Source organism: Spea bombifrons, chromosome 4, assembly GCF_027358695.1.
Source record: "Spea bombifrons isolate aSpeBom1 chromosome 4, aSpeBom1.2.pri, whole genome shotgun sequence".
NCBI classification, from domain to species: Eukaryota; Metazoa; Chordata; class Amphibia; order Anura; family Pelobatidae; genus Spea; species Spea bombifrons.
Genome location: NC_071090.1, coordinates 82,475,874 through 82,764,231, shown reverse-complemented (window position 1 = coordinate 82,764,231; position 288,358 = coordinate 82,475,874). Strand labels below are relative to the sequence as shown.

At 38.1% G+C, this 288,358-nt stretch overlaps 5 protein-coding genes and 2 long non-coding RNA genes across 13 annotated transcripts; 3 read left to right on the top strand and 4 right to left on the bottom strand.

Annotated features, from left to right (window-relative positions):
* Positions 1-9,765: 9,765 nt before the first annotated feature.
* DUT (deoxyuridine triphosphatase) lies at positions 9,766-15,204 on the bottom strand. Its single transcript, XM_053462268.1, has 7 exons — positions 15,081-15,204; positions 14,486-14,591; positions 14,038-14,129; positions 13,311-13,355; positions 11,800-11,874; positions 11,240-11,310; positions 9,766-9,923 (listed from the first exon to the last, which is right to left on the bottom strand). Exons 1-7 carry the CDS (start codon positions 15,187-15,189, stop codon positions 9,867-9,869), a joined length of 555 nt encoding a protein of 184 aa, XP_053318243.1. The 5' UTR covers positions 15,190-15,204; the 3' UTR covers positions 9,766-9,866.
* LOC128490410 (uncharacterized) lies at positions 15,173-28,048 on the top strand. The gene is made up of 3 exons (XR_008353946.1): positions 15,173-15,296; positions 25,606-25,723; positions 27,492-28,048. It is a non-coding gene; the product is annotated as an uncharacterized LOC128490410 (long non-coding RNA).
* SLC12A1 (solute carrier family 12 member 1) lies at positions 25,744-71,094 on the bottom strand. Of its 2 annotated transcripts, none has more exons than XM_053462267.1 (27): positions 71,056-71,094; positions 68,681-69,255; positions 62,957-63,076; positions 62,553-62,628; positions 57,991-58,086; positions 52,214-52,353; positions 50,948-51,058; positions 49,521-49,632; positions 48,914-49,041; positions 48,360-48,444; positions 47,280-47,431; positions 46,492-46,599; positions 45,571-45,694; positions 44,629-44,730; positions 43,880-44,035; positions 43,630-43,729; positions 43,429-43,540; positions 41,637-41,777; positions 40,081-40,187; positions 39,091-39,173; positions 34,972-35,115; positions 30,474-30,599; positions 29,376-29,487; positions 28,816-28,902; positions 27,421-27,556; positions 26,753-26,820; positions 25,744-26,356 (listed from the first exon to the last, which is right to left on the bottom strand). In XM_053462267.1, the coding sequence occupies exons 2-27, from the start codon at positions 69,086-69,088 to the stop codon at positions 26,221-26,223; spliced, it is 3,270 nt and encodes a 1,089-aa protein (XP_053318242.1). In that variant the 5' UTR covers positions 69,089-69,255; positions 71,056-71,094; the 3' UTR covers positions 25,744-26,220. The 2 variants fall into 2 exon arrangements, with proteins under 2 accessions (XP_053318242.1, XP_053318241.1); XM_053462266.1 differs by lacking the exon at positions 57,991-58,086 and adding an exon at positions 56,204-56,299.
* A 16,191-nt stretch (positions 71,095-87,285) lies between these two features.
* On the top strand, positions 87,286-95,310 carry MYEF2 (myelin expression factor 2). 2 transcript variants are annotated; one of them, XM_053462552.1, is made up of 17 exons: positions 87,286-87,539; positions 88,407-88,615; positions 89,602-89,654; positions 90,390-90,397; positions 90,482-90,575; positions 90,887-91,078; positions 92,041-92,194; positions 92,370-92,419; positions 92,500-92,563; positions 92,731-92,820; positions 92,942-92,989; positions 93,074-93,142; positions 93,583-93,681; positions 94,129-94,197; positions 94,273-94,469; positions 94,552-94,603; positions 94,939-95,310. In XM_053462552.1, exons 1-17 carry the CDS (start codon positions 87,418-87,420, stop codon positions 95,100-95,102), a joined length of 1,734 nt encoding a protein of 577 aa, XP_053318527.1. In that variant the 5' UTR covers positions 87,286-87,417; the 3' UTR covers positions 95,103-95,310. The 2 variants fall into 2 exon arrangements, with proteins under 2 accessions (XP_053318527.1, XP_053318526.1); XM_053462551.1 differs by lacking the exons at positions 87,286-87,539; positions 88,407-88,615; positions 89,602-89,654 and adding an exon at positions 93,387-93,500 and having other exon boundaries at positions 90,294-90,397.
* A 3,061-nt stretch (positions 95,311-98,371) lies between these two features.
* SLC24A5 (solute carrier family 24 member 5) lies at positions 98,372-117,593 on the bottom strand. The gene is made up of 9 exons (XM_053462694.1): positions 117,395-117,593; positions 112,209-112,388; positions 108,826-108,909; positions 108,442-108,545; positions 107,699-107,799; positions 106,667-106,950; positions 105,859-106,065; positions 100,397-100,498; positions 98,372-98,713 (listed from the first exon to the last, which is right to left on the bottom strand). Exons 1-9 carry the CDS (start codon positions 117,558-117,560, stop codon positions 98,391-98,393), a joined length of 1,551 nt encoding a protein of 516 aa, XP_053318669.1. The 5' UTR covers positions 117,561-117,593; the 3' UTR covers positions 98,372-98,390.
* An 8,100-nt stretch (positions 117,594-125,693) lies between these two features.
* Positions 125,694-218,649, top strand: LOC128491939 (uncharacterized). The gene is made up of 3 exons (XR_008354050.1): positions 125,694-125,754; positions 190,910-191,017; positions 218,604-218,649. It is a non-coding gene; the product is annotated as an uncharacterized LOC128491939 (long non-coding RNA).
* A 34,374-nt stretch (positions 218,650-253,023) lies between these two features.
* On the bottom strand, positions 253,024-287,779 carry SEMA6D (semaphorin 6D). Of its 5 annotated transcripts, none has more exons than XM_053462118.1 (19): positions 287,679-287,779; positions 268,211-268,363; positions 267,634-267,745; positions 266,925-266,985; positions 266,707-266,769; positions 266,500-266,601; positions 265,420-265,510; positions 264,818-264,937; positions 263,613-263,701; positions 262,595-262,812; positions 262,340-262,471; positions 262,066-262,221; positions 261,799-261,972; positions 261,248-261,388; positions 261,080-261,157; positions 260,507-260,565; positions 260,148-260,204; positions 259,384-259,548; positions 253,024-255,906 (listed from the first exon to the last, which is right to left on the bottom strand). In XM_053462118.1, exons 2-19 carry the CDS (start codon positions 268,317-268,319, stop codon positions 254,576-254,578), a joined length of 3,258 nt encoding a protein of 1,085 aa, XP_053318093.1. In that variant the 5' UTR covers positions 268,320-268,363; positions 287,679-287,779; the 3' UTR covers positions 253,024-254,575. The 5 variants fall into 5 exon arrangements, with proteins under 5 accessions (XP_053318093.1, XP_053318092.1, XP_053318096.1 ...); XM_053462117.1 differs by lacking the exon at positions 287,679-287,779 and adding an exon at positions 286,737-287,058; XM_053462121.1 differs by lacking the exons at positions 259,384-259,548; positions 287,679-287,779 and adding an exon at positions 286,737-287,058.
* Positions 287,780-288,358: the final 579 nt, after the last annotated feature.

Here is a 288,358-nt window from a genome sequence, read left to right as displayed (position 1 = left end):
CCACAACCATATGCAGCTGGTGGCATGGCTTTCCATATCCTGCAATCTTTACATAGGCTACCTATGAAGCGGGTAATCTATTTCATGGCAGACTTGCCGACTTTGCAAGGTCTAAATTATTAGCACTCAATCTACTTGAAGGAACTTCTGACACTATTCAATTGCAAGAAGACCGAGGTCTCCAGTAACTCCAGAATGCATGATCCATTTGCAAGTAGTAATATGCTTTGGAGCACATGCAAAATAGACTCCAAGATAAATTGAATATAATGTTGGAGACTAGACTGTTCCTTTCAGTATTCAGTCAGAGCACATTTCACCAGCCAATATCCATCGTTTCACCTGCTAAGTGTTATACCTTTTTATTATCAACTTTATTTCTAGAAACATCTGTCATATTAAAGTACCGTATATTGAAAAGATATTATTAGGAAGTATTCAAGATCATAGATCATGCTGGTCATTACTATACCAAGTCTGGCAAATGCATTGGAAAGACAATCTGTTAAGGGAAATGTATGCTGGACACCTAGGTCATCACTCATAAATACATTATTTAGCTATTTTACGTCACTTCAGAACCCGGTGCTGTTGGCACTCAATCTACATAATTTTGCATAAAAACTCAATTATTCACTGCCATTCATGTACACATGTAGAGTGATGCAGAAGGTCCAAGATAGGTTTTTTTTCAACAATGTCACCTTTGTGCAAAAATTTTAATTGTGACAAGTAAAAATTATAAGTACGTTTTTAATTCTTTAAAAGATGTCTGGTTATAGCTCTCTACTTAGCTCTCTATATTTTTCTAGTTTATTTAAAAAATTAATCTGATGTATTCCACAGTCCTATATACATATATATGCACACACCCAATCACATTATAAAAAATAAAAGCAAAAACTAAAAATGTTTTACACCTGGTTACTGAAACAGACAAATGGTTGCCATGCATCATTTCCTAGTAAAAAAAAATGTCAGTTTTGAAAGTTGTCAGATGAAGTCATTTCTAAGACTTGTTAAGTGTCTTTGGAAACAGTGAAGTTGTTTATGAAATGTTTCGTTTGTGAGCTAAAGACAACTGCCTGAAGCTAACAATATTTATGAGCGGGGGAATTCCAGCGGCAAATGAATATTAACATGAACTCACTATTTTCATCTGGCCTATTAGCGTATGGGAAAAGTTACAAAAAGATGTAAGAAATAAAAAAATATAGCAAGTAAAATCAATTATGCCATGGGGTTCGCAGAAGAGCTTTGAGAATTGATTATTGGCAAAGATTGTGTAGGCCACCTCCACAAATGTGTTTTCGCAGTCACAGAAGGGCTGGCCTTGCAGTTGTGGGCTCTTAGGGAAAATATATTAATAATGCCACCCCTGCCCTTCTGTGCCTTCTCCGACCGCCATCATGTTTCATCGCATCTTCTTGGATTGATGCCCACAGGGGGCCAGCATGGGCTATAGTGGGCTCTGACTGTTGTGCAGAGGAGGGGTAGGTTTTTTTGGCGGGAAATTAGGGGGTGGAGTTGGGGGTAGATTATTTAAGTGGCTGTTTTCCCGTGCTTAGGAACCATTCTTGTGGTTATCTTACCTGGTTGCATGTGCCACCCTCCCTCCCTTTATTGTATTCTGGTTTTGGGTTTGTGTTGTTTTTGTCACAGTCTGTGGGGTGGCAGCTTAATGGCAGGGTTAATGTGGTGGTAAGTGAATTGTTGGTAACATCTGGTGGGAGGTTCTTGGCTGTCAGTGCTGGGAACCTCAGGTCAGGGTTGGGGCATCCGGGTATGTCCCTTCCTTAAGTGGTATTTGGTTATGGTACCTGGATTACTTGGCAAGCTTGGTGTGTTTATTGCATATATTTACATGTTTGTGTTTTGAGCCATTGTCCTTGTTAACGCACCTATGTTTATTGTTTCAGGTGTTGGTGTGACAATGACTCTAATAAATACAATTGGCTGTGGCCTTTTCTTATCCATATTCAATGGTGTGTGGTGTCATTATTGGCGTTAAGTCTAGCCCGGAAAAGCAAGGCTACAACAGCCAGGGTTGCTTGTGAACCATTGTTGGTGTTGCACCACAAGTCCATCCACAACACGGCTGCTTGAATGAGTTACGAGTCTACGAGTCAGTAATACATGGAAAAAAAAGACTACTTTTCCCCCTACTTTAAAGACTCGTGCAGCGTATATTCGGGGTTTAGTGCAGGAATGCGCAATTCGTATCCCCGACGCCAGGGACATGCAGTTCCGGGCGCTGGCCAGGCAGCAGGGTTAGGATACAGATCCCCCGTAGCGCTGCAGGGGACCTGCATTCTACTCTCCGATACGGGGGGAGTGCCGGCACGGGAGATTGTCTTAGCGCATCACGCAGGCGTTCACCGGCTGTGGTGATGGGTGTAAACAACCCACGGGGGATGTCCCGGCAAGGGAGATTGTTAAAGCACATCGTGCAGACGTACCGGCAGCGGATGTTGTTTATGCTCGCATCGCCGCAGCCGGTGAACGTCTGCACAATGCGCTTAGACAATCTCCCTTGCACCGGAAGTTGTATATGTGTATTGTGTAGATGTCCCCCGCCGGCCCAGCAAGACACCCGGGAGTCTTCATTGGTAAGTCTAGGGGGGGCACATCTTGGGGGCAGAGTGGCAGCATATCTAGGGGGAGGGCAGAGTGGCATCATGTCTATTACACTATAATCGAGCCAATACAGTATATATCATGTTAGACAAAATACAAAAAGATGCTTTGTAATGCTATTTTAAGTTGATTTAAATGCCATAAGTGGAGTGAAATACAATGCTTTTCAAAACCACTCATCTGAAGCAAATCTAATGGTTTAAGTCTCTGGTTAACTAGCTGGTTATATCTGCTTTTGCGGCAGAGGTTGGGAAATGACGTTTTGTCCTCATTATAAATTCTGGTTTTAATGACATGTCATTAAAAACTCATTTACAAAATCCAATAGTAGTCCGACAGTACAAGTACGTAAGTGTTGTGGTTATATTGGTCTCCCAACATATTGTTTTATTCAACAAACACATTTTCACATAATTCCCCAAAGTACTGAATGTGAAGGCGTGCTGAGCACACAATTATCGGGAGGGTGCAGGAAATGAAATAGAATTAGCGTCTGAACCAAATGCAGTTGTCAGGCCAAAAATACATTTCATCATAAATGATCACAAGCAGATTTACAATTATTATTTTAGTGCAAGGTACCATATGGCGTTGAAATGCAAAATTTGTGTATACAGTGTCATTTGCATATTCTCTGGTACCCTTTGAGTACCATGGGTCCAAAAAAATATTACTTCTTCATATATGCCTAGCCAAATAATAAAAATATTTTTAAACTATACCATTTTCATAAAAGCTTGTTATCTTGTTTTTTTTAAAAAACCATATTTATATAAATTAAATTGTGTGGGTTTTTTTAAAAAAAATTATATTTATTGAGGAGATTGTGTGTTTCTTTTTTTAAATATATATATATATATATATACATAAAAAATGTATAACGTTTAGGGGTTTTTGTGCAACCTAATATTACATAGTTTCACAAGTGGATGGGGGCCATAATGTAAAGATGCAGAATGATTAGCACTGGCTTGATCTCCTATTTCAAATGAAACCATTCCATTTCTTATGTGATTAAAATCATGAGTTCAGTTTTAAGAAGTGTTAACCTCAATAACTTTATTGAGTAGCACTCTTGTAAGTTAATAAGTGGCAATGCTAATGTGCGATAATAACACACAGAACATTTGATTCTGGCTCTAAAATGAATAGTTGGTGGCAGAAGTTTACTTTCCTATTACTGGCTTCTTTGGTTATATTGCTGTAAATGCTGTCGATTAACCACAATATTTCTTACATCATCTTCTTCTGTATGATTTCGCAAAGTTATTCAGGTGCTAGGTATGCCGCTGCAAAGGAAGAACTTAACCAGTGAATATTTCGGATATATTGGGCAGTGGAGCAGGAATTCACTTTTCTTGCACTTGAGGTCACAAATTTATGCAAGTCAAAAGTGATGGGCCTGCCAAAAACATCACGCTGCACTCCACCAAATAAAAGGACACTGTTATTCTTACAAGGGAAGGTTTGACAGTACAGGAAATAGGCAGGGTCACAGAAGTTTACTTAATGCTGGAACTTACTTAACCATGTTAAGGCCAAGACACAATGGCACCTTGACAAGATGTACACAGCCTACCTGCATTAACTGTAATGACTTCAATGGGTTTGTGTCTTCACAATTACTGATGGGTTTCCCTGATACTTAGCAAATCTATTAAACCATTATGCATCATACGTATATACTGCGTGCAGGAAAAAAGACACGTTTGGAGAGATTAATCAGAATGTCGAATTAAGTGAAATATAACGGTGTTAAGACCTTGGAGAGCGAACAAAAATGTACAGCTGGATATGATGAATAAGAGAAGGCCAAATTATGATTGTTGGTTTAAGCTTCGGCAAACAAAGGGAGACATTGTCCTAGTTTACAGCAGTGGAAGGGGTATAATTCTCATGCTACGTGGTCACAGTTGACCCCAACATCACCATCTGCAAACTTGGAAAGGCAAACCTTGACCCTACTTGTCTCGCAGAACCCCATGCAAACCTAAATGCTTGTTTATTGTTCCTGCAACATGAATAATGGCATCCATGTCCCTCAAGTGAACGCGTGAGATAAACTTTATAGCACCCACTCTGCTAGAGTCATTTAGGCATTGTCTAGACCAGTGGTTCTCAACCTTCCTAACCCTTTAATACAGTTCCTCATGTTGTGGTGACCCCCAACCATAATTATGTAATTATATATTGTGAAATATGTGTTTTCGATGGTCTTAGGCGACCCCTGTGAAAGGGTTGCTCGACCCCCAAATGGTTCGCGACCCACAGGTTGAGAACCGCTAGTCTAGACGTAGGTGTCTCTTGTGTTAGGAAACATATCAAAAGCTGGTAGTGGCACTTAAGCAAGCAAATATGTGGCTCCATGATTGTAGTGGCCATAGAAGCACTGTTCGGCAATGGTTAATACTCAGTACTTCCGGACAAAGGAAAACTAAATGACACCCAGTTGGGTACAAGTGTAATTTTGGTGTATCCAGGGTACAAAAGCTCAATATACCAGTCCCTGGGTATATGAACATTTTCCAGCTATCCCAACTCACTGAAAGCATTATACAGCACCATGGTACTTAAGGGGTTACTGCTTCTACTACCTCTACTACTACTACTACTACTACTACTACTACTACTACTACTACTACTACTACAACTTATTTAAGACATCAGGGAGTTGCTAAATAAAGTATATTGAAAGTATTTGCTGAGTTTGTAAATCGGATGCCTTCTTAGCATAGAATAATTTATAATATTATTATTTTTTATAATATTATTATGTTTTATATAGCGCCATCATATTCTGTATAATAAGTAGTCTCTTAACCTTGACCGGCTGCCCCACTAGACACCAGGGAGTCTGAACACGGGTCACAAGTAAAGGGATGCACTGGTAAGTTGGGGGGGGGTTAAGAGTGGCATGGGGGCGGGGTTCAATGGTTTTCTGGAGGCAGAGTGGCATATAGGGGGTTAAAAGGCATGTCAGGGAGGCAGAGTGGCATATAGGTGGTATAAGGCATACCTGGGGGAGTGGCAAATAGGGGGTTAACATGCATATCAGAGAGGCAGAGTGGCATATATGGGTGTATAAGGCATATATGGGGGGCAGAGTGGCAAATAGGGGATTAAAAGGCATATCTGGGGGTCAGATTTGCATAACTGGGGCAGAGTGGCAAATAAAAGGAAATAAAAAATATATATATTTTTCTCAATACTAGATTTTATTAAAATTATAAAAATAGTTTACAAGTGAATAAATATTTACTAGTAAAACGTATTTTCCTATAGGGTAGTCTTATATTCAGACTTTTTCTTTTTTTCCTAAATTAATATTCAAATTTTGGGGGGTTGTCTTATAATCAGGGTCCTCTTTTAATTGAGCAAATACGGTAATTTTAGAATGTTTGTTCCTTTACAATCCTAACAGCGGTGGCTGTTTTTTATAATTGATTTTGTGTAGGTTAAACAAGAATGATGGACATCTACTCCACCTAGTGGATTTTGAATAGTACTACTGCACAAGATATATATATATATATATAATTATTATTATTATCTTTTGTTTATATAGCGCCAACAGTTTACGCAGCGCTTAATACAATACATATATTCAAGGGGTATGACAAGACGAGAATTGACAGACTAAGACAAACCGATAGGTGGAGAGTGTCCTGCTTACAATCTTGAGGATTTCTGTATTATGTATTTAATGTTTTAAGACTTTTTGGTTATATAAGTATTCCGGACATATAGATCATACACATTTTCTGTTGGAGCATCAATTCAGAGATGACATGAGATCTCTCTTATTTCTGCCTTCTTTGGTAATATTCTATCTATTAAGGTCATAAATATCGGACAAGAATCTTATACCGTGTTTCCCCGATAGTAAGACACCCCCGATAGTAAGACGTATCGGGGGTTTCAGAGGGGTCGGCTAATATAAGCCGTACCCCGAAAGTAAGACATATGTCTTACTTTCGGGGAAACACGGGGGATTTGCCGGGTCCGCCACTCTAAGGGGCCGGGAAGTCCCCACCAAGGCCGGCCTTACGTGTCTGCGGCCGCACAGGATTTAAATTAAAACATCGGGGTTTTTTTTTAACTTTATTTAACATCCTCCATGTTAAATAAAGTTTTTTTAACTTTATTTAACATGGAGGATGTTAAATAAAGTTGAAAAAAAAACCCCGATGTTTTTATTTAAACCCTGTGCGGCCGCAGACCCCTAAGGCCGGCCCCTTAGAGCAGGGCCGACCTTTGGGGTGTGCGACCGCACAGGGCGCCACACTCCAGGGGGTGCCAACCTGCGGCACCCGGCACCCCTCCAGAGACGGACAGTAATGTCCGCCGCTGGAGGAGCAGGCTCGCAAGGGAGCGGTATCGGAGGTCTTTAACAGACCTCCGGCTCCCTTGAGTGATTTTAAGCCGGGTTCAACCCGGCTTAAAATCACTCAAGGGAGCCGGAGGTCTGTTAATGACCTCCGATACCGCTCCCTTGTGATCTGCGCGGCAACAGCTGTTGTGCGCCGGGGTTTCTTGTCAGATCCCGGCGCACAACACTGAAGCCGCGCCCACCGATGTCCGTGCCCTCTGAACCAGGAAGAAGACAGAACTGAAGAAGAGGAGCGAAGAGGAGGAAAAGAAGCTGAAAGAAGAAAGGAAAGGTAGGAAAGAATTAAGTGAGAGTGGATTGGTGTATATGTGTGTGGATTGGTGTATATGTGTGTGGATTGGTGTATATGTGTGTGGATTGGTGTATATGTGTGTGGATTGGTATATGTGTGTGGATTAGTGTATACGTGTGTGGATTTGTGTATACGTGTGTGGATTTGTGTATACGTGTGTGGATTTGTGTATATGTGTGTGGATTGGTATACGTGTGGATTGGTAGGTGTGTTGATTGGTAAGTGTGTGAGAGTGATGGGTGTTATGCTGTACCATTTCCAATGTCTTTTTCATGATCTAATTATGCTCTAAAAGTACATCATAACTCCCATCACTCTCAATTTTTTCCCAATATAAGACATACCCCGAAAGTAAGACATAGTGGGGCTTTTAGGGATAAAAAGAAAGTAAGACACTGTCTTACTTTCGGGGAAACACGGTACCAATTCTGAATATTAAAGACAGGTATAAGTTTTGGAGAACCTTCACATTTGATGAGAGCCAGAGGTCATTAACAAAGTTTATTTTGTGTTTCAGACCCCAACTGATCTTGGTGATTTACTCACTTACTCAAGGCAGTTGTCAGAAAAATGCTGTCTCCTTTACTTACTTAACATTATGAAGATCTAACCCCAGTGAGCTTCTTCTACAGGAAGAGCTTGCTAGATTTCTTCAATGCCAGCCCCGGCCACCCACCAACAATGCAAAGCAACCTGTCATAAGTTTGTCATCTGCTGTCCTCCGGCTAGGTGTAAGTTTGGGTGTTCTGCAATTTCAGAACAGGAAGTAGGCGAATATAAACCTGTGGGGAGAATTAACTGACACGCAGGGGCAAAGTTCCCATACACTTGGCAACACCAGTTCCTGGGTTTGTCCTGGTCAGGTGCAGGAAGCCCTCACAGCGGGTTAGTTCGGAGAAGCCTGGATTGGGCAGACCAGACTAGGTTTCTCAGTCACTCCATCATACCATAAGAGGGCACCGGGAAGCTGATAAAGGAGCTCCAGCATGAATCCAAACTCACACCTACCCCCATATATCCTTGGTCTCAGGGAGTTAACATGACATTGGTCCAATAGGTTTATTTACCGAAGGGCACATTGTGGTTTTAACTCTTGCACTTTGGTATTCATCGTGAAGACATGCAGGTTCCCTTAGCAAGATGGCTGAGTAGGCCCTGAAGAATGCTTAATCAAATAAGACTTAAAAAAAATCATCCTTCATAATTTATAGTACCTTTAGTTTTTAGATCTCATGTGTTGCCTACTTTTTATGCAGGTTTAAAGTTATGTACTCCCTGGCTTTACATTATAAAGGCCTAACATCAGTTAGATTATCCCATAACAAGGGCTGAGCTGACGGGAAGTAGGTTCTTCCCAATGTTAGGATTTCCATTCACTTACATCAAGGGCGCTTATCCCGTCCGGTATTATATGTGCATGCAGATCTAGGTAGCACCAGCAGGATTTTTGAAAGGCATACTACAATAAAAGCCTTGTTTTACCTACAAAACTTTTTTGGTTTAACCCCTTAAGGGCTGTCTTTTACCTTTCGTAACACTTTTTTTTTTTGGAACCTAACACTTTTTTTTTTTTTTTACATTTTGCCAGAACTTGACGGTACCCTCTGATGCATAATTTTAAAACGTTACAACTTTTTTCATGTATATTTGTTATTTTTTTTTTTAAATATTTTACTGATCACATGAATTTGAAGCTGGGCTCCAGTGAATACAGTACCTGTATTCAACCTGCAAGTGGATCCAGCGCCCTCTCGATGGTCTGGAGACCCTCTGGCAAACTTTCCAATTTTTCTCCTGAGCGTTCACAGCACATCCTGGGGCGAGTGTTCGGTGTGTCTCTGAATGCCTCACGATAGAGGTATTTCAGCAACACCATTGAAGTTTAGGAGGCGATTGGTGATCGCCTCCTAAAAACGGGCGTCAGCCGCCATAAAGTGTATGGCCCATGATGCAGATATACCATAAATCACTTTCTAAGCTTGTTTAATGAAATGACGTGTCAGGCACGCCACAGGTCATTAAATGACCGTTTTTTGTGACGTGCCGGATCGGCAGTGGACATTAAAGGGTTAACAAATGTAAATTTTTTTGGTGTAGTGTAGTGAGCAGACCTATGGATTGTTACTATATGCAACAGTAAACAATATGCTACTCCAGAGGTGTGCAGCAGAACTAGGTGGAGGTAGTCCTAATACCAGAACTATGCAGTGTAATAGCAGGTAATTGTAAGCCTACAGGTTTTACACATACCGAATATGCGGAGTTTGAGGGAAACCCGTGATCTAAGGGATATCTATAACATTACACATTTTTTTTAAATGTTTCTATTTTAAAAACGGACCTCTATGTTATGCTACAAGTCTACACTCACAACAACGAACAATGTTCTGGTCATTCCTACACAACCTCGTTAATCTAAGATACACGAGTGATATATTTACCATCATTTCCTTATTCACATTAACAAACAGTTTTATTACAAAAAAACCTTTATTATAAGCATTTTTAATACAAAAAGACATAAAACACAGAATCGTAGTTTGTAGCTCAGTTTTGACCTGTAGAGCCGAAGCCACCAGCACCACGCTCTGTATCATCTAAAATCTATAAATGGGGGAAGAAAAAAAAAATATATATATTTAAATCTGCCAGCATCTATTACACCAATCCCCAGTGCATCACAACACAAAACCCACATACTTTAATTGCAGGCACGGTAGCTGATTTTTGTGTATAGTTAAGTTCATCTTCTATCTACATTTTTTAAAACCCCCTTTGTCAATACAGTACTGACTTTAGAATAGGTGGCAGACCACAGCACACAAAAAGTATGTTTACCAGAAGAAAAAAAAAATCCTATATAAAACAATATAATTCCACTACAAACATGTAACCTCTTAGGCCTCACCATTTACACCACAAGGAACCTAGCCCAAACAACCTTAGGAAGTAATAGCGTTTGGGGTCTATGTCGTCAGCAGGAGCCAAAAGTGCTGGCTCTGTGCTAATGGATTATAAGGGTGCAAGTGCTGACTGAACGTCATTAACAGAGATCAACTGCAATGGCAATAAAAGCGAGATGGATGTTTCTGAACTGTTCTCCTCTTACAGAAAACGAATCCTAAGTAACCATTAAGAGTGTCCCCATTTCTCTAATTTTTAATATAGCAAGAATGCCATAAAGGAGTTACATAGAATAAAAGGAAATTGGTCTCGGTCACGGAAGTCTCTGTGCCCTGGAGGAGTCTGAGGGTCAGCCTCCTCCCTACAGACTATGGGCCCTGGCCTAAGAAGGGGTTCTGTTTTTGGGGAGGTGGGTACAAGGGGCCCATTATGACTACTACTTCCGCCTGGTACAGAGTGCCATGTTTTCCCAATTACCAGAGACTCTAAAGACTGGAACTCTGACTCTGGCAGCTGCATTGTGGGAGGGGGTTTTTATATGGAGCGTTACTCTCAATCGGGTCAGGCCAGGGACTTCTATGGCCAGTATTTGCACCAAGATCTGATATCCAGTTGGTTTCGTCCTGAAGTCAGTGAACCTCCTGTGTTTACCCTCTTCCCCAAAGACTACAATAGCAACTCCCTATTGGGCTGAGGTAGGTCGAATGCAAAGGGGGACCTATTTGAGAACGGTGAGCGTTTTGCTGTTACTATTGTATGTGAATTACCCCCTTGTACTGTTTAAATACTTGTGTGTTTCCCTGTAAACAGAGTCCATGGTTTTACACTCAAGCATCTAGTCTCAGGCTGATGTTTGAGGGGAGGCGGTAGCGTGGCTGATAAAAAGCATGAGATTCAGTGGTCTGAATAGGAGTGGAAGCAGATTAACAGATATACCGAGATCCATTACGTTTCTGCAACTAGAATGACAATTCTGCCCAACATAAAAACTACTGACAGAATTCATATTAACTTACTTTGACCTCATCAAGCTCAGGATACACTATTTGTTCACATATTAACTGTGCAACTCTGTCCCCTTTCTTGACTGCAAAAGAAGCATAAAAATGTCATTGAGATAGTGGCAGTTGTATGATAAAAGAGCAGGTCCCCTTCTGCTGGGTTGTGTAGCCTATTGGCCTCAAAAGCTTTGTCTACTTTTGATTTGGTTTACCAAATTTTAAGGGCTTTCAATGTACTACATGTTATCTTAACACCATAAAAAAAAAAAAAAACATGACATTCCATGCTGTCTCAAAGAAAGCAGCTATCTGGCAATTCTCTGCGCAGTAGATTGCCTTGCACCTGAGGCAAAAGCAACACAAAAAAAAAAATAAAAATAAATAAACCCTACACCCACACTTTTTTTAGAGCATAAAACTCTAAACATTTTCATTTTAATGTATTATTCATAGTAAATGTTTGATTATGCATCTAAAACAAAACATTCTACATAAAAAAGGTGCATAAACTATTTTTCAAGGACAACACAACTATTCAGTGGGCCAGAATAAGCAATTAACTGCAAACTACTTACCTTCAAAGGTGTCCTTTCCAAAGTTAAATAAAACCACTCCTACGTTTCCTCTGTAATCCTCATCAATAACACCAGCTATAAAGATTAAACATGGTGAAAGTTAACAGAGGTTGAGAAACATGTTACCTTATTTTATTATTAAGCAGATTCATTTCCCCACATTCACTATGGAGTAATAAAAGTCATTGCACGGAAAATTTTTAGGTTTGTGTTTTCAGATCGGTAAACATTTCCTGACACGGTATACTTACCAGCAGTAAACTCAAGCACTGGCTCAGCAAGCAATCTGAAGGGTGACCCCTACGAGTTTTCCTGCTAAGTCAGACCATAGAGGAAGGTCTGAAGGCACCCCGGTTTAAAAAGTACTTAATTATGCATTCTTTAATATCTTGCCTGGGACACTGTCCCTTTCTGAATAGCCACAAGATTTAGTCCTTAATGGGTTTCTCAGTCACGCCATCAAAAAATGTCTCAACATTTGCCCTTTAGGTCTGGGAGATCTCCTTAATCAGGATGCAATCTTTTCCATCTACCAAGTATCATGGAAGGTGGATGTACGGTTTTGATTCTCCCCCATTTCCTTTATTACTGTTAGTTTACCATTTCTTATGTTCCTACTTCTACATGAATATTTGGGGAACTTGCCCTGATGCCAAAGATGCACACAGCTTTATAGGAATTGTACGTTACATATTCTCTCTTTCCCAACAACGTATGCGGTAAAAAAAAAACAAACAAAAAAAAACTACCAAGCATTCAATTGGTGGACCAGCGAAGGCGTTTGTCGCATCCTGACACAGCACAGTACTGCACATGCGGCTTTCCTAGCTGAAGGCAATGGATTGTTCGGATACAGCTCTGTGCAGTCCCTTTATGGTGTGTCAGGATTAAATACGGACATCTCTGCCGACTGTCAGGATTTGGCAGAGCGGTCTGGAGGATGGGAGATTGCCCATTCCTGAGCACCTAGTTCTTTTGTGTGAACGCCAAGTTGTGTTCTTGACTATGTGCACGTCTGTGTTGTGGGAATAACAGGGTGCCATGAGTTATATCTTTTGCATGGGCACCATGAAGTCTGTACAACATATTCTTGTCTCGGGGACAATCTTTGATTGCCGAGTTGTGCGTCTCTGTAAACCTATGTTTGGACACAGTGTTGTGGAAGTGTCTGAGTGATATCAATCTTTTGAATGCTTGTCAGATGTATACATCATAACCAAACACAGATGATTTTATGGTGCATTAACATAGCAGCCCCCAATAAAAGTCTATAGATTTAAACTGGCGTTCAGACCAGAGTTTTAAGTCATTGGTTTAAAACTAAGGATATTAAACACATGAGGTTGCTTCTACATAAGCTCCAAATGCCACATTACAGAAAATTAGATACAATGGGGTGCAATTAAAGATACACAGTAAAGGCCTTCACGTAGATCAGCCACACTGTTACTATATATTACCAAGAATTCCTGGTTTACTTTGTGAAATTGTAACAGTAAAAGTCTACTTACCTCCAACATCAATAAAGTACTTTGCAGCCAAGCCCGACCGGGGAGCTGAAAAGCATGGAAAGCATTATTTTACATGGCTTTTATTTGAACTCTTTGTTGATTAATATGAGAGACAAGCATATACAACTGAATTGTTTTTTTACTAAAGGCATCACTTTCATTTAGAGCATTAACATATGGTTTAAAAAAAGTCCAGCCCTGAAAGGGTTAATCCCTTTGCATGAACTAAAAGGGCGGTAAAACAGAAGGCGATGCTCTGCTATCATATGCATTAAAGTGTATATGATTGCTGAAGTATATCTAACTTTTAGCTTTTATAAAAAGGTATGCAAGCGATAAAAACTTTAATTACTGATGCACCTTGAGTGGCTGAGAGTGATGTGCATTTAAAGTAGTTGGCAAATGCATGAAAATGTGCCAGAATGGTTAATGGTGGCCAGTGCAAGTTATAATCAGTGCGGCCGAGAGCCAGTGGGCATACGCCAGTGCGGCCGAATGGTAAGCGCTGTTACAGTGTGACATTACATTAGTGTGTTGAAACATTGTTTGTATTGAGTTTGCATCAGTGTGGCTGAGACCCTAATAGGGTCTCAGTGCAGTTATGAACGGCCAGTACGTCTCAATGAAAATAACCGTATGCGTTGTGATATCTGAAACATTTTTACATAAAAAAGGTAATAACCCTAACAGAAAATTGAGTAAATGAACACATGCACATTTAACTTACCCACTCTTCCATAACAGCCTGAGGGAACACAAATCTGTATATCTGTTTTCACCACCACCTTGTCCATTGATGGAATTATATAGTCATATGCACTAAGAATTAAAAAAAAAAAAAAAAAAAAAAGTTTCTACTGAGAATACATTACAAACCTCTGAAGAAAAACATCACCCGTGTCAATATGGTATAGTCAGTCAACGGGCCAGTTTACAGGAGATTCCCCCCCTTTTCAGGCAATAGACCCAAATGTCAAAAGAATGTGTGAAGCACTACACCCGTACCAGACAGGTAAAGGTTAACTACATGTGAGGAGTAACTGCCCTTTACACTTTATAACTCTCACAACAGCAAGAGGCTTCAAGCCGACGCACTTCCTTCATGTAAAACTCCGCTACAGGAGGGAAAAAGGCATGACAGAGCGACATGTATACATACAAACACTGTGTGTTACCTGTATAGATCATACCCCGCCGCCCGGACTGATCCTCTGGTGGGGGTAAAAGCATTCTCTGACAGCTTCGCGAACCTGAGCAGAGGCAACCGGTTTTCGGGGACATCTTGTTTGGACCGTTTGGAGGGAGAGGTAGACACAGCAGACACCGGCATTATTAAAAACAGAAACACAAAAAAAAAGTCAGAATTCGCGCGCCAAGTAAAGCGCGCGTAGCCAATAGCATCCCGAGCTGACCCCCTGCGCGCCAAACCCCCTTCCTCATTACACACGCCCCGTAAAATAACACCCGCTTGAGGTACCGCACAGAAACTATGGCATCGGAGGCGGTGGACGCCGCCGGTGCATTGAACGGGAAGTAGTTAAACGCTGAGTGGGTTCAGCGTTTTGAGTTCGGATACGGAGTGCGGCCGCCGCGCACCACTCGCTGCAGAAATACATTGTTAGGATGTACATGCGTTGCATAGACCTGACCGAAATGTCTATTCCTACAAGGCAGTGCGGCCTACGCTTAATTATTAAAGATACTCTTTGCTATATCCCTTTGTTTCTCCACAGTGCGTGTCCTTCTAGCCTAGTGCCCTAAAACATTTACCTCGCTTGGCGTGACACAGTGTCCGTGCGAGAAGAACTGGCTTCTTTAGGATGAAGGGTAAATTACACAATACTCTAGTCCTGAGAGAAATGCAGCAGCGAGCGGCCATTATCCTTGGCGAGCTGCGTCGTCAGCCTGCGATAAACGGCCTCCCTCCTTACATATTTATACTAGTCACAGCGCTGAAAAAACACTGGTAGCTTTACCGTGTATCAAGTAGGTATTAATATATATTGCTTAATGTCAATAAACGATTAGTAGCTATTTTGTTAAAGTTCACATGCCAAAGTATTTTAACCCCTTATTAATAAAAGGTTATTTCGCAACCTTTCCCAAAATCAAAAACACGTTTTCAAGATTTTGCTGTCTTTATTCAACTGTGAACAATGTGTACTCGTGTTATATATAAGTATATGGTTTTGAAATAATTAAGCCATCACTTAGTATAAAAAAATAGTAAAAACCTATTTTTTTCACAGGTTTGCCTATAAAACTACACAAAGCCTGTGCAAATGGAAAAAGTTTAGGTTTTTGTCCTGAGTTTCGAAATAACTTGGTAGCCACAGGGTTAAATATAAATGACACGCATCGCTGTTTCCAAACGATTTTTTTTTAGAAATGTGATATACTGAGGGTTGGGCCCAAATAGCATCTAGAAAAAGTAAAACTGCTGAACCAAAGATTTTTTATTTTTTTTTAAGTTGACCCAGTATTTTACTTGGGAGATTTTAACACTTTATTTAACAGCTTCAGTGCTGATCTCTGTCAAACATTGCAGTAATATATATATATATATATATACATATATATATATACATATATATACATATATATATATATATATACATATATATACATAACGTACATATGGATATATACGTTATATCCATACACAGTATTTCAGTACATTTCTTTCTAAGTGTGCACAAAATTAGCTTTTATTTTAGTACTTCAATACCCCTCATGCATGGGTAATTTTTTTTTTCTGGCGTTTTGGGGACAAAATTGGAATGTGTATTTCAGTTTTCAAACTTGGAATTTTTGATAGGTTACTCTGCAAGGTCCACATCTTGTTTTAAAACCCCATAAACTGCATATGTTCAGCAACTAGACAGCTCTAGTTGTCTAGAGCTGTGTGAAAGAACAAAAAAAGGTATTCAGTAACACTCTTGAATACCACAACACCCCACATGCATGGTTTAGTCATGTTTTTCAGGTGTTGTGGGGTCAAAATTGGACAAAGAAAAAAACGGCGTATTTCAGGTTTCAAAGTTGGAATTCTGACAGATCACTCCACTGAGGTCATATCTCAGTTGAGACACAGTTCAAGTTAATCCCATAAAACTACATATTCTGTAAAGGTAGACCCCATGAAGATTTCAACATCCCACTTACCTTACCCCACTTACCTTTCTAGGTGGTCCACGGCAACCACAAATCCAACAGAAACACAGGAGTTTTAGATTTTTGTTCTACCTTTTTGGGATGGGTGCTGCATGCTGGGCTCCCTGGAACATGAAAGAGAACACAAAAAAGTAATGTCCCACTTCTGAGCATGTAGATACCATGTGTGGTATGTCAGCTTTACATAGTCACAAGAGACCCCCAAATGAATGAGTGTGTGTGATTACAGTTGAGCCAGGATGGTGCACCTCAAGCTTTTTGGTGGTGAAACTAACCCTAACCACCAAAATAACTCCCACAAAGTATATTCTCTGGAAGCACATCCCCTGAGGATTTCAAAGGCACCCCCCCATACCTTTCTAGGTGGCCCACTGCAGATGCATATGCAATGGGAACACAGATTTTTTTTTTTCTCTCCTTTTGAGTGTCAGGCCCAAATTGGGATTGGTGCTGCACACTTGGTTACCTGTGACAGTAAAGAAAACACAAAAAACTAATCTCCCTCTTCTGAGCACTACGGTCACAAGAGACCCCCTACAGACACAGATTTGGGACACCTGCATTTTGGGAAGGGGTTTTATGTGTGGGGTGTTACTCTCCATCGGGTGAGGTCTTACAGGACAGAGACGTCCATGGCCAGTATTTGCACCAAGATTTGATATCCAGCCAGTTTCAGCCAGAAATCAAGGAACCCCCGTGTTTACCTTCTTCCCTACAGACTACAATAGCGACCCCCTACTGGGCTGAGGTGGCCCGAGTGGAAAGGAGGGACTGATGGCGAACTATGTGTGTTTTGCTGTTACAATTGTATGTGAATTACCCCCTTGTACTGTTTAAATAACGGTGTGTTTTCAATAAAAAGGTCCCGTTTTGACCTCAACATTGCTGTAATAAATCCTTTTCAGGACAGTACATGTGCTGAATACACTAAGCTTTGACTAGTCCCAGCGTCAACACAGCTCCGGTGAAAGCTGCATCCCTATTTACGATGCTGGTTCTGTCTGGCACTGAAGGGGTTAACCGCTGGTATTTCCGAGGAAGGAAGAGCAGCTTTGCGGGAGTACCCAGTCGGGGTACAGGGCGTCCCATCACAATATCTATATTAATATGGATCAAGGGAGGCATACCTCCTGCTCATTTTAAATATATTTGGATTGCCCACATTATGCACATTAAAACGAAATATAACGGAATTATGTACCGTATTTGCTCGATTATAAGACGACCCCCCAAATCTGAATATTAATTTAAGAAAAAAAGAAAAAGCCTGAATATAAGACGACCCTATAGGAAAAAAGTTTTACCAGTAAATGTTAATTCATGTAAACTATTTTTTTAATAAAAGCTATGATTGAGAAAAATATTTTGGTTTTATTTCCTTCTATTTTCACACCTGCCCCCCAGTTATGCACATCTGCCCAAGAAATGCCTTATACCCCCTATATGCCACTGTGCCCCATAAAATGCCTTTTAACCCTCTAAATGCCACTGTGCCCCATGATATGCATTTTAACCCTATATGCCACTGTGCTCCATGATATGCCTTTTGACCCCCTATGTGCCACTCTACCTCCAGAAATGCCTTATACCCCTACATGCCACTCTGGCATTAGGGGGGTTAAAAGGCATATTATGGGGCAGAATGGCGTATAGAGAGTTAAAAAGGCATTTCTGGAGGCAAAGTGGCATTAAGGGGGTTAAAAGGCATTTCCTAGAGCACTCTGCCTCCAGAAATGCCTTATGCCCCCATTTAACACTCCCCCGCCCCCCCAACTTACCGGTGCTTCTGACTCCCCTGTCATGTAGCCGGGGCAGCGTGTAGAACTTACGCAGCAGCGGGAAGGAGGTGTAGCTAGCAGCAGGGGTTGTCTGCGTCCATCGCGCAGACCTTCTCCGGCTGTCAGAGATCAGAGTTCCCCGCGCCGGTGCCGTACCGGTGCCGGGAACTCTGATCTCTGACAGCCAGGGAAGGTCTGCGCGATGGACACAGACAACCCCCGCTGCTAGCCACACCTCCTTCCGGCTGCAGCGTAAGTTGTCTACGCGAATCGCATAGACATCTACACGCTGCCCCGGCTACACACCAGGGACTCAGAAGCACCGGTAAGTGGGGGGGGACAGGAGGATCCAGGTCCCCTGCAGTTGCGTGGGATCTGGATCTTAGTCGTCTCATAGTCAGACCTATTTGAGGTCTGATTATAAGACGACCCCGATTATAAGACGAGCATTTGCTTGGAAAAAAAACTTGTCTTATAATCGAGCAAATACGGTAATTATGGATCCCCTGCTTTTATATAGGCTCTCTTCGTTACTAGCCTGCTTTTTTTTTCTTTTAAAGATGCAGCACAGCCATTGGACAAATGAAGATTTGCTCACTCAATGTCCCTCATCTTAGTATAGTTAAAATGGTGGCCACGGTGACCGAATGAACGAAGATTTTCATATTGCTCACATTCGTTTTTCGTTTCTTTCGTCCAATGTTGCATTTGTTGGTTCGTTATTTGTTAGTTTGTTGTTTCGTTAAAATTCGGCACAAAAACAATTGCACAAGTCTAGCCGGGACTGATCCAAACATTAATGAATAATATAGGGTATAATTTTTTTGAATTCACTGGGGAGCTCAAGTATAACTTGTTTTGGGTTATCATGTACTATCAAAGCTTTCTTGGGGCAGATCTTGAGTGTTTCTGTAAGGAGAATTTATGTCATTTATTTCTCCCTCTTATTTTTAAGCAGTTTGTAATTTGTAACCACTTGTTGTTACATCCCTTATTATACAAATATACGCTGTGAATATTTTTTTATTTCACAATAAATCATTCATTTATTAAGTTCGTGCCTTTGTCTGGTATCAGAACCACATTTACCCTGAAGAGACTTTCCTAATAATCCTGCATAGATGCTTGGCAAAATTGTATGTTTGGGTACCCTTCTTAAGTTACTCAGTAACAGTATATTAATCAGTGTTTTAACCATTTTTGGTGCGGTGGCAGCATTATTTAGAGTGGAAGAAGTGGGTGGTGTGTAAGCTGGACTTTTAATCATTATTTTCTGGTCTAACATAGACAGATTTTTCAACCCTCTTACCTCCAAAGTAAGTCACATGCCCACTTGGAGTAGTGTGCGTGCGTGACACCGCATATCTTGTTTACAATGGTACAGACAGAAAAAAAATGCTGGTGTCAGGAATGTATGGAAAGATGGATTGGCTTTGCCTCTAAAAGGATTGGTTCTAAGAGCAGCCAGATCTGATAAAGAAGGGGCAACCAGTCGGATTCAGTGGCAAAACAACGTGCTTTAACCCCTTAAGGACCGGGCTCATTTTTCGTTTTGTACCCTGTGGGACCGCAGCTGTTTTGACACTTTTGTGGTGCTTGTGTTCAGCTGTAATTTTCTCCTCACCCATTTAGTGTACCCACATAAGTTATATATTGTTTTTTTCAGGACAAGATGGGCTTTCTTCGGATACCATTATTTTGATCGTATCATCTTATTTACTATAAAAAAAATAAAAAAAACATGGTGAAAAATTGAAAAAAAACACATTTTATGACTTTTATTTGAAAAATCTTTTACTCACCTAAAAAAGCAAGTAAAAAAACTAGCTAAATAGATTCTACTACTTGTCCTGAGTTTAGAGATACCCAATGTTTTTATGTTTTTTTGCTGTTTTTTGTACGTTATAGGGCAATAAGTACAAGCAGCGTTTTATGATTTCCAAATCTTTTTTAACAAATCTGGTCAGTCTGCCTACATCTCCTCTTTGGAAGATCTTTGAAGCCGGTTAACTCAATTTAACCCCCTCAAACCATATATTTTTGAAAAGTAGACACCCCAGGGTATTCCAAATGCTGTTATTTTAACCCTTTCCATGCACCAATTATAGAACTACACTTTGTCAAACTTTGTAATAGTAATTTTTTTTATTTTTTTTTCACACAAATTGTACTTTAGTTATAGATATACAGGTCCTGATATATGTCACTGTAAAACAACCCCCCAATATGTGTTGAGGAACATCTCCTGAGTACAGCGATACCCCACATGCATGGGTTTGTCAGAATGTTTGGCTGGTAAAAGGCTACTTTTGGGGCATGCGTAATCCAGGTGGTCATTTGGTCATTCTGCCTCCATCTCCTCTTTGGAATATCTTTGAAGCGGGTTAACTCAATTTAACCCATTCAAACCATATATTTTTGAAAACTAGACACCCCAGGGTATTCCAAATGCTGTTATTTTAACCCTTTCCATGCACCAATTATAGAACTACACTTTGTCAAACTTTGTAATAGTATTTTTTTTTTTTTTTTTTCACACAAATTGTACTTTAGTTATAGATATACAGGTTCTGGTATATGTCACTGTGAAACAACCCCCCAATATGTGTTCAGGAACATCTCCTGAGTGCAGTGATACCCGACATGCATGGGTTTGTCGGGTTGTTTGAGATTTAAAATGCCACATTTGGGAAGTGCGCTTTTTTTCTCCATTTTGGTCAGTCTGTACCTATGCCCTATCTTTGAGCTTGGCCACTCCAATTTACCCCATCAGCCATTTTTTTTATATATTAGACACCCCTTGGGTATTTGAAGTGCTTTTATTTTAACTCTTTGTTGAGATTTTTGAGAAATTTTAGCACTTGCTCAAAATAATAAACTTTATTTTTTTATTTTATTTTATTTTTTTAATACTTTTTTTATAATTTTTTTACACATTTTGCAATGTACTGGATGGTTCATCTAGTGACATCACTGCATAATTATTTTTAAATGTTAGCACATTTTTTTTTAATTTTTTTCCATTTTTTTTTTTTTTATTTTTATTTTTTATATTTTACTAATCACATAGTGATTAGAAAGCTGGGTTCCATTGACTTGCATGGTTGAATGCAGTACCTGTATTCAACCTGCAAGTGGAGCCAGAGTTCTCTAGAGGGTCTGGAGACCGTCTAGCTAACTCTTTTATCTTTATTGTTTATTTTCCCGGGCCGCCGCCATCTCGATTGATGGCGAAGATCACCGGCAGCGGTCACAGCCCATCCAAAGGTAAGTGTTTGGTGTCGCTGGATGCCTCCTGATCGAGGCATTCCAGCGACACCATTTAAGTTTAGGAGGCGATCGTCGATCGCCTCCTAAACGCTTTTAAAACGGGCGTCCGCCGCCATACAATGTATGGCGGCTGTTGACGCCCCGGGGAGGGGCCAGACATGGCCCCCGATGCCGATCTCGGCGTTACTGAATGCCTCGACATCGAGGCATTACAGTAACGCCGTTTAAGCGAAGAAAGTGATCGTTGATCACTTTCTAAGCTTATTTAATTTTATGACGGTTCAGGACCGTCAAAGGTCATTTAGCGACCTTCATGTCATGACGGTCCTGAACCGGCAAAGGTCGCGAAGGGGTTAAAGGGGGAGCTAATGAATACCGACCACCTCTTAGGACTGTTTATAGTCGCAGACATCAGGAACAAGAAGAACTATTCATAGCCCAGTGGAGTCTGGATACCCTGAGAGCTGATTTAACCCCTTTGTGACAATGGCTGTTTTAACATTTCTGTGGTGCTCGTGCTCAGCTGTAATTTTCAGGACAAGAAAGATACCTTTTTTTAGATACCATTATTTTAATTTCATCATATTATTTACTACAAGAACATATAAAATATGGTAAAAAGTTGAGAAAACAAGGACTTTTTCTGAGCTAATAAAAAACCAGCTAAATGGATTCTACAATTTGTGCTTTAAAAAAATACCCAATGTTTTCACGTTGGCTTATTTTTTTTTATTTTTTTTTTGCATGCTATAGAGCAATAAGTACAAGTAGATTTTTTGTATTTCAAAACCATTTTTAAAAAAAAAAAAAAAAAACCTATTTGGTACATCTTTGAAGCTAACCACTTCAATGTATCCCCATTAAACCATATGAATTTGAAAACTAAACACCCTAGGATATTTCAAATGCTAGTATTTCCATGCACTAATTCGACTACCATTATAGGCCACATTTGGGACATGTACAATTCAGTTTTTCCACTGGGAATTTTGACATGTTGAAAAGTCTGCCCCATGTCTTAATTTGGACATCACTGAAGCCAGCTAATTCAATTTACCCCCATCATACCATATGCTTGAAAACTAGACACCCCAGGGTATACTGGTATTTTAACAATATTCAGGCACTAATTCGACTACCAGTCATAGTCAAAGTTGTAGTCATTTTATTTATTTGTTTGCATTTCTTTCACACACATTTTACTTAAGGTATGAATTTACCACTCTGGTATATGTCACTGTCACACAACAATCCCATATGTTTTCAGCATCATCTCCTGAGTACAGTGATATTATTCATGCATGGGTTTGTCGGGTGTTGTGTGCATTTATAAAATTCGAATTTTGACAATTCTGCCCCGTGTCCTATTAGGCAGCCAAGCTTTGCAAAGTGTGCATTTTGGGGGGAATTTCAACATCTGGTCAGTCTGACCTATTTTTGGGACATCTTTGAACCTGACCAATTCGATTTACCCAATTAAATCATACATTCTTTAAAATTAGACACCCCAGTTAATTTAAAATGCCAGTATTTTAACTCTTTCCATGCAAGGACTTTTGTTAAGATATAGCACTAATTTTAGGACTTTCTAATAAAAATAAACTTTTAATACATATTGTATTTTTTTTTACTTTTTAAATTTTTTTTCTTGGAACTGGATGGTTCCCCTGATGTCGATATCAGTAGGAAAATAATTTTTACATGTTACCAGGTTTTTATTTATTTTTTAAACTATTTTTTATTTACTGATCACATTGTGATTAGTAAGCTGGGCTCCATTGACTTGCATGGAGCCTCTTGAGAACTTTTTGTTAATACCGTGTTTCCCCGATAGTAAGACACCCCCGATTGTAAGACGTATCGGGGGTTTCAGAGGGGTCGGCTAATATAAGCCGTACCCCGAAAGTAAGACATATGTCTTACTTTCGGGGAAACACGGGGGATTTGCCGGGTCCGCCACTCTAAGGGGCCGGGAAGTCCCCACCAAGGCCGGCCTTACGTGTCTGCGGCCGCACAGGATTTAAATTAAAACATCGGGGTTTTTTTTTAACTTTATTTAACATCCTCCATGTTAAATAAAGTTTTTTTAACTTTATTTAACATGGAGGATGTTAAATAAAGTTGAAAAAAACCCCCGATGTTTTTATTTAAACCCTGTGCGGCCGCAGACCCCTAAGGCCGGCCCCTTAGAGCAGGGCCGACCTTTGGGGTGTGCGACCGCACAGGGCGCCACACTCCAGGGGGTGCCAACCTGCGGCACCCGGCACCCCTCCAGAGACGGACAGTAATGTCCGCTGCTGGAGGAGCAGGCTCGCAAGGGAGCGGTATCGGAGGTCTTTAACAGACCTCCGGCTCCCTTGAGTGATTTTAAGCCGGGTTCAACCCGGCTTAAAATCACTCAAGGGAGCCGGAGGTCTGTTAATGACCTCCGATACCGCTCCCTTGTGATCTGCGCGGCAACAGCTGTTGTGCGCCGGGGTTTCTTGTCAGATCCCGGCGCACAACACTGAAGCCGCGCCCACCGCTGTCCGTGCCCTCTGACCCGGAAGGAGACAAGAACTGAAGAAGAGGAGCGAAGAGGAGGAAAAGAAGCTGAAAGAAGAAAGGAAAGGTAGGAAAGCATTAAGTGAGAGTGGATTGGTGTATATGTGTGTGTGGATTGGTGTATGTGTGTGTGGATTGGTGTATATGTGTGTGGATTGGTGTATATGTGTGTGGATTGGTATATGTGTGTGGATTAGTGTATATGTGTGTGGATTTGTGTATACGTGTGGATTGGTGTATATGTGTGTGGATTGGTATACGTGTGGATTGGTGTATGTGTGTGGATTGGTATGTGTGTGGATTGGTATGTGTGTTGATTGGTAAGTGTGTGAGAGTGATGGGTGTTATGCTGTACCATTTCCAATGTCTTTTTCATGATCTAATTATGCTCTAAAAGTACATCATAACTCCCATCACTCTCAATTTTTTTCCAATATAAGACATACCCCGAAAGTAAGACATAGTGGGGCTTTTAGGGATAAAAAGAAAGTAAGACACTGTCTTACTTTCGGGGAAACACGGTAGGTGGCACCATCTTGCAAGAGGCAAACTCTCCCACAGTGGCGCTGGTGACTGCAAGAGGTTGATAATCTCCAAATAAGAATAGCCTTTGAGATGGGGTGCGATTTTCTCTTGGACTTTTTCCCTTGGAGATTGGACTGTTACTGACTATTCCATATATTACCACTGACAATGTAAACCAATTTAACTGGTTAATAATGTTGAAACATGGAAAAACATGTAAAAATGCAAACCAAAAGGTACCATATAAGTACTGAGCACCAGGCCCATATCTAATTCCAATTCTAAACAACTGTATTATATTCAAGGATTATGATTATTTATGTCCTGGCAAACATTTTTAACTATGTAGAACACCAACTAGAAAAATGCCAAGTTACTATGAATGGACCAAAACACAAACACAATAATGGTAAATGATAAATGGATGGAAAGTACTCCTCCGTCAAACAGGAGCATTTCATATCCAGCTGCCAGGGACTGATTTCATCAGTATCATTACAGCAGCTCATGGTACTTTTGCACTGGTACCTATATCTAGTCCTGCGTCATAATTAAAGTCCCCAGCGATGCCATAATCACTAGTATACCCTGTTTAACATAGATACTGCAATACAAGAGGGGGAGGAAGAAATCTCCATAGACCCTGATCTCAGGTTCTTATTAGACCATAAACCCAACAACACTATTCAAATAAATAACTTAATGGTATAAATTAACCATACAAATACTCCCATAACGATATGATGTCCAATGTGCACCAGAGGGTAGAAAAAACCCATCAGCACCACTGCCTACGGGACAAAACAGGTTGTGTAGCCATAGGTAATGTGCAAGAATGTGAAACGCTACATACTTTGAGCTCACTATGTCATTTGTATTTGTAGTACAAAATGAAAGCTAATCTAATTCCATTATTCTATATTCTGGTAAGTAATGAACTGCAGTGTTTTGTATACGAGATATATCTTCAATTACATATTTTATTGTGCTTATTGATTTCCCAGATGGAATTGAAAGCAGGACAGTGTGCTATACCCAAACCTAGCAGATCAGAGCAAAGTATAGTAATAATAAAAGAAGCTGAGAACAAAAAGCTTGTCATAAATGAAGCATGCAGACTAAGTAAGTAATAAACAGCTCAATAAATGTTTAATATATTTATTTCTTTTTAAAAGCATTCAAAATATTCTCACTCCTAATCAAAAAGATTGGTTTTCGAAAGAACATTTTATCTTTAAAAAAAAAATACATTCAGAGTGCAATAGACATGAAGATGGTCACTAAAAAAAGAAACATTTATGTGCAGATCATTGTAATATTTTAAATTCACAATTATATATATCCTAGAAACAGTATTTTTTTTCTATTATGTCTGCATATTATTACAATTAGCTCATCAGCAATTGGATTGTTTAAATAAATATTTTCTTTATTGATAATGATTTTCATATTTGAATTTAACCATAAATTTGCATTTTTTGTACCACAAACAGATGTACGTTTGGTATTATAATATATTGAATTTGTATATATTGTCAAAGACTTCAATTAATACATTGAAAGTTATGCACGCTAAGCGGTTAACTCAAAAACATTTTTTTTTCGACAGGTGTAGAACTTTAAGAATAGAAAGTTAGGACATTTTTGTGATTTCCTCTAACCAGCAACACAGGAGGAAGATTTTTAGACAGGATTTCTACCCATGCCATATAAAGATGATCTGATACTGTTCCTTTTCTTGCAATGGGGAGGCTTCTGTATAATACAAAGAAAAAAAAATCAGTAGAATAATTATTAGTGATGTGTCAACCGCATACAGTGATTAAAAAGAAAACAAACATGGAGTACTATATCAAAGATATCCTTCACCTTTCTTGTTTAGCATTCCACCACTCTTATCAAAAGCCACCCCCAATTGGAGCAATATGTTCACCCCATATTTCAGCTACTTCTTCAACATAGAAATGCAGAACCCCAGACGTTTCACAAATTTGCTTAAAGAATAATTACCTTGCAACTCTAAAAAACTTTAAAAATGGAGCAGTTTCTACCATTATTCATAACAGAGTATCCAATTCTTTCATAAAAGTATTTTTAAAACAATCATAAGAAAATTCACCTCCCAACCTGTAAGGTATAGGTCATACTTACAGAACAATGAGGTTAGCTGATCGAGAATTTTCCTGTAACAGCTCATTAAGTCTGACTTGGCGGTAACTCTGTGAATAAACATCAGATATTTTATTAATTATACCAAGCTTTGATTACATAAGCTTTTGGGACCTGAAAGGCTTCCTTTCCTCTTCAGATGGCAGACATTTTCTCTTGGGGGAATACAGCTGTATGCATTTGTATTAATAAAAAACTGAAACATGTACATTGCCATATATAATTTGGTAATAAAATATCACTCCTGATCCTTGCAGGCTACCTATAATCAGCATTATTAGTATTCTACATTTAACCTTTAGGATATAAAAATGCTACAGGCAAATACATTTCTTTGCTGCAAAATATATGTCCTCCAACTTTGCAAAATATTGTGGAAATATTTTTGTATGGATTGGTATGTTTCCTGGAACTAACCTACAATGTTTTAAGAGCGTAAATCTCCTTCTCTCTGCTTTCCAATAGATGAACAAGCGTTATCATGTATACAAAATTGTATCCTTCCACAGACATCATTGAGCAACTGTTGATGAATAGTATCCATGAATATTATTCTAGATACCGCCACCCTTCAGGGCTGCCAATCCCACATACACCATAAAGACTTGCATTGTATTTGATAATTTTTGTTGTTGCTGATATGTTTATACCTTCTCTTTGAACATTTCCAACTCTGAGTCTGTAATTTTCCATGGGTTTTCTCGTCTTATTTTTTCGGCAGTGGGTACATCTTTGGAGCTCTCGTGTAGACGATATGGTTCAATCATCTCTTCAAAGAATTTCCAACTACAACAACATGAAAGGTTTGCTAACTTATTTCGTGAAGTCTATTCTTTGTGGACTCATTACATAAAATGTTCTCCAATAAACAACAAATTCAAATGAAATATATTTTCTTTACTGGATATAGAAAACATATATGTGTACAGAATGAAAGCTGATGGTAATTCTCTAACCATTGATGCCACTTTTAAGTTATGCTTCAGAAATACCCTATGACACAGGCGTCCAACACACGGCCCACTGGACATCAAGGTGTAGCCCGCATGAGATCTGCAGCGGTACCACCACCTCCAATTGCCCTCGATGAGATAGACTGAAGCATGTTCCGGGAGTAGGGATAAAAAAAAACTAAATCTTGTGGAAAGCCTTCCCAGAAAAATGGAAGCTGTTACAGTTGCAAAGGTGGGACCAACTACATATTGATGTCTTTTTATTTAGAATGCGATGTCATAAAAGTCTGTTGGTGTAATGGCCAGGTCTCCAAATACTTTTGTCCATATAGTGTATGTGTGGGTATGTTAGCTTGTGAGCATGTGTCTTTGGGTATGATAGTGTGTGTGTCTGGATATGTTAGCATGTGTGTGTGGGGATAAGTCAGTGTGTGAACATGTGTCTTTGGGTATGTTTGTGGGTATGGTAGTGTAGGTATGTTAGTGTGTAAAAATTTGTCTTACTGGGTATGTGTGTGTCGGGTATGATAGCGAGTGTATGCGTGTGGGTTTTTTAGTGTGTGAATACATGTCTTTGGGTATGTTAGTGTGTGAACATGCGTCTTGGGGTAGGTTAATGTGTGTGTCTGGGTATGTTAATGTGTGAACATGAGTCTTTGGGTATGTTGGCGTGTGTGTCTGGGTATGTTAGTATGTGTGTGTCTAGGTATGTTTGTTAGTGTGTGGGGCTATTTTAGTGTGCGAAAAGTGTGGCTTTGGGTATGCTAGTGTGTGTTTCTGGTCATGTGTTAGTATGTGTGTGCGTTTCTGATGAAGTGGCCCACTTCAGAAAAAATGTGGACACTCGTGCCCTATGAGGCTAGTAGATTAAGAAGAATGAACCACAAAATTTCTATGCAGGGACAGCTCAGCTTCATAGTTATATAGCAATATTGTGCTTGATTCAATGACCATCTAAAATGCAGTTTTTAATGAAATGAAGAACTTATGTGAAAATCATATATGTAAATAATTTAACTTCCAGGGCACACATTAGAAAAATGGTTTACCAAATTGAGCCCATTGTGTATATTATGGGAGCGTGCTTTATACCTTTCTTTGCTTGGCTTTGTGTTAATATCTGCAACAATATAAACATCTGCAAATTTAATTCGGAATTTGCTCAAGAGCGAAGCCATCCTAAAAAAGGAAAAAAAAAAGCTTATTGAGACCATGAAATGACAAAATAACAATTTAACAATATAATGATTAGGTGATGGTTTAAATTTAAATTGGTATTACCCTATGGATAGTTGTACTTTGGTTGATTAAAAGGAAACATACGTTTTCAGATTTCTCATAAAATATGAACTAAAGAATTGTTTTGTGTGTATCTGGGATCATGATTCTAATATTATACTATATATTATACAAGTATTATATGGAAAATGAGGTTTAATACACTTTAGAAATGTTTGTTCTTGATATTTTTTTCGAATCATCTATACTTAATACAGGTTATTTGTTGACAGCCCATCACGTATGTGATGTAGAATAAAAAAATAATTTTGCATTGTAGACATAACAGGGAATATATTGAATGGCTGCTAGTTATATTCTCAGTAAAGTTTTACTAAAATAATCATGACAAAATCACAAAAAAGCATAATTACATCAATTTGTCATCTTCAATGCGGTTCACTTTTCCACCAATAAAGATGCGCAATTTACAATCCTTCCATTTTTTTCTGAGGGTCAGAATGTGTGGAATAAGAAGTGTCAAACCTGTGTAATAAAAATGGATTTGTTTATGTTAAAGGTTCACTTTACACTCACTGAATTTCTTGAAATTAAAATGCAACAAAGCATCTTAGCAGGGTAATGTAGCTTTAACCTTTTTCTGTGTGTGGTGTGGCTGCCCTCTATGTCTCGCATTATTTGATTCCTCATGCAGGTATATGAATGGAATTGGACATAGTGAACTAACAGGTTCCCCACCACACATGTCAAAGCCCTCAGCCTCATAAATAACTAAATAATCAAATTACACACAAACACATAATAAAGTTGAGCAGATGAGCTTTTGTGGTCTACAGCCAGAATGGTGATAAGATGAATGCAAGTAGTAGCCCAAAAATTCAAAAACATAAAAAAGAAATGTATAGTGAATCCATGGATTCCCTTTATATCATGCAATGTAATGAACGGTTTGCGTTAAACTAGAGATCTATGAACATACCTGGGAACTCTCCCTCACTCAGAAGTTCACTGACATGCCCCACTCCCTGCCAATTTCACTTTTAAATGGGGGTAATGGGGGTATGGGCCCACTGACCTCAGCAGGAAAGCCCACTGACGGCAGCAGGAATGCCCCTGACATCAGTGAGCGGTCCCGGCCACGTCTTGCAATGGTAGGCTTCGGGTAGCCGAAGCACACAAGTTTCCAGGTATGTCTATGGGTAGTTTACCTACATACATATGTATATTTTTATATATATATATATATATATATATATATATATATATATATATATATATATATATATCCCAATGTAAAGTCTAAGCTGTTTACAAGGTTGTCACCTAGTTTGCAGAAAAAGCAAGGATCTACGAGTCTTCCAACAGAGTTCTAGGCCATTTAGTCATTTACAACATTAACATTAGTCTACACTGTATTTCTCATCCTTTTTATGCTATGTTAATGGACACATTTTGCTTTCCTTTAAAAACCAAAGAAAAGGTATATGTATAAGCATTCCTGTTCATTTTACCTCCATCGTCAAAGAGCCACCAGACATCAATTGTACCCTTCCCTTGTTTCTTTTTAAATAGTTCACTGGTTTCTGCCAGTCTCTGATTATACTCGCCCACATGCATCGGGGGAGATGAGCTGACATCTGAAACATATTAAAAAAAAAAATGATATTGCACTTCACTGTCAAAACATGAAACTAAATTAGCTTAAACATTATAGACACAGCATGCGAGCCATTATAAAAATACATTTTCTCTAAGCTGGAAATTAAATTGGATTGTGAGACACTACACGTTGAATGTCACCATACAAAGCATGGTGAATTATTATTTGTGAATGTTTATGAATTCTTGTTTAAGCATGGTTAAATGAGACATTTGCAATGCTTTCATCGAAAAACAACGTGTAATTGTCAGTCTGCATACTTAAAAGGAGACAGACAGACAGACACAGCACTGCTGTAACCTTATTCTTTAAAGTTGTTCATCTGTCTTTGTCACTATTGGTATTGTGTTATTGAAAGAATAGACATGTTTTAAAAGAGTTTGTATTTGAAAAATTTAATATAAGACACACTTAGTTTGGAATAAGGCTTTTTACGGAATCAATAATAGTAAAAAAAACTTCACTGGAAAGTAATAGCCTGGTGTGATGTTCCTTCTTGTGATTTCAGTGTTTAATCTTTGGCTATCATATAATCTATAATCCTTTCATATTCCACAGTACTGTACAGCACAATATATTTGTGTATGTGTCTTTATTCCATGTTTTATTTTTCTTTCTAAAGCAGCGAAAAAAAATCAAGCTTTGTGCATCAAACTGCTTTAATAGGAAAAAAAAAGTCCTTAGTACCAGTGCCTCATCTGCTACTAGAGAGTTGCTGGAGATACAGTGGCTCAGAGAGCAATTAAAGTGATAGATGGTCTGTCGTGTGGATGGTAAGAGTTGAGAATTGCTGCTCTTGATAAGTTCAATGTTGCACAAAGCAACCTAATGGGAGAGGTGATGATGCTATTGAGAATTTTAAAGGATCTCTGTGCACAGTGTTTCTGACATCTTTTTATGAAACCAAAAGTAGCATTTGGATATTTCACAAGTTTATTGCTTGACTTTTCTTTTCTAGAAATCCTAGCATAGACATTCATGGACATTTCTGCCATTTCAAGATAGGAGCATTTGTCAAAACAAAATGATTAAATCAATGTTTATACTGCGATGATAATCACAGGGCTCTCCTTCAAGGCATGACATTATTATAATAACGAATATATTGAATAGAAAATTAACCTTTATAACCGTAGATCCTGGAAGCATTAAAACAGCATGCACGAGTTTCCGCTGTATTATTCCACTTAATTGTATCTTGTGCTGCCTTCACAGATTCCCAATCACCGCTATTCTGGTTGAAATACTGAACATGTGACGTCTACAGGCTAGCAGCCTCTTGACTGGTTAACCCAAAGCTTTTTGAACAAACAGAAATGTTCTTTCTGGGTTATTGTTCTATGAAAATTGGTCCAAAAGGGATTAAGGTCTATGGTTTTCAAAACTACTTTGAGATCTCTATAGCTCTATAACATAACAATTATGCATTTATTGAGATAAAAGCATCTTTTTTTTTTTAAAACACACATGCTGTGTAAGTGAAATCTACATTGATTTCATTAGCTGTTATTCAATATGTATGTCAATTATTTATGTTATGGCTAGTTTTCATGTATTAAATGACAAGCTATCTAATGATTTCTATTTCTTTTATAAACTGCTCTTTGAAAATGAGCTTGCTAGAGAGTGTGCAGTTGTTACTCCATTAGGACCATGGACAAGGGCCAAACAGACACTTGTAGTGTAGAAGAAACCTGTCACTTTCAAGGTATGTATTATCAATAACCAAAATATGGGACAAAAGAAAGATATCTGTGTAATCTTCTGATGCGGATAGAATAATTCACCCTCTATATTAAAATAAGTCATCCTCTATTGTATAACTTCAAGCAGGCTTTAAGCTTTTCACTGGAATTAAGCTACCACAATTTACCTTTTCTGTCAGAGATACATAAAAAAGTATATCTATACATATAATGGCCTCGTCATCATAGGAAATGTTGGTCATGGTGGCCAAGCCTTAAGGTGAAGGTCTAATTAGTTTTAAGGGGGTGCAAGTGTCTTTTCTCAGAAAACCCAGCCTAGGGTGTGCAATGGTGTGCTGTCGAGGGAGAGGTGGGGATGCAGATTGTAAAAATGGAGGAAGAGAGATGGTGGAGATGATGCAGAGAGAAGATGTGGTGGTGGGGATGTAGTAAGTGATCTGTAGGTGATGTGTCAATGGATGAGTAATGTGGAGATATAACAGAAGGGCAGGAATTCATCCAATACCATGTATAGAGATGGTGATCCAGAGGGATGGGGATCTAGTAAAGTATCTGGCAGGTTCATGGGGATAATGTGTGACTAGGAAAGAGAAGCATTGTTGTGTACGATGTGGGGGTTAGATCAATGGTAAATGGATATGTGGACATCTGAAATAAAATGGTGAGGAATGGAAAGCACCGGACAGAAGAAGATTCGAAAAAGTGAGCAGAACTTTGATGATAGGCAGATATGCTGCCGGTATATTTTCATCATTTGCTTGAAATGTTCTCATCTTTTATAGAATAAATAAGAATTGACAAGCTGACTCTAGACCTGTTATCAGTCAGCGTGTAACAACATATCTACCTCAGTGACTCTGTCAATACATGCAACAGCACAATCATAAATCCAATGCATATATTTGTGTATCTCCAACCAAATGAAATAATCTTTTAGCCAGGAATAAAATTAGATAAAATCGCAATGTCTGATCAGTTTTCAGTGAACATGACATGGTTTTGAAATTGAAAGGTAGATAATATTCTTTAAGGCTTTTGATTCTCTTTTCATTATGTTTTTTAAAATTCAGATTCCAGATAGTTTATATTCATAACTATTTATATTCTCAATGAGGTGAATACTGTGGCTGATATTATAAGCAGCTATATCTCAGGTAGCATGAAGAACAGCTAGACATGATACACTGAGGGTGCAATTATATCTTATGGATCTCAAAAACTTTGGTTATTCCAATCATCTAAACTTGTAATACTTGTATAACTTGTAATAAATGGATATGAAAAATGTTCTACTGACTTGCATCAGTTGCATCAGTTTGATATATGAAATTTAGTGTAATGGAGCTCTGCCATGGAAAGAAGGAGCTTCATCTCAGAGTATAGGGACTGTGGTGAATAGACCCACAGTTTTGGATTCTGTTATAAATTGTCAGAAGTTGAGACTCTTGGCCATTTCACGGTACTTGGCTATTGCCAATAAAACCCTGTATTCTGCAAGTTATCAACAGTCATCAATAAACAGCTAAATAACATCACCTGTACCTTAAATTTCTGTAGTGTCTACCATGAATGCCTACAATATTTGATTTCTACAGATTCTAGCTTGTTACGCAATTAATACAATGATACCTATGCACAGTAACCATCCCCATTATTTACTTTTATGTTTGTTATATTCTTGAGATCATTGTGGTCCCTCATAGATCGTTTATTCTAGCAATGGTCTAGCACTGATTTCATCATGCTATGCATATCTCCCCAAAGGCAAATGCGCATTAACTGTTTCACAACGATATTGGAACTGCTCATGCGAAAAAATGGATGGAATCAGGCCATCACGTTATGTTTGTTGAATCGCCGCATGACTCTACCTGGCCAAGTGCCTCTGCACCTATGCTATAAGCCAAAGCACCATTGTCTGTCAGGACCAAAAAATAGCTTAAACAGAAAATCTGACTTAGATAATTCCAACAATAACTTTTAACGTTTATTATCTAACAAGATATATATATATATATATATATATATATATATATATATATATATATATATATATATATATATATATATATGTATACTACAATACATTATAGCACAAAAAAACAAAGAATATGAATAGCAGCAACAAAAAGCAAATCAAAACTTGCTTTATATAATTTCTGCGATAAGTACATTTATTTGTAGACACATTAGGAAAAACAAAGCTGCTTACAATGCAATAAGTGTAAAAACTTCCTTGCAGCCAAATGCAAATTTTCCTATAGGAAAAACAGCCCATTATTTAGTAGTGAAGTATTCTGACAACTGAACCTAACATAAATAGTCATAAGTGCAAATGCTTGTAATGTATATAAATGATGTTGCTATTTCTTCAGGCCCTAATTTTAATTTAGATGAGGTCATATATTTTTCCTTCTGGGTACCTAGTTTGCAAAACGCAGAGAACTGAAATGACTTTGTGCAAACTTTTCTTTACTTTAACTTCTGAAATATTTATTAAGTGAAAACCTAGGGTTGGAGATATTTCTCTCAATAGTAGTTTCACCTTGTGAAAGGCAGAGAAAATGCATGACAGTCTGAAAGCGCAGAGAGGTACAGGGGTCTTGATGGAATGACCAATCAGAAAAGACGAAATAGAATTACCCTTTTTAGATGACTGCGTTGTAATATTCATCTTGGACGTTTTATTGAAGAACTTGCGGAATCCACGCTTTCCGTCTTGAAATTCATTCTCTCTAATAGTAGCTTCGAGTGCTAGTCTCTCTTGTTCCAGTCTTTGGAGCTCATCTGAGAATAACACATGATTGCATTGATGATGGCATTAGTAAGAACACTGAATTTCTATCAAAATAATAATAGAAATGCTTCATTTTATTGAGTAAAAAATGTATAATTGATTTTCAACAGTCAGTTACTGTAAATTAATATACTATTTTTAAAAGTAGGTATCTTAACTGGTAGTGTGATTAAAAAAAAAAAAACATTACCACCAGGGCATTTCATGTTTGGCTTTAAGTGTTGGCACCTAATTTGTAGTGCGTTCTGGCCCAAGCTGACTGCTCTGGAGTACCAAAAGCTCCTGCCAAAAACAGGGGCAGAAGGGTAAACAGGTTTCCCCACGTGCCTCTGCTTAATAGGCCAGTTGGGGGAGATCAGAGATTTTCTTTGTAGCCATCTCAGTTACACTATGCAGGTCTGTGCCTAGCTGGCCTTTCCTTTCAACACACAAGTTTTTCTCTTTTCTTCTGGATCAGGCCTAGGGTTGCCCACAACCAAAACACACCACTACCCCTAAGTGAGTATTCTGGTTTGGTATTAAAAGCCTGTTTATTATGTATTGTATTAAGCGCTGCGTAGATTGTTGGCACTATCTAAATAAAAGATAATAATAGTAATATTTATTCACATGTTGGGTTTACCTGGATTTTAATATGACTATTTAAACAAAAAATAATATCCAAGTATATTCAGGCTGTGTTACTTCTTTTGGTGAATTCCTACATGTTTACTAATCTATACTCAAAATCTGCAGTTGGTTTTACAAAGTTTCTTTACGGCTTCAACTCTTCTAATGTTTAGTAAGAAATACATTAAAAGCTGTATAAAATACCTTTTAATGTCTTATATGAATACTCTCCACTCCTTAATTATTTTATCAAAGAATACATATTTCTAATCTAACAGATTAAATGTATCATTAATCTGATAAAATATTGTAAAAAAAAATCATAAAAACAATCATTTCCTGTGTTACATTTTTGCAAAGTGAAGCAACATTATTCTTTTTTCCTTAGAAGTGTTTTAAGTAAAGTAGGAATTGGCACATGGATGTGCGGCTAGTAGCGCAGGAGATGAAAAAAAACAATTTATGTTATTTTTGAGATACTGTCTTCAAAGATGAACTGAGCACACTGTGTGACATCTTCAAAGACATTTACATAGAGGCATCTCTGTCTGTCCTTATCTTTTTTTGTGCCCTACCAAAGAGTATCAGTGTAATTTTTTTTTCCGTTTATCTCTGAGGTCTTTAAAGATCATAACCACTGGAGAGTTAGACATCAATCTTTGTTAAATAGAATGTATTTTCTTATGAATTAATGTGATAAAAGCATTAGACTGTGTTAAGGTTTCTCACTGGGAAAGTTACCTTTCATTGTACGCGAATGAGGCACAGAGCTAATCTTCCCTGTCTGGTAAATGGCCTATAAAAATGGTTTCTACACAGTGGATAGTCAACTGATACCAGCCTCAATTACCTGTCCTGACACTTCAGATTGCTAATACTTCTTTTTTAATTAGGCTCCACTATGATAACATGATGATTGCATTTAATAGGATATGATGCTAATCATGCATGTGATTCAGTCGTAAAGGTTATGCCTTCCCACGTTCCTTTAGATTGGGCCACAGAATATCTTTCTTTACTTTGGGCTTTAATGACATTTTTATAGAAGAGCTAATATAGTATGTTTTGCCATTTTAATGTTGAAAGTTTGAAAAATTGTGCATAAGATAAAGCTCGCACAGTTTAAATTTCTCAATATATTTCTGAGAAATGTATTTCAGTTCCTTAACCATCTTCCACATTATTCACAATGATGTCTTATATTTATATTATCTTATATAGAGAGGTCCAGGTTCTCTTTTTTATTTGCTACCTTGATTCTGTGTTCACTTTTGTTGAGTCTGGTTACTTCTTATTGTGAGTGAAAAGTCAATGAAAGTAAAGGGTTTTAAACATGAGTATTTAACTGGAGAGTTACTATCCTAATGTTCCCCATTTGATTAACTTCTGCAGCGTTTTATGGTTGTTCAATGCCCTTATGTCCTGGCCCTGGTGAAGTTAATAAGACTTCCAAGTGTGAAGTTGTTGGATCAGTTCATCATGTGCTTCAGGATTAAGACATGCACTAAATGGAATATACCACAGATCTGTTCACAAAATATACAAGCAACGCTGCCACACAAATAATTGTTTTTTCTTATCATAGTATATATGCATGTAATATATATATATATATATGTATATATATATATATATATGTGTGTATATACACGTGTTTGTGTGTGTGATTAATATGACACATTGCAAACAAGAATGTCGTCTTAACAATGCTAATTTATCTCATATTCACACATTTGCTTTGGTTTTGTTGAAATATTTGTCTGTACAGTAGGTGGCAGCAGATGCATTCTATGTGAATCAAAAGTCATAGAAGGACATTTGTATCGACTTCAGAGCTGAGAGAGGATGGTATCAGAACCTCAAGAAACAATAGCAGGACAAGTGCTCTTTCGTGAAGATGGCGCCAGTGTGTATTGTTGGTTCTTTAACATATATATGTACATTGTGCTGACTAAATGACAAAGTAAACTCCTTGTATGTCATGAAATCGAAAGGGAATAGAGTATAAATCCAAGTTAAAATCCTAAAATCCCTCCAGGCCATAGGCAGGTTGTTAACCCCTCAATGACAAAGCCACATGTATGGGCTCAAAATGCATTATTTCTAATGGGTTTAGGGACCGCCCATTGTCCTTAAGGGGTTAAATAAGTATCTCTTTAATAATGCTATCTACTCATCTTTTCCCTTTAGCCTTTGAGTTTCTCCCTCAAAATTGATTGTCAGCCCTCTCATAAAAGATAGTTAATTCAATGGTATTGGATAACCCAGGAACATATATTCTATGCTATACAAAAAAATCAAAGGTTTTTTGCAAAAAGTAGGAACGCACAACATATCAGTGCTTCCTTCTACTGTATTTTATGTGAGACACGGTTTCCCACCCTACCTTCATATTTATTAATACTGGTAGTCAACATGATGGTGCACCCACTGCACTGACCTGAAACTATCTAACATTCGCCCACAGCCTCCACTAAAATGCCATTAGTAGATGACTTACGTGTTGTGAGTTTTCTCATAACAAGTGTTGGACTGTCGGAAACATACATTACATAAATAGCATTAACTACAATCTTCTGTGTTTCTGCACACTTTCTTATTGGATGATTTTTAACACAACATTCTTTAGCTAACAGTACAACGAGTGTCGGATAGTGTCTGACAATATATAAATCACGACTGGTACCATCACGGAACTATGTGTTTTACCGTGTGCTACAAACCATTACTACACTGGTTCAGTCCACCAGTTTTAGTATATTTATTACTATTATCGTAATTGATGTCATTTTCATCGAACATTACATTTCCCTTTTACGCTCTATCCGCTATCTGCTATCATGAAATGAAAAATGGCAATATAAGGTAAAAAGGAAAATGTGTATTTCATAGGTTTCCAATAAAAAAAAATACATCAGGAAACTTATGAAATGAAAATGAATTATAAACATTAAAGTGTTGCATTTCAAATATAAGCATTAGTCCATTTAAAACATTTTTTTAAAGACAGGTGGAAAAATGTGGAATTATAAAAAGCATTTGAAACATCCGCCATATGTTCTTCTTGAAAGAAAAACACCACAGTGCTAAAAGGTAAAGCTATGATGAAGAATTCTTGCCTAATTATAAATCGTATTACATTAAATTCTATCGTAGCAGCATTTCCAGTTATTAAACTGAGATGAACGTATTTTTTATAAATCAAGACAAGAAAATCTTAAAATGTAGGAGCTTCAAATGCGGGTTCAAGTTCATGTAATGTAATAGTTTGAAACCACTTATAATCATTAGGTAAAGCCATTAAAGTAAAAAATCAATATTAACTAACTATGGAAGAATAACAGATTATAACATACCCTGGGCCTGAAGAATTGGAGAGATGTCAAAGCCTTGGCTAAGTCTTACAATAACCACTCCATATTCAAAATCAAAAGCGTCACTGTCAAGAAAAGCATATGTTATAGAAGAGGTATACTTTCTGGTTGAAATTATAATTCCATTGGGATTCCATTATGTTTTTAACATTTAAGAACATTTAAGTATCTAATGCAAGAGAAAACAGATACCCACTGCTTATTACTAAGAAAACTGTATGAGTATTATTCACTGTATCTTGGATTCACAACCATAGCTTTGCATTTACTGTTTATAGAAAGAGAAAAGTTAGTGACAGGTAAGACAATTTTCTTGTTGATTCAGATAACACCTGGGTCTATTCCAAAAAGTGCTGTTCATCACCATCTTATTCAGTTCAGAATCTGTTCGAACTGGCAAATCAATGTTATTGAATAAAAATTAGCCCTGATCAGAAAACCGACTGCTCTACTCTTACTGCTCTACTCTTACTGTTTTGCACTAGAACGCTCTATATGCGTAAGCTTTAATGATATAGGAAAATCTACAATAATTTTCCCAGTTTTAAGATGTAAAGTATTGAGAACACAATACATCTATGAGACATAGATGTTTCAATGACTAATAGCAAACCTAGCGTCGATTCAGAGGCGGCACAAGTACGCATTATGCCTTGTAAATGTAATTATGGTGCATGTATTTGGTATGTAATTTTTATGTTGCTCATTTATATCTTGGCATGGATTTGCTCCACTAGGAACAGGTGCTGTAATCACCACAAGAGCAAGTGGAACAGTTGGCTCAGTATAAATATTGATTTCTTTTGAATATATATCTACTATAGCTATTGCGTGTAGTGATCTATCCTGTGCATCGTTAGTCTCGGTGAGAAATGAAATATGTGAAAGCACTGCCAACATTTGTTTTAAAAAAAAAATAGTTATTGCTGTGAACATTGTACATTTGGTTAAAACTTATAATACGCAACTTACTGCAATATTCCAATGTAATCTGCCAGATCCACAGTGCTGGCCTGTCTCCAGTCTTTCTTAAATCCCATCACCAGAGTATTTGGCTTCATCCTCCCTAAACCAGAAGCCTAGATATATAGAAACAAGACTGGTTAACCTGGTTTTTTTCTACATATGTGTACAAAATGGCATAATATAAAAATAAAAGACTTCTTCCCTCATCCACTTCTACTTTTGTAGCCCCGTTGTACAAGGCTGTGGAATACGATAGCGCTACATAAAACAATAAATAATATTTATAATAGTCTTCGTCTGTTTTCAAATTGCCTCTCTTGCATATAAACCCCCACCAATACCACCCAACTGATATAATGGCGTTAGTGCGGAGGGCAAAAGTCCAGTAGCGCAAGGCAAAGCTTCCCCCCCTAGACAGCGCTTATTACCCTGAAATAAAAGAGCGCCTTTTATGCCAATGACTAGGGGAAGATTATTTTCTCTTCTTTTTTAACATGGTTTCAGATGAGCAGATATGATTTCCTCCAATTAAGCTGATTTGCATTTCTGTTGCCAAGCTGTCATTTCAATAGATCAGTAACTTACACTCTACAGAGCACATGCTGCTTTTGGAAGTTTATTGTAACAGAAATGACAAGCTTGTTTCTGCTTTACTTAATAAAAGTGCAGCTGTGGTGTGTGTTACAATAATTTGTTCCGTTGCTTTTATTCAGTGCTCCGAAAAGGCATAATTATTATGTGGATGTTACTGCTTGTAAACTCTTTTCCTTGATGTTGTGACTTTTCCAAAAAAAAAAAAAAGAAAGAAAAAAGAAAAAAAATCTGTTTATTTTAGACTTGATTTTAGAGGCCGGAAAGGAAATGTATGCGTTAGAAATGTGTCGAGTTCTTCTTTTGCTACCCTGTTTTACCTCTATGAATACAGAACATGTGTTAGAAGATCAGTGAAGGATTTTGTGTAATTTCAGATATCCTCCTTCAGATTAAAATTCTCCCGATCTCTTTTTACTGCCTCTATGAATCTGTATATTAATGTACAGCCAGCTATCTGACTTACATCACACTTAGTTCTGAAACTGGTTAATGATGTCTCAAGATGTTTTTCACGGTAGAACATTAAGTGAAACATGCATCGGTCATCTTTTTTTTTTTTAAAAATGGAGCTGAATCTTTCCTTTTTACCTACTAATTCTTGCAGATATGTGATTTAAGGACTAAGCGATTCTTTACGCTCCATCTTTTTTTTTAGGGTTTTTTCATTGCTATAATAAATGTTGGCAACACCCTGGGTTCAGAAGGTGCAGTATTGTTAAATTAATAATGTGTGTTTAAGTCCAATTTTTTGGGCTTTTTTGTTTGTTCGCACATCATACTGTTAAAAAACATTATGTTGAATGATGATGTTTAGTGTTGTTGTATTTTGTATTATGTCTGAAAATGCAACATTCATTTAATCAACGCATCCTTCCCTTACCATTTGATCTAACCAATATTATAGTATACAAGGAGGTAGGTTCATGGTGCACAAAAAAAAGAAGATTTATTTAGGATTTTTTTCGTACCTGAAGGAGCGGTCTTACTCCCTCTCTAATAGTATCTGCTGCTACTGCTGCATAAAATGCTTTTCTTTTGTTAGTTGTTAACCACAGTTGTTTTTTGACCATGCCACTGTTCATCTCTTTTACAGCCTTTGCACGCGGCCCCTGCATAAAACAATGAAGGTTCAGGGAAATAATAGGTAAGAAGAGGAAAATGAACCGCTACAGTTGAGGTTTTATACATTTTTGATCGGTTGAGTGTGGTACTGGGCAGTATCGAAGCATCCATAAGTTATAGTCATCTTAAAATATAACTTGGTGGTGTCAGTGTATTACCAGTCGGTATGGGTCTTTATGGTGTGTTTTAGGGTTAAGTGAGTGACCAAAGGGCTGGTATCGTTAACCCTTGCACAACCACACCCTATGTGTCAGGCTATCCCATAACTAGCCCCGACAAGCACTTTCTTTTTTTTACTAACAATGAAGTCGGAAGCATCAAAGAACTATGAAGAAGTATTGGTGGTACAACTTCAGTGTCAAAAAATGATACGAGATGAAACATTTTTTACTTTACCCTGTGGCACTGCAAATGTTAATAAAAATAGGTGTGTGTGAGTGTGTCGATACATAAATGAGTTAATTGTTAGCAGTGCTTTTACCCACGCACAGCTGGAAGCTAGAAGAAAAAACATTGCAGAGAAGTAGATATTGAGTCTTAAGAGCTGCAAAGGTCTTATCTGTACAGCAAAAAAAATCTATTTTCAGATAGGATTAAACCGTGAGACGTGTCTTACATTTGATTGAATGCTTTAAATTGTAATCCGTAAAGCAACTTAATCTATTTCATTTTTGTTTAGACATTTATGTGCTGTATTCTATAACACAAGTATTTTATTCTCCCTCCCTGTTTACCCCAATGGGAAATTCATAAGAGAAGGTGAACTCTATAAATGCATGTATTGGTCCTCACAACAAATCCCTTATTGTTATTTATCACATGTAGAGCCCAGCAATATCTAGCACCCCAATTTATGTAGAATACATCTCTCTTATATTCAGGTTTTACCATCCAGTGACATGAAAAACATAAATCCATAGAAGGATTGTCAATGGGTAAAGCTTTTAGACTACTACCTAAATCAGTTCCCTTTTTTGTTAGTTCTACATGTAATCACACACACACATTAGAGTATATAAGGCAGCTGGTGGAAAGCATCTACTCAAAAGTGGATTTTTTCATCTGTTGTTTTGATCAACTTCCAAGCTCATCCCTTTTGTGCTAAACAGGACATGCGTCCTAAATGTATATTGGACCTATTAGGCTAGGTTTCCACTTGGGTATTTTTCCTGCGTTATTTTCTTGATGAAAAATGCCATAAAAAACGCCAAGGCAAAACCCACATGGCGTTTTCATGGCGTTTTTCTCTCCCATAGACTTCTATTGGAGAAAAACGCCAAGATTTCCTTGCAAAAAACGCCAGAGTGTCAACATGCTGCGATTTTGAAAAACTGCCACAGAGCCCAAAAAAGCAGTAAAACGCCAAAGAGGACTGAAAAAACGCCAAACAGAAAAATGCCAAGTGGATATGGCATTGTGCGATTTCCTATTGAAGAACAGCTAACATCTGGCCGCAGCGTTTTTTCACTAATAAAACGCCGTGGGGCTGAATTGGCGTTATTATGGGCGTTTTTGCAAAAAAATACCCAAGTGGAAACCTAGCCTTACTGGTCCATTGGAATGGGGTTGGCCTTCATGCTACAGGTACCATGCCCCCTGCTGCCTAGATTCAGAAAGTGAGATATATGCATTCCTTACCACAAAAATTTCACAACATATGCAGAGTCCTATATCCTTTGTAAATGAATGCGTAATATCCAGGAGAGCTGGTCTAGTCATTGGTCCTGCGGTTAGAACCAAGCATTGAGGTCTTCAAAGAAAATACAAAATAAGCAATATGATTAGGAAAAATACCGGCAGATAGCTCAGAATACTATTTGTATATGTCTTCTTAAATACCTGAAGTTCTTCACATGTTCTTCAATGGTGTTTAGTTCCATAGCTTTGTTCAATGCATTGGTGTAGAAAAGAGCTTGAGTCGATGAGCCCCAGTTAACATCTGTTGAGAAACATTACAGCTTTTTACATTTTGGAATTTGTATCCAGTGATTAAGGTGGTAACTACAAATTTACTAATTAACTATTGACATTGTTCTCACCTAACAAATGTATTTAGCAGCAGCTGCTATAAAATGATTGAGTATCATACCTGGTTTCTTGTAGGTCACATAAATGTACAAGAAAAGTTCAATAGCATAGGTGATAACAGCAGCCCACCAGTTGATTACAAACATTACACCGCAGCACAGCATGGCCCCAAAGAGAGACACCCACATATTGTAGTACTTGAATGCAGGTCTCCAACCTGTAGACAAGGATTAAGACAATCTTTTATTTTTTTCTTGTAAGGCAACACGTTAAAGAAAACACATTGATTAGTGTAACAGAACAGTCCTGTGAAAATTGACAACATTCTTGCTTTAATCAGTACAGGTATGAAAGAGCAGGTCCATCTCTGCTTTAAGAAGATGCCCTAAAATATTACTATTGGGTTCTTTAAAGACTTATAATAAGAAACTGTTGGGTAATGAACACTAGCAAAAAGTTATATCTCAGAAGAGGGCTGCAATATTTAGTATCCAGCCTTGTGTTTCTTTATTTCGCACGCAAGCACTCGTTTATATTGAAGACACATTCTGTGGCACACTAAAGCTATAGTTTTGTTGTTTTATAAATAGAAACAATAATCAATATGTCTGTAATTAATCAGTGAATAACCAATGAGCAGCCCAACTACCAACAGAAAAGATAAAGGTAGCATGATTGGCACGTAAGCCCTTTTTGGCCAACCACATATCCGATGCATAGAGATCACTCTAAAGACTAACACCTGGGGGACGTCTTACAGAAAATGAATGTTCATGTTTAGGGTAAAGGACATATTACATACATACTGACCTGGAGATTTTGCATATGAAGCATGAAAACAAGAGAAGTTGATCAAAGCATAGGATGCCAGGAAGAAGTTAGAGATGATGGGTGCAATAGTATTCAGCTCCGCTATAAAAAGAAATAAAATACCACATTAGCAGACACAGCTCCATTGATTTCAACAAGCAGCTGGCAATCATTTTCTACTTTTTTTCTCTCTCTCCACTTTACTTTAAAGAAAGGAAATTACACTGATTTACATTGGATGAACCATATAAAAGGAAACATGGAAAAAAAAAATTCTCTATATCCCATTAAATAAAAACAGGGATAAAACAAATATTTGTGCTGCATACTCAAAAACCAGTTTGGGTATAGCTGAAATTATATGAAGTATTAAGATTTTTGCATACTTGTATCAAGACATTGGTTGAGATTGAATGTCCAACAGTAAATGCCATTAATGTTGTGCAGTTATTGGATCCTGGAGAGCTCTTTATTTAGTATATTGCTGCTTTTTGAAAGGGTACTTTTTAAGGGTACCATTGGATGCAAAAGTGTTTCAGATCTAACTCTCAGCACCATATCATATTATTTTTAGCTTCATGGACTCATTTTAGCTTGTTTCCAGCCTAATTTTGAATTACGACCAGCTTACTATTCATTTTAATGTATATTTTTAATGCCTATCTTACTACCAGTTACAGTTATATCATTACTTTTTATTTTGCAGATGCAATACAAAAAATTTGGACACTGACTTTGTCACTGTGTGATTACAGCATAGTCTATGGAGTCTATTCTGTGATATACCATAATTCTTTTTTAAAATGATAATTTATTTATATAGCGCCATCATATGCTGTAGCGCTGTACAATGGGTATTCTCTGACAACTGTACATCTGGGAACATATGCATTACATTTTGTGGCATATGTCACATAATAATTAGCTTCAGAATATACTGACCAATCAAAATAAAGGCGAGTGCGATGACAAATGTAAGGACGTATCCTCTGATTGGCTCATTGTTTTTCCCATGTCCTTTGGCAAAAAAGTAAAGTGCTCTGTAGATGTTATCCTTGCAGAGAGCCTGCGGGGAAATCGATACATACACTTAACTTATTTCTTTGTAATAAAAATGTCCCAATACGCTATGTGACCTTTCCTTACTAAGATGATTCATTGTCGTGAACCAATTACAAAAAAAAGCTGTGATCATAACTTGTGTTAAATTTTATGTCTAGTGCTATATAATATTTAACCAGATAATCATTGAGCCTTGTGAGGATGCGGTATAAAACTATTACCACGTTTATTGACTTAAAAGTCTAATGACTTAAATTACCTATGGATAAATGGTTTTGATTGTAGTGCACATCGTTAACCTTTTGAGTTCCAGAATACCTGTATGTATTTAAAGGCCAAATTCAATGTGTTGCCTGCTTTTTATATGGCAGAGGCCATTGAATTATGAGTTGGTCAAGGATTCTTTTGTGATAAGTTCACCTATTGTCAACACAACCTACAGTTCACTATGAGAACTCTTTGGAAAGTTTTTGCCACTCTATCTGCAATAGGGAATGACTTTTGTTACTGATCATCACACTTTGTACTGCATAAGAAGTGACAGTACACTCTCTACAACTGCTTTGCCGTAGGGCAGGGGTTCTCAAACTGCGGCCCTCCAGCTGCTGCAGGACTACATCTCCCATAATGCTCCTTCAGCTAAGGGGCTGGCTGAGGAGTATGGGAGATGTAGTCCTGCAGCAGCTGGAGGGCCGCAGTTTGAGAACCCCTGCCGTAGGGGATAAAAATGAATCTGCAACGTCCTCAAAACCAATTATCTACTGCCACTAAGCATTAGAAATACTGCTACATTTTCCATACCTGAAATACTTTTGGGGCACTGACAAGAGATGCCAGGGCAGAAGACAGTGTGGCTGAGAAGATACCAGCAATGATGAGAGGACCAAATCCAGACACCATGCTCATCACCTGGATTAACACAAGAATATGGCAGATCGGTTTAATGAGGCAGTAAAAACAATCGCGTTACTATCATATTAGCAAACTAATTGGTGAGAACATTTTTTTAAGTCACACATTGTATTTCTCCACTTTTCTTACAATTGAGAAGCAGGAAAACCTGGCATTGCACTTAAAAGGAAACAAGATCATTGTCACAGATGTGCATAGATAGATTTGCATAGGTGTAGCTTAATACGCAGAGGAACAACTTTTTGCTGAAACACAGTAAGTTGGGCGTGAACACAGACATAATGTCTTTTTTACTTAATTGTCTTTTACGCTGTTTTGATACACAGTTTTTTCCTGCTAAAGAGTTGAACAAAAGGAGAGCCAAGGAGCTGTGGGTAAGTGGGGAGGGCTGTGCACAAGCATTAGAGATTTGGCAGGACTGGGCTCGGAGAGGTGAGTAGCATCTCCTCATCCCAAAGAGTCCACACTGAGCTCTGGCAGCAAGCTGTCATACATCGAGAACACCCAGGAATATGCATTGTATAGAAGCCGACTAAAAGGGATCTTTTACAAGACTTTAATGCAGATGTAAGCTGATGGTGAAGATCCAAAAACACAACATACACTTTCAGAAATGCTTGTCACGTTATCAAAACAATATTTTTTTTCTGCATGATATTTCAATGAGAAATACCCACCTGAAAGTTGTTCATTAATCCATAGGCACATTTTTCAGTTTCACATACGGAAAAATCATAGCCAAGACTGCAAGCTGCAGACCCATTGCAACTCAATGCAGATGTGATTGTGTCGTTTATATTTCCAGTTGCATCACGCACCACGGATGAGGCTATAGAGAAATAAATGTATTTTGAAACCGAGGCGGTGCACGCAAGGAGTTTGAGACAGAACAAGAAATTATAAGCTGGACTTATTGATAGCGCAATCTTTCAAATACATGCAGGGGAGAATTGGTGCTTCCTGCTAAAGGGCCTGCTAAACGTAAGTTGCCCCATCAGCCCCTTACCCGTGGTAACTAATATATAACTAATATATACTGACACACATACATACATAATCATGCTGAAACACACACAGACTTAGAAATACACGCTCCCGCTAACACACTCTGACATATAGCATATAACATTTAAAAAAATAAAGTTTGCAAAAAAACAAACTACAATTTGCTTTTCTCCTAATGCAGAGATTAATACTAAATGTTCATAGCCAGATTTGCGTCTAGATTTAAGAGTGTGTGCTCTAAGACTCTCATTAAAGCATTAAATCTTTGGCTTTTCCAAAAGTTGCAATTTAAGTTCTGTACACTAAACAAACCAACTGCTTACAAATTAAAATAAATAATGTATATACTGTAAGAAACCAACTTGTATGTATACAGTAGGTCAAGATATCTGAAATTAGTTTTCTTGGGACCTACATATTTAATACTCTATATTAATTTATCACTGCACTATATTGTAATGTTGCTGATTGTTAATTGGACCAGGAAGCCTTTGTAAGGGTGGAGAAAATACGGAAGGGACTTCAGTACAGGTAATGTAATAGATAATGCTGGCCCTGACATTCAGCTTCCATGAGTTTAATAATTGTACTAAATATCTCCACAACAATGACTCTGATAACCAAAGAAGAAGCACAATCTATAATCTTAAAACCTTTAAGAGAGTGTAAGTATATAATTAAGTCATTTCTGTTTCAAGAATACTGGTCTTCTTGTTGTCAGGGTACATTGGTCAACATTTTCCGATATTTACCTGCACAAATAGCAACACCAAGGTAGGTAATTGTCGTGATCAATATAGCCAACATGGTTCCCTTTGGAATAGCACTTTGAGGATCCTTTAAAGATACAAAAATAATCTTGTTCTTTAGATACATTATTTGTAACATTAGATAACATTTAAAATTGAATAATTCATAAAATATGCGCATTTAAATAAATATCTCAGAAATGAGTCAACGGTTAATTATTCACAGTAGCAGGGGTTGACAAGAGGGTGGCAGTTTAATCTTGGCAACTTCACCGTGCGTTATGAAGGGCCAACTTTCTCCATGAAGACCTTGGTTAGCCCTGAATGATGCATTGTTAGCGTGCAGAGACTTCTCAGAAGTAATCCTACTGATTGAACTGTGAATTAAGCACGAGGAAACTCCAATCGAAGGCCCACCATAATGAATTATGACCTCTCTTACCAAATCCAGCTTTAGTAAATAAACACACTTCAAAAACAACACAGAAATACCGAACCACTGTTACGCAGTGATTATCAAAAGCAGACATATGTAAGTGCTATCAAGAGTAATGTACCTCTAAATCTCCAGAAATATTAGCTCCTGCAAGGATTCCAGTAGCCGCAGGAAAGAAAATAGCGAACACGGAGAAGAAACCTTCTCCATTCCGGAAATCCGGGCCAAAGTTTTCAGCAAATATTGTAGCTGCATTGAAATGAGAACAACTGTATAAGAATCAGAATCTCCATCACATCAGGTCAGGTGAAAGAAACGCTGGTAAATATTGTGGCCTGGCTGAGCACTTAAGCCTCCTGGCTACCGCGATGCAACAAGACATAATGTTTCAGGCAGATTATTCATAATAGTATTGGCTCCCAAGATTTTAGGAATCCCTAACCAGGTGTAATGTAAACCTTAGATGTAATGTAAGGATTTTTGACTTTACTGAGAAAGTGGGATATAAAAAGTGGTAACGGCCATGCATGAAATAGAAATAAAGCTATCCTAAATCTAAGACAAGGACTGATTACGACCTGAGTCTTACATCAGGAAAATATAGCATATATTATATATTGGCACCATATGAAAAATCACCTATCTATAATGACTAAGCAGAAACATTTAGCATATATGGTTGATCTCACCGCTGCAGAATCATTTCTTCTGCTGTAAATATCACTTACCCTGATAATTAAAAAAGCCTCTTGCCCTTTTCTCCTCCGTGGTTGGAATAACAGTGCCAATGAAGAAATTCACAATGGCGATGAGTAAAATGATCAAAAGCAGGACCTGAGCCTTTTGGCACAAAGCAAGCAAATTGTTGTTGTGCAAATTCTTTAAGTCATTCCATATGTTATAAAATGCTAACAATATGAACAGCATTGGTAAATAAATTTCAGGTTGGAAAAATAAATAAGTGGCTGCAGTAAATACACACACATATATTTGTACTGTGTAATAGTTATTAATATTTGTTGAACTTATGTTAAGGATATATGGGAAATAAGTCAGTTGTATACAGTAAATGAATTGGCCTGTAGTGATACGTTTTATTAAGAGTAATAGTTTTTAAAGAAATAATGTTCCTGGAAGCACATTGCTCATACGAATAATTTTGTGTCCTAGACTAATGCGTATCTTGTGTTTATTCATGTTCCTCTGTTATTAGACTCATAATTTATTTTGTAACCTTCTGGTGTTAATGCCAACTGTCTCCACGAGCTAAATGCCTGAAAAATATCACTTTTTTGTTTTTTAGTTAACCAAAAAGGTTATGGGTGAGGTTACGTGTGCACACAACATTAATTATTTGACAAAAATATATTTGAGTTCACTGCTGGATTCTCTTGTACACCTCCGCTGGGTCAACTAGTGGAGATTTTGGATGTGTAGATAATATGGGTTTATACATCAGCTGCTTAATGCATGCAGCCTCTATTTTGTGGGCAATCGTAACAATTAGTTATCATGTCGGATTGCATTGTAGAAAAAAAACATTCCTCCTTTTAAACTGTGTGACTCAAGGGTTGAACATTTCCAGAAATATAAGAGGTATTTACAGCGCATGTATATTTTCATTTAACAAATATAAGAAAGATAGCTTATCTTTCTTTTTTCCATCGACATCTAGTTACAACATCAACATGACTATGACAGTAGAACATCGTCAAGTCGATATCTTTTGTAAGAACACAAGACTCCATGGGGAAATTTCTTATATAACTGTAGTGTGTCACTTTATAGTACATTGGGGTTAGTAATTGTAATGATATTATGAAGAGGTTGTTTATTTAGGAGATAGCTGAGCAGAGGACAAATGAGTCAAGTTAACACAGATCATCATTTAGATAAACCTAAAAGTAGGTTTATGGCTGCACCATGTCAAGCTACTAAATATTCAAGTTAAGTGGATTCGGTAGTAAAATTTGAGTTGTTTATTAACACTTCAACTAGTTACTTCACCCACAAAGCAACGTGTAATTATATAAGTGGTTCGAAGACATTGGATGTCATCTGAGACATCCTGCTAACTGGGGTCTAAGATCTGAACTCTGTATTCTTATAGTATGCGTATTAATGTATTAATTCAATATAAATTTCAGAACCTTACCTTAGCTTCCCACTCCATTCCAGCTACAGAAATACAAAGCAGCAAGATTACCGTAATAGTTCCAATTATCCTAATATCGTTCATTTCATCTACCATTATTGCGTTATTGTCCTACAAGGATTAAGAAAAAATGCGGATATTTAATTTGGTAAACATTATGCATTATCGAGTGACCATAAAACAACTTTTCGGCCATTTACAAAAAATCATGTGAAAATGGGAAAAGCTAACAAGGCACCAGTAAACTAAATTGTGTGGGTTTTATAAATATTTGTATATTCTTAAATATTGCTACAATACTAAAGAAAACTACAAACAGGTAGGTCAAGTATACACAGTAATAAGCCATATAAGCCCAACATGGAATTTAGCTATAAGGCACGCAGATTTTAATACATGGCATTGGAGTATGTAGAACTGATGCGTCACTGAAGGAACTGTCCTTACATTAAAGTATATCTATGTGCTCATTCATGCTACCTCGCTCCTTACTGTAATTGTAATCTGTGCATTTTTATATGGTTATGTGATGATGATGATTATTGTCATATTGCCAGGCAGTATTGACTAATATTCTGTCTCAAATAATGAGCCATCATTTATAACTTGACAAAATGCCTCAATATTTGACTACTCATCTTAAAACTGGGCATTTGGCGGTATATGGGGGTCGGGGTGTTAGTAATCTTTGCAGTTTGGGACTCATATATATATATACTGTATTGAGAGACAGGACCAAGGTTTGAATGGAAAAGAACACAGTTTAGTTAAGGGAAAACGGCTGTGCTCAAATTCTTTAATTATAATACATTGTGCACGGTGTAATACTATTAAGTATTGCACATATTGTATAGTATAGACGGTGATTGCTGCTGGAACATGTCAGCAATCCATAGTTACACAAAATGAGATGTGTCAGCTACAGGATCGTAGTGAATACATTAAAGTCAAACATTAAAGTCAGCCAAGCATGGTGGAAATCTGAACTATTAAATAATAAAGTCACTCAGAGCAAGTATTTGTATAACATAGACCAGGGAACAGCTTGCTAGACTTTGAGGCCAGCAAAGAAGTCAAGAAGGACATAACTCCGTGGAGACATTAAGAAAATGATCAAAACAGTAGACGAGTAATAAAACAATAAACTTCTATCACATATTATGACTTATATGATGGAAGATATCCTCTTCAATGAACATTAACTACATATGTAATTCTGGTTAAGCATATTTTATATAATGTTACTGAAGTTCTCAGATTCTTTACCTTGAGAATCTCCACAACAGTTTCCGCAAAACCAACGACATACATGGCAACTGCTACTGCATTGGCAAAAGCGAAGATGAGTCCGATGGAACCACCAAACTCTGGCCCCAGGCTTCTCGATATGAGATAATATGCTCCACCTGAGAACAGCCATTATAATTTTTAGTTTGCATGTGAAGGTAAAAGAGGTGAAAAGTTGTAAAAATTGTATGCCCCTAGGGATCCGTTCATCAAAGTCATTAATGGCCGATATGTACTTTTTCAGTTCTACTCCTCAGAATATTATCTTGACTTGTATTTAAGTGCCAAATGTATATCCTTTTTTTTAACCGGCACACTTTTCTCATGTGCTCTTGTTTCTATGATTATAGCACCCAAGTCCGGCCTCTATATGTGGCATTGTATGGAGTTTTTAGACATCAGGAGTTATTCTAGTTCTAAATTCTAACCCTTTTGTGAATAACCCCTATAAACTATGCCTACTCTGCCTGCATATATACAGTGTATATTTTTGAAGATATCAATGAATGCTATGCGTTGAGATCCCAAAAAAGTATTTACTCATATTTCACCAAGTTTATGCTAGGAATTCATGAGATTCTTTTTCCGGTGCTTGCACAAATTGTCTGAGAAAGCATAAGTGTATCGATTTGTCATTTACTATTATCCATACCACATTTTCCAATTAAAATGATTAAATAATCTCACAATAGATTTCAATGTGTTCTTATAGCTACTCGGATGAACAGACCCCACAAAGCATGCATTTTGCTCTGAATATTTTGTTTCTCGGTGGGCATTTAGCTGATTAAGCAGATTGTAAATTTAAAAGGGGAAGGTTCAGTATATTGGTTTGTTTGGGCATCATATATACATTTAATACATTAAGTGAATAATACAATATGATCGGTATAGTTCTAAACTGACAGAATCAGCTTCTGTACTGACCTTAATCATCCAAGCCTTCCTTAATATATATGATGGGAGTCAACAGAGAATTATGATGCAGTGACAAGAGTATTAATGTGTCTAATTTAATAAAATGTGACTTCTACACCCTGGATTGGGAATAGTATAGTTTAATTTCTTCTCTCTAAATAGGTGTCTGTAGAGCTAACAATCTTACCTTCCATATATATAGAGTCCAAAAGTTAAAGTGGCTTTTGAAATAATTTGGAAATACTTGAGACTGCTCATTTTGGAGGTTGTCCAAAATGTTGGTATCGAATGACTTACCTTCTCTTAGATGTTACAATGAAATCCAGACGTTTTAAAGGAACACTATCATGAAAACGACATGTAAAATGTGTTGATGAATTAGGTACGGGCTTGAGAAAAATAATAATAATAATAATAATGTAGTGATTTGTTATCATCACTTTATGTTTTCAGCTAATCTGTTAAATAATAATGTGACAAACATCATCTTCCTCTTAGCTACACTACACTCCAATCTGGGTTTATGATTTTGCTTCTACAGAATTTTTACATAGATGTCAGTTATACAAATTAGGATTTTTATGTGTTATGTTCTTTCCAGGCCCAGCAATGTAAATGGATAATATATGAAGGTTTTATGAAACTATGCCGAGAGAACATTTCAGACGTTACCAATTAATGTAATAGCCATATTCAGGTTTAATCCATTTTGCCTTTATTTAGACTGATCTTAAAATTATACACGATATTATATTGTTTTCATGATAGTGGACCGTTTAAGTTATTAGTAACCGAAAAACTATTTTGCATGCACTAGTTAATAAAATGAGTTATTCAATTAATATTACAGGATCAGTAACAGTGGGATTGACTCAGGGCAGGATTAAGACACAATTTAATACGAAGCAAAACCCAATAGAAACCCAATAGAGTGCCAAGTGTTTCGAAACATTTTTTGAGCTTGAGACATCCTTAATTCTATACAGGGACTGTGCTGAATTTAGTACTTAAAAATGGAGACTTGATTTTGGATGTCACTGTCGGAGAGTGTTTGGGCTCCAGAGATCATCAATCACTGTGGTTTGATATAAGGAGAGAGGTTGCGTTGCCTCATACTAAAACTAAGGTTTCCATTTTAGAAAGGTGGATTTTTCATTTGGTGGATTTTTCAATGGACATCTTCAGATGGAAACCCGGTGAAATGGAACTATTTAAGTGATGTTCTGCTAAAGGCATCAGAGCATTGCATTAAGTTTGTTAGTAAGACTAAAAGGAAAAGGAAACCACTGGGGTACTCCGCAGATGTGGCAAATATATTCAAGGATAAGATGGTAGCTTTTAGAAACTATAAACAGACTCAAAATGAGGAAGATGGGAACAACTACAAAGCTAAGCTTAGGGACGCAAAATGCATCATTTGATGCACTGCAAGAAACACGGAGGAGAAAATTGGCAGGTTAGCAAAAATAAGCCTTTTTTAAATATTTAAGTGAGAGAAGAAAACCTAATCCAGGAATAATTAAACTAAAGACAAATTAAGAAGAGTTACATAAATGTGGATAAAGATCTAGCCGACTGCTTCAATAAGCAGTTCTGTTCTGTTTTTACTGAGAAAGATGAAGGTGAGGGACCCTTGTTAGCAAAAAGAAATAGCGTGACATGTAAAACGGTGTGTTCACAGAGGAAGAAGTTCTACTAAAAATAAAAACAGAAAAATCCATGGGACCCGATGGGAAACACACAAAGTTATTAAAAGAGCTTTGAAGTGTCCTGGCAAAACCAACTAGCAGACTATTTAACCATTCACTATTGGCAGGAATAGTTCCACAAAACTGTATAGTATCTCTTCCCCAAAAAGGTAGCAGGGAAGACTTAGCCTACCATAGACTAGTGAGTCTTATGTCTGCAGTTGGCAAACTAATGGAAACCCTGCTAAAGGATAGGATTGTTGAATATCTGGAACTAAATCGTTTGCGTGATCAGAAACAGCACTGGTTTACTACAAGGAGACCCTGAGAGGTAACTTAATTTATTTTGTTGACTGGGTATCTAAGATAATAGACCAGGGACAAGCTGTTGATATAGATGTCAGTAGGGCATTCAACACTGCCCCCCATAGAAAACCTATAAACAGATTGTAGTCTTTAGGTTTGGATGGTTGTGACAGGAGGCAGACAGTTGTAGTTAATGGTGTATATTCAGAGGAACGACTTGTTATTAGTGGGGTACCTCAGGAATCAGTATTGGGACATGTACTTTTTAATATTTTTATTAGTGATACTACAGAAGTTCTTAATCGTAAGGTATGTGTTTTTGCAGATGATGCAAAGGTCTGCAACAGGGTAGACCTTCCAGGTAGAATAAGTCAAGTGGCAAATAACTTAAGTAAACTAGAAGAATGGTTGCGAGTTTGGCAGCTGCAGTTTAGTGTTGATAAATGTAAAATAATGCACTTGGGACAGTCAATCCCATGTCAGTATATAGCATTGGGGGCACTGTTCTGTCAGTGATAACAGAAGAGAGGAATTTAGTAGTAATTATTTTGGATGACCTAATGGTAAGCAGACAATATAATAAAGTGTCAGAAAAGGCAAGCAGGATATAAATTATCAGGAAAGACTAAGGGATCTTAATTTCTATAGCTTGGAGGAAAAGAAGAGAGAGAGGAGGGATGCAATAGAAACATTTAAATACTTAAAGGGATTTAACAAAGTACAGGAGGCAATATATGTACATGTGAACATATCTAATTAAATAGTTTAGCTCCTTTAGCCCCAGTGTTGGTACTCAAGGCACAGCACATGTCTCCTTATATCACCAAAGGTAGTTCAATCTGGAACAGTCCCCTAGTTTAGGTCAGCCGTTTCATTTTAACAATGCCTAATAGGTCATTAATCCAGCCCTGGCTGATCCATATGACAGATAATAAAGATATGTTAGTGCTATATTATTAAGCGTAATGTAATAGTATAGTGAAATAATTTACGATATATATACATACATATATATATATATATGTGTGCGTGTTGTATTTTTTGTAAGGTGACTTACCGCCTCGAACAACTCCATTAGTACATATAGCAGACATAGAGAGACCTGTAAGAGTGGTTACCACTACACTCAGGGAAATGACAACGATCCCAAGACCTGGAAATAGCAAAAAAGACTTGCCTTTTACCTACATGACAATACAAGCAATTACAGATGACATCTTCTGTGGGAAATTCTGCCAGTTGATGCTTGGATGTCCTGAAACGTTCTCAATAGTTTGATCAGCACATGCAAATTGTCCCATAAAGATATCATTTTTGATCAACTATGACCCAGATATAACAATACTTACCATGGTGGTGATGACCTTCTAACCACTGAGTTATTTCATTTACTAGTAATATTTCCAGTACAATTCTTGTAAAATGCTCTGTAATTTGGAAACGTATTAATTCTAAAATTGAATTTAAAGATAAGGTATTATTTCTTTGTTTAATCTACACCAGATATTTATGAAATGTTTTAATAAACAGACTTGTTTTAACGGCAACATGTAATATTTTTATCGATTATTTCATTTTAAGGTAACAATTCCATTTTAATGTTTTACTGATGTGGAATCTTGATGGTATTCCTGGCTCAACGGAGTTTGCATTTTGCTTTATGACAGTCTGAGGTCATAAAAATATTGCACTTCTGGCAATAGGCTGATATCACTGTCTCCTGTTGTTTCCACCAAAGTAAACTGACTCTAGGAAACGATGTGCTGAGCTAGGAGGGTGAAGGACTTGTCTCTCTGAAAGACATGAAACTTTGTTCTAAGACTAAAACAGCTATAAATACATGACCTTATGTAAATTTATAACTTTACGGAAAAACACTACATTGTAAACGAATGCACTTCAAAACATATGCAACACTATGGTTGTAGTACTCTACAGTATTGTAACCTTATTATTAGTGTTTAGGGGACCTTTTTGTTCATTTTGAAGAGCCCCAGAACCTTTAATGCCTGAAATATGGTCTGAATTAATTAGCAAAATGTACAACGGTCGGTATGGTTATATGCTAATTTTTAAAATACACTTTCAATACATTCTTATACATAGAATAGTATTCCCTAGAAGGAACATCCTTCCATGATTTCTGAGGCAAGTAGATGCTGACCAGTTAACCCATAAACAGGCTATTTTTAAGTTATAGTTAATTAAAACAATGGGATGTTACCAGTATCACCATAATCTTAATACCTTACCTTTAAATAACTTCTGATTTTTTATTTTTTTTTACCTATTCATGTAACTGGAAAACTGATACTTACGTTCTAGATCCTTCTAACAGTTCTTAACAAAACGTTAGCAAACCTGTGTTGTCATGGAGGGAGACCGACTTCATTGCATGCATAGTCCAGATAACGTTCCAATGAGCCAACAACCTAGAATGTACTTTGCTGGTAAATCGGAGATTTACATCTGGAACTACCCATATAGCTTTGACTTTACTGAATAGTTTTATTAATCATACATGAAGAGTATGAAAACATTTCAGCAGATAGAAAGCTTGATTTCACAGGTGTTTCACTGCTGATTGTTATTTGAATCTGATTCTCTCTGAACCTTTTTCTTGCTCTATCGGCATAGATATACATTTTATTTAATACTTTCTATATATCCAGTAAATTAAGTCTATATGGAATCCAGATGATAATACCTATGTAAGTAAATTTACCTTTTCAGACATCAGGACAAGTGTTCTTCTTATGTCACAGACTTTCCATCACTAACAGAAAATCCATACCTAGCACCAGAAAGTCTTGCTTTTCTTAGCAAATAACCTTAACTCTTTACCTCCACGGACATAGCCGTTGGTTGCTATTGCAGAAGTTGACAACCCAGTAATTGAAGTAACCATGGTGGCAAGAACAATTATGACAACTGCCAAACCTGTCAGCAATAAGAAAAGAAATACCATATTTTACATATGCATGACTTTTTTTCTGATTGAGCTTTCAGTGGAACATGTGCACTATGATCTTTTGTCCTGAAAAAAAAGGTTCTCTGGCATTAAATGACTTCACACTAAAGCATCAAACGATGCCTGCTTATTAGTGTTTTGAGTCGTTCTGTCTGCAGATCCTGAAAAAAGTACGCTGTAAGAAATGTCTTAAAATGGGCTGAAAAGGAAATGGAGATCGGTAAAGGACTTTCTTGTATGTTCCAGTCGACGCTAAAAAAAAAAAGAGGAAAAAAGAAAAAAGTGCCTCTAGCCAGCCAAGGATGTGATTACCTAAAAATAAAGAGATTCTGAACTGGCACCGACCTTTAGAATGTTTCATGGCTCATTTTTTATTACCTCCTCTGACATATCCATTTGTGGCAATTGCAGAGGTGGACAGGCCAGTTATAGCAGTTACTGTCACAGCTAACCCGATGATAATGACACCAAGACCTCAGTGGAAAGAGAAGAATATACTCTGTTAACTATTAAATCTTTTTGTTCCATTGCTTCGATCTTATGCTATCCTTCCTACAGTAATAAAGACCACCAATGGATCTCCAGATTTGTAACTACAGCTTCCATCATGCGGAATGATACTGCATGTAGAACATCAAGTTCACCCGGAAACCCCGGGGTTGCATTGAGAACAGATTTAAACTGCACTAACGTCAATTAAATGTATAGAAAAAATTGAGGATGATCATATTGTAATATGAATTCATACAACGTATGGTGTGAATAGTTTGTACAAACAAAATCTGAAATTTTGGTTGCCTGGGAACAAACCAATACATTTTCCACCTAATGTATCGGTTTGACTTAGTCTGGCAGTTCTCGTCTTGTCATACCCCTTGAATATATGTATTGTATTAAGCGCTGCGTAAATTGTTGGCGCTACATAAATAAAAGATAATAATAATAGAACCCAAGTGGGAAAATCTTAGGGTGCATGGCTAATTTTGCTTCATTTCTCAACCTCATGTGGTTATACCCAAGCCTTCATACAGGTATATAATAGTTAAAAATCCCTCCTTGCACTGATCAACACTATTATAATGTCTCCCAAGAAAATTCAGTATAAGAACAAATAATATCAAGAAATGAAACTATAACACAAAGCCAAAATAAGAAAATGTCTCCAGTGCAATTCTCCCTAAATGTAAGACTTTGCAGAAATCATGATACTCATATAATAATGACTAAAAAAAGTATGTGCCAGGCTAATAATAAACACATCAACAGAAATTTAATGCAAAACTATAAATTCTTTTAACTTAAATCCAACACTTATACATATAATAACATTATGTTCATCACAGCATTAAAGATAAATAACTTCAAATTGGAAAGTCCTTCCGGCTGTTCTCACATCTAAGAGTGGAGTTATACCACTTAATGACACAAATAAGTTACCATTCTGCCCTTAGAAAACTAATTGTCCATGAAAGCCCTAAGCAAAGAATTGGCAGGTTTCACGGCAGGACATAAGATGTGGTTGTGTCCCTGTGGCTATAAGGTTTAATTTGATATGCATCATAAAGTCACCAAGCAGTTATTTGTCAGACGTGGCATATGCTAAAGTGCCGGCCAGTGAAAATTAGAACTTTGAGAATCTCTAATATTTGTCTTAGTAAGGAACAATCTTCCTATATATCCCAAACGACCCAGTTCTATTCAGAATTCTGGCATAAGCTATTCTCATTAAGTGAATGATGAGCACACTGTTTAAAATCGCCTATGGGAAGAAATGTCCTCAGCCCATTGTTAACAAGGGCTAAGCACTAAGATGCAAATAAAAGCTGATCCTCTTATCGAGACTAATTGTAGGACAAGGCACAGTATTAGGTCAATCTAGTATGATTTTAAAGGGGAAAGTCACCCAAGATATTACATGACAGCCTCTGGGTTTATTATCTAAAAATCTAATGGTAAATCAGAGATTTACATCTGGAACTACCCATATAGCTTTGACTTTACTGAATAGTTTTATTAATCATACATGAAGAGTATGAAAAAGTTTCAGATGGTTTATATATTTTTTAACCTAGACCAAGGTAAGATGATGTGGGCTTAAGCACAATGCCAAGCTCTTCAATAAGGGCAAAGAATGATCTAAACTTGAGCTGGCTGGAAATGCCTCCTTAGTTTGCCTTTAAAGCAGGAGAGTCTACTTCAGTTCATATATAGCAGGCATGTCCAAACTTTTTTCGAAGAGTGCCAGATTTGTTGAAGTGAACATGTGCGAGGGCCGACCGTTTTGCCTGACATTCTTTGAACCATTAAAATTAAATGCAAATTACCGTATTTGCTCGATTATAAGACGACCCTGATTATAAGACGACCCCCCAAAATCTGAATATTAATTTAGGAAAAAAAGAAAAGGTCTGATTATAAGACGACCCTATAGGAAAAAAGTTTTACTAGTAAATAATAATTCATGTCTATTTTTTTTTGTTTTTAATTTCCTTTTATTTACCAACCTGCCCCCAGTTATGCTCATCTGCTGCCAGTTATGCACATCTGCCCCCAGGCATGCCTTATACCCTCCGATATGCCACTCTGCCCCATGTTATGCCTTATAACCCCCTATATGCCACTCTGGCATATAGGGGGTTAAAAGGCATATCATGGGACAGAGTGGCATATAGGGGGACACTTACATACCCAGACACTAATATACCCACCCAGACACTTCCCTAACCACTGAGACACTTCCCACCCAGACACTTCCCACCCAGACACTTACCTACCCACCGAGACACTTACCTACCTACCCAGACACTAATATACTCAGGCACTTCACTCACCGCGATGCCTCAGCAGGCGCTTGCTGCAGCTCCCACGGGATTTCAGCATGACGCTGTGTGACCCCGCTAGGCCCCGCCTCCTCCCGAAAATTGAAGAGGTCTACCGGATCTGTTTTTGGACGGCACAGTGCTTCCGGGTCCCGGTCCTGCAGCAGTCTCCACAACCGGCTCTGCTTCCCCGCAGTGGGCGGGCTATCCCGGGAGCAGGAAGGTACGCATGTATGCAACCTCGGCTGCTGCCGGCACTTTCGCCGGCGCTCGGTGATAGACGCCGGCAGCAGCTGAGGTTACCGCACAGGAGGATCCAGGTCCCCTGCAGCGATGCGGGGGATCTGGATCTTAGTCTAATAGTCAGACCTCATTTGAGGTCTGATTAGAAGACGACCCCGATTACAAGACGAGGGGTATTTTTCAGAGCATTTGCTCTGAAAAAAACCTCGTCTTATAATCGAGCAAATACGGTAACTATTTTGTGCAAAGTTTATTGAAAACGGCATACTTTTCATTTTGTGACTTGGATGACAAATCTAAACAGGTGTTAAATCACTCTGCCTTTAATATAAAAAAAAAACAGATCTATATTTGGGCAACTTATCTGTAGGGCCTTATCAGACCAGAACGCGGGCCGCAATTGGCCCTCGGGCCGGAATTTGGATATGCCTGATATATAGGGATGGCAAGCTGGGTGTAGGGTTGACTCTCTGACTCTGGCTCAGCTTCTGTACTACTCCTGGCTCACTTACCTCTGATTTACTCTAAGTCAACCTCTGTTTCAATCTTGCAGTGTGTAAATAAACATCAGATTTATTTTGTAGCGAAACAGGTGCTTCGTTACTCTATCCGCACATATATGTATAGTGGAGCCCCTTTCTTTCAGAACCTAGGCCCTGACTATATCATTCCAAAGCAATGGCTTGGTGTTCACCTAAATATACAAACCAGCTCTTTGTCAAGAGCGGTTTAAGGATTTAGGTGAGATGACAGTTGCTCTTGGTGCGTGTAGGGAAGGGGGCATATTCTTGCAATCGGGTGTGTACAATATTTTTGAGACATTGATTTTATAGAAACCACATCCATTAAGTGATTCACATGGGTTCCTTGTAACTGCACTACACAGTACACCTGCCCAAGCTTTTTTTTAAGAAAGTTAAAAAAAGTCAATAACTGCAAATGTTTGCACTTAAATCCTATGTTTGGCTGGCAAAGGCTGCTGCTAGAGCCCCAACGGGTGTGAAAATTACTAAAGTGATGTATGAAGTTAATAAAAACTGTCAGACTATATCCATGGGAGACGTGCCTACATCGAGTAAATATATTAAACAGACGTACGCCTGAAACTGTTGTAAGCGCTTGTTCACACACTGAGTATAATCCCCGTGTTGGCGTCATATAATAGCAAACAGGTGGTATTTGCGCCATTTGTTGTCTGAGAGCAGAAGTGGTACAATGTGTTACAGATATACCGAGTCATTAAAATTCCTTCTCCGAACCTGCGTTATTTTAACATTTTTCTAGTACTCAACTGGATTTAGCTTTTTGAATGTCATTAGATTCTGATGCCATCTGGCAATCAAATGGTTAAGCAAACAGAATTATAAGCTTACCGATTCCAGCTTGTCCAACAATCCATGAGAGTCGAATGAAGAGCATCACACCCCATATATTCAGCATGCATCTGACCTATGAAGAATTATTCACAAAGACAAAGAATATACGTTTTTGTGCAAATGGCAAACACTATTCCAAACCAGTGTGAAAATGGTGTGTTTATTTTAAAAAAAAAAGACTTTATTTCCCTAATCCTTTCCAGATGCCTTGACAATTTGTGCAAAGGTTTTACTAATAGATAATAATTTAATATATGGTCAATAAAACAGTTTACTAAAATAGGTGGATGGTTGTTGGCAATAGATCTTACATTCATATGCTAGTGTAGTGGATTCTACTAAGACAATGGTAAAATTATAACGATTACGGAAAATGTATTTCTGTAAATCAAGTAACTCACCAGTACACCTTTTACCCATCCGAACTTCACAAATCCACCCTTTTCTTCCTCCTTATTTGGTTCCTCTTCACCCAAAACCCCATCTCCATTGGAAACTGAGCCAGGAGTCACTGCTACATTCTATAGTCACAAAAGGAAACACGATTATACATTATACATTATAGTTAGAATATCTATGAAGATCTACCATGGGTAGAAAGTAGGTGTCAATGACTCTGAAGGCAGAGATATTTGTTTCTTTGCTTCGTCTCCTAGCTCCAACATAAGCATGACTGTGGGCAGAAAACCCTGACATCATACCACTGAACCCAGTCTTAGGTGGTTTTTTTCTTGCATCAACAAGAGAGTGGACCCAGATATACCTTTACTATAAACAGTAATGATTATCACTGTTACCCAACCAACCAAGCAGGATAAGCAATGAAGAAGACCATACATCACAACGTATCAGATAGCTAAACGCTTTAGCTTTTGGGTGTGTGGTTAGCCTGGCAAGAAGATGGAGCTTAAATAAAATGTTCGAGAAACGACCTGATCTATTGATAACTATTCATGTAATTGAGTAAAGCATTTTGACTTTTAGAGCTGTAGAACACTATGATACATACCTGGCAAAGATTTTACGCTCCTAGAAAACACTGCGAAGAGAAGTGTTTTGCAAGCCTCCGAAATGCTTTGTTTTACCAGAAATATTGTCCATTCCACAGAGTATATAAACATAACATACAAAAATATTTAACGCTGATGCATAGGAAGTGCATTTAATTGAATTAAAATGTATACACAAAAGAAAGTCAAAGGTAAGTAATAGTATCTTTTGGCTGGTAAAAGTTTTTATTTATTTTTTATTTCATTTATATAGGGCTTTTTCAGCAATTCATTCTAAAATATGTCACCTGAGAAGGGTAGATATTGATGAATCGTTTTACAGGAGAAGTAGTAATGGTTAATGGAAATGCCTCGCTGCCGGTGGAGCTGGCAGTGGCACATTGCGCAATACTTGTAGGCAGTGAAAAGGTTACATTGGGAAGTTTCTGAAACAGCTATAAATATCAATGTGCTGAATTCATCTTCGCAAATGAATATGCATATTCTACTTTGCAGCTAGAGCACACGGCCAAATTCTTACCGACACAAAAAGAAACCTTCAATTATTGCCACCTGAAACCGGTTGTTTCCAGCATTCCCGGAATTAATGTGTACTTTCACACACCATTACCATAAATAATGGCTCCTAATGTTCTATTAATTTACTACGAATTCCTTTGTTTCTAACAGAGATTACTCATTTACCAATAGATTTGCACTAAGGAAACTAAGTCGTGCGGCATCCCAGGGACAATCGGTGAAGTGACCAAATCGCGGGTTGAGTGCATGTCGCTGGAGAAGCCAGTGCAGCGCCACAGCATGCCTTATTGTTCAGCAATCTGAAATATAGTTTTCTTTTCCTATCACTACATGAAGTGATTCAAATAACAGCACTCTGTCGATACAAAGTTAATTAGCGAGTAACCCATTCCTAGCCATCCTGCCAACATGTCAAAGTCTTGGCACTCTTATTGTGATTAAAGAAAAACCAATGTACCGGTTCACTTCAGTTCGGGCTCTTATGGTACTTTAGACCACCAATGGCTAACTTTGGAGAAACACTGCATGTCCTCTTTAACCTCATGCAAGACCGAAGTAACTTCAAAATGTACACTTTCGGTAAGTGTAAAAGAGCAAAAGGAAGGGAATGTGTGGAGCTTCAGGTTTGGACATAAACAGCTCAGTCAAAATAGCTAAAATTGTTTGTCACTAAAACTGATGAAATCATCTACGTATGGAATTCCTGGTCTGTTTACAACTCCATAGACCCCGAATATGAAATCCCTTCCAAACTGCATTACCACCTTAGGTGCTTCAAAACCTAGAGGGCCAGACTTATGTTCAAGCAACAAAACTTTATTGGTATTCAACAAAGCTTGGTATCAGTTAACTATACGTTTTAAGGCACGCCAAGTCTTTCATTGTTGTTTATTTACTTTGTGCCACCAGCATTGTGAAAGTATATAAGAAATATTTCAGGGGCTAGGACTATAATAATATAGTTACAATGGTAAAGGACGCAGACAGGACACGTATTGGCAATGTAACATTTAACAGAGATGCCACTCAGGATTATGACAAACAGCCAGTTGTCGCAAACCAATCATTAACAAATCTATATATTTAGAGTGTGCTTGAGAGTTAAATCAATAAACTGATCTCATATCAAATTTTAGACTCAACTGTACCATGCATATATTATACATGTTTCTTTCTTAAAATACTGAGTCAGTCAGACTATAAAATGGGGACAGAGAACAACTTCTGCTTTTGTTGTTTAAAGAAAACACAAGATTCTACAAATAGAGGGCAATAATACAATCGTACTTAGCAAACTGGAAGAATATCAACATTGAAAAGCACATTTTTGAACAATGATGTTGTTTTGGTACTTTAACGTTGTACACAATGGGACTGGGCTCAGACAAATGGCCTGCTCAGCCTTTTACGAACGAGCCAAAATCGAAACAGTCGCCATTAGGGAGAGCAACTTCCCACCCAGCGTAGCTTCCTGGGTCTTTTATCATTACTGCTAGCTCTAGTGTCTAGAGGCTCCCAAACCATCAAATAGCTCTATAAGGAACCATTCCTGTGGAAAACCCAAGGTTTATGTTTCACAAAGGGCAGTGTAGATCTAGTTCACTACTGAAAGAATAACAATGTAACATGGAATATTTTAATGAGCTATTTATGATGAAAGGTTAGAAAAATTTCAGGTCAGTTCATTCATATAATAGTAATGTATAGATTGTGTTGCAATGTACGTGTTAAGATGTTATTTTACTTTTTCAAAGCAGACATAAAAAAAAAGTATAGCAAAGGATGAAAAACCCATTACATTATGTACTATTCCGACAATAAATCTAGTATAGTGTTGTTATTTTAACCCAATTCTTTAAGCTGGAGGGCTTCAGTATAATAATTCCCAATATCAGAGGATAAAATATGGCATTGATTTTAGGTCCTTTGTGATATACGCTGTCCCATCAGAAGGAGGGTCAACTCTGGTTCTGCGAAAATAAATCTTGCTCTGCTTGTTGCTTATTTTAAGCTATACGTGGATTAATTTTCTGCCATAAATGTTTCTGGAGAATTTAATGCACAAAAAGTGTCAAATTTATGGGGCGGTATGACACAGTATGTTATTTGCTTGGTCTTGGCGCAAAAGCTACTTGCAGAAGAAAATGGCCATAAATCAGAAAATTCTAAACATGTCTCTAATTGTCACCTGAATCATACGTTTCCAAATACTATAGCTTTCCATATTAAATGGAGAAAAAAAAGCTAACCTTTTATCCTTGAGATGGGATTTTTTTACAATTTTACACAGGACCCAGAAAGCTGCTACCAAGAGAAATAAAGAGATGTATTTGCCGCACTAAAAAAAGTATTCATTTCATTGAATGTCTTCAGTTATTAGAAATAAAATAGACTGATGCAAACTGACATATCATTGTCCCCACGTTTCTGAATATAAAATAAGCTTCGGACAAGACTCAATTTACTCATCTAAACTAGTCAACATTTAGGTGGTGTCAGTCTGACTTCATCAGAATGTCATCTTTCCGAGGAAGGACTGACATAACGCCCGTTTATTGCTGCATGTATGATTATGTAAATCAGCCTTTTTTATATTGACAGGTAGTGCCAAGTTGATTTTATTTATGGAAATTCATACAGAATTGGGCTCAATGTTCTCCTCCACAGAAGATTATACTATTTGGCCTAACATATGCCTAGAAAATTTCCCCTAATATCTATCATCTGCTTCACATTGATGAAATTACTTTTTTTTTCCCAAAACAACAGTAAAGTTGCAAAGTAAAGTTTTTAAAGATCGAAGATTTTGCAGCCCTTTTAATACAGGGTGTTGCGCATAGGCTGAAATGCAACTTAACAGCGGAAAGCAGGGGCTTAATTTAATGATTTAATTTCTAAACCTTATTTTGTTTTAATGGTGGTGGAAAATACATAGTTTTTTTAAAAAAAAAAAACATGCCTGATATCAAATATGCCGTCACAGATTCTGGAGTGTGATGGCATACAAAAAAAAAACCTGCATTGAAAGTCTTCTAAAACTATTCAGCATTTCCATCGGGAGTATATAGTAATAGACAAAAAAAACTTTGGAGAGGTAAAATGCATTGTATCAGTGGCAATTTAACCCTTTATAACGTCAACATGTTTTTTATACCATGGCGACACCTGCCCTACCTAAACATAACATAAGCAATTTTGCATACTTGCTGTTTGTATATCGCTACACATATACTCTAAATCCAACAATAACAAGATAATAACTGGATGACGATCTCTGCACATAATAGTTACAATTCAATCTACGTCAATCTTCGCAAATGTTTTAATACATTATTTAACATTTGTTGTAATTTGTCTCATTAAGGATGCAGTGATTTGATCTTATCAGAAACACGTTTGTTTAGATGTAGAATCAGCGCATATTGATCTGTGATATGTCCGCTAAACATTTATGTTCAGCTAAGCAGTTTTTGTTTTTTGTACACTTGTGGTCTTGGAGTTAAATTACTGTGATCTGCATAGTTTTTAGAAGAGAAATCCAGAAAATAACCGTAATCTTGCTGATTTAAATTATTCCATTCTAGGTTTTGATTTTGACTGAAAAGTTACACTGCAAATGTACACAGGTGAATGTTCCATTATTTGATACATGTCTTGGTTAGAAAGAATTATTTTTTTACCATTGTACCATTTAGTTGACAAACGATAAGTGCTTAGCAAATAGATTTCTTTTTCTAAATAGAAATCAGCTGCACCTTTGTGTGAGAGGAACACTAACCAATATCATGTTACTAAATATACATTTTTTTGATGGGCTAGGGGCACCTGGAACAGGGCCTGCTAGGGAGATCAGAGAGCATGTGGCCTACAACAGCATAAAATCCATGCTCTTTTGCACACCTACTCAAGCTTTACTGAGAGGGTGGTAAATAAGTGGAACAGTTTCCAAACATAAGTCTTATAGGCTAATATAGGGATTGAATTCTACCATGTATGGTACCCTGAGTGTAAGGTGAGACCAAGGACTGATTAAGGTTTGAGTCTTTACATTAGGAAAATGTGCAGACTAGGTTGGCCAAATGGTTCTTATCTACCGTCAAAATTCTATATGTCTGTTCTGGTGCTCAGCGTTGAGAAACAAGCAGAGGTTCAAGGGAATCTAGATATGAATGTCTGAGTCAACGCAGATAAATACCCCCTTCTGCCTCATCTAGAACACCAGGGGGTGAGACCCTTCTGACAGGTAAGCACATGGGAGCAGGAACTAAAGAAGTTTATTGGATCAAGAGAAAAGGGCAAGGTAAAGAGAGAGCGGACAGCAGCATCCGGAGCATTTACAGAGTCAAAATGCATTCACCCTAGACAAATGCTCTTATGTGGGCTGGTTTCTCTTAAATGTGTGGGCCTATTTTTATAGATTATTTAAGCATTTCATATGGCCAGAGCAGGACATTTTCAATTTGAGGGTCTTTAGGGGTTTCAGTGGCAGGGCTTGCTACTGTAACATTTAAGGATAACTTTAATAGCAGTTGTCACAGGTGATGTAGCTCAGCGTGTAATGACCTAATGATTTGTCATTTATATTTGTTACCTTACCTTCGAGAGTTGGTCATGGATATCTGCCAGACTTGGTCTGGTTTTCTTGACCCCGGAGACACTGCCCGTGTTTCTGTAATAGTCAATCTGGGGAACAGCTTCCATTGTGTTGTGTCCAAATGTTTTCAGGTAATATGTGTGACTGTGCGTGTCATAAGGATGAAAACTTCCTTCGGTTTTAATTGTGTCTCCATTGTGCAAAATATTGTTATACATCTCCCTATTCCCAGCAGCATAACTCATTCTAAGTCTGTTGTCTTCTCCGGCGAAGGATGTTTCCTCATATTGTGGAGGGTCTTTATCTCCCTCACACGCAGGGTTGTCATAGCCTTCATTAACTACATTGACTTGAAAACGTGTTGGGCTAATGGGAGTTGTATCGGAAAATGAATCTGGGGAGTTATTCATTTTATACGACACAGTGTACCTGAACTATCCTGCCAACTGAAAATGTGTTTTTATCATGTGTTCTGAAAACCTGATAAAAGGCTTACAGGGACATATTATTTTCCCTTAACGCTAACACAGCAAAATAGTTTGATGGTGTGTTGTACTCTTGGAGCCTTCTGACGTAACTGTGAAACAAAATAAAAATAAAAAAGAGAAAGAAAAATATTGTGATAAACCAAACCAATAATTTAATTTCAAAGTAATAGCAAAGGCCTACCTGTTCTATTTAATAAACTACAGCAGCTGACCATACGAAATTAATGTTTACCAATTATCAATGTAGGTGCCAACAATTTTATTCAGACTATGGTTTTGTAGGAGTGAAGGGCAAGGAACAACTTATGATACTTGTTGGAAAGACTCACTTGTGTGAGAAATAAGTGTATGTCTTGATTATTTAGAATGTTTTTTTATTACATTTTAATCCCTTTCCTCACAGTTTTACACTTGTGTACAGCTTTTGTTCTGAGAATTACAGAAAAGCACATTGAGTTATTTTCAGAAGTATACAAAAATATAACAAAAAATATATAAATGTAGTTATTTTGAGATAATAACACGTTCAGAGTTTTGTCAAATATTCACTAATCACTCAGCTTTCTGAACAGGCTTTCTAAGTTTTGTAATAATTTTCATGGCCTGATAATGTTCAGGACAATGGTTAAACCATGCTTTAAAGGGACAATAGGGCATCATAACACACTTTGACTTTGCGGTATCTAACTCACATTTCTAGAAACATACAAACCCTAGATATTTCTGATATTGTTTGTTTTTTTCTATCATTTGGGAAAACTTTTTTCTTTTTTCTATATGTATAGCATGGGATGTGTAGACCACCATAATGTTACATTTTAATCCAGTTTGCATTGCAATAGTGTTAGCATATCCCAGGTATGCAAAATTATTTCTCCCTACATTTGTGAAAGAAAGGTTAAATTATTATATTTCGAAAACTTCCTAGTTATTTATTTCACTTTATGTTCTCACAGCCTTCACTCTCCCTTTGAAGTACATCAGGGCCATCCAGTAGTTACAAAAGTTCTACACGGTTTTGGGTAGAGAGCCCCAAACCCCATGGCTGAGATAGTAATTTATCAAATAGCAAACTATGCAAGGTCCCTGTCATCTTGGAACCAGTAATCCTATTGGGGTTTATTCACTATGAAACCAGGAGAGTTTTAGTCAGTTTTATACATTTTTTATGCATCAAGCTCATCTAATATATGTGTTTCTGGGCACATTTAATTAACATAACACATCAGCTGAGTTTTGAATAAAATTACTTGAGATAAAATCAAATTTCAATGTTTTCAATGTTTCATTTTGCCATGTGAGTCACTAATATTGTTAACTAATATAAGGAAACGCTTTAGTATTTGTTTGACTTTCTTCATTTCTTAATAAATGTTTAAACGGAGTAAATTGAAGGTAAATTGTCACATTAACCAGTGATACACAATGGTGATATTAGAGATATGCTAACAGAAGGAACAAATATAATCTCTTTGACAGTTTTGTTATGTGACGGGTATCTGTTTTCTACATAATTCATTATTTTTGACTGGTTTTATTCACATTCATTTTTTTTATGTAAAAACTATAAACAATGGCTTGATTAACGTTCAAATTGCATAGTTCTCTGTAATAAGGGGCAGAAAGGGTGATACAATTTAGGAGCCTCAGAAACTGTAATATTGGACTGATAATATTACAAAAAAAGAAGAAAAAACACCAATATAATACCCAGTAAAATATGTACCATCTATACTAAGCATGACAATAGATCATAAATAACTTTACATAATTAAAACTACACATTTTTAAAGCATTTTAGAAAATAATCATGAATCAATTTGTTACAAAAAAAGGAGAAAAAAAGACCGACCAGCAAATAGTTTATCATTTATATTTGTGCCACTGACCTCTCAGTCCTGGAAAAACACAAGGATGCAATTTCTTAGCAACTGATTTCCATAACTTTGGAAAGAAAACATTAGCTTATATACCATTCACCTTCAAAATCTTCCAGCCCATCATTGCTTAACGAATATTTTTATTGGCTCAGAATGATTTAAAAACACATGGCATCCCTACCAACCATAAGCCTGGAAGTCTAATTTGAGCACTTAACTAATTAATGACTTACTCACACATTCTAACTGTTAAACATCAACTAATATTTATACATATGTAAACCAATTCCAGTGTACTTGAAGGAAATCCAGAAAGGACACTTTTAAATGTGGAAAACATATTTACCAAGAACCAAGTCTTCATGCAAAATTAACTGGATTTACAACGTAATGTGAAGTAAAAGATAAAATGTATGACATTAATCATAAAAGGTAGTACTAAAGTCCTAAAAGTATGACTTGTAGGGTGTACTGTGTTTATACATACATGTCTAAGTACATAGACAGTGTCGCATTTAGGCCAAGGTCCACTGGGTCTTAAGTGGCCCATCAGAAAAGCAAGTAACAGAGAAGGTGTTTGGTCACAAGGGAGCAGTGATCTTAGCTCCTAAAGTACATGTGTTTATGATATACAACCTTGTGTGGTTCCAAAATGATGGGTTATGATGCCATATCACTGGGTTTTTGTGCAGCTCCTAGAGATGCATAGATCACACTTCGGTTCACGATACTACAGAGTACGCTCAGTGGTGGGAGGTATGTCAGAGGTTAGCTACATTTGGTGTGTTTGCAATGGGTTGACCAGTGGTGCTGTCCAATGTCTTCATCAGTAGGGTGATTATAAGGGTGGTTCATTATATTATGACCCCCCCCCAATACCATAATGATTGCTCAACAGTCTATGGTATATGAATGTTGGGCGTAGAGAACAATGATTTGTATTTTAGCTGTGTCCTGATTGGATGACACACCAAGAAGCAATTCCGAACTCAGTTCTCGTTTCAAAAGCACAAATTCTGTTTTATTTTAAATGCTTCTCTATTACTATGGCTTAAATTATAACGCCACTTCAAAGGAATGAAAATGGGTCAGTTTTCACAACTCTCACATAAGTATTTGACCATCTCTCAGCTTGCAAATATTATAATATTTCTGCATATTGCTGATCCTTTCATTAACTACATGCTATTGTTGTGCTCCAATACCGTACCCAAAATAGAAATTATGAGGACGTTATAGGTGCCTGACTTTGTGGGCCCTTTTTTGTCTTAAAATGTCTGTTTTGCCCCGATACATTGTTCTTGAAATACCATGCTTATGTTCACACGCACACAATGCACCCATATTTACTTGTTTTGTGATCTAAATTTAATATGGGTAACCAGTTGTAAAGGGATTGTGAGTGACTATTGTAAGGATTCTATCACTAGTATGTTTACTCACACGTAGGTTTCTGAAAGTTCACATTACCCTGAGCGCTCTGGCCACAGCATTTCATCAATTTACAAGCCAACCTGAGAAATGGTTACGTTCCCATGAGTCCTGTGCCCCAGGCACTACCTGTGCTAGTGAACTCAGTAGGTTTTTTTTAAAGTTTTTTTTCACTAGCCAGAGCCAGTTTCAACGTTAAACACCTTTGGGCACATGGGTGTCAGGGTACTGTTTGACCGAGTTAAGCACCTTGATTTCAGAGGTATCTGAATTTAAATACGTATATGCTAAGCAGCTCCAGCAATCCCCGAGTACTTGGTCGCCTTCAAGTGACATTTAGGTTGTCTTTGAATTTGAGAAATATATAATATAAATATAATTCAACTTCGGGGGATTTCTCTGCAAAAGAGTTGGTTTCAACAATCGGCAAGAGTTAAAGGAACCGTCTTATACCCAAATTGCATTTTTATTGAAGTCTATTTAGCAACGTCTCTAAAGCATCTCACTGAATGCAAATTAAAGCATGCATGGTTTGGTTATTTCTTTTTCTACGTATTTCTTTTACAAAACTGTAAAACTTGGGATTTGGAAAGATGACAGATCTGCTTTAAACTAAAATCAAAATTACATTTTTTGTTTAATGTGCGCTCATATTGAAAATTGCATGGTTAAATTGGGAACATGCTATTGTCATTTCAATGCTAGATGGACAATTTCAGCGCTGCGTGATCATTGTACAATATGTTGGCGCTCCGCTTATGAATTACTGTCATTAAAAAAATAGAAAAAAAAAACCTGATTTGTAGGAGATTTTCAACACGCTTTAGTTGTGGACACATCGTCTGTAATCCAGGGTACTAGAGAGAATGCTGTGAAGCTGCGGGGTTACAAAACACATAACCCATATTTATTAAGTCTCCTGAGCCTCTATGATTACAATCCATAGGGGGCTGTCACTTTCCCAGTTGTTATTTGGTGGTGATGTAGAGTTTCAGAGCTTTCCTGATCCAGGTGTAAATCCTGAAGATATTTTGGTTCAGTCCCCTGATGGGCATCAGCACCTGTACTAGAGATTAGTACAAGTGCTCCCCTCTACACCACAGGGAATGAATTAAAGTAAGTACAAATGTACAAAAAAATGGCATTTCTATGGAGGAGTTCTGTTCCCTAATTATAAAGATTTTCAAAGTTTATACTATTCTATACACTCTTGCGTTGCATTGTGATCGACCGTGTATTTTTAAACCAATTTTTCATTTTCAAATTGAATGACCAGATTTTATGCAATATAAAAGTGGGAAAGACATTGATGATATTGATTCTCCTGAAAAATGACATTCACGATATTTGCAGCAAAAAAAAAAAAAAAAGCAGCAAATGGACAAAAGTGACGAAAAGTGCCCGGAAGTTGTCACGTGAAGGTAATAGCATGCTAAGTGTAATAGTAGCTGGATGGCATGTGGATGCAGCGTAAGCATACCGGGGTTAAAAATAACTAAGAACATCTGTAATGTACAGAAAGAAAATTCTATCCTTTTAATTCATATCGCTTTGAATATGTACTCGTTAGGGAAGGACAAAGATGAAGGTTTGTCCAATTTTTTTAATGGAAAAAGTAAAGGCAGCAAAGTACTTCGTCTACACAGAGAGACCTAGGGGCTCCCAATTTAATGCACTGCTATAAAGCTGCTAGGTTAGCACAGACGTTCCTAATCTAGGATCTATAATTTTGCTCAGAACCTCATAATAAGGCCAGGTAGAACCTACATAGCTAGGCGGTAGAAAGGGCAATGTGACTCCAAACTTTTGCACAGTATAGATATATGTGTGTGCCTGTGTGTGTTACTCATGTTGCAGTTGTAATGCCAAAATGGACAACACACTTGCCTATTGTAGTGGCCTGTTTCCAACTTAATGTGCTAAAAAATCATGGGTGAAACAAGGTATTGTTTATTGTTGTATAGATCAAGGTATTGTTTATTGTTATTGTTGTATAGATCAAGGTATTGTTTATTGTTATTGTTGTATAGATCAAGGTATTGTTTATTGTTATGGTTGTATAGATCATATGTCCAGTTATTGCACATCTTTATTATATTTTTTTTTTTTCATTTAAACTGTTCATAATATTGCATTACAATGAAGACAAGTCATTTACAAGAGATCAAAGGTGAGTTTCCAGACCCATTTAACATGTGTGCTACAGGTCCTGAAATACATATTTGTTTTGGAGCTAAAAGAGGAAAATATATAATATCTAATTATTTTATAGGCAGTATATGTTTCACTAACTAATAATGTCTTGCATATAGTATGAGTTCAAATAAGAATTTCCGTAGTGGTTATTAATAATAGATTGTCAATTCTTTCTCTGGGATTTTCATTAAAAAAAAAAAAAAAACTTAGGAGTTTTGTATTTTTCCTTGGTAATTATTTCCTGGACTAACACCAGGAGCGAAATAGCAACTTAAAATGAGAAATCTGAATAATACATAGGATATGAAAAAGTGCTTCTAAAATGGCTGGAAAAATATAAGAAAGAAAGTCCCTGCAGCGTTTGTATTAACAGCGGGAATGTAGAAGTGCCAGATCATTTTACATGAATGATTTACATCATTTTTGGGAACCATTAAAAATATTGCCAATTTTAAACTTCATTTCAATTTTATATTAACCCTTTGGTGAATGCAACGAGAATTTTATACATAATTCAATTTTTCGTAATGTCCTTTAAAATGGATAGATATTTGGTCTATAAGCATTTCCGGGAACTTCCCATGGTAGGCTACTCAAAGCTCCCCTTCTTCTGGAAAGGTAACTAGCTGTGGATAAGGATGAGGTTAGCCCCATTCAGGTTGTGGAGTGGAGGAAACTTGGATGGGGAATAAAAGGGAATGGGCATGTCCAAATACTTGCCCAGACGAGGAAGAAACTGACCCGGAGGCCTGGGAAAGAAGGGCTTCATCTGAAGACTCTGGGTCAAACCAAGAGATTTTCCAGATATGTTTATATGCAGCCGCAAATTGAGGAGCCAGGGCTTTGTGGATCATTGCCGGAGGGGCCTACCAGGGGAGAGAGGCAATGAGACCCCCAAGGGTAACGTTTATTAACCTCCTGTTTTTTGATAGGATGGTGGGGTTTTTCATTATTTAACCCATCATTCCCATTCGCAGTAGAAGTGGAAGGGTATAAAAGAGACAGATACCCTTTTTAACTACCCCATATCCCACTGCAGATGGGATGAGGAAGAGGGGGAACAATCATCGCTACCCCCACCTTTTTTGGTGGCCTCGGAATGTCTCAATATCTGGCATTTCAGCAACATCGGCTGAGCGAAGGAAGAAATTGTCCTAAGCTCTTTACAGAAGCTCCTATGCTCCTTTATCACCATGACTTCCCTGGCATGTTAACTGTCGTTAAGGGGTTAATACAGACTTCAGACAAGAACTGCAAAGATTAGATAGAGCTTTCCATGGGCTAAGGTTAGAGAAGAAGGGGAAGAATTGTATAATACCCACACTTATGAAAATGTATGTGTTTGTTCCTGTCTTATATTACTGTTTCAGTGAAATGCACTGGATTGATTGAGATTTTTTTTGTCATATTGCAATGTATTATGTAAAATCAATAAAAATATATTTGTTAAAAAAACATCAAGCAGTATATTATTCTGAAACAACCGAATCTATGCGCCGTTGAATATTACTCATACTAAAGTCGCTACAGTGTAGAACCCGTCTATGCAGTTGACAATTGCCATTTAAAAAAAAATCCCAGGAAGTATCTTTCCCACTCAATATGCCAGGGATATTTTTTAAGCAAGAATGCCAAACATATAGAAATATGTTTATTCTTTTGATTTGCAATAAAATAACCTTTTTCCATTGATGTCTGGTTTGATTTAATGCAGCTTCCATTTCCCCGGGAATTGAACAGCTAAAGCTCTAATTTGTAACAGGAATAATTCCCATATACAAGTGGAGAAGAGCTCAGAGAAGAGTGGCAAAAATATAGTGCTAGTTATATTAGTCAATTCAGAAATAATTCAAAGAAATCTTTTTCAAGTATTTACAATCTTCTCCCATGACCACCATATATGAGTAAAGGTACCCTGTTGTCTCTTACATCCCCAGAATATATCAGAGACAAGTGGATCACATTTCGAAATAAGTACCGCATATTAATACCCTTATATTGTGTTTCTTGTAAATACAACAGTGGGTTATGTTTGCCATCTAAGTTTCTCTATCCATGATCACATTTAACTCTATTTGGCAATGATTGCAGCAAAACATTTAAGGCGAGTATCTACCTCTCGGGGACCTGTCCAGAGAAATGCAGTGTACAGTACACATGGGAAGGGCGAAGTCAGTCAATTGCATGTCTCATTAGCGCAGCAATTCTATAAAATAACGGGACCGGCAAATTCAGTCCCGTCTGAGATCTCGTTTGGTGAAGCCGCACTATGCCTGTCCTTGCTTAATGTCTTAGTTTTGAAGCATTTTTCTAGGAGGTAAATTATATTCTTCAGACAGTTATTCGAACATATGAAATCGTTTTGAGTGTCTTCCTGTCGACCTATTTGGACAATTTCATATGTTTTATGTTGCATTCAATGCTTTCTAAAGGAGCATTTTTAAGTATTTTATCCTTAAATAAGATGTTCTTTTTAAATAGAGACCATGCTGTAATAATTATATTAAAAACTATTGATTTTCCTCCCTTCTTAAAAATTGTTATTCTACTTTGATGCAGCTACAAAAGAAACTCCAAGTTTATTAATCCCACAATTTTTTGCTCTATATGATACATGAATCTACCTGATGTTTGTGTATATGCATTAACATATTAGCTTTAAATCCATCAATTCCTCTGTCTTATTTGGTATTATCTGTCCTAAATAATTTATCCCTTCGACTATCCAATCGAAGGCCACATTTTTCTGTAGCCTATTTTGTACTTCAGTTGTTGCGATTTACTCCAGTTTACTTTGTAGTTCAACATTTGACCATACATTTCAGTTTCTTTAAAGATTGCGATTTTGGGGGTCACAGAAGATTGTCATCAGCGTAAAGGCTTTTTTTACATTTCATATTAACAACTCTAATCTCTTTATGCTTATTTAATGGATTAACAGATTCTTGCTGTCAAAGGTTCGTAAAACAATATATCTAGCAAGGGTGCATCCCTGCCGTGTTCTGTTCCTTATATCAAACCATTCAGAATTGATTCCTTGGCCAATTATTTTAGCAGAAGGATTCATGTATCGTGCTATGATAGAGTCCATCAGATTTTATTATTTCTTCCAAATCCAGTTGACTGAAGGTTTTCTCTGCATTGAGATAATATTGGAATATGTCATTCTGGTAAACTCGGTTATATCAATGATCTTTCATGAATTTCTATTAGCTTTGTGTCTTTTTATGAATCCTACTTGATATTTATGTATCAAGTATGGAATTACCTAAATCAGTAGCTAAATAAATGGTGGTGTCAACATTAATTAGGATATCGGTCTATACTTTGTCACCCTAGTAATGTTTTCAAACTCTTTAGGGATATGTAGAATTGAAGCTTGATGAATTTTTTCAGGAAACTTTCTACACAAAGTTAATAACATACTTTGGTAGTGGAGACTTATAACCCTTGCCATCTTTTTATAGAAAAGATTTGAAAACCTATAAGGTCCAGTTGTTTTATTATATTTTTAAATGGTCTATTACATTTTTAACTTTGGTGTCTATAAATGCTGCTTCTATAATCTCTATCTGATCTTCTGATGACTCACAAAGTTTAGAGTCTTTTGAATATTTCCAATGTAATTCTCTATTTTCCTACTGATGAGGGGATGTTATGCAAAAAATGTAGACGTTTCTAAATGTGGCTTCAATCTCATCTAGACTTACACATACTTTATGTAAAAGTAACCTGTGTATTCCCCATGTAAAGGTTTTAGTGTGGATCCAGATATCATACAGTTTAAAGTTACCCTGCATTTCCTGAAAAGACCTGGTCAACGTCCTTTGGGTTACATCTATCTTCTTGCTATCTGGAATGGTTTTGTCAATTGAAATATCAGATACGTCATTACAATCCCCCAGGCATAGAAAAGTTATTTGTATATGATCATAAATCTTCCAAAAAGTCCTATTGACAAAATGTATTTGTTTTTTTTGTTGGGTCCATAAATGTTTAATCAAGGACAAATATCTTCTTTATTATCAGTTAGTTCATAAACAAATTCATATTCAATGTGGTTAGACACCAAAATAGCAACAATCCTCTTTTTTGACTAAAGACAGGAGTCTTTTGGAAAATACTCTCAATGGGTCCTCTCTCCTCTCCAGAGATTTTTCTGTTCACAATATACATTAACTTTTTACTTATATAACATGTCTAATAACACTAAACATCAATTCCTGAATATTGACTGTAATGGTCTTTAAGGTCCTGGAAAACAATCCCACCTTTAAATTATCTTTTTAAGTATCATATATTATCTTTATATTATCTTTATAAACCACTGTCGTGTGTTCACATTAGTTTATATCTAAAGGGCAAAACAAAACTACAATTTTGGGGACTAGAATATTCTTGTAATTTTACTTCCATTCATTTTTTTTTTTAATTTTACAACACCAAAATTCTTGAAATTCCTCCCTGGCCCCTAATGATTCCCAAATAACCCAAAGGTTCATTGGGAAAACATCCAGGAGGAATAAGTGTAACCTCTTGCCCCTGCCTGCAGAGTCTCATAATGGTTAATGTGTATTGTAAACCCAACGACATGAACTAAGAGTTCTTTATTAAAGAGGAAATCACACACATTTCTTGTATTACTATAAAACGTTTCTTTTTAAAAAAAATCACACGGCTGCATGTAAGTCATTGGTAAGGCAGGTGCAGCAAGTGCACAGCAAAAGACACCCAGTGACCGAGGCTGCATTAATCCAGGTGCCCAGCAGAGCCACATAGCCTGCATTCTGTAGCTCTCTCTTCATTGTCTGCCCACTGGGGCACAGTCATGCTGGAATAGAAAAGGGCCTTCCCCAAACTGTTCCCAGAAAGTTGGAAGCACAGCACTGTCCCCAAATGTCTTGGTATGCATTAAGATTTCCCTTTGTTGCAAGTAAGGGGCTTGACCCCTGGAAAACAGCCCCATACCATTATCCCTCCTCCACCAAACTTTACAGTTGGCGCAATGCAGTCAGGCAGGTAACGTTCTCCTGAAATCTGCCAAAAACAGACTCGCCCATCAGACTGCCAAACAGAGAAGTTTGATTTGTCACTCCACAGAACACGTTTCCAGTGCTCCAGAGTCTAGGGGCGATGTGCTTTATATCACTCCATCACAACGCTTGCCATTGTACTTGGTGATGTGAGGCTTGCATGCAGCTGTTCGGCCATGGAAACCAATTCCACGAAGCTGCCACCAAACAGTTGGCAACACTGAGTAACCCCAGTCTGTGACTTTACGAGTTGCTGCTGTTCCTGATCACTTTCACTTTCCAATACTATCACTAGCAGTTGGCTGTGAAATACCCATCAGGTATGCAATTTCACAAACTGGCTTATTGTAAAGGTGGCATCCTATCACAGTACCACACTTCAATTCACTGAGATCTTCAGAACGACCCATTTTTGTCACAAATGTTTGTAAATGCAGACTGCATGACTAGGTGTGTGATTTTATACACCTATGGAAATGGATCTGATTGAAATGCCTGAATTCAATAATTAAGAGGTGCGTCCCAATACTTTTGACCATATCGTGTGTATATATACTTCTGTGTTCCCTGCATTTAATTATTTCCACCTACAAGAATAAACATCTGTGCTTCCATTATTTGTCACCTCTAACAATCCGTAATTAAAAAGGAAGTATTGAAAATGAACACGGAGTATGTGTTCTGCTCACAGTCAAAACACCACCACCTACTGAGTGTAAGTGTGGCTTGTTAGCACCTATAAGTATTTCGCTGGATGCGACACATAACTCATTAAATTAAAACCCTAGGGAGTGCGAGGGTCCTTTTTATAGTCTACTTCAAAGCAAGCCCATTAAATCCAGCATAATTACAGTGCTTGTGCTTGATATTTTTCCTGAGAAAATCAAAACAAGGCAGAGGTGCAAAATGCTGTATTACATATTAAATTATTGTTTTGTCAAAATAGTGGCTAATTGCTTCGTTTTGTCTTATGCCTAAAATGTATACGTATATTACGAATAATTATAGTGGAGATGTCTACAGTATTGGTAGGAAACGCTTAAATGCCATAATTATTTTACAAGTATGCATTAAAGGATTTTGTAAAATGACCTTTATTAACAAATCAGCGTATTTTAATACTATATTCGATATTTTGCTAGCAGTAATTGTTGGTGGAATAAGTTGGCTTTTGTTATCTGCTCGAACTGTGTGGAGAATATTTGCTCTGCAAGGGCCTCATGCAGACCTCAAAATGTAAATGTATGAGAGTACATCTCTAAGATGGAAGGTGGCCTGCAACTTAAGGACCCCCTGAAGGCTACGTGGTTTTCTGTGAAAAGTCCAGAATGGTGAGTTAGGAAGAACTTAGGCTAGTCAACTAGAACTGGTTAGGGCCGGGTCCACTAGAATTTTTGATTTTTACAATTTCTTTTTTTTTTTTTTTTGTGATTTTTTTTGTGTATAAATTATCACAAAGTGTTCAAAATCAGACAGGTTGTTTGAATATTTGCACCCTGAGTGTGAACAAACCTGTCAAATAATGTGCATTGCATTCTATGTTGAATCAATAAAGATCATATCTGTCTATAAGATTAAATTATTCATTTTAATATCCAGATGAAGTTTTTTTCCTGTCTAATATCTGATGCTGTAATATTTCATTAGGTGGACGGTAATTCACTGGATACAATGTATTTTGACAGTCGCAGAATTTAATGTTAATGTCCTATGACCGAAGATTCCTATCCGAGCTGTAAATATTGTGGGCTGTGTTGACTAAATTATTATAGTCAATAATGATTTAATATCTTCGATCATATTTTGTCATTTTTTGGTTGGTGTTTTCAACATTTTGGACAGTATTATAACGTTTTTGCTAAAGATTTGTTTCCCTATACATCCTCTTTATAGAGTGTGCTATTGTTTTTCAAGTTAAGTATTTTCACATTTTCATTTACCTAATTTTACATTCATCGCCCTTTTTAGTTAATTCCAACACACTACTCAAAACATAAGGAATTCAGATTTTATATGTTGAGCAACCAGCATTATTGAGACATCACTCCATAAAGGTGGTACTTGAGTTTTCAATGTGCTAAACAAGCTGTGACCTCAAGGGGGGACAGTGCAACTTGGTGATGATGAAGTGTTCGTTAGAAGCGTCACCAAGAGGAGATAAAACACATCAACATGAATGAGCGCCATCTAGTGTTACCCCACAAGCAAGTGATTTAAAAGCAAATCATGAAATCATTAATTGCATTAAAGAAACTATGAAGCAACAAATGTAACATTAACATGTTGGGAAATATAATTAAATACAAGGTTTATCTGTCATGTCAAATAAAAGTAATATTTCTTTTCAAACCAAGAAGACAATCTAATGGCAGATTGTCAGTTAGGCACACTAGGCACACGCCTCTGGGGTCCCTAAGCTCTGGAGGGCCCTGGTGTTCTAATGGATAATCTGCCGGCGTCCCACCCCAAGCTGTATAGCGGTGGCTCCGCTGTGCAGGTCACTAATAGGTGAGTATTAACTGGGGTCAGGTTACGTTACCAAGTAGTATGAGTGTGGGTAGATTGTGGGGGTGTCACACACCTAGAAGCCCCTGAAGGGCTTTAATCGACTCACTCCATATGAATTGATAACATCAATTCATTGCATGATATTCCTCAAACCTGATAAAATTCTACAGGACCCAGGTCATAAAATATAGTTGGATTGAATGAGATCTGAAATAGATGAGACCGGTGTATAAAAAAAAAATTACACCTTTTTTTGAGAAGACAACATTAGCAATTTGCTAAAAGATTTAAAATAAAATGTAAGTATTAATATATAACATTACTGATTGTTACCCGCAAGGTTTAATCATGGTTTAATCAACTCTTCACAAAATACCTACTCCCTGGATCCCATTTTATTTTATAATAGAACAATCATTCCTGTTTTGCTTCACTTGCAGCCTTTGCTATGGATAAACCAATATAGACGTGAATATATTTCATACAAGAAAAGGAATAACCCACATTTGCTAACAAATTTCCCAAAAGGATAGGAACACTTTGTAGAATATGCATATAAATTCATAATCATAACTCTATACAGGGTAAGTGTCTGTTCTGGATGGGGGGATGTAGGTGGGGGGGGGGGATCCTTCCATTCCCCAGGCTTTACACCCATGTGTAAATTCTTATAATTTCTTTTTTTTTGCTAACAGTGCCACTGGAAAAGTTATCACTGTAATTGCATTTCTTGCAGTATGGCATGGTTTTCGTTTTTTTTCTGCTTGAAAATTACCTGTAAAAGTATTTGCCAATTACTTAGGCTTAAATGGGATTTTCCTTAATTTGAGACGTTTAGCAAGCCTTTAAATTGTGTAGACATATAACAAGAATGCCTCTCATATGTATTCAGTGATTCTTATAATTGAAAACTATTTGTCATGCCAGCATTTACTTCGTTACAACAATGAAACGTAAGCTGGTACAGCAGACATCTTTCAGCAAAATCCAAATTAGTTTTGCTACAAATATGTTCACTGTGCAAATTTTGTTTTCATCACCATAACTTGCACCGGTAAGAAATTAATTCAGCTCTAGGGCTTTTTAGAGAAAAAAAATCATGCGGAGGAACTAATTCATTATTGATTTGCCAATAAGGTATTTTTCACTATAATTCGTTTTAAGGAAGAACGATATCAATTTGTAACTTGCAATTGGAGGATTCAACAAAGAAATATTACATAGTTCAATCTGGCTGGTTTTTTTGTCATTATATTCTGTATATCTTTTTAAGGTTATTATAGTTCAATTCCAAAATGAAAACAAATTGAATTCAACAAGCACGTACATATGATGGGATAAATACAAATCAATATATTTCGGGGTTCTTTCAGTTTCAAATCAAATTCGAGTTTGCAGACACGAAAAATGTGTGCACCAATGAAAGAAATTATAAAAATACTTTTAACAGTCAACAAGATGGATATACAGTAAAGGATGCCAAGAAAAGTAGACTGACTTCGAGTAGACTGACATCAAGGGTCATGGCGTTGTTTAAGCGGGTAATGGGCAGGGAGTGGGGTGCCACAGGTGGTGACCTGAAGAAGCAGCGCTACTCCTGGAGCCTCTTAGGTATGCCACACACTGCGTGAGTATAAAAAACCCATCTAGCCAGTGGCTGCGCGTAAATCATGTAGTGGCTGCTGATCATAAAATGCCAGGGCTACCTAGTCATCGCCAGTCTGCCCTGCTTAAAGTCAACAAAGTACATGTGTCTCATTAAGGGACATGCTGTATACAGGGACAACATTCCAAGACCCAGTACTCCAATACAAGAGCTTCAAAGAGAGCACTGCAAAGACCATGTAATTGGAAAGGGCTGCTGTGCAGCAATAACCATTTTTGCTGTTTTCCACCAGAGGATGACTTGCACTGCTCAAGGTGGTCCTGTCTGCGTCGCCATGCCCAACAAAACCTTAAGTGATCCTTCAAGACTAGAATTTGTAGGGAGAAGATGATCAAATTTAAAATTCTGTATATAAGAAAAAGCACAAAGGTACTCTGGGATGGCAGCAATTGACATGTGGAACTTTAAACATTTATGGCAATGGAAAGCTCTCATAATACCAAAAGTTTGGGAACGACAAATGTCCTTTGTAACATTCTGATAACCCAGACATGTTCTAGCTGCTTAGTGCAGATGGTGAATAAATTGCCATATCTTAGATCAGTTCATGCAGAGACTGTAAATGAGAAGGCCAACCTTATGACTATATCTAAGAGGCTTATATTTCACACTTGGAAAACATGGTTTTTGCATGAATCTGTAGATTACACTAAATATGAGCATAGGCAAGACAAATGTATCTACCCCAAGGTGGAAAATTGCCTTGAAAACGCAAAATGGAAGGGTTATGAAGTATGCTTTACACTGCCTATTCTATATGAATTTTATCTGTTTAGCATATATATTAAATACCCAAAGCATTTAGTGTTTAGATAGGAATAAATTCATAACTTACTTTGAATCCACTTTATGTGTTCAGGAGAGTTCTGGAAAAGGGATACTTTAAGGGTGTAATGTGTGTGCCCCTAGAACCCCTGCAGTCCAAGAAGGTTATCATGGCTTCTCAGTGCGCAAAACACTTCTGCTGCTAATCGTAACCAGACGCATGCATGGTGTTATCATATGATGGTCTTATTCTTGTGCAAACAACACCTTGTTATTTTGTATATATGTTTGTAATGATTTCAAACATGCAGAATGACACATTCAAGGACACAACCTTTTTGATCCAAATCATGATGCACGTATAGCGAAGGAGCCCTGAAGTTGCTACTTTGGCTGCACTTTTTTTAGATTTTGGTTCATCGCCAGAAGCATTTTATGAGTTGACACGAAGCCACCAGGATCTCTAGCCCCTTAAGGACAATGGGCGATCCCTAAACCCATTGGAAACAATGCATTTTGAGCCCGTAAATGTACGGGCTTTGTCATTTAGGAGTTAAAGTAACAAGGACTACTACCAAACTGGGTGCTTCTGGTGCTACTACTACCATTTTCAAGTAATACTTGTAGTAAATGTGTGTTGAACAGGTCTGGATAGTGTACAGTGAGCATGGTGTATACCAAATTAGTGTCTAGTACTGATGCTGCATTGGGTTGTTACTTGGCTTCAGGGCTTGCTGTGGTCAAGTGGAAATGGTGCAAGTTGACATAAAACTATAGATTTCTTCTTATGCTGCTCTAGTTCATACTTTGTCAGTTGCTTTTGGTATATGTACCTTTAGCCACATGTCCATAGGGAAAGCCCAGCATTTGATTGGAACTGCACAGTTGCATACAAATAACACAAACAAGATTCAATGTGTCCATTTTTGTCCCCATGCAAATGTTGTTTGCCCTGCTGTATAAATGTGCTCTTTCCCCACCTCCTTATTTTCAAGCACCAGCAGGGGTCCAAAAAGGTTGCGCTAAAAAAGCAAGGGGCCGGGTAGGTCTTCATTCAATAAAAGACACAAACACAAAGGGATGTTTTAAGGAATACATTTGCACCCTGGAGAGTAACAATTGGAATTGCACAGCCTGCAGTTGCAATGTCTCTTGTTGTTTGGACTTTTTTTTTTACAACATGGATATTTTGAGTTTTGACTACAATCTCTATTCAATCTCCTGACAGTATCTGTTGATCACTTTAGTTAAAGGGGTGTGCTTTTCTGGGGGAAAGCTAGCAGGTTAATTTCTGTAAGAATTATACGGTAATTGTGATTGATCAAGGTTGGGGCTTCCATTCTGGAATTTTAAAAGATAGCCCAGGGCATGTATGGAAAGAGACGATTGAGCATTAAGCAGTCTACCCATATTGTGGACGCTATCAGTAAGTATAAGAGCACAGGAGCTGAGATAAACTATGAGGTTCTGGCAAAAACAAAATCAACAGAGGAAACATATAAAATGGGACCGTGCTAGCCATGGGAAGAAAAATAATATATTTGGTAAAGATTATATATTAAATGCCTAGTTGAAGTGTAATAGATTGTAATGTATAATGAACAAGCAAAATTTGCTCATAAAAAAACCAAAACACAAAGACAGGCACAAATTAACTTGGATTCTCTCTATTCCCAAAGACCACCGCTATTCCTCAGGCCCAACACGAGTCTGAGTGCAGGAATATGTCATAATTTCCCAGCGCTCAGACATAGCATGTGATGACCTTGAGGGAACAAAAGAGTTGGCACCGGCCTACCTCCCTGAGCCAACAAAGCTCAGTAAGCATGTTAATGTATGCCTGGGGGAAGGTGGTGGAGCTGGGTTCTCATTACTACATTGTGCGATTCAGATACCCTGCATGGCCATTGGCCAGACTGCTTCACCAGTACCAGGTGAACTTCCCTGGTGGTAGCTTAATCCCTTCAGGACCAATAAAGTACAAGGTTTATCAGACAAAAGCAGTCCTACGGGACCAGTGATGTACCTGGTACATCATCAGTTGAAATGGCTCCCACGTTGTCGTGATCGTGGGGGCAGCTATGTTGATGACCACACCATCAACCATCTGTGCATGTGATCACTTCTACAGAGAATCACATGTACAGATTATGTGTATGTGGAGAAGGATTGCCTTCCTTCCTCTGCCTCTCCCCTCATGAGTTCAATGGAAACCTGTAAGAAAACCTTTCGGGTTAAGTTTTCAATAGATATTTCATTGGATTTTGTTTGTTTGGTCAGAGGTTAGTAGAGAATTTGTGAGATAGGGTTAGGTTAGACAGGTTTATATATAATTTGCTCCCATTCTGTGTAAAACTGTGAACAAATGTTTGTTTTTTATTTTTCCCCACTAAATTTAATTCCTAACAAATAATGGCTCCCATATATGAATATGGTTTCAAAATAAAGCCCTACTAGTGGAGAAAAAAAATACATCATTTGCGTGAATATACTAATGGAGAAGAAATAGAGTACGCGGTTGAAGAGTGTTAAATATCCCTCGTTCTGAAAAACGTTCTGAGTACGGAATATAGAACGGTGTGCTTTGTCTTGTTCTTTGTAACCAATAGGAATAAAGTTATTTAAAACGAACAGGAAAAAAAGCGCAATCTGGTCTCGCGAGAGTTCTATTCGATTACGCAGTTGGAGGAGAAGAAGAGGTATTTCGGCCTTTTGAAATCTCGCTGCGCTTTCTGTGCTTTTGTTGTGTGAGGAGACCTAACAGCGGTGAACATGGCAGATATCGACCAACAAGATTCTCAGGACGCCCTGGATAACAGCGGTGAGAACAGTGCGACCGAGGAGCAGGACGACAACAGCGCGGGAGAGGAGGCCCCCTCCAATGGCGTCAAAAAGTAGGTCCACACAGCTGGACGGGAAATGGCCGCCAGTGTATTCTTAGAGGAGTCCGGTCCGAGACTAGCAACTGTACGAATGTTCCGAGGCTATGTAACGGCGTATAGCTGTGCCCGTGAACTCGGAGCGGGACCTTAGCTTGTAGGCCTTTTCCCGGCTTTGTTGCTTCATTGGCCTCCGATGTATTGTCTCAGCATCCCTGCACTTCCGAGACCCCTGGCCACCGTAGTTACAGCTCCGTTTCGCTTAACGCACGTATTATTCGTAGTCTCTATGTACTAGTCGAATGATTCATATTGTGCGTATTCTCTCCAAATGTTGCCTACAAAATGACGGGGACGTTCAGCAGTGCCAATATTAAAATATCTAGTGAAGGCGATCTTCTCAATTTGAGCAGTAATACATTGTTCCTATAGCTATTACTTTAGTAAAGTGTCTTGTTTCACATGCATGTATTATTGATGATGATGATGATGTTGGTAGAGCAATGTTTGCTTACAAAGTAACCTTTGAAGATGAAGGCAGTGGTCCTAAAGCCACTCTGGATCTACAGCTTCTTCTATAGGTAACATTTTAAGAATGTCCATTAAAGTGCGTACGAGTGCTTTAATGTATGTTCTTTGCTGGTGAGGCTCTGCGAGACACTAAACGCTCCCTTTAAATGTTTGGAGCCAAAGTTAAATCTCAGCATTACGGACAAAGATCAAGAAATGGTTGGTGGTTTAAAAATCAAAAAGCATCACGTGTGTAAAAGAGGTCTTATCACCACATCAGCCAATGCGACATTGCTGTAGTTATAAGACCCCCTTTGAAACTTGTTACTAGAATAATAGTTTTGAGGGTAAAAGCTAACATTTGTTTTTAAGAGAAAATGAAGAGTCTCCAAAAGAAGAAAAGACATCACTTAAGGAAAAATCTACTGGAAACAGGAAGACCAATAGGTTCCATCCATATGGTAAAGAGAAGCAGTCAAGCTCTGGAGATAAGAAGGGTCAGAGCCGGAATAGAGTATTCATCAGTAATATCCCGTATGACATGAAGTGGCAAGCCATCAAAGATCTCATGAGGGAAAAAGGTAAACATTAGAATCACTGTGAATGTGAGTTCATCACAGAATTTCACATTTGTCTCAACTTAATGACCTGCTATTGAGTGAACAAAAGATTAGTAGTTACATATATGCATTATTTCCTGATCCATAAATTGTAGATGCATGCCTCACTTTTTATCTGATCAGTTATTCACTGTAGTTATTTATTAATATGCTTATCTAGGCTAAGCATACTGCATCTCTAATAACTGGCAATGTTAGTATTGCAACATGACTTGTATCTATTATGTAGACGTATACAGTGGGTACAATTAAATGGTCCTTCGTCTGTAGTGCCACAGTGTTTTGCAGTTTCATTTGTGGCCTGTTCCTGTTGAATAGCGAAACTGGTTGTGCAATTTTTCCCTCTTATTGGGGGATAGTATTGCCTCTGCAAATATATATATATTTTATGTTCAATCCAAACCCCCTGGCTCTGATAGATTGTTTAATATCTAATTGATGAACTGTCTCTGGTGTATCTGTTGTAAGGTGACATGACTATTTGATTGGTTTTATCATTGTATTCCCTTGCTTGTAGTTTGCTGTGAAACATATGACTTGTAAATTTGGATCTTAAGGCAATTTTTACAATTGAAGACATTCAGGTAGAAAGTCACCTTAAAACAGCTGTTGTGAGTTGGCTGATAAATGTTAACATAATGTGGCTAAGGTCCAGTTCTGCATCTGAATTTGTTCACCAACTATATCATACTGGCCAAATATTAAATATAGTAACAATGAGGCTAAAATGTGGTACTTTGTATTGCTCTTGATTTAATGTGGCTGCTTTGCATTTATTTTTTTGAAAAGTGGCTAACTTACATAGACAGAGGAAGTATGTTGGTCTGGGTTTGATTGTTGGTGAATAATAGGTTATTTTGTAGAGTTGTGCACAGGGCACAGTAAAGAAAGCTACTGGTCTTAAATGCATTGTTTCTTGGTATTTTCCCTTTGTATGTCTTATGTAGTTGGTGAGGTTACATACGTGGAGCTCTTTAAGGATGCTGAAGGAAAATCAAGGGTAAGTGCCGTGGGCAAAAATCTGCTTGAGGTGTTAAAGTCCCTCAGCAGTGTTCTGTAACATCTGTATAAGTATTTTTTGGGAAGTAAGTTTCATTTTCACATACTGTATTGAAGTATGACTGTTCCAGGTGCACAGTCTGTTTATACCTTCTAAATTACATGAGGTTGAAAGTGACTAACTGCATCTTCATTGTTCTCAAACAAGTGTGCAGCTAAACACTTAATGCAGAAGGCTGTCAGTTTCTGATTATTGGACTATTAAGTGCTTTTTAAGTGCTATTAAGTTCCTTGATAAATCTCCCTGGCAATGTACTGTTACTACTGGTATTGTCCTGAATATTTTGACACTCCTGTTGTGGTTTGCAGGGATGCTCAACAGTCAGTGATGTGAACATTTGGATACCTGAGCTAGACTTTTAGACTGAAAATGAATACGCTTGTTAAGGCTTAGTTTGCTGATGAGACAAATCTTTGGGCATGTGGAAGGAGGATAAAATTTGTATCCCTGTCTTCTCTTTGTTTACTGGAATTGGTTACAAACTTTCAGCCATAAACGGGTAGAGGGCCATAGAAATTTGCACTGTTTTTTAGAGCTAGCTCTAAGTAAACCATTTTATATGGGTATCCCTGTTCAAAGAGCTATTTGTATATTTATCACATGTACAGTTCCATAACACATTGTTAATTTGTTTATTTTTCCTCCTTTTATTTTCGCATGTTATCACGGATATAGGGTTGTGGGTAAGTGTCTATTTTATTGTTCATTTCAAGTTTCTTTTCTTGAAATTTGTTTGAGTTCCTGATGTATTTATGCCTGTTTTCCAGGGTTGTGGAGTTCAAGGACATGGAATTTGTTACAAAAGCCCTTGATGTAATGAACAAACATGATCTAAACGGAAGACCCCTTAACATTAAAGCGGTAAGGATGTGTATACGTTTTCATTTTACTCAGTAAATCCTAATGCCATACAATCCTCTATTTAACATGTTCCTATGTGCACCCTTTAATCACAACAAGGGTGATCTTTTGATTAAAGAAAAGATGTCAGTGGCCTACAATGTAATTTTTAATATTTGCTGGGTAATACTCTTCATGGACGAGTGAGCTAGAAGAAGTGTGTTTTGGACATGGCTATCTAGTATTATGTATATTAAAATTGTAAATTTGCAACTGTTACACTCCAGAATCTAATGGCAGTTTAAGTAAAATGTACACTTTTTATCTTTTAGGATCCAGATGGAGACCATGCTCGAAGGGCTTTGCAGCGTGGAGGTGTGCCTTTCCCTGCAGGGCATAACTCTGAAATGGGTCCTGGATCAATGAGTCTCCCACCTTCAATACTAAATAATCCTAACATACCACCCGATATCATCAGTGCTCTAAGAGCAGGACGACTTGGAACAACAGTCTTTGTTGCTAATGTATGTTTAAGCTAATTATACCCGTGCTAATGTTTTAAAATTGTTATATACGCACACGTCTAGAATTAAGTCGGCTCATAATAAAGCAGAGCCAGATTCAGAACTACATCCCTGCTGATGCTACGGGTAATGGTCACTGCTTGTTTGTGACCCATGTGTGGTAACTGGCGGCTGCTGTGTTTCTCCTTTGGGATTGTCATACAAGCCATGCCAAGGACGGTGTCTGAATAAGCTTCCAAAGTATGTTTTGGAAATGTAGCACCATATTGTTGACATAGTTATCGCTTTTTGTACTGCATGCATGAATCTTATCCAACAGTGCTGTAAACGGTTAATGTGACAGCACAAACAACTTGGATGACCCATGTGAATGTATTTTTGAGCATTAAATACAGTGCTGTAGTTTAGCAATTTTGTTTGGGGTTCCCTTCAAAATGTTTCATTTTTTTCTAAGTCTTTATGCAGTTGATCATTAAGGGGGGCTCCAGTGTATCTAATAAATTCATCCATAGGCGTTCGTTTCAAGCATAAGGCAGTATAATAAGGAGTTGGTATGCTTGTCTGGTGGGTTGGGTTAAGGTAATAGCTTGAATTGCATACATATAACAAATATGCATCTAGAAACACTGGATTGTGAAAGATATACATTTCTTTAAACGGAAATCATTATTTTCAAAATGCTACATGGTGGAGAGAGGTCTTTATAGCATTGTTTGGTCCCAAGTGCTGTGTAACACTAGGTGGAGGGTAGTATGGGTGCCAGCAGCGTCTATATGCACTATAAGATAATTGTGAAAACCTCATATGTCAGGCTTGCTTGATTGTGAAAAAAGTTTGACACTTAAAATTGATTTATTTTCAAACATAATTTACGATGTACATAATCTATATTGGGCTGTGTCTTTTGTTTCCCTTGTATTCACTTAAATTATTGTTTTTGATTTGTTTTCCTTTTTTCTCAGCTTGATTTCAAAGTTGGTTGGAAGAAATTGAAAGAGGTTTTTAGTATTGCGGGAAATGTAAAACGAGCAGACATTAAGGAGGATAAAGATGGAAAAAGTCGTGGAATGGGAACAGTTACTTTTGAGCAAGCAATTGAAGCTGTACAAGCAATTTGTATCCTTTTTATGTTGGACAAAATATGCTTTTCGTTTTAGTGATAGTGGATTATTTAAATGCACAGCTTGTTAGAGAAAAGTAGCTAATTGCACAATCACAGAATATTACTCTATAGTGTTAATCTACAATGCTGTTGACCTATGTATCTGTTCCTTAACATATATGCTTTCAGCTATGTTTAATGGACAATTTTTATTTGATAGACCTATGCATGTCAAGATGGTAAGTAAGATCTTTCCAACCTTCATGATTTTATTACCCCCCCCCTTGGAATTTTACTTATGTAAACATTTTTACAACAGGATGACAAATCCATCCCTCATGATGATTTCCATGCAGTAGAATCTAAAACTCCTCAGCTACCTCGTAAGTATAATTCCATTGTTGGAATGGCTTTTATCTGACGTAATTCTGAATGTTGCCAATTTGCTAAAGGTTTAATGTACGAACTGTAGATTGCATCAGATCTCAAACTCATCATGTTGTGAAGAAGTTATAGAAAAAAAACAAAAAAACACTGCTTATATCAACAGGTGGACTCGGTGGAATTGGAATGGGCCTTGGGCCAGGTGGCCAGCCGATCAGTGCAACACAAATGGGAATGGGAAACATTGCACCTGGAGGTAGGTGTATGCTAAGAGAAAATAAGTTGCACGATAAGTGTAAGCCAGCTGTAAGAAGTGCTGGTTGTCTGTAAAATATCGCAAAAAGGTGTATCTAATGTGTGAATGTTTGACTTTTAAGGCATGGGTATGGATGGTCCTGGATATGGCGGAATGAATAGAATGGGAGGTAAGATTACTCAACTTAAAAGTTTACGTTTGGCGGTTTTGTCCTTTTGACTATTGTAAAATTGTGTTTGTTTTTCTGCATTAGCGAGTGGATTTGGTGGCATGGAAGGAATTAATAACATGGCAGGATTTAGTGGAATGAACAGAATGACAGGTATGAAGGGGTCTATGTATAAAGCACTTGAATAATTAGCTTTTGTAGTAAATACATTACACAAATTGTTAATGTTTCCCTTAGTTGATTGAAAAACAAACATCTGCATTATATTAAAGATTCCTTTGTAGGACATGCACTTTTTTCCTCTGGAACTTGAGACAAAAAAACACTTCATACCTAGACCCCCCTTTTTTTTTTTGTTTTGTTTTGCGTATCTTAAATGTTTGTTTCCTTTGTGTAGGAATGGGTAGTGTGGATGATTACAGAGGCAGTTTAGGTGCTGGCATGAGTGGAGGCATGACAAGCAGCATGGCAGGCATGGGGAGCATGGGCAGCATGACCAGCAGCATGGGAGGTAAGCTGCTGCCACAAATTCACAGCCCACTTGGCTGCACATCAATAGTGTTTCACAATATCATATGCGCTTTGTTTCCCAGACATGTATCGAGGAGGAATGGGAGGCAGCTTGGACAGAGACTTTGGTCGCGGTGATATCGGCTTAAGTCGTGGATTTGGTGATTCATTTGGAGGAATGAGTAAGAATTCCTTGTTTTTGAGGACGTTTCGCTTAAAAAGTTAATGTCGCTTTTTCCAAATCATTATCTCTGACTTAATGATTTGCTGATTGGTTGATTCAAACCAGCAAAAGTGGGATGAGAAGAAAGAACTTAGGAAAATGTATTAGATAATGCTGGCCATGTCACCCTTAGACATGGACCTCTGGATCCATGGGGTAAATTACTAAACGGATTCTCCAAAACTGACAAAATGTCCAAGCTGTGTTGGTATTTTTCATTGCTTGTAGTACATTCTTTTTTAAATTTAAACTTTGTATATTGCATATTGTTACGCACCCCTAATTGGCCACAAAACATTGTACAATCTCTGTTTGCTTGTACACAAAGTAAAACTTGGTTAGGATTTAGAATTTTTTTTTTTATACAAACATCCCCATGATTGTAACACAAATTCACTCTGTTTAGGTGGTGCTATGGTTGGAGGTTTTGGTGGAATGGGTTCTTCATCAATGGGCCCCCTAGGATCTGGAATGAGTAGGTTTCATTAATGAGCTGTTTAGTTTCTCTCAATGTAACCGGTAGGTCATTAAAAAATAAAATTCATTCCAGGCAGTGGTATGAGTGCTGTAAATAGCATGAGTATGGGTCTTGGGATGGACCGGATTAACACCAACTTTGACCGAATTGGAGGTGGCTTGGACAGAAATATGGATATGGACAGAGGTTTTGGAGGCTTTGGTCCTGCCCAGATGGGAAGTGGCTTGCGGGACCGGGGAAACAAAGGATGCCAAATATTTGTCAGAAATGTAAGTAACAGTTTTATAATGTAACATACCTTGTCCATGGTATTATATACAATATGTAATATATATTTTTATTTCATTGTAGCTCCCATTTGACCTTACCTGGCAAAAACTGAAAGAAAAGTTTAATCAGTGTGGTAAGTTTTGTAATAGGACTTCCACAAATAGTGGTATTGGGGAGAGTCAAACTGAGGTCTTTAGTCATGTTGGCCAAGGTGTTATGTTTCTTGTTTTTCTTTTCCATGGTAGTACATTTTGGTCATTGATTTCTCATGTGTTCTGTTGGAAGAGTCTTAAAGCAAGGGTTTTAGGGTCTTTGAAAGATTTGAACATCTCTTACCTGTGTCATAACATTGAACTCCCTACTGCTCCAACACAAAGCGAGTAGGCGTGGCTTTCATTTGTTGCTTGCTTACATTGTTTTTATTATTTTGAGTACACTTTGAAGATAATACCCTCCTTCTTTTTCCAGGGCGTGTAGTTTTTGCAGAAATAAAAATGGAAAATGGTAAATCTAAAGGCTGTGGTACCGTACGGTTTGACTTGCCAGAAACAGCAGAGAAGGCATGCAGATTAATGAACGGCATAAAGATAAACGGCAGAGAAATTGATGTCCGCTTAGATCGCAATGCATAATTACCTGTTTTGTCTGACAACATTCCCATATTTGTTTAGTTTTTGGTAAATTTTTAGTAACTGAGTTGGATCTACAAAGGCTATTTTTTAGTCTTAAGACTTTATTAGTGTGGTGTTTATGTATTTTTTTTTTTCTTTGAAACACCATGTCTTAGTCATTCAGTTTAAATGAATGGACACAGTTTTTAAATAAAACCATTTTCTGTCATCTAGTTTCCAGAGTCTGCATTTAATGCTGTATTTTATTTTTGTTTGAGAATGTAATAAATTACTCGCCATCTTTACGATATAGAAAAATGACCAGTCAAACTATATTGGTTTTCTGCTTAAAGTGTTGACACTATTCAGTCCCTTTTGGGGAGAAGCAGTTCTTCTGCTTCTCCCCAGAACTGTGAGTTGGAGTCGGTATCACTGTCAGTATGTCTGTCTGTCCTACAAAAAAGGCAGCATAGCTTATTAAACCAAAATACTTAACCGTAAGGATTTAGATATACTTGCGTTTACCATGCTTTATAAAGGGCTAGTAGAGGTAGGTAGATGTAAGATTGTTCTCCCTTCCTGTGGCTAAAAAGCTAGACCTCAATCACTGGAAGTAGTTTTTCCTGCAGATTTATGCAGACTGGAGAAACCTTTCAGGTTTTTTTTTTTTTTTTAATAAAACTGTCCTGGGAATCCTGTAACTGCTTACATTCTTTCATATTGTCTTGTATTCCGGAAGCAATCGGTTATTCTTTGGGTAATGACAAAGCATTAGGTTATTCATCTCACTGCAGGTGTGCAGATATTTCAATAGTGCAGTCCTGGCACCCAGTTAAGAATAGAATTAACATTGGTTTTAGCTAAGAACAATATGGCGCAGGGTGTTTGCATCAAGCATCAGTTTTTTAAATGGCACCAAGAAACTTGCACAGCTTAGAAAAGTTCAGGAAAGGGTAACCGCTTAAAGCATAAAACAAACTATGCAGATGTTAGAATGGGAAGATTGGGTGAGCCTCTCGTATACACATAATGGGGTCTCTAATACACCGATCAGCCATAACTTTATGACCACCTGCCTAATATTGTGTAGGTTCCCCTTTTTGCTACCTAACCACCCCAGACCCGTCAAGGCATGGACTTCACTAGACCTCTGAAGGTGTGCTGTGGTATCTGGCACCAAGATGTTAGCAGCACATCCTTTAAGTCCTGTAAGCTGCAAGGTAGGGCCTCCATCGATCGCACTTGTTTGTCCAGCACATCCCATGGATTGAGATCTGGGAAATTTGGAGGCAAAGTCGATACCTTGAACTAGTGTTCCTCAAACCATTCGTGAACCACTGTTGCTTTGTGCCAGGGTGCAGTATCCTGCTGAAAGAGGCCCATGCCATCAGGGAATACCGTGCACATGGCCTGTAACAATGCTTAGGTAGGTGGTGTCAAAGTAACATCCGCCTGAGTGTCAGGACCCACGTTTTACCAGCAGAACATTGCCCAAAGCATCACACTGCCTCTGCTGGCTTGTCTTCTTCCCATAGTGCATCCTGGTGCCAGGTGTTCTCCAGGTAAGCGACACACATGCACCCGGTCATCTACTTGATAAATCATTCATCAGACCAGGCCACCTTTTTATGCTGACGTGCCCATTATAGGCTCTTTTGGAAGTGGACGGGTCAGCACTGGCACTCTTAACTGGTCTGGGGCTATGCAGCCTCATACGCAACAAACTGTGATGCATTGTTGGACACCTATGAGAACCAGCATTAACTTTTTTTTTTAGCAATTTGAGCTACAGTAGCTTGTCTGTTGGATTTGACCACACAGACCAGCCTTCACCCCTCATGTGCATCAATGAGCCTTGGCCACCCGTGACAGTCGCTGGCTCACAGATTGGACCACTTTTGATCAGATCAGGAGCACAAAACTGCAGTTTTGGAGTTGCTCTGACACAGTTGTCTAGCCGTTACAGTTTGGCCCTTGTCAAAGTCGCACAGATCCTCACACTTGCCTGTTTTTCCTGCTTCTACATCAACTTCGGGGACAAAATGTTCACTTGCTGCCCAATATATCCCACCCACTGACAGATGCCATTTCATCTGGGTTAGAAAAAATAAAAATCTAAAGAATATCTTTAATTTAAACATACCAGATTCTCTTTAACCTCTTCATAATATTTTGTTTCCTACTCTAGTGACCAATTTTTGGCTTTTACGGTTTAAGCACAAGGTTTAGTACACCCACATTTTTCTTAATAGAATTTTATATCTAGAGTTAATCATAGTACAAATATTAAAGCAGACCCCCCCCCAATTATTTCTCACATTCCACTGCTAAAGAAACCACCTACAACAACAATTTATTCCTTTCAGGACCAATGTTTTTTCATACCCTAAAGACTTGAGTTTTTTCTTTTATCCATGTTTGATGTAATCATTCAAATTATATATGATTTTGTTCAGGACAAGTAGAGCCTTCATTTAAAAACAGAAATACAGTAAAATGTGTAGTACAGTATGGATTGAGTTACCGTTCAGAGATCTCTTGTAGATTTTAGATGCAAGCAATGTCCCTTGGCCCCAATAATTTTTTATATTTTTCATTTAGTCCAATTTATATATATATTTTTTTTAAATAAAATAAAATTGAGAAGCGAGAAACTTTGTTTTTCCCTCTCCTCCACCTGATCTGTCTGTGCTGATCACAGTGATCAGAAAGCCCAGTCTCCGATTCAGCTGCATGGAGAGGTCCACCCTTATTGTGTCCACAGGGGGGTGAAGGGATTATGTTCTTCAAGATGCTCCCTTAGTACACTATTTTATGTTTTTTTTTTTTTTTTTTTGTACTGGAGATTCCATCAGTGCTCTGTAAAGATCCCAGGGATCTCTCCTGTAACCGGGTGCCATCATTATTTGTAATTGTATTTTATTAGCCATTGAAGAATCTGCTAAAAGGGCAGATTCAGTCTTTCACTTGATCTCCCTTGTACCAGCAGGAAAATGCAATTGCTGGTGCAAAATCTTTTCAGTGCCATAGTGCATTCTAAGGCTGTTAAGGAATTAAAAAGGGATTGTCTATGTAGTCACTTCAGCAATAACGTATTCTGTTGTTCATAGTGGTATATTCTTGCAGACTCACATGTACTAAAGGTAACTAAAATAGCTACCTTCAGCTGGGCTAGAATTGAAGTGATATATTGACTGATCCTCAAGTGCTTGGGAAATTAGTATGAGTTAATAAGGCTACATTTAAGTGTCCCATTTTAAAATGTACCCAAGCACGCACAACAAAGGCTATCCCTTGGCATCATTTTTATTAGTCTCCGCAGGAGCGTATAGGAATATTTCCTATAATGCCAAGCTCATACAAGACTGATAATGTAGCAAAAACCAAATACATTAGAAGACAAGCAACGCCCAACTTCTTATCAAGCTTCCAACCACTTAAATGAACAGCAACAAAGATGAAGATGATCGAGAACAGGAGTGATATGGTTGTATACGTTAATCCACTGCTATTTACTTCAACAGGTGTTGATCTATCTACAAAGACTGTCTTAATAAACCAAGGAACTCCTAAACAGAGCATATCGAAAACATTAGACCCCACAATGTTGGACATGGCCATGTCTCCTTTTCCTGTTACAAAAAAGAAAAAAAAAATTAGTTTGACAGATATTAGCAACAACATTTAAACTTACTTCAGTACCACTCAGCGTAGAAGGTGACTCCTACTTTTGAAGTTGGTACCCTACCTTATTTCCTTTTTATTGGTAGCACAAACACGTGAACGTGTTATTCTCTGGAGGCACATTGAGTTTTTCATCTATATAGTTAGCATTTGAACATGGAGGATTTGTAGGAGGAGGGGGTGGTCAACTGTGTCAAACCTTTAGGAATTCAAGGTTTGACACAGTTGACCACCCCCTCCTCCTACAAATCCTCCATGTTCATGGCATCCATTAGACAGCCTTTTCCTGTCTTAAATCCAACCTCTCTGACCATTATTTTTAGTGTCCCATTCACTGGAGCTAGCTACCCTTCCCTACCACTACCCGTTTCTCAGGGCTCAGTTCTTAGGCCTCTACTATTCTCCATCTACACCTCCTCCCTCAGACAACGGTTAACCTCCTTTGGCTTCTATTACCACCTATATGCAGACAACATCCTAATCTATATTTCCTCTCCTAACCTTTCGATTCACCGATTGTGTTTCACGAATTGCATTATGGATGGCATCCCATTACCTACAGCTCAACACCTCCAAGACTGAGTTTATGGTAATCCCGCCATCAGCTCTGTCCACAATTCCTGACATATCTCTTATTGTTGACAACTCCACTATCCAACCAACAAAGTTCACTTCCTTGGTGTCACACTTGTCTCTGCTCTCCCGAATTCACCCATCCCTCACACAAAAAACAGAAATATTAATCCACTCCCTTCTAACTGGTTTCCCCCTTTTCAGCCTTTAACTGCTCCAATCCATCCTCAACACTGCAGCTAGACTAATCTTTCTCTGTCACTATTCCTCATCTGCTGCTCCACTATACGAATTGCTCAATTGGCTCCTCATACCCTACAGAATCAAATTCAAGCTTCTGACTCTGACTTACAGAACCCTTAATAACTGCATCCCCTATATTGCTACCCTCCTATCCTAATACACCCCTAACTGCCCTCTCATGACTTGTGTCTCTTTTCTACTGTCCCTACCTCTTCTCACTTCACCCACGCTGTACCCCTTCTGTGGAATTCCCTTGTGTCCCATCAGACTTTCTCCCCATATGAAACGTTCAAACGCTCTCTGAAAACCCACCTTGAAGAATCGTACAACCTTTCCTCCTAACACTCTCAGCCATCAGAACAATCAACAACCACTACAGATTATCCTGACCCTATTAGCTCATCCCCATCCAAGCAATCCTCTCCTACCGTTTCACTTTCCCCTCAACCACAGACTAGATTGCTGTTTCTATTTAAATGATTTTACTGATTGTAATACTCTTTTTCCCAGACATAACTCTATGAACAATTTTTGTACTTCTTTATTTATTTACAAATTTATCACTAAGCTACCGTGCTCTGCCCTCTTATACACTGGGCATTTGGATTTTATCCTGATACCACTAAGTGGGGCAGAAACGGTTGGATAAGTAATCGTATGGCGTATCTACACCTGCACGGAAGAACACATTTTGTGCTGGTGTGTTTAAAATTCATGACAGCTATTGAACAAATAGCTGTTCCTTGAAATATTTGATTAAGCCACATACACTTTCACTTAAATGAAATATTGATTTAATAAATGTAGAATTCTACCTTCTCTTGCCACAAGGACACTTGCAACGGTGTCTGGAATACTTGTTCCTGCAGCTAGTAAGGTGAGTCCCATTACAGTGTCTGGAATGCTTAAAGTTTCACCTGCAATAGACGAGGCCAGAAATATTATTAGTTCTGTGGAATCCAAGGGGTTTTTTGTATACACAAAAGTAACAGTACAACATTTTGAGTTCTGAAAGACAAATAATGTAACTATATTCAGTATAACATTTTGACCACAATAGGGTATTCTCACATGAAAGGATTTGCTAACAGCTCACACAAGATGTGCCTCATCAACTTCAACACCAACTCTACATTGGCCTTCCATGGCAGGATCTTACCATAAACTTACCTGCCAGCGGGTTCAGCTGCTCAAGGAGGCTTGTAAATGAAAAGGGACCACACCGTTATCATATGCATTAAAGTACATATGATGGCTGAGGTGTCCCTTTAAGTGTTCTAAGTGGAGACTCCAATACATACTAGATAACATTTGAAACCTTGTAGCTCCCACCTGCTACATGGAAGCAGACAGGACAATATGATGAACTATGCTAATATGATTTCAATTAAAAATAAAACAACTCAATACAGTGCATAGTTTCTTGTTTCGTGCATAATTGGTATACCATATATGTTAGCTATATTGGTTTCTATATTAAAAAAGTAAACTGCAATGGACAAGTACTTAAACATTGCATTTACTTAAAAAAAAAAAACACCAGGTAATCCTTTGCAGCAGGTCAAAAGAAACTCACTACTTTCTGTGTTCATTGAATTATGTCCCTATTAAGGCTTTACTCTCACTATGATAATTCAAACAGTTGTCACAATACATTTGTGGTCAGCCGTTCAAAGACACACTCTGTGATTTTGTTCCCTATGTTATTCTAGTGTGATTGAGTGTTTTCATTTTTCAAGAAGACACCAAACTGAAAAGGTGCTACTCGAGGGTCACTTTTGGCTGGAAAGGAACATAGCTTTCTGCTTGCAGATTACTGTCACTTTAAAATAAGGCTGAATATAGAAAAGATGGCACTTTTGGATTGCAATTATATTTATGCCCAGAAAAATAAGACAAAGTACCCCATTTCTGTGGTTGACATTTCAAAGATTAAGAATTCTTGAGCATATAAATCTAAAGCTGGAAGTTGCTATGGACCATTTAGCAGTAGAAGTAGAAGCTGCATATTCATATGCTGGTGTTATTTATGAAAAGCACACTGTTTGAAAGGCACTATTTCAAATCCTTGCCTTGTCTTATTTACTAAAGCAGGTCTGCCTCTTCCAATAAATACACAATGACAAAACTGTAGTTTTATGGCACCGGAAGAGGCAGAGACTCTTGTCATTTCACCCTTGGCTGCTATTTACAGGATCTCCCGAGATAAATGTCTGACCTGCAAAAACAAGAATCCAAAAGTGGAATTGTCAATTATCTAGAATATGATCAGATTTCTTTGCATGGGGCATAGTTAATTCATTAAGGGAATTAAACCATGCAAATTATAGACCATTATTTGATGCCTCAGTCTTATGTTTATGTCTAGAATATTTGGCTATAAGGTAGGTGAAAACTGTTCTTTTTTTAAAGTGTTTTTTTACCACCCAGAATTATTCACTTAATGTGCTGATTTGTCTAGTGTCAAATATTAGCATGGACTGTCTTGGAACTTTAAGCTTGAGCAAGTTATCCAGCTATGGAGAACCTGCAGCTACCTCTAGGCCTCCATCTATTCCTAGCATACCTCTAGGATAAATTCCTTTTGACTTCAGTAGACTCAGGAGAAACTCTAGGGCACCTTTGGCATCCTTGGAGAAGCCCATAATCTGCTGGAACATAAAATGTACTGCCCTTATGGTTGAGTAGGTTACAATGTCACCAGCATTTATGCATCCACAGTGGAAGGTTTTACCCCCGCTTCTGAATAAAACAGATATGCGTTTGTAATTGCAGCTAAATGCCATTAGAGCTGCCTTCTTCCATCTATAAAATTCTCACCTAGTGTGACTCCATTACTAGCAGCAAAGTTAGCACAAAAACTGCAGATATGTCTATGAATATATTCAATATATAATATATGACTTTAGTAACTGCATGCCCTAATGGAATGCCCTCGGTCAACAAGAAACCAGTTAGGTGTCATCAGCACCTCCATAATGTAGGCTTATGGGTAATGCAAGATCTACTTGTTGGGTAAGGTGCATTGCCCCAGCACTCAGCGCAACATCTCAAACAAGACTTCTGTATGTCTTACTATACCGAAGTTTCTGGGTGTGAAGGGCCTTATAAGCTTGTTAAAAATGTGTCCAGCAACCCTTGCAACCAGCCAGGGGAGGGCTGGCACCTTCTGGCTTGGGGGGCAGGAAAAGCCAAGTGGCCCCCCAGCAACAAATGCACTAGCGCACACACACTCGCTTTCACACTGAAATATACTTGATCCATCACACCTCGCCAGAAGCCTTTCTTTATGGCTGCTCGCACACTGTGCAAAACTGTGTGTCTGATTCAAAGATCTAAGAATTGTGACATTATCCTTTACTACAGGGCTATATAATTTGTATATGATTGTTTGTAATCTTCACCAGTCAGAGCTTCCCTCTCCTTCTAATACACATGCTTACATTAGTCACATATCTTTGCACAATGGAGGCAGCATGCAAAGTATGTTGTAGTTTTATGAATGAATAAGTGTATCTGAAAGGTTTCTATTACAAGTTTTCTTCTTTTCATAAAAACAAATACAAATAGCTACAAACATTCTCCACCTGCACTAAGATACAAAAAAGATATTTTAAAATATTCTCGAGGCTTCTATCTGGAGATCTATCTAATGTTATATTCCAAAGACATTTTCTATCATTAAGCTCAGTCATATGGAAATGCCTTTCTAATCAAGTTCTTAAAGTAACAGCATGTGGCAGTAATCCCTGGGATGGGCTTATTAAAGGAGGCCTTGAAGAATTCAAGCTATTCCCTATGCTATAGATAACTACAAAATAATAAAAAAAATAAATTAAAAAGAAAACAGTTTTGGGTAATTCTTTCTAGAAAACACAAGGCCTTAAAGAAAGGGATTTATAGTAAAGGCATTACTACTGCAATGCATCGAAACTAAATATGTTTCATATTATAATTATTTGCATTAAGATAGTAAATAATTAGCCATTAAGAAGATGATTGTAAAGTTTATAATAAACCTGAAAATATAAAAAAGGTTTGCTTGAAAAAGCAAAGCTCTCTTCTCCTTCCTTACCAGTATGCCTTAATGTGTGTCAATGGTATTTTTAGTTTTCAAAGTTATTGCTAATTGTCACAAAAAATAGAAAATAACAGTAGAATAACAAAAGGGAAGTGAAAACCCAACGTTACTAAAATTAACAAAATACAATTACAAAATACAATACAACCAACACACGATTAAATATAGTGGTAAAGACAGAGAAGGGGACCCTGCTCTTATGAGCAGCTTTTAAAAATATATTTATTCACGTTAAGCCTTTGCTTCCAATATGCTAAGCCAGCTGTAGTCAACTTGAAGCGGACAAGTTCCTTGAATTAAATCATCTGCAGTTTCATAACACCTGGTGAGTAATTTATATTCTCATTCAAATAAGACTGACAATAAGTACTTAAAATATTCTGACTTCTCTCTGGTTTAGCATAGAATCTGTACTTTTATATGCTTACTAAACATCTACTGTAATTTCTAGAGTTGGCACACTGGCAGTTTATCCCAGAACCCTTGATTTAAATGGTGATAGTACAGCTATGAGACGACCATGCAGTGCAAAGCTAGGTGTAGGTGAGTGACTAACCTGAACAATAACATGTATTATTTAACATCAGCTCTGTAAAAGTCTCTCAAGGTGATGTAGAGAACGGGAAAAGGAGTCCACGGTTTCTGCATTAAAAAAATTAAAAACTTACCCTTTAATGTTTCTTATTAACAGGGGCAGGGTGGCCTGGGGACAGGGGGACAACCACACCCTGGCCATTCAAAATTCAAATTGGACCAGCTCACTCACTGGAGGCGAGAGTACAGTAGTAATGTCTCAGCCACTCTCACAATGTGCAAGCAGCGATACGGTGGGAAGTGAGGTGTGATGAGTGTGAGGTGTGATGAGTGTGATGATAAAGTGAGGATATTTAATTGTGTGTGTTCTAGTGTATATTAGTTACTGGGTGGGGGTCAAAGGGAATTTAACTGTTCCCAGGCCAGAGGGTGCCAGCCCTCCCCAGCTTAATAAATAACCTTTAAAAGAGATTAACTATTTTGAAGCAAAATAAAAGGATATATAGGATGTATGCAACACCCTACTGGGTACAACAAGGCTTTGTTTCCTTGAAGGAACCACATAAAGTACTATTTAAATTCTACGATATGTTTTGCTTTAAAGGAGTATGCATTGTGTGGATCCTAAGCCTAAACAGTATTAGCACATGGTGGTCAACGATATGAAAGAAAGAAAACAGGACTCTGCATAACTAGAGTTATATTGTGTATCCATGTATAGAGACCACATTGAATACTTTAGGTAACTAAATGATGTACTACATAATCTGTAGAATATGTCATACGTTTCAACGCTAAACACTACTAAAGTAAACACATAGTGAACGTCCATGTACTGATATGCATGACTGGAAACGTTTTTTCTTCTCCTAACAACACAGTTCAGAGTAATTTGTGGTTACAGAGCTAGGGACAAAAGTTAAAGGAATTAGAACTAGATCCCTTACAGATATTCCCCCATGAAAATTGATCTTCTGGTATTTGGTAGCATCCACAATGCAGCTTTGTGGATGTGCTTTTCTTTAAGCATCGCTGCAGAGGAAGTAATTTCAACTGAACAGAGTCTGTGCGTTCTAAAATAGTCCCTGCACACTTCGATGCAGCTGGATGAAATAACTCATTTTATTCATTTAACTGCAGTGTTGTGACACAAAGATTGCCCGTTTCCTCCGTCTCAAACCAGCAATGGTGCAGGGAAAGTGAAAGCCCGGCAGGCCTCAGGATTGGTGTTTTTAATTTTTTGGGTTGAATGGAGAAGACAATCCAATTAATCCTTTCAGTCAAAGTTTGGCCTCAATTGTTTCCTGTTCTTTGATGTGTTGCCCCCTATTACAGCTGCCTGTGGTGGAGACCTTACAAATGAAGTGAATTCCAGGCAAATTTGATTGCAGATGAAACTTAGTCTCATGTGACTGAAAAGATTTATAGCCTTTTAAGAGAGGAAGCCTGATGTTCCCCCAAATGTACTTCAGAGTACTGCACTTTGATGAGACGGAACGCTTCCCAATATCAAACGGGTTTCCTCATTTGGGAAGTAGCATCCTGGTGTCTGAAAAGACCTCTAGTCCACATGCAGTGCTTGACAACATATATGTTAAAAGCATACACTATAACATGTGTTATAACAAAACTGAAAAGTAAAAGGAAGATGAATTCACATACCCACAATTGTCACCATCCAAACTAAAATGTATGTAACTGCAGAAATCCAGACAGCGGACATTACAAATGTCAAAACAAACCACTTTCGCCACATCTTCCTTCTGCAGTCTGGTACAGTCAAGTAAAATAAAGCAGTGATCGGCAAAGACAAAACCCAAAGAATTCTCTTCAAGTCGTTTTCTGGCATCGTGAAAACACTTGGTGGGTCTAATATGAAACAAAGTAAAATAAGTAAGACAGAACAAGTACACAGAAACAAATTGCACCCTGCACAGCCACTAAGATGGGTTACAACCAGCTTTTAAAATAATATGCCAGCATTCACATTTTAAAAACATATTGTAGTTATTTATCATAATATATATATATATAAATCAGATCAAATATAAATGTGATAGGTGCATATACATTATATATATATATATATATATATATAGTGAGAAATCAAAATAACACAAGATCAAAGATTCTCTGTTGACTATTAAGTATATTAGCGGTATTAGGTGGAATTGGCACATAATCACACACTGTAAGGTAACTCCCAAAGATTAAGATCCTCTGGAGCCCATAGGCACCTACACACACTGCCACACTTATAATGTGTAACATGACACAGTTAAGACCTACCTCACGGCTACAATAACCTGCACAGTGCAGTTATTGCTAAGCAGCAGGATGCAGTTCACTGGTAGATTATCCACTAGCGCACCATGCCCCCAGAGACTAGGGCCCCCAGGCACCTGCCAAATGTACCTAATGAATGATTACTGCACTGCAACTTTAATTGTGACATATAGAGGCTACTCACCTTCTGGAATTTCATTAAGTCCATGCAAACTTATGGAAAGTTGGGAATAATCGGAGTCCTCTTGAAAAATTCCACTGTCTGACCTGGATTGCCGCCGGACAACGTGCATACTCTCCTCCTTCCACCCAAGCAACGGCTGCTGTTCTGCGTTCTCCTCCAAAGCTTCAGCACAACAAGTACAACAAGGACTGAACTTTCTCACCATCCACTGATTAAGTTTAATGTCGAAACACAGCATCAATATGTATATGCCATAAACCAAGATCAATGAAGCAGATTCATACCTGAAGGAGAAAATAAGGAGGTTTCCTTGCAAATGTTGCAACAAAATTACACACGCAAAAAAACAGATCTGGGTAAACATACCCAGATCTGTTTAGCAAATTTTATTTCACCAAGAGCATGTCATTTTCACATAGGAAGATATTTAACTCGCGCTTAACCCACTTTTGCCTAATATCATTAAAATGGATCTTGTTATCCAATTAAAAATTACTTGCAGAAACCTTCTGTATTATATAAGGGATAGGAAGCCCAGGATTTCCATCATATCTCCTTGGTAGTCTTTCTTGGAAATTTGGTTGTCCCTCTATCAGTCCAATTCACGATTAACCCTACCATATAGGTGGTCTAGGAAACATGCTGGGAGGTCTAGGAATGGCCGTACTCATACATAAAGAGCAAACGCAATGTAATGCGATTGTCGATTCCATCAAGCACACAACCCTAAAAAATCTTATGTTCTCAAATAAAAACTTTTTAAATCAGAAAGAAAAACATACCAGTTTATTCAAAAAACATACAGGTTTAACAAGCTGAAGTGCAGACTACTATTGCCAAAACTCTCAGCAATCAAAGCAGATAAGAGAGTAATTAAAATAAATATTGTCTGTTTTTCCAAGCTCAGTTCTAAACAATGCCCAAATGCTATGTATAATGGGGTAATATACTTTACATTCATCCAAGCTGTAATTTTGTCATGGCAGCATACCCACTGAATGTATCCCACAAGCAAATTAAAAAGGTACCTACCAGTAAATCTTGTTGTCAAACATAATTGCAATCACTGCTGCTACACTAATTGCATAGGCCGTACAGTCTCTAAATAAAGGCCAACAAGACAGCCTTGATACCTGTGCCAAAAGAACACACATCCAGTTTGACTTTAGTAATCAGCGCCATGCAGCACAGCGAAAATCAATTATTCAGCTATAACAGAGAAAAATTGGTAAGAAATGAAACTTCATCAGTGGTAGAAATCAGGCAGCATTTTGGCTTTTTAACTGCACTCTATATCACACATTGGGAATCCACCATGGCCAGGTGGCGGTAAGACTACAAATAAACTGTGTAGGGTCCTTCACATCCTCAGACCCAGGCAATTTTCGCGGCTACATTCAGGGGAAGGTTGAGTTGCTCTGAGATGGGCCAAGTAGCTCCTTTATAGTGTGCAGCTAATACAATTCATTCGCAATTCATTCATTGTTCATCTTGCCTAGGCTTCTACCCCAAGCACATGCTTGCACAGGCTTTCAATGTTCTTAAACTTAAAAGAACACATTAGCTTTACCTAACTACGTATAAGAAATGGTCAAGAAGAAGTCCATCAGGTAGGCATGGCTGAGGACCTCTTTAGCTTTGCATCAGATAATGGTATGATCAGGTTATAGAAAAGGGGGCATAGCAGTGGGGCAGACAGAGATTGACATTAAACTAAGTTTTGGCAATATCAGTGGTCTTAAAGTATAATGTGAAAAATTAGCTGTGTTTCATACCATTGGTGATAACAGGCAACAGGCAGCGCATATTCCCAGAAGGTTGTACACCGCTGACCCTACAATGGTGCTCACTCCAATATCTCCCTTAGTGACAAAAACACCTTGAAAAAATAAAATAAAGACGTTAAATACATTTCGGAAAATGAAAAACCACAGATTGAGCGAATTAAATATTATATATGAAGCCTTAGTTTGATTATACTAAACATGGTCAATAACAGACCACAGACCATTCTTCTAAAACCATAGAGCTTCCTCCCGCAGAATGAAATATATTTTTTTCTTTTTTAATGATACTCTTGGATAAATCTAATTTCTCATTAGATCCATATAGATTTGGAAAAATTATGATAGAATCCAAAACACCGGTAAGTTAATTACCGAGAAACACCGTGACGAACTCTGGGGCTGAACTTCCGATTGCCATGAAAGTTGCTCCAGCAACATCTTGGGACAGACCAAGGCCTTAAATAGGCAAAGCAAGAGAGATGGTTAAAAACAGAATTTAAAGCAATAAAATATGCTATTTGTTTAATTTACGATGATCATATGAAACTGCCAGCAAGACTTTGTACAGAAAAACAAGTGCATATATGTATACCAGTGAGAAATTGAGGATTTTTTTAGGGGAGGTTCCCCTTTTTAAGGCACAATTGGAATCTTTTCAAAGTGAGAACTTTTGTTGTCTTCTGGATCAACAATAGAGTTGAACTTGATGGACTATGTAACTATGTGATAGACAATGCTTGTGCAATCACCATAGAAACCAGTAAAACACTGCTGTAGACTGCATCGCCTTTACAGCAATCATTCTTTAGAACAGTAGAGGTTCATACCTTACGACTTATTGAATTTTAATGTGTTGTATAATTACCCTTTTCAACCCCCTTGTCTCTTATTTTAGGGGAAAATAAAATAGTGGTTTGAACAATTGTTGTCTTTATTGTTTATTATGATACCATTTGTTAACAACCATTGTATAATCATGTTTCAATACACCATTGTACGTCAGATTATGAGCTAGCAGCACGCACAGAGCTCTGTACAAGGCAATTGACAACAAATTTCTACCACTGTCAACAAATCCAGCTATCTCCCATCCTACCTATAAAGGACACAACATAGGACCAAAAGGAAACATCAAGTAATCTACTTGCAATTGGATGCAAATAGATGTTGTGTGCCTTTTATGTCAAGATTTTATGTGGGTTCACAAACTTTTAAAGTAAACGTAGCACTTTGGGGTCAATGATGCATAATGATTACCCTATGTGCTGGTCTTAACCATTACTTTTACATACATAATGGATGTATAATCCAGTTAGTGGAAATATTGTTGCATATTTCCACTCACTGGATTATAATATACACAGATTAGAAAATAACCAAATTTAACAAAAGAGGCATTACTGGTTTTTGTGGGGTTTTTCTCAGTACAATTTTTTGTTAGAACATAGAAACAGAATTTGACAGCAGATGAGAACCATTCAGACCATCTATTCAGACCAAATATTCTGATGTAAGGGTTTTAAACCCTTATCAGTCGCTGTTAAGGTCCTATTGTGGGAGACTGTTCCATTTATCTTCTACCCTTTCAGTAAAGTAGAACTTCCTTATGTTACCATCTAAACCTCTAGTGTTAGACTATGACCTCTTGTTCTAAATGCTCCTCATTTTAAATAAGCTTGCTCTCCTCCAAGCTATACATGTTAGAATCCTTTAATCTTTCCTGATAATTTCTGTCCTGCAAATCCCTTAGGCTTTTTTTTAGCTCTCCACTGAACTCCCCCCAATGTGTGAATATCCTTCTGAAGATGGGGTCTCCAGAACTGTACACAATACTCTAGACGAAGTCTAATAAGAACTTCTAAGTTCTTAACTTCCATTGTCGCTGAAGAGCTCCCTCAATGCTATATTCTGTCTAAGGATTTTTATGTCCCAAGTGCATTATTTCACATTTATCAACATTAAACTGCAGCTGCCAGACCCGTGACCATTTTTCTAATTTACTTTAATCATTTGCCATTTGAGTTGTTCAACCCGAATGTTGCAGACATTTGTATCATCTGCAAAAAGAAAATTAATAAAAAATATTAAAAGGTACGGGTCTCAGTACTGATCTCTGATGTACCCCAACAGTAACAAGTCCGTCCTCTGAATATACATCATTACTACAACCTTCTGCTTCTTCTCACTCAACCATTGCCTTATCCATTCAACTATTTTCACATCCAAACCCAAAGACTGCAATTGATTTATTCAAGAAACAGTTTTACGAGGGACAGTGTCAAATATGTTACTGAAATCTAAATAGGCAATATCAACTGCTCCTCCCTGGACTATTATCTTAGTTGCCAAAAAAAATGAAGTTAGTTTGACAGGATCTCCCTGTATTAAATCTGTGCCATTTATGATCTGTAAACATGTACTGTAAACCATTTACATCCAGATATTTAGCAATCCCACCCTTTAGCATGTTTTCCATTCATTTGTCAACTACTGACATAAGGCTTACTGGTCTGTAATTGGCCGAGTCTTCCCTGCTTCCTTTTCTGTGAAGCCGTACTACAGTTGCCAATAACTCCACCAAAGGAAGATCTTTTAAAAACTGTGGGTATCCTATGCCTTAGAGGTGTTTTGAATTGGTATGTGCTGAATTCTTGCTTTTTTTTTGTTAACCTGGCAATTTTCTCCTCAGTGGGTGCTTTGGCATATTTAACAACCTTTATATTTCCTCCCATCTTCCACATTTTGAGTTGGATTATCGTTCCTAAAAGCTACCCTCTTCTCCTTAAGTATATTTGCTGCTTCTGTTGAGTACCATAGTAGTGTCCTTTTTCTTTTAGTCTTACTAATAAGTTTACCCCTGCCAGTACCTATATACATATTTATTGGGGGTCTGACAGGTGCAAAAGCGTATTTGACACCACTATGTCTTCTCGAAGCATGTTGTACATGCCTGCACAGATTGTTCTTTTCATCTGTTATCATGGTAACATGGTTCCAGCCACACTAGACTGCTTGTTCCATCTACAGATCCCTGCCTCCATACAGGGATTGGACTGTAACTTTTTGTTTGTTTTTGACTGGCTGGTTGCATTCTGCCATGTGTTGTTTCTGCAAGCAATGCTTCAGTGTATAGAAGAGTGCGGAAAGTGCCACCACATATATTATACATGGTTTTCTGTCTAGACCCATTTTACCAAGCACGTATTCCATACGTGATTGACATTCTTTGGATTAATTCCATCAGGACTAGATTGAGAAAAAAAATAGGCTATAAATAATAGATTATATATAAAATAGATTATAGTTCTGCGGCCGCATGCTTCTTTTACATCAGCATAGATACTGCTTGTGGTTACACATATCCAGCAGGTACTACATTACACGGGATGTTTTTGTCTTGAGGGTGTTTGGGTTATTGGGCACCTGTACAATTGGCATTTAAACTGATTTTAGATAATATATTGCACATACACATAAGAAACCGCAGGTTAACACAAATATGTTACAGTTTCTAATTTAAAGAGGCTGAATTGGACACTTGTAAAAGTTAATACAGCATTACAAACACCATTTCTAGTAGTATTCAATGCCCAAACCATTTACACAATTTAAAATCATGTAAAAAAATGAAAAAAAAAAAATAAAATGACAAATATGTTAAGGTTTCCTTGCTTAACATGTGGGTTGTCTAAGCGGAACAGCACCTTTAAGATACCTTTACATGGCATGCAGTGTAACTGCTCTGTAGTACTCACGCTCGCTGATTACTTCCAAAGAGGGGATGAAATAGTCTTCACACACAATTGACACAGCCAGAAACATGTAGAGTATGATTATGAAATGAATAATAATCCCTCCATCTTTTCTCTCCTGGTCTGTAAAAAATCCTCCAGGAAAATCGGATGATGGCGTAACGATACATAACGTATCATTCTCTGAAAGAAATAAAAACATAGTTTATCCCACATACATTTACAGCTGGATAAATTATTCTCGTTGAAATTGAATTTCAGCAGAAACAGCTTGAAACGTAATGCATTTGGTGCATTGCAGACAGCATTATTAATCGCCTTCTCAGAATATGGAAAACAAGGGAGTATATCTAATTTTCAGCTCTGCTGCCATAAAGGAAAATGTAAGTTTTTCACGGATCAGAAAATGATTCAAAATATGTTCTCTTAATCTTAAATTTAAGAAACGCCTGCAAGAAAACTACTGTTTTTTGTTTATAAAATATTTTGCGGGCCTCACTAACACATTATATATATATATATACATATATATATATATATATATATACACACACACACACATACCGTATTGGTCCAAATATAGGCCACACTTTTTTCCCCACTTTAAGTCTTTAAAGTGGGGGTGCGGCCTATATTCGGGGTCTAGCGCCCGACGCCCGGGACATGCAGTTCCGGGCGCCGGGCAGGCAGCAGGGTTAGGATGCAGATCCCCCACAGCGGTGCAGGGGACCTGCATCCTACTCTCCGATACGCTCAGACAGCCTCCCCTGCCAGCACTTCCCACGAGGGGGAGTGCCGGCATGGGAGGTTGTCTAAGCGCATCTTGCAGACGTTCACCGGCAGCGGCGATGCGCGTAAACAGCCCCCGCTGCCAGCACATCTGCACGATGGGCTTTAACAATCTCCCTTGCCGGGAATTCCCACGGGGGGAGTCCCGGCAAGGGAGATTGTTAAAGCACATCGTGCAGACGTGCCGGCAGCGGAGGTTGTTTATGCTCGCCGGCGAACGTCTGCGCGATGTACGTTAATCTTCCTTGCTGGCACTTCCCACGGCGAAAGTGCCGGCACCAGAAGTTGAATACGCGTCATGCATAGATGTCTCCCGCCGGCCCCGCAAGACCCCGTGGAGTCTGTACCGGTAAGTCTGGCAGGGGGGACACATCTTGGGGACAGAGTGGCAGCATATCTCGGGGGGGGGCAGAAATGTTTTTCTTTAGAAAAGCACCTAACTTTTAGGGTGCAGCCTATATTCGGGTGCGGCCTCTATTCGAGCCAATACGGTATATTCTAAACACATATTTAAACACATTTAAAATTATATAATTTTCTACAGCGCTGCGTTTTAATTATGTCTAAATATTATACACAATTAACATTACTTTCATTGCAATGAAATGGCCTAAGAGTGTATTAGAAACAAGCTTTCAATTTCGTTTACGGTACTTCAAAATTGTGCCGAGGTAGCAGTTGTTTTTAAATCGAAATCTAACAGACTGTATAGAAAATGATTTTAGATGTTATAAAGTCTCATATTTGTATAAATGCTTTAGAATGTAAGTTTAGAAACTGTAAATCCCGAATTATATATATATATATATATATATATATGTGTTTGTACTGCGCAAATCATACCTATCGGCCCCTGGGAAAGCAATTGGAGAGTAGGGTGGCCAACGCTTCATTCTCATTTGTTTTAAACATACTGGAAGTGTATGACAGGTTTTATGAAACCGGTCCAAAACAATGACAACGCGTAGGTAATGAACCTTTTATGTCCCTCAATCGACAGATTTGAGGAGCCTGTTGAGGGGAGAGGAAGTCTGGCTGTGTTCCCAGGGCAAAGAGAGGCCTGAAGAAGATCCATGAGCCAAGTGTGGCAAACCTGCCTGTGCATTTAATCCAGGGATAGGCAAAGTGTCCATCCAAAGAGACCAGTGTTCTTGGCAAGTTTTGTGAAAGTCCATAGAACATCACTATATTGTCTACCACAGACCCCAGTAAATGTCCATCATGAGCAATGTTGGTGTCTATCCGTGATTTCGTCTGTAGGAGGTTTTCCAAAGACTGGCTCAGCTGGGTCGGCCAGGCAGTTTAGGTTAGCGGGCGTTAAGCCTGGTTAAAGTACCTGGGAACTCTCCGAGTTTGACCCGGAGATTGCCAGGTGAGCGTTGCTTCCCCGGTTCAAGACCCAATTCTTCCGGGAGGCGGGAGAGGGGTCTTGGCACGCCCTGTGTCCCGCCCATTTTTTCCAATAAATGGGGGTGTTTCCTGCTGCAGTCAGCGGGAACGCCGCCGTCGGCAGGAATGCCCCCGACCGACATCAGTGTGCAGTCCTGGCCGTGTCCCGCAAGGGAAGGCTCTGGGTAGCCGGAGCCGAGAAGTTCCCAGGTATGCTGGTTAGCCTTGGCGGGCAGAATATGTGTCTGAGAGCGCTCGAATTGATTTTTGTTTTGGGACATTTAATGTGTAAATAAAGGTCAACATTTGCCAGAAAAATCAGTGTTCCTGTGTCCGTCCCAAAAAGTGATTTGGTAACCCTCTGCTAACAAGGTTTTGCTTCAACATATTTATTGTTTTCGTGTCTTTTTAGTAAATATCAGAAATATCACATGAGTGTATTCCCTCATCAGCAGACATGAACAGAGATGGTGTGTGTATGTACAAGGTAGCAACAGATGTTTAATGTTGGGCCATCTACCAAATATTGAAGTTGAAAGTAGAAATAGATTACTTATGGATGTCCGGGTCTATTTTCTACTATGTAAAAAAATTATAATCTAACTAAATCATCTAATTTAAAAAAAAGAGGGTCTATTTCCAGTGAAATGTGCTAATATTTCCGTACATCTGTCAAGTTCGCGTAAAACAAATTCCAATCTTTGAATAAAGCCAAACTATAATAATAGCTCCAGAACCTAAATATTGTATACAATTGTCTGACGTCTGCTGCTTTTCTACACACTCCTGAACATGACCGTGTATGAATTAACAAGCACAATGAAATACCCAGGAAAACAGCATGTAATTCCTGGAAAGGGTGAAAATCTGATGTGTAATTATTTACTGCCCTTATTATCTGGAACAATCTCCTAGAAAATACTGCAGTCACAACCCTATTGTAAGCCTCAACAAGGACAACACTATCTTAACTATTTCAGTACTAGGAGCGTGCACAAAAGCAACATGCTTGGTCCAGTTTGCAAAGAGTTAACCTACTTAAGTGTCATATAAAAGAAATAAAACCACAGTGTGTAGATTTGTACCAAGCTATGGACGCCTTTCTTTCATTTGGTAAAGTTATTGTGCGTTATTCACAGTAACAGCACAATATGCTTTAAAGCGTAAAGTGCCTCCAGAGTACAAGATGTATAGTATATCTATCTATATATATATATATTATATACACACACACACACACTACCATTGAAAATAGAAATATCCTTGTTTGTGAAAGAAAAGCACATTTTGTCCATTAAAATAACATAAAATGGGTCAGAAATACAGGGTGGACGTTGTTAATATTGTAAATGACTATTGTAGCCGGAAATGGCTGATTTTTAATGGAATATCTTTATAGGTGTACAGAGGTCCTTTATCACTCCCATCACTCCTGTGTTCCAATGGCACGTTGTGTTCCAAGTTTAAGTTTAAAAGGCTTATTGGTCATCATAAAACCTTTTTGCAATTATGTTACAGCTAGACATTTCACACACACACACACATATATATACATAGCCGTTACAAGCAAAGTGTGAAATTCAGCAAAGGTGTGTAACAGTGGACTTCTCCAGGCAGTGTCAAGCACTGTCATGCTTTGATATTCTACTAGATATATTTGGATTTATCTATAAAAATGATTTAAAAAAAATATTCTGGTTGCTATGGTGATAAAGCCACTTTAAAAATTTGCACCAGAATCACTTTATTTACATAACCTCCACATTCTCATTTTATGTACTGAAGCACAAAACATTTTCATAAGGAGCTTGATAATATCTTCTACAGCAGTTATATATTTTTAACATATCGGTCGATTTTAAATGAAAGTTACTTGTCTTTTGTTTTTACATGTATTAGATAGTATGTATTTATATTTGATTAACTTAAACAATGTTGGGGAAATAAGAGCACAGATTCAAGGCCACGGTTTGGTTTTACTTACTAAATTTTGTAAGTGTTTGTCGTTAACCCTTAATGTCAGGGTAAACTTCAACAGCATTATGGTTTAATAAAAAAGATGGCAAACACCATTAATATTGGAAAATAATGTAAAGTTTAACAAGCAATCCACATAAAATTTGATTGTGACATCACAAGTACATGCATTTTACTATTGAGACCCTATGAAGGAAACATGATAAGAAACACTTTTCAGACATCCATAGGTGACTGTTCCCCTAAGGAAGGGTTCCCAATGAGCCCTAATGAAATGATGGGGATAGAGACCTATACAGATACTCCACATATGTATTATAACACTGCCTCTCTATAAAATACTATAGTAAACACCCCTATATGGTGTTGATTAGACATATCTGCAATCACAACGAAGCTCATTAAAACATGCAACAAGAAATTCAGACACAGTGGCTCATTTCACAAAAATAAACATAAATATTTTAAATCAAAGTTATATATGTCCATCTAATAATTGCATATAGGCTGGTTTGCCTGAGTCCATGTCATACATGACTTTCAACAGTGGAACTCCATTCCAAATAAAGTGCATGAGGTTTCATTCTCTATACCTTTTAAACAAGTTATCTGGCTACTTAGATAAACTCATTTTAAAACCATGTTTTAATATTCCAGGACAAGCAAGGGAATCATTAAAAGGGCATCTACATCACTCCAATTTTATATATATATATATATATATATATATATATATATATATATATATATATATATATATATAAAATATTTCCCACCAGCAACCTACAACTCTTTTATTAAAAAAACAAAAAAACGTATCCCTATGAATTGTTCTAAGGTTAAGCAGATCGCAAAAAATCATCAATTAAATGCATAAAAAAAACCAAATAATATTTCGGTTCCATATATAAACAATTATTTATGGATTTCTATCCAACCCAAGACGTTTCTTTGCCGGCCCCACCTGTCCTACATAGACTAAAGTTACAAGGGGTGGGTAATTATGTCATCAGGACCCTCATAAGAAGACTGACCCAGGTCTCTGCGGACACGCTGCTTGCCCGTCACCCTGGAGGAACTCGCCAAGTGGACCACTACGCACAGCAGCAAGAAGAGACTGAAGGTTCCAAACGCAACCGAACGAAAGCTTTTTTTCCTCCCCGCGATTCCTGCAGCCGGAAAATCTTTAGCCTCCTCCATGATCGGACCGTAGTTAGCTCTCTCCCTGCCCTCCGTGCCATGTACTAAGGGAGGAGGCCGCCGCGTTAATCCTCATCATGTGAGACGGTGTCCTCTCCACATGCCCCAATTAACCCTCCCCAGGGTTGTACATAAACCTCAGTTACATTCCAAACGACAAAGAAAAAAAGAAAATCTCAGGCCATTGATGATCCCTAAAGGGCAACTTTTTAAACAAAGTATCACCAGATAAACTCAGATGATGTCTGATCATGAGGTCCATGTGCAACTTCTGCTGACCTCATACTATTACCGTGATTGCACCAGAGGCCAAATCAGCCATACTGGTTTAAACAAAAAACATCTATTCTACTTTACTCTGAAATGTTACTTTTTTTTTTGCCTATTCTTTATATACTACACCACATCAAAGCGAGTCAGAAATGACTTATTAATTAAGTCTACCCATTGAGGCTGCTCCCTGCCATCTGGTAAATTGCTTTTCTGCACCTATGACTTTTAAAGCAATAGAGATCTGGGGGTTTTCTTTATGGTTGCGCTGCTGCTCATTTTGCCCAGTGTAATATGTCTTTATTTATTTATTTTGCTTTGACAGAAGTAGGTAATGAAATGCAAATTTTGTTAATCCTTTTACAGCGAAGGATTGAATGTGGAGTAGAGGATTTCCCCATAGTCAAACATATTAAAGTCTAATGTATCTGTGGTTTGAAAAACGGCCCTTTGAAATGAGAAGTGGTTACGGGTAAATATATTACAGTTTTTGTGATATAAAGTGAAAGTAAAATAACTTTAAATACTGGGGGGGAAAATCTGTGTTTTACAAATCTGTTCTTATGATGGTGAATGAACCAGTGATGGTAGGGTAGGTGATATTTTTTAGTAAGCTTGACTACCTCTAATTGTAGCCAGGTAGCAACACCACACTATAATATATAACCCATAAGGTATATTGGATATTATTATTATTATTATTAATGCTATCACATACCGTATATTTCCTTACCTGTGTACACTTGGGTATTCGCTGAACAACGATTTGAACAAGCAACAAAAAGCAATCACACAGCAATAATGTCATCATATGTAGGTGGCTCTTGTTAATTCATCATTGATAAAATAGAATATAATTGCATTGCACAACTTACTGTTTAAACATTTGTACTGCAACATATTTAATGGCATAATGTGAGGAGTAACATATATTTTGAAGCCATATAGCCATTTGGCTCGTGTAATCTGCTCATTATTTCTGCTGCAAAGACTCTTAATCTTGGTCTGGTCTTTTTTATTCGTGTAGCCATAAGCATATCCCATGCATGAAAAAAGTTCCTTACTATATTAGGTCCCCTATGTATTTTTCACGGGAGAATGTTCCGCATAGCTCATCTGGAGCAGTTTCCGCAGGGCAGCCCTTATTTTATGTGCTGCTCCATTCCTGCTGGCATTATGGAGCATGGGCTGGTTGGGGAAATCCTCTGAAGAGCCCAGGGAGGTTTTGAAGCACAGATCTTCTTTGCAGCTCGCACATACACTATATGACCAAAAGTATGTGGACACCTGTCCAACACCTTAATATACATTTGTTGGTCACCCCATTACAAAACCATTAGCATTAATATGGAGTTGGCCCCCCTTTTGTGCCTGTAACAGCCTCCACTCTTCTGTGGGAATGCTTTCCTCAAAATGGAGTGGGTCTATAGGAATGTGTGCCTTTTCAGCCAAAATGTTGGATGAGAAAGCCTGGCTCACAATCAGCATTCCAATTCAATGGGGGACTAAGGCCAGAGTTCTGTGTAGGCCACTCGAGTTCTCCCACACCAAGCTTGTCAAACCATGTCATTGTGGAATTTGGTTTGTGCATATGGAACAGGAAAGGGCCTACCCAAACTGATGCCAGAATTGTCTAAAAAAATTTTGTATGCTGTAGCATTAAGATTAACATTCAATGGAACTAACCCTGAAAACATCCTCAGTCCATTATGTCTTTTCCACCAAACTTTACAGTAGGCACTGTAGGTAGACATTCTGGTAGGTAGCGTTCTCCTGACATCCGCCAAATCCAAATTTGTGCATCAGACTTCATCACCCCAGAGAACACGTTTCCACTGCTCCAGAGTCCAGTGGTGGTGTGCTTTACATTACTCGAAATAATACTTGGCATTGCGCATAGTGATCTTCAGCTTGTGTGCAGCTGGAATCAGTTTGGAATTCTGTAGTGAGCGATGCCACAGAGGACAGGCGATTTTTACCCGCTACTTTCTTTAGCACTCAGCAGTATCACTCTGAGAATGCGTGTGTGTGGTCGTACCGCTTCTTTGCTGGATTGGGATTATGAGGGGTGTCCGCATACCTTTGGTCATATAGTGTAGTGTCCTTGCTATGCTAACATGTCTAGGTGTCTTATCGAGTGACACTACCTGGATTAGCCACTTCTGGTACTGGTTTCATGCATTTGTTACTAGGGGTTGTAGATCGTTTTCTCATAGTCATACATCTAAGGGCCTTGGTCACACCAATGCCATGGCTACTGGACAACACAACCTGTGCCACTGGACTGTATGCAGTTGCCATGTTGGAAAACTATGGATTCAAACTATGGAGGTCTTACCTACCTTCCAGCGCAAATACATTGAGATCATGTACAAGCAAATTATATCACAAGTTTTTTTTTCTTTGTAAACTTTTTATACTGACCTTGAATTTACTTGAACAAAGTAATCATATCTCCTGGCAAACTTCTCTTTCCTACATACAGAAACCCAATTCATTACTCGTACATTATCCTAATTATTTGTCATGTAAGTCCCTGGTACCTTTCCAGTTCTATAATATTTGTTGGCTCAGATATTTTATTCCATATTGGCATGGAGCCTATACAAAGGGTTTTATAAAAATTGTAAAAGTACACAATCATAAGCTCTGTGTTTGGAGAGGGTTCAACAAGGCCTATAGTGAAAAAAATACCGTCCCCACTGTGAAGCATGGTGGTGGCTCACTGATGTTTTGGGGGTTTATGAGCTCTAAAGACAGGGAATCTTGTGAAAATTGATGACAAGGTGAGTGCAGCATGTTATCAGAAAATACTGGCAGACAATTTGTATTCTTCCGCAAAAAAGCTGCGCATTCCTTTACTAGCACAACAATGACCCTAAGTACAAGGCCAAGTTGACCCTCCAGCAGAAAAAGGTAAAGGTTCTGGAGTGGCCATCACAGTCTCCCGACCTTAATATCATTGAGCCCCTCTGGGGAGATCTTAAACGTCCGGTTCATGCAAGACGACCAACAACTTTGCATGACCTGGAGGCATTTTGCCATAACGAATGGGCAGCTATAACACCTGCAAGAATTTGGGGCCTCATCAGGGCTGGTGCAAGGATTTTTGCCACCCTAGGCAAAATGTAATTTTGCTGCCCCTGGCTCCACCCCCACAAGCCCCTCCCCTTTTACCACACTCGCTTACACACCCACGAGCCCCGGCTGCGCTTCTAATGAATGACCGCGGCCGACGGTTCGCAGCTGCTGGCGGCCCCTCCTACTTTGCCTATAGGTATTGCCGCCCTGGGCCTCATAGCCAACTATTACAAAAGACTGCACGCTGTCATTGATGTTAAAGGGGGCAACACACAGTATTAAGAACTAAGGGTATGCAGACTTTTGAACAGGGCTCATTTCATTTTTTGCTTTGTTGTTTTGTTTTGTTTTATGATTGCGCCGTTCTGTTATAACCTACAGTTGAATATGAACCTCATAAGAAGCTGTATATGTTTATATATTAAGACTTTGTTGGACACATTTTATAGATCAGATATGCATACATCATATGATTTCAACTAATCCTAAAACCCTGTGAAATACCTTCCCAAGAAAGTAAATATGTGAACTTAAATATTTCCCAAAGAAAAGCCAACAAAATCGTGAATTTAAAAATGAGGTTTTATTTAGACAATGATTGAAAAAATGTTTAACACAATTTTTTGCCAAATAGATATGCTTGCCAAAGTTTTTTTTATGATAAAGCATGGATTAGTTGAATCTGATGTATTTGGAGATGCATTCGGAGACCACAGAAGGATTACAAACAGATGGAAGTTTTAGTAAACACCACACTAAACATATGCTATGTCTGGTCGTCATTAACATTTGTTAACAGGTAATGATCGGTGAAATTATCACCCTATTCACTTTGTGTAGCTATTGTATCTTATGCAGGTTTTGGCAGAGATTGTCAAGTCTGGATATACTGTATTGGCCCAATTATAGGCCACACTCCCCCCCCCCACTTTAGGTCTTTAAATTGGGGGTGCGACCTATATTCGGGGTTTAGCGCAGGGATGCGCAGTTCGTATCGCCTGACGCCCGGGACCTGCAGTTCCGGGCGTCGGGCAGGTGTTTTTTTTTTCTTTTAAATTTAGTCTCGGTTAGGATCCAGATCCCCCATATCGCTGCAGGGGACCTGGATCGTCCTCTCCGGCAGCCGGGGACGTCTGCTTGATGTCTGTAGACAACCTCCGCTGCCGGCACTTCCGCCAGGGCTTCTATGGTGGAGCACCGGCGTGACATAACCTTTTGGTGCTCCACCATAGAAGCCCCGGGGGAAGTGCCGACAGCGGAGGTTGTGTACGCGTATCGCGCAGACGTTCACCAGCTGCGGCGATGCGCGTAGACAACCTTTGCTGCCGGCACTTCTGCCGGTGTTTCTCCCTCATAGAAGCCCCCAGCGGAAGTGCCGGCAGTGGAGGTTGTCTGCGTGCATCACACAGATGTCCACCGGCCGGCCCCGCTAGACACCAGGGAGTCTGGGGGTGCATTGGTAAGTCAGGGGGTGGCACTTCTAGGCATATCAGGATGGCAGAGTGGCAAATCAGGGGGGCAGAGTGGCACTTCTAGGGGGCATAAAGCATATCTTAGGGGGCAGGTCGGCATTTCTAGCGGGCATAAAGCATATCTGGAGGGGCAAAGTGGCATATGTGGGGGCATAAAGCATATCGGGGGTTATAAAGCATATTAGGGGCAGAGTGGCATATCTGGGGTTATAAAGCACATCTGGAGGCAGAGTGGCATATCTATAAGTAAGGTACATTATGAATTAAGGGGGGACCTTAAATGGTTTTCTGTTTGTATATAACATATGCTGACAAACTGATAGATACCAACAATGTTAAAATACATGTATTCTATTCAGTGGATAAAATACTGTTTTACCATTCCACTAATGTATATTTTTTTCTTTAAAGATATTTTTTTCTTTAAAATAACACCAAACTTTAAGGGTGCGGCCTATACTCAAGCCACTACGGTATATTTCTTTAGGTTATACCGGTAATTAGCATTCATGGTCTGATTAGCCTTTGTAAGAAAGAGGATATTCGGACTGGAAATGAATCCCTATGTTAGCTTTGCCAGACTATAGCTCCTCCGAGATAAAACAGTCTATTAAATAGGTAAAAATAGCCTATTACTTTTAACAAGAGAAAAGCAGTCACAATGACCTCTAGGATGTAAAAGCATATCCTTGTTATTTTGCTTTTGCAGAGAGACCTCCCCACTGATGCATAAGAGGCCAGACTGATGATAGCACAAACACAGTCACACTGAAAGCACAGTATCTGAACATCTGAGCAGAGCTTCAGCCATTCCTATTTAGTGTCAGCGGAGTCACTGTGGGAAGGTTCCAGTATAAAGCCCTGTCTACGAACACATGGGAAAGTAGACTTACAGAGCCCCTTCTCTCTCATCTCTAGTCATCTTGCAATGGAAAAAAAAATAAGTGTGAAAATAGTTTAACCCATTAATGACGGAGGGCAAAATTTTGGTAGTTAACATAGGAGGATATACTTGCGATTTAAGCATCGGCAAGGCTAATTCCTGGCCTGGTGTCCATTCTGCTAGCTGCAGCCCAAATTGAAAGGTGCTTTTATATTATTATTTCAATGTCTGAACTTGTGTGATCAGCAGCAGGGATACTTACTAGGAGTCCCAACACGGATCTTACAGACCCCTTCGATTGTCCATCATATCTGCCAGGGATCTGTAGGGATCCCTTTTAGGTCTCCTAGCAGGTATCCCCACTGCTGATCACACCTTTTTGTGATCAGTCTCAGTGAGATGGAGCAAGAGATGCAACAGGGTACAGTAGCGTGGAATAAGGAAGAAATATAATTGTTTCACTTTAAAAAAAGAAATGAAAAAGTGTACAATGCTCCACGAGCAATGTGTACTTTAATGACCCCTCCAGTGATGTTATGATGAAATCATATGGGTTTCCCCTTTTTCAAGAGAGAACCCTGGGGTCTAAAAAAGACTTCATAATTATAGTGCACCAATACCAACCTGTTCAACCCATCCCCCCACCAAATAAGAAACCTATACAAATACCAGCCTTTACTATCAAAATAATAAAAAAAAATGCACCAGATGTCTATTATAAATAACGGCACATCAGGGATCCCTCTTCGCCAGTGCTCCTCAAGGTGTCCGCAACCAAAAATGTATCACCCTGATTACATAAATGCTATGATTATTGAACTTATAAATGAGTTTGTGTTTGTGTTGGGGGGTTAAAGGACAGTTGGTTTTAGGGAAAAAGAAATACCCCATCCCATGTTAAATCTGATCTAGTGTGATCACTGTGTACTACCTTTTTATGTGTGTAATATTTTTCCAGTTGTAGGTTAGTTAGATGCAATTTAGAAGTATTTTGTAGTGGCACCAGCTGTGCAATTTTGTATAAAAAAAGAGAGATTGTTTTCACTTTTCTCACCATTTATTACTATATGTTTCATACTCAAAGATATACATATGGTGTCCGAAGACCGCTTGTCCTGAAGAACAATGTATCATTTGATAATAATAATAAGGGGATTTTTTTCAATAAATTGTGTCCATAACCTTTGGATATGAAGGGGTTAAAAAAGTTTCAATAAGGGCATCATTTTGATCAGTTAAACCTGAGCGCATATTTTTGGGGAAAGCATTTCCACTGCGTTCTATAACAAAAATGTATAAAACCTAGTTAAGTATCTGTACAAATAACATCAAACAAAGATACAGAATTAGACTAAAAGATTTAAAATATTTGCATGCAGGTCTTGGAGCGCTCAGCTTTCTGACAGTGTTTACTAATAACATCTCGGCCTTATTGATTTCTGTAATTGTTTCATTTACATAATTACAATAGTAATAGCAACAAAAAATAGCAACAAAAGAGCATTCCCTATAGTGTTTATATGCACTATGACAATATTGGCTATGCAAGGGATGATAACCCCAATATGAACCTGGTGCAAACCTGGTGGCCAACTACAAGAAACGTCTGACCTCTGTGATTGCCACCAAGTACTAAGTCATGTTTTGCAAAGGGGTCAAATACTTATTTCACTAAGTAAAATGCTAATTAATGTATTTATTTATCAGGGTCGCACAGTCTTGAACTGACTTCTTTCTAAAATACACTGCTGTTATCATATATAAAACTCCCAGAGCCATATATAAAACTCCCAGAGCCATTTGGTCATGTTGGGCTATTAAAAGTTTCAAGAGGGTCAACTCATTTTGAAAGTTCCCAGGTATGATGATAAGTGTCCAAATGCTACTTGTGAAATGCCCTAGGTTGTCTTCTTTCCAAAAACATATACTTTTGTGGAGGTATTTTGAGCTAGTGGGCTACTAAACAGTCCCAAATGAGAGACATAAGCGTCACAAAAAGTTGAGAAAAAGTTCACATTTGAGAAAACGTTAGGAAAATGTTCCATTTTGGGGTATGTAACTTGCAAATGTCCTTAAAAAAAAAACTACACATGCTGGGTATTTTAAAACTCAAGACACTTACATTAATGTATTTTGTTGTATTTTGGTCAGCTGAACTATTTTGCGGACAAACATCATAGCAAAATAGTACAAATCTGTCCTTGAAAAAAACAATATATAATTTGTGTGGGTACGCATAAAATTAAAAAGGAGAATTGTGGTTAAGGAAACGTAAAGTACATGCGTAATAAGCCTTAGGTTTTTGGGTACAAAATACCCTCAGTAAAGGAGGGGTTAATTGGATTGGCATACCAATCCATCTCTACGTCCAATGAGTTTCTTTCTTGCAGATCAGATGGGACTCCTCTTCTTGTTCAAGTCTGGACTAGTCCTTCTTGTCTCATAAGAGCTTCTGTGATCGCATTGGCAGAATACACCTGAGTCCATGGTAAGTTAATGATGTAAATCTAATTAGTTTGTTGTTTGCACTGTTAAAAACAATACCGTGTTAAGTATTCTGTGAAATGTAGATTGAGAGCACAGTACCTGATATGTTCTTGACTGGATTGCGTTAAGTCCCCTTGGACCTTAGCTGCTTAGTTAATATGCTGTAGTTATATAGTTTGTTTCCTTCTACACATATTTCAATGTCCCCGCGAGGTTAATGCGAGTCTTTAGATGATTTAGAAATTGATCTGTGCTATTTTGCATCGGATCCCCATGTGAACTTACTGTGCTCCCAATTAAGTGACTTGTTAAAGTTTCAGCGCGTATTAAATGTATGTTTATGTTTAGAGAAATGTTTTAGGAAAGTATTTAAGTTAACAAATTGTGCCCTGTGGTGTTTAATCACACACTATGAATACTTTTTTGCTGCGCTCAAGGGCATATTTGGAAACACTAGAATACTGCCCCATGTTAGTGTGTAGTATTAAGTGAACAGACCTTAGGAAAATATTCTAGAATGGGTTGACTGAACAAATAGCAATGTTGAACAAATAGCAATGTATACACACACACACATATATATATATATTAGTGTATAACTGAGTAATTACCTTTAGTGAGATTATACATCCCACATACTGCAGGTCAATATTTTACACCTGTGCACAACTTTCTGTACATGCAAAGCCTTTATTATATAAAAAGGATGGGGTTGTATGTATAGAAATCATTCATTATATAAAGTTTGAAAATATGTTATCGCCGTAACAAGTGGAATGAGTCACTTTTCCGAAGTAGCCCGTTGGACAGCCCCTCACAAAGTAAAGCCATTTACTTATTTTCATAATCGATTAGTTGGCTGATTGTTTTTTCGATTAATCGGATAAAAAAAAAATACGCTAATTTGTCGTTTATTTAAAATAATGTAATGAACAAACTGGGTGTTAAAAACAAACATCAAAATACAAAATGTAAAATTTACATTAACGTGTCATTAACCCTTTTATCTCTATCACAATGGCATTTCTCTAATTGACTTCTTATTTTACTTTACTTTACATAATAATAAAAGCTATATTTTAATGGTACAAGAACCCAAACACAATATTTCTCAAACTAGGTTTTAATACCTAAAAAAGTTTCAGTAGCAAATATTAATTCACATGTAAACTATTTTTTCATTTTTAATAAAAACTATGAGAAAAATGCTTTCTTTTTAATTTCTTTTATTTGCCAACCTGCCCCCCAGTTATGCACATCTGGCCCAGACGTGCCACTTTGCCCCACATATGCCTTATACCTCTAATATGCAACCCTGTGATGCCACTGTGCCCCCGATATGTCTTATAGCCCCTGATATGCCTTATACCCCCTATATGCCACTGTGGCCCCTGATATGCCTTATACTTTCCTATATGCCACTGTGCCCCCTGATATGCCACTCTGCCCCCATGATATCCCTTATATCCCCCTATATGCCACTGTGCCTCTGATATGCCAGTCCGCCCCCAGATATGCCTTATACCTTCCGATATGCCACTGTGCCTCCTGATATGCCACTGTGCCCTCTGATATACCACTCTGCCCCCCAGATATGAGTTATTCCTCCCTATATGCCACTGTACCCCCTGATATGCCTTACACCCCCCTGATACGCCACTCTGCCCCCCCCATACTCCCTGGTGTCTAGTGGGGCAGCTGGTGAACCTCTGCTGCTGGCCGGCACTTTCGCTAGAGCTTCTATGACTGAGCACCGGAAGGTCATGTGATGCTGGTGCTCCATCAAAGAAGCCCCAGCAGAAGTGAAGGGCAGTAGCGGAGGTTGTCTGCACCAGCTGCCGGAGAGGAGTATCCTCCGCAGCGCTGCAGGGGATCTGGATCCTCCTCTCTGGCAACTTCCGCTTCTGCCCTCCACTTCCACCGGTGCTTCTATGATGGAGCACCAGAAGGTCATGTCACGCCAGCGGAAATGGAAGGCAGAAGCGGAGTCTGTCTGCGCGCATCACACAGACGCCCACCAGCTGCCAGAGAGGAGGATCCAGGTCCCCGGCAGCGCTGCAGGGGATCTGTACTTTAGAGTTATAATCTGACCTCTATTTGAGGTTGGATTATAAAACAAGGGGTATTTTTCAGAGCATTTGCTCTGACTTATCTATGGCTTCCAATCTCATTTTCCATGGAGGGTATGTTCTCCTGCCCCTCCTGAGTGTGTAGCCAAGCATTTTGAGGATTATGGCAGCTGTAGCGTATATCAGTTCATTGGTCTGAGTTATGGTGGTAGTAGGGATGGTTGTGAGGTATCTATTGGCATCTTCTAGCATATTAGGCGATGGTCCTTCTCCACTGAGCCTTGGTAATCGATCATGAGGGTTAACAGTAGCTAGTTTATCCGCGATCTTATGCCTCATATCAAGCATAGTGAAGTTTCGGCATCTTGTGTCAGCTGCACGGTTTGTTCTTATGGGTCTCCTTGCATTTCTGGGACTCCTCCCATCTGGGTCGTACTGGACAGTCCAAAGTTGTGAGAGTAACGTTCTCTTCACTGTGTTGGGTTACTAGCTGTTTCTCACTTAGTATTAATGTAGGTCTTCTATCCATCCATAGTTCTCTCATACGCTTCATATATCCCCTCTCGTTTGGTCTGCTGTTGTAGTAGCACTCCATAAGTTCCAGGTTCTCTTGTCTTGTCCATCTATGTACAGGAGGGAAGTGGAGGATGTGGTATGTACTGTGAGTTTGTGTTTTTCTGATTCTAAATAAATAAACATTAAAATGTAGTTGGTCCATTTTCACAAGATTTTAGAGTGTACATTAATGTTGTTGTATACTTATGTATATGTGTTTGTACAGTGTGTGGGGGGGGCAGAATAGAAGTTAGAACTGAAAAAAATGAAAAGGCATTCAGGCAAGATAAAATAAAATAGGAAAGAAGATGAAAAGGTGTGAAAGATATCAGCAAGTGAGGTGCAAAAATAAATGGGAGAAAATAAATTGCCAAAATGGGAGGAAAGAATAGAACTGAAGCAAAAACAACTACAAGAGGTAGACAGAAAGCAGAGGAAAAACGAGGTTGCTAAAGGCAAGAAAACCAAGGAGAGTTAGCTTTTACGTTTTTCATAACTGCACAATAGGTATATTTTATTATTGCAGTAAACAAAGTTTTAATTAGTTTGCTATATGAAAAGAGAGGCCCTACCTGTACAATTGCTTGAGGGCCAAAGCTCCTTAATGTGAACTTGGACAGATGTAAGATGTCAGTGCTAACTGATGTTTAGCTTTATGGGGGGGCTTTAATCTCCCCGATGTTGTCTTGAAAAACAAAACAGCCGGGTCAGCCAGGAGTAGAGACATCATAAATTCTTTCAGGGTTTGTGTCTTAGGCAATTGGTAGAATAACAAACAAGGAAGAGGCTGTGCTAGATTTAATATTTATAAATGGAGACTTGATTTTGGATGTCACTGTAGGGGTGTGTTTGGGCTCTAGTGGCCATCAATTAGTGTGATTTAGTGTAATTTAATATGAATCCAGAGGTTGAGCTACCACTGCACTGAAAACTAAGGTTTTAGAATTTAGAAAGTGTGTCTAGTGGTCTGGACATATTTCCATGGAATCAATGAGAAATAGAATTATTTAAGGGATAATAAAGGAGAAGATAGCATTATACCATGACTAAACTATAAGACTAAAATAGAAAGGACACCACTGCGGTACTCCACAAGAAGAAGAAGAAGGGGAAGAAAATGTATAATTGAGGAATTAAAAGCAGAATCAGAATCACAGAGAAGTCACAGAGGTCACAACTGCGAGGGGACCAGTGGCATCCCCTACGACCACGTGTTCTGTCTCCTCGTACCAGTTCAAAATTGTTTAGAAAGGGCCCTTCCTACCTGGACCAAACCAGCATGGGGAGACAAGAAGGTATCAGGGTCACGTTATGTCACATGACCCCGCTGTGAAGCTGAGGCTGCTCGCACACTGTGGGGGTAGCCCCACGGCAATTTTAGCACCAGTGCCCTGTGGTTTCTAGTTACACCCTTGCCTGTCCTAGGGTGCATCCCCGCTTGGGAGCATCTCAAGTTTGTGCCATTACAGAGGAAAAATCTCGATCTACAAATCAGTCCGATCCTGTTTTTGTAAGGAATTTAAACATGCATTGCATAGACATAAAGCTATCCTGTATCTAAAAGATCAAGGACTGATTAAGATCTGAGTCTATACGTCACGAAAAATGGGCAGACTAGATGGACCCAATTATTTTTATATGCTCTTCAATTCAATTTTTCCTATGTCAATTGTTAGCTACAAAGGGGAATGTGCACCATAAGTCCTGCTTTTCCTTATATCTGATGGTTTGTTAAAATTATGATTGATTGAAGTCACCGGTTGCCAGAGTTAAAACATAGTAGAGAAGTGGTGCAGCTGCTGAAATTGTCATCTCAAGCTAATGCTGTTTGTCAATACATTGGAGGTTTTATAGAAAATGTATAGTATTTTATTTCTCCCAGCTGTGTCTTAGTGGAATTTTGTTTACATTAACTTATTCATTAGAATAATTTTATTAATAAGCCTGCCTTTCACATAATGTTGTTCATCCCTGTTCTTATATAGAGTCAATGTGACCGTAGCCTAAGCTGGATGGTGGCAAGCATGAAGTCATTTTGTATATAAATATTTTTTCACATGACAGTTGTATTCACACACAATTACACTGTTTTGAAAACGAAGTACTGTCATCTTTTTTAGATTAGATCTGTACATTTTGTTAAATGAGCATAGCTGGCAGAACGATTAATGAAGTCACTTTAAAGGTGAATGGGAATTTTGACAGAACAAAATCTGGAAATGCCAAGGCAAAAGACAAACAATGTCAATATGTGTAATAATGACCCTGTGATATACTTTATCAAAGTTCCATTTTTATTTCGCGTTCCATACTTTGATGTGAGAGCAGAAATTGAGTTGACTTTCTAGGCGAAAGGAATGAATAAAACGGATATGTTTTTGAAAAACACATTTTGCTTGTTTTCAATCCACCTGATGGTACTTTAAACCGGCAATGTACCCAAGTGTGAATTATTTTCTGAATATAACATTGCTTGAAATATCTTACTGACTTATACTCTGTTTTTTCATATCCAACTTGGAATAGTCAAAAAACCTCGCTGTTCTAGCAAACTGGTTGTAAAAATGTTTTCTACTTGCCACCCGGTATCTGTTTTCTGCTCTTCACATTTACTTACCCTTTACTAGAGCAGGGTGCTACTCATCCATGAAAATAGGGTAAAATCATAAGATGGCCCCTTCATGTATTCTCTAGACCAGGGGTGGGCAACCTTCGGTACGCCTGATGTTGTGGACTACATCACCTGTAATGCTCTTACAGTCATAATGCTGGCAAAGCATCAAGGGAAATGTAGTTCACAACATCTGGAGTGCCGAAGGTTGCCTACCCCTGCTCTAGACCATGTTTTCATGATTTAATAATTTCTGTACGTCGAGATTTTTGAGTGATAGGACACGATTGCAAGCCCCTTACTGTACATTGAAAGAACTCAAACTCCAGCTTTATCTTGTGCATCAGGGATACATTGCCCCATATATAATGCAATTGGGAGGAGGGACCTGACTTGGTACCTTGCCTAGAATGTTAATATGGCTCTGATGAACAGTTCTTGACCATGCTCGGTAGCACTCCATCTTAGTTAATGGGAGTGGCAGACGCCAATGAGAGTGCTACTGAGCATGCACAGGAAGTATGTACCGTATTTCACCGTGTATAAGACGCACCTTAATTTAGGGGCCTGAAATTTGAAAAAAAAATGTATTATCATAAAATTCATACTCATCATCTTCATCACTCCCATCCATTAACTGCCCCTAAATAAACCCTAAAGACCCCATCAACCATAACTGTCCCTAAATTAACCCTAAAGGCCCCATCAACCATAACTGCCCCTAAATTAACCCTAAAGACCCCATCAACCATAACTGCCCCTAAACTAACCCTAAACACCCCATTACCCATAACTGCCCCTAAATTAACCCTAAAGACCCCATCAACCATAACTGCCCCTAAATTAACCCTCACCTCCCCTAACTTTCAGCAGCCCAAATATTAATTTTATACTTCCTGTTAGATGAGTTGGCCGCTATAAGGAAAGGGGTGGGGCCAATTGGCGGTAAGTCTGAAAGGGGCGGGGCCAATCATCAGTGTGACTGCAGGGAGGTACTGGCAAGTAGTAACTGCAATCTACAATCTACAACCACTGTATAAGAGGCACCCAGTTTTTAGACCCCACATTTTTCGAAAAAAGGTGCGTCTTATACATGGGGAAATACAAAATAGGAAATATTCTTTCAGTTGAGACAGTTGGGAAAGAACTGAATGAGACCGACATCTTATTTTCTAATGACAATAACTAAAGGATGCATGCACCGATTTGCATAAATTAAAATGCATTGGAGTCCATGCAATATTAACTCCAACATGAATTAATAAATAAAAATACAATTTGGAGACTATACTGTTTTCATTAGAGTGAGATACCTGTAAAGAATGTTATAGGGGTTCTTGCTGTGTCTTGTGGAGTGTACATGGACAATCACTTTCGTGGCACACATGAATTTTCCACCTTTGTACCTCAATGTACAAAAATGTAAACTAAGGTTATATTAATTCAGGATCTATAAATCTGAATGCTATGGCAATGCACCATTAAAAAAAAATGTCTAGATACATAAGTAGCCATACAAGCTTTTCTGCTTGTGGATATAATTTATTATATGAACAGGTGAGTTGGAAGTGTCTGCTAAATTTGCAATCAGAAGTAATTTCAAGTCTTGCAAATGGATATTTTTTTTTTCTTTCTAGAGTTCTAGACTGTAAACTTTTGCTTAATTAACAATCATTCCGACTCTGGTCTCATGGCAGCTTAAGAATGTTTTGAAAACTTACACTTGTGTTACCATACACGGGAACATTGTATTTTAATATCACTGCCCTGGTATAGTAATTGCGTTCTCTCTGTATACCGTTTCTGACATATAAGATTAACTTCTAGCCTTAGGCCAATCTGTCAAAGAAATAGGGGATAACTCCTGATGTGACAGATTTGCCAGAGGCTAAAGTTTGAAACACGATGAGCATTGCTTCTTGTACAGAAACAATCTCTGCTCACCGAAGAGAGCTATTACAGAAGCAGCTGAACAGAAGTCAGTGACGTGCCATACAATGTTCACATCTGAAACTCTCCCACAGCCAGAGGTTTTTAATAATCTTACTCTATGGAACATGGGAGTACTGTCATAACACCTGGGAGGCTTTAGAAAGCTGAAGGTCAAATGGAGCGGCACATTTTTTATGTTCTTTTACTGCAAGTTGACTGTACAGAGAGATGAACGGTTGCTAGAATAGCTGTCATTTTCTGTATTTTTTTTTTACGTGGAACTTGGATGACTCTATTTTTGCTTTTTCTATCAAAGTAAAATAAATCTTGCAGCAAAAGGCATGAATAGGTAAAGTTACATATCTGCAATTTAACAAATTTAAATCGTTTGCGGAATAGGTTAAGATACTAATTTAAAGGTACATTTTTTTATCTCATAGGTTTATGGACACATCGTTACAAGGCAGAAACATAGATTATTAGTAAGCACATAGTTAATATGTCTGTAGATGTTACCATTGGGATAGAATAGTACAAAATGTAAATGGTGTATGTCGCAGTTCTCAAAGTTCAATAAGTGCCACAAAATGGAAAAATACTTTGTGTATCATATTGGGAGAAAGATACAAGATTTCCAACTTCAGTGGTCCTTTGGAGTCAGCTGTGTTTTATTCTTTGAAATATATTGCAGCACAAATGTAGGGAGAACCCCATAACTTGCCCATTGGAACTGGGACAAAGGCTTCATGCATTCTGCTCACTTGTAATGCATATAGTTTAATTGACTTTTGGACTCCAACTATGAGACTCCACTTTTCTCTACCCTTGCAACCTGATTGTCTCCTGCTACTTTCATTCCACTGGGATTGCTTTAGAATTATATTAGTTTTAGACCTTTGGAATGTGATATGCATTACTTTCTGATAAACAGCGTCTTCTGTATAAGTATATGGTGTAATAGGGAGTGTATGCGTGTTAGTGGACTGTATTCGAGTGTGTGGGTGTTAGAGCAACTTAGGTCACCAATCTGTAGGAGGGAGGTATTTTATTTCTCCCCTCTAGCTGCAAATGACAATGCAGAGACGGAGACACCTAGGAATTCCTGTAGAATGCCCACGATATAACTGGCACCGCTTTGGTACGAGGAGAGAAGCTACAAGCATGCAAGTAAGTAGAAGAGCAGCTGGGTAGACATATATAAATTTTAGAGAATATTTTCTTTTATCTAAGCTACCTTTATTTTTACATGCAAAACTTGAATGCAATATTTACTCAATAATATGTACTATTACATGCATATATACGGAAAGGAATCACAGAAATGTTAAGTGAAAATTTTAGTGCAATGCAAAAAAGCGTGGCACATCTAATGTTATTATTAGGCTTTACGCCAGATCTTTTTATAACCTAGCAACAGCCCCTGGGTTCTCTGTGTTTTCTCTCATGGCAGCTACATGATGTCACTAATGGGGGCCCGCAAAACTCAAGTTTCCCTGATTCCCACACCCCACTATTGATGGCCCTGAATATACATGATATGGACATAAGTACTGGGGCACCTGACCTTTACACCAACAGGGACTTTTATGACATCCCATTCTGAATACATAGAATAATTACATAATATGTAGCTAGTCCCCTCCTTTGCAGCTATAACAGCTTCCACTCTTCTGGGAGTTTATGTGGGAGTTTGTGCCCATTGATCCAGTAGAGCATTTTTAAGGTCAGGCACTGATATTGGGTGAGAAGGCCTGGCTCGCAATCTCCGTTCAAGTTCATCCCAAAGGTGTTTGATGGGGTGGAGGTCAGGGCTGTGTGTGGGTCAGTCAATTTCTTCCACACCAAACTCATCCAACCATGTCTTTATGGAGCTTGCTTTGTGCACTGGTGCATAGTCATGCTCGAATAGAAAATAACCAAACTGTTCCCATAAAGTTGGAAACATAACATTGTCCAACATGTCTTGGTATGCCAAAGCATGAAGATTTCCCTTCACTGGAAGTAAGGGGACAAACCCTGAAAAACAGCCCCATTCCATTATCCCTCCTCCACCAAACGTTACAGTTGGCACAATACAGGCTGGCATGTGAAGCTCTCTTGGGATCCGCCAAACCCATACTCGCCGATTAGACTGCCAGAGAAGTGTGATTCATCATGCCACAGAACACTCTTCCACTGCTCCAGAATCCAGTGGCTGCATGCTTTACACCACTCAATCCGACGCTTGGCATTGTACTTGGTGACGTGAGGCTTGCATGCAGCTGCTCGTCCATTCCATGAAGCTTCCAACGTACAGTTTTTCTACTGATATGATTGCCAGTGGAAGCCTGGAACTCTTCAGATGTGGAATCAGCATAGCAACTTTTATACACCATGCGCCTCAGCACTGGGTGACCCCACTCTGTGACTTTGAGTCATCATCCGCTTTGTGGCTAGGTTGCTGTTGTTCCTAAATGCTTCCACTTTCCAATAACACCACCTACAGTTGACCGTGGAATATCTACCAGAGATGAATATTCACAAACTGACTTATTGCAAAGGTGGCATCCTATCACAGCGCCCCTATGCTTGAATTCACTGAGCTCTTCAGAATGGCCCCTTTCACCTAAATGCAGACTGGATGGCTAGGTGCTTTATTTTATACACCTGTGGCAATGGGTCGGATTGAAGCACCCAAATTCAATAATTAAGTGGTGCGTCCCAATACTTTTATCCATCTAATGTATATTATAAAAAATTTGCACATATACGTACACACAATTTTCACAATTACAGGATAAACCAGAGTGCAGATTTTTTTGTTTTTTCCATATTTTTACATTTTTTTACCTTTATTATGCTGGGTTTATAATATTATTAGTGAGCAAAGTATCAGAAAATGAATAATTTTGATTAGCAGACAACAAAGGGTATTTTCCTAGTATTTTTCACAAATGCTTGTGTATCCCTTAAGATTCCTTGCAAAGGTTAAATAACTGCAGAGAAATACACCAAAACTTGTTCACCTGTTAACCCACATGGGTTACAAAAAACAAAAACTGTCTGCGCTTCTTACCCTAATAAAGTTGGCAACAAATATATAAACATAATGTAAATGAGAGGTTATATGAATTGGCCAAAGCACAATTAAGCTTACGCCTGTTTGGTAGGCCTTGTATTATACATTTGTATTATTTGAGCCTGTGACTAGCTTAGCGCACCGACATTTTTTCTTAACCCACATGGGTTAACAGGTTAGAGGAAACAGAGGTGACACTTTAACTCTATGGATGAAATCATGCATATAGTTTATTAACAAAATCAAAATAAATGCATGATCAACAATGAAAGAGGGATGAAATAGATTATGCTTACATCCCTTCCTTCACTGGGAGATCCTGAAAGCTATTCAGTGCGGGCTGCAGGGCTAATGCCAGGCACCATACACTAGTCCATGGCAGAGTCTCATCATTGCTGGAAGGGGCCCACTTTTTTCAGTAATACAGGAACTTCTATATAAGTATCTGTCTACGTGATCATGTTCATTTACTATTGTTTATAAATTCTGTGGTTAATTAAAAAACAGGATTCTCATGCTGTACTCCCTATCCTGTGAGTCTGGGTCCTCAAACTCCCAGCATTCCTGGTTCAAGGACGTAGTCAACTGTGTTCAGCCAAAATAGAACATTTTACATAACATCTTTTGATTTAAAGTTCCTTTTATACCTTATACAGAGAATTGCAAAAACAACAGATTATACCAACATGCCTTTATCACACTATTAACCCTTTGCATTACAATTCTCTTTGGGTCACTACATCTGCGTCTCCAGATTACAGAAACATTCCAAATGCATAGTTTTTTGTGTTGTTTGTGCTATACAGGACACAGCACACCCATTACAGTTTCCAAATTTTACATTTTGGGGATTTTTTTGTTGCTACGCCCATGCGGCATTTGGAATGGTTTGGCAGCAGTTCAAAATTAACCCCACAAGTATATTTATATATATGTATATGTATATATATATATATATATATATATATATATATATATATATATATATATATATATATATATATATATAATCTTGAAAGCAGACAACCCTTTGGAGGCAGTGGGGGAAACCCTGCTAGAAAAATGTCAGCCAACAAGTCTAAGTATGTTTTCTTGGCAAAGGAGGGGCGTCAAAAAGAAAACCTGAAATAAACTTAATTTGAACGTATAAAAAAAATTCCTTGCAGTGGCAACTTTTTTGTATAGCACATACACATTGTATACAATATTTGGGACAAATAGATGAAAACTTCCTTTTTGTGTCATATTACTGATTTTAGGTACTCCTACTGCTGCAGTGTGGATTGCTGACGGCATCTCCTTCCCTGGTAGTCACTGGCACTGTCTTTTCGGTTTTTATGGTCGCCGGAACATAAGCATCCTTTCTCTTTTTTTTGTTTCCTTTTTTTCTGGGAGAGTAGATGCTGGGTAAGATTTTTCTATTTTTGGGCACAATGCCACAGGCTTGGTCCTAAGCAGGAACAGATTGCTAACTAATTTGATGCTGGTATAATAGTTATCTAGCCAGAGGTAATAACTATTTTGCCATTTGTGCCTACAGAGTATAAGCCGCCAGGAGGATTTTAGGTGTTTATCTTTTCCCAGATATATGGGAAATGACAGGGTATAGCCTGTGCTGCTTACACATAATTTATACAATGTCATCACAGATGTTTGTTTCTGTGAACAGAATAGAAAGGTTAAGATATACCTATTTTGTATAGCCTAATTTGGATCAGGCATTGGCATTAAAATGCAAAATCCTATGGAGCGTTTCATAGCATTTCTTCTTCATTATGCCTGGGAAAATAGGGGGTTGCTAACATTTGATTTCTCTAAGGTAAATGGGGTGCCAGAGCCTATAGTAGGAAGAGCCTGGGTTAGCTGCAAGACATTGTGTGCCATACCTATTTGTCTCCAAAATGATATTGTCAAAAGTGGGAAGAATCCTGCCAGAAAAATGTCTGCCAACAAACCTAAGGACATTTTCTGATTATAAATTTTCTGGGCAAAGGAGAGGCGTCAAAAAGAAAACTTGAGATAAAGTTAATTTTGAAGCATAAAAAAGAACATCTCCTTGCAGTTGCAACTTTTCTTGATTAGTACATATGTATTGTACTACAACCTTTTTGTACCATATTACTGATTTTAAGTACACCAGGTAATGCAGCAGACACTGGTCGGCCAAATCTACTCCCCCTTTATATTTGTTGTATGAATGCTTTTCAATCGCTGTGATTGGTGATTACAGCAATCACATGACTGTGGGAGTTCTGGATTGGGTTATGGGGGGCTGCCTTTTGCGAGGCAGTTCCCCTCCCCGTGAACCGCTGAGTTTTTTCTATAGGACGTACTATTACGTTTGTCGCCTAGCATTTGCTTTAGAGGCTGTGTCACTAGTGGGTTAATACAGTTAGTTAATATGTAAACAGCAGCTTCCTGCACTTTGCTGGTATAGACAAATCGCAAAATATTGAACATCCACTGTAAGCAGCAAAAAAAAAACCCCAACAATAAATACTATCAATGAAAACTAGACTATAATTTACAGTGCTGCTAAAAAAGTAAATACCGAAATGTTAATATGAAAATGAAAAAACAAATATTAATATAAAGTTTTTAAAAATGATGATTATTTTTTTTCTCATACATTAATGCATATGAGAAACAATACCTTACTGACAATATAAATATGCCACGCACAGGGGACAAAGCCCTGTTTGATCTGATTTCCTCATACATTATAAGAGATAAGGCAAAGTTTGGAAATGTGTTATCCTTGTGCCTTATTGTAATGAGCTCCACAATAGATATATTGATATTTTTTATGATTAAATATTTCATAAATTCCACAGAAAAAGACTTGAAAATGCTTGTCCAACATAGAGACAACATCAAATCTGTCACCTACATGGGCATAATTCAGTTTATTAAATATACCTATAGCGTGCTTTTTTATTTGTTTATTCAGTATTTTCTCCAGACTATTCTACCTCAGAAAACCTAAGTTTTAATTCATATAGGATGGGGTTCTAATACACACAAATTGATTCTTTTAATATGTAAAAACCATTTCATAAATGTATTGCTTCTTTACCATGATGATTAGGAATTGCTTTTTTTGCTGAGCTGGGTCACATGATACAGTTATATATTTTATATATATAAATATATATAGTTTCCCCTAGGTAAAGTTTGCTAAGGTTCTAACCAAAATTTAAATAGCAGAAATACATACATTAATATGGCATCCCACCAACGAAAATGTGCCCCTACCCCCAGCAACTCAAAGGGTTAAAGTCTACTCTACTGCCACACATTACTGGTCTGTCTATGGCAGTCTTAACATTATGCCATGCGACTCTACACCATCCCAAAAAATGGGGGGAAAAAAACAACCAAAAATAGTTCCTACGTGTTTTGAGTGTCAGCTTGATTCAAACCAAATTTCTAAATTTTAGCTTAAACCCCAGGGCCGGCCCTATCATGGAGCAGAGTTTTTTTTAAGCGGAGGAGAGTGACGCCTAGTGGTTTTCGCTTATCAAGTTGTCAGTACCCGCTCGGCGCCCCTCTCTCTCCTCTGCGAGCCCTCTAGCTCGGTCTCGGTGCCGGCTTGTAATTCTGAGTGCCGGATTATGATGTAATTTCCGGCGCTCAGCAGTATAGCAGCGCGTACCGTGGCAGAGCAGGGAGACTAGCAGCAGGACTGCTGAAAGGTAAGTGAAGTACAAAGGGGGGGCTAGATAATGAGAAGGTAGGGAGAGGAAGGGTAGATAATGAGCGGGGTGAGGGCGGCATTTCAAACTTCGCCCCAGGCGGCATTATGTCTTGGGCCGGCCCTGTTAAACCCACACCTATCATTAAAACACATAGTACTGAGGATGTGCCACTTAACAGATCTCTGGTCAGACCTATTGTGTTCTGGAGACCCCATCTTCAAAAAGATAAGATAGATATGATGGAGAAACTAAGGGAAGGGCTACTTAAATGGTGAATGATTGATTGATCTCAACACATATGCCTTGGAGGAATGAAAGGAAGAGGGGATAGAAACACTTAACTACATAAAATGATTCAACAAAGTAGAAAGCAGAAGTATATTTTAGAGGAGACATGTTAGTGAAGTTTTACTTCACTGATCTGATGGCAGAAGAGCGGTAGAGGTAAATGCAGTTAAGGATAGTGATAGAACAAGTATCAAAGATCAAATAAGGTTTGATGTCCTTATAGCAGGGAAAACATGCTGAACGGTTGCTATATACCATCAAATTGTGTATTTCTATGTTAAGTTGTTTTTAATTAAATAATGATAAAATAACAGCTCAATGAATCCCTACTAATGATAATTGAATCTATACATAAACGCCTCCTCCTAGCACCTGCCTACCATTTGGTTTCAGTAATATGCGAGCATAAGCGCACATACACGCGCACACACACACACATACACACATTCACACACACACACTGTTTATGTGAGTGAGTCAGATGCTTATCAAACCATCAGCATCATGAAAAATAGTCCGCTTTACTAATCACTGAAAAAAATCGGGAGAAAAACTCTTGTAAACCTTCTTCTACTTATATTCTCTCATTCATGTTTCTGTATTTATAGTTTGCAATTTCAGAGTTTAGTTTAAAATCTTTACCATGTGATTTTCACTTACTTCTTTTTGCTGATGACTACTTTTAAGTTATTTTTTTTTTAGATATGAAATATATATTTACTGAATTCAGATGTTTCTTTCCGGACTCAATTTTGAGTCATTTTCCAAAGCAAGCATTTATATCAGGAAAACAGATATAGCGTTTCCGCAGGGAATGGCTTAGCACACCGACGTGATAAATATATTTCCCGTCTGCATCTGTGTATAAACGCTTTACTCTAAATGACATGATATTTTTAGATTTATCATTTCCTACTTTTCAATGTGAGACTTCCTTGTGGTTTGAAAGATTTACTGATGCATTAAAAACTCATAGCTATGCCTTCCTTAGATCATTGTACCAGATGAACTTTGGAAATGCTAGATAACAACTAGGAATCTATAAAAATTAGGATGTCAGGTTTGAAGGATCTTATCGACTAACACCACCTACAGTGGAATAATAAGAAGTTGCTGATTTACTGGGAAAGATTCAGGGAAGGTTCACATTGAAAGTAACCTAGCCACAAGAGACGTTTTAGCAAAGTTAATGACATGCCCTCTTACGCCCTTTCACTTTCTATGTCATTTTTATTTTCTGGCAGAATTCAAATTCTCCTGATGTCTCTTTGGTCATTTTGGTTGAACTTATATTTCAATATTTACTGACATTTCTTTCCAGTGTGGAGACAAATAAAATAGCACCTGATAATGTTACATTGACGTTGTTGGTCTCATCTCCATTTTAAAGGGCCATTAGCGCATACTCAACATTTTTTTAGCAACTAAAACCATTACAGATATTTTTATGTTCCATAATCCTTTCATTTTTTAAGCTTCTATATGTTCTTATATTCAAACTGTGCGTGTTAAAGGTATGCCTAATGTCTTTGACATCATACAAAAAATAAAAAAAGGGAATCGCACAGATAACAACTGGTTTTCTTTTTTACTAATTGGAAGAAGACATTAATAAGAATCCTGCTTCTGAGATGTCTGGTAGAAAAAAATCACAGGCTTATCCCTTTAAGAACATAATCAATCATGCCTTCCTTTACTCAATAGATTAATGACAGCAACGCAACTAGATTTAACAACTTCTTATGCATGTATGTGCGGGTGTGCATAAATGATGTATATACTATATACACTATATCTATCTCAGATGTAGTTACAATTTACAATATATATATATATATTTACAGTGTGATTCCTGATATTGGAGGCATAAGTATATGAATGCAGCCTACATTTTTCAGGTGTTTTCTATGTGGACAATGCATTATTTATAGACGTGTTTGTGGCATGGCTGGGTTTATTAAAAAAACACATTGTTATTTTATGAAGCCTCTTCTCCAGATCCAAGTAAAAATCCATTGTACAAATGTGTTTTTCGCTTTCCAGTTTCCCCTTTATAGTACCAAATGAGCATGGATTCCAAATCACATAGCAGAAATGTCTATTGTGTCTAGTGCACCATACTATATATTTAATATGATCTAGTTGAAAACTATTGAAGCAGGGCGAGACTGGTGATAACGAGCCAGCGGCCGCCTGCTGATGCTGTGTTTTTAAGTTCAGGCAGCGTAAAGCTGGGCATATCCAGCCCTGGAAAATGGGGCACCGTTGGCCAGCAGCCCACTGGGCATTCGCCTGGTTTGCTAGATGGCTAGCCTGGGCTTGTATAGAAGTATTTGTATTGTGATTTAGTTGTTAAATGTACTTTTTACTGTAATGCATAAAATGGGTTCATGATTTATAAATTAACCTGTTATGTATTGTGATGAGATTAAATTACTATTTACTAATAGTTAAAGTGATTGCCGCTGATGCTGGCATTCATTGGTTAGTTTTACTTGATTCAAGCCTTTCAGTACCCTAACAGTATAGATATCACCCTCTTATATATCCAAATCACCCAAGAAAATCATGAACGCACATTTCCGTTTTCTGTAGCAGTTGACTCTAGCGTCTTATTTTTCCCTGATGTAGGAATCTAAGCCAGTTTCTTAGGTCTTGGTGTCCTTCAGGTCATTGACACCTATTGTCCATTTTGATCTATTACTAAACCCTTTTGGGAAATCGAAGAGTACAATTCTCCTTTCATTTAACCTTTGATTTCAGATGGGGAGTACTACATCATTTTTCATTGAAATGCCTTGTATGATCTTGAGGCAACAAATAATTATCATTACATTTTGATTTTCTATTTAAATAAAGTTAACCATTTAATATTCATCACATTCTGAATGTAAGTTTTTCTCCCGGTAGGGACCTACCATCCACACACTGAACACCCAAAGCAGATGTAGCCAACATTTTAGCAAAAATTCCAAATGGTTTCAAAATAGCTGCGGGATAACATATTATTTATAACCTGTAGGTGGCAGCATATTATTGTTGTGTTCTAGCTGGGGAAAGCTTTCTTCTGTATATCATAAACCTCAGTTTTAAGTAGTCCTGGCATTTACCTGATTTATCTCATAATTTACTTGAGCAGAACTGAAATAACAGCTAGCACAATCAAGCTTACTTACCATTCAAGATGGCAAATCGCATTGTGTGGAACAAGTATTTGCTATAAATGAAGTTTAATGCATTAGAACCAAATACGATATTAACCTTCCAGCAGTAAACATAAATGTTTGAAATGGTTTTAATAATCTTTTATAAATTATCCTTTTTGACCTTAACATGCAGTTTTGATGGTATTGATAGGAAGTTCTTGACCTCTGCGTTGATAAGCAGCAAAATGACAAGCAAAATAACACAGTTAGTTACTGGATTTTAAAGGCCACTTAGTTTTAGGAAACAATGCAATGTTACAATGTAAGGGAAAAGGAAACCTTCCATACAACATTCAGTACAGGAATATAAAATGTTCTTAACCCCTTTGTGACAATGGCTGATTTTATTTTTTGTACCCTTTGTGACGGTGCTTGTGTTTAAATGTAACTTTCTTCTTTCCTGTTTACTGAACCCACACAAGTTTTATATATATATATATATATATATATATATATATATATCATATAATTTACTATAAACAAATATAAAATACGGTGAAAAATTTAGAAAAAAATGACTTTTTCTGACTTTTCCTTTTTTTTGCTTTTTTCTGCACGTTATGGGGCACAAAGTACAGGTAGCGTTTTGCTATATGAAAACCATTTTTTTCAAATCTGGTGATTCTTCCCCCATGTGCTATTTTGGGTATCTTTGAACCCGGCCAATGCAATTTACCCCATCAAACCATATATTTTTGAAGACTAGACACCCCAGGGTATTTAAATGCTAGTATTTTAACTCTTTCCATGCACTAATTTCAAATTAACAGGTCCTGGTATATATCGCTTCCAAACAACACCCCAATATGTGTTCAGTAACATCTCCTGAGTACAGTGATACCACCCATGCATGGGTTTGCCTGGCTGTTTTGGGACAAAAGGCCACATTTGGGGCATGCACATTTTTCAGTGTTGAACATTTGGCTCCATCTGATTAGATGGTTCCTCAAGAGGTATACCATCTGAAGTTGACTCTTCATAGACTACTCTGATAGGATTCCTGAGCATCCTGATTGGTACCTTTCTCAATGATATATAACAGATACCTGCCCAAATAAATATTCTTACCTCCTGACAAGATATATTTTCTATCACAACTTTTTAGTAGTGCTATTGAGTTGCCACCAATAGTGGTACTACAGGAGTAATTACATTTAGAAAAGCTGCTTTCTTATCTTTCCTGTTGGTAGCATAATCTTGAAATCTTTTGCATGAACTTAATCTTTAAGAAGAATATTTGTATTAATAAATGCTTTATGATATAGGCAAGTCTTTTTTGCAAGAAAAAACACAAACAAATAAAAAACCCTTTTATAGCTAATGTAGCAAGTGTATTTTGTACGAGAGGTTTTCCGAATTCTATAGTACTGCTAATTGTGATACATAGGGTTATCAGGGGTATTTCTATGTTTTTAGAGGACAGTCTCCTAATATATCTCTGGAAATGTATTTTCTTTTTAGCTAAATGAACCGTAATGAAATTAAACCTATTCCTTTTGTTTGTTTAGGCTCGCTTAAGTATGTAATTGACTCATATAAAACACAGCTTTTAATTACATAATGATTAGAACAATTATTTAAAAAGACAAGCTACTATTGCGCATGAGAACACATATTGCTCGATTCCATTACAAGAATTAGCATTTTCTATTTTGGAAAGGGCAACTTTAAACAATATATCAGTGATACTAAATGAGTTAAAACTGCATTTGCATATATTACTCCCTAAATTAAGTTTCATTTAAAAAATAGGGGTAGCTTAATGATGTATTAGCTCTTGATTATTACAGATAGTAATGATTTATATAAAATCAACGGCAATTTTTTTCTCATATTATCTTGAATTTCCTCCCAACCAGCCACCCAGTTTAATTTGTTATATATCTGCTCGTTACCTATGTTACGTCCAGACAGGGGAACAACATTTCTTCATGGCAGTTCTGTTTAGTTTGTTCTGTACCATCTGCAGAACATGAAGAAATAAGTTATGAGTGATTTATAACCTTCAGAAGAGTCACCCTCACAAAGTAAGGAGGGTATTTATTACTCCAAAGGGCTGACAGGACTTGGATTTTTCTTTGGAGAGATGTACTGTACTACCAGAGCCGGCCTTAGGTGTTCTGGCGCCCTGTGCGGACTACTCGTCTGGCGCCCCCCCATCCCAAAAAAAGAAAGGAATCAAAACTTGTAACAAAACCCCAATCACTATATACTACGCCAAACATTGATGTGGTGTAGGCCTACCACTTCATTGTCTGGCTTAGTAGTAGGGATGCACCGAAACGAATTCTGGACTGAAACCAAAAGTGCAGCATTTACCTGGCCGAAACCGAATATGACCCCCCCCCACACCATAACACATAACAAAACAATTAAATAACAATATTTATATATTATATATATATATATATATATATGATTAACAGCAATCACATTCTTATCATGCCCGCAGATTCCAGGATGTACTCGTAGACTACTTGGCATGATAGGAGTATGATTGCCCTATGTACCCCGTCTCACTCCATTCTCCCTATCTACCCCCTCCTAACTATCTACCCTCTCCCTCTTTGAAGTTCACTTACCTTTCAGAAGTCCTGCGGTGGGGGTGCAAGGCCTCTGCCTCCCAGCTCTGCCACTGTATGGAACAGTATAGAGTGATGGGAGTTATGATGTACTTTAGAGCATAATTATATAATGAAAAATACATTGGAAATGGTACAGCATAACACCCATCACTCTCACACCCTTACCAATCCACACACATACACCAATCCACACATATACACCAATCCACACATATACACCAATCCACTCCACACATATACACCAATCGACACATATACACCAAACCACACATATACACCAATCCACACATATACACCAATCCACTCCACACATATACACCAATCCACTCCACACATATACACCAATCCACTCCACACATATACACCAATCCACACATATACACCAATCCACACATATACACCAATCCACACATATACACCAATCCACTCCACACATATACACCAATCCACACATATACACCAATCCACACATATACACCAATCCACTCCACACATATACACCAATCCACATATATACACCAATCCACACACACATACCAATCCACACATATACACCAATCCACTCCACACATATACACCAATCCACACATATATACCAATCCACACATATATACCAATCCACACATATACACCAATCCACACGCATACCAATCCACATGCATACCAATCCACACGCATACCAATCCACACACGTATACACCAATCCACACACGTATACACCAATCCACACATATATACCAATCCACACATATACACCAATCCACACATATACACCAATCCACACATATATACCAATCCACACATATACACCAATCCACACATATATACCAATCCACACATATACACCAATCCACACATACACCAATCCACACATATACACCAAACCACACACATATATACTAATCCACACATATACCAAACCACACATATACACCAAACCACACATATATACTAATCCACACATATACCAAACCACACATATATACCAAACCACACATATATACCAAACCACACATATCTACCAAACCACACATATATACCAAACCACACATATATACTAATCCACACATATACACCAATCCACTCTCACTGTCACTCTATGCTTTCCTACCTTTCCTCTTTCAGTTTCTTTGCCTCCTCTTCGCTCTTCTTCTTAGTTCTTCTGTCTTCTCTTCTTCCGGGTCAGAGGGCACGGAGACCGGTGGGCGCGGCTTCAGTGCTGTGCGCCGGGATCTGACAGCAAACCCCGGCGCACAGCAGCTGTTGCCGCGGGGATCACAAGGGAGCGGTATCGGAGGTCTGTTAAAGACCTCCGATACTGCTCCCTTGCGAGCCTGCTCCTCCAGCGGCGGACATTACTGTCCGTCTCTGGAGGGGTGCCGGGTGCCCCCATACTGGCGGCAGCGGACCCCGCGGCAGCAGGGGCGTCGGAACGCGCTGCGGCGGACCCCGCGGCGGCAGTGGCGTCGCATCGCGCTGCGGCGGCAGTGGCGTCGGACCGCGCTGCGGCGGCGGACCCCGCGGCGGCGCCCCCTGGAGTGTGGCGCCCTGTGCGGTCGCACAGGTCGCACACCCCAAAGGCCGGCCCTGTGTACTACTGGCATTAGCATCATCATGCACATACACTAGTGAAGACAGATTGGACCTGTCAGGTTTTGCAGATGTTAATCTGTTCCTTATAATTCTTTAGACTCCAGACAATGATAACATCTTACTTTCGGATGTACTATTTGCTACTTGGTCTAGTTCTAAGAAGCTAAATGCTTGTGCATTGCGGAACAGCATAACTATTACACTTAGGGCATACAAAATGATATCTTTATGTAGAATGTGCAGACTCAGCATACTCATACTGATGGCAAACTAGACAAACTGGAAAAAAAAATGAGAAACGGTCAAATCACAAAGTGGAATATGCAGGGTCTCCATTTTTTATACATCATTGTATTGTTTTTATTATTATTATTATTTATTGCTTATAAAACGCCGTCATATTCCGCAGTGCTGTACAATGGATAAACAGGACATGACAGGTAGTATATAACATAACAATTAAACTTACCAAAACAACAGGTTAAGAGGACCCTGCTTACAAGCTAGATGGAGTTAGGGTGTATTACACAAGAGGTAAAACTGCCATTGTTAGGGATGACCAGCACACTAGTAAAAGTATTGCAGGAGATGGACTAGAAAACGTAAGCTAAAGGAATATGGAAGGGCGTTTAAGGTTGTAGGCGTCCTTAAAGAAGGGGGTCTTGAGGGATTTTTTTTCTGAAGGACCAATGGCTTGGGGAAATGCGTTTAGACCGGGAAGGGGCATTCCAGGGCATAGAGGCAGCCCTTGAGAAATCTTGCAAGCGCGCATGTGAGCTAGACATCAGAGGAGAGGACAGATGGCGGTTCAGCTTTCCAATACATTTTGGACAATGTTCAGCTTCCAACTTTGTGAGAACAGTTTGGAGAAGAGTGGAAGCTGTTATAGCTGTAATGGGGGGCTAACTACATATTAATGCATTTAGAATGTGATGTCATAAAAATCCCTGTTGTTGTAATATTCAGGTGTCCCAATACTTTTGTCCTTATAGCGTATATATATATATATCTATATTTTGTAAAAAAGAAAACTTGGCTGGTGGCATTGATAATATAATTATGTTTTTTGGCCCACTTTATTTATTTTCTGCAAAAAGATATATGGCAGTCTTCACCATGCACCAGTGAGTTGCTTTCCTAATGTCCTTAAGCAATTAAACACCCAGGTGTTCTGTGTTTTAGTAATTAACATTTAAAAGGAACAATATTTTGTCTGTTGAATTATAAACAGAAATAAAAGTGTAATTGAAACTTGTCTTTTTTGATGTTATCTAACATAGTAAGAAACTTGGCAAAAACGTAATTTTCTGCTGTTATGGAGTGGCACCCAATATACGCTCAGCCAGTTATTGTCCAGCATTAACATAGCTTATAATATAATAAATGATAGGCTGTATAACCATAAAAAAAATATACAGACATACCTTCTTCCAAAAATATACATACCAAAGCCGATATAGTCAAATAAGTCAACAATTGGAGGTATCCTTTTTGGATTGTGTATCTTGTTTTGCATGTGCATGAAACTGATTAGTCTATTGAGTCTATTGCTGACTTATTTGACTACATCTTGTTTGGTATGTATATTTTTGGAATAATAGTCTCTTTTTTAAATATTTTTATGGTTGTGCAGCTCATCTTTTATTATTTGATATATATATATATATATATATCTTATTAGCACATTTCAGTTACTTATAATAAAAGAGTAAACTATATGCAAAATCAATCATGTTGCAAAAAAAGATTGTGATTATGGTCATAATATAATTTACATTTCCAAGTACAACACAAAAACAAAAAATATTTTCTTATGATATTCCTGGCTGTATGATTAGCTACAGATTTAGAAATAAATATACATACTGTATATACATATAGATACGGTTGAACAAGGCTGTGGCATTTGACCCATTTCTACACAAAACTAAATTACATTCTAGATTGTTTCAAAATAGATTATTTACTTGATAAATCCAATAATCTCAGTTTATTTGTTTTTTCTTTTCCAGTCCTAATTGTGAAGATCTTTTTCTCTCCTTCCCCCATTGGAAGGTGAAGTGAGGTTTAATGTTATCCCAATTTAGTTGTGTGATTTCCATTTTTGGCAATAGTTATCAGGGTACTTAGTATAATATGAAAAATAATTACAGAATATTCATGGGAAAATGTATTCCATCTTAATAATATGGATAAAGGTGTATCTTCTACGTCACAGTGAGTGAATTCATGTTTAATTAAAGTGTTTAGGGGCAGGGATGGCACAGGTAGGCTTCTAAGGGGGCAGGAGTGGCACAGGTACACTACTTAAGGGACAGAAGTGGCACAGGCATGCTATTTAAGGTAGAAGTGGCACAAGCAGGCTGCTTAAGGGGCAGAGGTGGCACAGGCATGCTACTTAAGGAGTATAGGTGGTACAAGCAGGCTGCTTAAGGGGCAAGGGTGGCAGACTACTTGCGGGACAGGGGTAGCACCGGCAGGCTAGTTCAGGGGCAGGAGTGGCACAAACAGGCTGCTTCAGGGGCAGAAGTGGCACAAGCAACCTGCTTCAGGGGCAGAGCTGTCATAGGCAGACTGCTTCAGGGGTAGAGGTGGCGCAGGCAGGCTTCTTCAGGGGCATAGGTGGCACAGGCAGGCTGTTTCAGGGGCAGAGACCTACCACCTATAGGTTTCTATTAAGTGTAGGCAGTGTTGTTGTTTTTTAAAGAAATACACCTACCTTCTATCTTTATCTCCGAGTTCAACTCTCTATTCCATTTAGGTATGGCTGGTGGATCTAAGCATACAGGTTTGAGGTTGATTATTATTTCTTGTTTTATTGAATAATAACTCAAATTTATATATATTTTTAAAATTGTTCTTAACCCCTTAATGACAAAGCCCGTACATGTACGGGCTCAAAATGCATTGTTTTCAATGGGTTTAGGGACCGCCCATTGTCCTTAAGGGGTTAATAAAGTACTCATTTAGAAAACTCTTATATAATTGCAGAGACTCGCAAATATCTCATTAATAATGCCTTGAAAGAGATCACCTATATGTAACACACCATTATTTATCCAATTAATCAAATTTAATTTGTTTTTTTGCTGTTTTAAATATTAAGTTTTTAAACGTATTCCAGAACTCCAATAGATGTTGTAGGATTAGCCTCATAATAATTATTTACCGTATTGGCTCGGATATAGGCCGCCCCCGTATATAGGCCGCACCCTAAAAGTTTGGTGCTTTTTTAAAGAAAAAGTTTTTTTCTTTAAAAAGCACCAAAAAAAAACAAAAACATTCTGCCACTCTGTCTCCCCCCCGAGATATGCTACCACTGTCCTCCCTCCCCGAGATATACTGCCACTGTCCTCCTCCCCCCGAGATATGCTGCCACTGCCCCCCCCGAGATATGCTGCCACTGCCCCCCCCCCGAGATATGCTGCCACTGCCCCCCCGAGATATGCTGCCACTGCCCCCCCCCCGAGATATGCTGCCACTGCCCCCCCCGAGATATCCTGCCACTGTCCTCCTCCTCCCCCCCCCCCGACTTACCGGAGCAGACTCCCGGGTGTCTTGCGGGGCCGGCGGGGGGCATCTACGCAATACGCGTATACAACCGGAAGTTGTATACGCGTATTGCGTAGATGTTCCCCGCCGGCGCCCTGCAAGACACCCAGGAGTCTGCTCCGGTAAGTCTTGGGGGCAGAGGTAAAACGCATCGTGTGGACGGTCACCGGCTGCGGCGATGCGGGTAAACAACCCGGAGGCTGTTTACCCGCATCGCTGCAGCCGGTGACCGTCCAGACGATGCGCTTAGACAACCTCCCGTGCCGGCACCCCCCCCCCGTGGAAAGTGCTGGCAGGGGAGGCTGTCTGAGGACATCCGAGAGTAGGATGCAGGTCCCCTGCACCGCTGCGGGGGATCTGTATCCTAACCCCGCTGCCTGCCCGGCGCCCGGGACTGCATGTCCCGGGCGTCGGGCACTAGACCCCGAATATAGGCCGCACCCCCACTTTAAAGTCTTAAAGTGGGGGAAAAAAGTGCGGCCTATATTCGAGCCAATACGGTATATTTGGTATACCCAACCCACCTTTAGAGAATTTTTTGGATAATAATATCAATAGCTGTTTGGGAACTACTAGAGAGCACCTTTCTCTTTTTTTTTAATGTGTATTGGAATTGCTTTACCAATATTGTAAATTAACATAGCGTATAAACATAAATCAGCGAGATCTTTTCAGAAGTAACCTGTTAGTTACATTTTAATAGTATTCTGTGTGATAGCAATGATATATTGAAATTAATGGGGTGCAGCTCAGATGTTCTATAGCACATTGTGAGTGTTAGGAAAGGCTGGAAGTTCTTCTAATCAAATAACTTGCTAAAACTTTGTAATCAAAGGCTTTTACACCATAGTGCCACATGTAGCCATTATATACACTTTTCTCTGGATGTCTATTTCCCCCCCATTACTTCTGAGTAGTGGTAGTAGAAGCCCTCTTAATCAGGAAAAAGGTCTCCTAAGTTCTCACTACAATCAAGGTCTAGACCAATCAATTGCTTTTCCTGCTCAACAGACCTTAAAGTCGGTAACCTAAAAAATAGCAATAACTGAAAATGTACTTAGTTAAAAATCTTTGCGACAATAAAAATGCCATCTACAATAGTTGTGTTGTGAAGCAATAAAACACAGTATTATATACATTTTATTAACTGCAATATCTTAACTTAGTAGTGTAAAGTATTTTGTTCACCCAAAACATTGCTCAACCTTGGTCACAATTGCTAACTGTTCATATTGAGCTTTAGTCACAGTTGGTTTTATATTAACTTTCCAATCTCAATAGCTGCTCTTTGTCTATTTTAAACAGCTTTCAAACAATTGGGATAGGTGACCTGTTTTTGAATAGTGGATTTTTCTACGTATACTTGCTAATAAGGTGTTGCAATACCTAAAGCTCTACCTGATTAGGTTTGGAACATGATAAAGAAAGGTGATAAATAAATATACTGAACAATAGCTGGGGAGGCTATACGTTTCCTGCCATATTCTGCTAGTGTAAAAACAAGAATCTGTCAGTGCCTTCTAGGCTGAATAAACCAGTGAGAATCTCACTTTATTTTCCTCTTTTGAATTGAAGCACATTCTGAACATGTACAGTACTGTACAAAGGTTTTAGGGAGCTGTGAAAAATGCCATAAATTAACCCCTTAATGACAAAGCCTGTACATGTACGGGCTCAAAATGCATTGTTTTCAATGGGTTTAGGGACCGCCCATTGTCCTTAAGGGGTTAAGATTGCTTTCAAAAGGTTATGCTGCATCAGCAAGGTCAGAAGTGTCATAGCAGACAGGGGTTTCCAGATGTTTTGTCCAAGCTCTTTTAAAGTAGCACAAAGAACCGAGCAATGTAGACTGTAGGCGCAGTGGTCCGTCAAGGTCGGCAGCAGAGGAAAGATTCATCATGCTCCCTTTGCAATTGGAAGATGTCCAGCAGTGCAATCAGCTCATCATTCGCAGAAAACAGTGGGACCCTGGTACCCTACTGTCCGGAGCAGTCCGGTCAAGAGTGGTCTTCATGAAAGACTTGTGGCCACAGAAGCCATACCTTTGATGGGGAAACAAGGCAGAGTAACTCAACAGTGAAGCATAGTGGAGGCTCTTTGCAAGTTTGGGACCGCATTTCTGCAAATGGAGTTGGGCATTTGGTCAGAAATAATAGTCTCCTCAATGCCGAGTACAGGCAGATACTTATCCATCATACAATACCATCAGGGAGACGTCTGATTGGCCCTAAATTTATTCTGTGGCATGATAACGACCCCAAACATAAACCAAAGTCATTAAGAACTTTCTTCAGCACAAAGAAGGAGTCCTGGAAGTGATTGTTTAACCCTCACATTGCCCTATTCTCAACATCATCAAGTCTGTCTGCGATTGCATTCAGAAAGAGAGGCAACTGAGGCTGCCTAAATCCACAGAAGAACTGTTGTTAGTTTTCCAAGATGTTTTGAGCAAGCTATCTGTTAAGTTCATGTGTGGAAGTGTACCTAAAATAAATTATGCTGTTTTGAAGGCAAAGGTGGTCCCACCACATATTGATTTGATTTAGATTTTTACTGTATAGCACTTTTATTGTGATTGGAAGTTTATGAATGCATAAATGCATAAATAGAAATGTCTCCAATGGTTGATGTTAACTTATTACCAGTTTCCAAACAACTTCCAGGAAAATCCTATGTACTTTACTGTACCCAGGCCCAAGCTCTTAGATTTTCATACCACAGGACAATTCATGTTTTATACAGCAGGATAGATATACAAATCTGATTTCTTTTTTCTATGAAATTAATAGTAGAACTGGAGGCACAGTTACTTACGACGGTGCATATGGACACTGACATGCCTATCCTGTTGCAGAAAGAAATCAGGTAGCTGCAGTATGGTAGGTAACACAGGGTTTCCCCTTAAATGCCTAAGATAAGAGGTTTAAACAATAACACTTCATGCAAGGTATGAAAAATAAAGTTTGACGTCAAGGACTTCAAAACACATTAAAAAAATAACAATACAATTTTGGGGATGACTATTAAAGTATTTTTGAGTCTTGTTTTCCCATAATATTAATCTCGAGAAACCTAAGCCAGGTTGGACCATTATTCTTCATAATATACTTTTTCCAACTTCTTTACCGATGCTGCAGATGTTGTTTCTAGTTCATAAACTAATGATAGGAAACAAATGCCAAAGTTATGTTTCCTGTCCAGAATGAGGAATCATCAAGAGTTAGTACAGTGGTAAAAAAATGCTGATATTCTTTAATTTCCCATTTCTACATATATTAAATCTTGCAGGTTCTGTTGGACTGTAGGCTATGGCCACAGTCTTAAAACACACATTCTTAGCTGCTTCATGACTGGGGGTGGTCATATTTAGTGTACCACACAATTTATATATGGAGATTTATATTTTTAATCTATCATTTCATATGAATAATATTGTTATTTTATTTATTTTTTACTTTTTAACCCTTTAAGGACAATGGGCGGTCCCAAAACCCATTGGAAACAATGCATTTTGAGCCCGTACATGTACAGGCTTTGTCATTAAGGGGTTAAACTTCTTTGACGGGAGATCTTTATAAACCACAAGGGTTTGTCTTGCAGTCTGACAGTACTCCTCATGATGTCATGGTGACCTCACTGGAGTCAGTTAATTATTTATACATATTTAAAAATAATAATATTTCATCAGAGGTCCAAGCAGGGTCTTGAAAGACCATCTAGTAACTCTTTTGGAATGAGTGTTGTTTTCCGGCAGTGTCGGCACTGACTATGCTGGCGAGAATGCCTAAACAGAAGTTTGTGCCTGTTATTTAAGTAAAACCATGCTGTTAACTTACTCGTCCCAGAGCCAGTGATGCTAGCTTCTGCTGACAGGGGATAATATCCTGTGGTGGGTAATGGTGGAAAACCTCACTGTTGGTGCAAAAAAAACAAAAAAAACACATTTTCATTAGAATGTAATATCACATCACGTCATTAAAGGGTTAAATCCAAAAGTCATGTGTTTTTTTTATTCCTACTCCCCCATGGAATAACCATTTTCCTGTATTGAATCTTGTCTGACATTTGTCTTAATGATTTCTTCTTATGTCTAAATCCCCTTTTAAGAGAAAATTCCCTCATGCTAAGGGTTTATTAGCTTACATAATTTGATGTCATCTGCAAATATCATCAATAAACTTCAAAAGGGTGGATTGCATCCCCTATACTCAGAACACCATGCATACCCCCGCTATTCATCTTGTTACACAAAATAGATTGAAGAGTACTTTCTTCCTCCCCCACCAAATGCAGTTTGTTCACAATGTTTCTCTGTTTTTATAAGGCTATAATTTCTAGGTACTGTTCCCTTTACTATAATGGCCCTGCCAGCTTTTTTTTACTAATCCAGCAATGCTATGTTTGAGGAAAGAAAGACACGGGCGATTAAATATACTGGCTTTGATATTTATAAACTAAGCCTCTAAAGATCCTTTGTCTAAATACCATCTGACCTAGGTGATTTTACCTTCTGTTTGTTACATGTTTGGTTCAGCCAACTATTTATTATTGTCAAGCAGGCCTACACTGACCATCTAGTACCCAAGGCCAATGCCTTGTGGGCAAGTGCCTGATTGCGCTGCAAACATACCTGGAAGCTCTCTGGGTTTTGCCTGGAGCCTCCAGGTGAATCGCTGCTTTTCTGGGGTTTCGAGTAATTAGGGAGAAGCTCAAGGTCACAAGAGTGATGTTTCAGCACGCCTCACTTCCCTATTAAAAATAGTGTCATGCAATGTCAGGATAACTTCCATTGACACCGCTTCTCCGGGTCTCCATGAGACTTAGAGGAAACTCCAGGTCGCTGGAGTTGCAAGCCCCACTTCCAGTCCACTTTCCCATTAAAAATAACTTTTGTCCCGCACATCAGCAGGACCACCCACTCACGTCCTCGGGAGCACCCAATGATGTCAGCAGGACCAGCTGAAAGGGGGTAACTGGAGCCAGAAAGTTCCCAGATATGCACAATTTAGAGCAGGAAGAATGTCAGTGTCCGTGTGCATCACAACCCTCACATTATTGCAGCGTATGCATTATTTCCATTATTTTTCACACATGCATTATAAAAAAAAAACATTAAATGTACTTCTTTATTTTAAGGTTAGCTTTTAATCTGTTTAATTCAACCCAGTGGACCATGTTGTATTCCTTATAATTCAAGAGTTACCCCTTTTTTTTGTGTTTTTCTCATTGTTGATATTTATATTTCTATAAAGATTTGTTTACATCGTCACTCTAAAATGTTTATTCATGTTCATTTTTTATGTGCAGGGGATAAAAGCCCTCTTGGCATTTTTGCTGTTCAACTTGTTAAGGAAAAATAAAAATATTTACTTGGGGATGTGAGGCTTGTATGCAGCTGCTTAGCTATGGAAACCCATTCCATGAAGCTCCCGCTGCACACTTTTTGTGCAGAAATGAATGCCAGTGGAAGTTTGGAACTCTTCAGCTATGTAATCAGCAGACCGTTGGCGACTTTTACACACCATGTGCCTCAGCACTCGGTGACCCCTCTCTGTGACTTTACATGGTCTTCGTGGCTGAGTTGCTGCTGTTCCTAATCGCTTCCATTTTCCAGTAATACCACTTACACTTGACTGTGGAATATCTAGCAGGGATGAAATTTCACAAACTGACTTGTTGCAAAGGTGGCGTCCTATCACAGTACCATGCTTGAATTCACTGAGCACTTCCGAATGACTCATTTTTTTATATATATGTTTGAAGATGCAGACTGCATGTCTAGGTGCTTTATTTTATACACCTGTGGCAACGGGTCTTATTGAATTCAATAATTAAGCGTATAGTGTATATACCGTATTGGCTCGAATATAGGGCGCACTTTTCCCCCCACTTTAAGTCTTTAAAGTGGGGGTGCAGCCTATATTCGGGGTCCAGCGCAGGAATGCACAATTCGTATCGCCCGACGCCCGGGACATGCAGTTCCAGGTGCCAGGCAGCAGGGTTAGGATACAGATCCCCCGCAGTGGTGCAGAGGACCTGCATCCTACTCTGCGATACACTGAGACAGCCTCCCCTGCCAGCACTTTCAATGGGGGGAGTGCCGGTTGTCTAAGCGCATCGTGCAGACGTTCACCAGCAGCGGCGATGCGCATAAACAACCTCCGCTGCCGGCACGTCTGCACGATGTGCTTTAACAATCTCCCTTGCCAGAAATTTCCACGGGGGGAGTCCCGGCAAGGGAGATTGTTAAAGCACATTGTGCAGACGTGCCGGCAGCGAGAGGTTGCTAACAATTGCATCGCCGCAGCCAGTGAACGTCTGCGCGATATACGCTAACAATCTTCCTTGACGGCACTTCCCATGGTGGAAGTGCCAGCACCAAAAGTTGAATACGCATACTGCGTAGATGTCCCTCGTCGGCCCTGCAAGACCCCGGGGGGGCGGGAACCGGTAAGTCTAGGGGGGGGACCTCTTGGGGGCAGAGTGGCAGCATATCTCAGGGGGGGGATAGAGTGGCAACATATCTGGGGAGGGCAGAGTGGCAGCATATCTCGCGGGGGCAGAGTGGCAGCATATCTGTTCCACTAAGTGTTTTTTTTTACTAAGAAATGTTTTTCTTTAAAAAAGCACCTAACTTTTAGAGTGCGGCCTATATCCGAGCCAATACGGTATATATTATAATGAATAATAATACACACACACACACTCACTGGCCACTTTATTAGGTACACCTTGCTAGTACAGGGTTGGACACCTTTTGCCTTCAGAACTGCCTTAATTCTTCTCTAGGTCTGCAGATATAGGAAACTCACAGTTTAGTGAATAAAAGCCTGGGCCTTTTGCCTGTTAGGTTTGTCTTGTTTTATGTTTAGTTTTAATACCCTTATCCATCAGTATATGCAAATACTCTCCTACTCGATCCCTACGTTCTTCCCATGGGCTAAGGCTCTCCTCCTCACTTATCACCTCTTCCTTTTCCCATCTACAAGATTTCACTCGGGCTGCCCCATATTTCTGGAACCTACTTCCACCAAACCTTCAGCTTTCACCCTCCCTCCCAACATTCAAGAAACATCTCAAAACTCACTTCTTCAGAGAAGCCGCACCATCTTAGCTGCTAGAACTTCCTTGTCACTGATATAACCACCACACTACCTCTCACCCTTTCTCTGTGCCTTATGTTTGTCCTCACCCCATTCCCTCAAGATTGTAAGCTTGCGTGGAGGGCCCTCTTTACCAAATGTCTTGGTTAGTCTTGGTCTGTCAATTCTCGTCTTATCATACCCCCTTGAATATATATATTGTAAGAACCGTTGCGTAATTTGTTGGCATTATATAAATAAAACTGTGGAATGATTTGTATTCGTTTCACATTTGGCTACTATCAATCTTTCATTAAATTTAACAAAAGTTACTTACTCAGAATGATTCTTTGATCTCTGACATAGAGATTTATAGCAGATGCCTAATTGATAATAAAACTCTCTTGTTCAGGTTCCTAATTATTGGGAAACATGAGCAAGTTTTTTTTTCCATAAATAATTTCATTACGAACCTTCCTGACCATTTATGAATAGCCTTCCTGCATTTTGGATTTCCTTTACTCACAGGAACAGGATATGTTTGTGTTTTTTTTGTAATGCAATTCAATATATATGGTAATTTTTGTGTTATGTATCAAGATATAACTCTGATACAATTTATATATTATTATTCAGGTAATAAATAACTTATACATCTGCTCTTATTCTTGCTTCCTCATTTCCTAGCCAAACCATATTGGCCAAGCTGAATATTTCTACATGTTATAAGTATATATGTACATGACATTTGGTTATTTATGAGACCAGTTGCATCAAAGTTAACCCTGTGTCCAAGTATAACATTTTAAATTAAAGTAGTTATTAGAACACTTTCTACAGCAACTTAAACCATTGTCCTCCAGGTAAATTGTGTAGTCCATTAATGGGGCTCTCCAACCATCAAATGCACTTAAATGCATATGATTGCCGAATGGTCGCTTTAAATGGATGCATGGATGGATTCAGTAGAATGCACTAAAAGAAAATATTTTGTCATTGGCCGTTTATCTGTAACATTTGAAGAACTTGTGTTGAATATGTCTTATATACTATTACTTACTCATTTGTATGGTATTCTGCATCACATCAATGTATTCTGACCACTGGGAAGTATTATGGTCTCAATGGTGAAATGAGATTTAACATAGTGGACAACTCCAAAGAGCATCTTCAACATTGCCCATTTCTTTGTGTTTCTTCAAAGAAGCTTGGACAGAACTTCTGTAAACCCCTGTCTAACTTAAGATTTATGCCTGGAAGAGACCTTGCTGGTGCAGTTTAAATGTGTTGTGTCTTGTTGCTGTGCTCAGTCTTACCATGGTGTATGACTTTTGACATTAAACTGTCTTGAGCAACCTCGCTTTGTTAGTGACTTTGGCTGTTCCTTGCCCAGTTTTATTCCTCCTACACAACTGTTTCAGTTAATGATTGTGTTTCAACCTACATATTAAATTGATAATCATTAGCATGTGTTTGGTGTCATTTTTAATCATACACCTAATTATATGTCTATAAAATCCAGGACTTATTTAAATGCACCTAGAAGAATTGATGCTGTTTTGAAGGCAAAGAGTGGTCACATCAAATATTAATTTTATTTAGATACCCGGGCACTTACACTTACATACCCAAAGAGATATGTTCACGCACTAACATATACTTTCACTAAAATACCCAGACACACAATAACATAACCAGACACATGTTCATACACTGACATACCCACACACACTTTCACCCACATACCCAGACACACATACATAGCCAGACTAAGACCCATGTTTACAGATTCACTAAGATACTAACATACCCACACAAACACACACACTTACATAGCCAGACTAAGACCCATGTTTACACAATGACATACCCACACACACACACACACATAGTAGTATACCCAGACACAAGCTAACACACCTAGACAGACACTAACATACCCAGACACACACTAATGTACCCAGACACACACACATTCAACCATACCCAGACAGACACACAGACGTACCCAGATATACATTAATATACACAGACAGAGATTAACATACCCAGACAGACACACAAGAAACTCACTTATGTCTTATCCAGCATTATGAAATTAAAGCAATAAAAAAGTAAGTTTGGGTGTCAGACCTTACTTCTTTATCTTTACAATTGCCCCATTGCCCCTTCCACCGGATCTGCTAATGGCCTTCCGGTTAATGTTTCGGTGCTGTTTATCCCCATTCCAAATTGGTAGACCTATATACAACACATTAAGATATGTATTTTCACTTGAGTATTAATATAAAAACGTGCCTGCTATTTGGTTCAGCTGTATGTGAGATCTGCCTTGTCATTTCAAAATTGCCACTTCACCCTTAATATAGTTGTAGCAATAACTCTACAAAGAAAAATATACAGTCATACTGGTAGAGGCTCACGCTTAGCCTACCAGAACAATGCAGGTAGGAGTCCAGGAACCATGTTACAACGCCCTACTTGGGCTGACAGTAGTATTTAAATGCAATCTTTACCGGAGGATCAGGGGAATTTATCATCCACTTAATGCTTAGCTAACTTAGCGATATATCAGTTTTAAACAGGAGTAGGAAAGAGGGTGGTGGCCACAATGATCATTACATTTGTTATTAGTGGTGAGTTTTTTGCAGGGTTTTAAAAAAATATTAAGTAAATTAACAGTCGACTTTCAATTGCAAATATTAAGTTTAAATCATTTTAACACATGCTGAAAATCTGATATATAGTCCTAGGACAGCTGCTTGCCATAGCATGTTTAGCTAATGTCCTGTTCTAGCAGTGATCCTGATATGGGATTCTATAAAAAGAAAGCTAGTTATCCCTTTTTCCCTTTCTCTGATGTTTCAGAAAAATATTCACTAGATATTAAGCTGTAATTTGTTATATAAGCTTACATATGTTATATTTTTAACCATTATATATACAACTTGACAGAACATAAATTGTAAGAAGTGTTCATACTCATGCACTTTTTTCATAAGTGAACATACGAGTTAGTTTAAGATGATCAATATTGCATTTATCTTAGAAAGAATTAAATAAGCTTTTGATAAATATATGAAAACGCATAAAATGTGGGTTTAGTACCCTTTTAACAAACTATACCATTTGGATAACCAAATAAAAAAAAATCTCTAGGAAACTAGTGCAACGCACTTATTTTTCCCACACACTCCAATCTGGTGTTTGAATGATTAAAGGTTTAGTTCCCCTGGGATAAAACATGAATTGTGCTCTCTAGCACATTAAGCAAATAAACGTTAGCAGAGCTGTAATTTTATTATTTCCTCTGAAGGTTTAATCTCATAAAACAACACAAAAATATTAAGGAAGCTATTTTTGTGCAACAAGCTCCCAGTGCCTGCTTTTTTTATATGACAGTTAACCCTTACCAGTGCCAGGGCTCATGCTGCATCTTTCCAATGCAAGTCTCCCCAGTTTTCCTTGTTTCTTTCGTTAGATACAGGGAAAAAACGTACAAACGCTTTACCTTGGGAGACCTACGTATTTGTTTTTTTCAGGACAAGCTATTCATAGATACATAGTTTTATTTTTGACTTGTTAACATTTCAGGCTGCCTGCTCTATGGACTGACTTGCTGCCAAATGGTGGATTTTAAGTTTACTTTTTGTATTGTTTGAGAAGCTGCCAATCATTCTGTGCTGTTCAACTTTAACTATAAATACAACAGTTTCCTCTTTATCAGAAGTCTTTCATGTTACATGTGAGACTTCCACTGGGATGGGGAAGATGGCTTATGGTTAAATCAGGAGTTATATTGCTATATGTACCTCCCATTTTATTACACCGTAAAGGGATTGATAAAAATAAATAATTAAAATATACCGTAGACACATACATGCATACAATATCACATCTTGCTGGGTTGGTCAACTGGCCCAGGGCCACTAATGCCACCGAACGTAGCACAGTGGGACAGTTTTACGCAAAAATGAGATGTTTGGGAGTTATTTGGTATTTATCAGCACTTGGAACAATGCTTCCAATGTGCATTTACTTTATTAAAGTGTTAAATTCAGTAGAGTAGGTGGAACTGCAGTGACCATTTCATAAGGAAACTTAAGCCATTAGTTTATTGAATAGTGGCATTTGGTGTTTAAGGTAATTTGATGTCTTTGTCTCAGCAAAACTATAATTTTCAGGCTTTGCTTGGACGCATGTTTTTGTATAATGGAAATCATGTAAGGCCGAACGTGTTACAGCGATGATCTAAAACATTTCACATCCACTTTAGACCATACCAGCTATTTTTTTCTGTCTTGGAATCATTCTAATTGTTCTTTGTAAGGGCTGAGAAAGTGATCAATGCTGCAGAAACAAGTACTTCACTAAATTTAAACTGAATGGTTGAGAGGTGATTTAACAATTATAATGTGGCTAAGAGCTGTGGGTTCCTGTGGCTACAATTAGGAACTAGAAATGAGAATGCGGAAACAATAATCACTTCCTAGTAAAGTAATGCCCTAAAAAAAACTTGATGCATTTAATATGCAGTTTGAGGTTGAAATAGCCACATTTTAAAAATGAACCAGAACTGTAAATGTAGCATTTACATTTGGGTAAGTTCAAACGATGTGCTTTCTGCACTGAATATTCATTCATTGCTCCAAAAAATAATGTTTTAGCAAATCAACCATCATGTTGTTGCAGTTGTAGAAGTGACAGTTGGTCCCAAATCTGTTGTACATTTTGTTGTGTTTGTTTTTAAAGTGGATCTTTTATTTCTTAATTCTACAGTTCTGTACTTAAATATTTTTTTATAGATTTTACATTTTAAATATATATATATATATATATATATATATATATAAAATTGTGCTCAGATTTTTATATATAAAACCCGCCTTGTTTGTAATCCATAAGGAAAAGTTTCTGGTACCTCAAGTCCCGGAGCAATTTTACCATTTTTGCGCTATGTCGGTCTAGCGATTATTCTCTTTTCCTGTGAATAGTGTACCCATGTAAACTACCGTATTTGCTCGATTATAAGACGACCCTGATTATAAGACGACCCTAAAGGAAAAAAGTTTTACCAGTAAATGTTAATTCATGTAAACTATTTTTTTTTAATAAAAGCTATGATTGAGAAAAATATTTTTTTTGTTTTTATTTCCTTGTATTTTCCAACCTGTCCCCCAGTTACGCACATCTGCCCCCAGGCTTGCCACACCAATATGGAACTGTGGTCCATGATATGCCTTTTAACCCTCTATATGCCACTGTGCCCCATGGTATGCATGGGGCATGGGGGGGGGGACAGGAGGATCCAGGTCCCCTGCAGCGCTGCGGGGGATCTGGATCTTAGTCTCATAGTCAGACCTCTATTTGAGGTCTGATTAGAAGACGACCCCGATTAGAAGACGAGGGGTATTTTTCAGAGCATTTGACCTCGTCTTATAATCGAGCAAATACGGTATTTATTGTTTTTTCAAGGAGGGATAGAACTTTCTTTTGATAGTTGGATGATTAGCTGAAAATTTAGAATGACAAATTTAGTAAAAACTAGCGAAAAACGAAAAAACACCTGATTTCAGAAATACCTAATTTATATAGATTTTCCATACTTTCCCAGCACTTATAGGGAAAATACTCTAAGGTGTACACTTTTTGTAGACTTTTTCTGCTTATGGCTTAACGGGGCAGGAGGGTTATACTGGGTAGATGTTATGCTAGGGCAATGGGATATAAGGTCTTTTTATTTTTTTTATTATCATCTTTTTTATATATATTTTTAAATTTTTTTATTTTATTATTATTTATTGTATAATTTTTATGTTTTTTTTTTTTAAATGACTAACCGTTTTATTTTCCTTTGTTTTCTGCTTCAGCATGGGAGGAGAAACATGGTTTCTCACTCTACTCCCCTCGATCCCCCTGCACCGATCACACTGGGATCTCTATGCAAGTCCCCACAGACTTCCATAGAGATCCCAGCATTTGTGCCTCATCGGAGGACAGGATATCCCTCCAGTTACGCAACCCGGAAGGGAATGCCCGATCGCGCGATTGGGCATTTTAAACTGCCCGATTGCGCGATCGGCATTTAAAAATTTAACAGCTTGTTTATCTCTTTGACTTCCTCACCTGCTAATTTATGCATTATACAGGGCCAGCTGTTTCACAATGACAAAACATAATAGAGCTGGCCAGTCATAATGAATAGTGAAGTAAGAAAAGTTAAAACCTCAACTCTCCGGCCAACTCTTCCTTTCATGCATAGCCCCCATCTTTGTTGCAAAGTATGTCACTTTTTGATTTATTCAAGGTTACATGGGCACCCACATTTCCATATGCTTGATGCTTTAGACACTGTCTTTGAGTAGACCATAGGATTGGAAGTGCATGAGTCTAGTGTTCTCCCAAGATACCTCTTCAGTATGGTGTATGTTGTCATAGTTGACTCATCGTAAGCATAGAGAATCAGTGGCGAGCTGCTTTTTGGTTCTCTGTCAATACTTTTTTGAAAAAATGTATGTATTAGCCCAAGCAAAATTGTCATCTTTAATAAAAGTTCATACCATTTATCGGACCAACATAGAAACAAATGTAAAGTTACATAAGCTTTATGGGCCCTTAGATGTCTTCAGTCTTCTTCGGGTAGAAATTGATCTCTTAGGTCCCTAAAGGTTATATAACATTACATCTTTTCAATAGAATGTATCAACTTAGACTAAAGATGACATTTTTGGAGGAGAGGTTAATATTGTATTTGTTGTGTTTTCTCTTTAGCCATTAGAAGTAGGAATATGCAGGGATAATTTATTATTCATAGCATTGATTTTGTGGTGAGGAAAATAGGTAACCTTACCACTAACCTAACTCAAGGACTTGATTTGATGCTGTTAAATGTGTATTCTTGGCTGTATTTATTATCATTAGTGCAAATGTCAGACATCAAAAGGTGAAACCTGTTGTAGCGCATAGACTACTTAGCTATTGATACAGCGACCCTAACGTTTTCCCAAGATCTGCATTTTACAGCTCCGTGCACTAAATAAATCTATTTCATGGCGTTTACAGATTAAAATAAGCAATATATATATTAGAATATATGTATTAAATACATTTTATGGTAGGAGCTGTCATCTTAACATTTCACAGGGGTTCTATGATTTTTACTGGATAAATATTTGTACAAAGGAAAACTTATGCCAAGTCTGACACATTGTGCCATATATACTAGGTTCCCTGTGGTAAAATAATCCCCTTTAAACCTAAACAATTAAAATTACCTGCTGTAGGTTTTCAAATACAGATATGCTAAAACCAGGTCCTTTGAATATATATATATATATATATATATATATATATATATTTTTTTTTTATTATTATTATTGTAAACATTAGTGATCCATTGCAGAAACTTCAATGGAAACCAAATTTGGAATATGTGCAAAGTACATTAATATTATTTCTTATTATTAAAGAAAAATTATTCAAATGAAACTCATCTCTTCGATTTCAAACATGTGCTTGTATACATTTTGTACACGCACGTTTTTACTAGATAGACTTTAGTACATAATCTACTCTCCCATGACGATGTTCTGTTACTATAAATATCTTTATTAATCTCTTTATTAATCTCAAATTCTTCCATAGAATGTTTTGGGTTTTTTTTGGAAAATAGAGAAAGAAAAAGGATAAACCTTATTTAGATAATCCACCTGGAAATGTTTAGACACGTTTTCTGCTATCGGCATGTTTTAAATTAGCATTTTTGTGTATAATTGTCAGATTAACTCTAGCAATCATAGGTGGCTGTCTGTGCGTGACTACTACTGTGATCAGAGGAGGGTGGGAGAATTTATTTCATAATTATTGCGTTTCAAATTGCAGTGTTTTCTGTGGGGCATTATTAGAAATCCAGGCTACATTATATGAGTGATTAGTTTAGTAATTGCACACTGCGAGCCATGTTATTAGTCTTTTAAAAGCTATGTGGTGTTAAACTCCATAACACTGTAACATTATGAATATCACATATAAATTACATTGAAAAAACATCAGAATTTTGTTTTCGGGCATTAAGGAAATAGTACCACACAGCCATTTATTTTTCAATAGCTTTGTAATAAATATTTGCACTGTAGGCTGGATTTATATAATTGCCTCCACCTGTTGTTACTGTTAGGGGCAAATCCAACATAAGCAATTGAAACCCCCATACATAGAAAAGTGTTGTCTAGGTGGAAAGAGCCATACTGAGTGGGGTTAACATGAACTTTACTATGATTAGACTTTCACTGTATATGTCTTGCCTGATGTGGCTCACAAAGCTCTGCAGGCTAGTACAGTGTGTGTGGGGAGGACAGGGGCTGTCGGATCATAAATGTGAAGAGAAGGGGCTGTCAGATCATGTTGTGTGCAGTGAGGAGGGAAAAGAGGGGCTGATGATTTATTGTGCATGGGGGAAATGGCCCCTGGGTGGTGTTATGGGGGCTGCAGGTTAGTGTGTGTGACTTGGAGAAGGGCTGCCAGATGGTTTGTGTGTTTGAAGGAAAGGAAAGATGTGGGGAGAGGAAAGAAAGAAAGGTGAGAGGGAGGAAAGAAATGGGGAAAGAGAAAAGAAAGAAAATGGAGAGAAATAAGAAACAAAGAGAGGGTGGGAGGGGAGAGTGAGAAGAGAGTGAGAAAGTGAACACATTCATGATTATGAGCCACTAGCGTAGATGTTTCCCTCCTAATTTTAACATCCTTTGGCAGGGCCACACAGACCAGTTAGGAGTCCTAAACAAACCCTTAATCTTTATATCATAGCACCAAGTCTCAACATACCCTGTAAGCTAAAGGGAGGAGAAATAAGGATATATTGTTAGGCTAAATTGATGATTGTTTTCATTTGTGCAATACAGAACCCGATTGTAACTATTGTCACACGTCATTTGTCATCTGATATAGACAACGTATCAAGCTTATAAGAGAAATTGTGGATTCTGTAACAGTTTACATGTAGGGCTCCTGTGTTTTATTTGTGACTTCCATGATATGTTCTGGTTTGCAAGGGGTCATGAAGGCCTGAGGTTTCCAGAGGGAAGCCAAGGAAGACATTTTGGTAATGAATTGAAGTGGTGAATGATGGCAAACAAAGTGAATCACTAGTTCTAATAGTACAATAATTCATGCTTTGACTGGAAATCCACAGACCTTGGCAAGTTTGTTTTTAATGCCAGTGAAAGGATCAAGTGATGAACAGTGCCATAAATGAGGCTTAACTTGGCTAATGCAGTTAGAATGGTTAGCATACCACAAATGGGGATTCGATTTCTTCCATGTAACATAAGAAATATGATGGCACTCTGTTTTCACTCAGGGACATATACCACTCCTAGAGAAAGCTTAATTACCTCAGTGATAATAGTTCCAATAACTATTGCAATATATCAGAAACACAAGCAATATATAAGTGGTGAGTAGCTCATAAAAACCAATGAGGCCTGAAGCTACGTTGTTAGAATCCCACGTCTGGTTTTCTGGCCCGTAAAGAAACATATTACTTGCAGACACCAAAGGGTTAGAGTGCTCAGGAAACAGGCAGTGAAATCTTGTTCTGAGACGTGTAAAGAGTGGTGTAATTTATTTCAGAATAACACTATGACACTGAAGGAAATTTGTTAGCTGAAAATTGGAAATTCAATACCCATGGAATTTTGGTGCATACAATAATTAAGAACATGATCATTCAATACAAGATTGCATATGAGAACTTTGCTTCTTTATTACAACATATATATTTGATTCAGTTTCAAAAAAAAAAGCAAAAATAGTCCTTATATGTTGAGGTTTCTTAAGCAAGTAGACCTAGACCCTGGTACTGGACCCCTTTTAATTATAATAATGATATAGATAATGGGTGATGGACTGTCCAATATAGTGAATGGCCCCTATAAAAGAAACCCACAGGATGCTGCCTCAGCCCACCTGCCAATCTATTAAATGACGCATACAGCCTATCCGTAATACCCTTAACCTACATCCTGAAGAAACCATGCACTTACAGGGGTGTGGACATTTTTTTAAAAATCTACTTGTCCAAGGGACTATGGGGTCCTGGTACGGAAAATTGCACACACGTGTGTATATATATATATATATATATATATATATATATATAAAAAAAATATATATATATATATATATATATATATATATACATCCCACCTCCAGCCCCCGCTTACCTTTCACAGCTCCTGTAGCTTTCCCTCTGGCTGCTCACGCAGTGTGCGAACAGACTCAGTTTCATCGCGGGATCAAGTGATATCACGTGACCCCAATACGTTCCTGTCTCCCTATGCCGGTTAAAAATAGTTTAGAAAGGGCCCTTCTGACCTGGATTGGTGTGGACCTTTCTAAACAATTTTGAACCGGTATGAGGAGACAGGAAGAAGGGGTTGCCCCCTAGAGTTACGCCAGTGTACGCTGACTGCAAGGAGGATACAGGTCCCCTGCAGCTTTGCGGGGGGACCTGGATCCTCGCCCTGCTGTTTAGCGGGGTAGATGGAAAAAAAACACCTGCCCAGTGTATCACCCATGGGGCGATACGAATTGCGCATCCCTAACTTACTTCTCTTACAATTAAATAGTCTTCACCCAAGAAGACACATTATGGCTTCCATCACCTTCTGCTCTAGAATGTCTTAACATGTGTTAATCTTATTGTCGAACTGTATATTGTCAACATTAACGTTACTGTCAGTTGTCTCTGTTCCCCCTATTGTAATTGAGCCACAGAATCTGCTGGCACCCTATAAACAAATGTAATAGAGGCCAGAATATGCTACCAATCACTATCATTGTTAAATAGATTTATTATCAAAGAATGAACTCTGGATCTGATAATTTTACAGACAGAATTACTATCCATGTGTAACAAACCTACTACTTCATTGTAAATGTGTTGCAGGACAATAAGCAAATCTGAGCAATTTCTGTGTCTCAAGGTGTTTCTTGTTTCAAGTTCTACTGTTGCAGAAATCCTAAAGTCATATTCTGTGAAGACATTCCTTCCATGGTGTGGAAGACTTTATAAACTTTAGTGTATATAGAGGGTCAGAGGCATTGATTTAACATAACAAAATATTTATTTACATAGTGGATAAGGATAGAGAAATAAGTTGAACCCCCTTTCATCAGGACTGGTAAAAGTTAATACAGTGTTGGAATTTAAACATGTGTGGAATAGGCACAAGTGAATGTTAGTGAATATAATGAATGTTAGACAAAAGCTAATGACTGAGTACGGCTTAAGATAAATGGATAGATAATGAATTGATCATATCTGTTAAATTCTGTTTCAGATTGTAGATTAAATACTCTAAATATTGGGTTCTCCTACAGGCCAAAAAGCTCTTCTTGTTCCTTGATAAGTCTAATGGACCTTAATTGAGAGAAGTCAAAAACTGTTGGGATTGCTGAGCTCACAGAGTTGGAACTTTGATTTACTTTACTAAAGAACAAAAAGAACCACCTGCTGATTGTTTCAAATTTGTGTAAGACAGTGATTGGATAATATTCCATTATTTTGCTCATGTAAACAGCATTGGTTAGTAGTTGCCATTCATGTTCATCATTCTGTGGACAGGGGACTGCATTGTAGAATTCACATCAAAACTGATTTAATACTGAGGCATTGTGTTTGCCCTACAGTTAGCCTGCTTCCCTGCAGTTACTGATGGACTACAATTCTCTAGACCTTTATAGGATTTGTAGGCTAGCAGTAATTTGAGAGCTCCGCGTGCTGCTGATTGCATCTAAGTGTGCCTGAAGGCTTACAGTGGCAAATTATAATTAGAAACGGTACTTATTAAATTCTTGAAGAGTTTTGGACATAGTATAAAACATGAAATGTTGTTACTTCAGGCAGCTCTATTGTGGAGTTCTAATGGTTAGGAAATAGTGATGTGATAGGTGTATTTCGATTAATAAGTCAATTTGTATCTTTCCTTTCATTGAGTTTCATAGTTTAATACTATTGATGCTACAAAGTCGCAATGTTCTTAACTGTATAGCAAAAAAGCCACATACCTTCAAAATCCATTAGCAATTTAACAGCAGTGGATGGGATCCTTGTTGTGCCATTAGAGTATAGTACTGGTAATCTCTATTTCTCTCAAATAAAAGATATATATGGAAAAAGGCTTCTGAGCCAAACCAAAACGTCAGTTGTGCAATTTGGCCCAATTAATACTATTTGGATTCTTCAATTTCGGTGAGTACTCCTATACTATAAATATTTATGTTACTTTGGTGTAATTTACATATTTCTGATTGTTTACCTGGCCAGTCCAACAGATTTTACAACACACCATTGAAGATATAAAGGTTTTATGGAACCATGTATTATTTGAAATCTTTTTTTAAATTACTAATAAATACACGGTAGTATGCCTACTTGTATATTTTGTAGTTTTTTATTTTTTATACAATCGGTCTAGAAATTGACTCCCTTTACGGGCTGTAACTAAGGGGGGAGGCAGGGGTGCGGTCCGCCCCAGGTGCCACTCATCATGGGGGTGCCACCTACTAACAGCAGGCCTGCAGCTTACTGCTGTAGAGGTTGCACATTGTGAGGAAACACTTTTCCCACCCAGATTCCCACACCCACCCACAATTTTGGAATATTTTGCAAAGAAATAAACGGAAACATCAGAAAGCTAGTATACAGCCGTCTTTCAGTTGTAGAATTAGGAACTTATGGTTTATTCATGAAACTTGCTAGTGTGTGGATATATACTGAGATTTGTGCTGATGGATACCTTTCCTGAAGAAGTAGGGCAGAATTTTTAATAAAGGTGACCTCTGTAAAAAAAAAAAAAAAAAAAAAAAAAAAAGACAAGACTGCTTACCCAGCAACTAACAATAACAGCATTTTAATTCTCACGGATGTTCCTTTGAGTTAGAGTTTAAACAAAACAAACCAAAAATATTTTAATCCTGTTAAAATACAATAATGGCCCCACCTTTTATTCAACAGTAAAAACATGAATATTAATGTTTTATTTGCATTTAGTATTTTAATAACCTTTTGTAAAACATTTTTGAAAGTTATTATGTGTGAAAGAAATACCCTTTTTCAAAAAGATTAATGTTGTACACAGGAGGAATATAATAACTAATCAATGTAATAATATCAATATCTCGAAGAAAGTGGTAGCATGTGCTAGAAATTGCATCATGCACTCGAGAAATAACTGGGATATTTACTTTGCTTATATTAATGGTAGAGGGTTATCCAATATAAATGCCAATTAATATATGCAACAAAAAAAAAACCTCAATGGACAGTGTAAGCGTGTATAATAGTATCAATGTGAAGAATCCAAATGCTAACAACTCAAAGCAGACTCCTGCTCTTTTTTCTGGTTCACACATTTTCTATTAATCCAGCAATGGTTTCCGGGTCAAAAATGTATTCTATGTACTTAAATATTCTATTTGAGAATGAGAGGGAAATGCATTAGCTCTAAAAATTTAAATTTTCAAGAAAAAGTAAAATATATACACTACCATTCAAAAGTTTGCGGTCACTTGGAAACAGCTTTGTTTGTGAAAGAAAAGCAAATTTTGTCCATTAAAATAACATGGAATGGATGAGAAATGCAGTGTAGACATTAATGTTGTAAATGTTGTAGTATCCCCTAAAAAAGAAAAAAATGGAAAAAGGATGAGAGGTTACCAATTATTCTGGACTACAACAATAAAAAAATATCTTAAGGAAAATAATATGTAAGCATTGGAATGTTTTGAAACAAGAAGAGTCCTTAAAAGGTCTATAAAGACCCATGGCATCATTAGGTAAAACAGCTGGTAATCATTTCCTATCACAACAACCAGGTTTTTGCAAATGTACAGCGTGGACAAAAATTTAAAAATGATAGAAAAATAAAGGCATTTAAGTTAAATATTACATGAAATTCTTCTCACGTAATTTTCCTTATGGAATGCCCATATGGCCTCCAGTATATTGGTAAGACCACAAGAAAAATTGAAAGTATGTATTAAGGGAACACTGCAACAATATAGAAAAGAAAATTGCTGAAAGATTGCAAAGCTAAAAAAAAAAACATTGCAGAGGAGGGAATATGTTGAAAGAATTGGTAAAATTGGAGATGCAGTTGATTTATCAAATGAAAACTTTAACCCCTAAAGGGTCGAACAATGACTTTGAACTTGGCAATTTCTTAAAAAAGATAATTTAATATTTCAAACATATATTTTTATATGTATTATTTTTAACTCAGAACAATCATGTTCTATCTTAATTGTATATGCTGTATTAATTATATTGATATATGTATATATTTGTAATAACCCTATATAGACAGGGGATTTTATATATTTATTCATATGGAGCAACCCCTCCGGTTTTACTTTTTTGGTCTTTAATCTTTTTCAAACAAACTTAAAATACTTCTAATTTGTCTGAGAAATTCAGTGAACTGTGTCAAAGAATTGTAAGAGCGTGGCATAACAATGCCTCGCAAGACTGGGATGGAAGTATGGAGGGAATATAGAAATCTTGTAAGATAACAAGGCACAAAGATCCAGGACACAGAACTAAGAACAGCATTAGACGGAACTTTGAATGGACAAAATATACACCTTGAAGAAGTCCAGAAGGGGCGAAACGCATCGTGTGGGTATCTGAGGAACGTTTAATTTATTTTCTCTTGCATATTTTACTATTTATTGTGCTCCTTGAAATGTCCTCACAGGTTGTTTTGTAATGGAAGCGTTATTCATGTAAGGACATGTTTTTAGCAGAGTTGTTAGCAGAGTCACCACTGCAGAGTTGTTAGCAGTGGTGACTCTAGAAACAATATAACGGGGGCACATAAGATACCACAGTCCAAACTGGGGGGCATTAATAATTTCCACCATTAAATCATAATGGGAAAGCAAGGGCAGTGGTTAGAAGAGTATTTGGAGATGCACTTGAATAAATTAAATTGTTTCAAGATAACTTTGGCATGGCTAATAAAACTGTCAGTACCCCCAGAGTCTCTTTATCCCATCCTATACTGTGCTACACCTCTCTTTAACTCTCCTATGTAACATGTGGTAACACAGCATTGCCGGATAGATCAACTGAATAAGACATACAAACGCTGCATTTGCAGGTATAAAATTTAAATAAATAACACGTGGAAACATAGCATTGCAAGCATAGCGCAACTGAATAACACACAAACCCAGCCTTGCAGGTAGACTGACAAATCGCATGCAAACCCAGCATTAAAGGTATAGATCAAATAAATAATGCATGGAAACCTTAAATTGCAGGCAAAAATCACAGGTCATGCACCCCCAAAGGCTAGCCCTGGCACCCATATTCCCCCCCACACAATTTGCCCAGTACCCATATTGTATCCGTAGAACTTGTCCCAGCACCCAGATTGCACCCCCAGGACTTGCCCAACACCCTGATTGCACCTACAGGGCTTACTCCAGCACTCAGCACTCCATCTCTTCCTCTCTTCTTTCACATTATCTCTCCCCTTTGTCTCCATCTCTCCTCTTATTCATTTTCTCTCCCATTATTATCTCAGTGTACACTTTATTGGGTTGACTGGACATTGACTGTTGTTTGATTGTTGGTTCTCAACAAGGTTCTTCCAGCATCAGAAAAACAGTAGACCTCCCGGCATTTACACGCACTACACTTTCTCTTTTTTTTTTTTGGTTTGTCAGGGTATACATGTATTATTGTATCCCTTGTACTGCAGAGGAGGATGACATGGCTGCCTGAGTTCAGATATGGTACTGCTTCTTAACTGCCTTAATGGGAAATTTGGCCTTTCTGTGTTCAAATAAATCTCTATTGAAACATGGCAAGAAAATGTTGATTGTTGAAAAGGTGATGTGAGATGAAGAAGTGTTGTAATCCATATTTTTGACAAGGCATCTTTAAAGCACAGTGTAGTCTGTATTGTTGAATAGAGAGATTGAAATGCTTATTGCAAATAAGCTAAATGATCCTTAAACATGTTTGTGCTGCAAGTATACATTGTGAGCACTCAGCTATACCGCTTCCTCCAACCGCCAGACTCCAGTGGTTTATTGGCTTTTATTACCAGTTCTACCATCTGCGCCACTCATGTCATCTGCCAAATTTAATTTCTAGTAGCATGTCATTGAAAACAGATTAAGTGCTTTCCTTTCTAACAATGTCACTTCTTATGTTTGTCTAAAAAAAATGTAGAACATATTGGGATGTGGTGCATTTAGCATTTTTTGGAAACCCTGATTATTAAGCTCAATAAAACTATAATGTCAAACACAATATTAGAATAATAATAAACATAAGAAAACGTAAAGCATAAAACAATTTAATTTGATATACGAGACAAAGCAAAAGGCTACTGAAGAAAAAACGGAACAAGGTATTTCCCACCAAATTAAATTGGTGTTTTGTATTTAATCATAGGTTTATCATTAAAAATTCAGTTTGATAAAATACAGTTAAAACTGCCTTCCTGAAGTACTAAGTACAAGCTGTGTGATCAAAGTACATACATACAAGGTAGTTTGTATTTTTTTAATAATAGAATATTGTCTATGGGCATAAAATGCAGTATATTATTATTTTTGTCCTTTAATATGGGAAATGGCTGTGACCTTGAAATACCGAAATTATTAAAATATTTACCTGATTTAAGTTCTACAATGCAATGGTCATTCCCTGTTTTTAGAAGACAATGCGTTATACATCCTAAGAAAAACATTGGGGGTGAAACATCTTGAGTTGTTTAGCATCAGTGTAAGAATGATGCCATATGCGAACACTTAAGTCCTTCCTGTAAATAACCTTTACTGTCTTCTCTTACTGTGAAACTTGTCTTATTTTATATTTTTCTACATTATCAGAACATAGTAACGGGAACATAGTAACGGTAACAACTGAACAAAACACTTAGAAGCGTCTTCCTCTTCCTGTTTATTCTCTGCTCAAATAAAGTTTAACTTTTGTTTGTGGTGACGTTACCCTGTGCAACCAATCACTACTTATGTAGAGATGTATTTACCTTCTGCGCTGCCCTAGGCCTGAACTAAGGCAACGTCTCCAGCCACCCCCTCCGCGGTCAGCTTTTTAATTCCCTGAATTAAAAAGCGCACAGTGCCTTTAAGACATGGAGTGGCAGGATATGACATCTTATGTCCCAAAAGATCACTCAAAGATCCCCCCTGTAATCGGCCCATTGAGCAGCTGGACACTGGGGGTCTGATTGCCCAAGAGGGCAACCTGACCCTGGTTTTAGAGCAGGAAGACTGCCGCCCCCCTGGACCTCTGGCTTAGTCTAGGATACATCGCTGACTGTGATAAGCAATTTTCTAGGAGTGTAAATATAGAGTATTTTCTAAGGTAAGGGCCTCCAAACTGTGGCCCTCCAGCAGGACTACATCTCCCATAACGCTAAGAGGCTGGCAGGGGAGTATGGAAGATTTACTCCTGCAACAACTGCATGGCCTGTGCTTTAAAGGACAACTATCTCAAAAATAAATCTTTATAACCCCCCCCCTGTATGTTTGAACATTGTTGGCCATGTCTTATAGTTATAAAACATTATTAAATATCTCCATTGTGTGAAATGAAACTGAAGAATAATAATTATTATATCTGTATACTCATTCTACAAAACGGAAAACAGTGCTGAATGAGGGATTAGCCTTGTCAGTTGAGTAAACTTTGGAATGGATGTAGAACGCTGTTATCGTCTCAGTAATCTCAGTACATTAGACTTTCCTCACAAATTACTGAGACATATTTCACTATAAAAAAGTAACAATTTCTCACCGCTTGATAAATGCCTTTGAGGGCAGGCTTCAGACTAAATATAACACAGCGTGTGTGTTTGGTGTTTTATTTAGCAAGCCAGATGTCTAAATGAAGACATCTCTTACATCCATAATCATTTGTATATGGTTTAAAATAGAAGATACTTAATTATTCATCTACCCGAAGTGTAAGGCTAAAAAACCTATTAAAATGTGTAAAATCAGACTATGAATGAAATAAAGAATAATTGTTATGCAAATACTAGATGAATATACAGGTTGATTCCTTGGGGATAACTGGCACCTGTTTATTGGATTTTGAAAATAGAACGATTTTATTACTTTCTTTGAAATATCCACAAATAAATCAGAGACTTAAGGACTAAGGTTATTTTATATATTTGTACGATTAGGCATTAAAGAATCTTCAGAATTTTTGAAATGTCTGATTCAACTGTCATTTCCTCATTACTTTTTAGTTTAGCTTTTTTTTAAAACCATACCCACAAAAATCTTTTTAAAAAGTGGCAAAACTAATATAATAAAACACATTTACAAGATCCACAGTTTAATTTAAAAAAAAAAAAAAAAAAGAATAATGTATTGAAATATTTTGGGTTGGTTAGTAGAGAAGTCTTTCTTTACGTTTTTACAATTACACAAAAAAACGCTGCTCTCATGGATGTCAAACAACTGAATGCACGTTTATCCAAAAAACAAATGATATTTTACAGTTTTTAGTAGTCCTGCGTGACTAGGGACAGGGAATTGTTGAACCATGACTTCCTGTTTCACGGGGGAATAAATATTAGGTAACACATACTCAAAATTCCCCTAGTCATTCATCACAATGGCTAACCAATGGAATATGGCTGTGATGTGTGGCAAAAGGTTATTGAGCTTTACAAAAGTGGAAGTGGCTACAAGAAAATAGCAAAAACATTGAAAATGCCCATTTCTACCATCAGGGCAATAATTAAGAAGTTCCTGTCAACTGGAAATGTTACGAATCAACCTAAAAGAGGTGGTGTGTCTATATTGTATCAGCGCACTGTGAAGAGGATGGTTTGAGTGGCCAAAAAGTCTCCAAGGATCACAGCTGGAGAATTGCAGACGTTAGTTACGTCTTGGGGTCAGAAAGTCTCCAAAACTACAATTCAACGTCACCTACATCACCACAGGTCATTTGGAAGGGTTTTTAAAAAAGCCTCTACTTTCATCCAAAAACAAACTCAACTGTATTCAGTTTGCCAGTTGCTACTGGAACTGCAAATGTGATTGGGTTCTATGCTCAGATGAAACCAAAGTAGAGCTTTTTGGCAATAAACACCAGAAGTGGGTTTGGCGCACCCCAAGATGTAGCCATATGGAAAAGTGCCTCATTCCCACGTTTAAATATCGTGGTGGCTCTTTACCGTTTTGGGGCTGTTTCTCTGTCAGTGGACCTGGATGTTTTGTTAAGATACATGGCATCACAGACTTTATCAAATATCAACAGATACTAAATAAACACCTGATTGCCTCTGCCAGAAAGCTTAAAATGGGCCATGGCTGGATTTTCCAGCAGGACAATGATCCAAAATATACATCAAAATTAACACTGACCACAAAATCAAGGTCCTGCCATGGCCGTTCCAGTCACCTGGCTTGAATCCCATAGAAAACCTGTGGGGCGAACCTAAAAGGAGAGTCCACCAGCGTTGACCTCAATATTTGAAGGATCTGGATTGATTCTGTATGCAGGAATTGATCCTTGCAATATATTCTCCAACTTCATCAGGCATTGTAGGAGGAGACGCCGAGCAGTTATCTCAAAAGGATGTAGACTTAAAGGGTGCCAATAATTGTGCCACACATAAAATTAACAATTCTTTTGGGGCATAAACCTGTGTTGCGTTTGCAATTGTTTGATGTCCATGAGATCATTGTATTTTTATGTATTACTAAAAGAAAAGATTAAAAAGTTCAACAATAAAGACACATTTTCACAGCCTTCTTTGCTCAAATTGACCAAGGGCGCCAACACTAGAGGACGGCACTGTATCTCTTTAAAAGTTTTTTTTTTACATCTTTTCTACATAATGTTTAGACTTTCTGTTGCTCACTTACTTGTTAGATTGTTTCAATCAGCTAGTAGACAGCAAAGCTGCCTGGAGCTGAAAGCAGAAAGAGCAGGCTGTCAATAATCAGCCAAACCTCCTGTGTGTCATCAAGGAGTAGTGGAGGATGTAATATTATGTCCTCAGCTTAAAGTGACAGTTTGGAGGCTAAATTATTTAAATGGAAAAAATGAACATTTCACTGACTTCAGTAACTGAAATAGGACTGTGCTAACCCTGCATAATACAGAGTAAACTTAAAGGGACATTCTAGCCATCGCATGCACTTTAATGCTTATGATAGGGTGTCTCTCTTGCAGAACGAATGCTCTGGTGGTAAACATTCTGGCAGTGAATTCTCTAGAAACCCCCTGTGCGCACGCATGGATAGCGCTCCTATTGATTTCAATGGGAGGGATTTCATGCTACTGGTTTGGCCACTTAAAAATTGTAAAAACTGCCCAATGTACAGCTTCCTTATAGACTCTTCTATAATACCGTCTTTTGTGTCTGAAGTAGCCAACATTTTGTGGACAGTGGACTACCACTGGCTAACTTTGAATCCCTTACTTTTACCAGACCATAAAACGTGGCAAAATCCCCAAAATACTTAAACGAACATAAAATTGTAGTCACAGGTACCACCAGTGGCATATTCTTGCCTAGACTGACTAAGCCTAGGGAGACAAATCCAGGGGCAGTATCTACATGTTTGACTGGCCTCCCTAATACACTGCAGCTCTAAATTTGCTAGTTGGGAACATCAGAAATCTACCTTGAACCTTACCTATTTATACCACAGAGGTCTTTTTTTATAAGCAGAAGCCCTGATATGGTGCCACAAAACACAAACAAAAGGCTTGTAGAAACCCCTGTGACAAGCAAAGCAGTCAGAAGGTACTATATCAGTATAACTATTAGAGGTCTCTCTTCAATTGGATAACTATGGCTTGTTAAATCAGCTTTTTATTCATAAATAGTAAAGACGAGTTCATGGATCTCTTTGTAGCGAAAGGTTTTATGCCAGGGTTATTTTTATACTCATTTATCTCTGTGGCATTGTTTCCATACGTGTTATGATAAGGGGTGGTGGTTCAATAGAAAATCAAGTGATTCTTCATTTTTGATGGGCACGGTGATACAAAATTTGTATTTGCTAGGAATGTGTAGGGGTTTGTGGTATTTAAATGGTATTAATTGACAGGAAACACAACAGTTTTTTTTTGTTTTTGTTTTTTTTTACACAACAGTTTTTAATGTAAAAATACCGTATTGGCTCGAATATAGGCCGCACTTTTTTCCCCCACTTTAAGTTTTTAAAGTGGGGGTGCGGCCTATATTCGGGGTCTAGCGCCCGACGCCCGGGACATGCAGTCCCGGGCGCCGGGCAGGCAGCGGGGTTAAGATACAGATCCCCCGCAGCGGTGCAGGGGACCTGCATCCTTCTCCCCGATACGCTCAGACAGCCTCCCCTGCCAGCACTTCCCACGGGGGGGGTGCCGGCACGGGAGGTTATCTAAGCGTTTTACCTCTGCCCACCCCCGACTTACCGGAGCAGACTCCCGGGTGTCTTGCGAGGCCGGCGGGAGACATTTACGCAATACGCAAATGCAACTTCCGGTAACGGTACCGGAAGTTGTATACGCGTATTGCGTAGATGTCCCTCACCGGCCCTGAAGACACCCGGGAGTCTGCTCCGGTAAGTCGAGGAGGGGGGGCAGAGGAGGACAGCGGCAGCGTATCGCGGGGAGGGAGGACAGCGGCAGCGTATCGCGGGGAGGGAGGGAGGGCAGCGGATCTCGGGGAGGGAGGGCAGCGGATCGCGGGGAGGGAGGGCAGCGGATCGCGGGGAGGGAGGACAGCGGCAGCGTATCGCGGGGAGGGAGGACAGTGGCAGCGTATCTCGGGGAGGGAGAACAGTGGCAGCGTATCTCGGGGGGGAGGACAGTGGCAGCATATCTCGGGGGGAGGACAGTGGCAGCATATCTCGGGGGGAGGACAGTGGCAGCATGTTTTTTTTGGTGCTTTTTTAAAGAAAAAAAACTTTTTCTTTAAAAAAGCACCAAACTTTTAGGGTGCGGCCTATATACGGGGGCGGCCTATATCCGAGCCAATACGGTAATAATGGTGTTAAACGAGAAAAGCTAAAATGACCTCACTAGATTATATATTATTGGTTTTCTTTGTTATTGGCATTTACTGTGCAAATCTGGGAAAACAAAATATATGTATAAGTACATTGATTTATTTGGATAACACATTTAGTTATTTCTGCTGAATTTCTAAAATTGTTTTCCTGCAGATGATTTTTCAAATTTTAGACTGAAGTTTAAACTTAAATATTGTCCCCATTCCCTCTAGATTGTAAATGCTTGGATATAAATCACTTTTACCTTATATTTTGTTTTGGCTTTCAGTTTGAATTTGTCGTACTCAATGTAAGAGCCTCCTTGGATAAAGATCCTTTCAAAATAAATATTGTAATCCCAACGCTGGTGTATCTATTCCAAATAATTTCGATGGTGATTAAGAATGTGTGCTCATGATAAGCCATCTTAGAAACCCACAAGAGGTACAGTAGTTTCTAAAGGATTAGAATTACATTATTTTCATATGAAATTCTGTTATAACTCTGTAGGGTAGCAAGTGCCTAATCTGCCTAATGGTTAATCTGACTGATTTACTTTGGCTTTGAAATGCATGACACACCAGTCTGTCACTCAAATACACCTCTCACTTACATATTCAAACCACCAATATATAATATTCTTTTAGCAGATGTTGCCCAGCAGAGGCCAAATTCCAGGAGTGAAGCCAGACACAACTGTTTTTACTGGCAGGGATCAAGGTTGCTCACTAGGAAATGTTTAGAATGTGAACCTGCCTATCTAATTGAAGCCTTCAAAAAACACAAAACCGGTTTGTGAGTGGTGCTTTTTTGTCTATTACGCTTAAAAGTCACAAATACAAAAATAAAAGGCGGCTGAATTATGGTACCAGGTACGTCATGGGTCCGTAGGAACATCTTTTCATGACACACTTGGTACTTCATTAATCGCAAAGGGGTTAATACACTAACAAGTAATATTTCCAGTACAAAGTACATTTTCTATTAGCAATGCTTGACCCCCTAGAGATGGAGGGCATAATATTATGTCCCCGGAAAACCGTGCATTAACCCCTTAAGGACAGAGCTTCTTTTAATTTTGTTTTTGTACCCTTCATGACAATAGCTGTTTTAACATTTCTGCGATGCTCATATAATCTAATTTACTATAAAAAAAAAAACATAAAATATGGTGAAAAATTTAAAAAAGGGACTTTTTATTACTTTTACTTGAATAATATTTTACTCATCTACAAAACCTAATGGGAAAAAAAAACTGTTAAACAGATTCTAATATTAGTCTTGCGCTTAAAAATACACCAATCTTTGTATGATTTTTAAATGTGGCAGGTCACACAAGCCCTTTTTCTACAAATGTGCTCCCAACTTTAACCCCTTCAAGACCGGGACGTACCTGGTACTTCCCGGTCATAGGTCACCGGCATACCACAATCAGCGTATTGTGGAATGTTCCCTACTTTCAGTAGAGGTAGATGAGGGAGTTAACTAACTAAACCTATTTCCATTAAGTAAGAATGCCCATGCCCAGGAATATATACTGCATGCATTTCTTTCCACCTAGCAAAGGTGACAAAAAAAATAAATAAATAAAAACAAAGATATGAGTGATAATGAGTAAAAAAACATTGTACACGCATAGGTATGTTATGAAAATGATAACGCTATTAATCACTGTGAAAGTTACCTGTCATCTGGGTTATATCCTAGCAGGGAAATGTTGCTGGTCAACATCTGTTAAATTACTTAATTTATTCTTCTAATGACACACATTTGAATTCTACAGTGTCATTAATATGTCTGCTTAGTTAATATATGTGCATGGCTTGCATTCCTTAAGGGCTTGCTTTTTGTGTAACAAGCGATAACAGTAGCTTTATATCTTGAGTGAGCGACTTCACCGATTCCATGGAAGAATTGAAGTGTTAGAGGGTTACCCTCTGTGAAAGCATCTATATTTCCACAGAGAATGAAATAAACCTTGGTACGGTCATGTCTGACATCAAAAGATAAATCAGTTCAAGGAGCCATCATTTTACACTGTCGCAGTTTTACAACATATTCAAGAAAAAAAAGCACAGGTGTCTATTGAATTATTTACTTACAGACTTCAATTGTTCAGTTTAAAAGTAACAGTAAGTGAAAGGTGACTTTGTGCTATTGTTTTGTTAACCAACGATTACAGATACAATGGTACTTTTGTATGTGCGTGTATATATCTATATCTATATATACCGTATATAAAAAGGAAAAAAAAGAAATAAGAATTGCAATATAAAATAATACCTTTTTATCGGACTAACGTTTTAATAGAAACATTTTATATAACATTTTATATATAGTGCCAAAAATACTCCTTTGTGTTGTACTTTTGCCGAGGGACCAATAAGAACGTAAAGTCCCTCCGGGTTGCAGAGACAGCTCAGACACTCCAGTGGTCTTAAACGTTTTTATTTATTTATTCAAGACACAGCAAACCCAAGAGCAAAATCCTTGCTCTACTGAGCACAAACTTTACAGGAATCAGTATCTTAAGTGCAGGTGGACAGCTATTCTGTTTACCAACAAAAAAAAGCAAGATGTTTTCAAAGTATTCAGGCATAACTCAGCTCAAACTCTTTTTGGCAGCTCTCACAAAAATCATCTTCCTTCCTTCAATGAGGGTATTTAACTACCCCCCACATTAATTAGTAGAAGCAAGTGAGCAAATTACACAGTGTATGTCAGCTACATATTAGCTGTGGGGTGGAGCGCTGGCCCACCCTATCCAGATGCTCCGCCCAAGGAGATCAAAATCACAATTAAAAAAAACATTTAACCGTCTCCCTGGGGCTAGTGATTTGACTGCTCAGGGTAGCCACCCTGCGATATATATATATATATATATATATATAATACACATTACCATACCATGCACAATATATAATGTTATAATAAACAGCTCAATATGTGAAGGTGCAATAGCAGGTCATTCCAGGACATGACATGGAACAGGAGCCAGAGATATTTTGCTTTAGGGACTGTCCGTCAGAGGCTGTGGCAGCTAGGCAGAGTACTTCAAATGGACCAGTTTCAAGAACTAGTGCATTTAGTAGGGGCTGCTGCCTTACTAGGCCTAGTAGGAATACCTGGGAACTCCCCATGATAGGCTACCCAGAACCATCTTCTAGAGGAGTGGCTTTTGTGTATGGGTGGGGCTAACCTGAGATAACCTTTAGTGGGAGGGAACTGGGTGGTGTGTGGGAGGGAACTGGGTGGTGTGTGGGAGGGAACTGGGTGGGGCGACTAAACTCTGGGCAAAATCTGGAGGGTTCTCAGACATTCTAGTGAACCTATAAGCTGCTTATATAGTGTATTGATGCAAAATATATCTACAATTAGATCATAACTTATCCAAGATGGTCCAAACTTTTTTTGCAATAATGTAGGGATATCAAGATATCATCGTCCTGCTTTTTAAAGCCCATTTCCAGGTCACACTTCTAATACGTGACACAAAAAATACATTACCACACACACACTACTATTTTATTATCTACAACAATAAAAGGGTTTGTACTGTGTTAGCTGTTGAGAAAACAGGAGAAAAGTATAGTTAAAATGATACCATTGATTGGCTAACTGAGAGTTTAATTGGAAGCTTTCGAGACCAAGTTGTTAGGTCCCTTCCTCAGGCATTAATGACGCTGAAACAAAATTTCTGTTTTAACTTCATTAATGCCTGAGGAAGGGACCTAACAACTTGGTCTCTAAAGCTCGCAATTAAACTCTCAGTTAGCCAATCAATGGTATCATTTTAATTATCTACAACAGCAGTGACATCTTCCCTGGATGTCAAAGAAAGATATTCACAAACAGTAAGCACAACTGGTTTGTGCTGAAACAGCAAGATATGTGTATCAAACAATAATTGCCCCAATCTGTACCTATGCTTCATTGCTAATATAATCCAAAGCTTGTGAGCTATTGAAGAGGACAAAATCGTTGAGACATGCATGTCAACACTGATCCCACTAAAGTACTTAATTAAAGAAGCCAACAAACCAGCTTGCATCAGTTGTCCTACATTTGTAGCTGAAAACAGTCTAAAAATACCCAAATCCACATTCCCTGCTGTGTATTAGTTGAAAACCGACTGATCTGTGAGTGTGTGGGTCAACGAGTGGTCAGATACTTGCATATTTGTTGGTATATTTGTGCATATTTTTTAAACAGTTGAAGCTCCATCTTCTTGCATAGTTAGGCTGTATAGTAAATAAACCTGGAAAAACTGGAAACTCCATTGGTTGCTTCAATTCTGACTGATAATGATTTAATGCTGGTACATCACCAGTCTAATTTTACTTACATGTAAAATGTAATAATCTTGCATATGTACTATTTGGTCATATAAGACCTTCAGTGCAAAAATACAATTAAAATACAAGTGCAGCAATCTCTAAATCTTATATTTACAACAAGACTAACTCTACAATGATGTATATACTTTATAGTTATAAGAAGACTAACTTTACACAAATCTGTACACGTATCATTTACACAAGACTAAACCTTTGATGATTTCTATCCCTTTTGAAACTACGATTGCTGAGAGCCCGATTTAATGTTCCGCATACTATGCCTTCTGCTGTTTTTATGTTATATCTGATTTATCACCCGTTTTAGTGCATGTATCGCTATTTGTCCTACCCTAATTAACGGAATACCCTCTAGACCAAGGGTATCCAACATGTTATTTTGCCCTTTCAGTGCTCGGCTGGGTGCATTTTTCCCCCTTAATGCCTGTCTATTTTTTATAGTTTTAACAGAAACAGCTCTCTTGGTAAACACCCTGCATTTTACCAAGGCACATTTATATTTTTTAAGGATAGCTTAACGGGTTACTAACTGCCTAGGCAAATTATGCAAATAACCCAAGTCATCTGTCCAGAGCGTGTCCGGATTATATTAACGCTGTATATTTCTTTAACAAGTAAATTACCTTATGATTAATAATGTTCTAGCAACTAATAGTTATCATCTGTAATCTACATTAAAACATATGTGTCCCTTACATATTATCTGCAAGTTTACATAGATGCTAAGGAAATCAACAATATTATACTCCTACCATTTTGACCAAATTATCAGGATATACTCTCAAATGCCAATTTTCTTTACTCTAATGATCCGTCTTAGTGTTGGTATGTTTTCCATTAATGCATCCCTGCAACACTTCAGCTGTTACACCTAATTACAGTGATCTGCTTCATTAGGCAATTGGTGTGTTTCCCATTACTGACTCCCCTCAATACTTCAGCTGTTACAACTTACTGTGGTAATCAACCTTGTTTAAACAATTGGCATGTCTCCTTGATGACTGCTTCTCTGTTCACTTTGAGTAAGTCCTTAATCAAATAATGGGTGCCATTTGTGAATCAATGTCTCTTTATCTGATATCTGTTGAGCAATTTAGCCCTTTAGCATGTTCAGGTAACTGTGCCACTATATCTCTATATGACAAAATATGCGACAGGGCTGTACTGGGAATCTGAGCCAGAGGCCCACTGGGTATTTGCCCATTGTGCCACATGACCAGTCTGGGTCGGGTATTGGGAGGTTCGTCAATAAGAGCAATATCTGTGTAGCAATTCAAAACATGACCTATTGGGTTCATACTGTAGGAAATTTAACTTCAAGCTTGAATCCTGATTGGTTCCACTTTGGTGGAGGGGGAGAGGGAGAGGAGAAAGAAAGAAAGAAAGTATGGTTGACCAAAGACAAACAAAATTACTATTACAAAATTACTATTACTGTTACAATCTCTATATACCTATACCAAATGAAACCCCAGGCAAGAAAATACTATCTCTCCCCCCTTTTTGTAAATGTCTATGCTTTGGATAGATGAAAAAGTAAGGGACAAATCAAAAGGATCAACTTTGGATCAAAGTGATGCATGAACCTGGTGATCTGATTGATTTATTTTGGGGTTCAGGATAAATGCTAACAGATATATATCTTATACATACTCTCAGTTTTCCACATTACACCTAGATTTTATATTGCATAGTAAACCCCATTGTTTCTTTAGAGCCACTCAGAGGTAGACTTGCTTCTGTGCTTCAGATCATTGTCCTGCTGCATAACCCAACTGTGTTTCAGCTGTAGGGCACAAACTGATGTCCGGACATTCTCCTTTAGGAGTTTATGGTAGAGAGCAGAATTCACAGTTCCATCAATTATGGAATTGGAATATTATTGTGGAATCATGATACACTGACCTAAACTGAGGCTAGTGAGGCCTGCAGTTCTTTAGATGTTATCCTGGGTACTTTTTGACGTCTTGGAAGAGTCTTCGATGCGTTTGGAGGAATTTTGGTAGGCTGGCTGCTCCTGGGAAGATTTACCACTGTTCCAATTTTTCTCTATTTGTAGATAACCGTGAAGTCCTAAGAAATGGCCTTTCCAGACTGATAGTTGTCAATGACATTGTTTCTCATCAGTGCTTGAATTTCTTTACATCAGGATGCTACTTTTTGAGACATTTTAGCCTACTTCACTTTGCAGGAAAAGTTCTATTTAATTGATGTTAGATTCACCGGGGCTGGCAGTAATCATGCCTGCATGTATCTAGTAAAATTGAACCTAATTATCAATTAAATTTGGTTAATTGGTTGATTTAAGGGGGCAATTACTTTTTCACACAGGGCCAGGCATGGTTGGATAGCTTTATTTCTTTCTATACATGAAATCGTTATTTCAATACTGCATTTTTTTGTTTACTCTGCCTGTCTAATATAACAATTAGTTTGATGAGCTGAAACACTTAAGTGTGTCAAATATGCAAAAATAGAAGAATACCTTTCCACAGCACTGTAGTTGCCAACATTTTTGTTTCGTTATTTAAGCCCCCTCTGTTTTTTTTTCTCAAATTGCCACCCTATGAAAGGGTCTCGTTACACAAATGTAATAGAGCGCTGGCATAATACAAATAATATTAAATTTCGTCATTAGCTAAGAGCTTTACAACTGTTTTTGCTACTCATACTGAAAGCAAATCTTGTTTGGTTTTAGTGATTTTCTAAAATGCTAAATTAAAAAAACAGGGTATTAAATGCTGAGCAGTTGTGTTTTCCAGAAATACAAATGCCTTCTATGGCATTCTGGCTTTAAATAAAATTGCTTTTATTGAGCACTCTGTTTGGCAATCGGACATAACAGCTGAGTCAAAAGACTTTCATTGTCTTTTCAGCATTTTTCTGCCTAGGTGGTATGAAATTATTTGATTTGCCCTGTGAAAGCATCTTCGTTTCTGTTTGTATACATTGAGGGATATTTTACTCGCCGTGGATTTGTGGAAAAAAAATTATTGGTTTAATGTATTTCCTTTTTTGGATGTATTACTTCAGCTTGTCCAGAGGAAGGACATTTTCTTCTGTCAGTTTGTTGAATATTTACCTGGAAAAGACTGAAAGATGGGCTTTCGTTTTCCATGTCTCTGCAATAAACAAGGGCCAGGGCTGTGTTCAAGGCCAAGAACAAAGATACAGATAACCTAACATATCAGCGATACATAATGAGAATGTGTTCTGATCATTACACTATTATGGAACTCATAGCTGTGCTAATCTGACAGCTGGAGCACAGCCGCTGGATTTGTTGACAGTTAGATATATCAGCACTTTCAGATTGAAGTTGCCGCGCTCTCCTTCACTTGCAAAGTTGTGAATTTGAGAATAATTTAGAGCATCCAAAGGCTTCCACCTTCGGGGCCCCTGCCATGGACCACAACAACTGCTATAGAGGAGAGGAAGGTCTGATATCAGGACATATTTATGCAACACAGCTTATAAATGGCTTGTTGGATTAACACTTCTTTTAATTAAAATTTGTATCAATTAATAACTATATATGCCAAAAAAGGATTCAAGTTCATGCAGTCTCCAACTCTATAGGCAGTGCATGTCAGAGCTTTGCAACCCTTTTGGTTCTAAGTATCCATCTCTGGTTAAGTGGGAGTCACGGTTCCTCTAATTGCTTTAGCGATCTCTGATGAGGGGGCTCTACACCGTAGACCACCTGAAGGAACAAAGCTGATATTAAGTGAAACAGGAATAAAAAAGGACTGTTCTGTGTGTATCACTGATTGTTAAGAGTAAGCATTTCTTCAAAGCAGGAACAATTGTAATTCTGTATCATGTCCACAGGGCTTGTGTATTTTTTTAAATTCCATAGTTTTAGTTTGGCATCTTATGATGATATTATGACAATATAAAACCATATACAAAAGCCTGAAAGCTTATAAAATTCAAAGCAATATACATTTACTAAATGGACGAAAGTATTGGGAAACCTGACCATTACACCAACTGGGACATTTATGACATTGCATTCTAAATACATAGACATTAATATGTAGTTGGTTCCTCCTTTGCAGCTATAACAGCTTTCACTATTATGGGAATGCTGTCCCCAAGATTTTGGAGTGTATCTATGGGAATCGTTGCCCATTCATCCAGTAGAGAATTTGTGAGGTGATGTTGGATGAGAAGCATGGCTTGCAATCTCCATTCCAATTCATCCCAAAGATGTTTGATGGGGTTCAGGTCAGGGTTCTTTGCGGGCCAGTCAAGTTCTTCCACACCATACTCATCCGACCATGTCTTTATGGGCCGTGCTTTGTGCCCTGGGGCACGGTCATGCTCTGTGTACTTAGAATGCAATGTCCCTGCTGGTGTAAAGCTCAGGTGTCCCAATAATTTTGTCCATATACTGTAGATCCAGTAGATGGAATGGAAACAGAAAATGCATAGGTTCAATATCAATTAGAACATTTTTCTTGTATCATTGTTTGTTGGCAGGTCAATCTTAATCCAACCACTCATCACAGTCAGACACTTAATTCTAGAAATCATTGATGAGTGTATGATTCAAAACAAAATCCCTGTAAGTAGCCTGTAGGATTGAATAAGCCCTTCATCCTCCTCATTTACCGAACAATAATGTGACATATATAAAAGTTCCCCTTCCACAGCTCCATTCATTATTTGATTGTTAATCCTGCCAGTAATTAAACTTAATGAAGCCATTTGTTTTTTTTATATTGGGTTTCCTCTGTGCCCTTCTGGCTGTCAGTGGATGCTACTTGTAGCATTACAAACTGAATAAATGTACTCTCAGATTTGATTCCTTGCACCGCTGTGCTGTAACTTCCAAGCAAAACTTTGTATTTAATCTGATTTTTGGCAAATGTGTTTACATTTAATGAGAATAGTTTTAGTAACTTAATGACTTTAATTTTAGTTGACTTTTACTTATAAGGGTCATGAAAATAAACCATTTGTTTCATAATAATACAAACAGACTGAATCATAATGTAAGCTATTACCGTATTTACTCGATTATAAGATGACCCTTTGTATTTTTTTTATGCTGTCAGCTCCGCCTCAAATATATATATGGCTTTAAAATCAGTGCTACCCACCACAAGGTGGCAGCATTTACTGTTCTTTTTTCTGTCCCAACCCCAAATCACTGTTCGTCTTTCACTCCCCATCCACTCTTTCCCAGCTATGTAGGTTTTGTTCCCCAAGAACCTTTTTGATTCAATTAAGTCTGCAATCAGACATTTTGTGTGAAATAACAAAACACTGTGGGGTTTTAACCAGTTATAAGTACTACTGAGCTGTCCACATTGTACACGTCCATAAGTGGCTTAAAGACACTAAATATTTAAAGTGTATCCCATTAAAATCAGTACTTTGGCTTGACCCTAGCAAAACCTCCCAATAGTTAAGGCGTAACTTCCACAAGTCATGTCCCATCCCTTTTCTGTTTGGTAGATGGGAAGATTGCTTTCATTAAGCATATACTATCCAGAAAAAAATATTTGCTGTTTCCCACTGTTTCCCGACAAGCTTACAGCTACAAGAAAACATCAACAGATATCCCTATGGTTTATCACACCACTCAGACTTCAGTTAGTGCTTGTTGAAGATGTTGAAATCCACCGTGGACCTTTTAAACCCTTTTGGATATATTCTGCAGTCTTGAAACTGAATGCAATTCCTCAAGTTCTTGGCAGACAAGTTCTAAGCATGGCTAGATGATTGCTAGACTTCTGCATTCAAAATCGTGCAAACTTGTTTTTTTATGACAATTGAATAGTGCGAATCTCCGAAAAGTTTGTTAAATTCATTCATTCGTTTGCGAGTTATAGATTAATTATTTCTCCCTCTCACACATTTTTTGGAAGGGTTGTCAGTAATAACAAAATGTTGCTTTATCTAGGGTCATATAGGTTTAAACAAGCTATGATGAGAATTTTGGCAGCATTCCGAAAAAATGTGGTTAAGGTGCAAAGTGGGTACATGTGTTAAGCATTTAGAGCACGGTCAACGTAACAGGTGCTGCTTATTAAGTATCAGCAAATGCAAACTCTACAGGAAACAATCAAGGACAGGGTGTAAAAGGTTTCCTACAGCAAAAGAAAAAAAGGCTATAATTAACCATTGCAAAGCCATAAATATCTATAATGAAAAGATCACTCTAAAATTAAGCCCAATTCAGGCCCAGTTAAGCCATTCTCACTGGACAAATCTTACATAGTGTTTGCCCTTCATAATGGATAGAAAGGGCCGCAATTTCATAGCACAGCTCTCCCTTGAGCTCTAGCCTTGAGATTTATCTATCACCTAAATATTACTTTAAAATAATCTAGAAAGCACAAGAAACAGATAGGAAATATTCTCTAGTAGGTTGTGTTAGAAATAGATGTTATTTTAATAAGACATTTCAAGTTGTCAGGCTATATGCCAGTAGCAAAATTGCATTTCTGCATGTAATCCATGTATAATGTTATCAGTCAAAATCGTTCTCACCTTGGGAATTAATCTGTTTTTTAGATGTCACGGCCTCACAGACAGCAAGCAGCGATCGGTACAACTAAGGATAGCAGAACTGGACCTCACTGTGTGCTTCCTTAACCGTCTACCTACCACCATTTTAATGAGGTGCACATCACCTATCATAATATATAGCTGTAATGTAAAGACATTTTATATTACTGAAAAAGATGTAGATATGTAGAACAGCATTCCAGCAGGAGTGGTAGAACGTCCATGGGATAGGCATAAGGCAATCTTAACTATATAGATTGAATAAGGTTTTTAAAGTAGGAAATGTGCAGAATCTATAAGCCAAATATTTCATATCTACAGTCAAATGCTATTGTTTCTGTGTATCTTAATGTAAGTGTAAATGTACAGAATAAGTATATTAGGCATTGTGTACGATGCCTGACTGCTTACGCTGAGTAGGAAGACAAGGGAAAATACAGTTCAAATACAAAACAGTTACTATTGTGAAAAGGTGTTACATTGTTGTTTTTTTATGATGTTAAGTAGGATTTGTTTCCAACCTCAAAGGATAATCCTTGATAAAAACAATTATGCTTTGCGAGCAGAGTGGGATTGTGATGCTCCAGGCTCCTACTGACTAGTGTATATCTGCAGCTGAGCTTCAAAACAACATATTTTTGTTTCTAACTAAAAATAAAAATTTTGTAATAGCGCGGTGTAAAAGAGCAGAGAATACTGATTACTGACCAACTAGCCATCCCGCATCTTAAAGTGAAGAATTTGGAATTGGAGTATATTTTCCCCCAATTGTTGCTTCATCATGCTTTCACATATTCCATTTTGGTCTTCCACATACTGTCACCACCAAATACCAGAAAAATATATGTTTTTTTTTATTGTTCACTACTACTTATTTATTGATTTCTATAACACCATGATATCCTGGAGTTCTGTATGATGCATAAACAGAGCGTATTGATGCCCACGGGGGGCCAGCATAGGCTATAGTGGGCCCTGACTGTTGTGCGGAGGAGGGGTAGGCTTTTTGGTGGGAAATTTGGGGGTGGAGTTGGGGGTAGATTATATATATATATTTAGGAATCATTCTTGTGGTTAGCTTACCTGGTTGCGTGTCCCACCCTCCCTCCTTTTAAATTTGTATGTTGGTTTGTGTTGTTTTGTCACAGTCTGTGGGGCGGCAGCTTGCCAGGTATCCAGGGGGTTAATGTGGTGGTAAGTGAATTGTTGGTAACATCTGGTGGGAGGTTCTTCCGGACATCTGGGTATGTCCCTTCCTTAAGTGGTATTTGGTTATGGTACCTGGATTACTTGGCGAGCTTGGTGGGTTCATTGTGTTTATTGTATATACCGTATTGGCTCAATTATAGGCCGCACCCGAATATAGGCCGCACCCTAAAAGTTAGGTGCTTTTCTAAAGAAACATTTTTCTTACTACAAAAACCACAGAATAGATACTCTGCCCTCCCCCCGAAATATACTGCCACTCTTGCCTCCCCCGATATATGCTGCCACTCTGCCCCCCCCACATATGCTGCCACTCTGCCCCCCGAGATATGCTGCCACTCTGCCCTCCCCCGATATATGCTGCCACTCTGCCCCCCACATATGCTGCCACTCTGCCCTCCCCCGATATATGCTGCCACTCTGCACCCCCGAGATATGCTGCCACTCTGCCCTCCCCCTGATACATGCTGATACACCCCCCCCCGTGGGAATTCCCGGCAAGGGAGATTGTTAAAGCACATCGTGCAGACGTGCCGGCAGCGGAGGTTGTTTACGCGCATCGCCGCAGCCGCTGAACGTCTGCACGATGCGCTTAGACAATCTCCCTCCGTGGAAAGTGCTGGCAGGGGAGGCTGTCTCAGCGTCTTGGATAGTAGGATGCAGGTCCCCTACAACGTTGCGGGGGGATCTGTGTCCTAACCCTGCTGCCTGCCCGGCGCCTGGAACTGCATGTACCGGGCGGCGGGCGATACGAATTGCGCATTCCTGCGCTAGACCCCAAATATAGGCCACACCCCCACTCTAAAGACTTAAAGTGGGGGGGGGGAAAGTGCAGCCTATATTCGGGGCAAATACGGTATTAACGTTTGTGTTTTGAGTCATTGTCCTTGTTAGCGCACCAATGTTTATTGTTTCAGGTGTTGGCGTGACAATGACTCTAATAAATAAAATTGGCTGTGGCCTTTTCTTATCCATATTCAATGGTGTGTGGTGTCATTATTGGGGTTAATGGGGGGTTAAGCCTAGCCCGGAAAATCGAGGCTACAACAGTCATAATCTGTGCATTACAAATGATGAGGAAGGCCCTTCTCAAACCAGTTTTCAATGTAGAAATCTACTTCTCTTTTAACCCCTTAACGACAATCCACGTACATGTACGGGGTTGCCGTGCAAGGGGTTAACGACAATGCCCGTACATGTACGGGCTGCCGTTAAATAGCTGCATCGCCGCGATCGCGGCGTTTTCGCCGCGATCGGCGGCTTTGCAGCATCCACGGAAGCCTCCCAAGTGAGGCTGACCGTGGATCCGGGGAGGGCAGCCCTCGGCAGCCCTCCCCGGAAGAAAAATGGCCGCCGCCGCACCGATCATGAAAGATCGCGGCGGCGCCCGGCTAAAACAGCTTAGGAAGCGATCGGAATCGCTTCCTAAGCATAAATGGTGTTACTGACATGCCTCGATATCGAGGCATATCAGCAACACTAGCCCCCGACCCCCGATCGCCTTGTGATTGCTCCGAAGAGCAACCACAAGTGCCATCCTGTAAATGACGTTGCCGTCATTCACAGGATGGCATTAACAATAGAAATTAGTTCATAGAGGGTCTATCCAGACCCTCTTGTGAACTCTCGAGCTCCTCCTGCAGGTTGAATGCAGGTACTGCATCCAACCATGCAAGGTCAATGGAGCCCAGCTCACTAATGAGTGATTAGTAAAAAAAAATTTTAAAAAAATTTAAAAAAAAAAATTTAAAAAATGTTTAAAAAAATAAAAATAATATGGTAACATATAAAAATCCCCACTGTCACCAAAAAAAAAAAAAAAAAATTAATAAGCAAGTCCTAAAAGATTCTTTATCTTTACAAAAATTCCAGCATGGAAAGAGTTAAAATATTGGCATTACAAATGCCCATAGGGTGTCTCGTATTAAAAAATGCATGAGTGGATGGGGTAAATTGAATTGGCCGGGTTCAAAGGTGTCCCAAATATGGGACATGGGGGCAGTAGGATCAGATGTCTGAATGGCCAAAAAATACACACCTCACAAAGGCGGCCTTTTACCTCCCAAATAACCCAACAAACCCATGCATGTGGGGTATCACTGCGCTCAGGAGATGTTACTGAACACATATTGGGGTGTTGTTTGACAGGGACATATACCAGGAGCGATAAATTTATACCTGAAGTACAACGTGTGTGAAAAAAATACAAAAAAATTTACTACCATAAAGTTTCACAAAGGCTGGTGGTAAAATTAGTGCATGGAAAGGGTTAAATTACCAGAATGTGAAATACCTTGGGGTGTCTAGTTTTTAAAAATATATGACTTGATGGGGTAAATTGCATTGGCCGGCTTCAAAGATACCCGAAATGGCACATGGGGGGAAGAATTACCAGATTTGGAAAAAAAGGTTTTGAAATAGCAAAACGCTACCTGTACTTATTGCCCCATAACGTGCAGAAAAAAGCAAAAAAACATAAAAACATTGGGTATTTCTAAACTCAGGACAAATAGTAGAATCTATTTAGCAGGTTTTTTCATTCGTTTTTGCAGATGAGTAAAAGTTTTTTGTTTAAAAAGTGAGAAAAAGTAATTTTTTAACAAAAAATCCCCATATTTTATCATTTTTTTTATAGTAAATTAGATGATATGATAATATTAATGGTATCTAAAGAAAGCCCTGTTTGTCCTGAAAAAAACAATATATAATATGTGTGGGAGCATGAAATGAGAAAGAAGAAAATCACAGCTAAACAGTAACACCGAAAAATGTTAAAATAGCCATTGTCCCACAATATACTACGAGTAATAACCCCTATTGTCCTTAAGGGGTTAATCTCTGTCATAAAGAGGGAATTCCATGGAAGTTTTTTCTTTTTCCTTCAGCATAAAATACAGTGCTGTATACATTAATGTATGCTAGCATTGACAAAAACCTGGTAAATTTTATGTTTCCTTATCTGCAGGCCTGGGGGCTGCCATTGTAAATGATTTTTTATGGCAGTGCTAATGAAGTCCATTCCTTCATAGACTTTCATTATTCAGAGTGTCCAGCTGGGTGAGACATTGTGTTGTTTCCCACAGGCAGTATAATATGGAATCTGGGTGTCTGTCTAGTAGATTGGGCTAAGATAACAGCTAGAACATTTACAAATGACTAATATGCAGATTAAAACATTATGCGAAAAGTAGAACTGTTTTAAAAAAGTAAAACCTGATGGGACGCAAGAATATTAGGCTTATGCAATCAGATACATACAAATTAAAATTTTAACAAATGGCCTCCTGGTGAACAAAAAAATGGCGCCTCTGGGCACACTTGCTCTCCCAATTGGTGGAATGGGGTAGATGCTGTTCCTGTGGCTCTCTACTTTTGCAAAAGTGTACAGTGAGGCCAGAATAATGCAGATAGATTTGCAGAGAAAGATAGGTGCAGAAACACTTCTATTTCTCAGCGAATCTCATCTCCCGGTGAACTTCTGCAAAACAGCAGAGCTTCCAGCCACACCATCTTCCCTGATTGGAGGAAGGGGGCAGAGGATGTGCGTGGAAGCTCCGTCCTTTTGTGGAAGTTCCCAAAATAAAACAAAAAATGTGTCAATCGTTTTTGGCCCATTTGTACAAATCAAATCTATCTATCTGCCTATCTATTTCAAAATGAAAACCTAAAAAACTTGAAATAAAAGACAATCATATTGGAATATAGGGTGGTTTGCAAATCAGGGCAATATATTATATATTTTTATACTTTATACTAGCTGTGTATAATTTATATACCGGTAGTGTGTGTTATTTATTCATTTTTTAATATTTTTAAACCTGTATTCCTAAAAATATCTTACATATATGAATATAGTTTTAAAAAAAAAACCACTTATTGAGAAAGAGGAAAGTAATGTGTGAACAAGCACATGGTGAAAACACACACAAAATAGGAGTTACATATGAGATATATATATATATATATATATATATATTTATATATACGTATAGATGTAGCTGAAATCTGTAATGTAATGTCATATTTTTTTAGGTGCTCACACATGGATAGTTTCGAGTGAAGTATTACCTGCTCTTGTAGTGCTCAGCGGGTTAACAGGAAAAATGCAGGGAAACCTTACCAATGCTAAACCACTTTCAAAGTATAGTTTTAGAAAAAAAATCGTAAACAAGGTCAGCTTTTTGTGACCTTCTGCTTTAGTAATCCTAACCACTGAGAATTAGAATTGATTTTCTTAGTCACTGTATGTGAAGATCTAGCTCGGGCACCCTGTTTCATTGACTTGAGTGTTTAATAACAGCAAGAGAAAGGCATGTGTAGACCTTTTGAGAGCATTAGCTCGAGCAGCATCTGGTCCATTATCATAAGTCGATGAACCTGGGTCAAACCATGTGAAAAAATTTACAATGAAAGTAAGTGGGTCACATTTTTACAAGGCTTTCCAAGAAGCAGTTGGGAACTCTTTTGCATAGATGAGTCGTCCATGATCGGTTTTTATTCGCACTGTGGTTCCACACAGCAATAGGCAATATAGCTATACAATCTAAAGGGAAATGGGAAAGCAGATTGAAAATGTAAAACGTTCATATATGCAGCTGAAAACCTTTTCAAGACCAGTGACGGAAATGCCTTTTGAATCTGTATTGTTTTATAAAATAAATTATATGCCGTAGAAAGGTCACTTCGGGGCATAGTATAGTCAGATTTGAAGCTTCTGACTTCATATTGTTTTCAAATAATAGAAAAAATGTAATTATCCAATATCTAAATCATATTTGTTTCCTAGTGAACACTGTATATGGATGACCATATGCCATAAACATCTTTGAGAGCTCTGTGTGGATCTTTTTTATTATGTTTGCTTTTCCATCTGTACACGGTTATTGTTTTGTGTTACAGTGGAAGCTCACAGATGGCAGTTTTCATGTTGCTATTTGGTTTTATTACGTAGAAGTATTAATGGAGACTAGTTGCATATTGAAAAATTATACTGTGTTCCCGTTGTCCTATTTTTTTTTAAAGTAGTGAATCTCGTACTGTTAGAATGCATAGGTGGGGGGGGCATTTAATTTATCAGGTATTGCAGCAGGACCGATAGGTTTTTCAGACTAGGTATAGGCATGCTGTTTTTGGTATGGCAGAAGACGGGCTCGGCTGAGCCAGACTCTTCTACTGAGTGACTGAAGACTACAATACTAAAGGAGAGGTGTCATCTAATCTGGATCAAACACCTCTCTTTTGTTGAGCAGGACTGAACCCACTCTGGCTGTTTGAAATACAAGATGGTAAAACCATTTGGTAGAAATGGTCTTTGCATTTAGCCCCAAGTCTTGCTGAAAAAGAGGTTTGCCCTTCGTAATGCATAAATGAATCATGGAGTCGAATGTGCAACGCTTATGCAACCTTAGACATTGTATTGAAAAAAAATAACTTGTATGTAGTGAATATATGAATATTTGCATAAGGACAAATTTATGTATGTGTGTGAGTAAATGTGAATGCATAGCTAGGCCTTTCCACGTGTCCTGAAAGTAGCCACTGTTAGGGACATTGTTATTGTCTATTATATCTTGGAAGAACTCAGAATTAAAGACCTATACAAAGTCAAATAATTAGAGTCACATATATGAACCCTATACCAGCCCAATTTCTAGAGGCATTATTTAGAAAGATGTACAGAATATTTTAAACACCTTGCTATGTTTGGCAGAATTTCAAATATTTTATGAAACAAACTGAGCAAAGCAAATGATGGACAAAATATTTATTAACTGCCGAATTAATCCATTCTTTCAAATTGTTAAACTGTAGTTTTCTTAGCTTTTCAGGTTAAGAAAGAATGAAAGGCAACGTAGGAGTGAAAAATTGTGCTTTTATCTGACATATTAACGTAATGTATGAAGTAGCAAGACAGTGGTACTTTAAACTAAATTAAGCAATATTCTAACTTGATAGGTAACACCGTCTTCGAGAACAGACTATTCAATAATGCTTTCACAAAGGTCCATTTGTTGTGTGCAGAAAACTGGTTATGACATTTTAAGTTGCCCAAGAAGAATGAAGCCAAGGTGAGGAAGAAATTACATTTCGATGTTCTGTAACCTTTGACCAGCTAGATAAATCATGGAGCAGCTTCTTGGAATTCTGACAGCTGATTCTGAAGGCCTTCAGGAATTTCTTTAGCAAAACAGAGAATTATGAATTGAAACTCATCCCAATATAACATTGATTATGGGGAGGTGGGAAGGGTTAACAGTGATGTATGGTTCATGGAGGCTCTGTGGTCCATTTAAAGTTTTAGTCATGTCCTCGATTCATTAAACCTGAGTTGGAATGGGGAATATAATCAGTTTTGCTGCAGACATAAGTGTATCTGTTTTAGACCATTTATTCCTCCAGCCGGAGCCAGTGTTATTGTCAGGCAAGTCAGGCAGCTGGACCAAGGGTGCTGACACGCGCTTGAGAAACTGCCCTAACATCTAGAACATGTTTGATACCTGGCAGGGTGGCAATGGAAGCCTCTGTAATAAATGGAGACATCATAATATTGTAAGCTTGCAAGCAGGGCTCTCTCCACCTAATGTATCAGTTTGTCTTAGTCTGTCAATTCTCGTCATACCCCTTGATTTTATGTATTGTATTAAGCGCTTCATAAATTGTTGGTGCTATATAAATAAAAGATAATACATAAATAGTAAGAGATCTATGCGTTCATTGCCATTCCAAAAGTATAAAAAGACATGGTGTGTACTGGTGTGGCGTGCCCAAGAAACATCTCGGTGGGAGCTCTAATTGGTCAAGGACCAGCACTGTCTTTAGAACTTAAGAAACCGCACTCAAGATAACTCTAGGTACAAAGGTTACTGTGGCACCCCATGATCTGTAAATAAATAGATGCACAAATATTAAAACGCTTTGGAGGTCGGAATGATCATGTTAAAACATATCTGAAATCGAGCTGTTTAGGACTCTGGTTTCCATGATCCCCTTTTAGTGTTCCACCAGGGATTAGTCAGCAGCCTGCTATGACTTGTGCTGCCATTTTCCAGTTCTTGGGAAAAGATTAATAATTTGTACCTTTTAGTCCCTGAATAAGCATTTTGTTTGTTTTTCACAGATTCAAATATTTTAGTGATTATTAACACATACTGGATGTGAATCATTGTTTGCCTCATTCATTTGTGGGTGTATATAGTTTGTATTCACCTGCAGGCACAATGAAACCAAATCTTATAACCTCGAAAAGTATTGCAGCCCATGGCAGATAATATGACTCAAATATCTGGTGCGGATGTATTTCTGAGGCTAAATATTTGTCTTCTGGCCTTTTACTGCTGTATATAGGAATATAGTGTTTACCAGAAAATAAATCTTTATATTATCATATTTTCAGATCTTCCTTACAATGCTGTTCATTTTGTATAGGTGTAATCTAAGTTGGCCACATTTTGTAAATTAAATCTGAAGACTTTTTTTTATGTTTTATAAACAATATTAATTTGTAATTTTTTCCATATCTGGTATCATTAATATTTTATATAATAAAAATGGCCAGGTCCAAACTGGCAATGATGGAGCAGCAGATTGAGTAAGTGTGTGGCTATGTTGTCTAGCGGCCCAATGGCCATTTGCTTGGTTTGCAAGATTCCCAGTTCATGCATTTACTATGCTTATTACCTTTAATGCAAAAAAACAACAATTTTTACACTTCTGGGGAGGAAAATATGGGGGCAGGAATCAATCAAGAAGACTGTTCCTTTAAAATGAGATATGCCCCACGAAGATACAATACAATAGTGTAACTGTACAAATACACAAAGAAATAGAACCTTAAAAAATCAAACCACATTGGCCTTTATTTGGTGAAATGCAATGCTATGAGATGCTGTGAGAGTAAAGAATGAGAGTGTGACTTAAAAAGTACTTTACAGGAAGAACTTGTCCCTAGAACCTGCTCTCTTCACCTTCCAATCTTTTCATGCAAACAATGTTCAGTTATTAAATGTTTCTCTTTACACTCCTCCTGCTGTCACCTTCTCTTACAGCTTCACATATTGTGTTATACATACACGGAAATGGCAGCAGGGAAAGTGCTGCATAAGTGCTATTTATTGATTGCCGGTTGCTTGGCTCTTAAATCTTTGTGAACCATAGTTCAGTCTCAAGTTGTCTTCATTTTGTACCGGCTGATATACTTAGTCCTAAAATCTATCTCACATTCAAATATTTAGAATATTACTTAAGAAATTAAGCACGCTATTTACGCGAGTGTTAATAAGTATTACATTACTTTTTATTAATACATTACAGCAATATTATGATAGTAATTGACAATATACAGAATATACAGAATTGTCGATAAGATTGCCACAGGTTAAAAAAACACAAAAGTAGAAGAGGGTCTTGCTCTTGCAAGATTCCAATCTATAAAATATATCTATATAAATGGATGTGTATGCGGATGAATGTTTGTATGTATGTATGTATATATATATATATATATATATATATACCGTATTTGCTCGATTATAAGACGAGGTTTTTTTCAGAGCAAATGCTCTGAAAAATACCCCTTGTCTTATAATCGGGGTCGTCTTCTAATCAGACCTCAAATAGAGGTCTGATTAGGAGACTAAGATCCAGATCCCCCGCACCGCTGCAGGGGACCTGGATCCTCCTGTCGTCGCCCCCCCACACACACACTTACCGGTGCTTCCGGAGGTGAAGTTGGCAGCGGGGGTTTGTATGCGTCCGTCGCAAATACCTTCCCCGACTGTCAGAGATCATTGTTCCAGAGTTCCTGATCTCTGACAGCCGGGGAAGGTATTTGCGACGGACGCATACAAACCCCCGCTGCCAACTCCACCTCCTTCCGGCTGCCGCGGAATGAGACGTCAACCCGCTGCCCCGGCAATACACCAGGAAATTGGAAGCACCGGTAAGTAAGTAAGTGTGTGTGTGTGTGTGTGTGTGTGTGTGTGTGTGTGTGTGTAGGGCATTTCTGGAATGCCTTACACCCCTATATGCCACTCTGGCACTTAGGGGGTTAAAAGGCATATTATGGGGCAGAGTGGCATATAGGGAGGTATAAGTCATTTCAGGAGGCAGAGTGGCGTTAAGGGGGCATTTAATAGTGCACTCTGCCTCCTGAAATGCCTTATACCTCCCTATATGCCACTCTGCCCCATAATATGCCTTTTAACCCCCTAAATGCCAGAGTGGCATATAGGGGTATAAGGCATTTCTGGAGGCAGAGTGCTCTATATAATGCCTTTTAACTCCCTTAATGCCACTCTGCCTCCTGGAATGCCTTATACCTCCCTATATGCCACTCTGCCCCATAATATGCATTTTAACCCCCTAAATGCCAGAATGGGATATAGGGGTATAAGGCATTTCTGGAGGCAGAGTGGCACATAGGGGGTCAAAAGGCATACCATGGGGCACAGTGGCATATAGAGGGTTAAAAGGCATATCATGGGCCACAGTGCCATATTGGTGTGGCAAGCCTGGGGGCAGATGTGCGTAACTGGGGGACAGGTTGGAAAATACAAGAAATAAAAACAAAAAAAAATATTTTTCTCAATCATAGCTTTTATTAAAAAAAATAGTTTACATGAATTAACATTTACTGGTAAAACTTTTTTCCTTTAGGGTCGTCTTATATTCAGGCTTTTTCTTTTTTTCCTAAGTTAATATTCAGATTTTGGGGGGTCGTCTTATAATCAGGGTCGTCTTATAATCGAGCAAATACGGTATATATGTATATATACATGTAGATATACACCTCAAGATTCTCTTAGGAGCAGGGCTCTCTCCACGGTTTGTCTTAGTCTGTCAATTTTCTAGTCTCGTCAGAGCGCTTAAATATTTTTATTGTAAGAAGCGATGCGTAAAGTGTTGGCGCTATATAAATAAAAGATATATATATATATATATATATATGTGTGTGTGTGTGTGTATAGACGTTTTATATATACATGTATAGAATAGCACACCTATATATAGAGAGATATACGTTGTATAGTATACAGTATAAAACTAAGTATGCAAAGATACTTCACTTCTTCAAGGCTCAATTCACCTCGCTGCAGACACAGCTGCTCTCTTGCCAATTGCCAGTTGCATTAGTAATGGAAACTGTGGTATGACTTCATACAATCAATGCTACTGTGAAGTCACCCAATTAAGCACAGGAAGGAAGATATGTGACAATAGTAGCATAGGTCTCTGCTCTCTGCTGCTAAAAATGCTGTAAAATGAAAAAATATTCATATATTGGCCACCTCTGGTTTCCTGTGATTGAGTGGCCCAGGATGTAATCGGACACCTGGGCACCCTGGTACATGTTCTCTATACCCTTCGAAGACTTGTGCATCTAAAATATTCATGATTTGCAAAAAAAAAAAAAAAGCAAATCTACAGAATGTTGGAATCTCTAGCCTTGTGGTTTTCTGCCGTAGGCTGAATGATAGTACATGTGCTCTTTTGTTTTATAATGCAACAAATTCAGTTTGGTTTGTAGAGTGTATCTTCAGGTAGTTGGTATTCCATAGATGCTTGTGAACTTTTTCCCGATCCGTGTAAATGTATTTGTTAATTAGTATCACTTTGACAAATAGATCTCGTACTCCGCCATTCAGCTGGAAAAGAGTGAGTGAACTGGTAAATGTCATTAGAATTCTGCAGATTATTTCAGCTCCGTCCTGCAGAAAGTTGTGTACCTCCACACAATGTCATTTTGCTGACAGCGAAAGCTGCGGAAATATAGACGTTGCCATCCGCACATTTGTTCAGGGACATGTTTTTTTTTACTCAGTTGTCATGTTTCCCGTGTAAAAAATGCTCTCCAGTTTCAATTTTTGTGAACGGCCAGTGAACAGAAATAGATGCACTGTTTACATTTTTCCTCACCTTTTACATATGTTTCATTTGGCTGCATGCTGACTCTTGCAGAGCTCACTCTAAAGCTGGTGGGTAAACAACTATCGATAGAAAAAAACGAAATGCATTAGCTATGCAGAAATGTCAGCTTTATTGACCTTTCTGGGCGAAGCAGGATTGATGTTTTGCTAAGAAGACAGCTGATCCTTTTTTTTTTGTTTCATCACTTTTGATTGTCAATATGTGTCTTTTCCAGCATAATGTACAAGATTTCAAAATCTATAACAAATATGTTAGTACAACTGGGTCAACTGTAGGAGGAGTCACTAGTTGCACGCAAGATCGTACAACAATAATACATTGTGGTCGTGCGCTTAAAGGGACCCAAAAAAGTTATAATATTTCCCCCCCATCTCTCCTTTATGCTAGCCGGGTGCATACAGAGGCTGTGCTAGAAGTAATGGAAATTTATTAAACAAAACTTGGCAAATTGTGCACTTTCCAGTCGTTAGTTTAGATGAAAACATGCTAGCGAAATGGAGCTAGTTTTTATGTGCTGTGTTTTGTAACATTCATTTATTATCTTTTATTGTACTGCACAGGGCAATGAGACCAGTGTTTGATGCATACACACCATGCATCTTTTATATTTTTTGCATGTATCGCTGAAGCCTTATATTGTTTGACCTACGAGATCTGGCAGGATCTCTGAGACAGACCCAGACTGAAGGATATACAATATAAGGACAAATGTATTGGCGCACCTGCCCATTACACCAACAGGGGTTTTTATGGCATTGCATTCTAAAAACATAGGCATAGTTTGGGAAGGAGTGTTTCCGTGTGAACTTTTGCCCATTCATCCAGTAGAGCATTTGTGAGGTCAGGCACTGATGTTTGAAGAGGAGGACTGGATTGCAATCTTTGTTCCAGTTCATTCCAAAGGTATTTGATGGGGTTGAGATGAGGGCTCTGTGCGGGCCACACCAAACTCATCCAACCATTTCTTTATGTCCGTATAGTGTATTTCTATTTGGCGTAAGGGGGGTATTTTAGCACATCTTGTATTTTTTTTTTCTTTTTTGTAATTACTGGGACTGCTTCTCCAGGGGCTGACTGACCTTAAAAAAAAACAAAAAAAAAACCCATACTATGCAGTCCAAAATGAATAATTAAAATAAAAAACGCCTTCCATAATGGTGTGGACTTGTTGTGGACTGTGTATAAACTACCACAAAGTGCAGTTTTAACAATTGTCAGCTTCGTATCAATAAAGCTGACTGTATGTTGAACGGCTGGAAATATATTTAGAAACTTTTTTCAATCAATGTGAAAATACTTAAAATACTATACTTAAATCCATACCGACCAAAAAGTCATATAGTAGCTAAAAACTGGAAAGCTTTGCCCCTTAGCTACACCCTCAGCCACAAAACTGGCCATTTGAGATATTAAAGGTGCTGTTCTACTTTCACAAAACATTAATTGTATTTTCAGCCATGTTAAGCCAATAAAGACCTATATTTTTATTATTTCCACTGAAGATTTTATCACATAAAAAACAGCACAGAAACTTACATTCCCTGTTCATTCGGTTGGGGTGAAAATTCAGGGGGGAATTTTTAGTTCAGGAACAAAATTCATAGCTTGGTTCCCGCATTCACTCTTGTTCATTCTCTCACACACTTATTCTTGTTCACTCTCTCACCCTGTCTAAATGTTTTCCTTACCTTCTCTGCTGAAAATATATCCTGATATGTAAAATCAAAGAGGGTGTACTTTCTTTTTCGTACGGCTGTATATAATTTACTATATAAATGCTTTGTGACATAAACTATACCAGGCAAATTGTGTAGGCTTCCTGCAGATATATCTCCAGTAACCGGACTTTGTGATACATGTAATGAGGTTCTGACTTACTCTGTCATCCAAAGTCCTGTATTGTAAGTGCTTACAGAAATATATTGGAATAATACCTTTCAGATCCAGTTAATCTATGCTCACAGTAACATCATGTCCTTGCTGTGTCAAACAATGATTGAGCAGATATAATGACCGCGGATTGCAGTCTGTTCATGCATTGCCATACAATGATACACATTAGAGATTAATGTCTATCTTGGTTTTCACATTGCTATCCCACTAATAATAAAGTAAATGCTGTTTTATACCTTAGGATGATGTTATATTTCCTCAAAAATGTCTGTACCCCTTTGTTTATATTAATTGGTGGTGGTGGTGTGTTAATAAAATACGGTTCCCTATAAACATTTTGCGTTGCAACACACGTAATCATTTTCCAATAATCCTATATTTTTTTAACTGAATGTAAACATGTTACAATATATTATGAGCTCTGGCTTAATTAATGTGATGATGTCACAAAAGAGATAAAGGAATTATGGTTTTTATCAATTGTTTTATATAGCGCTATAGCATAACACATAGTATATCACATAACAATTCCGTATGGTGCCCCGTATTTTTATCTCCTGTAACTTTACAATTACAGAAAATATCAGTAGGCTGTCATATAACTCTAATTAGCTAGATGTCTTAATTTGTGGGTCTCTAGCTGTGTTCTGTTCATTTACATGCACAGTTCCCTATCTGGTCAGTAATGCTGGTGTGGTGCAAATCCAGCTACAAAGGTAGAATCCATTGAATTTATTTGAACGTGTGAACCCCTAGGCCAGTTACGCCCTTGAATGCATTAAAAAGGGGTGTTGTGCCTTTAAGACATGGAAAGCTGGAATGTGACATAATATCCCTGCGCTTCATGTCTTCAGAGCCTACTAAGGCAGTCTATGGAGGCTGTGCTGAGTCAGCGCAGCCACCATAGTGGATATAGTCCAGTTGAAGACATCAAAGGTTTCACTTGTAACCAGCCCAATGAGCAGCAGGGCTTGCCACCCAGGATACATCACTGTGTGCTGCCGGCAGACAAGTAAACGAACAGTCCTTCTTATATAAATGCTGCTAGTATTCAAGGAAGCAGATTATGTTTGTTTCACTGATCCCTGCAGTAACAATGTAAGGTATGACTGCCCTTACATTTACGAGCACCGAGTCTGAGGGGTGATATTATGCAGGCAAAACCTCACCTGTTGTCTCTGTTAGTCCTTTTGTTATGTTACATACTACTTGTTATGTCCTGTCTACGGAATTTGATGGCGCTATATAAAACAATAAATAATAATAATAATGATAAGCCCCTTCAGAAAAGAAAGTAAGTGTGAGGAAGAGTGCAGCTAAACAACTAAATACAAAGGATATTAAAATCTCACCCCACGGTGCGGAGTCTGTTAGTTGCTCCAATACCGGAGAAAAAGAAACAAAATCATAAATTATTGTCATTTCGCATAACACCTTCTGCTTAGAAAGTATCAGTTGGAATAAAATGAGGAATGTACCCACTTCTCCCTGGGCTAATCTGTAAAGCAAATGCAACGAGTAAATACAATGTTATTCTAGAGACTGGACAGATGACTGAGTAGATATGTGTCTCAACTAATTTGAAAGACTTCAAAGAAAGCAAAACATTTTTACTCAAAGGACCATTGTGTTTGTTTATGGAACCCAGGTGCACTGGACCACAGAGTCCCTGATGAATAATGTTTGGAAATGTCTTCATTAGTGAATATACACAATCGTGTGCAGATGCAAAACACACATCTGTGTAGATGTAATTCTGCTACATGGTTCGAGGGTAAGGGTAAAAAGACAAAGGCTTATTTAGTTTAACCTGTTATATATCCACCTTATATTTTTATGTGTGTTTAATATATGTATATATAATCAAACAGTAAATAGATCAAATTCAAGATCAGGGACTGATTAAGACCTGAGTCTTTACATCAGGACAATGGGCAGACAAGATGGGCCAAAAAGTTTCAGGGGCAGAGTTGGCACAGGCAGGCTGCTTCAGGGGCAGAGTTGGCACAGGCAGGCTGCTAAAGCGGTACATGTACGGGCTCAAAATGCATTGTTTTCAAAGGGTTTAGGGACCGCCCATTGTCCTTAAGGGGTTAATGAATAAATGTTATAGGAAGGCATATCTTTGTGGTTAAATGCTTGTTACATTTTTTTAATTAATTTATTGTTGGGCTATTGCCATAAGGTAAAGTTTATTATTATGGTCGGGGCGTTGCTAGATCTCCAAAATATCCGGGGCTAGAGCACACAGCAAATGTGATAGCAATGGATTCCGCTTTGGAAGTGGTCGCTCGGCACACTGCACATACTGTATGTATATAAACACAAATATTCGCAAAACATTTATAAATTAATACATTTCTTTATTTTCAGCAGCCTCTGCAGAATATGCAGCCCAGTCTACCTGCTTTAGACATCCCATTTTAAGTCTCTAACATGTACAAAAGGATTTCCCGCAGCACCCAGATTGTACCCACAGTGGTCTCAGGTCTCCCTTTCTTATCATTCCTTTCTATTTTTTTTTTGCTCTTTGTCTCTCCTGCTCCTTCCCTTTAGCTTTTATTTTTCTCTCTTTCTCTCCCATTTCTCTTTCTCTCTTCTTTCTCTTTTCTTTCTATCTCTTCCCTTTCTTTTTTTTATCTCTCATTGTTTTCTTTATCTTCCCACCTTTCTCTTCATCTCAACCTCTTTCTTTTTTTCCTATCCGTTATTATTTGGCATCTCCCTATCTTTTCCTTGCCTCTTCCCAGTAACTTCCATACACAGTGGCACACATTTTTACACACTTTATCATTTGCACAGGTTTGTACACTCATCCCAATACACATGCACATATATTCACTAAAACGCAGCTACACATCTATAGTCTTACACTTACACATATATGCGCGCGCGCACACACATACATGCTCACACACAAACATTTACACACCCATGCTCACACATCCATGCTCACATACACATCCGTGCTCACACACTTTCTCATACAGTACCTGCTCCCACACATACATACATACAGTCGTGTAAAAAAAAGTGCACGCTCTTTTAATTCTGTGATTTTACATATCAGGACATAATAATAGTCATCTGTTCCTTAGCAGGTCTAAAAATTAGGTAACTACAACCTCAGATGTACAGCAACACATGATATACTACACCGTGTCATGATTTATTGTAGAACCACCTTTAGCAGCAATAACTTAAATTAATTGTTTTCTGTATGACTTTATCAGTCTCACATCATTTTAGCCCACTCTTCTTTACAATATTGCTCCAGTTCATTGAGGTTTGCAGGCATTTGTTTATGTGCAGCTCTATTAAGGTCCCACTACAGCATTTCAATCGGGTTGAGGTATGAACTTTGACAGGGCCATTGCAACACCTTGATTCTTTTTTTCTTTCAGCCATTCTGTTGTACGCCACTGGTGCTGAGTGCTGGCATACGGTGTCATAAACTGGTGCTCTGCATTAGTGGTTAGAGGGAGATCTATCATCTCCCCAGCCGGTCTATAGCCCTGAATGGAGACTCTGGGACTAAAGTATGCTTTAGCCCCAGAGTGTCCATTCAGGGCGATGAATTGATATTCTGGGCTTCAGCCCGAGTAGCCCCCCTTGACATAAATTTGACATTAACCCCTTCATGGTTAAGGTCATGGAGACATAACTGGGGTGCCTAAAATTATTTTAATTTTTATTTCTAATTATTTTTTTTTTAGAGAAAACTTTGTTGAAGTCTTCACCCTTTAATTTGTACTGATCACAGTGCGATCAAGAAGCAGGACCCTGCGTTGTTGATCGCAATGTTTGTAATTATCCAGCTGGAGGGGTGGTCAGATATCCTAGCAGAGTCTGGGTGGGTCCCCTTGGGTCTCACTTCCTCTGTTTAGTCCTTCCAGCAGGTGTCAGCAGTGACATCTAACTGAAAGGAATGCCTTATATTGTGTTAGGATGTCTTATTTATTCACGTAAATTAATGTGCCTGTGTGTTTTTTTATTTGTATTTGTTTTTTTTAAAGCTTTTTCTGGTGGGATATCGCTGACATGATATTTACTGATTTCTAAATGTTACCAGAGATCAGATGTTTTATTGTATGCTGCCCAGCTTTTTTTGTATTATCCTGCTCCATTAACCAATCTCACCTTAAAAGAATAAATGGGATTTAAATGTAATTTTTAGATGCAGCTAGCTTCAATATCTGGAACTGGCTTCTGTAGTAAAGACCAGAGACAAGATAGGAGATGTAAATTATCACCAGCAGACAAATAAACTGGTTTGCTTATAACTAAGATTTGCTTAATAATTTTCTTAAGAGTAAAAGTTTAATACCACTTTAAATCTCTAATGCACATTATAGTATAGACAATTTAGGTTTAATTTGATGTTCAAATGATTTAAACTAGTAAAGGCATGTATAGCTTTAAAATGTAATTCTATATTCTATACTCTATAGGAAATTTACTTGAAAATATCAATGTAATTTTGGAATGTAAGTTCAATTAATTCATCTGTGATCCTAGTGACCTTTTATGTCACGGATGACAGGAGCATGTTCAATGGGAATGGCAGGAGCTGAATTAGCAAAGTATGCTGTAGGTTGGAATAGTAATAAGTTTTGAATTTAGGTTTTAAAAATATGCATATATTGCAAACTGGTTTGTCTCTTCTGTTTCTTTGTTCCGTTTTTACTTAACCCCTTAAGGACAGAGCTGTTTTTTATTTTTTGTACCCTTCGTGACAATGGCTGTTTTCACATGGTTTAGCTGTAATTTTCTTCTCCCTCATTTAGTGTACCCATACAAACTATATATTGTTTTTTCATCTTTGAGATGCCATTATTTTGATCATATAATCTGCTTTCCTATAAAAATATGTAAAATATGGTGGAAAATAAGCACATAAAAACCCTTTGTTTTTGTTTTTTTGCAGGTTATAAGGCAATAAGTAGAGTATGCTATTTCAAAACCATTTTTTCAAAACTGGTCATTTTGCACCATGTCCTAGTTGAGACATGTTTGAACCTGATCAGCTCAAGTAACCTCAATCAAACCATGTATTTTTAAAAACTAGATACCCCAGTATTTCAGATTCTGGTATTATAATGCTTTCCATGCACTAATTTTAACACCAGCCTTTGTGGGTGTAGTATATTTTTGTGTTTGTTTTTTTTTCACACACAGGTTTAGGTATGAATATATTATTCATATTATATGTCACTGTCAAACAACACCCCAATATGTATTCAGCAATATCTCCTGAGTACAGTGATAGCACCAATGCATAGGTTTGTTTGGTTGTTTGGGGGCTAAAAGGTCACATTTAGGATGTGCACTTTTTTTTAATTTTGACAACTGGTGAGTTTGTGCATATGCCCTATTTGGGACATCTTTGAAACTGGCCCATTCAATTACCCCATCAAACCATATATTTTTTTAAACCTAGGAGCGATCGGATGAGGCCCCTACATATCATTGATTGGTCTCTAAGTTTGCTTAACCCAAGTGTGGTCAAGGAGTTAAGGTGGAAAATGGCACATGTGTGTGTATGTTTCAACAAGAGACTATACAGTGGGAAAATTACAAATAATCTCACTTGTTTGGTTTCTATTAACTTTTTCTATTAACTTTTCAGTTATCAAAATAAAAAATAACTAGAACAAGTTGCAAAATTGTCATGTTATCTGCGGTTTTTACCAAATGTTTACCATATGCTTGTTAAATTATGATTCCCAATTTCCATATTTGATAGACGCACACAAATTTTACATTGTTTTGTCCAGGACAAGTAGGGCTTTCCTTTAAAATTATAAAAATGCATAACACACAATACTTAGTGATATTATGCAGGGCTTTTTGGGACAGCACACCCCCACCTCCATCACTCTACCAGCTCTTTCCAGAGGCAAACTGGACTTCCCGAAGCTGCAGGAGCAGAGTCAGTTGGATCTCTATCTAACCGGCCCAAAATTAAGTCAGTGGTAAGTAGACTTATTATGCACACACGGTGTAGTGTGTTTTGATTTTCGAAATACTGCTCCCGAATTGTACACTTACGCTACCAGCAAAATCTCTAATTTGTGATCAACTCAAAACAATTATTAATATATTAATTGATAAATATTGGTGACAAAATTAGGCATTTGACTGTGCAGGTCCAGGTCGGAAGGGCCCTTTCTAAACAATGTTGAATCGGTACAAGGAGACAAGTACAAGGGTCGCAGGGGTCGCACTGGACCCCCTAGAAGCGACTGCTGAAACCCCTGAAGTTAGTGTGTGTTTTAGTTTGTTGTTGAAATACTGTTTCTGAATTGGATTTAAGACAGCTGTACATTTACACTACCAGAAAAAAACTAAACAAAAAAAGAGATGGTCAACCCTTGCAGCAGAAGTAGGTCTCACTCTGCCTTGCGCACAAGTGGAAACGAAAAAGGGGAATCTATTCAGGTACAATTCTGTACAGTCTGGATGACTCTTTCCGGCAGAACTTGACTTGTGCATTGCCTTATCCACCCTCTGCAGCTCAGTCTCCTTCCTTACTCTGGAAAATCAGTTCTTTTTTTCTAATATTGGGGGGTTTAGTCATATAGTTGGATGTGTCTGCCAGGGCCTGCCCTGTACCTTGCACCCCTTTCACCTCAATACCCTTTTTTTAATCTAGGGGACAATTTCTTTTTTTCTGTCTCTGCTGCTGAGGCTCAATATCCTTCCTTACTCTAAGGGATCAATTATTTGAATTTCCCTCAAAACTAGAAAAATATTTAATGTCCTGTACTGTGGGGGATATCTGCCAGTGTCTACCCACTCCCAGTGCCCTACTGCTGTTGCTGCCATACTACCTTACTCTGAGGGATCAATTAAACAAAATTCTCACATTTTAGGATAAATTCAGTACATAGCATGCTGCTGGATGTATCTATCCATTGATGCAGTGCTGCTGTTGGTGGTGGTGTTTAAGTGCAAAATTGAGTCTGTATCTCTTTCTAAACCTTGAGATGATGCTCCTGTAGGTAAAAGGCGAGTCCAGAAAGTGTTACAGACCTCACCTTTGGGAATGCCCCTCAAACTGTTGGAAAACAAAATTTGTTTGCTGAAAACGAATGCGGCAAGAACTAAACAAAAATTTTGTCCAAATCGGTTATGCATGCTGTGCAGAAGTCAAGTGCAATTCCTGTTTCTACAGACCTCTGTCTCACTGCTTAATGCTGATCACTGGCATTGTGAAACTGTGTGCACTGTGAGGTAGCACTGAAAGAGATGTCTGTACTAAGAGACCTTGTGCTCCCACCACAGGAATTAAGAAGACAGAAAAGGAGAGGGAGAAAGGTAAGAGATGGGGAGAAAGGGTCTCAAGATACTGTGGCTGGATAGCCCATGGACAGGACACATGGCAGGAAGCTCTCAGACAGGGAACAAGAAGGCATAGTCAAGAAAACCAAACAGGCCAAACAGGAACCAAAGAGCAGAGTTGGAACCAGCCAGGTCACAACGGGTTGGATGCAAAGAGGACACAGAAACCAAATGCATAGTGAGAGCAGAGCTGCATTCAACGCAATGCAAAGACATATAGTGGAAGGCACATCAGGTATTTAAGGACCATAGTACTTGGTCCCAGGTTCTACACTCAGAAGGGTGGCAACTAGAAGTAGCAAGGGATATAACACAGACAGAGTCCCTAACATGGGGAGAAATGAGAGAGATAATTAGAAAGGGAAGGCTGTGTGGGCAAGTCAAGGATACTTGTGTATTTAAACATTTTTTCCCACTTTTGGTTAGCATGATCTAACATTCCTTCCATAATGTTGTACAAGTGCTTGTGTTGTTATAAATGACTAGTCAGCAGGAAGCCAGCTATACTGGCTTCTGCCTACAGGAAAGAGCCCAGTTATCAGAGACCGCCTGATCTTCCGTGTAGCGGCAGAGAGATGACCCTGCTCTGCAACAAAGTCAGGAGGTACTGGTACATCCTAAGGGGCATGAACAGGTTAAATATAATAGTTTTCCTGGACACAGTGGCGTCACTAGGATTGGTGTCACCTGGTGTGGTCCCGCTGACGTTGGTGGGCGGTCCTGGTGATAGTGGGCGGTCCCGCTGACATCGGGGGAGTTCCTGCTGACGTTGGAGGCGTTCCGGGTGACGGCAGCGAGAAACACCCCCATTTCATGGAAAAAATGGGCGGGGAGCGGGGCGTGTCAAGACCCCGCGACCCAGAGGAAGAGTTCCCTGCCTGGTGTGGTGTCACCCCCTGTAAGGTGTCACCCAGGTGTGGTCTGCACCCCCCGCATCCGGGTTGTGACACCACTGACTGGACATCCAAAATTATTACTTTAATGAAACCTAGCAGCACACTTTTCCCTAAATTAGAACAATAGCACAAGAAGTATAAGTAGGATACAGCCAGAATTATTCAAACTATTAACTCAGGGCACAAAACGTATAAATAAAGCACAAACCATTAAGTAACTTTGATGTAATGCAGTATCATGCTACGGATAATTTTCAGACATTAGTAAATTAAATTGTTGGCAAGTGTGCGAAGAACAGTTACCACTGTTAAATGCTAATCAGTGAGCTATGAATGCCCATAATTACTTTAAAAAATCAAAGATCGTCTCACTTAAGGTTTTCTCTTGCTAACAAAAATTTAAACAAATTGTTTCTAAGGGTATATTAATTAACTTTTAGTTTTAGCATTACAGGGGATCCCCTGCACCTCTATCTAGTTTTGTGGGCTTGCTATTGCTTATACATTCCACCCACACAGAAGGTAAGTGTTCTTTTCCAATGTTAGCAATTCAAGTTAAACAGTCTTACTCTGTGATTTGGATCAGAGCCATATGTAAATATCCCTAGTTAATATGTATTAAAATATAGTCCTAAAAACGTCTGTAGTGATTCATCTTTTTCACTTAGATGTCATACTTCTAAATAACTCTGAGGCCATCTGTTGTTTTTAGAGCATCACAGTTTTGATCCTAATATCCACAGTTGAGTGGGTCACAGCAGTGCCAGGAAACTTGAATCTATTTACTTGTTTTATGTCCTGTGTACACAGCTTGATTTGGCATAATTCCTTTTAAACATGATTTACATATTTGAAATGTACAATGAAACCCCAGGACCTATTTATAACATTAGTGAATACTAAATTAAACTTGGTGAATACAAATTATAAATAGCCGCTGATGCTGTAAGATGAACAAACACTTTATGATAACCTACCTTATGATAACCTAAATCTGTAAAAAAAACAATCAAACTCGTGAATGCCAGTGCTCTAGGTGCAGGGACAGAAATCTGAGGAGCCACATTTGGTAGCATCAAAAGTGGCAGAGCTTCCGTCACCACAGAAAGGACCATCCTAATTGAGCCCTTGGTAGTCTCCTAGTGGCTTTCTATGGAAATACTTATATACAGTTGATGAGTGTATTCATCCCAGCAAACCTGTCAACAGACAAATGTAAAAAAAATGTTCTGTGGGTGATGTTCCATTAGGAGAGGTAACAAAAACAGATGCTGGGGTCTTGAATACAGGAAAAGTCTGTACTTTATGGTTTAATGAAGCCACTGGGTAGAGTAAGCCTCAGAAATCCCAAACAAGCCTCTGTTATGTGAATATGATGATTTTTATGGTCCATCTAATGTCTTTTCCATGTCTGTTGGCAGCCTATAATACGTTTTATCCTTCCGCTTCTTTCTCAATTGATCTTCTATCCCCAAATTTTAGCCTTTCAATCTCCCAATCTCCCAATTTGGACTAACAGTCTGAACAGGAACTTGCAAGTTTTGCAGGACTCAGTCTGACCTACACGTCACCTTACTGCTTAGGGAGCCATAAACTTGGCCCATGGCTATCTTTAACATGTTGCCTGCCCAAAGCGTTGAGAATGGCTGGATTTATCCATACTATTAAGTGTGCAAACAAAAAATATAAATGTATTTTTTATCACACAGCCTATTTTAAAGAGGTGTTGTCAAGTACCAGAGAGCGGGTTTGTGCTAGGTCCAGTATGATAGAAGGTGGTTTCTGCAAACAATTCGTTCTAGAGTAAAGAATTCCACTTGTTAACTCAATAGTCTTGAATCTAGGGCTTCTTTAAAAACACTCAGGTTACTTTGAAACCACTATGTAAAAAGCAGGTAAAAAGCAGTCTGTTGCATAATACAACTATCTTTATGATATATATATATTTTTTATTTCCTAAAAAAAATCTGTCTCATTCAAGCAGTTTTAAATAAATTACAGTTAAATTAAGACACTAATTACAAGTCACTACACCAAAAAGGTATTAAGGTGAAGAGGTGAATCCACTAAACAAATCTCAATTTTATTTCAACGCTTAAAAAAATATTAAACACACCTGTGTGTCAGTGCAAATGCAAGGAAATATATGCTTACCTCTAGTGACATGTAAAGAAAAGCAGCTGTGAGACACAGGTCAATGAAAGGGTGATATTGAAAACAGATGCCAGTTGTCCTCATGCTCTGAAGTTTCCTCAACATTAAAAGCAAGATCTGTTATCTAGTGTGGAGCCGGATCACAGGGTTGTGCTAGGCGTAATGTTCAGCCACACACATAGCCCCAAAATTACATAGCATCTTTATGTGTGAGGATATACTGTGTATCCACAATCTCATGCCAACTAAAGCACCAGAGACTAAGGTCCTTGATGTTTTGTACTGGCCAAGTAGTTTGTGCTGTATGTTATATATGCCATAAGTGTGAAAGATCAAAATATGTATAACTTTACATGGATGTCTTGTTATTTTATGGATGAAACTGAAGTTTCTATTTTTGTTACTGTTTTTGACGCTATTGGACTAAAAATACACATACAATATAATTTTAACTCAGTTTCAATATTAATGCCGTGATCACTTAAGAATTGATTTTACCATTAAATTACGTTTTCTCATAGCGGGAAGTTGTAGATCCCAAGAGCAAAATATTTCTAATGTTTGGTAATATTCTGATTCCTTCAACTCAAAGATTCTACTGTTGAACATCGTCACTTCTTATAGGTAGCAAGGTAACATATTTAACAAGATACATTTTATTTGGATGAGTTTTATGTGTGCTGGCAATCCATTGAACGGTAAAAATCTAAACAACCGCTGATAAATTTTGATATAATGGAATGCAGTCATCACAAATGTTATCCTATCCACACCCGTGTTTGCACTGGTATTCTAGCACCAGTTTTATGGCTAAAAACAGAAAGTAATTGCACTCTAGTATCCCAACTGCAGTCCATGGAAGCAGTGTAAGCCAATCATTGTTCAGCCAGCATAACCTGTGATTGGCTGCTTCTACTTCCTTTGATTTCAGTGGGACAGCTACAGCACATACACAGGAAGTAAACTTATGTATGCTTCTTGTAGCTGAAGAGATGAAACATGATGTAGTGTTCTCTTACTAGAGAATTAATGCACTAATTTCCATGCTGAAAAATGCATCGGTGTACATGCAAAGAGGACACCAATCTATATTAAACAGTCATAAAAAGAATTTTTTGAATTAGGCTGTCCCTTAGTCTTAAATAACCAAAGTCAATATTCTTTTAAAAGTCTTAGTCATCTAGCGACTAACTGAACAATCAGCTACTAGCGTAAGGTTAGAATATTAAGACTAGTCTTGATTTATGTTTTTTTCTGACTTGTAAATGTGATATTTAATTGAGGCACAGCTGCTGATTGCCAACACCCATTGCTCTTAAGGACAAAATGTCTTAGAGAAAAGTAACTATATAAATAAAGTGTATTCCAGGGATATGATAATAACAAATGTTACAATGCCCTGTTTAGAAAGATCAGATGAGTTTGTGTCATTTTTTTCACTTTTCTCTAATACGTCGGCATTGTATGAATATTGCATGCCAATAGGAAACAGTGTTGCAGAATGTGAATCTTGGGGATATACTGAGGGTATAAACAGAGTTTCCGTGGCTAGACATCTTTATAATCCAACTAATCGCTGAATTGGTAAGTATAGGGAAGGAGGCATATTAAATCTTTATAGAATGAAATTTTCAAATACTTTAGAAGAACTAAGACACGACAAAGAAGTGACAGGATCTTTTCCTCCAGTTAATCAAAAGGATTATGTTTAATATTTAGCTGCAGATTAAAATTCTGTTCCATTAAACTACATATCGTTCTAGCGGTAAATAATTTTATGGGTGGAAAGAAATAGCTGTTGAAATAAAAAGCAAAAGAAATGGAGGATAATTATGTTTCCTTATGTTAGTGCTAGTGAAATGAAAAACAGATGTTCTAGTCCTTATGAAATAATAACTAATCTTTAATAATAAATCAAGGAAAAATATTGATTAAGAGTTTACTCATTTTAAAGCTAATATTTTGCCTGAAGTCAGTGTCTTGTGGGCTTGCCATTCACAAACTCCAATAATCATAATAGTTTGGCTTAGGTCTACATATTGGGCCTGGATTGTTCCTCCGTACCCGCAGAGATTTTCTGTATAAACTGGGCCTTGCTAACATTTATTTTTTCATTTCTGACCCTTATGTTGTACAATCAATTAATGTCAATCTACGTAAAAATAACTTATTTAATTGACAGGGAACTGTGGGTGTTTGTACTGTTAAACAAATGTAAGCCATAATAAACCTACTAGATTGCTGATTTCCCAGCTGGGGACTTTTGTGTCTACAATTATACATCAGTTTTTACATTCTACATGTCAGTACTATTTTAGTGACAGTGGTCATGATTAATACAAACATTATTATACAAGAATATTGTCAGGGCTGACCACGTATAGCTGTAAGTCTGAAACCTGGAGGTTTACAGTTGACTGGGTTTATGGCATGAGAATGGCTGGTTCCACCATACAGGTGACCTAGGTACTGCCTATGTAGATCTAAGCTGGAGTGAAGACATGTGTATCATGTAGGCTGCCATAAAAATAAAAGACAAACAACTGTGAGGTGGCTAGTGCACTAGAAAGCCTAGGGTTTGCCCTGGCTCTGTGAGAAAACCAAGCGATAAAACATTTAACGCCTGGTGTTTTCCTGGGGGAAGCCAAAGGGAAGCTTCATGTCTTAGCAGGTCCAGCAAAGAGAGGTTATATTAGAAGAAATTTCTGCACAGCTTTAGTCGAACAAGACATCATGTATTGTCATCAAACAACATACACTTCTACTTATTCTATAGAAAGTCATACCAATAATATACACATAAATCAATGGGACATATAGCAAACAAGGCAGATAGGAGAGTATTGCAGGTATCTGCTCTTTTTGCTATGTGTGCTGTTTACTCAGGTGTCTGGGTATTTAACACAGCTTTTATACTACTATATTTCACATATACATTTTGGCAATACATGTGCTTGCTTGTCTTTCAGTGTATAAGTATTATGGACTGCGTAGAAAGATTTTTTGTTCCTATTTTATTTAGCATTTTGTTCTAATACTTTCAATGTGTGCTATTGCTTTTGCCCATTATTATGATTATTATTCGTATTATTATTATTATTATTATTATTGCAGCAGCTAAAAAGAGAACCATAGACTGGAAGCTATTTTAATACATACATTCTGCTCTTTGTATACTTTAACCTACCAGTAGATTGCATTAATATTCATTTTGTGGCCAACATAGACTGATTTATTGTCTTAATGCATAAACCATCTTACCCCATTTTCTCTGACTGTAGGTTTCTGCAACAAAACTGTCTACATTTCTAAGCACTTCTCCCTTTGATAACAGCGCTGGAGGGAGCAATCTAATAATCCAGATCCTGCCTCAAGGTAAAAACATTTATCTGTATCCATCATGCCCAGATATGACACTGGAGCACGCACAGACTCCGGGTGAGGAGAAATCTAATTTTGCTGATGATGATGCTAACATTGATGCATGACATTTCCAGCATAGCAGCACTATTGATGCTGGTATTCTGTTATAGTCATGAACTGTATTTATAAAAGCACAACCATATAGATTATTTAACCCCTAGTGACCAGGCCTATTTACTGCTTCAAAGACTGGAGCTTTTTAGGCATTTTCTCACACTGGTTTGCATTAATTCTTATTTACGCTACCTACACACATTACATATCATTTTAAATAGGATGATAGAGCCATCTTTTAATGCTATGTTTTAGTATAAATGTGGGGAAACAAAACAATTTGTCACAATTTTGCATATAATAACGTGCACACAACTAGAGCAGCTGTGGGGTGCTGATTTGGAAGCCACCTCAAACACATAGGATTTTTTTAAATCTATTTTTGGCATTTTATTACATCCCATCTTTCAAGCTGAAACATGTTCCAATTTGGTATGCTGGCGATGTAATGGGAATAGTGACCACAGGAGCCAACAACTACGCTACAAAAGTAAATTGACAACCTTGGGTATTTAACTAGGATCAGTTTGTCTCATTTTACAACACATTAGGTTAATAATGCTATTACAAAAAAAATGATTATTTCTCCCCCACTACAAGGGTAGCTGTCCCTGAACAATCCACCCACACTGATTTCAATGGCTAGGAGCTTTGCTCCATGATGAACCTGGATCTTTCATTCTGGGCCATGATTCCTACACCTTTTCATTATTCATTGACAATTGAAGCATAAGTCAGCCTGAAATAGGTTTGAATGGAAACCATCTTTTCTAAAGGCTAATGTGTTATTACGCTAATGACTTGTTTCATAAGGTGATTGGTGTCTTTTGTATTGGAATTTGACACTTTCTAAATGTCTAAGGTTTGATTGCCTTTGTCTGAATTCTACTTTGAATTATTGGGTTTTTCATGCATGTAAAATCAGATAAATGACTTTTCTTCAAGTTAATAGGTTGTAACATACAAAAGTGTTTATTTTTTTAAGTGCTGTGTTTGAACAGGATGTCTGCTAAACAAATTGTTTATTTTCTTTGGCAATGCTGTAAAACATCATTTGTTATCTGTTGCTGTTACTGAGAGGTATGGTAATTGATCATTTTCTGCTGTAATTTTAATTGTCACCAGTCGGTTTAGAACCTTCTCATGATACTTTTAAATGTAGTTACTACATTTAATACCATACCATAAAAATATAATCGCATAAGCTTATGATATCCGAAATCTTCTTCAAAGATGTGAGATCCCACAACTTCATGTGCCTTTAGATTTTTTCTGTTAGCCCGATAAAAAAGTATTATTTCTCCACTAAAAATCCATCTTCTCTTGGACAAATATGGCTATATCCATTTCTCAGGGAAATGTTTCTGTGACCAAACACCACAAATTGAGGCGTTTCAGGTGCCAACCATTTTCTCTTAATGAAAAGGATGTTGTATGATATCAGGTAGCGAGATTTAGAAATTGTTGTTGTTTTTTACTCTAGAGCATTGAAAGAAAAGCAACTGCTCGGCAATACCTGCTGGATTATGGTAACACAACCATAAAAGTTACTGTGAGAAGTCATGGGATCATAATACTGTCTGTTACATATACCTTCATATGGTTTTTGGGTATATACGTTGCTCTGGTGCCCAGAATTACCTTTAACATGCCTCTTCTTGTACTTATCCTAACATAAATTAGATGATTTGCAGTAGAACATTACTAAATTCAATAGTGTCTACTCCAGCTACCCAAAAGCACATGAAAAATATGGGTGATTATTTGTTATTATCAGTAAATGGTTTCTCACCTGAGACCATACAGTGCAGAACAAAGTAAATCAAATTCAGTTCCTGGGAAGGGAAGGTATTAAACATGATTTGTTAAATTCCATTAAAATTATAACAGATCTTTTAATCCATATTCCAACCCACTTTAATCCTTTTGTACATGCTAAGTATAGAGGTTCACAAGAAATTTGATTTAAATCTCTAACAATAATTTTAAAAACATGATGTCCTTTTATTCTGTTAAGTAAACCTGTCAAGTGGTCTTTTGCAATAAATCTTCCAAATTTCAATTCTGAATAATAAAACGTTTATGCATAATCTGATTCATAGTCCATTTTACCTTCTGTAACAGTCAGGTGGAGAGCGTTTTATTTTAAATACTTTTTTTTAAGTTTATGTTATATTACACTACCATACTGTAAAGAGAGAACACTGTGGCAAATAATACTGCATTTTGCAAAACTGGCTCTTGTCTTGAATTTCCCAAGCAAGACCTGGTGCCATACTTTAGGACAACTGTTGTAACTGTAATGCAATAAAATTAGGAAATTTAACTGATTAAATATTTTCTTTTTCCGTTTTTAATTTCTCTTGAATGCTGTTAAATATAATAGGACTTGTTAACCGTTATTTAAGTCATGTGGAAGAAAATTAGCTTACAATGATTGGTTTGTTACAAAACATTCCAGTAATTAATTAACCCCTTAATGACAAAGCCCGTAAATGTACGGGCTCAAAATGCATTGTTTTCAATGGATTTAGGGGCCGCCCATTGTCCTTAAGGGGTTAATGGGAAAATCTTTGTTTTAATGTTTTCTACCCATTGGACTCAAAGACACACTAATGCATTAACAAAATATTTACAACAATGTTGTCAATGTTTTAATCCACCCGTATATACCGTATTTGCTCGATTATAAGACGAGGTTTTTTCCAGAGCAAATGCTCTGAAAAATACCCCTCGTCTTATAATCGGGGTCGTCTTCTCAGACCCCCCAAAAAATGTCTGCTGGGGCCATGCTGCTTACCGGTCGCGAGCAGCGTCTCTTCTGTTAGAAGCAGGAGGACAGGAAGCTTGCAGCGTCCTCACAGAGCTCTATCTCCCCCTCCCTCCTCTGGGGGCGGGGCCAGAGAAGTTGCTCTACAGCCGGTCCCCTGCAGAAGTCTTCGAGTGAGAGATCTGCAGTTCAGGTAAGGGGGTGGGGGAGGGTTTTTGGGTAAGTATGTGTGATTAATGTGTGTTTAATGTGTGAAGTATGTGTGATTAATGGAATGAATGAGTATTTAAATGTGTTTGTGTGTGATAGCATGGATGTGTAAGGGGGGTGGGGGTTGTAGCATGGCATAGGGAGGCTGTAATCCCACTACTATCATCCCCAGGTTCCAGCATGTACTGGCTGCCTTGGCTTGATAGGAGTGTGATTGCTGTTAGCAGTTTGATATATATATATATATATATATATATATATATATATATATCAAACTGCTAACAGCAATCACACTCCTATCAAGCCAAGGCAGCCAGTACATGCTGGGTTAAAAGGCATATCATGGGGCTGAGTGGCATATAGGGGGTTAAAATGCATTTCTGGACCTCCAGAAATGCATTTTAACCCCCTATATGCCACTCAGCCCCATGATATGCCTATATACCTCCAGAAATGCATTTTAACCCCCTATATGCCACTCAGCCCCATGATATGCCTTTTAACCCCCTATATGCCAGAGTGGCATATAGGGGTATAAGGCATATCATGGGGCAGAGTGGCAAATAGGGGGGTATAAAGCATTTCTGGGGGCAGAGTGGCATAACTGGGGGGGGCAGGTTGGCAAATAAAAGGAAATTTAAAAAATATATTTTTCTCAATCATAGCTTTTATTAAACATGAAAAAATAATTTACATGAATTAATATTTACTGGTAAAACTTTTTTCCTATAGGGTCGTCTTATATTCAGGCTTTTTGTTTTTTTCCTAAATTAATATTTTGATTTTGGGGGGTCGTCTTATAATCGGGGTCGTCTTATAATCGAGCAAATACGGTATGTTAGTTATTATTCAAATGGGCAATAGAAACACCCAGCACTGGTTTTCTGTTATCCTAGTTTATCCTGTTAAATTAGCCAAATGCCTAATAGGCGAATCCGGTGCTTGACTGCTTAGGCCTTTAGCATCCATACCGATTTCGGTACAATACCTTTACTCTTTACACCAAATATGTGGACAAGGGCTTGACCACAACTTTATTGAACACATATCCACCGCCAGGCCACCTTGAGGACATTAACCAGCTGAAAGCTGATATAGCATATCAGGAAATTACACCCAACAAATACACCAAGAGCTCCAAACCAGTGTCCCATAAGGCCCTTCTGACTCTATCTCTCTCAATTTTCGCAGTTGCAGATACTATTTAGTCAATTTAGGAGCTGGCAAGGTGACCACAAACGACAGCTGTAACTAAACAGATTATTAATCTGTATTCTTCACCTGAAGACCAGGTTAGCATATCAGGCAGGTACACCCATCATACTCACCAAGAGCTTCAAGTCATTTGTGTTGACCACCACTGGCTTGGTTTCCGCTTTTTTTGTATTCTTAGCAATCCATTCCAGGCGGGAGGTTGGGAAAGTTTAAGACCTTCTCCCTGCCTGATCCTGGTTAAAAAGGAAGTAAGGAAGGCCAGCAGTCATACCCCCTTTCCCATTAGTCCAGGGGGTCCCATTATTGTGCGTCTGTGGATGGATGCACATGTCTGTATTGAGCTGGTGGTACACATAGGTCATTAAGTGGCCAATGTGCTGGAGATTATCTTTCCAAGGCCTACACACATACATAGATGTATGTGTTAATTTTGTGTTAACATGTTTGCTGGATACAGATGCTGATTATGCCACCTTAAAATGGTATAACCAAGTAATGAATTGAATACAGTGTACTGAGCAGGGTTGAATGAATTTTGCAGGCGCTTACAATGAAGACAAAATGAACATATGGACCTTTTCATTTTCAACTTTAATTCGGAAAATTCTTTGCACCCTAAACATATGTCACTGAATTACCAGGCTTTATTGAGGTTAGTGTGTTCAAATAAAAGAAACCTCTGTGTTGGATCTATAGGAGCATCAAACAACCCCTTGGCTATATTACTATACCGCCCAAGTGTCCTGATTTTATGACACTGTCCCATTATGCCATGTAGTTGCCCCACTGTTCTGCTTTCTTGGGCAGTGGGGATCATGGGCTGCTAGGGGAGATCCTCCAATCTCCCCATACCTGCCAAATGGAGCTGTAAAATCCATAAGTGTTCCAAATGGGGCAACTGGAGTGTTGTATTTCTAAATATATGATTGTCTTACTTTTAAATTAATTGGAAAATAAAGAAGCACAGTTTAACAGATCACTCATCCCCATTTGTTTTATTCTAAGTCACAAAACATGTACATGACATCTAGAACAGCAAATGTGTCAACATAATGCAGGTGTATTAATAAAACCTATAAACAACATAAAATCTATATAAAGCCTACTTTAACCAAGCATACAATGTATTCATTTTATTATTTGACATTTGGATTCACTTATTTATTTACTGCTTTAATTACAAGCTAGACATGTTATACTTGGCCACTTATCTTTCACCTTATGAAGAGACATGGTTTTGTGTTAATATCTCATAAAAGTCATTGAGTGATATAAATAGATTCTGTTAATGTAAATGTTAGACGCAGCTCTTTAATGTTCAGACAATTTTAAAACTGGCTTGAAAGAGTGAAACGTAGATAATATGAGCTAAGTGATCCCCTGCAGAACTGTCTGTCTGCCACATTAAGACTATAGAACAGCATGTTCAACGCACCGGACTGACCTTCTAAGAAAATGCATGTGTATATGTACGTATTCAAGCTATTTGGAGCAAAAAAATATCTGTGTTTTTAATTCAATCTTTAATTAATATATAGACAACAAGAAAGTGTTATAGTAGAAATTACTATCATCTTAGACCAATCAAAATTCAGGATAGGCTATACATGAAACTGAAAGCGACTGTTAGTCCCAGTGCCGGAGTGAGGATTAAAATATCCCTGGTGCTTTAAAGCCAATTGTCCGATAAAATGACAAACATTCGCCTGCTAGGCTACAACACTTTTTACAGTTTATGGTTGCATGTGTCCAGTTGGTGGGCGCTCACAGAATCTGCCACTATAAACAAGGCATCGGCAGCAGCCCACTGGGCATTTGCCTGGCTTGCTCAATGGCCAGCCTGGGCCTAGTTAGCCCTTTTTTCTTTGCTGATTAATTAAGGAGATATGTATCTGTATGAACTACTAATTTAAAATATAATTTCAAGTAATGTAACCTAATTACTAATTGTGATTTGTTCTTATAATGGGCTATTATATTTAATGTACTTGGTTTTGGGATAATTTTTTTTCTGTTGGTCTCTGTTTTATGGTTTATTTTAGTATATAGTATATATTTTTTTCAGTTTGACATGTTTGCCTATAGGGTGATGCATCCTTGCCTATGTGCAAACTGCTATATCTTTATCTGTTTTCACTGCATTAATGTCATAGATATTTACCTTGCAATGGCCGAATCTTCCCAGAATGCTTGCTCTTTTTCCACACTCCTGTTTCTTCAATCTCACATGCATTTTCTTTTATGCCTCCCCAGATTAAACTTGCACAGAAGGGATTCCATATTGTTTAAATTTTGAAAGGCTTTATTAGCTGATGGAGCATGCACGATCGATTGCTAGTGCTTATTTTGAGTGGCAGGTGGGAATGGAAGGATTAGCGAAAAGAACACAGTTTCTGACAATGTTTCTGTTTTCCCTATGAGATCTAATCTCTATATTATTGTTTTTTTCTTCCATTACTGATACTTTCTAAGGTAGTTTAATGTTTTAAACTTAAGGACATACTGTACATAAGGTGGGCTGGCCCATGGGGCAGGGATGCAGGTCCAGTCCAACTTGGAGAGCAGTGGGCCAGTACAAGTTTGTTTAAATACTTCACAATGTTTGCGGAGTTAGGTGTGATACGTGTGAAATGGGTGTGATGGGATTGAGGTGTGCTACAATGTGATGGGAGTCAGGTGTGATCAGGGCCGGCTTTAGGGGTGCGCGACCTGTGCGGCCGCACAGGGCGCCATGGCAACAGGGGCGCCTGCCCGGGATTTAAATTAAAGCATCGTGGGTTTTTTTAACATTATTTAACATCCTCCATATTAAATAAAGTTTTTTTTTTACTTTATTTAACACAGAGGGTGTTAAATAAAGTTAAAACAAACAAAAAAAAAAAACATATTTCAATTTAAGTCCCAGGCAGGGGCGCCGAGCGGTCGCTTGTGAAGTTTTGAGCAACCGATCGGCGGCCCTCACTCTCTGTGACGCCTTCCGCTCCCACTGCAGGACTCCGGCAACGAGGTAAGTAAGGATAGGGAGAAGGGGCAGAGGAGGGGGCAGTGAGAAGGGGATGGGGGGGTGCCAAAGGAGTAGTCCGCACAGGGCACCAGAACACTTAAGGCCGGCTCTGGGTTTGATAATAGAATGAGGGTGTTTTCATTTGTATGTGTAAATGTATGAGTGTGTGTCTGTTATTGTATAATGTCTGATACCTTATACCTCATACATAATATTTTTTCTCACTTCAGTTATGGGTGGATATTGTCTAACAAGGAACTGTGACTGATTTTTGTCTGATTTGGGTGATGATGGTTATAAATTTTAGTCTTGGAAGATTAGAATGAAAAATAAAGCCGCCAACTTTCTAAAGATTTTGAATTTAAAAGGTTTTCAAACAGTCACCATTGTAATATTGGTAAGTTGCCACTTAAATGCAGCCAGGACGAATGTGCTAGTGGGTTAAACACGTAGGAGGAGTTTGTCTGATGTATAAAGATAATAAAAGTGGTAAAACTTATGCGTAGTAGCAGCAATGACAGCCAGTCTCACATATTTAGGAACAGCCAGGCCAGAAATGTGAACAAAAGCTACTTCCTTACTAAGGATGGAAGTGGATGTAAGAAAAGCTGGGGAACATCATAGATAGGTATAATCAAGGAGACCAGAGTGTAGTGAATAACATTTTTATGAGTTGAAAACAGTCTGCCCTGGTAACTTATCAAATATCTATTAGTAGTATTACACTTTCCTCTCTCCTGCTTTACATTGCTATAAAACGTATCCATGCGTCTCCCTTCCATTGTCCAAAAATGATAGTCTCACTGCACTCGTACCTATTAGAGATTTCACCCCCTGATATGTCGTGAGATTAACTGAAGAAGGCTATGCAAGAGAGTGTGTGGGGGGATCAGTTGTACTCAATGGTGTCATTTAAAAAACAGAATGTGTCTGTAAAGTGTGTTCTTTTTCCAATATTTCAAAGTGATGAGCTAGCAAGTGCAACCTAGAAATAATAGTGTAGGAGGTGAAATGCTTGCTGTAATTGGCAAAAGGTGCATTTTGAAGTGAATTTGAAATTATAGACAGTGAATACCATAAGAAATGAACAAAGTGCAGACTGTATCAAGCTACTCCTAAATTATGATGCTTTAAGAAAATCGTGCCTTTCCCTCCAGGCATCTACTATGGTATTAAGATATATAAGCTTGCATTAGTCTGCGTACAGGGAAGTGCTCGATATATCACTTCAATGTGTTGCTAAGCGTTCCTGTCTGAGACGTTTTGATGTGAATGTGGGCATTTACAGCCAACTCCATTTTTTCTTATCGCTGTAACTGGAGAGACTTATGTGTGACTGCATTCTCCAAATCGTACTCAACAAATAGAACATGTGTTTATAAGGAATCATGTATCTTTGTAATTGATATAATGCAGGGAATACGTTATATATATTTTTTCATGTTTTGCGTCTGTCAGTCAAGAATAAACAGTGTATTGATTAAGGGATGATCTTACCCAGATAATATTAGTTTATGCAGGACTATACCGGTGTTCTAGAAACCTCTCAAAGGGGCTATTGTATATCCTGGTTTTGAGCAGAAGAGAGAGACGCTCTTGTTTTGCTGTTTTAGATCAATAAGATCATCCCAGAAAAATACATTTTTGGGGGGAACAAACTGCCTGAAATACTTGTGTGGCAATATTGCGATATACTCGGAACATAACAAAAGGCAGTTTGGGTAGCTACATCCCCTTGCTCTTTAGGTTTGGAAACTAACAACTAAAAAATAGTGATAATATTCTTGGTAAGCTTCTTTTGCGACTCACTGATGCTGTGCATTAGAATATGATGTCATATCCCATTGTCACAAGGTGATAAAGTAAGTGCCAAGTACTGCCCAGCCCTGCCTCTAATGACACCCTGCCCACCTCACAGGAGCGGTATTGAGGCATGTCTCACTTGCTTCCCACTTCTTTTCCCACTTCCTCTTATGGCGCTTTACATTTTTATGCATGTGGGGCCAACGTCAGCGGACCACCCAACAATGTCAGCAGGACCACCTGATGATGTCAGCAGGACCGTCCACCGGCATCAGTAGGGCAACCTGCAGAAGTCAGTAGACCAGTCCACCCACATCCCGAAGAACGCTGCTGACTATCTGGCACTGTTACCGACAATTTATATAACAAACAAATTTACATAAATATGTTTTTCTTTCATTGTTGGCTTTGATTGTATATTTTCCTGTATAGTCATTGCATATTGTGCAGATCACATGCCTGTGCGTTAAAGGCAAGTAGGTGGTTAAGAAGATCCAGGTTTCATTGGCTAAAGTCGAACAATAATATTTTTTTATGATGCTGGAACAAAAAAAAAATCTAGGTAATATAGTTTTAATTTTTGTATGTTCAGCTATTTCTACTTTAAGTAGTGTTGTGTTGATAAGGGTACTCTTTTGGATACTTCGCATACAGTAAATTATTATTTTCTTCCTCAGACTAAAAAGTCTTTAAAAGTTCTTATGAGGAAACTTAATGATCTAGCCCCCTCCGCTACCTTTCTTTTAGTATTCACGTTTTACCGAGTCAACAGTTTTTAATCCATGTCTGCTGCAGTTAGATGTCTGAGAAAATAACCTTTCCGATTTAACAAATGCAGATGTGTAACAAGAACCGAGCAAGTAGAACACATATTCTTCTTTATTGTGGGGACAATTCAGACGACTGGAATAACGTCTGCTGCTGATTTTTTTTTATTTTTTTTTGTTTTGTTATTATGTGGTTCTTATAAAATTAAGCATCCTTTTATATCCTCGAATATAATTTTCTCTCACAACAGCCAGGGTATGTGGTGCAGGGAAAAATAATTAACATTAAACTAAAACAGCACTGGTAAAGTATATTGTCATTTTAAAAAAAGGCATTTTTTTTTAAATTAATGAGTCCTATTGTCGCTTGGAAGGCAAAATGCATTAGTAAGAAAAAACAAAGAAAAAAAGGGATGCTAATAAAAAAATATAGGGACATTTTCTACATTTTTTTCTATTAACAAATGGAGATGAGAAAACTGATTCATACAAGTTCCAGGGTAATGTTGTGTGATGCGGGTTATTTCATTATGGTATTTTATTATATATTTAAACTACTATTAAATTACAAATGATCTTGAAATGAAGAAAGGGCTTTCTGCTCTTTATATTTAGCACCAAGAAAATTATTCCCCCATTCCTCCCAAGTGCCTTAAATTTTCTTGCTTCTTGTATAGCTGCCCCACTGTCCCGATTTTGTGGGGATCATGGGCCAGTTGGAGAGATCCTCCCTCTACTGGTCCACAGAGCTATAAAATGAATGGACTTCTGTTACAGCTCCCACGTGGCCATCTTGCGCTAAGCACTTCTAGGTAGATCTTTGGGGCCACATCTCTGTCTCCACCAGAGCCGGCCTTAGGTGTTCTGGCGCCCTGTGCGGACTACTCCTCTGGCGCCCCCCCATCCCAAAAAAAGAAAGGAATAAAAACTTGTAACAAAACTTGTAACAAAACCCCAATCACTATATACTACGCCAAACATTGATGTGGTGTAGGCCTACCACTTCATTGTCTGGCTTAGTAGTAGGGATGCACCGAAACGAATTCTGGACTGTAACCGAAAGTGCAGCATTTACCTGGCCAAAACCGAATATGACCCCCCACACCATAAAAAAATCTAACACTTTTATTTAAAGTAAGTAACACACCAAAATAGGACAAAACAATTAAGTAACAATATTATATATATATATATATATATATATATATTAACAGCAATCACATTCCTATCATGCCCAGGCATACCCAGATTCCAGGATGTACTCGCAGACTTGGCATGATAGGAGTATGATTGCCCTATCTACCCCTGTCTCACTCCCTTCTCCCTATCTACCCCCTCCTAACTATCTACCCTTTCCCTCTTTGAAGTTCACTTACCTTTCAGGAGTCCTGCGTGGGGGTACAAGGCCTCTGCCTCCCAGCTCTGCCACTGTATGGAACAGTATAGAGTGATGGGAGTTATGATGTACTTTTAGAGCATGAAAAAGACATTGGAAATGGTACAGCATAACACCCATCACTCTCACACACTTACCAATCCACACGTATACACCAATCCACACGTATACACCAATCCACACGTATACACCAATCCACACACATACCAATCCACACATATATATACCAATCCACACATATATATATTAATCCACACTTACCATTCCACACACATATCAATCCACATACATACCAATCCACACACATACCAATCCACACACATACCAATCCACACACATACCAATCCACACATATATACCAATCCACACATATATACCAATCCACACATATATACTAATCCAAACATATATACCAATCCACACATATATACCAATCCACACATATATACCAATCCACACATATATACCAATCCACACATATATACTAATCCACACACATATATACCAATCCACTCTCACTGAATGTTTTCCTACCTTTCCTCTTTTCTCCTTACAGCTCCTCTTCCTTCTCTTCGCTCCTCTTCTTTAGTTCTTCTGTCTTCTTCTGGGTCAGAGGGCACGGACATCGGTGGGCGCGGCTTCAGTGTTGTGCGCCGGGATCTGACAACAAACCCCGGCGCACAGCAGCTGTTGCCGCGCGGATCACAAGGGAGCGATATCGGAGGTCTTTAACAGACCTCCGGCTCCCTTGAGTGATTTTAAGCCGGGTTCAAGGGAGATCCTTGAACCGGCTTAAAATCACTCAAGGGAGCCGGAGGTCTGTTAAAGACCTCCGACACCGCTCCCTTGCGAGCCTGCTCCTCCAGCGGCGGACATTACTGTCCGTCTCTGGAGGGATGCCGGGTGCCCCCCTGATGAGCGGCAGCGTACCTACTGGCGGCAGCGTACCCCGCGGCGGCGTCGGACCGCGCGGCGGCGCCCCCTGGAGTGTGGCGCCCTGTGCGGTCGCACAGGTCGCACACCCCAAAGGCCGGCCCTGGTCTCCACCTACAAATGACACCAACCCCACCCCTGCTTCTGGTCTCACCTTTAGCCACACCCCAACTAAAGTTTCCTAATTTGGATACCCAATCAAGATCCAAGTGAATGGGGTCAAAGAAAATGTTGTCCTCTAGATTGTAAGCTCGTTTGAGCAGGGCTCACCTCCCCTAGTTTCTGTAAATCATATTATTATGCTATATACTACTTGTTATGTCCTGTCTACCCATTGTACAGCGCTAAGGATTATGATGGTGCTATATAAAACAATAAATAATAACAATAGTTTAGGGTCACAGTACATTTTTTTCATTAAAACCACAAACCACAGACAGTCACCTAAAGCTAACCTTCTAATGACCATCAACGTACACTACACCCACCCACTGCTGTCTCTTGAATTTTTCTCATGATTTAACTTTCTGGAGCAATTTGAATTTATGGACCTGTTTTAAAATTTTTATTGGGCATTGAAAACACTATTGCAAAACTAAGTAACAAATGAAAACTGCTGCAGTCAAGGGATTAGAGCAAATCCCTTAAATAGAAACCAAATGTTGTTTCTAATTAAGTGAGCTAGAATAATACTGGAGTGTGGGTTAATTTATTGTAAAGCCACTCATATACTTGACAAGCTTTATTTCAATAATATAACCCGACCTTGGGTTACATATATCATTTACAATTTGGTGATCTCTATCAAGGGAGGGCTGGTAACATTCAGCCTGTGGGGGCTACATCTAGCTAAATTGCCCAGTATTATCCAGTCTTAGCTAAATCTCATTTACAGAAGGGGATTACATAGAAAACCCATAAAATGAACAAAGAAGGGGTCTGATCATCATGCAGATATGTTATCATCCTTACTGTAGACAGCCTGGTGTCTACTTGTAGAATGCAAAAAAAACATTCAGAAAAACTTTAGGCAGCCCAACATTTTTAAATTACACTAGACTTAAACCAGACTTGGGCAATACAACCCCTGCCCCCACCCCCCTTGATCCATTCAAATGTAATCTGGGTTTGGAAGAACAGGATAACAGAATTCACCTGACACATTTTTACTTTGGTGATGATGGACATGTTGACGAGTTAGTTTCTAAAAAAAAAAATTCCTTGAGAATGAGCCTTGTTGGGTTGACTTTATATGACACAAATATGGTAACAAGTATAAAAAGTAAGCCTAGTAAATATACTGTTTGCCTTAAAATAAAGTATTTAAACAAAAGTAATGTTATAGCGCTGAACTGCACATAAAATCTAGTTACTTGTGTAATGCAACATTGTTTAATTCTGTACAGTCACTGAAATTGCCCCATATTTGTTCCTAAATGCAGCCTCTGTTGCTGTAATCCCGTTGTCTGACCTGCATCCCACTGTCACATCAATGAAGCTATCTTTTAACAATGCTGGAGGCTGTTAGAATGCGTTCAATTCTAGACACATCTCAGCAGCTCTGTGTTTCCTGAGTTTAAACAGAACACTAAAAAAATATGGGTTAACTGATGCGAAATTATTATATGTGGTCAGTTTATGATATGATTGCAAAAAAAGAAAGAGACTGAAAGAAGTTTTTTTTACGAGGAACATTTTTGTTGATTTCTGTAAAAAACATAAAGTAGTAGCATGACCCAGTCCAGGCTCAGCCAACATTTCTTACTAGACATGTGCATTCGTATTCGGGTGAACGTGAAAACGAACACGAAGGGTGCATTTTTATTGCTCAACCTGAATACAGAAGAAACGAACATGGTGGCGACAATCTCCCTGGTCCCTTCCTCATGTAGCCTATCTTATCTACACAGCATCGCAGGGGTTAACAGGAAATACGTAGTTTTGCCCTCAGGAGTTAAAGGGCCATGCAAGCGACTCTATTGGTCGCCTGCAGGGGCCTCCTCTGGCATCAACCATCAGGCGGAACTTGGCCTGGCTCCAAGGGTTAAAGGTCCGTACGAGCGACTTTATTGGTCATTCGTATGGACCTTTAACTCTTGGTTGGCACCAGGATTCTAAAAGTCTGTACTAGCGACTCTATAGGTCGCCAGCAAGGGGCTCGTCTGCCATCAACCAATAGAGTTGCTCCTATGGACATTTAACTTCTGTCGACAAACCTATGGATTTCCGCTCACGTTAACCCCTGCGATGCTGCTTAGATAACGGGATCGGAAATCCGTAGGTTCACCGTCAGTTGATGCCAGAAGAGGCCCCTGCAGGCGACCAATAGAGTCGCTCGCACAGACCTTTAACATCTGACGGGGGAATTTAATTCCGTACGAGCAACTCTAATTTTCGCTTGTACGGACCTTTAACTTCTGGAGCGGGGATACCAGTGGTCTCCCCAGGCCAAGTTTTGGCACCAGGATTTTAAAAGTCTGTACAAGCTACTCTATTGATCGCCAGCAGGGAGCTCGTCTGCCATCAACCAATGAATGTATAAGTCTATACAATTTAGAATAAGGGCTTCATGAGTTTTAGACTCATACTCTGGGCAGCAAAATATATGCCTTGTTTATTTTCCATTAGATGGAAGGAGTCTGATGACTTAAAGATGTTCACCTACTATAGATTATGGGGGTTGATTGTCTGCTCAGTCAGGCGTGTTGTGTTTTTATTCCATCTCCAGACTATGTCCACTAAATCAGGAGCTTATCTACTCATAAGGACATTTTTATTTTTGCAATTACATTTCAAACGTTGCAACTCATTATTCATTTACTTATGGTAGTTAATAAAAAGAGGGTCAAGCACAAGAAACAGTATGTCACTCCAATGGGAAAAAATTAATCCTAAAATTATGAATAATAATTAATTCTTATTTATAAAAAAAAGCAATATGATATAATTATAGCTGGTAAATTCGTCATTAAAGCACCCACAGTAACTCGAGAACTTGCAATATATTCCCAGCCATTCAGCATTCTGACACTGATTAAAAAGAAGTATTATTAAGTTGGTTAACAACTTTTTATCAGCAACTGCCATTTGGTTAATTAAAAGGCATAATGATGAGCACTCTGGACTATAATAACAGAATCGTGTTGAATTCCAAAAAAAATTGATGTACCCATACACCAAAACTGCCTCCCTGTCTTGTTTTGTATTAGATCATGTGAATATGTTTGGCTGTGTAAATTATGAGTGGCTTTTTATCCTTTTTGCACTTCAATGTGTTGTTTTTTTTTTGGTCTATTCTGTTATATTGGATTTGTATTTTTGAAACCAAATGGATTTACCGTTTTTTATGTACAAGAGACAGCTTTATACATCTAGAGATTTATGACCAGAGGTGACTCTCCTACTGGCCCACAGCAGCAGAGGGAGGAGAGCAATGTTTGTACATTCACCGGCACGGACTTGCATACTTTGCACTGCTTGATGCTTTCTGGGGCTGAGCTTTGGGTTATGATGTCATATACTGGTGCTGGGAAAGAGATTGATAAAAAATAAATCCAAATATAAGGTGATATAATAATAAGAGCAGCTAAGTGAGTATGTTTTCTTCCAGATATCTATCTCTTACCTAACAATCATTAGTTACCTACATATGCCCTTATTACTTTCTGTTGTCATAGTTGGAACATGTCATATGTTAACATTTTTGACATAATATGGCAGTTTTTGAGACTGTAGAAGGACTTTAGATATTTTCTTAAAATATGGTGCTAAATTACAGTATATTGTCCCTTGGAATTTTTTCATTTCTAGTTTTTTTTAATAAAAGCAACCTTTACTTTGTTAATCATTTTACTCGTCAAGTTCTCTGTTAAATGACTTGTCTACTGTATTTGGAAAATAATTTTATGAGCCACCTGAACATGTACTTTGTAAAATAATAGTGTATTTGCTGTAGAGTCAGCTACAGCCATGCTTCCTAGCCTCTGATGTTTCATTTATATGCTGCATGTGCATCCAACTAGAAACTTTTCTTTTAGTCCCAAGTGAACAATTTCCAGATCCAGAAATCTTTCACACAAATTGGCACGTGAGATAAATTAGTTTTGGAGATGCAGAGGGGGGGACGCTGCTCTATAAAGTTGAATAGTTCATGACTCTGTGTCTGTGCTATGTCTGTAGCCAGGGCTTGAGTATCACTTTCAGATACATTAATATAAACCAATTCATCTAACAAGAAAACGAACCAGTATAGACATTTAGGAGTCTTGTTCCAACATGCTGCAAGTCTTTACAGGGCAGGCGCTGACAGGAAACTTTTCCTAAAGTGTTTTATGGCTGAAAAATAATACAACTTTTACGATATGTGACAAGAATATCAAAACCACATCCAGGTTGTGGAAACTTTGGAAACTCTTTACTGTTTGATTATAAAGCTAGAAAGTGAATTGTTTTATGTCACTAAACTAGAAAGTAAATAATGTATTTCTCTTTGTGCTGTGTGACAATTTCAACCCTACAAGGGTGTTCCACACATTTTATTGTTTATTGTCAGTTACCAGTAACCAACAGAGGTTCAGTAAATGCACTTATTATTTTACTATTACGTTTTATTTATCGAGCGCCAACAGATTCCAGAGCGGTATTGCAATGAAGAATACAAAATTAACAATAACATTCAAATTAGCCATATACAGAATTGACAATAATATAAAAAAATATAAAAAACACTAGTTCAGAAGGAAAAGAAGACCTTGCTCTTGTGAGCTTACAAAGTATTAGGAGGTTCAAGGTAAATGTAACAGAGTGCATAATGAAGCTAAGGTGGTACAAGATCAAAGAATGGTTAAAATGATTCTGGGATAGGATGAGAAGAGCAGGACTTTATAATGTTTAGAAACATACAACATAGAATTTGACGGCAGATAAGAGCCATTTGGCCCATCTTGTGTGCCCATTTTTCCTGATGTAAAAACTGAGATCTTAATTAGACCTTTACATTAAGAATAGCTTTATGCCTATCCAATGCTTGTTTAAATCCCTTACCCCTAAAAGCCTCTACTACTACTTCTGGAAGACAGATCAACGTTTCTGCCATCCTCTTCCGTAAGGAAGTTGCTGTGCCAGGGGTTGATCAGTACGTTTAAGGGTATTATGGGTAAAATGGGGTTAGCTAAATTATACTTACAAATATTTTGTTTGTATTTGTTATACACTGTAAACATTTTCAGTATTGCGAAGAAATTACAGTATGTAGTACTATCAATGTATAACAAAACATGGTTAAAATCTAACCTCAATTTGCACATTCACTTGTAAATTGACTCACTCAATTTATAACTTTTTTCTGGGGTAGTAAAAGTATTATTAAACACTCATCTACAGACACCAGACAAGCCAGAAGGCTTGTTTTTCCCTCAGAAATCTCATGGTGCTTCCACAACCACAAGGGATTCTGGGTAGGCGCATGCAAATAAGGTCAACAATGATCACCTTTGCCTCTATATCCACTATATGGTATAACTTTTTTCTAAAACTCAAAAATATTTTCTGTTTTAGACCCAGGGCAGCAAGTTCAGAGGCCAATAGGCTGCAGAGCAACCGTATTTATGAGCATTTTCAGTTTGTTGTCCATGCTGACAACACTGTCTGCACCCATAATTAAAAGGTATTTCATGCCGATTGTTGCCATCTGACCCCTAATAGCCCCTTAACTCATCTCCTTTAATAGCTAAACAGCAGGGAGTTAACATGAAAGAGGGATTGTTGATTAGTGAATAGGACCTTAAAGAAGAATAAAAGGGTGGTGTTTGTCAATGAAGGAACATGATGAGTTTTCGTAGGTAGTGGCATAGTCTGGTCTAGGCCAACTAGGGAGCAAGTCTAGAGGGCAGCAGCCCTCTTCTGTATAGCAGGGGAACCAATAACCCTCTGGGGGATCAGGCTTCCTGTAGCGCGACTTCTCAATGAGACAGTTAAAAGGGAGATCCCTGATCTCTCCAACCAGCACATTAACGCTATGGAGGGCTGTGTCAGCGCTCAGCAGTATGGACGGCAGCATGTAAGGGATGGCTGGTGGCATTGCCCTGAGTTATACCTAAGGCAGTGACAGAAGTAAATACAGCACTGTAGCTAGGAATGAAATGTGACACTTCGTTATATATTAGTTTAACTTTTTTGTCTAAACACAAGGTCCTGGTAGCTTTTGTTATTGTGTTGGTTATCTGTACATTTAAAAGATTTGATAAAGGTTAAGTGGTTCTAGGAGATGTTACTATTTTATGTCTAAACGTTCCTGGAAGATTTTTAAATGTTCATGGTTGAGAATATCAATGGGCAACATAGGTAGGTGGCTGAATGGCAACTTTTTTAGAAACTTCCTTGGGCTCCTACTGGAATTTGTTTGTACAAGCTCTCAACATAATTGTAGCTTGCAAGGGAAATAGCATTGCAGATGTATTGATCGCACCATCAATTTAGTGAGGGCACACCAGGGCTTTGTTTGCAGCAATATGGAGGAAAACATTATTCTAGACCTGACATAAAAACATTACAATTTTGGAACATCATTTTCTGCCTTACATTACTGCATAACTGTTCATGTGAAGGATTTTTTGAATCCAAGAAATGCTCTCTGTGTACCATAACCCAGGGATGTCTAGTTCTCAAAGTTGTCTGAACATGAAACCACTCTTGACAAAGCCACCTTGAAAAGCAACATGTCTATTCATCAAGTTGCTATGTTGAGTGAAGTAGTGTTGAGTTATACATAGTTGAGCTATTTAAAGATGCCATTGAGTTGCACTCAACAGTTTTTTATTTGTTTGAGCTTGTCGGTTGATTTTGGCATGCAAGTCTATCAGTCAAATCAGTCTTTGGGTTAGTTGTCTAATCTGCCACTTGTATTGTATTTACAGTCTTTCAGTGTCGAGCTGCCTTTTCCTGAGTAGTTGAGTTGATCTTGTGGAGTGTCGGCTGCCAATTTGATTAAACTATAACTTCTGTGAATTAGCGAGTTGTAACTCACTGCAAGTTGAGTGTCAACAAAATCCCTACCTGTCACCTCAATGACTTCTAGAAAATGAGGTGGTAGTATAAATGTAGCCAGCACAATCAACTCAATAGGGACTTCTTTGATTAGGTACTGGGAACTTGAGTTATTACTGTAAAAGCATTGCTCTTCTCAGTACATCATGCCTTACACTTATTTTGAAAACAGGTGGTCTAACTTGCTATAATAATGGAGTATTTGTGCACTAGTACATTTTAAATTATTTTAAAAGATAAAAAAACAATGCTGGGTACTAAATCACATACAATTCCTAGTTCTGGAGATATAGCTAAACTACAGGTAAACTTTTTTCCAACCTGTTTGTGGCTGGTGATTATGGAAGCCATACCACTTCTGCCCTTGCTTACTTAGATCGAACTAGGTTATATTCTTGATGGACATGTATTTGTTACAACTGCCCCCCTGGTAGACTTTTCTTTTGTGATGGCACAAGTGAGATAGAATATGAGTCTTTTCCATGCAGGGACACTCTGTAGGTAGGGAAGGAAGGGGCCACCGATCCCAGTGGGGCTAGTGTAATCTCAGAAGAAGAAGATTAAGGGCCTGATCATTGGCATCCTTTCTGCATCGCATGAATTGAAGCATGACACCTCCGTCTTTGAAGCAAAACGAAAGAAACAGACTTGTACATCTGGGGTTGTTAGGTCCCTTGTGCAGGGGAAAGTTTGCCTCTCATTTTGGTTCTGGTCTGGCCTTGTGGGTGAAATTTAGAACCTTTTTTAATAGCGCAATCAAGAGAGCAACCTATTAAGACAATATCCGTTCTCGGTTGAGCTATTTTCACACCTTTGTACACGTTTCCCTTTTGGCTTCACCCAGAGCTTTACTTTCCTTTTTTTCTTACAGGGTAGAAACCATCCAAGGAAGAAATGAGTGACCAGAGAATGGGTGGGAAAGAACCAAATAGTGGACAAAGCTTGTAGGGGTGGTGCTGTTACCGTAATGCAGGCATGTCCAAAGTCCGGCCCGAGGGCCAATTGCGTCCCGCGTTCCGGACTGATAAGGCCCCACAGATAAGTTGCCCAAATATAGATCTGTTTTTTTGATACTAAAGGCAGAGTGATTTGACACCTGTTTAGATTTGTCACCCAAGTCACAAAATGAAAAGTATGCAGTTTTCAATAAACTTTGCATAAAATAGTTAATTTGCTTTTTATTTTAATGGTTCAAAGAATGTCAGGCAAACTGGTCGGCCCTCGCACATGTTCACTTCATCAAATCTGGCACTCTTCGAAAAAAGTTTGGACATGCCTACCGTAATGAGATCAAGAGATTGCCCCAAGAGGGTTTTTTCATATTCCTCAGAATAAATAAAAAAAAATAAAACACTTTATCCCACTATAACCTTTGCCACCTTTTAAGTTTAAGTAGCTTTTGGAACTGCGTGCCTGAAAGAAGCCAGGTAATCCAGCCATGAACAAACTCAATTTCAAAAAGGTAAAAATAGAGAAACAATTGCTATTTATATGTGAAGGAATATTTACCAAACATGACTTTCTGTATGTCAGAAAGTGAGTAAAATATCAGGGAGGGTATTCACAAAAATGTTCCAGACACAACTGAATAAAATAAGGGCAAAGCATTTTGCAAAAAATGTCTGGAATGTGACAGCCAAGGCAAATTGTAGATCTATGAATGAAAACGGCGCACAAACACTCCATGTAAAGTGGCTCATCTATAAACAATTCTAGAATTTCGCTCCGAATGCCCGACATATGTGAAGTGGCTGCTAATTCCATTTATACATCTATGCCACAAGTGCTATTTTATACATTTCACTTATCCTGAATGTGTGATTCCATTGTGCATCTATTCATTGTATTTATTCATTTTATGAAATAAAATGAAGGTTGTTAGCGAATTCTACGTTTATTTTTTACAAAACTTTTCTTTGGGAATGCTTAGACTCCGAGCGTTTTCTTATTGAATATCACCACGTTCTTAAACGGAAATTTGGCTCTAGTTACTTTTGAAACTTTTTTCTCGCTCGTAAGAGCACGTTGGTAATTTTAATGACCCGCTTCCAGCAATAAAGTTTGGATAACAGCCAAAAGCCGAACTGAACACCTGCTAGTTCTCTGTCCAATTAGGCTGCAGCTGATTCTATAGCCCTCCTCCCCTTGCTGCAATATAAATCTGGCAGATGTGTGAGAAGAACCCAGGGCAATGAAATGTGTTGCGGATCTTTCCGTTCTGTAGCAATGTCTGATTATACCGTGTGTTGCCGTCCAAAATGTTCATTAGACATTCTACTAAAATATTAAGAAATGGTCAAATACAATCCAAACGTAAAGCAGCAATTGTTAATTATTCTCTTAGTTAATTGTTCAGGCACCGTTAACACTTTTTTAAATTTAAGACCAACCTAAGAATCATAGGTCCCCCACCTATATCCCAAGTTAGGAGGGACAGTCCTTCTTTTCTTATGTGTTATTGGTCTTTTCTGGGATCTCATAATATTTGCTGGGTGTGAGTATATCACAGTGCCCTAAAAGTAAAAAAAAAATATTATAGAAAATGTTTCTATAAAGAGCCTTCCATGGTTGTATGAATAACAGGTCACAAAGTTACACAAAAGGTCTTGGTTAAAGCCATGCCTCTACACTCTTCAAACAAAAATGTCCCTTTTTATTCGACCCTTTGCAATTTTTGAAAGGCATGCTCCCCCATAGCAGAACTAGCCAGTGTTTGGTTCTTCAGTGCACGTTACGGAAACAGACGTAAGCAGATCTGTCATCACGTACCCTGTTTAACCCCAAACGAAACACATAAACAGTTAAGATCCCTTTTCTTCTTATGTGGCAACTGAGGCTTTCAACATATCAGTGTCTATTCCTTGGGTATTGGAAGTATGCTGACACGATTTAAGCATGCGGTGCTCCGTAGAAATAAGGATGATGTTTTTAATGCTATATTTTTAGAAGTATGCAAAATAACACGTTTCAGCTTTTTCATTGTACAGTAATATTAAATCGATTTAACAGTAATCCTAATATTTGCACTGGTGGCTGTGTAATAATGACACAAAATATGATTGTGTTTGCATGCATTCAAACAATGGTTTAGTGTGATAAATGCAGATGTTTCCCCTGTTTACACAGTAGCTGTTTGTTTTGTGGGATGAATACTTAGTGTCTCTGTTCTTGTCTATTCAGATTTATTCCCGTACCAAAAATGCTACAAATTTTTGGGTGAGCGCGGTTATTAGCTCTATGGGTGTAAGCACAGTGCCCTTTCTTAGGTTAAAAACAAGACTTACATTAACCTCAGTCTTTCCTGGATATTTATCTATGTGTTGATGCAGATAAATTAAAACAAACACAAACAATAAATAAACTATGATAAACTATTATTGACAAATATGTACAGGAAAGACTTCTCGAGGGTAATGGCTTGGAGTTTTGGCAGGCCTTGCCCCAGGTTACCTTTAGTACACTGAGAGCAATCTGGCAGGGAGTTGGCATGGCTAAATGCCATTTCTCTGTCTGGAGAAAGAAAAAAGTGGCCCGGAGACTTGGGGAAGCACTGCTTCACCTGGAGACTCGGAGTAAAATCTGCAAAGACTAGGTGGGCCAAATTAATCTTGTCTGCTTCCTAAGTTATAAAGTCGTGTCATATTCTTTGCCTAAACTCAGTGCTCCGTTCCAGTATAGATATTGAGTAGACTTACACATTTGCTTTCGTACAAATGCGTTTTCGTACGAATGTTTTCATGCCGAATTTAAAAAAAAAACCGAATGTGGGCAATACGAAAAATCTTTGTTCGTCACCTCAGCCGCCATTTTAACTATCTTCTACGCATTTATTTCCATAGCAACCCGGACAGACAAATGGGATTTTTGTAAACAATAATGTCAGACGAATTTTGTCCGAAAAGAAGACGGATGAATTCCGTTGAATACGAAGACATCCCCCCCCCCCCCGAAAACGAACATGAGCTTTCCGCCGGTGCCCAAAGTATAATGCTTAGATGTTATTTCACAGAACGGAGGATTAGTAAGTATACATGTGGTTACACATTCATTTCCTATTATGATAGATTAATCTATTTCTCAAAGTTATAGTTAAAGGAGACTGTTGTATTTGACCGATGTGGCTTGAAAAGGCCATGTTTGAAGATTTAAAACTAAGATATAGTGCGTTTTTTTTAAAACTTTATCATCGCGTAGTTGTTTAACTTAAAATACTGATCTAATCTACTGTCGAAGACCTTGCTCTGTGCTCTAGTATATTTCCTTAATTTGGTTTACTGCTCCCTTAGCATCATTACAGGCTGTGTCATTATCATTAAAGAGCCCCATCCAGGGAGATTTTCCTCAGGGCTGGTTTAATCTGCCAGTTTTCGAGCTTCACATTCCCTTTTTGTGTATTCCATTAGCAGGTTCAGTGCTGCTGAAACAGAATCACTTACAATGTACAACCTGTTTGAATTCCCCATCCCACTCTCTGCCATATGCAGTTTCCTGTGCTTTTCTAAACTTGCAAAATTGCTTTATAATAGATTTTAGCCAGCTGCCTTACTTTTGCTGGTGTACTACTTTACTAAACTTTCCATTTTTTTCCTGTTCTATGAAAAAGGGGCCAACTGCAGCTGTTCAACCCCTATAAACAGTCTCCAAGACACAGCACATTTCACTCCGATGTAACATAAAGAAGGTTCTGCACTAATTTATATTTTCAATTAAGGATATGAATTCCCCAGTTTGTACAGCTGTTTACAAGCAAAAGTTTTTTGTTTTTAAAAAAATGTAATATTTCACTGTTCTGTTGATGTACCGACTTGGAACTTGGAGGTTTCTTCTGTCTGAATACTTACTGAAGGAAAGTCCCAACAAGACGTAAGTGCTTATGTACACTGCTGGTTAGAACTGGCATGAAAATCAACATAACCCTTTTGTGCCAGAATAGTTGGTGGTGCACAAATCCATGCAAATCGTTACACTCTTACATTTTATACCCTGACCGGGGTAATATCATTATTTCTGCTATAGTTAAAATATGTAGGGTATACCCCATATTAACCCCTTATACAAAAAATGACAAAAAAACAAGAGAAAAAAATGAACACGAAGAATGTACACGAAGATTTGCCCGAACCGAACACAGGAACTGGCAAATATTCGTGGAATATGAAGATTTTTTTCCCCCACGAAGACGAACACGAAGAGTTGGCCGGCACCCAAGTCTAAGTTAAACTCCCTGAAACCTCATAATCAGAGAGACTACTGAGGGGAGACTGAGTTCTTCAGTACTCTCAGGGCAAGGAGAAGCCCTGAGCCAATTGTGGCATTACCTGAATGGGCTTGTGTGGGCTGTCTGGTGAAGAGCCTGGCTTCGCTGGTTTTGTCAGAGAGGCAGAAGTTCGTGGATGTTTTGGCTGGTCATCAGACCATGTACCAGAAAGGGCTCCGAAAGAAGCCAGGCTTTATTTTTATGATTTTGTATTGGAGTGTTTGTTATGTTCACATGCTAATAAAAAAACGTAGTTCCCCAGAATATTGCCATTCCTGGGCCATATTGCCATAGAGGACTGTGCTTTAAGATCTGTAAAGCATCCCTCAGCTAAAAGAGGTTTGTCACAATAGTATAGTAACGTGCGTGCTTTTGCACAGATGGCACAGCGCTGGAAAGTCTAATACCGACAAGTGCTCAGAGATCCATAGAGGATTTTTCCTATCAGCAGCCATTCAATATATAATTTGCATGTTTGATTTTCTTCAATTTTGAGTAGAAAGGTCTTGCTAATTATTGAACTTAGTTCCTGAAGTACTCAAAGATGAATCCCATCTTCGAGATGTTCAATCGCTGTTGTATTTCGGCATGAATATGGAAAGCAATTGATGGACTAATGATTGACTATGGACTTTTGTCAATCTTGCAAAATGCACAGAGCTACATATCATGACTGTGGAAGGAAAGTGTTTTGGGGAATTACAGTGTAATTCTCACTTTAATTTAGATAACGCACTGATAATTGTGCTATGCAGTATAAATTAGGTAAGGTATTACCGGTAGTTTGTTCTGTTAGTCCTTTCACTGACTGGTTGCTTCAAGCAGCCAAAAGTGACACAAAAAACAGAACCAGAAGTGGCATTAAAGCTCTTATTCCATCCAGCTTGCAAAATAATGCATATTAAAGTACTTACAGTGCACTTTAATATGTATTATTCATTGGTAGGGTTGTATAGGACACTAGACTGCCATAAGGTGAGGTTGCTCCAGGAGCTAGTAGTTGACATCTTGCACCGCAATGAGACTTTTGTCCCAGAGAGAGGTGAATAAAAAATAGTCTTTATATCTGGTTCCCTGTAATTATGTTTAATATCAACAAATGCTTTCATTATTTTGGTAAGTATTGCGTCACAGTTTGGTATCATGAGATGACATGTGAATAATCTTTATAGCATTGAGAAGAGTTAAGAAATTATATACAGCCATTTACCATATAGGATTCAGAACAATACAGAGCCCTTAAATCCGGTTACAAAGAGAGTAAAAGAACATGTCCTGAAACAGTGTTTGTATGTGATTATATGAACAACTCACTCATGAATTTGCCATCTTGACATTCAGTTGGCTACATGCAAGAAGAATGACAAAATATCATGGTTACTACGAACGTTCCCAGAGAGTTTTTTTTTTTTTATTATTAAGAAGACTTGGCACTGAGGGGTTAATTCAGTTTTTCACAACCCTGGTGGCATTCCCTTAGCTGATCCCAACTGAGAAGACATTGAAGGCAAACCACTTTGTACTTTATTCTTTTTACCCCTACCTTCTTTAAAAGTATGACAATTATCTCTCCAGGGATCCTATTCAGTAGGAAAAAAAATGTACTTAATCAAGTACTGCTTACCTTCTGCTTAACGCGGTCCCCGGGGTTGTTGCCACAGTAGAGTTCCTGTGTGCCTTGCAGCAGACATTCTCCATCAGTAACAATGAGCTGCTTCCTTTTCTTATTTCACCCTGTGTTCCAGCTGGGGCACTTCCTTTTTTTCACAATCACCTACCCTCCCTCCTTTTTTGCTTTCATAAACTAGAATTGTTTATTCTTTCTATAAAACAAAAATTGTACTATCAAGTTTGTAACGATGTGTCTGGCAGGTTGCTTTAATGTTTATGTAATTTGTACATCTATATGCAGTTTAATGCATAATATATCATTGCATATAAACAACCAGAATGTATTCTTGATTTCATTTTCACCCTTGGAGGTTTTGTTAGTTTTATGATGTGCGTTTAACAGTTTGCTAATGTATTTTTCAGCAGCGCTTGAGCTTATCTGATCTAGTCTGACAACAAATTATACAACCCTACTTTTAATTTGGCGGATAAGTTTGTGATAGCCAGGAAAACTCACAGATGTACCTATAAAAATATTGTTAATATCATTAGCGGATCTATAAAACAAGGCAGTGCATTGTGGGGTAATCAACCATTCCCGTTCAGTGCTGGTCAGTCGTTATTAGGTAATAGCTGCCTAGGCTACTATGATTTGGAGATTTTGGGTTACTGCCCCAAGGCTTTGTGTGCAGTTTTATAGTTTCTTTTATATTCACAGTAGTAAATAAATACGGACAGCTGCCTATCACTACAACATGTTTGCTATGCCAGTGTAAGCATTGGTGTGAGTGGACTTTTTGTGGACTTCTTCCAGTGAAAATGCGTCAGGGATGGGTCTTTTTAAATACATAATACAGAAGACAAGTCTGAGGACTGATTAAGGTCTAAATCTTTACATTAGGAAAAACAAAAATGTTTTTTTTTTTTTTTAATCTACCGTCAAATTTTATGTTTCTAGGTTTAATGCAGTTGGTGAGTTTAAAAATGTTTTTAGTTGACAAAGCATATTGTATATATTTTTACTTTATTCTAAATGACAGAACCAACTCAATAACCTATTTAATATATCTATTTATTTTGTTTGAGGTACAAAGAAGGAAAATAGTGGGATCGATTCACACAAAGAGAGTTGTGGCTTGGTTGTGAATGTGTAACACCGGTAAGCGTCTGCTGCAGGAAGAACTTGGCTGGCCCTGTATAATGTGTAGTGAAGCCAGTGTCAAAATCAAAGTCTTTTCACATATTGAAGTATGCATTATACAGGGCCAACTCAACCCTTCTTACCTGACACAGCTGCCAGTGTTGCACCACAATTAATAAGCGAGGGAGTTGAAACTACAGCTCTCCTTCCAACTCTTCATTGAATAAACCCAACAGTAAACACAGTATGACACTGGGGAAATCATCACACCCCGGTTAACAGATCATCTCTTCAGTATAATAAAATAAAAACACAACTTAGTGCTTTGTATTCTCAAATTTGTCACATATTCAGGAATGGTGGATGTTTTGCAATCAAGCATTTAGTAACTTGTCCGGTCCTGTAGAATATATAGTTAAATCAGTTAGATTTCTCCAACGTCTCTTCTCCCATTGAATTATGCATTATATAGAGTCCGCTTGACCTTTCTGGCTGGGAAAACTTGCCGGCGCTGGCCTTCCTTAATGAATAGTGAAGTAAGTAAGTGGAAACCACAACCCTGTTTTACCAAAAAAAACTATGTGTAAAATGTTTACTCCCTCTACAATATGTAAAAGACAGGACTGCAAATACATTCACCGGGCATGCCTCAGAGCTCCGTGCTATTTAAAAGATCGTTAGAAATTTGTCTTAATTGTGATTCATGGGTTATTTCACTTAATCTGCCCTTTTTGAAATTGAATTTTGTCCAAAATTGAACTCATCTATTTCATCTACAGCTAAACAGGGGATGACCTCACAGAAAACGTTCTCCTTATTGGGCACGGCTCCAATTAAAGTAAAGCTTCATTTGCTGTATACTGGTGAAAAACTCATTAGCTGGCTGACTGACGATTATCTCAGAATTGTTAACGTGGGAACCATTAATCTTTCCTCAAGGAAAATCAGAGACTGCTTTCTGTTTGACAAAGGATCCTGTATAAGTGATAGCTGCATATTTAGTTTTGTTATTGCCTGTAACATTTGTATAACCTCATACAGTGCCAATGAACTCCTGCGTTTTTTTTTCCCTTTCCATCATTAATACATGCCGTGTACAAATCATTTATTTATTTTTGTACGTTTTTACTTTTTTTTTTTTTTTTACTTTTCATAGTGAAATGAAGCTTTTTGTTAAAAAAACCCCAAAAACATAAAGAGGGTGTAGATTTGTATTTTAGAAATATAGAGGATGAAATGACGAATATCTGTGCTCTGTGAGGGTTGTTGGCTGTGCCTAGAAGCAGTAAGGGCTGAAAGCAGCTCAGCTAATGAAATCTTGCGAGATAATGTGCTACTTTGCTATAAGCCACATGTTCCATTATCTTCATAGAAATATCTTTCATCGGAGTTGGCTATTACTTTCAAATTAAACCTTTCCATCAAAGTGTCAATAATGACTATGAGGCCTGTCCAGTATGCCATATCTTTTCAGATTACAATTGCCTTAAGGTCTTGGCTACACAAATGGTTTTAATCATCTGACTTGGTAACCCAGACAAAATTGCAGTTCATTGCCCTACAATCCACTATCGTGCAGCTCTAAGCTTAGTTGGATCATTTTACAGAATGAGTAGACTAGCTGAGATTTCACAAGAATATCCGAGTATTATGTTCATAGATGTTTTTGTGATACATACTAGTAACAAACATTGTCTTCTGGTTTAAGAAGTTTAGAGTGAGGATTGCTTTATTTTGTAATGTGGAGCTATTAATCCATGTAAAATCCACCCCATGCTCTTTTTTCTTTATATTTTAACACAAACATATGTGCCTGCCTTACCCGCAGTGTAGTAGCCTCATCAATCACTCATGGTAGGGTGCCATTAAAAATGGGGCCAGTCTGGACTATTCTAACACAGGTTCATTAGATAAGCAAAGACTGCCTAGTTCCCTACAAGATAAACTGACCCAGGTCAAAATGGATTACAGAGCAAAACTCCAACATTGTTTTGGCTGAGATATAGTTTTGGAGGGGAACACTCTTTCTCTGGGCCCACTTCCCATCCTACTCAAAGACAATCATGGTCTAGTGCCATCCAATGCACGGATAGCCTTGCCTTCACATGAAGCCACTCATCCAAAAGAAGGATCCCTCCAGGTGGCCCAACCTGGGAAGGGGTGAATTTGATAAGGCACCATTGTACAGCGCTATGGAATTTGATAGCGCTACATAAAACAATAAATAATGATAATAACCTAGCAAGATGAATTAAATAACAAGGTTATATAGGCAAAGTGATCATCCTATTTACTTAGGATGTGTAAGTTTGTGAGTTTGGGACTATTTTTCTTTATGTCTTTCACTCTGGATGTACCATATGCCATGCACTGTGTGATGGGCTATATAAAAGAAGGATAATGAGCATTAATGACACTGTATAGTAGGGTGTGTGAATGATAGTCTGTTAGGTAAACTTTTTATCTTGTGTACAAACTCCTCGGCAAACTTCTCTTTAAAATGCAGATAATTACTGAGTTTGCATATTGTGCCATTCATTAATTGAGAGAAGGGATCAAATCAATCCATTCTGAAGTAACCAGAGAAAGGCTTGCTGCTGGAGAGAGCTGTGTAAGCAAAGTCCGCTGACGTTAAAATAGCTCTGGAAAACATTTAATAGATTTCAAGCAGATAATACCAATGAATCTCAATCAATACAAGCTCCTTCCCGTCCTGGAGAGGTTTAATAAATTCAGAGGATCACTACATTGCAGATGATTCATTACACGGTGTTCTGCACTAACGTAACTGTTTTGGCCCAAGCTCCCTTTGACTACAGCGGAAACTAAAGCCATTATAGCTGTGACAACAGCCAGCACAGTTTAATGGACTTCTATCCTTTTCTATTTGCTGTTCTTTTTTTTCTTTTCTTCTAGTTGCTCTTACCTTAGGGCTAGTGAAATTTGGTAGTCACAACAATACCTGCATTTCCATGACAAAGAAAACAAGGGCTTGCGATTAGAAATTGGCATTCTATACAAAGCTGGATCTCCTGGTGTCCTGGAGCAGCAGCCTAGCAAGCCCTGTACTTTAGGTCACTTTATTTTTACCAGGTCAATAGTAAGACATTTTTACGTATTCTTCTTGATGAACATTTGCTTGGTCATCTGGCACAGAAAGAGTAATCATGAATTGTAAGGAAATTTACCCAAAACATGCTATGAGACACTCATGAGCACTCTTTGAGAAAAAGAAATAACATGGATGTTTCTTGTATTAATAACTATTGAACAGCTATTGATAACAAGAATCAATCTTTAGGCAACCCAAGACACAACCACAATTAGCCTTGGGAAGCCATGTAGGGCCACATGCATGTAATGTGTTCCCTCTACTGTGAATTGAGATGTGTCAATGCAGCTTACTTTGCCCCTTTTCCACAGAAACTTAGTATTTCCCAGCAGATAAGTAGCATTCAGCCAATCCTTTCTGTCTTTTATCTCTTCTCTAAAGACTAAAACCAGTCCTTGGTCTTAAGATAGCCACATGCATATCTCATGTTTTTTTTAAATGATTTTATGGGGTTAACCTGTACTGTTTCACTTATCTACCACTTTTCTCAGTAAAGTAAGGCTTCCTTACTTTACATCTAAGAATTGTATAATGTCTAGCGCACTTGTGAAATAGCCCTGATTTCTGGTTTTATTTACAGTTTTCCTATTTAAGGGGATAATCATTTTGGCTTTGCTGGGATACAGTAAATGGCAGAGATATGGTACACATCAGTGAAATATGCAAAGATTTCTCAGCCACAGCAGTGATCCGAACTGAAAGCCTGCAGCTAATTACGTTCTAGTTCCCCCGGCATAGTGATGTATGAGCCCATGTTGCAAATTAGATATTTATGACTTTAATAAAACCAGTGAAAATCCACATATTGATGTTTATATAGGGCATGCAAATGAAATTAAATGAGCACTTATATATCTTAACATCCCATTAGAAATGTCACTTTAAACCATTGCCGCAGCAGAGTAGAGGAGAATTTAGCATTTGTTTACTGGTAGGTTTTCAGTACTTGAGTATCCAGCAGTTTTGTTCTCAAACGTTAAGCAACTGGACTGATGTTGCTTAAAATACTAAAAACAGCAGATTTCCAAAGCACGAAGCACATGAAGAAAATGTTTTATACCTGTATTTTAGATACATTTAGCTACGTGGCTCCAGCAGCATAACAGACATGAAAAGTTAAAGTGCTACTGCCATGACATACCCATGGCATAGGCTGTAAGAATGTTGCTGTTTATTTTGCGTTTGATTTAAAGTAGTACTAAATCCCTATTTTACAGTTTTTCGGCGTCTTTTTTTTAAGATGCAAAAAATAGATGTTTAACTTGTATACTTACAACCAGCTTGCAACTCTTGAGGGAATATGTAAGCCTTTTATGCTTTTTAAGTCTTGTGCTCCCCTAGTTTGTATATTTGTTTGTGCTGTGCCTATTTGCAGGTTCTGAACAGACTTTAGGGTTGAGCGACCATCCTGCCACCTAGGTGCCTCATTAATGATGTCCAGAGAGGGCTTTAAATTGCTTGAGTGTCTCAGTCATTTATAATACAGTGCAGTCCCACTGATTCAGCTCCTTGGTAAGCAATATAGCCATAAAAAATCACAGAGGACTTCCTAAACTTGGGGTACTTTGACGTAGTGGCCGGCTAAGCAATATATGACCATATAGTGTGATGGAATCTCCAATATTTATGCCTTAGCTAGGTGGGTTTTTTAAGGGTATTTGCTGGGTATATGCTGAACTCTTGCTTAGTTTTGTGTTCCTAAGGCTCCGAGTCTAGCTCTGACTGACATCAGTGGGAGCGCCTCTTGTATATTAAGTCTGAGCTGCCCTTCACAAAGTGGGCAGCTTATTTAAGTAGAAGAATGCATCCAGAAGCCTTATCTTCTAGCTCCTGCAAAACGTGAATGCGTTGTATTTTCAAGCAATAAAAAGCAGCCAAGCAATTTCTATGGAAAGTGTGCAGTTGAACTATTGCAGCCCTTTCTAATGCAGTCATCATCCTAAATAGTATGTTCTGTATCTTTATGTTCTGTGTTGTGGTAGATTGTCAGTTTATTTCATTTGTACAAATGATTAAGCAAATGATTAACGGTATAACTGTATCTTGGAAGAAATTATTTTACATCTAAACACTCAAGACGCCAAACAAGAAACCGGGAATGCTGCCCATGACATCACTATAAAGAAAATTAAAATCACCCCCAATCCCTACCTGCAAGCAGGAATCAGTACATACAGCTGACATCTTACAACTGATTTATTGTTAGATCACCTTGTCAGGCTGCAGGAACAATTGTTAAGGAAAATATATTGTACGCTCATATTGTGCTTCTTTCGTACGTCCCTTACAAAAAATTACTGCAGTTTTTCTGAAGTAATACTGCAGTTTTTTGGACATGAAAAAACTGCAATACTGCACTTTTACTGCAGTATTACTGCACATTTACTGCAGTTTTACTGCATTTGTACTTCACTGTACTGCAGTATTACTGCACATTTACTGCACTTTTTTTTATATTGCAAACCTACAGTTGTAATTCAGTGTACTGCAGCTTTATTGCATTTGTACTTCCGTACAAAACTAACTGCAGTACAACTGCAGTACAGTGAAGTACAAATGCAGTAAAACTGCAGTAAATGTGCAGTAATACTGCAGAAAAAGTGCAGTATTGCAGTTTTTTCATGTCCAAAAAACTGCAGTATTACTTCAGAAAAACTGCAGTAATTTTTTCGTAAGGGACATATGTGTCTACCCTGCAATGTGTGATGTACTGTCACCTACATGGGTTTGGGGCAGTTTACATGTGCAACTGTAACATATATTTAATAACTACCAAGGAGTCTTTGTTACTAAAGGTGGCAAATAAACGTTAAAAACAAAAATCTTAAAAACCCAGGCCACTCGATTAAAACACACATCTAGACTGCACACAAAGCCCTTGTAGGTGGCACTTGGGTTAAAATGCCATAACTATACTAAAGTAACACAATAATCGGGAGAATATTCACATTTACAAAAGTACCGCAGTTCTACAAATTGGGATTTGTCAAACTATCATAACTATTAATTAGTCCAAAAATAAAACTGATCCTTTTTTTTTCACTTGAATATTTTATTTTAACTTTACATGCGGTGTTAAAAACCCAAAAGTACAGAATTATTTACACATTCACAATACAACTTTACAAGATATCTACACGGTAATGTACTCTACTAAACAGAATAGAGCAACTTAATCCAATGGTTACTTTTATATGCTGGACCAATATAAAAAAAGATACAATCTGCTTTTTACCTTTGCACAAATGGATAAAAGCACTTTTTTTTCTTATTAAATGCATTTCTTAGTCTAGATTGAATGTTAGAAACATCAACATAAATACTGATAGAACTCACTTTACGATCTACAAGGCAGTACAATGTTATCTGGGTTAACAGACTTTGTGGTTTGGCTTATACAAGCTCAAGTGGTTCTGCCACTATCTTGGACATGAAGTCACATCAGCATTTACACTTAAAAAATGGAGGATAAAGTAGATGGAAATTGCATAACTGGTATTATCATGAAACTATTGCCCCATAAATCTAAGATTGAAAGTCTTTACTTTGGCCACAAAAATGAAAAAAAAAGAAAGGTAAATTGTATATTTTCTTTTTGATGAATTCATTAAAAAAAAGAACCATTTTTGTTTTTCCTGTGGTACATTTTGTTGTATAATAAAACTCATATTGTTTGGGTTTTTTTATATATATTTTTGTTATTTCAAGGCCAGATGCCACTCGTGTTTTCAAAAGCATTCAAATGGTTCATCTTTTCATCAGAGATAGCGGTCTGTGGTTTACATGTTTATAGCAGGTAATACCAGCGTAGAAAAGTTTACATCATTTTGATTCTATAATGTTCTAGAACAGAGTGCTTAGAAGGTAAAGGGATTTACTGCCAGTTGAATACCCAGACATTGTCCTTCTATTTAGTGTTTTTATTTTTTTTGTTTAAAAAAAGAAAAAAAGGGGTTATTAAAATTTTGCTATCTGACTCTCAGATAATATACCGTGCTATACTGAAGATACTTTACAGACTATAGTACGTTTTTTTTCATGAATAAGGCACAAAGATGCACAGATTCAGGTACTCTCACACATATTTACAGAATATTGTCATTACCTGCATGACTTTGACGAACACATGAAATAAACATTATCATTGCACTACTGTAGAACTAACTACTTTAGTTTGGCCAGCCTGACCTTAATCTTACTTAAAAGGAAGGGGAAAAGGGCAATACGAGATGTGCAAGAAGTTACACAGTACACAATTGCAGTAGTGAAAGGTCTTAGGAACTTCAATTAGCTTACAAAGTTAGGAGTTCTATTTTCAGTGCATTAGGCATGAAAAACATGCTTCCAGGGTCGGATTTACATTATAGGCACACCAAGGCATATAGATCACTCACCCCACCACATTTTAAGGAAAAGTATTATAAAAGAATAAAGAAGGCTTTGGAGGCTGGGCATAGGCACAACGTGGAGAAATTATGGTAACACATGTGTGGAGTATGGCCAAAAACGTTCAGAGAATTGGTGGAGATTCTATTAAGCCATGTTAACATACCTTCTATGGCAACCCCGGAAAGGGCCACTCTAGACAAGTCTGTGTTGTTGGGAATCCGGCCCTGGATGCATCAGGAACTAGATATGTTTAAATTGACAGTGACCAGCTAGTGTTAGCTACCTTCTATTCCCAGGAAGGTACAGCTTTCAACAAAGATTCTCAGTAGCATTTCCAGTGAAAAACACAATATTGGTTCAATAGCAGCAGTACGTTTCTAAGAATCTTTAACATTCTTGCACAAGGTACCTGTTAAGCCAATCATCTGGAAGGCAGGGAAGAGACGCCGCTCTGTTTTGTGTAGCTACAAACCCAAACAGAAGGCTAGTGGAAGGTCATAAGCTTTGTTTGTTCAATCATGCTCAATGTAAACAGTTGCACAGCTTAAAAATTGTAACACGGATCATTACGTGCACGGTCGTGTGTACAGGACATATGTGCACACACATACAATATACACACAAGTTGAATTTGAAAGTGGCATACATACATGACTTATGGCTAACTTTACAGGCTTGAGATGGTAAAAAGAAATGAACCTGAAAATATCTGAGACACTTTTCTGATACTTGTGCAAGGAGTGGGGTGAATGCATACATATTAATCGTTCACATTTAATGGGATGGCTACACACGGTGGCAGTTTTAAATGAAGCCCGTTTTTCAAGTAAATTGTAAATGTTAGTACTGTATCAGGTTTTCTTAACTGTAAAGTAGCCCCCCAAAGAGCTTACAAGTCCACTTAGCTCCAAACAAAGAAGTAAAATGACCAGCACTATTCTTTGTTTAATCTTTTGCAAATAAATCTTGCAACTCAAGTCACTGGCAAGAAATGATGTTGCCAAACTAAAGACACCACCTTTGGATGCTTAGTTTGGGACTGATTAGGCAAAACACATCTCTGCCTACAGAGTTCTTGAACACCATGTGGTACCACTGTGTATACTTCATACAAGATAAAGTCTTCAGTAGCTATATTTATTATGTTGTCTAACAGAAGTATTCTGTGGAGCAAACGATGGTTTAGGTGGCACATCTGGTTTTATGGATGGTGTCCTCTTTATTCCCATACGAGGAAGGGTGCCGTGTCCGGTATAACTACTTTGCCGGGATAAAGAAGTCTGTTGATGAATGATGACAGGTGCTCCTTGGATATAGTCCACCCTTGGATTTGGACTTGGAGGCATGTAACCTCCCCGATTCACACTTGGCTGTCTTGAAAGCAAAACACCATTCGGCGAGTTCATAGTTTTAGGTAACGCAGATATAGAGTGTCTCTGGGATGAATTTTTATGGTAACTTCTTGGAGTCTCTAATGATGGGGGCATTTGCCCATTTTGAATTGTAGGGACATCAACTCTTTTTGTAGGACTGTTTCTTGGAAGTGTAGAAGATGGCGAATATAAAGACGCCTCCCTGTTGGGAACTTTTGGTGGAATTTCTGACATGTTTCCCATTGTATCAAGCATTAAGGTCTGATGTGGAGTCTGATGCCCATTTTGAGGAGTCACCTGAATATCTGCCATCATAGCTTTGGGATTTCCAGAAGATTCATTTAGATGCTTCAAAAAGTCATTCAGTGTATTCCTGGAATCCACAGATCGTCTGTGGTCTTTCTTGCTTGACTGTTTTATCATGGAATGCTCCACACTATGATGTTTTTTATCGGATTTGTGGGCATTTGAATTTGAAAACGACATGTTATAATCATGAGTAGCATTTGGAAGAACAACGGCACTTGGGATTTGTCCATGCCCTAAAGGTGAATGTGGTGGAGGACTGGAAGGGAAAAATTGAGGACTTTTAAGGGGAGTTTCCTTCCGTGAAATGTTTAGATTGTTATGTGCTTTTTCCCATTGGTTTTTAATGGGCTGCAGGCTCTTTTGCTGAAGCACCGGAGTAGACTCGGGAGTTGGAAGCGCAGCAAGTTCAGGTGGCTGTCCTTGATTGTCCATCATTATAGACTTTGTATCACCATTTGGTGGCAATTCTTTTCTGCTTGTCAATATATTGGTGTAATGTTTGGGTGAATCAATATTTTGCTGATATTCTTTAACAGGGCTGTCGAATAAACCATTGAGTTTGGCAAAACTGCCACTTGAGTCAGTACAGGACTGCGCAGACTCTGCATCTTTGTGTATCTTTCTTGATTTCCTTGCGAACATCTCCCGATAACAGTAAACTACTACTCCTGCAATAAAGGCTCCAAGGACAAATGCAGCAAGGACACAGGTGATCAGGACATTCATATGTACCATTTGATTAGATTCACTTGACTGAACTTCCCATCTTACACCTGTAACAACAAACCAGGGTATATTTTAGGAAAAACTTGCACACTTTTAAAACAAGTAATTGGACTTCAGCAGTTCATTAACAATGGTTCATTCATATAAGTTGTATTTCTCCTTCACTCTGCGTTCTACTACCTTTTCTGTCCCTCACAATTGAGGTACAACTTGGATAGTGGAAATATTGAACCGTAAAAGATATTGTACCATGTATTGGATTTCTCCATTGCATGTACTGCAAATAATAGCATGTCTATATGTCAATGTACCCTTGTTTACAACATATTTAACCATATGCTTGTGTATTTACAGACACACTCTTGATCCATAATGCCAGTTAATTATTCCTGCATACATAATGATAGTATATCCACAAATGCATATATATTTGTGTGTTGTTAAGATACAACTTACCAAACTGTGCCCATTTGCCTTTGTAACATTACTTGTTTGCTATTCTACTCTAATCTCCAGCCAAGGTCAATGGATAAAGGAGACTAGAATTCCAGACTAAGTAAGGTCAACCAGTACAACTGTATATGCACTGACTTTTAAGCTTGTCCCTGGTAAATACAAGGAATTTAAATAAAGATCATGGGCCCTTGGACCGTCCCTAAAAACCAAAAATGTTTCTAACAATATCTATGTTGAACCACAGCCTTGCACACCATAGTGGAAAGAGGTATAGCAGGGCTGCAGGCTGAGATGACCAATGGTCACTCACAGCTGTGTTTTAATAAAATGACCTTATTGTGATTTTTTTTTTTTTTTTTTTTTACAGCATTAGGACATCTGGGTTTATGTATCTTTTTCTATGTCGGCACAATAAAAGGTATTTTTGCAGAATTCTTATCCTCAAGCATGTCTCTTTCCCTGCCCAAACACCCAACATCAGGCGAACACATCTCCTTCTCACCAGTGTGCATGCATATTTTTCTCACTGCCGAGTCGCGCAAGAGTAATGACGGACTAATCAGAGGTAACACACACACAGGCAGAAAGCACTCTCATTAATGTAAACATGAGTGTTTTTCGGCCATTAATGGGCTGCTTCAAAAAGCCAAAGTGGCAATGAATAGTGGACTGCAGAGGGAGTGGTAGGCTGCAGCTTCTCCTATAAAGTGGCTCTGTTTTTTTTTGGGGGGGGGTTTGCTATACAGGTTATGTAATGCATATTAAAGTACGCACAGAAAACTTTAATATGCATTATTCATTGGTGCAGATGCATGGGTCACTAGACTCTCTCTCAACATTATTTGTACAGGCAAGGAAACCGAAGAATGTTGGCCGTAGCAAACATTACTTAATCAGAGCACTGTATTTCAGTAATTATATGACTGTAATAGGATAGTATTTTTTTCCCCATTCATATTTTTTTGCTGGTAACTCTTGATTTTCACGTGACACAAGTGCAGACATTGATAGGGCATTGCCATAGAAACCGAAAAAGCTTCTTAAAGGTTCTCTGTTATTTTATGTGATTAAACCTTCAGATGAAGGAATAAAATGACAGATCTGCTAAGGTTTATTTACTTAACATATTAGAGAGAAGAATTAATGTTTTGTCTACTTTGAACATCTGCTTCTAGGGGTCATCTTATCCTGCTTGTTCCGTTGCTATCAATTACTGCTGCATATGAAATCGGATATCTTGTTAAAAAAGGTTATTTAGCTTTTTTTCAAAAGAGCCACCCCCTCCCCAAAATCAGATATTCTACAGGAATCAGTCAAGTGTACATTCTATACTAAACCTGGAAGAAGAATGTTGGATTGTTACCAAAGTCCCACTGTTAGTAGTTTAGTTGAGTTAGCAATCACAGACACCAATTAAACCTCTTTGCAAAGTAGAATTGGAAGTACAAAAGCTCTACAAAGTGAAATAAAGTTAGTGAGAACAGAGATTTTTACACTACTATAGAATGCTTTTTATCAGCACAATGAGTTTTTTTGAAACCGAAAATTCAACAGCTGTTAGAAACCAGCCTCCTCTCTAATTCTGTTAGTGGCAAGGCCTTTGAGCATTTAGAGAGAAAAGCTTTGAGTTACCATCTTTATTGGCAGTGTGTAAAGGAAAAACATAAACAAAGGGATAAACAAAAGAACAGAGGATCTCAAAGAAAAGGCAGTGAAAAAACGGACAATGCGGCTGGTAATTTAATACTTAACGCAATGATATGGGGGTGGATCGTTCCAGATGACATAAAAGAGCAGATAAAGTAAGGCGACAAAAAGCTAGGATTGCATCGCCTTAAATCATGCAAAACTAAATTACGGGAGGCATGCATTTATGTATTAATGTATTTGTCCATTTTAGATTACAATAGGTAAGCTCGGAATAGAAGACCTCCCTCTGGAAGCTATTTGAAAAGACTGATGACTGTATAATCCAGTGCAGCATGATGTCGCAACCCCCTTCATTCTTGCGCATATGCTTCTTTGGAAATCCTGTCTGAATCTTTAAAACCTATTTTTTTTTCTGGGATTGCAATCTAATAATCTGATCGAATGCTACCTTTTCTGAATGTTCTGCGGTCTTAAATCAGAAATCCTATCGTGCCTGGCACATTGAGAAGGGTTGTATTGTGCCGTACGGGAGAAGAATAAGCACAGGTGTTTTACATATTAATAAAACGATATGCATCGTGGAGAATGGGCCGATTCGCCGGAGATTGCATGCTCTCACGTGGCTTGTTTTAGTTCAGGGGATAAATTTGCATTAGGTGCTGCAGCGAGCCTGCAGCACTAGGATTAGAAACATGTTTGGTTTTTATATTCATTTTTTCTTTCTGCAAGGAAGATATCTAATGCATTGATGGATTAAAGTGGCATAAGGCTTGAATAAATAAATGAACAATGTATCAATCTTGACTTCTGCGGTTGATTGATAAATATTCATTTTAGTCCAGTGATTGGATGACCAATTCTCTCTTTTTTTTTAACAAGGTATTCAATTTTGATTTCTAACAGGGAGGCTGTAGCTGCTTCCTACAAGCTAATATAAACCCTAATAACAGGGCAGCCAAAATGCTCCCTTTTATTTTAAATTTATTAAGGGTCATATGTACAAGAAACGGCAAAACATACAGGGATGAGGAATGATGCAAATAAATAAAACTCAAAGCAAATAATACAGAAATGTATGCATTTAACAAAAAAATGTGGATAAATAATAAATACACTGCCATATCTGAGTGGAAACCTGGCACATTATTCATTCATAAAATGGATTGTCTAATGTTGGTGTATAGTTTTTGAGGGCCTGGGCTAGAGAATATGCATCATCATAACAACAAGGTGGATACGGCAACCAGTCAGGACACGGGGCTACGTACAGAATAAAAAATGTAAAGTATAACTATTCAAGAGCTAGAGATTATATTCAGGCAAGCGACATTCATTGCGTATTCAAAAAACTAAATACACTCAAAGGGCTTCAGGTTTCCACTCAGTTGATTTTTTTTTCTCTCCTTTTAAGGCCTTACCCTTTGGGACACCTGTTAATGGATCAACATAATCAGAATCGTCTTGAAAATCAAATGTCCGTGAACCAGTCATTCTAGGTTTCCAAGAACCAATCACTTTAGGCAAAATGACTGGGCTACTCGCCACTGTGGGTACAGAGGTGGAGGGGACTTCCATGTCTGTGACTGCAAATAAACATTGTTCAGGTTTTTCACATATTTATAGCAAACTAGTATTAACAAAAAAATTAAAAAAATATAAAAAAAAACACTTTTAGGAGTAAACCAGTTGTTTGACCTAACTGGGCTCAGAGACTTTTTCCTTCTGATTTTTAATTGGAAGCAAAAAAAAAATATATTAAATTAAAGCAACACACATAGGCACGTTTAGAGCTCAGCAGCAAATGTGCAATTGTAAAGATGTAGAATGGAAAAACATAACCGTCCATCTATTGCTAATAGATGAGAAACAGGTATTGACAAATGTATGGACATGGAAAGCTGGCTGGCTTTCGTGCTGTAAAAATACCACATAATTAAGATTTTCGATAGAATATTTCACGCATCAAATCAATGATAGGTAACATGCGGCTACACATAGGTGAGTTACTGAGTTAAAAAAAATAAAGACAGCTTGGTGTCCTAATAATTGTGGGTGCATGGAATCAAAGCACAAAAAATGAGTAAGTGCCAACTGCGAAAAAGGGGGAAGGGGCATAAGAGCAGAAAATGCTAAACCATAACAAAAAAGGCAATACTTTTTAAATAAAATTAATAAAACTAACCAGATGTTGGATCGCCAAATATTTTGTAATCTGGTGTAGTTGTAGTAGGCATTTTTTCTAAAATTAAAGGAACAGATAATCAGTGAAAAGTAAACCAAAGGAAGGAAAAAAAAAAATAAAGTATAAAACCTGAGCTAAACGTAAAATATATTTTTCTATAAGACCTTAAACAATTGTAAATAATCAAAATAAACGGGAAAAACCCATTATTTCTGCTATTAAACACAACGAAGCTTAGCCCATGAAAAAAAAGGTTAAGGCAGCGGAGGTATGTGCGTTATGAGTGTATTTTATATCCTTCTATTCTACAGAAGCACAAATTAAATTGCATTTAGAGAACATCCAAGACGAATTCTTACCATGACAGTCTCCAAGCTGTGCTGTATTACCATACTCAACATCTTGTTCATATCCGAAACTGAATAATGCAAAAGGAGCGGAGAGAAAAAAAAAATTTAATTTTACAATAAAATATTAGCAGAGCCAGCAAATTCTGCTCTCACCTTCTTAAAGTGTAAATGAAAAAAGTATATCAGAGCAGCAAGTTCCAAGCAGAAAAAAAAAAGAATATTGTGTAAACATAGAAAGCCAATTTATGCTTGTTTGTACAAGAGGATTCTTCTGTGATAATTAATAGGATTCTCCTGAGAAGCAATAGTTTACCATCCCAATTGGATTCGAGGCATATTACTATTCCCTCTAGAATCGAAGTTTTCTGTCTCATAAGCATTATGTTAAAAATAGATTGCAAATAAATATAGTAAATTGAACAACAAAATCATTCCAATGGCGTAAAAACTACCCTAGTGAAACAATTCGTTCTAGATCAGAGGATTGCTGAGTACAACAGGATTTGTTTCCGGTAACCATTCGGAAAATACTGCAGTAAGTAACCCTAATTATAGTATGAGCAATGAACCTTTGTCACTTACAACATGCCGGGTTTTACTCTGCCACATGCTTCGTGGTTGAGCCATGCACAGTAAGGATCTCTTGAGGCAATGCAAGATCTATAGGTTAAGAAGAAATATCAGGTGTTAATTATGGCCATACGTCTGAGCTATCAAAAAGTACTTCAACTTGCCATAAACAAAACCTACTTCTTGCATGATCCATAACGGTCACAGCGGCTAAGAGGAAGCCTGACAATGCAACCCGAGAAGGCAACGTATAGGGCGTGGTGTTCTCTGTCCATCTGGAGGGATATGACTTTTCTGTCTTCTTCGCTGTTGCCAGAACACCTATACAGAAAAAAAAATCCAAGAGGATTCAAATGTGCATGTACCAAATCTACAATACCAGTTTGCCTTTATGACCACCATCCAAACAGATTAGTATTGACTTAGGACCAGTTATCTTATGCTAAAGGTTATTGGCATTTCAGTTATGGACAGAAATAGAAGTACTATTATATAGCGCACAATGGTGCGTATTGACTGAGCTCACTCTGAGATCGACAAAGCTGCCCGTCAATCCCTGAACTAAAAGAATTAATGTGTTTTTGGCAATATCAAATATAAAGAGGAATTAACATTTTGTTCATAAATTATGGCCTGCCCATTCTCAAGTATAACATCTTTTATTGGAATTAAATAACAGTGTCGCTATCGGACATGAGTAACAGGCTTTGTAAAAAAAAGTAAATACTTACTTTGCACGATTGTACGCATCAATTTCTTCCAACAACACGCTATCGTTTAAGGAAAATGGATTGGTCTTGGCCAAAATCTTTAATACTACACCAGCTTCGGAGCCCACAAACATGACTGTGTAGTTTAGGTAGGGTCCAGCTAAGTGGTCCACGGCGACTGCTGTTAATCTGTACCTTAAATACAATGAATAAATAAATCAATCAATTAAGGGATATACATTTTAGATGGAAGACAGTCTCAACAAGCATCAGTAATGTTTCACATACCTCACACGGGTCTTGGTGAACCAAGGCTCTTCAATGATGGAAGGCACCGCAGAATCCATCAACGGATGGGACTTTATGAAGGACAGCGTTTCATCTGGAAATTCAGTGGATGCCCGATAGCTTTCAGCAAAGCCATGTCGTGCACAGCAGCCAGGTCTAAAACCACAAATAATAGCTGTTCTAATGCTATGTAAATTCATAAAACAAAGCACACCCATTTAGGAACCCTGAGGGATGCGTCAATAGCTGTGGAGCCACTCTCTTTTTATTTTACCTTGGCTTAGGTACTTTATCTTCAGGTACAGCTGTCCAAACAGAGTCTGGAGTCTTTTGTTCTTTAAATCTTCCTCTAAATACCTTTTCTATGTCATCCATAGTGAAAGCACAAACTGCTGAACCTGGGATACTGAACAAAATGAATGGGGGGGGAAAAAAAAAGATCTTTCTAGGTTTGCAGTCAACAATGGCAATGATTTCACAGACAATAATAAAGTACTTTATTTGATGTTGGGTCGCAGTTCTCCCTTACCTATTAAGCTGTGTGCTGAATACACCAACGACTGTAGGAATTCCATTGATTTCTATTATGTCTGTGATAGACTGCAGAACATCAAAGTAGAAGAAAGAATCTCCAGGAACGGAACAATTGAGCCTCGCTTTTACAAACGAAGTCCAGTGTTTCTCCAGTACTCTCTGGGAGCCTCCCAAATCGTTTTTGCATATTCGTGCAACTCGAGAATGTACAGCCTTTAAAAATATTTTAAAAAAATTGAGAATACATCAGCTTTGTTAATAAAACATCATACAAAAGTTTACTTTAAATGAAAACCATCTAACGTTTATCAGCCCTAGCGTGGCAGAGGCCTGAAAGAAAGCAGAATCTGGAGCCGAATACCCACTTTAATGCACTGCTAAGCACACTCAGAAGATTTGCATGGTTTCCGTAACTTTTTTCCAAAGCCTTTAATTAACCGTGCGTAAAAAATGTTTAATAATTTAAAACTGGAACGTCTTATAATTTAGCCCCAGGATCATAAACTGCATTTGTGTCATTTAATTATTTAACATTTGGGAGGCACAATGGAAACCTTTGTTGAAGTATAAACATATTTATGCATTTAATTTATGCCAAGAAATAAAACGGTTTCTTAATCAGGGTCATGTGCAAGTATACCATTATTTTTTTTTTATTTTTTTTTTGTCTTGGGCAAATTAAATACAACATGAAATAAATGCTAGCAAGAGCGCATATCTATCGCACACTATTAATCTCTATACAAGATTGCATATAGTCCATCTTGGAAGATTAATTACAGAAAATTGCAAGACAAATAAAACAGTAATAGACATTGCATTTAAGAACTAGATGGAAATGAACAGCCTTAAGGCTAATGGATAATATTACAATAGTGCCGAGATTTATCAAGCATTGACACGTTCGGCTCGTTTATCCATTTCTCTTTTTTATATGCGCGCCTTCAGCTGCTTATCCATGCTGGCTCAGTCCCAAATACCTAAATGTGGAAAACCACCATGTCTACACTTACCTTGCCCAAATTATTGTGCTCTACGGCGATTTCGCGAAAAAAGAAGTAGATGTAACTCCCATATTCTATAGCATGAAGAAAATGCGGCTCTGGGTGGATAATGAAAAAAAAGGGATATATCAGCTTTCCATTATTATTATTATTATTATTATAAACTAATTTAACCCCTTAATGACAAAGCCCATACATGTACAGGCCCAAAATGCATTGTTTTCAATGGGTTTTGGGACCGCCCATTGTCCTTAAGGGGTTAATCAGTACTATCGTATTCCAAAGAGCTGTGCAGTGGGTAAATGGGGCTCAACAAGTAGTGCGTCACAACAACAATTTGGACAGAAACAAAAAGGTAAAAAGGGCTTTGTAAGAAACAAGCGTACAATCTAAGAATGGTAAGTTACACACAAGGTACGTGTGCCAATGTTTGCGATGGACCAGCCACACAAGTGTAAGACAACGATTAAGTAAATGTTATTACTGGACATGTGTATAGACCGACAGCAGGGGTAAAGTACAGATAGGCACAAGGATGGGGGTTAACTTGTCTGTTGGCGGGGTTCCCTGAATAAGTGGGTTTTAAGAGATTTGTTGAAGGAAAAGGAGTCAAGGGGGGGGGGGTAGATAAGACAAGGTATGCCATGAATGCATCCGCAGATGCCATGCATGTGAACAGACGTGAGACAAGGTAAACCCATATATTCCAGGCTTGGCTCCAACTATTATCAGAAAGGGGGGGGCAGCCAAGGGTATACTAAGCCATAATGACTTTAATTGTGGCTAATATAGTATACAAATAAGATGGCTGGCAGTTATGGGAGTTCCAATCAGCTGGGGGGCTGTAAGCGGTTCATCCCTGTACCAGAGGATTCAGCTATAATTGATCTTGCCGTCTTTAATGCTGACTAATGGACTGTTAAAAGGCCTCAGTGGATTTTTCACTACATTTGAGATTTTTATTTTTTTATTTTAAGGAATCAATTATAAACCATTATGCAAAAATAGAAAAAAAATATGCATTTCAAGGAAAGCCTTCGATGTGCCTGCATGCAAGAAGTAGATTCGTCATAGAGCTGTATCCGACCAGAATGATATGGAAAGCTTAATATGCATCACCTATTCTGAGAAGTGCCATTAAATGTTGTTCCGCTTCACTTGTATATCATGTAAGTGTCTGATCCTATTATTAATAAAAGTCAATTTGCAAGTACCTTTTAGCCACTTTGAGTCATATTTAATTGTCCTCAGAGCGAATCCATCCCCCATGCTCCGGTAGATTACGGCATCACTTGCTTGGAAATCAGCCATCGTAGCCGAGTATAGTTTCCCATCTACAAGACAAAGCCCAACATCTCATAATCGGGCCAGACTGGCAAGAACAAGGAGAATGGAGGCAAGTTCAGAACAGCGAAGTAAGTCATGGTCAGTTTACCCTTACTTCGTGAAACTTAACTCTGCCAAGGTACCATACTCCATGTTCATAAACCAATGTTTGCACCTACTACACAATATTCTGCAAAGCATGTGAGACCATGTCATTTCTCCTGCAATGACAGGACGGAACAGCACTGTCTTTTAGTTCATTTTTGTTTGTCGTGGGAAATGAAACTACTGACAGCGCAAGATCAGGGTCAGCAAGGAACACTTGTCATGTGGCTAGCCCCAAGTTGGAGTGGCTTATTTTTTTTTTTAACATAGAAATGTTTGTATTATGAAAACTTAAGCCGTTACAATACATGCATGATGTAAATCTCACATTGCTTGCGTACTCTATTTCTCTATTCATAAGCCTGTTATTTTACAGTGCACTTACCAGCAAATAGGGCAACATTGGTTTGTTTGGCATCAAATGGGCATCTAGCCAAGCCGCTGATTTCCTCCCCATCATATTCAAAGGTACTTAGCTGCAAAAACAATACAGAAAAGGTTTTTTTCCCCCTTAAACAATCTATATTTATTATATAAATAAATATACAATCTCAAATGTGTGCAGTAACATTTAGAATAAATTAGCATCGGTGAGTCATAATGTTTAGTGCATTACTACATCCTTGGAAGTAGATGTTGTATACTTCCTATAAATGTTAATTGAAGTGGACAATCTGATGTCATTGCCTCATGCGGGTGATGCAGTGGACCAGAACACACTGTGCTTTTCATGCAGATTCATTTTTGATTATAGGAGTATTATTTGGCTGTTTTGATCTGCTGCAGCACTCTTTGATAAGTACTCTATATCTCGTCTTAACTTCAAACACTAAAAAGTTAACAATTAAGCAATATCTGGCATGGATATTGAATAATATACCTCCTTTCTTATACAATATAAGACACTAGAACACTAATAAAATAACCAATAAGTGGAGCCATTTATTTTTTCTTTAGGTTGATGCATGGAGTGATGGGATTTTTCAGGCAGTAAACCCATGCAGCTGCTGGCTGTAGCTTATTATAGCGTTATGGCCAACCCCGTGCATATATAGAATACGCTATGCATGTACTATGGAGATTGATTGCCTTCTCAGAATATTTTTAAGCATAGTCCTGCATTTGAAATGTGATGCAGCGTTGTATATCATTAGAACTTTAACAACAAAATGTCTTTTCTTTTTTGTTTTTCAATAATCTTGAATAGTTACTTTTATATTATTATTATTTTTTATTGTTTTATATTGTTTCCAGTTTGTGGATTATTGGCTTTGAGAGATGACTAAACACAGTATATATTTACAAATATATATATATATATATATATATATATATATATATATATTTATTTTTTTATACATACATACATACATACATACATACATACTAAAAGTCCCAGAAAGTATCCTAAAGCAATTTCATTAGTAATGAAACATAGAGACATAGAGTTGGATCTTCTCCTTACCCTGTAATATCTGCACATGGGATTGAAAGCGTTTGTACCGCAAACAAAGACCATCTCTTCGTTTCTTGGAACAAAAACCTTGATGTAGTTATGGCATTCATCCTGAAGCAGAAGACAGCAAAAAAATAATTAATAAAGCATTAGAAACATAAATGCAAATTGCCACCGAGGTCTACATTTTGAGAGTTTTGTCTTAAACCGCCTTACCTTGTGTTTTCCTTTCATTGCACAGTTTTTTCTGTCCGCCTGCCCTGATCTCCATGTCAACCTCTGATAAAGCAAAAACAACCAAAAAAAATGAATCAGAAGCAGGCACTTAAATTCTTCACGAGTCAAACCACAGAGCGCCGGATCAATGACAAAAGCATCACCCTTTGACTTGGATTTCAGACAGTCAAAAACATGCGACAAGTGCTTTCACTTACCCGGCTCGGCGTAATTTCATTCTTTGGAGCTTCGTTTAAGTTTACGGCATAAACTTGATCTCTGAGAAGAAAAGAAAGAATCCTCAGGAAAATGGACAAAAGTGCTGGCCTTTATATTTACTTATTCATGCATGGCATGACAAAATCCATTTTCCAGGCCCTTGTCTGAAAAGGCACAAGTTCTGCGGGCCTACTGAATTTCTTTGTCTGGATAAAGACGTTTGCTACAGGATTACAACCCCCCACGTTTTGTAAATGTATCCGGTTTCCCTTTCTCTTATTCGTGGCAATCCAACCTTTTTTTTTTTCCTTGTGTTTTTTTAAGAAGACAGCCTGGGAATGATTTGGTTCACGGCTGCACAAATGCATCAGTCAGGTTTTTGAGTCTTTAATCATATTTCTTAAGACCGTAGCATGTCATTTCAAGGTAAGAGCAATCATCCCGCATTACTAGTAAGATACCCCAGCTCCGCTATGATGCTTAATCTTAAAGATGTGCAAGAAAGCAGAAACACATTAGTAAGTTACCGTGGACACGCAAAAAAAAAACAATGGGAAAAAAAAATAAAAAAAATAAAGTAACCCTTCTTTTCCTTCCCTAAACAGAACCCTTTCTGCGTGTTATTTTGTCTTAATGCATTGGATATCCTAGCTGAAAGAGAACAAGAAAGGGAGTCCAATCCAAATAAACAGATTTAAAGGAAATTACCTTCCAGCAACATAAAGTGTGTCTCGAATTTTCAACATCAGTTGAAAGTCCAGGCTGTGCTGCGATTCATTGCCTGAAGGGCGTCCTCTGAATACTGGATATTGCCTTGAATCTGCAAGTTAAAATCGGATACACCATCACTCTGGATTACAGAGCTACAGAATCAATATATAGCATTGATTAGCTGTATATACCACGTGTAGAAGGGTAGAAACCAAATCCCTACTTCGGTGTCCTGAATATAAATTCATAAAATATGGCCAATGTCAGAGAATGTGACTTACCAAATTTTACACAGTCTTCCTTAAAAAAGATTTTTTATTTTTTATTTTTTTTATTAAAAATACAGTTAAACACATCAATAAAATAAATGGGGTTTTCTTTAAAATAAAAATCACGTGTTACAAGAGCTACATATGGGTTCTTTGTAGCTTTTCTAGGATAATTTATTTATTTAAAAAATATATTTTTAAGCAATGGTATGATATATTTCTAGTAAAACATGTTTTATATTTTTATATATCGCCACCCTGCTTTCCATTGGTTCATTGGTATAAAAAGTGAGAAGATGACTTACAGTGATAGTCTACAACGTTGATAGGCTCATCATCCTCGGGAAAACTAACAGCAGTTGCCACGGTTATTGTTACCAACAGGGCATACGCATGAAACGCACATAGCCTCATGATTCACGGAACGGGTAACACGTCCTTTTGAGAACTGTTTCTACCTGCAGAAGAGTCATTAATTAGAAAATCACCAAGGAAAATTAATTCAGTGCTGTGTAGGACTTAATAAGTTATCGCTTAATCACCTTTTGTAGCAGACTGGTCAAAGCATGCAATAGATATAAATAACAGAAAACCGCTGTGAACATTGCGCAACAATGCATAATATCACAAATAAACTCAGGATTCTCACCAATCCCAAACTTTGGTTTATAAACAACCAAAGAGCTGTAGGTCTCCAGGACCACAGAGGACAATCTGATATTGCCCATATACGACTTCCCAATATAATTGGACTGTAGTGGCCCAAGAAAAAAACAAAAAAACAGCTGGCATGAAAGGTTTTCTTGAAAACTTGAAAATCTTTTGTGTTTTAAGACTAATCTAGTTATGTAAAAGGAAAAATGGCTCTGCCAGCATTTGGGAACCTATTACATTAGAGCAAAAGCAGATTTTAGAAGTCAAATTCCTGAAGACTAGGAACCTAGCGAACAACAGACAGACACAAAGAGTAAGCCATGAGGGTTACATCAAAATCTGTGCCTATAAACATACATTTCAGGATGTAGCCTGAGGGCAATTGTTTTTGGGAGTGTGCTAAAGGTGTGGTTTAGGAGCTTCACCAAAACAGCGACTTTTCAATAGATACAAACACTATATATGCCTACATGTATATGTATGTTTAATCCTTACACAGGAAAATTAATTCTATAGGGACACCTTGGCTGACAACATCAGCCCGGATGTTCTTCAGCTGGACAGCTTGAATCATGGCATATTTAAAAATTCCAACCTCATCATAGGATATTACAGCCACCTAGTGTTTATTACACATTCTATACATGCAACGGGAAACACACACACGGTTTAAGATTTGCCATCCACTTTTTGAAAGGCAGTACATGCGCGATTAGGTATGAGCCAGAGAACACCTGAACCCAACTTGCAATCTTGCCAGATGCATCAACAACCTTTGTACTTGTTGACTCCAAACATTTACACATCGCGTTGTTATATTCGGTCAAAGTTTAAATGCTGCAATTTCCAATGTCACAATAAACTTTGATAGTCACACATAACTCACGTTGCAGTTCATAAGTACAACAACTTTATTATCCTTTTTTGACTTTTTTTTTGTCAGAACTAGCAGAATATTCCACATCACTGTGGGTTAATTTGATGCAGACAAAAACAAATATTCCAAAGTAATTTTTCTTTATGTATTCTTACTTTGGCGCAACATACAATCAATTAAACAAATATGTAGTGGGTTCAATCCAAGCAAGTTGTGCAAGAAAAGAGTTTGGGGTCTGGAAAGAAGGATAGCACAACATAGTAGCTAAAATAATACAACATAGAAAGTTCCGTTTATCATTGAGAAAATTAAAACACGTGTAAGCAAAACTGCTAAATTGTAAGCAAAATGTTGCCACTATGAGCTGAAAATAATGTTGTTTTTTTTTAAACTAAGACAGCTGGATGTGACAGGTCTGAGAATTGAAGGTGGTTTGTACCACAGCATCGAAGTCTGTAAAATCACTAGACCAAAGAAAATGCTCCCGGGTTGCTGTCTCTGAAGCTTGGTAGCCTTAGGAAGCTTGTTCTCAAGAGGATCGCCCCATGGACGGCGTAAAAGTTTGCTTCAAAAGCATCTTTCCTGCATAGAAATAGCTATTGTTCTATTTAAAGGCTCAATGAGTGCCCTGGGTAATGGGATTTTGGCAACATTATAGATCTTTCTGGCAGTCATTTCCTCCTTTGTGTAAATTATTTTTTCAGCGGTAGCTCACATACTTTATGCCATTATGTACTATTAAAGTGACACTTCAGCCATCATACGCATTTTCATATATGATTGCTGAGTGATCCCTCTTGTAAATGCATGGAGGGATTCTGCAGAAGCCTCCTCATACGTATTTGCCTTTTTTTTTACCCAGTAACCTCTAAAGTAAAGGAAGAAGAGAACGCTTCTGGGAAAGTAATAGAGCCAGCATTAAACAGTCTCGGGTTTTGCCTTTTATTGTAAGAAGTGATAAGACACCGGAGGCCAGACGGTCAAGAGCAGAGAAACTACTCGAACGCAAACTCTAATGCGGAAAGAGCAAATCCAGCGCAAAAGTGATAGATACCAACCACGCTATTCCACTTTACATTAGAACGACTCCTTATGGATAATAGTTTCTGGGCAGACATTTATCCTGACTATACAGTGTAGATGGTCTGTCCATACTTAAATTCTAGTCAAAAGAACATCTTATACAGTAAATTACGAGAGATTATCCAACGGACAAAATATAGTGTCATATAGTTATTTAAAACCGAAGTACACCGGTCTGATCTAAATTTGGTAAAACCGGCTTCTTGAGACAATGAAATGTTGGAAATTCAGACTAAGTTGAAATCAATACATTCTTTTTTTTTCCAAAATAAACTTGAACAAGCTGCGGCCTGCCAGTGTTCATGCGCAGGCTTTCACAAGAAGTACTTTTGACAATATTCTCTTTGAGCATTTAAATGTTAAACATTTATGAGTACTTCCCATGGACACAGTTTCTTTGGGACAATCTTTATAGTTATTCTATAATAAATGTAAAAATATGCTGAACCTCTATAACGGTTTGAAAACAAGTCACAAAAGACGTAATGCGCTGAAACGTTACAATTATTATCGCTTCGGCCATTGGTGCGCAAAACTTCCCTGGGCAAACTTTGCATTATTACCATAGTAGATTGTTAATGGCATCATTAAGTAACTTCTTTTGAAACACAGACAGGGTTCGCTTAATGCTGCCAGCTGATGACAATGCAAGCAATGAGCGGAAAAGTAAAAGGTTTTGCATTATAATGACACCCATCACTATTGTCTGGCTGCCTACTTCCACATGATCAGCCCTGGAATTCTTGCCGTGATATTGTAATAAAGTGTTTTATTTCAACAGTTCTTCGCGCAAAGATATGAAATTGCGCAACTGCACCTCTCGGGTAAGTTTGCCCTCTAATAAATACAAAAGGCTACATAGCTAGCAATGGTGATAAACCGCAGAAATAAAGCAATATTGGGCTTCACAGCAATAGGGAGTGCTGGCATGGTGTGCCTTAGTGCTGTTATAAAAAAGGGTTTTTTGGAGGAAAATTGTGTTTGCAATCTACTGCCTGTTATTTTCACAGTTTTTAAAGTCTACAAAAGGTATTATTTGAAATTCATGGATATCGCCTACACTGCTAAAAGTCATCAAATGATGTTTCCAGACTTCTTGTCACTTGTCAATTTTAACCGCTAATTTATCAGTCATTTCCCCGTAGAGCGTTATCGACAATAGCAATTCATGTTATACGGGCTGCTAGGTTACATGTTATTTGCTGCAAATTTGCGTATTTCATTTCTTGATTGTGGTACTGAATGATATAATTCAATATGATATCGATAGGGGGAGATTTAACCCTCTCTAAGCTTAATTCAGTACCCATCCAAATTGAGCATATTTTAATTGTTTTGTCATTTACACGAAAATATCAGTTGAATGCAATATGAATTGCAAATATGATATCATGTTATCTTCACTAAACACTTTAAAGGAGAATCACCGTAATATTTGTTACAACATATTTGTTGCAAACATTAATGTTTTTAGGGTGGTATTTAACTTTAGTGTGATAGGATAAACTAGCAACACTTTATCATACTTGGAAGCCACCGGAATAGCCAAGATCTATGGAAAATACTCCGCCATAATGGTGTCCTCAGATGACATTCAAGAACATAGTGTGACAAAATGTTATAACCTGAACTGGTAGATTCCAGGTCATAGAGTTCATTTACCCCAATCCAGGAAACTCAAATAAAAAACACACACCTGCACCTATGCTTCATTCTAGCGAAACCCGATAACTTCCCCTCAAATACACACAACTTTTCTAAGCATTCTAAACACTAGCTTCTGATTAGCTGATAAACCACATACTACTATTGTGTTCAAGCACAGCGAGTATATTCTACATAAATAGCCACGTGGGCAGTGATGGTAAGAATTGGAAACAAAATTGATGTCGTTTCGACAAATCTATTGTTGGAAAAGAAAAAAAAAACTATCATACAACAAACGACAAACAATCATTAATGGCTGACATTATTAGATTATTATATATGTACCCTCATCTTAAAATGTCCCCGGATAAGTTCTGGATAATGTAGAGAAGTAAAAAAAAAAATGCCATTTTGTGTTTCTCCTTAATGCTCCCTGTCTCATAAAAACCGGTTTAAAAGTTTATTGAAGTACTACAGTTGCCTAGAAAGAGAGCCGTGCCATTCCTCCAAAGACCCTCCTCTGTGCGTTACATCACACCACTCTGACCACCTACAGCCATGCCCACCAGCCATGCCATGCTCATGCATGTGAAACAGCAACGTTTTACAGATCCTAAGGCTAGGTTTCCACTTGGGTTTTTTATGCTAAAAACGCCTATAAAAACGCCAATAGCGCCACCTGGCGTTTTTTTGTGAAAAACGCATGCAGCCAGATGTTAGCTGTAATTCAATGGGAAATCGCAAAATGCCATTTCCACTTGGCGTTTTTCTGTTTGGCGTTTTTTCAGTCCTCTTTGGCGTTTTTCTGCTTTTTTGGGCTCTGTGGCAGTTTTTCAAAACTGCAGCATGTTGACACTCTGGCGTTTTTTGCAAGAAATCTTGGCTTTTTTTCTCCAATAGAAGTCTATGGGAGAGAAAAAACGCCATGAAAAAGCCATGTGGGTTTATTGCCTTGGCGTTTTTTATGGCGTTTTTTCCACAGTTACAATGCAGAGGATGGACCCAGTATCTGTGTGTCCTACGAGAAATAGGCTGAAAACAAACAGTTTCACACAAAACAAAGTCCTGGACTAGTTCATATTGAATTTTACACCATTTGGAACAAACATGCCATTACAAACAAACATACGCGACCGGATCCTGCGTGCCAAAAGCAACAGCAAACAATTTGCACCATCATTTGGGGCCAATCTTCCCAGAGGAGCAGACATTCGGAATAAAGCATGCCTTACAAACCACAGAAAAGAGACAAAAGGTTCTACCAAGTAAATGACATCAGGAGGGGGCAGATACTTGCCATTTATCCTAATCCCTTTTAGCTGGGTGAAACTTCTAACTTGTAAAGGCTGGAAAAACTGCCTAAGGTCAAAAAAAGCAATTTCCACAGAAAGGCTAAAACGCCAGAAAAAACTGCAGAAAAAACGCCAAAACGCAGGTAAATGCAGTGGCAGTTTTCTTGGCAGTTTTCCTGGCGTTTTTCATCAAGAAAAAAACGCCGGACAAAAACCCAAGTGGAAACCTAGCCTAATACACATTAATGCCCACATTAGCCAGTGAAGGGGAGGGATAGGTGTGATGAGAGTTATGTGTGATAGGTTCTTTAAATTAGAAGACTAAGTGCCCCTTCTGTGATGCTGGAGATGGACAGGCTGAGCAGTGAAGACAGACAGAATTAAGAGGTCCCTCTGAAATGTTTTCAACAAGAAAATGCAAGAAATCAGTATGTTATTTTTTTAAAAAAGGAATATATTTCCGTTCAGATGCATACTGTAGTAGTACATACTAAAGGAACACAAATAGTCAGCTGACACTGGAATTCTATGTAATGAGCACTTATTGACCTCATTTATCTTCTTCACGATATATATATTATTTTTATATAACCCAATAGACATCTATTTCATTTGCTTCTTGTTAAAGGTATAAACCTTATGAAGCTTAATCTACCTGTCTACCTTTTAACGCTGAACAGCACATACAAACAACACAAAAAAACCTCTAGTTTGTTAATAAAAAGCTGTTTGCCTTTCTCAATCCCAAAGCAGAAGATAAGGACAAGCCACCCACCACTCTTTTTTAATGAACACAAACTGGGATGCAATGTGTACTCTGGGACACTTCATTAAGTGTATTAAGCCTTTTATCAATAGTATATCGGAAATATTAGTTTCTGGCTGATTTTATTAGAACATTTAACTGTATCATTTGGTATTATATAGATAATCAGATATATAGTTTGATAATACAATGCATGCAGGCAATAAATATGTATTTTAAGTCCATACATTCTTTCTCTCGTTGATTTAGCATTACAAGTGTATTTGTGTTAAAGCACATTCATTAACATAACTCCCTTATCCCATCCCTGGTAGGGTCTGGTGCTAATCAGCTCATAAGGAAGCAGAATGTCTTTGCACCTGTAGTTTAATGCTGTATACATACTTTAGCTCTTGTGTTACTCACCAGGATACAAAAACGAGTCTGTAATTAAAGGGACAGTCCAGCATTTATAGTTGGGTGCCCCCATTGCATTAATGCTTTTATCCCCTTGTAAACGAATGATGGATTTTAACAGAATCCATTCTATGCATTGGCCCTCTTTTCCGGCTTCCCCAGCCCCTTGGTTTGCAGCAGCTGTGTTTGGCTGATGACTCTCCCATGTGCGCATGGGCAGAAAGCACCACATTGTGGTGCAAAAACTACTTCAGAAGACAGACAACTTCACAACTGGCTCCAATGTCTTTTTGATATGGTTATGGGTCTGAATATACTATAGTAACATCTGTTGGAATCCTGATCAAATATGGATTCTTTGTTCTACATAAATGAGTATTATTTGTATGCCTTTCCTCCCTTTCCCTTACTAACACATCAACTGCAAACCACGAAAGCTTACCGTGTCTTCTTATTATTCCCATCCTTGTTTGTCAGTAGCAGACACAGCACTGGCAAGGTGTACTGCCAAGGCATGATACTAATTGAAAGAACAAATAACGGTTCTCTCATCTTAAAACACTACTTGACTCGTTTCAAAAGAATCTACATTAACACCTCTTGATCTGTGTCAAAGTTAAAAAAAAAATGTTTAATATTAAAATGATGAAGCTGCTACCGCAAATCTCTGCTTTGATCTTAATTGGCTTCTGGTACGGCTAGTTACAGTTTAGTTGTTTGCCAGCTTTTAATATTACAGAAAACCCAGCCTTCCTCCTTGAATGTAGAACAAGCAGGAAGAAACCTTGAAAATACAGTTGATTCGTTTTAATGATACAAGTGCTTTAGTTGACTCACTGCAGGATCTAAATGCCACTTTGATTAATAAAAGTACAGTCTGTGGCTTAAAAAAAAAGGTCCAAGATAGCTTCGGTTTTTTTATTTTCAGCTTTTAGCTTTGAATAATGTAAAAATTAAAATCTCATATTAGAACTGTCTTTAATAATATATATATATATATATATATATATATAGCATTTTTCTTTGTTATATATTGCTGAAAGCGTATGCAGAACTTCTGCAGGACAAAAATTCATTCCAAGCTCTGATGAACATATGATATTATTTTGTGCCCGGAGCCAACGATCACAAAGTGGCGACGACAATGGTAAAGACACTAGGGTTTAGCCGCTGGGAAAGCAGTGAACTAATCACTAGTTTAAGCCAGATGACTAATGACACCCCAATCTGCTGTTTAGGCTTTGGGCACTGTGACCAGGATGATGGGTGTGGGTTTCACAGCGACTGTGGGAAGACTTGGCATTAAATCAGAGCCAGATGTAGTCTTCAAAGCCACCCCCCCCCAGCTTTTTGGACCTGAGTGTGCAATCCACTGCTAGTTGGTAGATTTGGTAACTCGCTAAAAATTTGGGCACACTTTTGGTATGTATTATGAGCAATTGTGGTGGTGGGGGGGAGTAAGAGGTGCAGCTTTACTTTGACCACTTTGCAATTGAACTACCCTTCATACAGAACACCACTTGATGGTTTAGCCAGTCTTAAATATAGTTAATTTGGGAAAAAAAGTCAACAATCACATAACTGTGATAGGTTAACATATACATACCAGCAACAAAGGAGGGACTTTAGTACGCATTCTTTACCTTTTAAGAATAAAAATCACGTACCTTGTCTGGCGCTGCGGAGCACTGCCCCTCTGCTGACCAGTATTGGTTCCAGTTAAAGCAGCCAATTACTGGCAGGTAAAGCTTCCATTAAAATGACTGGGAGCATTTTTTTCTTGTTGCGAGCTGGGGGGTCTCGTGCCAGTGCTGGAGCTGGCTGGTGATCAGCATACAGCATGTGAACAGGATACAAGAGAAGCGTTCAACCGAATGTAGCTCCTGCAAGCCAGAGAGCCGGGGGGGGGGCAAGATTCTAATGAATCCCTCCACGAATTTGCAAGGGGCAAAAATATTGATTTAAAGGGCATTGAACTACATAGGGCAGTGTGCCTTTAATAGTCCAGCTTCTGAAGATTATTGGATATAAACAGGTGTGTCAAGAGAGACAGCGCTGCTTTTTTTTATGGACACAGACAAAGAAAAACAATAAAAGTACTGCTTTCCCATTTGCTATCCCAGCACGCTTGGTCAGACCTGCAAACACACACTTATAATAAAAAAAAATACAAAAAAAGCCAGTGCAAACAGCTACTGAATGAGAATCGGCACGTACTATACCCAGCTGCCAGCCGTGCACCATCCCTGGGTCAATTAATATTTAGGAAACAATCAGTCTGGGCTTGCCGCATAAAAAGGGACAAACACTTTATGAATTCCAAAGATTCAGCCCTTCTACAGTATATCAAAATTGCCTCTTCTTGGCTTAGAAGATTTGTGTTTCCTGCTAGACTGTACAAGACACGCACAAAGAATTCATCTAGACCACAATGATCTTAATTATTAGGTTTATAATTGTATGAGCAATGCATTGTGGCCTACAACTCGGATTACCATATCAGCCATTATTAACAGTTCTATAGCGGCATCATATTCTGCAGCGCTGTACAATGGGTAAACAGGACATAACAAGTAGTGCATAACAGAAATAAAGCAAGGAGGGTCCTGATCAAACGAGTTTATATTCTCAGGACATATACATGTTAACAGGTTGCTGCCCTGCAGAATGTTGGGTATATATAATTTATACATACATATATGTGTATATACAGTATATATTAGTTATACGGGCATGTAAAATATATTTGTGTCCAACAAAAAAAAAAAAACAACATGGCCGATCACTAAATGATTATTACTATAGAAATAATGTTGTCGTGGACAGGTCTACTCTTTTTATTAATCAGAATAGTGCTTAACATAATGTTCCCCTACACGGATTCACAGGTTAACTATGCATTACAATCAAATCATTAATTCCGTGATGAGTTTCACATTGAAAACCTCATGAATGGAAGCATGTGCGTAAGTAACTAAATTCTTAGCTACTATAGAATTAACCTCACAATTGGCAATTCATAAAATCTAATCTGGGATACAGATGGGCTAGGTGACTCCAAACCCTCCATATTACCTCAGTATAATACCAAATTACAGCATGGATCGGTGATCTACAGCCCTTTTACTTTTAATGCCAATTCCCATACAGCACAAGGTAATGGGAGTTGCAATCCAACAGCATTTAGAAGGCTTGCGAGTGTGTATAACACATACAAAAATTATTGAGGAGCAATCCATATTTTTTGTATTAAAATACCCAGCCACCAGCAGGGATACCGAGACAGCACGTGCTGGCTGTTTACACCAGCTTAGACATTTTTTACAGGCGCCTATACTTTCTATATGCTCCAGGCCACACTTCGAGTGCTCTTCAGGTCTTAAATTAATGTCGTTTGAGAGAACTGCATACTGCCGGTCAGCACTTGCCATAGACAGGCCTGCAGCATTAACTCATTCTTATGTGGCCAGTTTAAATTGTCCAGTCTGTAAAAGCAGCATTTTTTTGTAAAAAGGCCTACGCCGCCGGGGACAGTGAAAACAAGCTGCCACAAATCACTAATCCCTAAAAAATTAAACAAAATTATACAAATAAATGCATGGCTGCCCCTTTAAGCATAATTTACAGAGGGAAGCCAAGTCTGCTCTTAATGAAAATAGATACAGGGAAGTCTAAACCCATGTATTCAAACATCTGCAGTGTTACTTTATGTTACTGGAACTAAAGAATCCATTGCTGTATATTGCTTGAATGCATTTAACACACAAGGGTACAAAATTATAGCAGGAATGCATGGAATCCCTAAGGATATCCTATTTATCACAGAAACAAAATCCCAATCATTTCATAAGATATTTGTCAATACATTTGTATTGGCTTCACTCCAGTACTTGAGTAGTTAAAAAAGTTTACATTCAGTTTTCTGGTTGCTAATGTCTTAAATTTGCTTTTGAAACAACAGTATTAGCAGTTTATAATAACAATGGTTATGTTGCATATTTAACCCCCGGATTGCTAGCAAAGTTGCTTGTTTCCACCTTAAAGGGTTAATGCTGCTCCTGAGATGACTTTCCCATATTCCAAAAGCGTTTCTATTGTACTCAATATGTGAAAGATGACCAACCTCTGGGACTGTGGATGCCTCGAATCCATTAATATGCTTAATAGCCTAGCATGACTTAACTTGGCAGCGGTTACTTCCTCTGCAGCAAAGGGGTTAATGGCCATCAACTTGCTCAATGAAATGCACACTGTTCCAGTCACGCTAAATCTCCATATAATGACTGAATGACACCATTTCTCTTTAATCCAGAACTGATTTTATTTTGTGATGGATCATTTAAAAAAAAAAACCCAGAAAACTATTTAATCAATATGATTAAACTATACAGTGAGTATTAAAAAGTAATATTCAAAATAAAAAGGAATTGGTATTTTCCTTCAGTTTAGTAGAAAAACCAAGGCCCATGATAATAATTGCAGTCATAAATACGGTAGAGTAGCAGAAAATTGGAAATTTAACAGAATGTATCAGATTAAACATGGTCTAGAAGTTTGCAACAGTTGAGTTTAATGTTGTTGGTCATTTTGGCCTTTTTATTGCCAAGAAAGGTAATCACCCTTGTTTAGATCAATGAGAAACTTTTCAGAGAATTGCCATGCCTACTTGTTACAAACTGCAAATTCACAAAGACCTGATTTCGTCTTTAGTTAACCTTGTCTACTGCAAGTGCGGCCACAAATCTACCTTGCATACCTATTTCATTCTTCTGTGATTGTCTTCTCAGTTGTGGGGACCATAATTTGGCCCTATATAGCCTTAGTCCAGCATTGGACTGAACTGCAATGCCCAGCATCCCAAATTAGATGATATATATATATATATATATATATATATATCTCTATCTATATATATATATATATATATATATATATATATATATATATATATATATATATATATATAAAGCTTACTGAGCTGTCTGGTAGGAGATACACAATAACACGTATACATCTTCCATAATTAAGTTCTTTAACCCTTGTAGCAGCAGTGTGGTAGACAGAAAATGACAAAAAAATTGGGGCAAAAAAACCCTAAATTTTTAACATTGAGTTTTTATTTTTCAACCATTAACAAAGGGGTCCTGATTAGTATACGATACTCAATGCTCAGAGAGAGATAAATAATATGAATGTTATGTGTAGAAGTGTTGCAAGCAGAAAAGGGATATTTTGAAAACATATAATGAAATTTGTGACGGATTACTTATTGCAGCACATGCACCCAAAAAAAACAGCTCTGCGAATGAAAAGAAGAAACCCACGCCATAAAATATGGCACATATTTCATATAAAATATTTGGCTTTATATAGCCACAAAAACATGACTAAGTAAACCTCCACATCCTAACATCGACCACATCACATTTATACATAACCCCAGATTTTTTATGCTATTTTTTTTAAAACTTCATTGTGCTGGCTGGTCATGATCAGTCATATCTGGAAGTGGCGTTTCTGGCTGTGGAAGCTTCAATTATAGCAGAAAGCACAAGCAGGAGCTCTTTAAGCATTGTGGAGGCTCCATGCAGGAGCTTAAAGAATAATTATTATTCCCCTTCACTGCCCCTCCAACCACACATTCATGATTAGATTACTGCACAAACTATATCCTCTATTTTAGTCTCATAAACTGGCAGGTGAATGGATTAGCAGCATAAACCCCATTTAATTTGCACTTTTTAAAAACAATTTTTTTTATAGACGTGTCAGGGACATAGGGGTTTTAGTGGAGTGGGGTTATTTTTAGACCTTTCTGTCTCGGAAATAGCCATTCGCCGTATACACCTAATATCCCTTCCCTGATTGCATGAGGTTTTAAATTAGCTACACGCATGTGGCTCTTGGTAGCTATTACTACCCAGGGACCAGGGAAATTATTGTGGCAATTAAAAGCAACATAAATAGACGGCGTGTCAGAGTTGAAGCACCAACAGCAAAAGGGTCACAGATATTCCAAACTATTGATTGAACGCCTCCTTGTTTGTTTCAGTAGAAAAATGAAATTGGAGCTTTATACGTAATAATAATGTTATGTTAATCTTTGTTATTATTATTGATTTATATAGCGCCATCATATTCCACAGCGCTGTAGAATGGGTGGACATGACATAAAAAGTAGTGTATAACATAACAATATGAAGCGGTAAGGAGGTCGCTGCTCAAACGAGCTTTCAATGTAGAAGATCCAAATCCACATTCTGTACTTGAGGTGTATGAACATACGTGAAAAGTTATTGTAATTTTTTCATGGTGCATTTTAGGCTTTCACGCTCAGACTTCCATTGATGCTTCATGCAATACATGATAAATTCTTAATTAGACCAATAATTAACTAAATAGCTAAGCACATATAGCAGTGGTAGCATGACAAGGACCTTGGCACCTGGGGCAAGCGTCAAACATGCCCCTGACGCTGGAGCAAATTGCACCAGGTCAGAGATTCTGCCCCACGCAGAAGTCACTTATCACCAGATGCTGGCAAAGGTGGCTATAGAGCAGCTGCCCTCCTTGTCCCATGCAAGTTACAGATCTTTAATGCAAGGTGGTAGCTCCTGATTTTTCCAATCCGCAGTCTGCAAAACATAGGTATGTACATAGAGGTTGTGGAACTGGGAGCATCAAGGGAGGTGGCATTCTTCATACACAACAGACTTGGGTCACATACTTATTTCTTGGTGTAAAATAGTTGGTGAAGCAACAAATCATCAATATTATACTGCATTGGTGACTCCCTCATCTAATGGGAGCCCATAGATCAATATAAGTAGCTACCCGTATTTATAAAGGCACCTACATGCAGTTTTTGAACGCCAAAAGACTCCCCGGAGTAGTTCTATAAAGTAGGCTGTTGGGGGCCAATGTCATACAAATGGTCCATTCATGTGTAAGGTACAGGAGCCACTCGAGGTCACAAACACAGGTACAGGGAATCCTACCAGGTTTGCTAGGCACAGCGTGCCCAGTAGCTTAAACAGTACCAGATCGCCAACATAGCGGAAAATATCTCTGAAATACACTGCACTTTAATCAAAAACATAAGACAGTCAATGCACAGGTGCACAAAATCACAGGGTAATGTCAAGATTCCCGATTTGCCATAGTTATTCATTGAATCTGACATTTACTATAATACTGCATGTATCCTTTCAAAGTGTACTCAAAAACTTCTGCTTTAATCTGGAAGATGAAGAACACACTTGTCACAAGTCACATTAGTCTGGGAGTGGTCTAGACAGAGGGACAATAGGTTTTAATCCCAAACTCAGTTTGGTGTGACATTGGGAAAGTCACTTCCCTGGCCTCGGGCACAGAATACAGAACGCATAAAATATGGGGGAGGGGGGTACAGAAAAATAAGGGAATCATGCAATAGATCATAAATTCTTATTCAGAAAAATAAGCTATCAACTAAATGGCTAAGCACATATAGCAGCGGCAGCATGGCAAAGATCTTGGCACCTGCCCTTCCGTAAGCAGGGACTGATCTTCGATATACATCATTAGGAAGGAAATGTGGAAAAAACCCAAGAAAAGGATATGGTATAAGAGCTCTGTTACCCGTGATGACCAACTCCACAAGCCCAAGAACATGACAACTAGCAGTGGGTGGCTATAAAAGAAACTAAATAGCAAATGTAAAATGTAAGCATATAAATTGGAATATTTATGCATTTGCAGTAAAGTTGGCAGAGCCAGTGAGAGCTTGAGCCTAAAGTCTAGCTGGTAAAGAGAGGAGGAGCGTGAGCCGAAGCCAAGGTGGCTAAAACACATCCTCCTTTTTAATGGTTTGGCCCATATGAATTCTAACAAGGGCTTCCCGTATTCAGTAGGCAAGTTTGGCTCAGCTTGCAGGAGCCTTGACTCCAGTTTGGCTTGTGCCATGCCAGAACCACCTTGCACACCTGTAATTTGCCGTGTCCCTCAGAAAAATACTTTGTGACCATCAGATTGGTAAGAAAGACCAACCACATGAAACAGCTATTATTGGGTACATTGGACCTCACGCAACAAGGCTAGACAAGCGCTGCACCCTTTTTTTAAAGGGGGTGTTGGACTATAATTCAGATCATCCCAGACAGTTTGTTGGATTACAACACCCATCACCCTCGAAGCATGCCTATCTAAGGTGATATCATAGATAGCGACAAATCAGAGCTTTTAATTGATAAGCCTTCATGTTTGCTTCTGAATGGGAGACCTGTTGTGTGTTTTCATCAAACTGATATACTTGCTGAATTTCCAACATTTCCGCCACACAATGAACATTACACCTAACTTTAGTGATATTAATGTAAAGCCGATCAGTTTCAAACCTTTCAAAGCATATTTTATGATTCTGAATGAGGTCTTCAACTGCTTTGTAAATGTAATCTATTGTCTTTCTTGGGAAACAAATGCATATAATATATTCGCGTAATTCCAATCTATATGCTTCATCTACAATGCTAATTACCCTGGAGCAGCAAAAACACACTCAATACACAGAAGGTTAGTTCTCCAGCAATTACAACGTTAAAATGTATTAATACCACATAATTTACAATTCATGCAGAATTACTTGTGGTGAAACATAGAATTTGATGGCCGATAAGGAGGACCATTCAGCCCATGTAATCTGCCAGTTTTAATCAAGACTTGAACCTTAATTGGTCCTTAGTTAGATTCCGGATCGTTGTATGCCTATTCCACGCATGTTTAAGTTCCTTTATTGTATTAGCATTTACCACTTCTCAGGGGAGGCTGTTCCACTTATCTACCGCCGTTTTAATAAAGTGAGCTGAGAATAACTCTTTCCTTTTTTTCTACTCTTTTTTTTTTCCTGTAAATGGGTCCAAAAAGCTCTACAAACAAAAAAAAATTGTTGTGTTTGCAATGTTCACTTTTGTTGCCGTGGCCTAACAATGCTGGCACTGGTGTGGAAGAAAAAAAAAAATGCCACAGCCAGCTGTGCCGTTCACAGTCGGATAATTTCTCTATAGCTCTGGGTAGTTATGGAGCCAGTAGCCTGTTGTGGCCAGGAACAGAATGATGGATGATCTACACACTGTGCCCAAGTTGAAAAAGAATGGCAGAAGTTCACTGCATGGTTGTTAAAATGCTAATCCGGGTTAGTTAACAAAGGGCCAATGAGACAGAAAAGTTGGGAAAATGGATGCACCTCGTGTTATATGTGTGCGCTGGAGACTTGGCTATTCCTAAGGAAACATTAGGCTTTTGGAAGAAAGTCAATTTATTAGCGTTCATGTTTGAATAAACTAAATCAGCGTATTATCAGCTGCCCTGTGCTTGTTGAGTAGTGACACCAAGACGGGCCACCCGCGGCTTGCGAAATTGGCATCAGAAGGTTCAAATATGATTTTCTGCGAATATTACTCTGTGACAAGGCAAAAAAAAATAGAAAATCTCCCGAATTTGAAATTGGCAGCAATTCTCAAAGCAAGTAAGAGCTTTAATTTAATGACTTCTATGGATTTTTAACCGTAACCATAATGGCTTATCTAATGTATGAAAACAGATCATCTTTCCTTAAAGACGTGAGGATGAAAGCCTTGTTCTGACGATTCTAATTACATGCACTCTACCGGTGCTAGAGAACCGAGAATAATCGTATATTCTACCTCATGCAAATAATATATCTCTAGAGCTTTCTAGATAACCTTTGGAGTTCAATGGGTTAAACCTTCTAGATTTTTTTTTTTGTATCCCGAGGGCAGGTGCTGTTTGCATATACTACTTAAGGGGAGATAAAGGTATGTTTAACAAGAAAAGACTTGATCTCTTTCTCTTGTATTGTTATGCGAGGTTTCTTTGTAGGATCCGCGCCAGATGTTAAACTTATTTCATTTCTTGAAGCACATTGGGGGGAAAAAAAAAAACACAAACACATCTTTTGTTTATATAACAAAACGCACGCATTTTCCTTGAATACCACAATCATTTATGCTGGTGAAGTATTGGCGGAACACGTCATGATCCCACAAACCCAAATTTACACTGATAATTTCATTAAAAAAAAAAAATAAATTAAAAAAAAATATATATATTTATAATAAATAAATATATCATATAAATATATTTTTGCCACACTTACATTAAACTTTGTATACTTTTTTACGAACCTGTGTACACTACACATTATTGAGCGATACATTTATTGCCCTTTAGCAAAGAGAGTATTAATCGTACCAGTGATGACCAGTAATGATACTGCCTGACTGCAAATAAGCTTACATCATACTGGGCTAAAACTATGCTTTTCTTATTCAAGAAAACATGCAGAATCACGACTCAAAGGTTTTTCTTTAATTGAGTTTATTGATTGTAGAAAATCACCATAACGGATTTATTTTCTTCCTGACTAATTTATAAGCCCTGTACGATAACACGTAAGTAGAAAAATCCCCCACGGCCTGCAGAAAAGTTCCTCTTTTCCTTAAGCTAGAAAAATTAGATCCTTGAAGTGTACAATTACTAACGCATGACAGGGCTTATTCGTCTCTCTTTATGAGTATTTAGGTATTTTTTTTTTTTAATGGGTCGGATATCATAAAGCAACGTAATAAAGCCCATCAATCCTTTGCTTTGGGCAGATTTTCTTCAGTATGCAGAAAAGCTCAATAAAAGCATATGCTATTAGAGAAAAAAAAACAAGCTTTGCATACAAACAAGAATTTCAAGGGAAAAAGTGATATAAATGATGACACGGGGACCTAAAGTTATTGACTTTATTATTTAAGGAGGAAGTCGTCTCTGGCAAGAAGATCCTTTCTGCAATTTCCGCTACTCTGTCGGCTGATAGAATATTTCCAAGGCTTACAAAGCCAGAGCTGTATTTTAATGCAATCATTCATAAACTCCACATGTGGTTCAGACCCTGCAGGGTATCAGTAAGGAGTTCAAATTAATGGCACCTGTGGTTCTCAGTGGTTAAAATGCAATAGGGGGGGCATCTAAATTGAAAGCGCAGGTATAGCTCATTGATTTATTGTCTTCAGTATGCTGTGATCACACCTCCGATGGTATATATTATACATATAGCAGGATCTATTGCATTGGCAGCCCTGCTAGCTAGTGGCTTGGCATAAGACAATACTTTGAGGTGTGGTTTCAGTAGGTGGTGCACTGCACTAAAAACACATTTCCAATTCCCTATCTCTATTGCAAAAAGCCATAATCCAGATCACAGCCACTGACCTTTCTCTTCCATTCAGGGTTTAGAAATAAGATATTTAAAGCTTTCCATATCAGTGTCCAAATCCTCCATACCAATTTCATTATGTGTTCAAACCAAACAACAACAACAAATAAAAAGTTGCTTCTATGTAGACATGAACAAAACATAGCTTTCAGCAAATAAACTGCCAGAAAGCCCCGGGTACTGCAAAGAAATAGCACACATCTGACTATCCTATTTGTTCCCATGCATAATTTATAGCCAGCATGAAATATAGCTCTCCTCTCTCTCTCTTCTCTATATATATATATATCCAGCATCATGTCTCTCACTGCATGTGGATGGGAAGCACCCAGAGAATGCTCTGCCAGCTTTCCCCAAATTAAATATTTTTTAAAAAAATGTTTTTAGGGCCAAATCATAGAGAAGTTACTATGCATAAAAGCATCTGAATGCTTATCACTACAGCATCTCCCGATTTATTAAAGGGAAGCATTATAGTTGGAATCGTATTACGCGGATATCAGAAAGATCATTACATTGTAACAGCGTAGCCTTGATTGCTAGTTAACGCTTTAAAGCACCCACAGATGCACATCTACGCTTTCTGTATATGCATAATAACAAAGGTAGGGGTGATTGGGGAGTGGTGCGAAAGGGTTAATGATGGCTAGTGTGTTTATATTGACGATATGGGGAACAGGTAGCACTGAATCCCGATATACGGCGCGATCGCCTCTCACTGTTTGAGTGATGATTGAGCATCTGCCGCTCTATCAGATGTTGCCTATTGCAACTCTCATCACGCTCAGGATGACACGAGCTACAGCCAGCAGCATCTCCAGTGAGAGAAGTTATCGTAACATACAGATGAACTTACCCGGAAAATACAAAGCTAGTTGTCCCGACTCTCTGGAGACAGGGGCGGCAGGGAGTTTGGGGCCAAGCTCCCTGGGGCTACTTTTCCATGAACACAAACATAGCGCAAATCCCGGGATCCATCCAGCTAACTTTTGCGGGCAGCGTAAGGGTCCTTTCTAGCTCTAGTCCGCAGCGCAAAGGTGCCGGTCATCCAGATGCAAAGAGACGGCTCACGGGGCAAATCCAAAGGGTTTAAAAGGTTGCGCACATCCCACCATCCTACAGACCCCAGCAGTGTCTTGAGGCCCAGCTGTAAGCTTTGTGATCTTCAAAGCACTAGCTTGATCAAATGGCACTGAGACAGCGGACTGCCTTAACCCCCCCACTCCCCTCCTTCCTACACCGGCACCTCCCTCCCACCCCCAAAGCCCTCCACTCCCCATCCCCCTACCACAGCTCAGTAAACACAGCGCACAGTTCCAACTACAACTTCAATCGAGACCACCTCCCTCCAGAGACGACGCTTTCGGATCGCTTCCTTGCACAGAACACCGGCAGACCCACAGACGCGAGTGACAAGAGTGGCGATCCGCAGATAAACTTTCCCTCCCCTCCTCGCTCCGCAGCTGCCTAGAGTACCCGTGCGAGTTACGGTGCGGCAGAGCCCCGCATGCCCCTCTCCGAGTGGGCACCTACTGCCCAGCTCCAGCACAAGGCTGTGCCCTGCGGCTTGGGGAGGGAGAAGGAGCAGGTACAGCTTAGATCGCACGTTTTCTAATCATCAGCTTACCTCATAGGGGGAAAATGGAGAGCTGGAGCAATTATTTCTTCTTTCTGCTGTTGCTTCCTATAATAATCCTAAAGTCGGGGCAAACCAGGAGAAAAACAAACTGGGCAGAGGCAAGCGCTGTAATTCGATCCATCTCTAGTCAATCCATCAAGAGATCAGTAGGTTGCTTACCAATAAAGCAGGGATCCACCCCCAGCTCTGATCCTGCACCACAGATGCAGATTTGGGCTGCTCTCCCAGCTCTCTGTGTGTCTGCGAGAGAGAAGTGTGTGTGTGTGAGTGTTGCTAATGTTGGAGAAGCTCTTAGTTCTCTTATTCTGACCCTTCAATGGCCCCTTATTCCCCCTTCCCCCAGCTCAGCACTTCTGCTAGAGCAATGTCACTTCTGAATATTAAGACAGACCTGGCTTCTCCTCTCATTATCCACATCTTATTACAGACATCCTGAAGACAAATCATTTTCTTGCCCAGCATTATGCATCCACATTCTCAGCAAAGTTCATTCTTAGTTTTCTTTGGCAGGAACACTTTATACTTAGCAGCAGAAAAACCAATCAGAAAGGTGCTGCAGGATTTTTTTTTCCCTTTTACTGAAATGGAACACAAAGATTCTCTTTTTTTTTTGTTCTTTCTAGAACGAAAATCCATCCAGTACAGGGTAATTTGCAGAGTTAATAAGAGGGCTGATTTACTACTCAGTTTTTTTTCTCCCTGTGTTAAACGTTTTTCAAAAAATAAGATGCTGTTGAAAAAAAAAGACAATATCAGCAACTAGCTTGAAAATAAATTCTAGTAAAAATATTGACTTTCAATAAGCAAATGAGATACATAAGGAGGTATATATATATATA

What these genes read in the sequence shown, in the direction of transcription:
- SLC24A5 (XM_053462694.1), bottom strand. Translation starts at nt 117,560, where the DNA reads ATGGAGGAGGCTAAAGATTTTCCGGCTGCAGGAATCGCGGGGAGGAAA. An exon ending in GCGTGTCCGCAGAGACCTGG is followed by an intron (nt 112,389 to 117,394) that starts GTCAGTCTTCTT and finishes TATTTCTTTCAG; the next exon opens with AGAATGATACGTTATGTATC. An exon ending in TTTGGAAGTAATCAGCGAGC is followed by an intron (nt 108,910 to 112,208) that starts GTGAGTACTACA and finishes TGCCTATTTAAG; the next exon opens with GCCTTGGTCTGTCCCAAGAT.
- SLC12A1 (XM_053462267.1), bottom strand. Translation starts at nt 69,088, where the DNA reads ATGAATAACTCCCCAGATTCATTTTCCGATACAACTCCCATTAGCCCA. An exon ending in TGTTGGACAAGCTGGAATCG is followed by an intron (nt 58,087 to 62,552) that starts GTAAGCTTATAA and finishes TATTGCTGACAG; the next exon opens with GTTTGGCAGTTGTCATAATT. An exon ending in GAATGGAGTGGGAAGCTAAG is followed by an intron (nt 49,633 to 50,947) that starts GTAAGGTTCTGA and finishes TTGTGCCAAAAG; the next exon opens with GCTCAGGTCCTGCTTTTGAT.
- DUT (XM_053462268.1), bottom strand. Translation starts at nt 15,189, where the DNA reads ATGGCCGCTCGCTGCTGCATTTCTCTCAGGACTAGAGTATTGTGTAAT. An exon ending in ACTGTGTCACGCCAAGCGAG is followed by an intron (nt 14,592 to 15,080) that starts GTAAATGTTTTA and finishes GGTCCAAACAAG; the next exon opens with ATGTCCCCGAAAACCGGTTG. An exon ending in TGGAAAGGACACCTTTGAAG is followed by an intron (nt 11,311 to 11,799) that starts GTAAGTAGTTTG and finishes CTTCTTTTGCAG; the next exon opens with TCAAGAAAGGGGACAGAGTT.
- MYEF2 (XM_053462552.1), top strand. Translation starts at nt 87,418, where the DNA reads ATGGCAGATATCGACCAACAAGATTCTCAGGACGCCCTGGATAACAGC. An exon ending in CAACAGTCTTTGTTGCTAAT is followed by an intron (nt 91,079 to 92,040) that starts GTATGTTTAAGC and finishes CTTTTTTCTCAG; the next exon opens with CTTGATTTCAAAGTTGGTTG. An exon ending in GCCAAATATTTGTCAGAAAT is followed by an intron (nt 94,470 to 94,551) that starts GTAAGTAACAGT and finishes ATTTCATTGTAG; the next exon opens with CTCCCATTTGACCTTACCTG.
- SEMA6D (XM_053462118.1), bottom strand. Translation starts at nt 268,319, where the DNA reads ATGAGGCTATGTGCGTTTCATGCGTATGCCCTGTTGGTAACAATAACC. An exon ending in GATGCGTACAATCGTGCAAA is followed by an intron (nt 261,389 to 261,798) that starts GTAAGTATTTAC and finishes TTTTCTGTATAG; the next exon opens with GTGTTCTGGCAACAGCGAAG. An exon ending in ACAGCTTGGAGACTGTCATG is followed by an intron (nt 260,205 to 260,506) that starts GTAAGAATTCGT and finishes CTTTAATTTTAG; the next exon opens with AAAAAATGCCTACTACAACT.